General features: G+C 43.9%; 1 protein-coding gene across 1 annotated transcript; it reads right to left on the reverse strand.

The window, feature by feature from the left end:
* Window positions 1–75,781: 75,781 nt before the first annotated feature.
* On the reverse strand, window positions 75,782–224,503 carry LOC137371896 (short transient receptor potential channel 3-like). Its single transcript, XM_068034941.1, has 13 exons — window positions 223,751–224,503; window positions 202,369–202,557; window positions 201,152–201,316; window positions 183,832–184,048; window positions 183,495–183,728; window positions 142,283–142,547; window positions 132,033–132,228; window positions 123,754–123,975; window positions 118,891–118,905; window positions 115,648–115,713; window positions 107,603–107,678; window positions 99,116–99,238; window positions 75,782–75,966 (listed from the first exon to the last, which is right to left on the reverse strand). Exons 1-13 carry the CDS (start codon window positions 224,501–224,503, stop codon window positions 75,782–75,784), a joined length of 2,706 nt encoding a protein of 901 aa, XP_067891042.1.
* Between the last annotated feature and the right edge of the window lie 63,855 nt (window positions 224,504–288,358).

Genomic DNA, 288,358 nt, shown 5'->3' on the forward strand with positions numbered 1-288,358 from the left:
CTGATGCCTTGTTCAAGAGGGCCAGTGAGTATGTGCATTTTCACACCAAGCCGGACAGCCAAACTGAAAGAGCCATTGGGTTTGGGGCCATTGCTGGATTCCCCTCAGGCGCAGGGTGTGATCAACTGCCACGTGTGGCCATTAAGGCTCCCACAGATCAGCCAGCAGCCTTCATCAATAGGAAGGGCTTCCACTCGCTCATTGTACAACTGGTCTGCAACCACCGCAGACCGATCCTTCAGGTGTGTGCACAGTTCCCGGGAAGCAGCCACGACACATATATACTTCAGCATTCCCAGGTGCCACAGCTTTTCAAGCACCTCACAGACCGTTAGGGGTGGACACTGGGAGACATGAGCTACTTACTGAGGACATAGCTACTAATGGCTGTGAGGAACCCACGCACGAACGCAGAGGAGAGGGACAACACCTGGCACAGGGCAACCCAAACCATCGAGCAGGCCATAGGGATTGTGAAGATGTGATTCAGGTGTCTTGATCAATCCAGTGGAGCGCTTCAATGTGCTTCAGCGAGGGTCTCGTGTGTCATGGTGGTCTGTTGTGCACTGCACAATCTGGTACTGCAGAGGGGTGTTGAACAATGAGAATCCTGTGAATCGCGATGCCTCCTCCAATGATGAGGATGTGGAGGAAGGTGCTGACCAGGCGATGCAACATGAAGGACCCCAGGGAATAAGGGCAAGGCGCAATGAGATCTACACAAGGTAGGTTCGGGAAACATGTAACACACAAATGTTTCATGTCACCCTTACTACCTCTTGGATACCAATAAAGCCTTACCATTCTGCAGCCCTGCTGTCACCCATGTACTATTCCATCACTCTGCTCATTGTACAACGACAAGGCTGAGGTATTGAACTCACATGGCATTTCCCCTCACAACCAGCCCCTTGAGGGAGACAGGGTATAACTGAAGTCCCAAAGGGCTGAAAAAAATGAAAGATGTATCAGCAATATATTAATCCTTGATTTAATGCAACAAGAAACATGAGGCTTCACAGTTTGTTCCTCTATTCACCCGTGTACCCCAGGTGCAGCTAGGTGCTCTTCTTAAATTTCTTACGCATGCCCCAAGTGGTGCTCCCCCTGCACATTGCAGTTGAGTTGGAGGCAGGCTGTTGACCTTGCTGCCCTGTGACATGGGCTGACCTTGCTGGTCATTTTCTGACTGCCTGAGGCCTGGAGGGCCCTGTCATGCTGAGGGGATCCTGCACAGGTGCAGGACCCTCCTCTGTTGTTGCGGCTACTTGATGTGCTGGTGTCACTGGCAGATGGGCTATGGAATTGACTGGGTGGTCATTCCCTCGCCACCAAACGCACCCTCTCATGTTTCCACATGCAAGTTCCAAAGGGAAAAGAAGTAAGGAGTACTCACCTTCAGAATGAATAAGGTCATAGACGTACCTGCAGTACTGGATCCAGGTTCTGGCGGTGACCCCACAACTGTTGACCTCCTCTGTGATCTCCGTCCAGACTTGGTTGGTGAGTCGTGCCGGCCTCCTCCTCCTCCCTTCTGCGGAAGAGGACCTCTCCCCTTGCCCTTGCATCTTGGAGAAGAGCTTGCCAGCGCAGCATTGCTGACTCATGGGGCTACCCTTTGTCTTCCTTCTGCCATTCTCGCTGCTGGTTTCCTGCCTTTCTTAAGATTTCCAGGCAGTCCCCATTTTTTTCAGCGCTGGCAGCCCTTTAAATATGACGCCAGCACCTGCTGCGGCATGTCCTCATTTCGGTTCCACCGCCTCTCTGCCCGCCTCTGCTCCCTCAGTGGTTGGCCCCCATGCCTCCTGACTGTTAATTGGCTGGCCACCGGAAGATCTCTTGCAGCCGGTCGATCCCCGCCCGAGCAGAAGAGGCTGCAGCTTCTGATCCTGATGGTGGGACCTGCAGTCTAGCTGCAAAAATCAGCCCAGTGCTTCCACTTGTGAAGAAGAGAAAAACTAGAGGCCATCAAGAAATCAAGCACGTAACTCTGAAGAAACGTCGTTACCAGAGTGGTGAGAATGTGGAATGCGCTACCACAGGGTGTAGTTGAGGCGAATAGTACAGGTTCATTTAAGGGGAAGGTAGATAAGCATATGAGAGAAAAGAAGGAGGCATAAGCAGAAACATCAACATGGACTGGTCGGGCTGAATGTTTTTTTTCTGTATATTCTATATAATTCTATGCATTTTCTATTCATGACTGTAGGACCCACGGGCTCAAATTTGCATATTTTTCCTATTTTGTTTCCCCTATTGAGGACACTAACTCTTGCTCATAGTCGTACAGCACAGAAATAGGCCCTTCAGCCCACTGCGTCCATGCCGACCGTTATGCCTATCTATACTAATCCCACCTGTCTGCATTAATTCCATATCCCTCTATGTCTTGCTCATTCAAGTACCTGTCCAGATGCCTCTTAAATGTTGCTACTGTTCCTGCCTCCACCACCTCCTCTGGCAGCTCATTCCAGATACCCACTATTCTTTGTGTGAAAAATATACCCCTTTGATCCCCTTTAAACCTCCTCCCTCTCACCTTAAATCTGTGCCCTCTAGTTTTAGTCACTCCTACCAGGGGAAACAGACTCTGGCTATCTACCCTATCTATGCCTCTCATAATTTTATATACCTCTATCATGTCCCCTCTCAGCCTCCTTTGCTCCAGGGAAAACAGACCCAGCCTATCCAATCTCTCTTTATAACTCAAGCCCTCCAAACCAGGCAACATCCTTGTGAATCTTTTCTGCAGCCACTCTAGCTTAATCACATCTTTCCTGTAGTGCGGCGACCAGAACTGCACACAGTACTTCAAATGTGGTCTAACCAACGTTATGTACAACTGTAACATGACGTCCCAACTCTTGTCCTCAATGCCTCGGCCGATGAAGGCAAGCATGCATGCACCTTCTTCACCACCCTGTTTACCTGTGTTGCCACTTTCAGGGAACTATGTACTTGCACCCCAGGGTCTCTCTGTTCAACAACACTCCCCAGGGCCCTGCCATTCACTGTATATGTCCTGCCCTGGTTTAACTTCCTAAAATGCATCACTTCACACTTGTCTGCATTAAATTCCATTTGCCAATCCACTGTCCACTTTCCCAGTAGATCTGTATCCTGTTGTAACCTGAGACAACCTTCTTCACTGTCCACTATACCACCAATTTTAGTGTCATCTGCAAACTTACTAATCATGCCCCTTACATTCACATCCAAGTCATTTATATGACAAACAACAGAGGGCCCAGCACCAATCCCTGCAGCACACCACTGGTCACCGGCCTCCAATCTGAAAAACAAGCCTCCACAACCACCCTCTGCCTCCTGTCACCAAGCCAATTTTGTATCCAATTTGCTAGCTCACCTTGATCCCATGTGTTCGAACCTTCTGGACCAGCCTACCATGTGGGACCCTGTCAAACGCCTTGCTAAAGTCCATGTAGACGTCCACTGCCCTGCCCTCATCAATCCTCTGGGTCACCTCCTTGAAAAACTCAATCAAATTCATGAGAGATGATTTCCCATGCACAAAACCATGCTGACTATCCCTAATCAGACCTTGCCTTTCCAAATGCATATAAATCCTGTCTGTCAGAATCCCTTCCATTAACTTTCCCACCACTGATGTAAGGCTCACCGGCCTGTAGTTCCCTGGCTTATCCCTGCTGCCCTTCTTAAATAAAGGCACAACATTAGCTATCCTCCAGTCTTCCGCTACCTCACCCATGGCTAACGATGATACAGGAATCTCTGCCAGGGCCCCAGCAATCTCCTCCCTTGCTTCCCATAGCATTCTAGGATACACCTGGTCAGGCCCTGGGGATTTATCCACCTTAATGCGCTTCAAAATCTCCAACACCTCCTCCTTTTGTAATGTTGATATGCTCCAGAATATTGCTGTTCCCTCCCTTGAACTCACTAGCTTCCATGACCTTCTCCACGGTAAATACAGATGAGAAGTATTCATTTAAGACCTCGCCCATTTCCCGTGGCTCCACACATAGATTACCACACTGATCCTTAAGGTGACCTACTCTCTCCCTAGCTACCCTTTTACTCTTAATATACTTATAGAATCTTTTAGGATTCTCCTTTATCTTATCTACCAGGGAAATCTCATGGCCCCTTTTCGCCCTCCTAATTTCCTTCTTAAGTGTACTCCTACACCCTATACTCCTCGATGGACTCGCTTGATCCCAGCTGCCTATACCTGACATGTGCCTCCTTCTTTGTCCTGACCAGACCCTCAATATCCATCGTCAACCAAGGTTCTCTAAACTTGCCAGCCTTGCCCTTCCATCTAACAGGAACATGCCGGCCCTATCTCACTTTTAAAAGCCTCCCACTTGCCAGACGTCCCTTTACCTGTAAACAGCCTCTCCCATTCAACTTTTGAGAGTTCCTGTCTGATGCCATCGAAATTAGCCTTCCCCCGATTTAGGACTTCAATTGAGTACCAGTCCTATCCTTTTCCATAACTATCTTGAAGCTAATAGAGTTATGGTCACTGGTCCCAAAGTGCTCCCCCACTAACACAACAACCGCCTGCCCAGCCTCATTTCCTAAGAGGAGGTCGAGTGTAGCCCCTTCTCTAGTAGGGCCATCCACATACTGCTTCAGAAAACTATCCTGGACACACTTAACAAATTCTTCCCCATCTGATCCCTTAGCACTAGGGCAGTCCCAGTCAATATTAGGGAAGTTAAAATCACCTACTATTACAACCCTATAATTCCTACACCTATCTGTGATTTCCCTACATATATGCTCCTCCATTTCCCTCTGACTATTGGGGGGCCTGTAGTATAATCCCACCAAAGTAATCACCCCTTTCTTATTTCTAAATTCTACCCATATGGCCTCGCTGGATGTTCCCCCTGGGATATCCTGTCTAAGTACTGCCGTGATGTCCTCCCTAATCAATAGTGCAACTCCCCCTCCTCTCTTACCTCCACCTCTGTCACGCTGGAAGCATCGGTACCCCGGAACATTGAACTGCCAGTCCTACCCATCCCACAACCACATTTCCGTAATATCAATAATATCACAATCCCATGTACCAATCCATGCTCTGAGTTCATCTGCCTTACCTGTCAGGCTTCTTGCATTAAAGTAAATGCAGTTTAGCCTACCAGACCTTCCACGCTCCCTGTCCTGCCCCTGCCCGGCCTGCCCACTGGACTTGCTTGCTTTAACCGCTACATTTGCCTCAACTAACTCATCGGAGAGACTACTACTTTGGGTCCCACCCCCCTGCAAGACTAGTTTAAACCCTCCCGAGTAGTACTAGCAAACCTCCCCACAAGGATATTGGTCCCCTTCCAGGTCAGATGGAACCCGTCCTTCTTGTACAGGTCACCTCTGCACCAGAAGAGATCCCAGTGATCCAAGTAGCTGAAGCCCTCCCGCCTACACCAGCTCTTCAGCCACGCATTCATTTGCCTTATCCTCCTATTCCTACCCTCACTAGCATGTGGTACAGGGAGTAATCCTGAGATTACAACCCTACAGGTCCTGCTTTTTAACCTTCTGCCTAACTCCCTATATTCACTTTGCAAGACCTCATCTCTCTTCCTGCCTATGTGGTTAGTACCACTATGGACCACGACCTCTGGCTGCTCACCCTCCCCTTTCAGAATGCCCTGCAGCCGCTCTGAGACATCTTTGACCCTAGCACCAGGGAGGCAACATACCATCCTGGAGCCTCGTTTGCAGAAACGCCTGTCTGCACCCCTTACGATAGAATCCCCTATCACTATAGCTCTTCCACCCCTTTTCCTCCCCTGCTGTGCAGCAGAGCCCCCTGTGGTGCCACGAACTTGGCTGTTGCTGCTTTCCCCTGGGAGGTCATCCCCCCCCAACAGTATCCAAAGCGGTATATCTGTTTGAGAGGGGGATGGCCACAGGGGACTCCTGCACTACCTGCCTGCGCCTACTACTCCATCTGGTGGTCACCCATCCCTTTTCTGCCTGTGCTGCCATTACCTGTTGTGTGTTATCCACGACGTCCTCAGCATCACGGATGCTCCACAGTGAATACACTCGCAGCTCCAGCTCCATAATGCGGGCAACCAGTAGCTGCAGATGGATACACTTCCTGCACACATGGTCATCAGGGACACTGAAAGCATCCCTGATTTCCCACATAACACAGGAGGAGCATATCATGGGGCTGAGCTCTCCTGCCATGATTTACCCTTAGATGAATTAGTTACTCCCTTAATTAATACTTAAAATAATTAAAATATACTAATTACACTCGGGGCCTTGTTCTACCCACTACAATCTAAAGTCCTTAACAAGCTACACTGAATTTTAAAAAAACACTTTAGTAGTACTCACCTTATCACCAGAGGGTTTTTTTTCAACAAAAGAAACTTTCCCCTTATTTTTTTTAAGATATTTAAATGCACTAACAGCAGTGACTCACCGAACCAATCACCTTGCAGCTCTCCTCTGACACCTTGTCTGATACTGTTAATATCTATGGGTTATCCAGTCTGATCTTGTTAATATCTGTTAGTTATAAAGTCTGACACTGTTAATATCTGTGGGTTATCCAGTCTGACAATGTTAAAATTCTGTGGGTTATCTAGTCTGCCACGGTTATTATCTGTGGGATATACAGTCTAATCCTGTTAACATCTGTGGGTCATCCAGTCTGACACTATTAATATCTGTGGGTCATCCAGTCTGGCACTGGAAATAGTTGTGGTTTATCCAGTCTGCCACAATTAATTTCCGTGTGTTTGTCAGTCTGACACTTTTGCTATCTGTGATTTATCCAGTCTGACACTATATTATTATCTGTGGGTTATCCGGTCTGACACTGTTAATATCTGTGGATTGTCCAGTCTGGCACTGTTGATATCTGTGTTTTATTCAGTTTGACACTATTAATATTTGTGGGTCATCCAGTCTGGCACTGGAAATATTTGTGGTTTATCCAGTCTGCCACAATTATTAACTGTGGGTTATCCAATCTGACACTATTCATGTATGGGGTTATCCAGTCTGACACTGTTAATATCTGTGGATTATCCAGTCTGACACTCGGAATATCTGTTTGTTTTCCAGTCTGACAATGTTATTATCTGTGGATTATCCAGTCTGACACTCGGAATATCTGTTTGTTTTCCAGTCTGACAATGTTATTATCTGTGGGTTATCCAGTCTGACACTGTTACTATCTTAGTTTAGTTTAGTTTAGAGATACAAGCACTGAAACAGGCCCTTCGGCCCACCGAGTCTGTGCCGAGCATCAACCACCCATTTATACTAATCCTACACTAATCTAATATTCCTACCACATCCCCACCTGTTTCTATATTTCCCTACCACCTACCGATACTAGGGGCAATTTATAATGGCCAATTAACCTGTCAACCTGCAAGTCTTTGGCATGTGGGAGGAAACCGGAGCACCCGGAGGAAACCCACGCAGACACAGGGAGAACTTGCAAACTCCACACAGGCAGTACCCAGAATTGAACCCGGGTCGCTGGAGCTGTGAGGCTGCGGTGCTAACCACTGCGCCACTGTGCCTATCTGTTGGTTATCCAGTCTGACACGGTTAATAGCTGTGAATTATCCAGTCTGACACGATTAATATCTGTGGGTCATCCAGTCTGACACTATTAATATCTTCAGGTTATCCAGTCTGATAATATTAGTGGGATTTCCAGTCGGACACTGTTAATATCTGTCGTTTAACAAGTCTGACACTGTTAATGTCTTTGGATTATCCAGTCTGACACTGTTAATATCTGTGGGTTTTTGCCAGTCTGACTCTGTTAATAACTGTGGTTTGTCCAGTCTGACATTGTTAATATCTGTGGGATGTACAGTCTGACACTGTTAATATCTGTGGGATGTACAATCTGACACTATTAATATCTTTGGGTTATCCAGTCTGACTCTGTTAATATCTGTGGGATGTACAGTCAGACACTGTTAATATCTGTGAGATGTACAGTCTGACACTGTTAATATCTGTGGGATGTACAATCTGACACTATTAATATCTTTGGGTTATCCAGTCTGACTCTGTTAATAACTGTGGGTTGTCCAGTCTGACATTGTTAATATCTGTGGGATGTACAGTCTGACACTGTTAATATCTGTGGGTTTTTGCCAGTCTGACTCTGTTAATAACTGTGGGTTGTCCAGTCTGACACTATTAATATCTTTGGGTTATCCAGTCTGACACTGTTAATATCTGTGGGTTTTTGCCAGTCTGACTCTGTTAATATCTGTGGGATGTACAATCTGACACTGTTAATATCTTTGGGTTATCCAGTCTGACTCTGTTAATAACTGTGGGTTGTCCAGTCTGACATTGTTAATATCTGTGGGATGTACAGTCTGACACTGTTAATATCTGTGGGATGTACAATCTGACACTATTAATATCTTTGGGTTATCCAGTCTGACTCTGTTAATAACTGTGGGTTGTCCAGTCTGACATTGTTAATATCTGTGGGATGTACAGTCTGACACTGTTAATATCTGTGGGTTTTTGCCAGTCTGACTCTGTTAATAACTGTGGGTTGTCCAGTCTGACACTATTAATATCTTTGGGTTATCCAGTCTGACACTGTTAATATCTGTGGGTTTTTGCCAGTCTGACTCTGTTAATATCTGTGGGATGTACAATCTGACACTGTTAATATCTTTGGGTTATCCAGTCTGACTCTGTTAATAACTGTGGGTTGTCCAGTCTGACATTGTTAATATCTGTGGGATGTACAATCTGACACTGTTAATATCTTTGGGTTATCCAGTCTGACTCTGTTAATAACTGTGGGTTGTCCAGTCTGACATTGTTAATATCTGTGGGATGTACAGTCTGACACTGTTAATATCTGTGGGTTTTTGCCAGTCTGACTCTGTTAATATCTGTGGGATGTACAATCTGACACTGTTAATATCTTTGGGTTATCCAGTCTGACTCTGTTAATAACTGTGGGTTGTCCAGTCTGACACTGTTAATATCTGTGGGTTGTCCAGTCTGACACTGTTAATATCTGTGAGATGTACAGTCTGACACTGTTAATATCTGTGGGATGTACAGTCTGACACTGTTAATATCTGTGGGATGTACAGTCAGACGCTGTTAATATCTTTGGGTTATCCAGTCTGACACTATTAATATCTTTAGGCTATCCAGTCTGATGATGTTAATAGTGGGATTTCCAGTCTGACACTGTTAATATCTTTGGGTTCTCCAGTCTGACTCTGTTAATAACTGTGGGTTGTCCAGTCTGACACCATTATTATCTGTGGATTATCCAGTCTGACATTCAGAATATTTGTGGTTTAACCAGTCTGACACTGTTAGTATCTGTGGGATATCTAGTCTGACATTGTTAATATCTGTGGGATGTACATTCTGACACTGTTAACATCTGTGGGTCATCCCGTCTAACACTATTAATATCTTTGGGTTATGCAGTATGATACAGTTAATATTTGTGTGAATTCCAGTCGGACACTGTTAATATCTTTGGGTTATCCCTTCCGACAATGTTAATATCTGTGGGTTATCCAGTCTGACACTGTTAATATCTTTGGGTTATCCAGTCTGACACTGTTAATATCTGTGCTATGTAGGATTCTGTGGGTGCAAAGACAGTCAAATATTGGGGCCCAACTATTATAAAGTAAGTACAATAACATTTACAAATTCATCAATTGGCATTGTGATCAAAGATTCAGAAATATGTCCAACCACAGTTGGCAGCCATGGACACACCAGACACATCATAGCAAGCTCAATCCTTATAAAGAACAAAGAACAAAGAACAAAGATAATTACAGCACAGGAACAGGCCCTTCGGCCCTCCAAGCCTGCGCCGATCCAGATCCTCTCTCTAAACATGTCGCCTATTTTCTAAGGTTCTGTATCTCTTTTCTTCCTGCCCATTCATGTATCTGTCTAGATACATCATAAAAGACTCCATCGTGCCCGCATCTACCACCTCCGCTGGCAATGCGTTCCAGGTGCCCACCACCCTCTGCGTAAAGAACTTTCCACGCATATCCCCCCTAAACTTTTCCCCTTTCACTTTGAACTCGTGTCCTCTAGTAATTGAAACCCCCACTCTGGGAAAAAGCCTCTTGCTATCCACCCTGTCTATACCTCTCATGATTTTGTACACCTCAATCAGGTCCCCCCTCAACCTCCGTCTTTCTAATGAAAATAATCCTAATCTGCTCAACCTCTCTTCATAGCTAGCGCCCTCCATACCAGGCAACATCCTGGTGAACCTCCTCTGCACCCTCTCCAAAGCATCCACATCCTTTTGATAATGTGGCGACCAGAACTGTACGCAGTATTCCAAATGTGGCCGAACCAAAGTCCTATACAACTGTAACATGACCTGCCAACTCTTGTACTCAATGCCCCGTCCGATGAAGGAAAGCATGCCGTATGCCTTCTTGACCACTCTATTTACCTGCGTTGCCACCTTCAGGGAACAGTGGACCTGAACACCCAAATCTTTCTGGACATCAATTTTCCCCAGGACTTTTCCATTTACTGTATAGTTCACTCTTGAATTGGATCTTCCAAAATGCATCACCTCGCATTTGCCCTGATTGAACTCCATCTGCCATTTCTCTGCCCAACTCTCCAATCTATCTATATTCTGCTGTATTCTCTGACAGTCCCCTTCACTATCTGCTACTCCACCAATCTTAGTGTCGTCTGCAAACTTGCTAATCAGTCCACCTATACTTTCCTCCAAATCATTAATGTATATCACAAACAACAGTGGTCCCAGCACGGATCCCTGTGGAACACCACTGGTCACACGTCTCCATTTTGAGAAACTCCCTTCTACTGCTACTCTCTGTCTCCTGTTGCCCAGCCAGTTCTTTATCCATCTAGCTAGTACACCTTGGACCCCAAGCGCCTTCACTTTCTCCATCAGCCTGCCATGGGGAACCTTATCAAACGCCTTACTGAAGTCCATGTATATGACATCGACAGCCCTTCCGTCATCAATCAACTTTGTCACTTCCTCAAAGAATTCTATTAAGTTGGTAAGACATGACCTTCCCTGCACAAAACCATGTTGCCTATCACTGATGAGCCCATTTTCTTCCAAATGGGAATAGATCCTATCCCTCAGTATCTTCTCCAGCAGCTTCCCTACCACTGACGTCAGGCTCACCGGTCTATAATTACCTGGATTATCCCTGCTACCCTTCTTAAACAAGGGGACAACATTAGCAATTCTCCAGTCCTCCGGGACCTCACCCGTGTTTAAGGATGCTGCAAAGATATCTGTTAAGGCCCCAGCTATTTCCTCTCTCGCTTCCCTCAGTAACCTGGGATAGATCTCATCCGGACCTGGGGACTTGTCCACCTTAATGCCCTTTAGAATACCCAACACTTCCTCCCTCCTTATGCCGACTTGACCTAGAGTAATCAAACATCTGTTCCTAACCTCAACATCCGTCATGTCCCTCTACTCGTTTAGAATCTCACCCATTTTCTCTGAGTCCAAGCATAACATTCCTCCTTTGTCCTTTAGTGGGCCAATCCTTTCTCTAGTTACCCTCTTTCTCCTTATATATGAATAAAAGGCTTTGGGATTTTCCTTAACCCTGTTTGCTAAAGATATTTCATGACCCCTTTTAGCCCTCTTAATTCCTCGTTTCAGATTGGTCCTACATTCCCGATATTCTTTCAAAGCTTCGTCTTTCATCAGCCGCCTAGACCTTATGTATGCTTCCTTTTTCCTCTTAGCTAGTCTCACAATTTCACCTGTCATCCATGGTTCCCTAATCTTGCCATTTCTATCCCTCATTTTCACAGGAACATGTCTCTCCTGCGCGCTAATCAACCTCTCTTTAAAAGCCTCCCACATATCACATGTGGATTTACCTTCAAACAGCTGCTCCCAATCTACATTTCCCAGCTCCTGCCGAATTTTGGTATAGTTGGCCTTCCCCCAATTTAGCACTCTTCCTTTTGGACCACTCTCGTCTTTGTCCATGAGTATTTTAAAGCTTACGGAATTGTGATCACTATTCCCAAAGTAGTCCCCTACTGAAACTTCAACAACCTGGCCGGGCTCATTCCCCAACACCAGGTCCAGTATGGCCCCTTCCCGAGTTGGACTATTTACATACTGCTCTAGAAAACCCTCCTGGATGCTCCTTACAAATTCTGCTCCATCTGGACCTCTAACACTAAGCGAATCCCAGTCAATGTTGGGAAAATTAAAATCTCCTATCACCACCACCCTGTTGCTCCTACATCTTTCCATAATCTGTTTACATATTTGTACCTCTATCTCACGCTCGCTGTTGGGAGGCCTGTAGTACAGCCCCAACATTGTTACCACACCCTTCCTATTTCTGAGTTCTGTCCATATTGCCTCACTGCTCGAGTCCTCCATAGTGCCCTCCTTCAGCACAGCTGTGATATCCTCTTTGACCAGTAATGCAACTCCTCCACCCCTTTTACCTCCCTCTCTATCCCGCCTGAAGCATCGATATCCTGGGATATTTAGTTGCCAATCATGCCCTTCCCTCAACCAAGTCTCAGTAATAGCAATAACATCATACTCCCAGGTACTAATCCAAGCCCTAAGTTCATCTGCCTTACCTACTACACTTCTTGCATTAAAACAAATGCACCTCAGACCACCAGTCCCTTTATATTCATCATCTGCTCCCTGCCTGCTCTTCCCCTTAGTCACACTGACTTCATTATCTAGTTCCTTACAGGCTTTTGTTACTACCTCCTTACTGTCCACTGACCTCCTCATTTGGTTCCCATCCCCTGCCACATTAGTTTAAACCCTCCCCAACAGCGTTAGCAAAAGCACCTCCAAGGACATTGGTTCCAGTCCGGCCCAGGTGTAGACCGTCCAATTTGTAATAGTCCTACCTCCCACAGAACCGGTCCCAATGTCCCAAAAATCTGAACCCCTCCTTCCTGCACCATCTCTCAAGCCACGCATTCATCCTGACTATTCTTTCATTTTTACTCTGACTATCACGTGGCACTGGTAGTAATCCTGAGATTTTTAACTTGGCTCCTAACTCCCTAAACTCTGCTTGTAGGACCTCATCCCGTTTTTTACCTATATCATTAGTGCCTATGTGCACAATGACAACTGGCTGTTCACCCTCCCCCTTTAGAATGTTCTGCAGCCGATCTGAGACGTTCCTGACCCGTGCACCTGGGAGGCAACATACCATTCGGGAGCCTCGTTTTCGACCACAGAACCGCCTATCTACTCCCCTTACAATCGAATCCCCTACGACTATAGCCCTTCCACTCTTTTTCCCGCCCTTCTGAACAGCAGAGCCAGCCACGGTGCCATGGACCTGGCTACTGCTGCCTTCCCCTGGTGAGCCATCTCCCTCAACAGTATCCAAAACGGTATACTTGTTTTGGAGGGAGATGACCGCAGGGGACTCCTGCGCTGCCTTCCTGCTCTTTCTCTGCCTTTTGGTCACCCATTCCCTTTCTCCCTCAGCAATCCTAATCTGCGGTGTGACCAATTCACTAAACGTCCTCAGCATCGCGCATGCTCCAAAGTGAGTCCATCCGCAGCTCGAGAGCCGTCATGCGGTCTAACAAGAGCTGCAGCTGGACACACTTCCTGCACGTGAAGGAGTCAGGGTCATCAGCCATGTCCCTGAGCTCCCACATTGAGCAAGAGGAGCATGATACGGGTCTGAGATCTCCTGCCATTTTTAATCTTAAGTTTAAACTTAGTTAAATGAAAAAGGAACGTAAAGTTTTTACCAATCACAATAAAACCAGAGAAATCGAAAAAGCCTTACCTTATAAACACCCCACCGAGTCCTTTTTTTTTGGTTAGAGGAGGAGGGCGGGTGGGAGACACTACAAGTGTGGTGTCTCGGGTTCAGAAACCGCCCAAATATATAGTGTTTTACTTACCCAGCAGCCCCCTGGCCTCCGCCGAAAAACAAAAGGAAATTAAATTTACTTTCAAACTGACTTTCCCAGCTGCTCACTCGCTCACACTCTGCTCCCGAAAAAGCTGCTGCACTGAAAGGAAAGTTATTTTAAACCGCCCAAATATATAGTGTTTTACTTACCCAGCAGCCCCCTGGCCTCCGCCGAAAAACAAAAGGAAATTAAATTTACTTTCAAACTGACTTTCCCAGCTGCTCACTCGCTCACACTCTGCTCCCGAAAAAGCTGCTGTCGACTGGAGCTTGCAATGAGTTATAGTCAATCTTTTGATTGTAAATTCAGAACATTTTGCAGAGTCAGTATTAGCTGCTAATAGTGTCCACATGCTAAATGCACCTAACTTAGCTCCTAACACTTGGTTATTTCCAGACATTAGTTAATGAGATTGGAATAAGCAAGCTCCATTGTATTCATTATAATGTCTCTTCTGTGTTTGCTAAGAATGTGATAGACCAGGCTATGAATGCTCTATGGATGCTGGCTGGTTCCCATCAAATTGTTATCTGGTCTCACACTCTTCTGCCAAATCCATCACTACTTCAAGATCATTCTGGAGAACAAAGATAACCCCCAGCTTCTTTTCTCCCCTACCAATTCTCCCCTGCTCTTTCCACATCTACCTCTGATAACAGTTCGAGGAGTTCATAGACTTCCTTTCATTAAGCTTGAAGGTATATCACTAAGCTTGAGTCTGTACATTATCCTGTCTCTGCTCCTTCCCCCATTCCTCTTGCCCATCAGGCCTAAGATAGCCCAGAACCTGCATCTCAGTAATTTCTATTCCATCATCCCTCATATCCGCTTCAAGCTCACCTGATTCATGAGTCCCACATCCAGCTCCCTTGTCTTCATCCTCATTAAACTGCTCATTAAATCCAACTTACCTTCCTGATTTGAATGCTCGCTGACATTGTAAATGGTTCTCTTTCCTCATCTACTGATCCCTCCCTTTCAAAACCACTGTTATCACTCCCTCCTCAAAAAAACCACTGTTGATCCATCTGTCCTTGCAAACTACCACCCCATCTTTGACCTACCTTCCCTCTCCAACATCCTTGAACGTGTTGCCTCGCAATTCCTTGCCCATTTTTCCTGAAATTCCATGTTTGAATCTCTGCAATCATGTATCGACCCTGCCACAGTACCAAAACAACTCTAATGAAAGTCACAAACAAGGTCCTCTATGACTGTGTGCTATTCCTCTTCATCCTCCTCGATCTTTCTGTGGTGTTTGACACAATCGACCACACCAGCCTCCTGCCATGTCTCTGCTTTGTTGTTCGGTTCAGTGAGGCTGCCATTGCCACCAAAGACAGATCAAATGATCATGCATCTCATCAGTATTTGTGGAAATGTGTTGCGTGAAAAATGGTGCATTTCAATTTAATTTGCTGTATTTGAAATGCTTTGCAATGTTCAGCTTCAGCCTTAAAAATTAGAGTGCTCTTTTGTGCTTTGTAAGGTAGCTAAGAAATGTCTCAATGAATGAGTAGGATTCTGGAAAGGTGAATAGAAGTAAGTTGTAAAATTGTGTCAACAGTCCTTAAACAGATATATTTTTGACTGGATAACTGCAAAAGCTAATATAAAAACAGGAAGTGTGAATGCACATTGACATTATATTGTCAAGTGTGCATTCTTTGTGGATCTTAAAGCAGCTGTTAAAGGGTAGCTATAGTTCAGGAATGTGCACCATTATTCATGCAGGAATGTAGCCTTGTTCTATGAAACTGTGGCGAAATGTCACCTAACTCCTGGGAGACACAATAATCATACTTATGCACATCATATGCATTGGATAAAGAGTGACGGGACCTGCGACAATTTTATTGGAAAATCATTCACAGCATGCACTGGAATTTCCAGTCGGCAATCCCAGTGGGTGAGACTCCCTTCTGGATGTACAAATTCAGAAAACTGTTCATCCAAAATATGGATGAAATTAGTGAATACTTAGAAAGGCATGGGCTAATGAACAGTCAGCATGGATTCATATAGGGAAGGTCTTGCTTGACTAATTTTGTAAGGAAATCAGAGTAAACAACTGGATCATGGATATATAAATTTTCAGAAGTGATAGGGTGCTGCATAAGGCACTTGTTATGAAATATGGGATTAAAGAGAACATAGTTGTGCGGGTCTAGGCATTCAAAACAAAGATTAGGAATTTTTATTAATTTGGTGAGATGTGTGGGGATGTTCTTCTTTTCCACTTTTCATAAGTAATTTAGACATGGGCATGAGAGGAATGATACTGAAACCTATTGACAGTCCAAAAGGATGCAAATTAAGTAAGAATGCAAGAAATTTCAGAATATGAACAGATTAGTGAGTGGGGAAGAGAGATGGTAAATGCAGCTCAAAGGCAAGATGCATAGAATATAGAGTCAATAATGCAATCTGGATGCAGAGGACAGTGCACTTTGACATCTAGTACATCTGTACTGCAATGAGCTGACCTCATCGTATAATGTAGAGTCAGCCCACTGGTATAATATTGCAGTGCTGTCTGCCTGGTGCACTGGCAGTGCATAACGGGGACGATAAAGGGAAGAGCTGCTGCTTCACACAAGTAACTAGCACTGAGTCCAGCTCGACCGAGTACTGCTTTGATAGAGCATTGAACTTGTGAAATTTGGTGAGTTGGGGAATTTGGTGAAGTGCTATTCTAGTCTTTTACAAACCAAAGAGCAGTCCAAGTGAGGGACTGGGAGACTGCCAGACTTGAGAGCTGAAATCTAGAGGCAGTAATTTGGTGAGCAGGGAGAAGTTTATTTACAGAGAGACTCAATGAGGGCAGCAGCGGCAGTGAACCTAGGTGGAGACTGAGTGCAGCAACTGAGGAGTTAAAGTGGGGGAGAGAACCTCCAGCAAAATCTCCAACAACAAAAGCAACGTCTTCAAAATAGCTATAGTGACATCCCAACCAGGGAAGGAGCTGATTAGTGAAGAGTAGGTTAAGTGTTTCTAATAATAGTCTAGAAAATAAAAACATGGCAACGAATCCCAGCCCTGTGGAATGTATATCCTGTGCCATGTGGGAAGTCCTGAACCCTTCTCATGGCCTGGATGACCATATTGTACAGGAAATGTCACCAGCTAGAGCAGCTCAAGCTCCAGGTTTTGGAGCTTGAGTGAAGCTGGAGTCACTATGGTGCATCCGCGAGGCTGAGAGCACATTTCTGGAGGTGGGCACCCTGCTGTTTAAAAATGTACAATCAGAGAGGGATTGAGTGACTGCCAAAAGCATAAGGAGGACCAAGCAGGCAGGGCAGGGATCCCATGAGTGCATCTTGCTCTCCAGTTCTGAAAACTGGTCAGACTGATGGTTCATAATAAAAACAAGAAAAGCTGGAAATACTTAGCAGGTCTGGCAGAATCTGTGAAGAGCGAAGCAGAGTTAACATTACAGGTCAGTGACCCCTCATCAGAGAATGATGGTTCCTCTGGGGCGTGAAGGCAGATCCAAGTCCATGGCACCATGGGTATCTCAGCTGCATCGGGGGAGGAAGAAGAGTAGAAGAGCAATATTGGTAGGGGTTTTGATAGTGAGGGAAACAGACAGGTACATCTGTGACCATAGATGAAACTCCAGGATGGTATGTTGCCTCCCTGGTGGCAGGATCAAGCAGTATCATAGAGGAAGAATGCCCTGCAATCAGACAAATGGGCAGTTATTTTCTAAATGCACTGGCATGCCCAAGTTTTAAAAGGACAGTGTGTATGGCTGCTCTGACTCAGTGTTTACCATGTGTCCCATGAAATGGAGCAAGCAACAAACACCAAGTATGCTGTCAACCCAAGGTATCTGCATGCTGTTTGTTCACAGACTCACTTAACACGGCTGCTGCCCTGAGAATTTTGATTATGCACATCTTCCTTCAGGTGCTTTATTCCAACAGCCATCACTTTTTAATCTGCTTGCAGAACAGGGCTGCAAATAACCAGTTCCAGTGCTTGCAAACAGGGGAATCAGCTAACATGTGACCCTGATTCTTTATAAGGAGAAGGTTCAGGCATGGAGATAATAACGGGAGTGGGGAGTGGTAAGTTCTGAGACCTCCCTCAAGTTCATTGCTAGTATCATCCTTTGCTCTTCATTCTTTTACCTCTTGACTTCATTCCCTCCGTCATACAAATACGCACTGCGGATAATTTTTTGGGGGATTCTCAAATGTGACTGACAATGTCACCAGGTGCATAGACTCTGAGCACCACAGGTGCTCCTGCCTTGCATTATGATATATACTATGTATTAGATGCTTAGAAAGCCTGGTTCCCTGTAATGTATGGCTGTGTTAAAAGTGCTGGACAGGGCATTAGCAGCCCATTTATAAAAGAAACACAGACTTGCATTTTTATAGCATCTTATTTCATTTGTCAGTGTTTAACAGACCATTAACTACTTTTTAAATTGTTCTTAAGCAGGTAACATAGCAGCTTCTTTGCTCATATCGCGATCCCACAAACAGCACAGGACAATAGCCGGAATTTTATGTTGGGTGGGAGGCCCCACCCTCCGGCCGAAAATTCCATGGCGAGCCCGCCACCGCCTGGCCCGGGGAGCCACGCCGGGATTTTCTGCTCCCAAGGACCTTAATTGGCCTTTTGCGGGACTTCCATCTTCTTGAGGCAGGAGGTCCTGGTTAATGAAGCTGCCGGCCAATCAGCAGGCTGGCAGCTCTTAGGCCCAGCAGCACCACCAGGAGCAGTGGCTGGCACTGCTGGGACTACATCCAGCCAATGGAAGCGAGAGGAAGGACAGCCCTGGAACTAAGGTAAGTTTTTGGGGCCTTTCCGGAGATAACTGGCTGGGCCCTTAAGAGCAGTGTGGGGGTGGTGGGGAGGGGGGGGGGGAAGTTCTGTCCAGTGGGGTCATAGGGGGCTCTCCAAGAGGCACAGGGTGCCCGATTATGAGGGCTCCCCCAGCCTGCACGAAGGCTGCCATCAGCAGTGGGAGGTAGCCCTTAAGTGGCATATAATTGACCAATTAAGAACCTTGATTGGCCCAGGGCAGGTGGGCCATTTCTTGATGCCGCCGTGCCTCGTAAAATTGCATCGGGGGTGGGAAGGCGTCGGGAAGGCCCCCCCCCCCCGCCCCTACCCCCTCACACTCCACCTCCACCACCAGCCCGCTCGTTGGGTGGCTGTAAAATTCCAGCCAATCTATCAGTTAATTCAGTTTTTGGTGTCTTGGTGAAAGGAGGAATGTTGGACAGAATCTCCTGCATTTCTTGAAATAACGTCATGAGATCTTTAATCTCTTAAACCAAAGAAAAGGATCCATTTTGGATTCACATAAATGCACAAAATTGACCATCGGGAAAAGGCCAGCTGGTCCATCAAACCTGCCCCACACCGCATGATGGCTGGAGCGTCGTGAGAAAACTTGCCCCATCCCACCTTCAAATCACCTTCTCCCTCCACTATGTAATGTCCTGAGAAAGGTGAAAAAGCCAGGACTAAAAAGGGAAAATTCCTCTCTGATCCCCTCAGGTGATCAGAGCCAGCCCAGGAGATCACAGGGACCAACTGCTATCTTGAAAGAGACTTATCTCTCCATGATGCCATCTCTGACTCAGTCCACGACCAGACCAGCTCCCTCTTGAAGGCGTACAGAGAGTCAGCACTCAACACACCAGCCAGCAATGTATTCCAGAGGCTCACTACTCTTGGGGGAAAGAAGAACTGCCAATCATCCAGTCTATTCCTACATTTACATAGTTTAAAATCATGTCACCCAGTGCTCCCCAATCTGTTAAAGTGGGTTAATCTATCAATTGATCTGCTATCCAGTTGTTTAATTAATTTATAGAGCTCAATCAGGTCACTGCTAAGTTTATGCAACCCCAGATGGATGGAGTACTGCATTGAAATATCTGCCTAGGTTATGTACTTCACCCCTGGAACCACAATCTTCTGCCTCTGAGGCAAGTAGCATGATAGCTTGAAGTTACCTTTTGATATCCGAGCATAATTGGTGAACTGGGAGAACAAGATATTGTTAAGAGAGCAAGTATGTGGTTTATAAGGGATAGTCATGTCTGATGAATTAGCTGGATGTCTTTGAGGAGGTTCTAGGCCTGGTGGACGAGAGTGAGGCAGTGGATTCTGTCTACCTAAAGATGAGGGAGGAATTTGAATCTGTTCCACATAACAGACTGATTCAATCAGTCTGTGTCCATGGGACAGATGGCAATGCATTGGCTGAATTGATACACAACTAAGAAGCAGCAAAAGGTGTGGAATCTGGTTGCCAATATAATTCAACAGTGTTGGTATTGGGGGGAAATCAGCGTTTATATTTTTTATAAATCACTTAGAAAGGGAATTTATCTTAATTTGCAAATGACACCAAACTGGATTGGCCAATAGTGCTAACCAATCTACCATCATCATCAGGATCATATCCAGGTTTGATCAGTAGGTAGCAAGATGGCAGTGAAACCTGTACTATATTGTGAGTGTGCTTTTGGAATTAAATGAGGATCGTAGACTTTGGGTCAAAGTAACAGGAATTTATTTGTAGGGGTCTTATCGCTAAGGTATCTACATGAACACTGAGCAACACGAGATTCAGACTTGTGACTTCACATCCTGTGATGATGCTTAATGTCTAGATACATAATCTACCCAGCAACAGGTAATGTACATTATGCTACAGAATTTGCTGAAAAATAATGGCATGTGAATGGCGCAAGCTGTTATTAATGTGAAAATCAGCCAGCAAATTATGGTGAGGAAGGGATACCCCATGAATTGTGAATTGCCACAAGTTGCTGGCTGATTTGGCTTCACGAAAACAACAGCTCGCTCTTAACCCACCTGACGTTTTTCAAGAAGTTGATACATTTGCACATTAATTGCAGATTAAACTCAGTAGAGAAAATTACCTTGAGTAATTAATAATTGCTAATTAAGTACCTTTTTAATGATTGCTAATGACTGCCAATCAAACACTTCAGAAAGTGTACAATTAAAACTCTAGCATCTCATTCCCTCAGGTTGTGAATTGTTCCTAGAAATCTAAAAAAAGTCATTTTTTTACTTAATTTTCTTTCGATCTCTTTTTTTTCTCTCTCGTAATCCAAATTTTCTTTCCCTCGCTTTATTCCTCTTTCTGTACCTGATTTGACATTGAATTCACCCACTCTATTTCTGTATTTAACCCACTTCCTCAGTCCCTCCTCCTTTTATTTCTCAATCCTTTAATCTCATTGGTTAAGGAAATACAGTTAGTCCCGGTGTTCACCAAACACCCACATGTCCTGTTACCCTCACTGCATATTATCAGCTCGCACTTCCAACAAGGTCATGGTCAAAAGTATTTTGAGCTGAAGGGGGCAGGAACAAGTCTAGCTATCAGGGCAGAAGGTGAGATGCCCCTTGCAGTGAATACTGGGCCACATATTATTAAACAGGAGTCATAGAGTTATACAGCACAGAAACAGGCCCTTCAGCCCATCGTGTCTGTGCCAGCCATCAAGTACCTATCTATTCCAATCCCATTTTCCAGCACTTGGCCCGTAGCCTTGTATGCTATGGCGTTTCAAGTGCTCATCTAAATACTTCATAAATGTTTTGAGGGTTCCTGCCTCTACCACCCCTTTAGGTAGTGTGTTCCAGATTCCAACCACAATCTGGGCGAAAAAGATTTTCCTCAAATACCCTCTAAACCTCCTGCCCCTTACCTTAAATCTATGCCCCCTGGTTATTGATCCCTCCGCTAAGGGAAAATGTTTCTTCCTATCTATCCTATCAACGCCCCTCATAATTTTGTCCCCCTCAGCCTTCTCTGCTTCAAGGAAAACAACCCTAGACTATCCAGTCTCTCTTCATAGCTGAAATACTCCAGCCCAGGCAACATCCTGATGAATCTCCCCTGCACCCTCTCCAGTGCAATCACATCCTTCCTATAGTGTGATGACCAGAACTGTACACAGTACTCCAGCTGTGGCCTAACTAGCATTTTATACAACTCCATCATAACCTCCCTGCTCTTATATTCTATGCCTGGCTAATAAAGGCAAATACCCCATATGCCTTCCTAACCACCTTATCTAAATGTGCTGCTGCCTTCAGTGATCTATGGAGAAGTACACCAAGGTCCCTCTGACCCTCTGTATTTCCTAGGGTCCAACCATCCATTGTTTTAGAGATACAGCACTGAAACAGGCCCTTCGGCCCACCGAGTCTGTGCCGACCATTAACCACCCATTTATACTAATCCTACACTAATCCCATATTCCTACCACATCCTCACCTGTCCCTATATTTCCCTACCACCTACCTATACTAGGGGCAATTGCTACTGGCCAATTTACCTATCAACCTGCAAGTCTTTGGCATGTGGGAGGAAACCGGAGCACCCGGAGGAAACCCACGCAGACACAGGGAGAACTTGCAAACTCCACACAGGCAGTACCCAGAATTGAACCCGGGTCACTGGAGCTGTGAGGCTGCGGTGCTAACCACTGCGCCACTGTGCCGCCCCTTGTATATTCCCTTGCCTTGTTAGTCCTCCCAAAATGCATCACCTCACACTTCTCAGGATTAAATACCATTTGCCACTGCTCCGCCCATCTTACCAGCCCATCTATATCGTCCTGTAATCTAAGGCTTGCCTCCTCACCTATTTACGACACCACCAATTTTTGTGTCATCTGCGAACTTACTGACCATACCTCCTATATTCACGTCTAAATCATTAATGTGCACTACAAACAGCAAGGATCCCAGCACAAATCCCTGCGGTACAACACTGGTCACAGGCTTCCACTCGCAAAAACAATCCTCGTCCATCACCCTCTGCCTCCTGTCACTAAGCCAATTTTGGATCCAATTTACCAAATTGCCCTGGATCCCAGGGGCTCTTACCTTCTTGACCAATCTCCCATGCGGGACCTTATCAAAAGCCTTACTGAAGTCCATGTAGACGGCATCAACTGCTTTACCCTCATCTACACATCTAATCACCGCCTCAGAAAATTCAATCAAGTTTGTTAGACACGATCTCCCCCTGACAAAGCCATGCTGACTATCCCTGATTAATCCCTGCCTCTCTAAGTGGAGGTTAATCATGTCCCTCAGAATTTTTTCCAATCGTTTCCCTACCACTGATGTCAGACTCACTGGCCTGTAATTACCTGGTTTATCCCTGCTACCCTTCTTGAATAATGGTACCACATTTGCTGTCCTCCAATCTTCTGGCACCTCTCCTGTGGCCAGAGAGGATTTGAAAATTTGTTTTGAAGCCCCTGCTATCTCCTCCCTTGCCTCACATAACAGCAAGGGCTGCATCTCATCTGGGCCTGGGGATTAATCCACTTTTAAGGCCGCTAAAACAGCTAATACTTCCTCCTTTTCAATACTAATTTGTTCAAGTACATCACAATTCCCCTCCTTGATCTCTACGCCTACATTGTCCTCCACAGTGAACACAGATGAAAAGTAGTAATTTCAAACCTCACCTACGTCCTCCGTCTCCACACACAGATTGCCACTGGTCCCTAATTGGCCCTACTCTTTCCCTGGTTATCCTCTTGCCCTTAATATACGTATAAAATGTCTTGGGATTTTCCTTTATCTTGCCCACCAGTGTTTTTTCATGTCCCCTCTTTGCTCTCCTAATTACTTTTTAAAGTACCCCCCTCCTACACTATACTCCTCTAGGGCCACCGCTGTTTTCAGCACTTTGAATATGGTGTAAGCCTCCTTTTTTTTCCTTATCCAATCCTCTATATCCCTTGACATCCAGGGTTCCCTGGACTTGTTTGTCCTACCGTTCACCTTTACGGGAACATGTTGGCCCTGAGCTCTCACTATTTCCTTTTTGAATGACTCCCACTGGTCTGATGTAGACTTTTCACCAAGTAGCTGCGCCCGATCCTGTTTTATCATATTGAAATCAGCCTTCCCCCAATTCAGTACTTTTATTTCTGGATCACTTTGTCCTTTTCCATAACTATCTTAAATTTTACAGAGTAATGGTCACTATCCCCAAAATGCTCCCCAACTGACACTTCTACCACTTGTCCGGCTTTATTCCCTAGGATTGGATCCCGTACCGCCCCTTCTCTTGTAGGACTTTTTACATGCTGGCTCAAAAAGTTCTGCTGTATGCACTTTAAGAATTCCACCCCCTTTAAGCCTTTTGCGCTAAGACTATCCCAGTTGATATTGGGGAAGTTGAAATTTCCTACTATTATTACCCTATTATTTTTACACCTCTCTGAGATTTGCCTACATATCTGCTCCTCTATCTCTCCCTGACTGCTCGGAGGCCTGTAGTACACTCCCAGTCAAGTGATTGCCCCCTTTTTGTTTTTAAGTTTTACCCATATGGCCTCATTTGAGGAACCTTCTAAGATATCATCCCTCCTTATCGCAGCAATTGGCTCGTTGATCAACAGTGCAATGCCATCTCATGTTTTCCACCCTCCCCTATCAGGCCTGAAGATTCTATACCCTGGAATATTGAGCTGCCTGTCCTGCCCTTCCCTCAACCATTTCTCTGTGATAGCAGTAATGTCATATTCCCATGTGTTTATCAATGCCCTCAATTCATCTGCCTTACTAGTAAGATTCCTTGCGTTAAAATAGATACAATCCAACCTTATATTAGTCGCTTGTGCCTTAATAGGTCTATATTTGCTCTGCCTTCCAGACTGACTCAGTTTCTCTTCTATATTCGACTGTGCATCACCTCCTACTGTACCTCCAATCTGTATCTCATCCCCCTGTCAAATTAGTTTAAGCCCCCCGCCCCCCTCCAACAGCACTCATAAACCTCCCAGCAAGGATATTGGTCCCGTTCCGGTTCAGGTGCAACCTGTCCAACTTGTACAAGTCCCACCTTCACCAGAAACCGATCCAGTGATCCAGGAAACTAAAGGCCTCCCTCCTGCACCATTCCTTCAGCCACGCATTCATCTGCTCTATCCTCCTATTCCTATACTCACTAGCACGTGGCACAGGGAGTAATCAAGAGATTATAACCTTTGAGGTCCTACTTGTTAATCTGCTACCTAGCTCCCTAAATTCTTGTTGCAGGACCTCATCCCTCTTTCTACCTATGTCGTTGTTACCAATGTGTACCACGACCTCTGACTGTTCACCCTCCCCCTTCAGAATGTCCTGCAGTCGTTCCATGACATCCTTGACCCGAACACCAGGGAAGCAACATACCATCCCGGAGTCACGTTTGCAGCCACAGTAACGCCTATCTGTACCCCTTACAATAGAATCCCCTATCACTGTAGCTCTCCCATTCTTTTTCCTTCCCTCCTGTGCAACGGAGCCACCCTTGGTGCCAAAGACTTGGTTCTTGCTGCATTTCCCTGAGAAGCTATCTTCCCCCATCAGTACCCAAAGCGGAAAATCTGTTAAAGAGAGAGATGGACCCAGGGGACTACTGCACTACCTGCCTTGTTCTTCAACTCTGCCTGGTCAACTCTACCCATTCCCTTGCAGCCTGAGCAGTATGTGACCACCTCCCTGTACTTGCTATCCATGATGATATCAGCCTCGCCGATGCTCCACAGTGTCTCCAGCCACTGCTCCAGATCCGAAATGTGGATTTTGAGTAGCTACAGCTGGAGACGCTTTCTGCACTCGTGTTCGCCCTGGACACTGGAAGTGTCCCTGACTTCCCACATTGCACAGGAGGACCACTCCATGCTGCCGAGCTGCCCTGCCATGACTTACCCTTAATTTACTGCCTTAAATTACCCAAAAATTTGATTATTTACACTAGGGACCTTGACTCCCTACAAAAAAACTACCTACTATATAAAAAAAAACTGTAGACATTTCCTTTACTTTAGTTACCCAGCTATTTAGAGTTATTCCCTAACCGCTGTTACTCAACAAACAATCACCTTGCAGCTTTCCTGTGATGTCACTGTTGATTTTTTTATCTTTGTTCAAAACCCCGGAGCACCGGGACCGCTATCTGCTCCTGAAGGTAAGTGAGATGAGGAAAGTGGTATGAGGCTGATTCCTGGACTGAGTTGTGAGGAAATGTTATCTGTCCTGGGACCTTACTCTTTGGAAACAAGAAAGATGAATCTTGACAAAAAAATCTTCTAAATTTTCACAAGCATGGAGCATTTGAATTCAGAAAAGTATCCAAGGGAAAGAAGAAATTTAGACAACTCTTGCTCAGTAAAAGGGTGACAGAATTGTGGAACAGATTACCAGTGTTGCAGGTGGAGCAAAAAAACCCAGCAAGTTTATAAATGGGATGCCAGGCTATTAGTTCTAGAACCACAGTAAGAACACAAGAGCAAAAGAAATAGGAGCAGGTGTGGACCATACGGCCCCTCGAGCCTGCTCTGCCATTTAATGCTATCATCCCTGATCCTCAGCCTTAACTCCGCTTTCCCGCTCACTCCCAATATCCTTGATTCCCTGTGAGACCAAAATCTGTCTATCTCAGCCTTAAATATATTCAATGATGAAGCATGCACAACCCTCTGGGATAGAGAACTCCAACAATTCACAACCCTTTGAGTGAAGAAGTTTCTCCTCATCTCAGTCCTAAATGATTGGCCCCTTATTCTGAGACTGTTATTACGACCAAGGCAGGAGAGTGCACTCTTAATTCAGTGCCACTTCTTCACAGGTCACAAAATATTCTTTAAATTTTCCCACTTACTGACACAATGGCCTGAATGTTTCTGGCGTGCCGCAAATCGGGGGGTGGCCACTCTGTCCCCTCCATTTAAACGAGACCCTGCACAAAATATCGCAGGGGTTGAGCGACGGCCGCTCCGCATGATCTCGGCGGCTCGCTCACGCGGAGCGGCGATGACGTTGAGGGGGTGGTCGCTCCCTCCCCAGCAATGGCATTCGGTGGCACCGCACAGGCGCCGGCAGCATTTTTAAAGGGCTTCAAGCCCTTACAGATTATTTGCATTTTTAAAGCCAACATCACCTTCTATTTGAATAAAATGCGTTTATTACATATCAAAGCCCCTCTTCCACCCCCGCAATAATGAAACAATATATTTATTTCCCTCTCACCCCCAAAAAAACATTTTTTCCAAGTCCTGACCTTTCAACTCCAGACTTTGCACTCTTTGCCTTTCAACCCCCCTTCCCACCATCCCCTCAGCCAGTTGAATCAGTTTTCACTGCTCACCCCTGCTCCTGCCCTAGAATTTCACTGCTCCTCCCTTCCCCATAGTGTCACATCTCGGATGTCCATGCAGTCATCTGAAGGCACGGGAGTTCCGGCCAGCTGGAATATCGGCGTGGGACGGCCGTCGGGACCAGGTAAGTTTATTTGCATGTTTTTTAATTAATTTTAATATTAAAATGAAGACCCCACCGCCAAGCCGCGGGAGGCCACACTGAGTCCTCTGCTGCCGGTAAAATGAAGCCAGGCCTCAACGTCAAGGGTCATGGCGAGCCTCTCCTGGAAGAATTTTCAGGTCCCCCCACCATGATCTCTTATGCCGGAGGGCTCGTAAGATTCAGCCCATTCAATCAGATACACTATTTTCCCCAGAGCAGAACACACTAACCAGGTTTCTTTACTGAACAATAAAATTAACAGTTTACTATAAAACAAGTCTTAACTTATAATGAAGTAAAACAATATTACAATGATCAAGTTTTTAAAAATCCAACATTAAATTTTTTAAAATGTTCCCTTTTCTACCTTAACCCTTCACGCTCACACACCGATATATTTATATATATATACATACACCAACTGTGCAACAGCCCCAACAAACAAATTTCTCTGCAGCACCTGTGGAAGAGCCTGTCACTCCAGAATTGGCCTTTATAGCCACTCCAGGCGCTGCTTCACAAACCACTGACCACCTCCAGGCGCGTATCCATTGTCTCTCGAGATAAGGAGGCCCAAAAGAAAAAGACACCGGTTCACCAAAGAAGTGAAAAAAAGGATTTTTACATCAGAACTCTATTACAGACAAAAAAAACACCCAGGAAGATCACTTTCCCACCCCTGAAAAAATAAATAGCAGATGAGACACACTGCACCAAACTGGCTACAATCAAACCTCCGAGCACATGTAGGCAGGATCCTTAGAATCTTCCAGAATTAGCTTCCTTCAGGTGGCGTTGAAAGGTAATTTTAGCAGGCTTTCTGACACACTGAACTTTGCAGATCTTTTAGGGAATTGCGAGAAAGTGAGCTGGGTTGTGGTCTTCTGTTCTTCCTTGGAATTCCCTTCTTCTGCAGCAAACCTAACTTCCAGAAGGTACCACACACATGCACTGACTGTCAACCAGAAAGCTTGACAGTTTTCTGCCCACACAGATGTTCTCTGTTCTACTGGGCTTGTCTAATCAAAGGAGTACTTGTGACTTTTCTGCCCCTGTTGCCAGGGCTTCTGCTCTAAGCCTAGCCTGAGCCATGTGACAAACAGCAACACTGTTGCCAATCCGGCACCCTCAGTCTTCTTGATTAAAAAAAATGATCCATCATTTATTCTGCTTAATTTTTTTTTTTAAAGTTATATTTTATTTATTTTTATTTGTATTTAATATTTTAACAAAGCTTTCATAACTCTGTCTCCATGTTCTAGATTCCCCAGCTAGGGGAAACAACCTCTTAGTGTTTACCCTGTCAAGCCCCTTCAGAATCTTTTAAGTTTCAATGAGATCACCTTTCATTCTCCTAAACTCCAGAGAGTATAGACCCAATTTAATCAGCTTCTCATCATAGGACAAAGCTCTCATCCCAGGAACCAATCTAGTGAACCTTTGTTCTACCACCTTCAATGCAAATATATCCTGCCTTAAATATGGAGACCAAAACTGTGCACAGTACTCCAGGTGTGGTCTCACCAAAGCCCTATATAATTGTAGTAAGACTTCCTTATTCTTGTGCTCTCGGCCTGTCGCAGTAAAGACCAATGTGCCATTTGCCTTCCTAATTTCTTGCTGTACTTGCATGCTAACTTTCTGTCTCCCTAGTATGAGTACACCCAAGTCCCTCTGAACATCCACATTTACAAGTTCACGCCTTTGAAAAAGTATTCTGCTTTTCTATTCTTACGACCAAAGTGAATAACCTCACACTTTCCCACATTTTGGTCCATCTGCCACCTTGTTGCCCACTCATTTAACCTGTCTACATCTCTTTGCAGCCTTTTTATTTCCTGCTCACATTCCCACCCAGATTTGTATTGTCAGCAAATTTAAGATATATTACTCTCAATCTCTTCACCTTAGTCATTAATATAGCTTGTAAACAGCTGAGGCCGCACCCCTACCCCCCCCCCCCCCCCCACCCCCACATGTAACATTCTTGTAGCATTCCACTAGTCACAGCCCAACAACTTGAAAATGCCCTATTTATCCCTACTCTCTGTTTCCTGTCTATTAACCAATCCTCTATCCATGCTAATATATTATCCCCAACTCCATGAGCCCTCACCTTGTAGTATTTACCTTCTGTGTAGCACTTTATCAAATGCCTTTTGGAAATCCAAGTGTACTACATCTATTGGGACCCTTTATCTTCTCTACTAGTTACATCCTCAAAAAACTCTAATAAATTTGCCAAACACCATTTACCCTTTGTAAAACCAAGTTGACTGTGTCTGTTCATACAATGATTTTTCTAAGTGCATTGTTAAGACTTCCTTAATAATGAGTTCCAGCATTTTCCCAATAACTGTTGTCAGGCTAACTGTAGTTCACCATTTTCTCTCTCCCTCCTTTCTTGCATGGTGGAGTTACATTTGCTAATTTCCAATCTGCTGGGACCATTATAGAATCTCGAAAATTTTGGAAAATCATAACCAGCGCATCCATTATCACTTCAGCTACCTCTTTTAGAACCCTATTATGTGGACCATCAGATCCTGGGGATTTGTTGGATTTTAGTCCCTTAAGTTTCTCCAATGCCTCTTCTCTGCTGATATTAATTACCTTAAATTCCTAACTATTATTAGCCCCTTGGTTATCCTCTATTTCTACTATGTAATTTGTGTCTTCTGCTGTGAAGACAGACACAAAATATTTGTTCAACATCTCTGCCCTTTCCTCATTCCCATTTCTACTCCCTCTACCTCCAAGGAAGTAACATTTGCTTTAGCTACTCTCCTTTTTATATACTTGGAACAGCTCTTATAATTTGTTTTTATGTTCCTAGCTAGTTTATTGTAATCTATTTTTCCATTTTTAACAACTTTTTGATGGTTTCTAAAACACCCCCCCCCCCCCCATCTTCAGGCTTAGTACTATTCTTTGCTACATTATAAGCCTCTTCTTTTAATCTTTTTTATCTTAACTTTCCTAGTAACCCATAGATGGATCTTGCTTGCTGATTTTTTTTTTAATGGCATATATTTTTGTCGAACATTTTGAATTGTTTCTTTAAATGTTTCCCACTGTTTATATACTGCTATATCTTTTAATCTATTTCCCCAATCAACAATCAAGCCAGCTCTCCTCTCATACCTCTGTAATTGGCTTTGTTTGAGTTTAAGATTCTTGTTTGGGACTGGAGTATGTTGTTTTCAAACTTCATATGGAATGTAATTGTATTATGATCACTTTTTCCCCCGTCGGTCTTTTAGAACCATAGAACCATAGAAAAGTTACGGCACAGAAGGTGGCCATTCAGCTATTCAAAACTGCACCGGCTGAAAATACTAGCTGCCAATGCTAATCCTATCTTCCTGCACCTGTTCTGTAGCCTTGCCGGTTACAGTACTTCAGGTGCATGTCTAGGTACCTTTTAAATGAGTTTAGGGTTTCTGCCTCCACCACCGATCCGGGCAGTGAATTCCAGACACCCACTGCCCTCTAGGTGAAAAAGTTTTTCCTCATGCCCCCTCTAATTCTTCTACCAATCACCTTAAATCTGTGCCCCCTGGTAATTGACCTCTCCGCTAGGGGCAACAGGTCCTTCTTGTCTACTCTATCTAGGCCCCTCATAATTTTGTACACCTCAATTAAGTCACCCCTCAGTCTCCTCTGTTCTAAGGAAAAGAACCCGAGCCTATCCATTCTTTCCTCATAGCTGCAACTTTCAAGCCCTGGCAACATTCTTGTAAATCTAATTAATTAATTAATCCTTCGTCATTGCACAATATTATATCTAAAAAAGCTTTATCCTGAGTTGTATCCAGAAAGTATTGTTCTGTCACAGAAGCATTTTACAAACTCAGCTTCCAGAACACCTTTGCTAATTTGGTTGGTGCAGTCTATATGAAGTTTAAAATCCCTACAGTTATGACATTGCCTTAGTTACAGACTCCAATTATTTAGAGTCATAGAGTTATACAGCACAGAAATAGGCCCTTCGGCCCATCGTGTTTGTGCTGCCCATAAAGCACCTATTTCTTGCTTAATGCTTTATCCAATGGTATAACTACTAATGGGGGCCTATAAACTACTCCCCCCAGTGTTTTCTGACCCTTGTTATTCCTAATCTCCACTCATACTGATTCTACTTCCTGATCTTTCAAGCCAAGATCCTTTCTCACTACTTTCATTATGTCATCCTTTACCCATCAAGGCTACTCCTCCTCCTTTTCCATTCTCTCTATTTTATTGAAATGTCGTGTACCCTGGAATATTCATTTCCCAACCTTGGTCACCTTGTAACCATGTCCCTGTAATGGTGATTGTGTACAATAATATAGGGTTGTTAATGGGCAGAATATATAAATCGACTGTGAGCATTGTGACAGGAGGTAATGTAATGTAATATGTACAAAACCTCATGGAGAATTGTAGTGGAAACTTTGTGTGTAAATAAACTCCTGTTACTTTAACTGTTAGATTGTATATTCTGTACTGAGCCTTAACAGTTATCAGAATATTATCTGGTGGCAACGGTAAATTAGAAAAGATGGAGAAATTTTTGCCCTTACTGGAGAACTTCAAAAAGGTAGCTGCACTGAACCAAGCCAAGGCATGGCCAAAATGTGTTCGAAGGTTTGCATGGTATCATACTGCATCGTGGCTCACGCAGAAGCCAGACAAGGAGCAGGTCAGAGCATGCAATGGGGGAATGTGCAGACGACATTCTTATTACTCAAGGCATAGATGAAGGGAAGGCTACATAGGAAGAGGTTAAGGCACTCAAGACTTACTTTAAGAAAAAATGTCGTCATGGAGCGTGCCCAATTTAATAAGTGCAACCGACAGAAAGAGGAGAGCATTAATTCATTTATCAATGATTTATATAAACTCGCTGAGGATTGCGAATACGACAGCTTTATGGGAAGAGCTGATTAAAGACAGGAGTGTGATCAGTGTTGTAGACAATGCCTTTTCAGATCATCTGTAGTCGAGGGATGATCTCACATTAATGAAAGCTATTCAGTTGAGCAAGCAAGCAGAGCTTAAAATGTTTAATCGATTCGTTGTTCGAGGGGACAGGGAGAGTCTGATCTCGAGAGTAGCAGACTCCATTGAATTTGTTAAGAAATCGAAAGGGAAAAATGGCAGTAAAAGATAAGAAAGGCGGGAAGAGCATCTAGAGGCAGCAGCAACTAATTGCAGCAGTTCTGGCTGAGTAAGGCACAAGCGGGAAAACTGCCCAGCCAAAGAAGCGGAGTGTTTATCATGCAAAAAGAAGGGACACTTTCAGTTAGTGTGTTGCAGTAAAAAACTAGCGCTGCCTGTAATTAAAGGGAAATCCTGAGACAACAAAAAAGTTACTGAAGTACATAATGTACAAAGCGTGGAAAAACCTTTATCCAGGGAAATCCAAGCAACAAGTGAGAGTTGCTGAATGGCAGAAATTCTTGTGGAAGGCAACAGGACTAATTTTAAACTGGACACAGGAACAGCAATTTCTGTATTATCAGACACACAATCATGCTGAAAAAGAAAACTCTCAAATCAACAGGTAAAACATTATATGGGCCTGGAGGCATCAAGTTGAAGGAAATAGAGTTAAAAGCATTGAGTTACTGGGGAAAGGAAATTCCTGAGACCTATATGTAATTAAAAATCAAAGTTGTTCACTCCGTAGCAGAAAGTTTTGCAGAGACCTAAAACTAATATGTAGAGTAGAAGAGCTCAAATGTAAAGAAGAGCAACCTCAAAATTTTAGAGCTGAATTTCCAAAATTATTCAGAGAATTGGGGAAGTTAAAAACAGTTTACTGCATCATCCTGAGAAAGGAAGCAGAGACAGTGGCCAGAAAATTACCAGCTAGCTGGCGATCTTGGTGGCGAACTTCAAAAACGGCGGGGCGCACGCACGAGATTTGCCCCATGGAGCCGCCACGATATTTAGCGTGGTGGCTCATTTACATGTCTGGGCCAGACCGCCCACCCCCGTTGATGTAGAGGGGGCGGTCGCTCCATCCGCGGCAACGGCGTCCGGCACCACTGCACAGGCGCCAGTGCCATTTTGAAGGGCTTCTAGCCCTTCATTTAAATTTAAATATTTAAAATTACCTGACCTGAAAAATCAAAAGGAAAAATGTATTAAACGTTTCAATCCCCTCTCCCACCCCGCCAATTCCTACACACTTTATTAATTGCCCTCATCCCCCCCCCAAAAAAGTAAACTCATGATCCTGACCTTCCCCACTGAACTTTCTTCACTTTAACCTTCAACCCCTTCCCACCACCCCTCCATCAATCGCAATTGTTTTCACCCCTCCCCACCACCCTGAAAACTTAGCTGCTCCTCTCTTCCAACCAGTGTTCCGCCTTGGAACTCCGAATGGAGATTTCAAGGCACAGGATTTCCGGCAATCGGCTGGAAATTGCAGTGGGCCGGCCGTCGTGACGAGCTAAGTATTAATTCAGTAAGTTAAATAGATTTGAGTATTTTAATGAAGGTCCCGTCACCAAGAGGCAGGGGGTCGCCAAGAGGCTTCGCCACTGCCAGTAAAATGGGGCAGGGCCTTCTAGGTGTCAAGGCCCATGTCGGGCCTCTCCCAGAGGTATTTTCTGGGCACCTCCGCCACAACCATTGGGGGGGCTGGTAAAATCCAGCCCAGTGCGTTTGTTCACACCCAGGAAAGTTCCACATCCATTCCTAGAGAAAGTTCAAAGGAAATTGAAGTCATTTGGCAGAATGCCTCATCACCAGAACTTTCAAACAAGCACCAAGATCTAGCTTGGCTGGTGGTGTGAAGAGCCCTCCCCATCAGATTCTTCCTGCACGCTCGGAGTCTCACACCCTCTGCACAATGCCCGTGAGGTGGCTGTGGTGAGGAAGAGACGGTTGCCCACCTCTTTCTGGAATGTGTCGTTGCAAAGCAGGTGTGGAAAGAGATGCAGTGGTTTTTGTCGAGGTTCATCCCAAGCAGCTCTGTAACACAGGAGTCTTTGCTCTACAGGCTGTTCCCAGGGACGCACACTGAGATAAACATCAACTGCTGCTGGAGGACTATCAATTTGGTGAAAGACGCCCTTTGGTCTGCCCGAAACATGCTGGTCTTCCAGCGCAAACAGTTGTCCACGACCGAATGTTGCAGACTGGCGCATTCCAAGGTCCAGGACTACGTGCTGACAGACGCACTAAAGCTGGGGGCAGCCACGGCAAAGGCTCAATGGGGAAAGACCACTGTGTAAGGTCCCCCCCACCAAGGTGAACTGAGGGGCTGGATCCATGGAAAACCCCTCAAACTGTAGCCAGAAAATATTTGTCTGCTGTAAAATGTACATGGCATGTAAAATGAAATGGAAGGGTTGTGATGCAACTCGCTCCTGTATTGAAGGAAACTGATCTCCTTTGCACTCTTTGTATTGTTTGACTTGGTGCTTTTTGGGACTGTTTTGTAATGTATTTTTTACAGATTTTTATGAATAAAGTATATTTTGGAAATTTAAAAAAAAATTGAATTAATGACAAAACAAGGAGTCATTTCACCTGTAACAAAACATACAGGATGGTGCTCAGGTATGGTCCCAGTGAAAAAACCTAATGGGTCCATTCAAATTTGTGTTGACATCAAACAACTGAATAAGGCAGTGGAAAGAGAAATACATCTAATGTCATCTGTAAATGAGAGTTTGGCAAAGCTAGGAAAGAGCTCAATTTTTACCAAATCCGCTAACAGCGGATTTTGACAATTACCATTGGGTGAGGAATCTAAGCTCTTAACAACATTCATAACACCATTTGGAAGATTCTGTATTAACAGGTTGCCACTTGGAATTACATCAGCACTGGAGATGTTTCAAAGGACGATGTTGAGAATCCTGGAAGGATTAGATGGGATCATCTGCCATATAGATGACGTATTAATCTGTGGAGCCAATAAGAAGGAATGTGATACAAGAGTGAGAGCAGTACTACAGCCGTTGGAAGAAGCGGGTCTCACATTGAACGGGAAATGTGTTTTTTCGCAGCCAATGCTAAGATATAATAGATGTGTCCGATATTAGAGCAGATCCACAATATACAAAAGTGATAAGGGACTTCCCAGAGCCTAAAAACATTACAGAGCTTCAAAGGTTTATGGGAATGGTTAATCAAGTAGGGACATTTCTAACAAATTGAGCCATTATTAATGAGCCATTACGACAGTTGTTGAAAAATGACGTTTGTTATTGGGAAGAATCCCAACAAGAATTCTTAAAGAAAATCAAGAAAATGCTAGTATCATCAGAGGTGTTAGCACAGGATGACCCAGAGCGATCCACCATCATAGATGCAGATGTGTCATCAACAGGATTGGGAGCTCTCCTATTTCAACTGCAGTGAGATGGGAGATGCAGACCACTATATTTTGCTTCTCGGTTAACAGAAACTGAGCAGAGATATGCAGTATGGGTGCAGCTCCAACAACACTCAAGAAGCTCATCACCAACCAGGACAAAGCAGCCCACCTGATTGGCACCCCATCCACCTACAACATTCACTCCCTTCACCACAGATGCACAGTGGCATCAGTGTGTACCATCTACAAGAGGCACTGCAGCTCGACACCATCCAGAACAAAGCAGCCCGCTTGATTGGCACCCCATTCACAAACATTCACTCCCTCCACCAGGAACACACAGTGGCAGCAGTGTGTACCATCTACAAGATGCACTGCAGCAACGCACCAAGGCTCCTTAGACAGCACCTTCCAAACCCCCGACCTCTACCATCTAGAAGGGCAAGGGCAGCAAATGCATGGGAACACCACCACCTGCAAGTTCCCCTCCAAGTCACACACCATCCTGACTTGGAACTATATCTCCGTTTCTTCACTGTCGCTGGGTCAAAATCCCGAAACTCCCTTCCCAACATCACTGTGGGTGTACCTACCCTACATGGACTGCAGCAGTCAAGAAGGCAGCCCAGCACCACCTTCTCGAGGGCAATTAGGGATGGGCAATAAATGCTGGCCAAGCCAGCTATGCCCACATTCCATGAATGAATTTTAAAAAAGGAAGTGTTGGCAGCAACTTGGGTGTGTGAAAAAGTTTCAGATTACATTCAAAATCAAAACAGATCATAACCTGTTGGTTACTCAATCAAACTCGAAGGAGTTTATGAAATTACCTCCAAGAGCACAGAGGTTTAGATTAACATTCATGAGATTTGACACGAAAACTGAATACGTTCCAGGAAACAGCAGATGCTTTATCATGTATTTCAGCAGCAGGCCCATAAAAAGGAGTTATTTTGCTTCTTGGAGAAGAAGTTTTTGCTTTGATGATACCTGCTACAGTTCAGAAACTGAGTGAGATTAGGAATGTGCAGAAAACAGATGAACATCTGGATTGAAGCTCAAAAAATGTGCGTGCCACATGCCAAAGAGCTGCAAGTCAAGCGGGCTGCTTTGTCTTGGATGGTATTGAGCTTCTTGAGTGTTGTTGGAGCTGCACACATCCAGGCAAGCGGTGAGTATTCCATCACACTCCTGACTTGTACCTCGTAGATGGTGGACAGGCTTTGGGGAGTCAGGAGGTGAGTTACTCGCCGCAGGATTCCTAGCCTCTGATCTGCTTTTCTAGCCACAGTATTTATGTAGCTACTCCAGTTCAGTCTCTGGTCAATGGTAACCCCCAGGATGTTGATAGTGGGGGATTCAGTGATCATAATGCCGTTGAATCTCAAGGGGAGATGGTTAAATTCTCTCTTGTTGGAGATGGTCATTGCCTGGCACTTGTGTGGCGCAAATGTTACTTGTCACAAATCAGCCCAGGCCTAGATCTTGGATTGCTTCAGTATCTGAGAAGTCGTGAATTATGCTGAACATTGTGCGATCATCAGCGAACATCCCCACTTCTGACCTTATGATTGAAGAAAGGTCATTGATGAAACAGCTAAAGATGATTGGACCTAGGACACTACCCTGAGGAACTCCTGCAGTGATGTCCTGGAGCTGAGATGATTGACCTCCAACAATCACAACCATCTTCCTTTGCATTCGGTGCGATTCCAACCAGCGTAGAGTTTTGTCCCTGATTCCCATTGACTCCAATTTTGCTAAGGCTCCTTGATGCCATACTCGGTCAAATGCTGCCTTGATGTCAAGGGCAGTCACTCTCACCTCACCTCTTGAGTTCAGCTTTTTTGTCCATGTTTGAACCAAGGCTGTAATGAGGTCACGAGCTGAGTGGCCCAATATTCAGCGCGGCGGCTCATTTAAATGGCTGGGGAGGACCACCCACCCTAATGACGTGGAATGGGCAGGTGGTCTGTTCCCAGCAATGGCGCATATGCCGACTCAACTTTTAAAGGGCTTCCAACCCTACATCTCAATTTACATATTTAAAGGGATAATGATGTAAAATAGATCTGAAAAATGTAATAAATGTTTCTCGCCCTTGTCCCACCCCTCCCCCAATAACCATATAATTTATTCCTTGCCCTCTCCTCCCTGAAATACTTACCTTGTGCACCTGACCGTCCCCCCTCAAAGTTCATAAACTATGCACTTTACCCCTTTCCACCATCCCCTGCACCAATCAGATGAGTTTGACCCTGCTCCGCACCCCCCTCCCAACACCGCACTGAAATACTTACCTGCTCCCCTCTCCCCACCAGTGTCCCGCCTCCAATCCCCAGACAGGTACCGAAGGCGCAGGAGTGCTAGCCACCTGCAGCAATATCGGTCCGGGACAGACGGCGGGAGTGGGTAAGTAATTAATTCATTTATTTAAATACATTTAAATATATTAGATGTTACTCCCACCACCAGCAGTATCGGGCCGGGTCTTCCCTGTGTCGAGGCCCATGGCGGACCTCTTCCAGAGGCATTTTCCGGCTCACCCCCGCCACGAAGGTCAATGTCAGGAGGGCTGCAAAATTCAGCCTACAGAGTGGTGTTCACCTATGGTTCCAGTTCCAAAACCAAATTATACTCTTTGTATCTCTATGGACTTAACGCAGCTTAACAAAGCCATGGCGAGTGAAATCCATCCTATGTTTTTAGTAGATGACAGCCTGGCAAAGCTATGCAAAAGTAAAATGTTCATTAAACGTGACGTAAATCGTGGCTTTTGGCAGATTTTGTTGGACAGGTTTATTCACAACATTAATCATACCATTTGGAATATTTTGCTTCAATCAGTTACCATTTGGTATAACATCTGCACCTGAAATCTTCCAAAATGGAGTTGGCGTATCCAATATTCTGCAAGGACTCAAAGTGGTGATGACACATGGACGACATCCTGGTCCATGGGGAATCCGTCAAGGAACATGACCGGAGAGTAAAAGCAGTTCTACATCGTCTTCAAGAAGATGGGCTGACGCTTAATGACAAGTATGAATTCTCGAAAACATCATTCATTTCTTGGAATATATTTTAATTATTTTGAGAGGTAGTATTTTGGGCGGCGCAGTGGTTAGCATCGCAGTCTCACAGCTCCAGCGACCCGGGTTCGGTTCTGGGTACTGCCTGTGCAGAGTTTGCAAGTTCTCCCTGTGACTGTGTGGGTTTCTGTCGGGTGCAGCGGCTTCCTCCCAGAGCCAAAGACTTGCAGGTTGATAGGTAAATTGGCCATTGTAAATTGCTCCTAGTGTAGATAGGTGGTAGGAGAATGGTGGGGATGTGATAGGAAATATGGGATTAATGTAGGATTTGTATAAATGGGTGGTTGTTGGTCGGCACAGACTCGGCACAGACTCGGTGGGCCAAAGGGCCTGTTTCAGTGATGTATCTCTCTATTACTATAAGTAGTAACGGTAGAATGGCAAACCTGCGAAACATGAGAGCCGTTAATGAGTTTCCAACTCCACCTTCAGTCCAACATATCCAAAGATTCTTTGGAATGGTGAATTAATTGGCAAAAATTTTACCCAATTTGTCCCAGGTATCAGAACTAGTACAGGAACCAACAAGCTCGCAATTACAATGAGACTTTGTACCAGAAACTTACCAATCTTAAAGGAAGGAGTGAAGGTATGGATACAAGATCTAAGACATGAAGGTAGTCATCCAGAGAGACGAAGTTCATCTGAGATCTTATCTAGTACTCACTCCTGAGGGTACTCTACGCCAAGAACTATACTAAGGAGAAATCTTATCCCTATACCTCAAACACAATAACAAACCAGTCATAGATCTGGAAGAACCAGATGATGATCAAGAAACCCAGAGACAACAGGATCCTACAAACATTGGTCAAGGCCATCCAAATCGTTGAACAAGACTTTCAAGAATGACAACAGATCTTCTGAGTCTGACAAGAACACAATCAGGGAGAGTCATGAAGCCTCCTGATAGACTGAATCTGTGATGTCAGAGACTTGGGGGGGAGATGGGGTCGTATATAAAGTCAAAATGAATGCATCTATATGTATCAAAAATATATATGGACAAAGACTTGGAGGGAGATGTAGTATAAGGGTCTGAAAGGGTTAATGTTTGAGACAGGGGGAGTAACCCCTCCTGCTGTAGTGATGATGACATAGTAGTCATATGGGTATTAGACTTAGAAGAAACCAGAAGCATCGTGAGACGTGTTAGCTGGACAGGCTTAATGAGAGGGTAAATGGTTATATGTATAAAATAAACGAGTTACTATTTAGCCATACCAAGTCTCAGAGATATCTAAACAATGCTGGAACTACGTTAACAACAATACACAACTGGAGAAAATATTGCTTAAAAGTGGGTAGATCTAGAAGTATGGTTATTGCCGGCATTGATTATTTATACAGGGAAGGGCTGAAAACTCGAAAAGCAATTCTTACTGAAATCTGTTCCCACACTCCTTCCAGTGATTTGAGTCTGGATCTGGTGGATGTCTGGGAGTAGGTCACTTTCTCATCCCCTTTGAATGGAATAGCCTGCATATGGTATAGAGGGGACATAAAAAGGAGAGAGAGAAAATAATAAAGCCATCACATAACAAAGGAAAATATGACAATTACAGAAACCAATAAACTACACCAAGGATAAATGACACAGGATTTCACATATTCTCAAATGTTAAATCAACTGATTATGTTCCTGTTTTGCTGTGAGCAGAATTGAACTGCATTACAGTCGACTGGAATGTACTCAAAGTGAAAGGCCTTTTGTAATATTTCTGTACATGATGTGTATTTAATAATACTGAATAAAATGCTGAGGGAATGAGTTTTGCAGATTGTAATCATCGTTTTGTCTACAGATTCATTTTGAGCTATTGTAAAGATTTTAATTTATTTTAATATTGATACATTCAAAAGGTAGTTGTAAGCATAATTAATACAGTGCAAATTCCACAAAAATAGAACTGCTGGCATATATGGTTATTTAGTAATGTGTAAGTAAATCATCATCTGATACACCAGGCAATGTTGATGGAACTGTAGTTTACAGTAAGTGCTCTTTAGTGATGTGTAAGTACAGAATAGCATTGACTCAGTTCTGCTGGCCTAATTCATACTGGCTGCAGACAGTGGGCATTCTGACTTCCTTGAAAATTCCACCTGCTACTGTATACAAGCAGGCACTTTGTTAAATAGAACTTTACACATTATTCCACCACTGACCACCCTTTAAGCATCTCTCATTCAACTTGAAATGATTTTGTAATATACTAGCTGAATGTGTGAATTTCATGATATATTTAATTCAGTACATTGTGGTATAAAAAACTTGATATAACAGTCACAAAACCAAAATTATTTCAGGGAAATGAACGCCACAAACCATTTTCTTTTGTGAGTATTTGAGGACCTCTAGTGGTGAAGTCCAACCCAGCAGTTTGTCATTGTGGGAAGACTTGACAATTCTTTATTATCAGGGTCATTGGTTTACACTGACTGAGTGGCCCAGATTTTGCTGCCAAATTAACCACAAGGTAAATGGCGCTAGATGTTATTAATGTGTAAAATTTCCATCAACTAGTGGTGAGGAAGAGATAGCCTGTGAATTGCCACAAGTTGCTGGATGATCTGCGCTGCTGCGCCATTAGCCTTGTGAAAGCAGCAGCTCACCCTCAACTTCCCTGTGAGTTTCAAGAAATTTGTGCATTTGCACATTAATTACCCATTAAATTGGACACAAAGTTAAGGCTGCTATTTAAGGGCATAAGGATCCTTTTTAATGATGAGATTTATATTACAGCTATATAATTCAACCACGCCAGTCCAGAAAGGAAACAATTGAAACTGTGGAGTCTCATTGCTGAAGGTAGTAAATTGTCGAGTGATTTTTAATGTTTAAATTTTAACCTTTTTTTTCCCCTTTCTTTTCTGCCCCTTTTTTTCCCTTTCCCAATTCAATTTTTCTTTCCCTTTCTCTAGTCTTTCTATATCGGATTTGACTCGTTCATTCTATTTCATTCTCTCTCATTCCCCTGTTTCTTTCTCAATTCTTAAATCTCATTGGTTAAGGATTGGTTAAGACTGTTGTTACTGCCACTTACCAAAGTCCCAGATGCCCCGTTATTAGTTCGCACTTTCAGCAACTTGCAAAACAAACGTTTTTGAGCTGAAGGGTGAGGGAAAAAGAGCAACAAATGAGATATGCCATGTGATGCTCCACTCCAGCAAATACTGGGGTAATAAGTCAAAACCTGTTTTATTACATGGGATTTCTTTTGTTCTTGGGATGTGGCTGTCACTGGCTGGGCCAGTATTTACTGCCCATCCCTAACTGCTCTTGAGAATATGGTGATGAGCTGCCTTCTTGAACTGCTGCAGTCTGTGTGCTGTAGGTACACCCAAATTGCTGTTAGGGAGCGAGTTCCAGGATTTTTACCCAGTGACGATGAAGGAACGGTGATATATTTCCAAGTATGTGACTTGGATGGGAACTTGCAAGTGATGGCATTCACATGCACCTGCTGTCCTTACAAGATCAAGGACAAGCCGTGGAGATTGCAAGTTTGTCAACTTCTGTCAAGGAACCCTTGGTGAATTGTTACAGTGCATCTTGTAGATGGTGCACACTGCTGACCCAGTGCACCAGGAGTGAATATTTAAAGTGATGGATGGGGTGCCAATCAAGTCAGCTGCTTTGCTGTGGATGGTGTCGAGCTTCTTGAGTGTTGTTGGAGCTGAACCCATCCAGGCAAGCGGAGAGTATTCCATCACACTCCTAACTTGTGCCTTGTAGACAGGCACTGGGGAATCAGGAGGTGAGCTACTTGCCACAGAATTCCCAGCCTCTGACCTGCTCTTGTGGCCACAGTATTTATGTGAATGGTCAATGGTAACCCCTAGGATGTTGATAGTGGGGGATTCAGCAATGGCAATGCCATTGAACATCAAGGGGAGATGGTTAGATTCTCTCTTGTTTGAGATGGTCAATGCCTGGCACTTATATTACTTGCCACTTATCAGCCCAAGCCTGAATGTTGACCAGATCTTGCTACATCTGGACACGGGCAGCTTCAGTATCTGAGGAGTCATGAATAGTGCTGAACATTGTGCAATCATCAGCAAACATCCCCACTTCTGACCTTGTGATGGAGGAAAAGTCATTGATGAAGCAGCTGAAGATGGTTGGGCCTAGGACACTACCCTGAGGAACTCCTGCAATGATGTCTTGGAACTGAGATGATTGACCTCCAACAACAACAACCAGCTTCTGTTGTGCTAGGTAGAATCATAGAAGGTTTAAGGCACAGGAAGAGGCCACTTGGCCCATCATGTCTGTGACGGCCGAGAAACGATCCACCTATTCTAATCCCACCTTCCAGCATTTGGTTCGTAGCTCTGCAGCTTACAGCATTGAAGTGCATATCCAGACTCTTTTTGAATGAGCTGAGGGTCTCTGCCTCAACTACCCTTTCAGGCAGTGAGTTCCAGACCATCACCACCCTCTGGGTGAAAAAGTTGTTCCTCATCTCCCCTCTAATTCTTTTACCAATCACTTTAAATCTATGTCCCCTCATCAATGACCTCTCTGCTAAGGTGAATAGACCCTTCACCTCCACTCTCTCCAAGCCCCTCAAAGTTTTGTAAATTTCAATCAGATCTCCCCTCAGCCTTCTCTTCCAAGGAGTGCATCCCCAGCCTGTCCAGTCTTTCTTCATAGCTGCATTTTTCCAGTCCTAGCTACATCCTCATAAATCTCCTCTGTACTGTCTCTAGTGCAATTACATCCTCTCTGTAATGAGGTGGCCAGAACTCCACACAGTACTCAAGTTGTGGCCTAACCAATGAGTTATACAGTTCCAGCATAACCTCCCTACTCTTGTATTCTACACTTCGGCTAATAAAGGAAAGGATTCCATATGCCTTCTTCACCACCATAGGACCTGTCCTGCTACCTTCAGGGACCTGTGGACATTCACTCCAAGGTCCCTCACTTCCTCCACACTTCTCAGTATTTTCCCGTTAATCGTGTATTCCTTTGCCTTGTTTGACCTCCCCAAATGCATCACTTCACAATTCTCCAAGTTGAATTCCATTTGCCACTTTTCTGCCCATCTGACCAGACCATCAATATCTTCCTGCAGCCTACAGCAATCCTTCCCTCTATCTACCACATGGCCAATCTTAGTGTCGCCTGCAAACTTCTTGATCATGCCCCCTACATATACGTCCAAATTGTTAATATATATCACAAAAAGCAGACGACCCAGTACTGAGCCCTGCGGAAACAGCCCTCCAGTCACTAAAACAGCCGTCAGCCTTTGTTTCCTGCCACTGAGCCAATTTTGTATCCACCTTGCTGCATTTCCCTGGATCCCATGGCATTTTATTTTTTTAACCAGTCTGCCATGTGGGGCCTTGTCAAAAGCCTTGCTAAAATCCATGTAGAACACATCAACTGCACTACCCTCATCTATTTTCCTTTTTAATTCTTCAAAAAATTCCATCAAGTTGGTCAAACAAGATCTTCCCTGAACAAATCCATGGTGACTATCATAGAGTCATAGAGTTATACAGCACAGAAACAAGCCCTTCGGCCTATGGTGTCCATGCTGGCCATCAAGCACCTATCTATTCTAATCCCATTTTCCAGCACTTGGCCCGTAGCCTTGTGTGCTATGGCGTCTCAAGTGCTCATCTAAATACTTCTTAAAGGTTGGGAGGGTTCCTATCTCTACCACCACCTCAGGCAGTGTGTTCCAGATTCGAACCACCCTCTGGGTGAAAAAGAAAACAACCCTAGCCTATCCAGTCCCTCTTCATAGCTGAAATGCTCCAGCCCAGGCAACATCCTGGTGAATCTCCTCTGCACCCTCTCCAGTGCAATCACATCCTTCCTATAGTGTGGCAACCAGAACTGTACACAGTACTCTAGCTGTGGCCTAACTAGCATTTTATACAGCTTCATCATAACCTCCCTGCTCTTATATTCTATGCCTCGGCTAATAAAGGCAAGTATCCCATATGCCTTCCTAACCACCTTATCCAGCTGTGCTGCTGCCTTCAGTGATCTATGGACAAGTACACCAAGGTCCCTCTGACCCTCTGTACTTCCCAGGGTCCTACCATCCATTGTATATTCCCTTGCCTTGTTAGTCCTCCCAAAATGCATCACCTCACTTCTCAGGATTAAATTCCATCTGCCACTGCTCCGCCCATCTTACCAGCCCATCTATATCATCCTGTAATCTATGGCTTTCCTCCTCACTATTTACGACACCACCAATTTTCGCGCCATCTGTGAACTTACTGATCATACCTCCTATATTCACATCTATATCATTAATGCACACTGCAAACAGCAAGGGTTGCAGCACTGATCCCTGCAGTACACCACTGGTCGCAGCCTTCCAATCGCAAAAATAACCCTCGTCCATCACCCTCTGCTTCCTGCCACTAAGCCAATTTTGGATCCAATTTGCCAAATTGCCCTGGATCCCATGGGTTCTTACCATCTTGACCAATCTCCCATCCGTAACTTATCAAAAGCCTTATTGAAGTCCATGTGGACTACACCAACTGCTTTACCCTCATCTATGCACCTAGTCACCTCCTCGAAAAATTCAATCAAGTTTGTTAGACATGATCTCCCCCTGACAAAGCCAAGTTGACTATTCCTGATTAATTCCTGCTTCTCCAAATGGCGATTAATCCTGTCCCTCAGAATTGTTTCCAATGGTTTCCCTACCACTGATGTTAGACTCACTGGCCTGTAATTGCCTGGTTTATCCTTGGTTGACCTGTGCCTTTCTAAGTGGCAGTTTATCCTGTCTCTCAGAATAGATTCCAATAATTTGCCCACTACTGAGGTTAGACTGACTAGCCTGTAATTATTCAGTCTATCCGTCGCTCTCTTTTTAAACAGAGGTACAACGTTAACAATTCTACAATCTTCCGGCACCACACCTGTATCCAGTCAGGACTGGAAAATGATGGTCAGACCATCTGCTATTTCCTCTCTTGCTTCTTTTAACAGCATAGGATGCATTTTATCTGGCCCTGGTGATTTATCAACTTTCAAGGATGCTAATCCCATTAATACTTCCTCTCTCCCTATGCTTATCACATCCAATAATTCACACTCTTCCTTCTTAACTACAATATATGCATCATCCCCCTCTTTATTGAAGACAGACGCAAAGTACTCATTAAGATCCATACCAATATCTTCCTCCCCTACACATAGGTTACCTTTTTGGTCTTTTATGGGCCCTGCTCTCTCCTTAGTTATCCTCTTACTCTTAATATATTGATAAAACATCTTTGGGTTCACCCTGATTTTGCTTGCCAATATTCTTTCATGCCCTCTGTTTGTTTTCCTAATTTCCTTTTTGATTTCACCACTCCACTTTCTATACTACTCTCGGCTTTCTGTAGTCTTGAGTTCTCTGTGTCGGACATAAGCTTTCCTTTTCTGCCTTATCTTATCCTGTAGGTTCCTTGACATCCATGGGGCTCCAGATTTGGCCGTCTCACCCTTTGAATACCTCCCACTGCTCTGACACTGATTTACCTTCAAGTAGCTGTTTGCAGTTCACTTTCGCTAAATCACTCCTCAAATTAGTAAAATTGGCCTTGTCCCAATTAAGAACTCTAACTCCTGTTCTATCTCTGTCCTTTTCCATAATTATGTTAAAACTGACTGAATTATGTTCACTACCACCAAAATGCTCTCCCACTGCCACCCCTTCCACCTGCCCATCTTCATTTCCTAAAACTAAGTCCACCCTCTTGTTGGACTTCCTACATACTGGGCAAAAAGGTTCTCCTGAATGCACCTCAAGATTTCTGCTCCCTCAATTCCTTTCACAGTAAAACTATTCCAGTTAATTTTGGAGTAGTTAAAATCCCCTATTACTGCCCTATTGTTCTTGCACCTCTCAGAGATTTGCCTACATAACTGCCCTTCTATCACCCTTTGACTGTTTGGGGGGGTCTATAGTACACTCCCAGCAGTGTGATTGTCCCTTTTCTGTTCTTTAGCTCAATCCATATAGCCTCATTTGATGAAACTTCAAACATATTGTCCCTCCTCACAGCTGTAATAGTTTCCTTGACCAAAATTGCCACTCCCCCTCCCTATCACATCTGAAATTCCTGTAACCAGGAATGTTGAGCTGCCATTCCTGTCCCTCCTTAAGCCATGTTTCTGTAATAGCTATGATATCATACTGCCAGGTGTCTATCTGTGACCTCAGCTCGTCTGCTTTATTTACTATACTCCTTGCATTACCAAACTCTCTTTTTTATTTTCTAACCCTTGTATGACTCCAACCAGCAGAGTTTTACCAAGATTCCAAATTGACTCCAGTTTTGTTAGGGTTCCTTGATGCCACACTCGGTCAAATGCTGCTTTGATGTCAAGGGCAGTCACCCTCACCTCACCTCTGGAGTTCAGCTCTTTTGTCCATGTTTGGACCAAGGCTGTGATGAAGTCAGGAGCTGAGTGGCCCTGGCGGAACCCAAACTGAGTGTTATTCAGCAGGTTATTGCTGAGCAGGTGCCACTTGATAGCACTGTGATTGACACCTTCCATCACTTTGCTGATGATTGAGAATAGACTGATAGGGCGGTAATTGGCTGGATTGGATTTGTCCTGCTCTTTGTGGAATTTTCCACATTGCAGTGTTGCAGCTGCACTGGAACAGCTTGGCTAGGGGCGGGGCTAGTTCTGGAACACAAGTCTTCAGTACTATTGCCAGAATGTTTTCAGGGCCCATAGCCTTTGCAGTATTCAGAACCTTTAGCCATTTCTACATATCATGTGGAGTGAATCAAATCGGCTGAAGACTGGCATCTATGATGCTGGGGACCTCAGAGGACTTCTGGCTGAAGATGGATTCAAATGCTTCAGCCTTGTCTTTTGCACTGATGTGCTGGGCTCGCCCATCATTGAGGATGGGGACATTTGTGGAGCCTCCTGTTAGTTAATTGTCCACCACCATTCACGACTGGATGTGGCAGCATTGCAGAGCTTAGATCTGATTTGTTGGTTGTGGGATTGCTTAGCCCTGTCTATTGCATGCTGCTTCCACAGTTTGGCATGTCCTGTGTTGTCACTTCACCAGGCTGACACCTCATTTTTAGGTATGCTTGGTTTAATGTCCCATCTGAAGGATGGCACCTCTAACAGAACAGCACTCCATCAATACTGCACTGAAGTGTCAACCTTGATTTTTGTGCTCAAATCCTGGAATGGGACTTGAACCCAGAACCTCATGACTCAGAAGTGAGAGTGCTACCAACTGAACCAAGGCTGATAAATGGCAATGTTGAGAAGATGCTTCACTGAATAAACGTTCAAAAGCGTGGGGTGGTGTAGTGTTTTGCTCATTTGTTGTTCATTTGAGGCCACCATACATGCTTGGTGTAGCACAGGGTTGTCCAACCTATTCAGGCGGAGGGCCGCATTACAATTTTTGCTCGGCCCAGGGGAGCTGTTGAGCAAATTTTGAAAGGTGATGGCATTAAAAATTTATCTTACTGATACAAACAACAACAAATGTGCAATTTTGTGAAGAAGCTTTAAATGAGAAGACTAACTTACTTTCTAATCACTATATTGAAAGCTGCTTTAGTGACATACCTGGTCAATGTCTGCCCGCACACTTGTTGTAGTGGTGTGTAGTATTTCAAATAGCTATCCATCTGCCAGGAATTATCTTGATCTCCCTCTCTGATTCTGTCTCTCTCCCTGTGTTTCCCCCTCTCTGTTGTTACCCCCCTCCTTTTTGTTGTCCTAGCTCTCTGTGTCCCCCATCCCCCTCTTTCTGTCTCTGACCCCCCCCCCCTCTCTCTTTTCCCCTCTCTTTCTCTGTGCCTCCTCTGCCTGTCCCATTCTCTCTCTCTCCCTCTCTCTCTGTTTTCCTCTCTCACTCTCTTTCTCTGTCCCCCCGTCTCCCCTTCTCTCTGTTTTCCCCTCTCTGTTCCCCCCCCCTCTCTTTGCTCCCCCCTCTCTGTCCCCCTTTCTCTGTTTTCCCCTCTCTCTCTCTATCTCTCTGTCCCCCCCTCTCTCTTTCTGTCCCTCCCCCCCCCCACCCCCACACACCCCCGTTCCCCCTCTCTCTGTTTTCCTCTCTCTCTTCAACCCCCCACTCTCTCTCTCTCTGACACTTGCAGGGAGCAGCAGCGCTCTGCTCAGCAGTTTTGTGTTTGGTCAGTTTTTTTAAAAAAACATCGCACTGTCAGTTTCACAACTGACAGCTGCTGAAGCAGAAACGCGCTTCCCAACTTGGGACAGATTCTGGGTTGTCTGACTTTTTTTAAAAGCCAACCAGAAAACTCGACTCTGTCCGAAGTTGGGAGATGCATTCCTGCTTCAGAAGCAGGAAGAATGTGCAGGGTTATGGGGAGAAGGCAGGGGAATGGAACTGAGGGAGTTGCTCTTTCAGAGAGTTGGTGCGGACACGATGGGCTGAGAATGGCCTTCTTCTGTGCTGTAACGATTCTATGATTCTGTGATTTGGCAGCTGTCAGCTGTGAAACTGACAGCTCGATGTTTTTAAACAGACCAGTCTGCAAGAAGAAGACAATGGGAAATTTTCCATCTCCGGTCATAGAGGTGAGGATGAGGAACGGCCCCGAGTACAGTTCACACCCGTGGGCTGGATGGAAGCCTTTGGCGGGCTGGATCCTGGGACAACTCTGGTGTAGCATGTGCAATGTGCCATTAGATGGAGTTGATGATAAAGTTTCAGTTTACGCCAGCAATCCAGAAGGTAGTGCCATGTGTTTCTTCCAGAGATTTACAATGGCAGATCTACAATGCGGGATCTTACAATGGCAGCAAGGATGGGATCTGCATTTATTTTATAGCCAGGTAGAATTCGCTGTGCTTTCAGTTGTGAACTCCAGGTAATGCAGATTGTCAAATACCGACAGTGTAGGGGTTTGTGCGCAGCAGGCCTTGTATCTTTGTGCAGCTAATACAGGACAGCAATTGTGTCTTCTATGCCAACACAAGGATAGTTTGGTCAGCTTAAATCTCAGGGAAGAATTTATTGCAGGACTGTAGTACCCCACGAAATGTGCATTTATTTCTTCCGTCTGTTATTATTTTGACAACGTCTATGTGAATGTGCCTGCATAATGTTACCAGGGATCCTTGATCATGCACTATCACTGCACTGACAATGAAGTTGACCAACGACTATGCCCAACCTGTCACATTTTGATGTGCTCTCTGAGCCCTCATCTGTGTTCCCTCATTGGCAGAAGTGGCTGTGATCATTCGAGGCCGCAATGGTGGGCTTTGGAATCACCAATGATAAGAGAAAAAAGGCCTTATTTCTCCACTATGGAGGTGAAGAATTGGAAAATACGTTTGCGACAATTATGTCTGCGCTAGATGACTATGTGTCAGCAAAAAATGCACTGACTACTTATTTTACACCCAAGAAGAAGGCAATATACAAAACAAATATTTTCCAATGAACCAAGCAAGAGGCAAATGAGGCACAGTGGTGCAGTGGTTAGCACCGCAGCCTCACAGCTCCAGTGACCCGGGTTCAATTCTGGGTACTGCCTGTGTGGAGTTTGCAAGTTCTCCCTGTGTTTGTGTGGGTTTTCTCCGGGTGCTCCGGTTTCCTCCCACATGCCAAAGACTTGCAGGTTGATAGGTAAATTGGCCGTTATAAATTGCCCCTAGGACAGGTAGGGAAATATAGGGACAAGTGGGGATGTGGTAGGAATATGGATTTAGTGTAGGATTAGTATAAATGGGTGGTTGATGGTCAGCACAGACTCAGTGGGCCGAAGGGTCTGTTTCAGTGCTGTATCTCTAAACTAAACTAAAAAAAATGATTGAGACAACTGACAAACATATTTGACTTTGGAGACATTGAACATGTTGAACGTGAAATGAAAACACAAATAATTGAAGGTTGCCTCTCTGGTCAAATACACAGAACAGTACTCGAGAAAGATAGAAAGTTGTCAGAGTTGCTGGAGTTAGCAAGATCACTATCCCATTCAGAGTCCAGAGCTGCTGAATTTGAGGCTGCCAACTGTTCTGTATTCACCTGTTTACTGGCTATTTTATATATTTGATTCATCTCAGAACAATACAGATATGACACTAGTTCTAAATCAACAATTAGTTTACTTACAGTACTTTAAAATATCTCAGCATTTACAAGATTTCAGTACAATGTCTTTCAGAATAGTTTTGTATTTACTAGAACATTCCAGCCTGTCTTTTTAGTTTGTTTCAACAATTCTAGACTTAAGCAATCAAGCACAATGAGCACTGATCAATGAACAGACAAATACAATCAAACCCAGACCAATCAAACCATTGCACACGACATTTTTCCCCTTTTGACTAAACACATTATTTTTGAATTAAAGTATTCTGAACATCAGACATATATACATCAAGTTATTTCTTAGTGGTCAACTTGTCTGTTTACTCCAAGTATGAAATTGAGGCTTGGATCTGTTTGATTAACCTGATGAGGCAGCTGAGCTGATTAATGTCTCTCATAGGAAAAGGAAATGTATCCTCATAACCACTATCCTCAAAAAATCCTGGCCTGCTCCCTATCAAATGTTTTGCATTCCACTTGGTGTTGTCATCCAACAGATAAGCATTGGTATATAATAAAAGCAAAATACTGCGGATGCTGGAAATCTGAAATAAAAACAGAAAGTGCTGGAAATACTCAGCAGGTCTGGCAGCATCTGTGGAGAGAGAAGCAGAGTTAATGTTTCAGGTCAGTGACCCTTCCTATAAGCATTGGTACCCAGCAACTGCTTGATCTGCTTTGGATCTGATACTGATGAAGCAAGTTTGTGGTTGCAATTTGGCTGTTTGATTCAAATTTAATCTCCAACTTTAAACTGTGCTTCCCTTGCACCTGTACGTTTATCAAAATATGCTTTTCTATCACTAACACTATCTGCAATAGTATTACAACTAAGCATATGAGCTGCCCAGTTGGTGAACCTGCAAGATACTCGAACCTGAAGTTACACTGATGTAGACGATCAGACCATTTGTAAATGTGTAGAGGTCAATGACCTCATCCTAACATAGCTAACAATGTATTCAACGCTTGGTGATTGGTACAGCTGTAATTGCAGCTCCTGATGCATCTGTTGTGACATACGTTTCCGCATGTGAGCTGAAATGCACGAGGACTGGTGAGATGCTATCTTCGCCTTTAACATTTCAAATGCTTTTTGCTGTGCAATTGTCCATTCCCATTGAGCATCTTTACGTAGTAGCTTCCGAAGAGGCTCCACGATCTCCGCGTACTTAGGAACAAATTTATAATAAAAGTTGGTAGTACCAAGGAACGATGCCAACTCTTTCACATTTGACGGTGTTGGATGCGCATGAAGGGCTTTGGTGTTGTCCTGTGTAGGCTTTACCCCAGCTGCTGTCCCTCTGTAACCTAGAAAGTCAATCTTGGGTGCTGCGAATGTGTATTTGTCCTTGTTCAACGTCAAATTGTGTGTTGCGAGTCGAGTGAGCACTGCTGATAATCGTTGATCATGTTCAGCTTTATCCCTTCCATGGTAATGACATTATCAAGTAGGTTGACCATCGCTTCAACGTCTGACAAGACTGAAGAAACAATGTCTGGAATGCGATAGGTGCTGAACTTGGTGCATAGAGCATTCTGCGGTACTGATACACACCTTCATGAATAAAAGAAGTTGTAAGATATCGGTTTTGTTCCTCTAGACGTATCTGAATATAATTCCATTGCATATCAAGGTTTGTGAAGACTGTGGAGTCATGAAATGATGCTCACAGTTCTTGGATTGTAGGAGTGGCTACTTGTCTGGAATGATAACTTTATCGACTGCCTTAAGGTCAATGCATAGTCTAAATTCTTCATTTCTCCATCGTGCAATGACTAGATTTGATATCCACGGTGATGAGTCAATTCGTTCAATGATACTATCTGCTTCTAGTTGTTTCAGCTCCCGTGACAGTTATGCATGGATTGCTAGTGGCAATTGTCGCAGATTTTGTGAAACTGGGTTAAATTGATGTGTCAACGTGAGGAGCATGACTGTAGGGGAGACTGGCGTATGGGCATCATGGGATACTTGGCGTAAAGCCAAAGCTGCTAAAATTTGAGAAAAGTTTGGCTGTGAGACACAGAGAACCACATGAATAATCTAGTCAAGAGGTAGACAAGGTCAGGGGGGAAGGCACAGGGAATCACATGAATAACCTAATCAAGAGGTTGATGAGATGAATAATATGATCAAGGAAGAATGATCAAGATGAGATCAGGGAAGAGAATAAGATGGGAAGATTTTGTAATTAAAGAAACAGCTTGTCAAGTAAACCTCCTGTAACTGTATAAATTGACTGCTCAAACATTGTACTAGTAGAATCCCTATGATCATTCATGAGAGTAGGACTTCTCCTTGCATGCTTGTAATAATGATCTCTCGTTTGGACAAGACATCCAACTCTCGAGGAGTTTTTGGGTACCAGGGCAAGCCTTACAATGACAGTACCCTTTGATCTCCCCAAATCTAGTAAATAAGGAAAGATACTGGCGTGTATAATCTGCCTCATCAATTCCGTTAATGTGTGCTCCGGAGGGGTCTTCAAGTTTGAATCCAAGCCTTTCGAAAAGGTTTACCCCCAACAGCTTCAGCCTTTTGCTACATGGAAAGTGAACCTGTCTAGTGTGAATTTTTAATAGCGTACTGGAACTGTGATCATCCCCAAAACTGGAATGATAGAGTCGTCATAAGCTTGAAGAGTGTCTGTCGCAGGAGTGAGAGAGAATTGCGAAAAATACTGATGGTAGAGTTTGTCACTCAAAATGGATACTTTCAGGCCAACTTTGATAAGTGACACTGAGATGCTTGCGATCTTGACTGAGCACTCCTTAAAATTACCTGGTGCTTTACTTTTTGTGATGGTATATACATGTTTTACCTCACTCTCAGGAAGAGACTCCCCCCACATGTCAAACCGATGAAGGCTTTTTCTTCGATGACCATCTTTGCAAAATGGATCCACTTTAAGTATAAGTTGCATTTTTTCCCTCAAGCTGGACAAGGCGTGGTGACTCAATGAGCATTTCCACAATTTGAGCACAGTTTTAAAGGTGTCTGATTATAATGAGGCTCATTTTGATGAGGTTGCTGAGGTTTCCTTGTCCGTAACCCTTGCACTGAGGCTGGTCGGGCAAGCTGTGTCTGCAATCTTAAGTCTAAGGGTGCATAACATGGCAGATTCGATTTGGACTGCCAAGGTCATGGCCTTTTCCAAGATTAAATCATCATCCTCCATGAGGAGACATTCCCTAATTCGTGCAATTGAAGTTTTTCCAATTAATTGGTCACAAATTAATTAGTTGGTTAGGGTGCCAAATTTACCTGTAGCCACCAATTGCTGCAATGCTGCCACAAATTGTTTAATGGGCTCACCATGCCCCTGGAATCTCTGGCGGAATGTGTATCACTCTATTGTCACATGTTTCTTTGGCCCAAAGTATTTTTTGAGAGCACTTACTGCCTTATCAAACATAAACATAACATCTGTGAGCTGCTCAAATATTCGGTGGCCTTCTGCTCCAAGACAATGTACAGGTATCGCTTTCTTGTGGATTGCTGCTACATCCGGACTGTCCAAAACCATAGCAAGCAAATAGGTGTTGACCCCAAAATCCATTGCTCCCAGGACAAGGGAGGATTTCCCGGCTTTGAAAGAAATGGTACTGGAGCTGATAAAGTGAAACATTGCAGAACCATCCTTGTAGCCGCTTTTTGTTGTGTATTTGCTGGTTTACTAGATTTTTAGAAATCTGATTCATTTGTCGAACAATGCAGATATGACACTAGTTCTAAATCAACAACTAGTTTATTTGTAGTACTTTAAAATATCTCAGCACTTACAAGATTTCAGTACAATGTCTTTCAGAACACTCTTGTACTTACTGGAAAATTCCAGCCTGTCTTTTTAGTTTCAGTTTCAACAATTCTAGGCTTAAGCAATCAAGCACAGTGAACCGATTAATACAATCAAGCCCAGATCAATCAAACCATTGAACACTGCACCAACAGCAGGGGGTACTACAAGGATCAGTGCTGGGTCCACAGCTGTTCACAATCTATATAAATGATTTGGATTTGGGGACCAAATGTAATATTTCCAAATTTGCTGATGACACAAAACTAGGTGGGAATGTAAGTTGTGAGGAGGATGCCAGGCAGCTTCAAGGGGACTTGGATGGGCTAAGTGAATGAACAAGAACATGGAAGATGGAATATAATGTGAATAAGTGTGAAGTTATCCACTTTGGTAGAAAAAACCCCCAGAAAGACAGAGTATTTCTTAAATGGTGAGGGGTTGGGAAGTGTTGATGTCCAAAGAGACCTGGGTATCCTTGTACATGAGTCACAAAGAGCTAGCATGCAGGTACAGTCAGCAATTAGGAAGACAAATGGTATGTTGGACTTCATCGCAAGGGGATTTGAGTACAGGAGTAAAAATGTCTTGCTGAAATTATATAGAGCCTTGGTGAGACTACACCTGGAGTATTGTGCAAAGTTTTGGTATCCTTATCTAAGGAAGGATATATGTGCAACACCAGACTAATGATGGCAGGATTGTCTTATGAGGAGAGATTGAGAAAACTGGGCCTGTATTCTCCAGTTTCAAATAATGAGAGGTGATCTCATTGAAACAAGTCTGTTGTGTGGCACTCGGTCAAATGCCTTTTGAAACTCTATGCACACCACATCAAAGAAAGAGAAGAACAAAGAACAGCACAGCACAGGAACAGGCCATTCAGCCCTCCAAGCCTGCGCCGATCTTAATGCCTGTCTAAACTAAAACCTTCTGCACTTCCGGGGTCCATATCCCTCTATTCCCATCCTATTCATGTATTTGTCAAGATGCCTCTTAAATGTCGCTATCGTACCTGCTTCCACCACCTCCCCCGGCAGCAAGTACCAGGCACTCACCACCCTCTGTGCAAAAAACTTGCCTCGCACATCCCCTCTAAACTTTGCCCCTCGCACCTTAAACCTATGTCCCCTAGTAACTGACTCTTCCACCCTGGGAAAAAGCTTCTGACTATCCACTCTGTCCATGCCACTCATAACTTTGTAAACCTCTATCATGTCGCCCCTCCACCTCCGTCGTTCCAGTGAAAACAATCCGAGTTTATCCAACCTCTCCTCATAGCTAATATCCTCCAGACCAGGCAACATCCTGGTAAACCTCTTCTGTACCCTCTTCAAAGCCTCCATGTCCTTCTGGTAGTGTGGTGACCATAATTGTACACAATATTCCAAGTGTGGCTAACTAAGGTTCTGTACAGCTGCAGCATGATTTGCCAGTTTTAATACTCTATGCCCCGACCGATGAAGGCAAGCATGCCGTATGCCTTCTTGAACAACTTATCCACATGCGTTGCCACTTTCAGTCAACGGTGGACCTGTACTCCCAGATCTCTCTGCCTGTCAATACTCCTAAGGGTTCTGCCATTTACTGTATACTTCCTACCTGTATTAGAACTTCCAAAATGCATTACCTTACGTTTGTCCGGATTAAACTCCATCTGCCATTTCTCCGCCCAAGTCTCCAACCGATCTATATCCTGCTGTATCCTCTGACAATCCTCATCACTATCCGCAACTCCACCAACCTTTGTGTCATCCGCAAAGTTACTAATCAGACCAGCTACATTTTCCTCCAAATCATTTATATATACTACAAACAGCAAAGGTCCCAGCACTGATCCCTGCGGAACACCACTAGTCACATCCCTCCATTCAGAAAAGCACCCTTCCACTGCTACCCTCTGTCCTCTATGACCGAGCCAGTTCTGTATCCATCTTGCCAGCTCACCTCTGTTTCCATGTGACTTCGCCTTTTGTACCAGTCTGCCATGAGGGACCTTGTCAAAGGCTTTACTGAAATCCATGTAGACAACATCCACTGCCCTTCCTTCATCAATCAACTTCGTCACTTCCTCAAAAAACTCGATTAAGTTAGTGAGACACGACCTCCCCTTCAAAAAACCATGCTGTCTCTCACTAATAAGTCCATTTGTTTCCAAATGGGAGTAAATCCTGTCCCAAAGAATCATCTCCAATAATTTCCCTACACTGACGTAAGGCTCACCGGCCTGTAATTTCCTGGATTATCCTTGCTACCCTTCTTAAACAAAGGAACAACATTGGCTATTCTCCAGTCCTCTGGGACCTCACCTGGTGCCAATGAGGATACAAAGATTTCTGTCAAGGCCCCTGCAATTTCCTCCCTTGCCTCCCTCAGTATTCTGGGGTAGATCCCATCAGGTCCTGGGGACTTATCTACCTTAATGTTTTTCAAGACGCCCCACACCACCTCCTTTTTGATAACAACATGACCCAGACTATCTACACTCCCTTCCCTCAACTCATCATCCACCAAGTCCTTCTCCTTGGTGAATACTGATGCAAAGTACTCATTTAGTACCTCGCCCATTTCCTCTGGCTCCACACAAAGATTCCCTCCTCTGTCCTTGAGTGGGCCAACCCTTTCCCTGGCTACCCTCTTGCTCTTTATATACGTATAAAAAGCCTTGGGATTCTCCTTAATCCTGTTTGCCAATGACTCTTCATGACCCCTTTTAGTTCTCCTGACTCCTTGCTTAAGTTCCTTCCTACTTTCTTTATATTCCTCAAGGGCTTCGTCTGTTCCCAGCCTTCTAGCCCTTACGAATGCCTCCTTTTTCTTTTTGACTAGGCTCACAATATCCTTCGTTATCCAAGGTTCCTGAAACTTGCCAAACTTATCCTTCATCAACAGCATTGTCCTCATCAACTCTCTCTGTTACCTCCTCAAAAACTCCAGCAAGTTAGTTAAACATGATTTTCCCTTAAGAAATCCAAGCTGGCTTTCCTTACTTAACTCGCATTTGTCCATGTGACTATTGATTTTTTCACAAATTATTTTTTCCAGAGGTTTTCCCACCACCGAAGTTAGACTGACTGGCCTGTAGTTGCTGGGCCTATCTTTACACTTTTTCTGAACAAGGATGTAACGTTTGCAATTCTCCCATCCTTGGGCACCACCCCTGAGTCTAAGGAAGACTGAAAAATTATGGCCAGTGCCTCTGCGATTTCCACTGTCACTTCCCTCAGTATCCTTGGATGCATCTCATCTGCCCCTGGTGTCTTATCCACTTTATGTTCTGACAGCCTATCTAATACTTCCTCCTTATCAATTTTAAACCCCTCTAGTGTCTGACTTACTTCCTGTTTCTACATTGCCTGGATTGCATCTTCCTTGGCAATTTCAATTTACAGCAGCAATCCGGAAGGTAGTGCCCTGTGTTTCTTTCAGAGATTTTCAACTGCAGATCCACAATGTGAGATCTTAAAGGTGGGACAATCCCAACTTCTCTCTGTTCCTTGCTCAAAGCTCATCCCATTAGCTTTGTCCAGGATCCCCACCTCCCAACGTTTTAGTTCTGAGCCTTTTGAACATATTTCATCATCGGGTTTTCACCACTCACTTACCACAACCCCTTCTCCACTCACCACAATCCCTCCCCCACTCACCACAACCCCTCCCCCACTCACTATAACCCCTCCCTCACTCACCACCATCCAATCCCACTCACTACACCCCCTCCACGCACCACCACCCATTCCCACTCACCACAGCCCTTCCCCCACTCACCACAGACTTCCCCCACTCACCACAGTCCCTTCCCCACTCACCACAATCCCTCCCCCACTCACCATAACCGCCCCTCACTCACTACAACCCCTCCCTCACTCACCACCACCCATTCCTACTCACTACAACTCCTCCCCACTCACCACAACCCATTCCTCACTTGTCACAACCCCTCCCCCACTCACCACAACGCATTCCTTACTCTTCAGTGCCTTCCGCACTAACCATCAATCTCCTCCCCACTCACCACCAGATCCTCTGGTATCCAATTCAAACTCATGGGTCTCCTAACAGGATGGTGAGGATAAAATCACCTGCTTTTCCTGTATAAAATCACCTGCCATATAGGAGGTGAATTCCTCTGAATTTGAGCTCCAACCAACTTTCCCACATTCTGCATTACACCAGCTACTGTCACAAACTCAAGACGATATCAGGATCGTATGGTAATTATTGAAATAAGTTGACAATGTTGACTGTGAGCAATCAGTTTAATGCCCCTTTAGCCAGCTTTGTGTTAACAGTTCACCATTCCCTCCTCCAATTCATTAGTTTCACAAAATGGACCACTCCAGAATCCAGGATATGCAGAAATGAATCAACATTTACATAGAATTATATCAAACCTATTGCACAGAAACAGGCCATTTGGATCATCAGGTCTGTGCTGGTGTCTATTCTCCAGATGCTGACTTCAATTGCGAGTGAGGTTGGGCAGGGTGCTAAACCAGTGTTACACCAGACCCCGTCAGTTTCCCGACAGGCAGCTTAGATTAAAATTGACGCCAACCATCTCAGGTCTATGGTTAACCCTACCCAGCCTCAAACAGCTTGTCCTTATATGGGCTCTCAACCCAGGGCCCACATCATCCGTCCACCTTATAACTGAGGAGGTTATGTCACATGACATCACAATGAAAACTACAGCAACCCAGAGGGAAGTGACTTTCGCCAGTAGCTGAAGTGCAGATGCTGAAAAGCCCTCAACAAGTAAGTGGAAAGTTTATTCAAAGCTTACCAAAGTCTTCAGCATCTGTGGAGATCAAAACTATTTAATAATGCAACTCAGTTTTTAAATTTATCAGGATCTGAGGAGATCTAAACCGTTTGTTTCCAGAATTCAGTTTGTAAATTGATCTGAATCTGTGCAGATCAAAAACTATATGTTCACAGAATTCAGTTCTTAAATTCATCAGACTACAACCGGACAGAAATTTTTTCTGCACAATATCAGGGCAAAGCCATCAAGGAGACAAAGGATGACTTCAGGCTGTGAGTAAACAAAAGGAAGAATTCTTGTTTGAGAATTACCCCAAGAATTGAAATGGTTTAACAGTGAGATTTATCTTCAGATTGAACAGGAATAGTCACAGCAAATAAAACAAGGACAGGGAAACAGGGTTCCAGAGCCAGAAATGCCTCCCTGCTGTCCCGTTCCCTTGGGAACACTTGCACGCTGAGGTCTAGGCCTAGGAGAAGCCTCAGGTAATCCTGGAGTCACGTAAGTGGGTCATTGGCTCAGTGTTAAATGTCTCCACCTTACTTCCTGTCATTAGCAGCGGGGACAATCAGCCCTTTCATCTCCATATATCAGAAGGCATCGATTAGACATTGTTGGAAGAAATGAGGGAGAAGGTTTACAGGGCATTGCTGGATCTGGTGCTGGGAATGAGGTGGGTTAAGTGTCTGTGGAAGAGCACTTGGGTAAGAGCGATCATCATAACATAGGTTTATATTAATAATGGAGAAGAGCAAGGAACAATCTAAAGTAGAACATTTAAATTGGAAAATTTCAATGGGATAACAAGGGATCTAGCCAGCGTAAAATGGAATTAAATTTGAACAGAAAAAACTAACAGAACAATAGGTGACCTTGAAGGAAGAGATGTTTCAAGTATAAACTAGGTACATTCTAACAAGAGGGAAAGGCAGCAGAACCAAAGCCAAGGCTCCTTGGATGACGAGGGAGATAGAGAATATGATGAAACAAAGAAGAGGTGTATGATGCATAACAAGCGAGAACAGGCCAAATATAATTAGTTGAGAGGGAAAGTGAAGAGGAAAATAAGACTGGCAAAGAGTGAATATGGGAATAGAATGGCAGTTAACATAAAAGGCAACACAAATATCATTCGCCAGCATGTATATAGGAAGAGGGCAGTCAATAAAGAATGAAACCGGATGGGCCACCTGGCATCGACCAAGGCACCGGAAACGACAATGGCAAACCCAGCCCTGTCGACCCTGCAGAGTCCTCCTTACTAAAATCTGGGGGCTTGTGCCAAAGTTGGGAGAGCTGTCCCACAGACTAGTCAAGCAACCGCCTGAACTAGTCATACTCATGGAATTATACCTTACAGACAATGTCCCAGACATTGCCATCACCATCCACGGGTATGTCCTGTCTCACCAGCAGGACAAACCCAGCAGAGGTGGCAGCACAGTGGTATACAGTCGGGAGGGAGTTGCCCTGGAATTACTCAACATTGACTCCAGACCCCGTGAAGTCTCATAGCATCAGGTCAAACATGGGCGAGGAAACCTGCTGCCCATTACCACCTTTAGCCCTCCCTCAGCTGATAAATCAGTACTCTTCCATGTTGAACAGCACTTGGAGGAAGCACTGAAGGTGGTAAAGGCACCGAATGTACTCTGGTGGGGGACTTCAATGTCCATCACCAAAAGTGGCTTGGTCGCACCACTACTGGCCGAGCTGGCCAAGTCCTAAAGGACATAGCTGCTAGACTGGGTCTGCGGCAGGTGGTGAGGGAACCAACAAGAGGGAAAAATATACTTGAGCACGTCCTCACCAATCTGCCTGTCGCAGATGCATCTGTCCATGACAGTATTGGTAGGAGTGACCACCACACAGTCGTTGTGGAGACGAAGTTCCATTGAGGATACCCTGTGAAGGAATATAGGTATAATAGGCTTGATTAAGTAGAATTTGGAAATAGTTAGTGTATTATGCCTTTAGAGTTAAAGATTGAATAAATGGTTAGTTTTCAGAGCTCACTGAAGTTCCCCTTTAAGATGGAAGAATTAAACATTTCAAAGTCTCTGTTAGAATACAATCTCTGTTACCAGGATTCTCTGTTAGAATAGAATTGCTGTTACCAGGGGCTTGGGTGATAAACACAAACACTGAAATATCCTATGCGACCTCAGTAAGAGGTAGCAATAAAACTTATTGGTTTATGGGGTTGTTGTTCAGACAGGTCGGCTCCGGAGGTTGGTGGATATCATGGAAAGGGTAATTAATAATAAATGGAATGTAGTCACAGGAACAAGAGAGGTCAAGTAAACACAATTCTGAACATTTCAACCAGATAAAAGCTCACAAACTGCAAATTCCAGTAAAACATTAAATTACAGTTGTAGATTTTAAAAGGGAACATAGAAAGGTCACATCTAATGTAAAAGTCATATGACCCCTTCGAAATAGCGTAAAAATACAAGCAAATGCTTAGAAGTGTTGAATCCTCAACAATGTTTCTCAACTACAGGGATTTAAGGTACAAGTTTACTTCAAATTTTGATGGATATTCTGGATATTCTAACATAATTTTGCTGTAATGTTAGCAAGGTTAAACTTTTGGATTCTATGTTAGAAATAAGAATATGTGTTACATCGTTCAGTAACGTTTGATATTGTGATATACTTATCCACTTAAGGTTATTGCATGTTAAATTCTTTAATAAATATATTAAAGTTAATAAATGGTCTCATGTACTATTCTGTATACAACTACAAGAACCCCCTCTCTGTGTCTCTTTAAGTGGAGAGATACGTATTAAAGAGAGTTTCCCAGACTCTTATAATATCTGGGATATTTATGACTTAGCCATAAAAACATTAAAAGTTGGCAATCCGATAGATGGTAAAATTCTCTGTTGGTTTTCTTTCTTTGAGGGAAAGCTAGTGCAATTCTTTGGACCCAAGTAAGTGTCTGAGAATTTGGCTGGTTTGATTAAAGGAAATTCGTGGGGATGTGCTCCTGATTTGGTTTAGTCCCTACAAGGGGTTAAAGTCATAAATCACTTCAACCTCCGTGTTGTGTGGCACTACCTGTGCTAAATGAGATAGATTTTGAACAGTTCTAGCAATGCAAAACTGGGAATCCATGAGGCACTGTGGGCCATCAGCAGCAGCAGAATTGTACTCAACCACAATCTGTAACCTCATGGCCCAGTATATCTCCCACTCTACCATTACCATCAAGCTGATAAACCAATACTGGTTCAATGAAGAGTGCAGGAGGGCATGCCAGGAGTAGCACCAGGCATACCTCAAAATGAGGTGTCAACTTGGTGAAGCTACAACCCAGAACTACTTGCGTGCCAAACATCATAAGCAGCATGCAATAGACAGAGCTAAGCGATCCCATAACCAACACAATACCTTGAGTCTTCCTCAGTCCGGGAGCATCCAGCTTTCTGCCAATTCAAACACTGTCTCTACAATTTAACTCTCTGTTCAAACTCTGCAACAGCCAATTAGTCATGTGACTAACTGGTCTGACCACATTTGTTTGTGGATTGTATTGGAGCAGGGGATAGTTCCTTTGTTCCAAGCAGTCTGTTAATATGCTAAAATGTCTTTCCAGCCAGGGGCCTGGCAACCTCTTGTCACAGTCTTTCTCTTCTTCCCAGCAACAATTTGAAAATTAATGTCCATTTAACAGAATTAATGTGCCTCATTTTTGGCAGGTGGGGGCTTGCATGACACAAGGCACAAGTCAGGAGTGTGATGGAATACTCTCCACTTGCCTGGATGGGTGCAGCTCTAACAACACTGAAGAAGCTCAACACCATCCAGGACAAAGCAGCCTGCTTGATTGGCACTCCATCGCCAAACATTCACTCCCTCCACCACCGATGCACAGTGGCAGCAGTGTGTACCAAGATGCACTGCAGCAACGCACAAAGGCTCCTTAGACAGCACCTTCCAAACCCATGACCTCTAACACCTAGAAGGACAAGGGCAGCAAATGCTTGGAACACCACCATCTGCAAGTTCCCCTCCAAGTCACACACCATCCTGACTTGGAACTATATTGTTGTTCCTTCACTGTCACTGGGTCAAAATCCTGGAACTCCCTTCCTAACAGCACTGTGGGTGTACCTACCCCACATGGACGGCAGCGGTTCAAGCAGGCAGCTCACCACCACCTTCTCAAGGGAAATTAGGGATGGGCAATAAATGCTGGCCTAGCCAGCGACGCCCACATCCCCATGAATGAATAAAAAAATGTGGCGGATCGGGTCCTATTAGGGACAAAAGGTGATATATGCTTTCAAGCATAGGGCAAAGCTGGGATATTAATGAGCACTTGTATCGGTGTTTACTAGAGGATACTTACAAAATATCAGTGGAAGCAAAGATGATAGAGGTAATGGTTTGGGTGAAAATTGCTAGGCAGGATGTACCGGGGAGGCTGGCTATGTTTAGAGTGGATAAGTTGCCTGGTCCAGATGGCTTGCATGCCATATTGCTAAGGGAAGTGGGAGTGGAGTTAATGGAAGGATTTGCCATAATCTTCCAATCTTCCCCAGATACAGGGGATGTGCCAAAGGATTGGAAACTAGAAAAAGTGACACCCTTGTTCAAGAAATAGTGTTAGGACATTCTTAGTAATTAGAGCTAGTAAGTTTAACATCAGTAGTGGGTGAGGTTTTAGGAACAATAATCAGCACTTGGAGAGGTTTGAGTTAATTGAGGACAGCCAGCACGGATTTGTAAAAGACAGATTTTGTTTGAATATTCTAATTGAATTTTTTGATGAGTTACCAGAGAAGGTTTGATAATGGGAATGCAGTGGAGATTTTTTCTATGGATTTGAAGAAAGTATTTGTCAAAGTACCATATAAATGGCGGCTTAACAAAAATGATGCTCATGGACTAGGAGGATCAGTGTCAGTCTGGATAAAAAAAATTGCTTAAGTACAGGAAACAGTGAGTTAAGGTAAATGATTGATTTTCAGAACAGAGGCTGGTACACAGTGGTGTTCCCCAAGGGTCAGTGATTGGATCACAGAGGAGGATCAGGCTCTCACGGAAGGTCACTGCTGACATCTGCAGCCTCCTGGAACAGGACCTCCTTCCCGATGCACCAGGTGGATGTATTGCCAATGGCCAACAAGGTGACAGTCACTGGAGGACCATCGCCAACCCCCAAGCCCCCATGGTCTTTGCAATCATTGGACAGAATTTAATGTGGGAGTGGGCTGTGAGGCAGGGGGCCTGTAGAATTGAGAATGGACGTGCTGGTGCAGAACCCTGATGGCGTGAATTTGGGTCCATATTCTACCAGCGGCGGGAAACCTCCAAGGTGGTGTTGGCACGACGACACACCGGGAGGGTAATTGTGCTATTTGTGCAGGTAATTAAATCTCTTTTAGTTGCAGCTGAATGTGATTTAGTACCGGGTTTCAAATTAAACAGGCGGCACACTGGGATCACAGGCCGTCAGATCCCCGATTCCTGAAAGTTGGCGGCACGAAGGAGATGCCTCAGGGTCGCCTGTGCAGGTCAGCCATGTGCTTCACATTGGTGGAAGAGAGGAGAGAGGAGACCATCCCCAGAGTGTGGCAGTAAGTCTCTAAGAGGGGAGTAGCAGCCTGGTGTTGGGCTCAGAGGAGCTGAGGGAGCAGATTGTAGTTGTGGCCTCTCAAAAGTGCGCACAGTGGGTCATTGTTGCTTGGTCAAAGGTGAGTGAGAAGGTCAGGGTCCTAGGGGCGGTTGCCTCCAAGAGCAACACACAATAAAAAGACAGACCAACAGCCATGGGACTCTCACTCAGATCATGCAGAGGAGGAGCAGCACAGAGGGAGGGAGGGACAGGTGCTGGAGGCACCACTGCGACAGCAGCAAGAGGCCAGTCTCTGGCTGGACAAGCCACAGAAGAGTGTATAGTGGACCAGCAGTAGGCAGCCCTGCCAAGACGGGCAGAACCGCCGCCAAGAGTGTTCCAGACTCACCTCAACCAGCTGCAGCTGTTGGAGTGACAGTGTTAACCAAGACTGTGGCTGTCAAGGGACACCGTCACCGACCTGTATGCCATGTTGCAGGATGAGCTGCAATGGGACTGAGTGATCACCCAATGGCCGTGGCCCTGAAGATAACCATTATATTGAGTTTTTACACATCCAGCACTTTCTAGAGACTAGAGAACAGGCTATTTTAGATCTAATATTATGTCATGAGAAGGGGCTAATTAATAATATTGTTGTAAAAGAACCTTCAGGGATGAATGACCATAATATGATGGAATTTTACATTATGTTTGAAAGTGAGGTAGTCCAACCTGAAGCCAGGGTGTTAAATTTGAACAAAGGAAATTATGAAGGTATGAGGGGCAAATTGGCTGAGGTGGATTGGGAAAATACATTAAAAGGTATGAGAGTACACAGGTAATGGATAGTCTTTAAAGAAGTAGTACATAGTTTACAGCAACTATACCTTCCTTCAAGGCATAAAAACCCAAAAAGTAAAGGCAATCAACTGTGGATAACAAAGGAAGTTAAAGATTGTATAAGATTAAAAGAAAAGGCCTATAAAGTTGCCAGAAATAGTAGTAAACCTGAGGATTGGGAGGATTTTAGAATACGGCAAAGGAGAAACAAGAAACTGATAAAGAAAGGAAGAATAGAATATGAATATAAGCTAGCAAAAAATATAAAAATGGACTGTAAAAGCTTCTACAGGTATGTCAAAAGGAAACGTTTGGCTAAGACAAATGTGTGTCCATTACAGGCAGTCAGGAGAATTTATAATGGAAAATAGAGAAATGGCAGAGAAGCTAAATGATTACTTTGTGTCTGTCTTCACTGAGGAAGATACAAGAAATCTCCCAGAATTAGAGATCCAAGAGAATGAGGAATTGAAGGAAATTAGTATTACTAAGAAGGTTGTATTAGAGAAATTAATGGGGCTGAAGGTTGATAAGTCCCCAGGACCTGATATTCTACATCTCAGAGTGTTGAAAGAGGTAGCTAAGTAGATAGTGGATGCATTGGTGGTCATCTTCCAAAGTTCTATAGATTCAGGAGCAGTTCCTGCAGATTGGAAGGTTGCAAATGCCACCCCACTATTTAAGAAGGGAGGGAGAGAGAAAACAGAGAATTACAGATCTGTTAGACTGACATCAGTCATTGGGAAAATGCTAGAATCTATTCTAACGGATGTGATAAATGGACACTTGGATAATAATGATCTGATTGGGCATAGTCAATATGGATTTGTGAATAGGAAATCATGTTTGACGAACCTGTTGGAGTTTTTTTGAGGATGTTACAAACAGAATTGATAAAGATGAGTCGGTGGATGTGGAATACTTGGATTTTCAGAAGGATTTTGATGAATTCCTCCACAGGAGGTTGGCTAGCAAAATTAAAGCACATGGGATAGGAGTTAATACATTGGCATGGATTAAAGATTGGTTAACAGGCAGAAAGCAGAGAGTAGGAATAAACGGGTCATTCTCGCTTTGGCAGGCTGTGACTAGTCGGGTAGCACAGGGATCAGTGCTTGGGCTCCAGCTATTCACAATATATATAAATAATTTGGATGTGGGGACCAAATGTAGTATTTCCAAGTTTGCGGATGACACAAAACTAGATGGAAACGTGCGTTGTGAGGAAGAAGCAAAGCGGCTTCAAGGGGATATGGGCAGACTTAGTGAGTGGGCAAGAACATGGCAGATGGAATATAATGTGGAAAAATATGAGGTTATCCACTTTGGTAGGAGGAACAGATGTGCAAAGTATTTCTTAAATAGTAAGTGATTAGAAAGTGTAGTTGTACAAAGGGACCTGGGTGTCCTTGTCAGCAAGTCACTGAAAGCTAATATGCAGGTGCAGCAAACAATTAGTACGGCTAATGGTATGTTAGCCTCTATCGCAAGAGGATTTGAGTACAGGAGTAGCGAAGTCTTGCTTCAATCGTATAGAACCTTGGTTAGACGGTACTTGGAGTACTGTGTGCAGTTTTGGTCCCTTGACCTTAGGAAGGATATTATTGCCATAGAGGGAGTGCAACGAAAGTTCACCAGACTTGTTCCTGGGATGGCAGGACTGTCCTATGAAGAGAGATTGGGGAAACTGGGCCTGTTTTCTCTAGAGTTTCGAAGAATGAGAGGTGATCTCATTGAAACCTGCAAAATACTTAAAGGGATAGACAGGGTAGATGCAGCTAAGATGTTTCCCCTGGTTGGGCAGTCTAGAACCAGGAGACACAATTTCAAAATAAGGGGGAAGCCACTTAGGACAGAGATGAGGAGAAATTTCTTTACTCAGAGGGTTGTGAATCTTTGGAATTCTCTACCCCAGAGGGATGTGGAAGCTCAGTCATTGGGTATGTTTAAAGCAGAGATTAACAGATTTCTAAATACAAATGACATAAGGGGATATGGGAAGAGTGTGGGAAAAAGGCATTGAAGTGGATGGTCAGCCATGATCATATTGAATGGTGGGGTAGGCTTGATAGGCTGAATGGCCTACTCCTGCTCCTATGTTGCTATGTTCCTATGTATGACAGTATGTGTGATGTGTGCCAGTATGTGTGCTGTGCAGCAGTGTGTTTGACAGGCGATGACAGGTGTGTGCAATGGTTAACAGTGTGTGTGATAGGTGACAGTTTGGGTAAGAGGTACCAGTGTGTGTAATGTGTCACAGTGTGTGTGATGTGTCAGTGTGTGCAATGTGTGACAGCATGTGTGACATGTGGTGTGTGCGTGTGATGTTCAACATTGTGTGTGATTGGCGACAGTGTGTGAGATAAGTGACAGTGTGTGTAATGAGTGACATTGTGTGTGATGTGCGACATTGTGTGTGTGATGCATGCCAGTACATGTGATGTGCAAGTGTGTTTGATAGGGACAGTGTTTTTGATGGGTGATAGTGTGCGTGAAGTGGGACAGGGTGTGTGATGTGTGACAGTGTGTGTGATGTGCCAAAGTGTGTGTAATGTGTGAAAGTGTGAGTGATGGGTGACAGTGAGGGTAATAGGCAACACTGTACGTGATGTGCGATAGTGCATGTGATGTGCGCCAATGTGCATGATATGCAAGTGTGTGCGATGTATGACAATGTTTGTAAAGAGTCACAGTGTGTGTGATGTGTGCATGTGTGTGATGTGTGACAGTGTGTGAAACTGGAGACTGTGTGTGTGATAAGTGACAGTGTGTGTGATGTGTGACAGTGTGTGCGACAGGCAACAATGTGTAATGTGTGACAGTGTGTGTGATGTGTGAGTGTGTGTGACGTGCAACAATATGTTTGATGGGTGACAGTGATTGTGAAGTTTGACTATATGTGCGATAGTGTATATGATGTGTGGCAGTGTGTGTGGTGTGCGACAATGTGTGTTATGTACGACAGAGGGTCTGATGTGTGACAGTGTGTGTGAGATGGGTGACATTGTGATTGATGTGTGAGTGTGTGCATGAGTGTGACTGAATGTGTGATGTGTACCAGCTTGTGTGATGGGTGACAGTGCAAGTGACAAATGTTACTGTGTGAGATATGCGACAGGGTGTGTGATGTGAGAGTCTGTGTGATGTGTGACAGTGTGTATGATGTGAGTCTGAGTGATATGTGACAGTGTGGGATGGGCGAGAGCGTGTGTTATACGTGACAGTGAGAGCAATGTGTGACAGACTGTGTGATGTGTGACAGTATGTGTGATATGTGCCAGTGTGTGTGCGACAGTGTGTGTGATGTGTGATAGTGAGCGTGATGGGTGACAGTGCGTGTGATCTGCAACAGTGTGTGTGATGGGCGACGTTGTGATTCTTGTGTGAGTGTGTATGATGTGCAACATTGTGTGTGACAGTGTGTGTGATGTGAGAGTCTGAGTGATTTGTGAGTGAGTGTGTTGGGTGACAGTGTGTTTGATGTGTGCCAGTGTGTGTGTTGTGTGACAGTGCAAATAAAATCCCTAGGGAACTATGCCAGGATACAAGAACAAGGATGAATCAGGAAGGTGCTTAATAACCTGAAGTATAGTGTCATGTCCAGTAAAGGCATTTCCTATTCATAACTTTAAACACGGACTGTATTCAGCATAAAATCTTCTAGACTGAATTTTCCTTTTTTTTAAATGAACCACAATGGACATTAAAAGGGCTGCATAAGATGGCTGCTGAGACCAGGTAACTTTTGCAATTGATTGACCATGGGTGGAGTGCTGTTCGTGAATGGACATACCAAGACAAAACCATTTGCGGAAATCATGCCTCCTTATTGTTTGTGGTCTTACCCAAAACTCAATATCTATGAACTCCTAAATTCACTGGGGGAATTTTAAGCAGTCCGCTGTGGCAGATTTGGTAGCATGCGGGGTAATATAAATAGGCGGAAGGTATCATCGATTCCCTGATGGCAGAATATTTTAGAGGAATTAAGTCGTCGGCGTGTTTGTGGGTGGTAGATTGCAACCTTGCATGCATTTAAATAACATGAATACTCATTACCCTACGCATAGTTACAATTTAGTCCTACCGGCCAGATTAACTGAACAGTGAGCAACATTCCTGTGCCACCTGGTTCATAAATGTTTCAACGTGGCAAGCAGCAGTCGGATTTGTGCAGTTGAGTCTTGGGTCTGTGCTCTTCTCTCTTTAACACAGCCACTAAACTAACGCCAGCATTGCAATGGATGTTTGTCTCCAGGCTCAGCGCCAACAAGAGTGAATCATCTCAGGGAATAGTGGTGACGGCATGGGCGGGCGCTACATGGAGGAGCAGGGCAGGGTAGTCGGGGATGGAAGTGTGGGGCTGATCGGATGCATCGAGGAATAGGGGAGGGTAGAATGGAGCATCCAGGTTGTAGAATGGTTGATGTTCATGGTGAAGATGCATTTGTCAGCTGCGGAGGTGGTGAGTGGATTAGATCAGTACTGTGTGAAGATATTTGGCAAAGGTCTAAAGGGAGGGATGAGTGCTGTTGACATCAGGGAGCTGTGGTGCAGATTGAGGGTACTGGCTAGCAGAGGGAATGGTCCCAGTCAATTGGGGAAAATGGGTTCTGTAGGGGGGGAAGGTCAAGATTAATGGGTGGGTATTCGACAGCCTCATATGGAGGGGATCGGGATTCAGCAACAATATCAGTTCGATGTGAGGTGGGTCAAGGATAAGAGTCGGCATGTTCATAGGGAGTGGGAATGGGGAGAGGAATGGCATGAATACATAGTTGATTGCACCGTGCATGGTAATGGGGGGAGGCTCAATGGTACTGGAGGGAAGGGTAAAGGTAACATTGAGTAAGTCAAGGGTGATGGGTTCAAGCTGGAAGGTTGCAGGAGGAGTTTGGAAGGTAGGGAGATTGCCCTGAATTCCACATGCACCATCTTCTCTAAAGATATTGAAAACCACGTGGACACTCGAGGATTGCAAGGAGAGTGGGAGGAGGCAAAATGACAGTACCTGGCTGCAATTAGAAGACAGATATAAGGGAGCTGTTCATTGCCTCAATGTTTTACCTCACTGCCAACAGAGGGCTGAATCGCCACACTCTGCTTATTTATTGTACAGAAAAGCCACAGGGACATGGGTCTCACACACCCAATTTGTCTAGTACCACAGGGAGAAGAACTAAGAGAGAGACTAAGGAGGACTCTTTTCCCTCAACTCATAATGCCTGAATGCCGACAACAGGTAGAACAGGAAGGTGAGGATGCTCCGAATATAACATCGAGGAACGGTCTTATTGAAGACGGGCACTGGCATGTCATCGCATCCTCAGGACAAGGACAAATTACCTACAAATGTCAGAGAGGCAATGCCAGAGACGTCTAAGGATATCATGTGAAACGGTACCAGAAATTTGTAGGATCCTGCAGCATGACCTGCAGCCGCGCGGCTTTGGTGGGAATCCCATGCCAGTTGCCCTCAAGGTGACTGCTGCACTCAATTTTTCCTCCAATGGCTCCTTCCAGGGATCCATTGGTGACATCTGTGGCATCTCACAGTCTGTGACCCACAGGTCCATCAAAGAGGTGATCAATGCCCTTTTTCAACGTGCCAATGATTTCATCTACTTACCCGTAGACAAGGACAGCCAGGCAACAAGGTCTGTGGCATTTGGCGCCATCGCTGGGTTCCCTAGAGTGCAAGGGGTGATCGACTGTGCTCATGTGGCCATTAGAGCTCCCTGGGACCAGGCTGCTGTCTTTGTTAATTGCAAATGTTTCCACTCTTTAAACATGCAGCTGGTTTGTGACAACAGGAGAATAATCATGCATGTTTGCGCATGTTTCCCAGGGAGCTGTCATGACTCCTACAGTTTGAGGAACTCCCAGTTGCCAGCAGCTTCTGAGGAACCAGCCGAACTGGACGGATAGATCCTGGCTGACAAGGGTACATGGTTGTACCCTTTTCCATGGTTGATGACACCAGTGTGTCATCCTCAAAGCGCTGCTGAAGAGAAGTACAATGCTGCTCACACATCCACCAGAGCCATCATTGAACACACCATTGGCATGCTGAAAATGCGATTCCGCTACCTTGACCGGTCTGAAAGGGCTCTTCTGTACGCACCACAAAGGACGTCACGAATAATCATTGTCTACTGTGCCTTGCACAACCTTGCAATTAGACGTGGCAACATTCTGCGGGCAGAGGAATAGGAGGAACACCAGTCCTCCTCATGAGGATGATTATGAAGAGGGTGAGGAGGAGGAGGACAACAATAACAATGATACCATCATCGATATGAGGGCAATGGAGAGACATGCAAGTGACTTCAAGGAGAACCTCATTTATGCATGTTTCAGCCAACAAGAAGCCACATCATCAAGGAATGTTGGGAGGAGAAACATAACAATTCCTCACAGAAATTCCTTTTTTCATCTCTGCAATATTAAAAAAGCATTGCTGCACTTGCATGTGATTGGCATTTGAAATCATCCATGGGCTACAATAATTGCGACTACACACCACTGCAATGAGCATTACGTTATGACCGTAGAAAACAGAAGTAAGGCATGACAGGATTAGAAAAAGTTATTAATCATCAATAGGAAAACAGCCATCATTGAAGAGTGAAGGCTCAAATTCCAATGAAATATGGACACTGGACATTTCCTGAGTTGCTTTGCAAACATCATTGTGTTCCTGCCATAGGCCTCCAAAAGATTTCTCTGTATTGTCATGAAGACCCCCCTCCACCTGCCAATAATGAGGCATATTAATTTTGTCATGTGAACATTAATTTTAAACAGTTGCTGGAGTGAAGAAATGACATGACAAGCGATCACCAGACACTTGGCTGAAGGACACTTGCATACTAAGAGACAGCGCATGGAGAGACAAAAGAATTGCTCACTGATTCAATTAACAGAGATTGGGCTGGGCAATGGTAATCCACATCTTGTCGTGGTGGGAGAAAGCACAACAGCTCCCCACCGGGAGCTTTGGAATCCACAAAAGATGCAAGAGAGTTTGTTGAAAAAATGTAGTCACATGACTAACCTGCTGGCCAACTTGGAGGTCTGAATTGTGCTCACAGGACAGTTTGGTCAGACTGCAGATTGTAACTGAACCTGGAACAAGACAGCCTCTCTCCTGGCTGGCTCTCTCTCGCTTTCTCACAAGCCTCTTGACCCACTGAAGACATGTAAATCTCAAGAGAAAAAAGACTCCTGTATCGAAACAAGTTAAAGCATGCACTGGGCCCCAACGAACAGCAAGACTTACCAGCAACCAAAGACGCAACATTGAACTCAAAAGACCGTAAATAACTACCAGATATTGCCTCAAACTTTTCCCTTTATTCCTTCTACTTTTTCTGTCTCTATCTGCATGTGTGTTTATCACATATGCATGCTAGCATGATCACATCGTGTATTCATAGTCATTAACCGGATTAGAGTTTAAGATTAATAGACTACCACCTTTCTTGTTTAAATTTAAGAAAACCTGTCTGATTTGATTTCTTTGCCTTGCAATTGGAAAGCAGTGAACAAGGATTCACTGAGGGGGAGCTAAAAACACGGTGCTTTTGAAATTAAACCTTTTTATTTATTTATTTATTTATTTTTTATTTAGAGATACAGCACTGAAACAGGCCCTTCAGCCCACCGAGTCTGTGCCGACCATCAATCACCCATTTATACTAATCCTACACTAATTCCATGTTCCTACCACATCCCCACCTGTCCCTATATTTCCCTACCACCTACCTACACTAGGGGCAATTTATAATGGCCAATTTACCTATCAACCTGCAAGTCTTTGGCATGTGGGAGGAAACCGGAGCACCCGGAGGAAACCCACGCAGACACAGGGAGAACTTGCAAACTCCACACAGGCAGTACCCAGAATTGAACTCAGGTTGCTGGAGCTGTGAGACTGCGGTGCTAACCACTAACCTTGTTACGGTTAGACCAGGCAAAGGCTGAGCGGGAACACCTAGACCTCTGTCTCACCTGGTGGTAACAGTATCCATCTGTAACCAAGCAAAACATTAATGTCTGGATCAAATTTTGCAAGAAATAAAAAGCTTTTAATACATCTTTGCATTCATGAACATTTCAACATCACCCATGCCACCTTTGTGCTCAGAACTGTTTCAATTTTCTTTTCCTGCCACTACATCCTTGTACCAATCTGGCATTAGCAGCTGAGGTGGAGGCAGTCTGCTCAGTGTGCTGCCCCATTGCTGTAGATGACCGTGGTGGGTGTCCTTTGGAAGAGCAGGGCCTTGATGGCTCTATCCTACTGGGGCTCAGCAGCAATAGTGCTTGAGTCTCCCCCATATGCTCACCTGCTGGAGGTAAGGGGGTCAATGTTAGGGGGGGAAAGGAGATGCTGCTTAGCCTAGGGGTGTCCTGAGACGAAGGCCCCAGGGCAGTTGGCACATGCTCCTCCTCCATCTGGGTTCATGATGGCACCTGCCTGTCTCCCTGAGGGGAAGGAGCAGCTGGAGGGAGGTTGTGGTTCCTCGTCCCCCTTTCACTTAGACTCTGCTGCATGAAGCCAACAGCAACAGCGATGGAATGCATCGTATATGGCTCGAGTGGTCAACCAGATTCGCCACGGAGCTCACCAGACTCTCGACTGAGGAAGGCATACGCCCAAATGCCTAGGACATGGCAGATGTCATGGCTTGCATGGACTCCTCCATGGCACGCAGAAAGCCATGCATGACCTCAGGCATCTCCAATGTATTTTTCACATGGCTTTTCTGCACATCTAGCAGACTTCTCATTGCAACAAATAGAGGATCCTCATAACCATGGGGCTGAGCAGGGGCCTGGTCCCCAGCAGTCCTCTGATTGTCAGGATCACCTGCTCCCTCACTTTAAGCATTTGATGCACATGAGTTCGAATAATTTCCTTCAGTTTCCACATACGGCTGCAAGACCAGAGATGACAGTTCACCCTTATGTCTTGTGGCTCCTGCCTCGCCATCTCCACTCGCCATGTCTCTCTGCTCTCTCGAGAGCTCAGAAGCTTCCTCCTCAGATGTGGTCAGCAGCCTGAGGTCAGGAACCTCTCCTCCCATCTGAGCATGCGCACGCTGGTTGTGGCTTTGTTTCTCCTGCAACAGAATAATCAATGACAATAGGAAAATCTTTCCTTTATATTCAAAGAGATACATTCCTAGGTGCTCCCATTGCCTGGACGGAAATGAAGATGACATCAGTGGCTCTCTGGAGTCCTGTCTGGTAGTAGCACATGTAATACATCTGGAAATCATGTCGTCAATCTCCTTGGAAACCCCCGGCTACCATACTGAGTTCCCAGTTCTTGCTCGACACTTGGTGATTCCTAAGTGCCCTTGGTGTAGTTTCTGTTAGAGATCTAAGTTTAAAGCCCTAGAAATAACAAGACTTTCATCGTAGACTAGTAAGTCATTGACAATAGTAAGAAGGCTTTGTAGCTCATGACACTTTCTCAGGATTGGATTATTTGACATATATTCTGGCCAACCTTCTTGGCAGAGCTTTCTTACTTGTTACAGACTTCATCCTCTTTCTGTAGGTTTCTAATTTGACGTAACCTTTGAGCAGTTGCTGGCAAATCTTCAGTTATGGCTAAAACAAAGACATCCACTTCCTCCAGGAATGAGACATCTCCCAGTTCAGGTAGATCACTTGATGCTCTCGATAATGTGTCAGCTGTCACCTGATGCTTCCCTGGGACATATTCAGTTGTGTTGTATCTCATAAGTCGTAGTCAAAATCTCTGTAGCCTTGTGGGTAATTTTGCTAATTCCCTGGAATTAAGTAACGTTACCAAGTGACTTGTGGTCAGTTTCGATCTTGACCTTGAGGCCCAATACATAGTTCAAAAAGTTTTTGCATGCCCATGTTGCTGCTAATGCTTCCTTTTCAATCACTGCGTACCCTCGTTATGTCTCTGACAGCAAATGAGAGGCAAAGTACACAAGCCTGCATCATCCATCTATTTAAACCAGGAACAGGGCTGCACCTAATCCTATTGACGATGCGTCTGCTGCAATAGTTCCAGATCATAATGCGCCAAAACCTCTGGTGAAGTCAACATTTCTTTGATCTCCTCAGAAGAATTTTTCTGGCAGTCTCCCCAGCACCAGGCATTGTTGTTCTCTAGCAGCTGTTGTAGAGGCTCATTAATACTAGATTTGGTGGAAATTTCCCGACCTGGTTAACCATAAAAAAATCACTGTAAAGCTGTTATATTCCTTGGCTCTGGGAAATATGTTATTGCCTTTGTCTTCTGTGGACCTATCTTAATTCCAGATCTATCAATTATGTGGCCAAGGAACCTCACTGTCAACTGTGAGAATACGCACTTGTCATTTAATGTGAACCCTGTCTCTTGTTAATCTATGTAATACCGCTCTTATCCTTGCATCGTGCTCTTCTTGGTTTGTTCCATGAATCAGAACATCATCCATGTGGCAGATGATTCCTTCCAGTATTGTGGACATTGTCCGCTGGAATATCTCTGGTGCCTAACGCAATACCTAATGGTAATCTATTGAAGCTGCTGAAGGGTGTGATAAAAGTGGTTAACAACTTAGACTCCTCATCTAAAGGTAACTGCCAGAACCCACTCTTTGCACCCAACTTTGTGATATGGAGCTTTTCCCAATTTGGCAAGGCTGTCGTCGACTGACGCCATTGGGTGAATTCCTCTTTCTACAGCTTTATTACGTTAGCTAAGGTCCACAGAAATCTTAATAGGCCTGTTTGGTTTCCTTACTGGAATCATCCTAGAGCACCACCTAGTGGGTTTAGTCACTGTACAGATAACTCCTTGGTTTAGCATGGCATCAATTTCCTTCTTTGCCTTCTTTAGGAGTGGGTGTGAGACCTTTCACTGTGTGAATAAACATACCTGTCCCTTGATCTCTTCCACCCTGCATAACAGCTTTAAGGCTGGGCATGCTTTTTTACTGAGGACCAAACAGGCTTGCTTCCTAATGATATATAAGATTTCTTGGATCATGTTTCTGTATATTAAAGTTGTCTGTATTTCTCCCAGAACCTTCAATGAATTCCTCCTGGCCGGTATAATTTTTTGTTGGTTTTTCTAGGCCTTTCTTTCCTCAGCCAAGTGTTTGGTCAGACAGGGTAGAAACCGCTGCTCCCGTATCTAATTTAAAAGTAGTTTCATTTTCTCCCACTAGAATATCTGTTTCCCAGCAATCTTCATTTTTTCTTTGTCCTTCTAGGAAGGGAGTATTAATTGTTTGAACCTCTTTTATTTCCTCCATCTTTTTTCCAGTCTGCAGCATTTGTTTTCTGCTGTGACAGACCTGCTGAAGGGGCCCCCTTTCTCTTGCACCAGAAACATTCAGCTTCCCGGACTGGGCAATTTTCCCACCGATGCCACTCCCGCGCACACCTAATGCAATTCGGTGTTGCTGCCTGTAGGTTTCTTTCCTGCTTTCGGGTGCCATTTCTCTCTGTTTTCTCAATGAACCCGACTGATTCCAGAATATTCGTGACTGGACTCATCCGATCCCCCCAAACTAGTAATCAAGTACTCTTCCGTAACTCTGCCTGCCTGCTCAATGAAATGGCTGTTTTCAAATTCAAATCTTCTTTTGACTGAAGCTGGTCTGACAGTGCCTTGTCTATAAACCCAACAACCATTCTATCCTGAATCAGTTCCTCTCGCAAACTCCAGTAGTTACAATTGTCCGCTACTTTATACAGGTCATTAATAAACAAATTTCACCTGTAGTATAAGGACTTGAAAGGGTTAATGTTGGAGACAGTGAGAGCAACACCTCCCATTGTATTGATAATGATGCAACAATCACATGGTAATGGACTTTGGAAGAAGAGAGTAGCAAGGCAAGTATGCTCACTAGAGAGGCTTGAGGAGAGTGTAAACAGAGATGTGTAAATATTAAGAGTTATTAGACTCCAAGACTTTATCAACAATCCCCTAGCTATGTTACTACTACAACAACAACAACACAACATGGTGGCACTGGTTAAAATGACCAGAAAGTACAGAAAACACCTTATCTCATGAAGTAGCACCAAGAGAACAGTGGATCTCGTCAGCAAAGAGCTCCGTAGCCAAAGCGGACATTAAGGGAGTCAGCCATGCAGGCATTCAGACTGCACCACAGAAGCATGGTGGTCTGCAACAGAACATCCAGGTCCAGCAATCAGGTTCCGAGTCACAGTGTCAGGCGACGGTCCAGGATCAGGTGAGAGAATATTAAAAAGCGGATATTGTTGGATAATGGCGCACTGGGTTGGAAAAAGCAAGACAGAGGTCGATCTCGAGCAAAAAGGTGAATCAGGGTTGGCTGGAGTCGGTAGCCATTACTCAACCAGACCACGGAGAGAAAATGCAGGAAGGAAAGTACGGGAAACCCGCAGAAAGAGTGCGAACACCTCCATTAAAGTCAATACGATTTAAAAAGAAAGGGGATCACCTGAAAAAGTCTATCAAAGTCCAAGAAAACAAAATGGATTTAAAATTTAGAATGCCTGAAAGCATCCAGGATCAGGAAAGACCCAATCAGGTACAAAATTGGTCCTTATGGAGAAAAAGATGCCTACGATTTAGTATTACTTCCCAGCTGCATACTAAATCAGAAGCAGAACAAGTAAATACCCTCTTATACTCTGTGGGTGCAATTGCAGACAACATGATTGTGAGGTAAGGGATACACAAGGCTTCTGATAAATTTGAGTATGTGCTACAAGCCTTCAACAAATATTTCAATTTAAGCAGTAACAAAAGAGAAATATTCAACAAGCGAGTCTAGAAAATATACAACTCTGTAGATTCTTTTATAAGTGATCTGTACAGATTGGCTGTGGGATGTGACAATGGAGAATTGAAGGCGGAACTGATAAGGAATTGAGTAGTTGTTGCAATAGCTGATGAGTCTTTAGCAGATCTCTTACAGTCGAAAGATGACCATACACTCGAGAAGGCAATTCAGGTTGTACGACAGGCGGAAGTCCAAAGAAAAGTAGAGCCGTTCTGCAGGCTAAAGAGAAGCCTTGAATTAAGAGGAATCCAATGACTGTACAGTTCTTGAAAACCAAGAAGGAGAGGCAAGCTATAGAGAAAAAGACACACACTGGTGACAAGGTGCATGACACCAGGAAACCATGCCAGTGGTGTGGATCCAGGAAGAACCATAGATGGGAACAGTGTCCTACTAGTAAAGCGGAATGTTTCAACTGTAAAAAGAGATACCATTGCGGAAAAATGTGCCAGAGCAAGATCTCTTCACTCAAAATCGCAAAGCAAAAGACCTTCACACAAAGTGAAGGAATGGTGATATAGTTCCAAGTCAGGATGGAGTGTGGCTTGGAAGGGAACTTGCAGGTGGTGATGTTCCCATGCATCTGCTGCCCTTGTCCTTCCAGGTGGTAGAAGTCATGGGTTTGGAAGGTGCTGTCTAAGAAGCCTTGGTGCATTGCTGCAATGCATCTTGTAGATGGGACACACTGCTGCCACTGTGCATCGGTGATGGAGGGATGAGGTGCCAATCAAGCGGGCTGCTTTGTCCTGGAAGGTGTCGAGCTTCTTGAGTGTTGTTGGAGCTTCACCCATCCAGGCAAGTGGAGAGTATTCCATCACACTCCTGACTTGTGCCTTGTAGATGGTGGACAGGATTTGAGGAGTCAGGAGGTGAGTTAGTCGCCGCAGGATTCCTAGCCTCTGACCTACTCTTGTAGCCAGTTCAGTTTCTGGTCAATAGTAACTCCCAGGATGTTGATAGTGGGGGATTCAGGGATTGTAAAGCCATTGAATACCAAGAGGAATGATTAGATTCTCCCTTGTTTGGGATGGTCATTGTCTGGCACTTGTGCAGCGCAAATGTTACTTGCCACTTATCAGTCCAAGCCTAGATATTGTCCAGGTCTTGCTGCATTTATACATGGACTGCTTCAGTACTGAAGGAGTCACGAATGGTGCTGAACATTGTGCAATCATCAGCTAATATCCCCATTTCTGACCTTATGATTGAAGGAATGTCATTGATGAAGCAGCTGAAGATGGTTGGGCCTAGGACACTACCCTGAGGAACTCCTGCAGTGATGTCCTGGAGCTGAGATGATTGACCTCCAACAACCACAACCTTCTTCCTTTGTTCTAGGTATGACTCCAACCAGTGGAGAGTTTTCCCCCTGATTCCCATTGACTCCCATTTTGCTAAGGCTCCTTGATGCCATACTCGGTCAAATGCTGCCTTGATGTTAAGGGCAGTCACTCTCACCTCACCTCTTGAGTTCAGCCCTTTTGTTCATATTTGAACCAAGGCTGTAATGAGGTCAGGAGCTGAGTGGCCCTGGCAGAACCCAAACTGAGCATCAGTGAGCAAGTTATTGCTAAGTAAGTGCCACTTGATAGTACAGTCAACGACACCGTCCATCACTTTACTGATGATTGAGAGTAGACTGATGGGGCGGTATTTGGCTGCCTTGGACGTCCTGCTTTTTGTGTACAGGACATACCTGTGCAATTATCCACATTGCCAGGTAGATGCCAGTGTTGTAGCTGTACTGGAACAGCTTGGCTAGGGGGCGTGGCAAGTTCTGGAGCACAGGTCTTCAGCACTATTGCTGGAATGTTGTCAGGGCCCATTGCCTTTGCAGTATCCAGTGCCTTCAGTCGTTTCATGATATCACATAGAGTGAATCGAATTGACTGAAGACTAGCATCTGTGATGTTGGGGACTTCAGGAGGAAGCCGAGATGAATCATACACTTGGCACTTCTGGCTGAAGATTGTTGTAAATGCTACAGTCTTATCTTTTGCACTGATGTGCTGGGCTCCCCCATCATTGAGGATGGAGATATTTATGGAGTCACCTCCTCCCGTTAGTTGTTTAATTGTCTACCACCATTCACAACTGGATGTGGCAGGACTGCAGAGCTTCAATCTGATTGGTTATGGGATCGCTTAGCTCTGTCTATCGCATGCTGCTTACGCTGTTTGGTACACAGGTAGTCCTGGGTTGTTGCTTCACCAGGTTGATACCTCATTTTGAGGTATGCCTGGTGCTGCTCGTGGAATGCCTTCTTGCACTCTTCATTGAACCAGGGTAGGTCCCCTGGCTTGATGGTAATAGTAGAGTGGGGGATATGCCGGACCATCAGGTTACAGATTGTGGTTGAGTACAATTCTTCTGTTGATGATGGCCCAATTTTGCATTGCTAGATTTGTTCGAAATCTTTCCCATTTAGCATGGTGATAGTGTCTCACAACACAATGGAGGGTATCTTCAATGTGAAGACAGGACTTTGTGTCCACATGACTGTGCGGTGGTCACTCCTACCAATACTGTCATGGACAGATGCATCTGCAGCAGGCAGATTGGTGAGGATGAGGTCAAGTATATTTTTCTCGCTTGTTGGTTCCCTCATCACCTGCCGCAGACTCAGTCTAGCAGCTATGTCTTTTAGGACTCAACCAGCCCAGTCAGTTTTGGTGCTACCGAGCCACTCGGTGACGGACATTGAAGTTCCCCACCCATGTGCCCTTGCTACCATCAGTGCTTCCTCCAAGTGGTGTTCAACATGGAACAATACTGATTCATCAACTGAGGGGCGGGGGTGCAGTAGGTAGTAATCAGCAGGAGGTTTACTTGCCCATGTTTGACCCGATGGCATGAGACTTCATGGGGTTTTGTGTTGATGTTGAGGACTCCCAGGGCAACTCCATCCTGACTGTATACCACTGTGCCGCCACCTCTGCTGGATTTGTTCTACCGCTGGACAGGACATACTCGGGGATGGTGATGGCGGTGTCTGGGACATTGTCTGTAAGGTATGATTCCATGAGTATGACTATGTCAAGCTGTTGCTTAACTAGTCTGTGGGACAGCTCTCCCAACTTTGGCATAAGTCCCTAGATGTAAGGACTTTGCAAGGTCGACAGGGCTGGGTTTGCCGTTGTTGTTTCCGGTGCCTAGGTCGATGCCGGGTGGTCCGTCCGGTTTCATTCCTTTTTATTGACTTCGTAGCAGTTAGGTACAACTGAATGGCTTGCTAGGCCATTTCAGAGGGCATTTAAGAATCAACCACATTGCTGTGGGTCTGGACTCACATGTAGGTCGGACCAGGTATGGACATTAGTGAACCAGATGGGTTTTTACAACAATTGACAATGGTTGCATGGCTATCATTAGACTAGCTTTTAATTCCAGATTTATTAATTGTATTCAAATTCCACCTTCTGCCATGGTGGGATTCGAACCCATGTCCCCATTAGATAGAGTTGTATTCACAATATACTGCACAAAAACAGGTCGGCAAGTTCACAGAAACTTCAAGAAATTCGTCACATCCAAAAAAGTGATGAAGAATGTATTCGTATAAGGCAGTATTGCACACAAGAACAAGATTTGGGAGAGTCATGAAACCTCCTAACAGACAAAATCTGTGAAGTCAGAGACCTGGGGGCAGAAAGGGTGGTAGGTTCAGTCAAGAATGTTTAAGAAAATGTATGGATAAACACTTGGGAGGAGATGTAGTAAAAGAGCTGAAAGGGTTAATGTTGCAGATAGTGAGAGCAAATCCTTCCACTGTAGTAATGATGATGTAACAGTCACATGGTAATGGACTTTGGAAGAAGAGAGTAGCAACACGGAGAATGCTAGCTAGAGAGGCTTGTGGAGAGTGTAAATAGAGAGTGTAAATAAGAGTTATTAGTTGACCTTTTCCAGACTCCGAGACTTTATCAATAATGCCCTGGCTATGCTACAACTACAACAACACACTTCACCGACTTTCTGAGTGTGCTGTTGAACATAGCTCGCTGTACGATTACATTTTTCCTGATCTGAAAGTAACCTTCTAAAGCTTTAATCTCCTCGCCGTAGGGGGTTTCTTTTTGGTTGATCTCCAGGGTAGTCAGAATGCACAGTATCCCATGGTGTAAAGCAAAACACTGACCAGTTCTTTGTCCAATCATGCTGTTAAACCTGAAGTGGAATGGTACCTGTCAAATTTTTGAATCCATCTCGGCCAGGCTTTGTCCCTGTTGGGGCCCATCGCTCACTCAACGTTTTCTGGTAATGGAATCCATTTTTCCATGTTTCTTCGAAGTCTTTGATCTCTTCTGCTTTCTTATGCTGGGAAAGTCAGTTTTACCACTGCCACCATATCTTGTCAATGTGCTATTAATATGGAATGAGGAAAGTAGACTCTGGGTCAAAGTAACAGGAGTTTATTTACAGGGGTCTTCTTACTAAGGTGAACACTGAGTAGCACAAGGTACAGACTCGTGACATCACATCCTGTGATGATGCTTAAGGTCTATATACATAATCTAACCATCAACAGCTTATGTACATTATACTACAACACCCACGTCTGATTTCCATGTACAATGAAGAATCACTTGTGCTTTGTTATCAGCTGCAGTACAATCCAAATGTTTCCACCTTACACTCTGCTCAGTGAGGAGGGAGCTCGGCATATGTCTGTTTGCCGAGTGCTCTACTTCTAGACCAGTTCATATATGGTGTTTTGTAAGAGGGTGGTTTCGCACAGGAAGCAATAATCAGGAGCAAAGCAATGTTTTAAAAAGTGCTCAGTCATTGGGCTTCCTGAACACTTTACAAACTTTCTTCGGAATTGATTTACTGTTGGTTCAATCTTCATCTTTGTTTACTGAAATTTACTGTAACATGCATTGATATTATCCCCTTTAAGTTCTTCTATATAAATCCCTTAAATCTAAGATGATGTATTTTCCAAACCATCGCTAAATTGTATCTTTATATTTGTTTGTTTTTTACTTTTAGTTTCTGTTATTTTTGCTCACTTTTGTAAGGCTACCAAAAGTATCCTGTATTTTTCCACCTTTGCAGTCAATAATGTTATAAATTATGCTGGAGAATAACTTTATTTAGCTCAGACTCCCCACTTTCTAGTCCAGCATACTTGGCAAGGTTATTTTCATCCTATTTTATGGTCATTACAATAATGATTCTCACTGGACACTTTTTTTTCTACCATCTGTTCAGCATTAACTCTAATTTACTACTCAATTAAGTAGGTTAAATAATAGGTGAGGAAAGAAGAAAAATTAAGGCTGCTGCTGGCTATCAACATTTTTTGAAGCTTTTCCTGTCACTAATGCTATATTCATATGATAAACTTCAGTAGTAGAACTCACTGCAAATGCAGGACATGCTGCAAATGGGAATTATGGCTGAAATAAATACAAAACATTTATCTGACAAATGCTTTGAAAATTGAGAAACTTTTTTCCTGCTTTGTTGTCAATCCACTAAATATTTGGTTACTATTTTCCTCACATTGCCTTTTAAGTGACATTTTCAAGAGCATTGCACTGATTATAAACAGCAAGGCTGCAAAATTGGTGAAAGCAGCACTGACACCCAGAAATGACAATTTTAATAAGCTTTAAGATTTATGAATGAATGGAAATGAATGGACATCTGATCTTTGCCAGTACTCTTCACACTACTGGCAAAATTCGGATGCCCACCAAAGTTTCTAAGTATCATCACCTCATTCCATGACACAATTCAGCATAGCGGCGCCTCATCAGACCCCTTTCCTATCCTGAGTGGCATGAAATAGGGCTGCGTTCTTGCACCTACACTGTTTGGGATCTTCTTCTCCCTGCTGCTCTCACATACGTTCAAGTCTTCAGAAGAAGGAATTTTCCTCCACACAAGATCAGATGGCAGACCTTGCCCATCTTAGAGCGAAGACCAAAGTACGGAAGGTCCTCATCAGGGAACTCCTCTTTGCTGACGATGCTGCATAAACATCCCACACAGAAGAGTGTCTGCAGAGACTCATCGACAGGATTGCGGCTGCCTGCAATGAATTTGGCCTAACCATCAGCCTCAAGAAAATGAACATCATGGGACAGGACGTCAGAAATGCTCCATCCATCAATATCAGCGACCACGCTCTGGAAGTGGTTCAAGAGTTCACCTACCGAGGCTCAACTATCACTAGTAACCTATCTCTCGCAGAAATCAATAAGCGCATGGGAAAGGCGTCCGCTGCTATGTCCAGACTGGCTAAGAGAGTGGGAGAAAATGGCGCACTGACATGGAACACAAAAGTCCGAGGGTATCAAGCCTGTGTCCTCAGTACCTTGCTCTACGGCAGCGAGGACTGGACAACGTATGTCAGCCAAGAGCGACGTCTCAATTCATTCCATCTTCGCTGCCTCCGGAGAATCTTTGGCATCAGGTGGCAGGATCGTATCTCCAACGCAGAAGTCCACGAGGCAGCCAACATCCCCAGCATATACACCCTACTGAGCCAGCGGCGCTTGAGATGGCTTGGCCGTGTGAGCTGCATGGAAGATGGCAGGATCTCCAAGGACGCATTGTACAGCGAGCTTGTCACTGGTATCAGACCCACTGGCCGTCCATGTCTCCGCTTTAAAGACGTCTGCAAACGTGACCTGAAGTCCTGTGACATTGACCACAAGCCGTGGGAGCCAGCTGCCAGTGATCGCCAGAGCTGGTGGACAGCCATAAAGGCGGGGCTAAAGAGTGACGAGTCGAAGAGACATAGGACCACCTCTAGGCACTTACCCATTGTCTCTCGAGACGAGGAGGCCAAAGAAGAAGGAAATGAATGAGAGACATGCATGGTTTTTCTTTCTGTATCTTATAATTTTCTCTCAACCTTTTAATGAAATGGGCTTCTCAAATCGCATTTCATTCCCCTGGGTGTGGAGGTGTCATGTCGGCTCCCAGCTGCCAAGAATGAGGCATATTAATTTTGCCGCATGGACATTAAATTTCAAATTGTTGCTGGGAAGTAGAGAACGCCTATTGCAAGGGCTGCCAGATTGGCTGGAAAGAAATTTTTGCATATTGACCCACAATGGACCTTTGATCACCAGGTATTGTGTGTAGAGGAGACATTCCAAGGTCTGCTAGGACAAGACAATCCACAAGGACCAGGACTGATTAGGCCAGCTGGTCACATGACTAATTGGTTGTTGCAGGATATTTTGAACTCACCGCAGAGAATTTGAACTCAGAAAGCTGTTTGCTCCTGTACTGAAAAGACCTCGTGGCTGGATCGCTACAGCCTCTCCTGTCTGCTCCCATCTCTTTCTCACAGAACTCCAAAACCCATTGAAGGCACATGAACCCCAAGAGAGAAAAGTCTCCTACAGTGAACAAGGTTTAAGAAGAATACTGGACCCCAAGAAGCAAGATCCACCTACAAACAAGAACTCTACAGTGAGCTCGAAGGCCCGTAACAAAAAAACTCTTCAGATATTGCCTCAAACCTTTCCACTTTATTTTTCTTCTGCTCTTTTCTGTCTCTATTTGCCTGTGCATATCATGTATGCATTCTAGTGTGGGGCGCAGTGTGTATCCATAGGTGTCAGCCGAATTAGAGGTAAGTTTAAGTTTTAATAAATTTCAATCTTTCTTCTTTAAACCTAAGAAAACCTGTGGGTGTGCTGGTTTTTTTGCCTTATAATTGGAAAGTGGTGAACAAGGATTCACCAAGGGGGAACTAAAAACACAGTGTGTTTAAAAATAAAACTCTGTCACAGTAAGACCAGGTGAAGGCTGAAAGGCTGAGAGGGACCCCTAACTCTCCCCACAGCACCAGGAAACTGCCTGCAAGGAATTTGATCCTGGCTCTGTTGAGGTGCAACCCATATGACCTGTATAGTTTCCATCTCCCCCAGAACAAGTTCCAATGTCCCAGGAACCTAAAGCTCTCCCTCCTGCATCATCTCTTCAGCCATGCATTCATCTGCTTTATCCTTGTTTTTCTATGAGTAATCCAGAGTTTACTACCTTTGAAGTCCTGCTTGCAGGTCTCCTTCCTAACTGCCTAAAATCTGCCTGCAGGCCTTCATCCCTCTTTCTGCTTATGTCATTGGTACTGATTTGAACCATGACTTCTGGCTGCTCACCCTCCCCTCAGTTGATATGTCAAATTTTATTCAAAGAATTTTTCTGGAAATACTTACAGGTAATGCCGCTCTAATTTTTTTGCAGAGTGCACAGAAAATTTGTTTAAGTGCACAGCCCCTTTAAATTTTTTTGCACAGCCTCACATGTGCAATAATTTAAAGGGACAACTTCACGCTGCCCGCACAGGCACCTTTGGGTTGATGTGCGGCCATGCAGCTTAGATGGAGCATTTTTTAAAAATGTATTAGTTCAGGGGATGTGGGCATCGCTAGATAGGCCGACATTTATTCCCCATCCCAAATTGCCCTTGAGAAGGTGGTGGTGAACTGCCTTCTTGAACCGCTACAGTCCTTGGGGTATGGGTACACCAACAGTGCTGTTAGGGAGTTCCAGGATCTTAACCCAGCAACAGTGAAGGAACGGCGATAGAGTTCCAAGTCAGGCTGGTGTGTGATACACTGTCCCTTGTAATGGTAACTCTATTGTTTCTTAAATCTAACCAAATAGATTCTTTCCTTGACCCAAGGACATTCTCCCTCTCCAGCACTGTAATATTCTTTTTAATCAATAATTCCTCCCCTTCTCCTTTCTTTCCTTCCCTATCTTTCCTGAGCATCTCGTATCCAGGAGTATTTTGTACTCAGTCATGCTGTTTTTTGATCTAGTTCTCCATTATTGCCATGACATCATATTTCCACTTGGCTATTTGTGCTTGTAGCTCACTAACTTTCTTTACCGCGCTTCATGTGTTTACATACATGGAGGGGAACTTGCAGGTGGTGGTGTTCCCATGCATCTGCTGCCCTTATCCTTTTAGGTGGTCGAGGGCACAGGTTTGGAAGGTGCTGTTGAAGGAGCCTTAGTGAGTTGCTGCAATGCATCTTGTCCAGAGTGCACAGTGCTGCCACTGTGAGTCATTGGTGGAGGGAATGAATGATGAAGGTGGTGGATGGGGTGCCAATCAAGTGGGCTGCTTTGTTCTGGTTAGTGTCAAGCTTCTTGAGCTTGTTGGAGCTGCACCCATCCAGGCAAGTGGATTTTCCTGATTTGTGCCTTGTAGATGGTGGGCAGGCAATGGGGAGTCAGCAAGTGAGTTACTTACTGCAGAATTCCCAGCCTCTGACCTGCTCTTGTAGCCACAGCATTTATGTGGCTGGTCCTGTTCAGTTTCTGGTCAGGACCCCCATAGCCCCCTTCTTCAGTTTTCCCCTAGCCCTCCCAATCACAGGCCTCTCTTACCCCAAGCCCTCCCCTCAATTGGCGACCAGCAACTGTTGCCAGTAACCATCCCTAAGGGAACCAGGATGTGGCCTCCTGGCACTAGTGTTCCTTTCCTCCCATGAGCCAGGCTGTCCACTTGGATAGCTGACTGATGGGAAAGGCAGCTACAAGAGGTTAGTGACGTTCTAGCGTTAAGATCAGGAGGACCTTCACGTCTCCAACCTTAGCACCTTCCCTGTAAATATTTGAGTCATAATAAGTTGCACCTGAGATACTAATGTAAAAATGCTTAATGCATTTGTTAGAATTTTATGTCTCTGCGCATTCAGTGGCAATGTTAACCCGATTATTTTACTGGTTTGTATCCCGGTATAATTTTAGAGCCATCATGTGTAGGGAGAATAGCCGTGTGATTAATACAGAAGGCAGTGCTGAGACTCATATGAGTGAACAGTCATTGAGTCCAATATATTGGAACAAAGAAGGCAAAGTAAATATTACTGGACAGCAATGATTGCTCAAATGATGTTCATGACATAGATACAAATGGGTGATACTACTAAAATATATTATTGTATGCCATTGTTTGTGTATGTACTACACACATTAGAGGAAAATGATTTGAAACATTTGTGACATTATTACATGTTCAGTAGTCTTTGTCATGGCAATTTACAATCTTGAAGCTTATGAATTGGGCTGTCATTAAATTGACAGTTTTTGTTGTTTAATAGTATCAATCTGGGTCATGGTAGGACTTTTGTCTCTGAGTCAGTAGGTTGTGAGTGCTAAGCCCAACTCCAGAGACTTGAATACAATTCTAGGCTGACACGTCAATGCAGTACTGAGGGAGTGCAATAGTACTTTTGGAAGTGGCCTTTTTTTAGGATGAAACATTAAATCAAGGCTCCTGTTGCCCACTTAGTGGAAGTATAAGAATCTATAGGATTAGTTGAAGAAGAACAGAGGCGATGTCCTGGTCAACATTTATTTCTCAGCCAACACCATCAAAATAAATCTGATTATCTGGTCATTTATCTGTTTGCTGTTGTGTTTCCCAACATTACAATAGATCTACCCTTCAAAAATACTTAATTGGCTGTGAAGTACATTGGGACGTCTTGGAGTCATGAAAGGCAATATAGAATGCAAGTTCTTTCTTTTTCTATAAGCATGAAACTAGTGTTAAGTACTAAACTGCTGCTGTTGGCTTTCTAACCTTCCTTGCCAACTGACATGTGGCTCTTCTGCTTGTTTAGAGTTGAGAATGCCACCCACCATGTTGAGAATTTCCCTGAAAGGAATATGAATTGTCCAGGAATTGTACATTTGTCCAAAAAGTAAAACTGGCAATTTGTGTAGGTTAGTATACTATGTGTTATTAAGAATCAACTAGTGGCTATCAATTGGGCCATTAACATCAAGGATCTGAAGTCCTATAGATTGTCATGCATTTCCTGTTTTTAAATGAAAACACAGATACACAACAAGGTGTGCCAGCTTGTACAATGGTTTTGCTACTGAAACAATCATTGTGTTGGTGACACTTGCAAATGTGTCTTGGATTCTGAATTTGAAAATCAACTACAGCAAGAACACAGTTCAGTGACAAAGGAGAAGTCAACATCTGGCACAATCTATTTAATGAAGTGGGACAAGAACTCCAAAAATAGGTAGTAGGATCAAAATTATTTTATTGATTGCTTTCATCCATGATAGACAGCTATTGATTGTGAGTTTCATCATTTCAGAACACCGACTCTGCCATCCCCCCATTTCATTATTTGTTTCTTAATGAGTCCTGGCTTCAACCACCTGTCCTGACAACCTGTTCTAGCTGTTGACCAATCTCTGTAAAGAACTACTAACTGATTTCTCTAATAAACTTTCTCCTCACACCCTCTTGTCCTGCTTCCTGTATCTGAAAGTACTGTTCTGAGATGAATTTCTTATCTTAAGTATTCCACTAAGATATCTTTTTAATAAGGTGGAAGAGCTATAGTTTAGTATTATATCTCTCATATTATCTCTCATAGATCTCCTCTGCACCATCTTTGGATGCCTTGTTATGTGACAAGAACTTTGATGTAGCTGGGATTTCGAAAAATGAACAGAACTGTTTTCAAACCTATTTTTATAATGGGACAGTATTATTAATGTAAAAATATGTTTTAAAAGTTTGTCTTATTTAATTGTTAAACATAGACAAATGCTATTTATAAAACGGCACAATTCAAAGTCTGTCAGCAGTTGACAAAGGAAGAAGTAAATTACCATTATGACTTATTTGTTCATTTTAGATATCCATAGCACTCACTGAATAAACCAACCAAATTGAGAAATTTCAAGGTTGGCTGTAACAGTATAAGGTGACTAGGTGGAATAGTGGTCACATTGTGTCTGTTCACCTTTGGAATTTGAGCTGTCATCTCATCAGTCTGGTTGAATTTTAGCTCATCTTTGCTATATGTAATGGTGCTTAGTGAAATGAATTTGGACAGGTGCAGTACAGTTCCAAAACATTGAAAGGACAGTTGATGTTATAAATATTATTTACACTGGTACTTCATTGGCTGTGAAGCACTTTGGGATAGCCTATGCTCATGAAAGGCACTATATAAATGCAAATTCTTTCTTTAAATCAATCAGAATCACCATAAGGGTGACTAGTGTGAGAAATGAAAATATTTTCTGGTGGCATAGAGAGTCCTTTAGTGAGATTAGGGTTAAAGGCATATTGTGGGCAGAGTAAAAGGATATTTACTATCCATTGTCTACCTAGCTATACCTGACGTGGGAGTATTTGCTGTAGAGAGAAGTAGAAAATTCTTCCATTCTCACCATTAATATCCCTCATTTGGATAAGTATAAAAATTCACCAAGAAGCTAATCAACTCTATTTCACCAGTTTGATACTTAATGGTAAATGTCAAAATTACAAAGACCCCAGTTCCTGTGCATCATACACAAAGATCCTGGCCTGAAGTCTGGACTCAGTGGCCACCAAATTAGTTCACCAAGACTCAAACGGGTTCATGCGAGAATACCTCCCAGCAGCCAGAACCAGAGAATTGTTTTATGTTGTACATCATTGCAACAACACAAACATACCAGCCCTGGACACAGAGAATGCTTTTAACCAGATAGATTAGAGATTCCTACTCCCCATGTTTTGGCACCTATGCAAGAAGACTGCCAAGGATATGCCTAATCCTTAGCTTCAACTAACCAGAAAAAGATGTGCTGGATTTCTGAAATTTTAAGTGCTAAGGGAAACGGTGGGTATATAGAGTTAGACCGCAGATCAGCCATGATCCCATTGAATGGTAATGACCTGGAACTCGCTGCCCGCAAAGGTAGTGGAAGCAGAGACAATGAATGATTTCAAAAGGAAATTGAATGGGCACTCGAGGGAAATAAACTTAAAGGGCTATAGAGATAGAATAGAGGAATGGAACTGATTGGATTGCTCTACAGAGAACCGGTATGGACGTGATGGGCTGAATGGCCTCCTTCTGCATCGTAAATGACTCTATTGGCTGGATTTTGTGTAGGAGGCGGGGCTCCCAGCGCCAGGCCGAAAAGGCAGGGGGAGCCTCACCTCTGCATTTTCACAGCCCCCTGGAGCGATCCTCTTGTGTTTTTCAGTGAAAGATTCACGAGCTGGGAGCCCCATCCCTTTAAAGATGGGTATCCCGCCTCCATGAGCTGCCAGCCAATCAGAGGGCCAGCAGCTCAGAAGTATCGGCAGTGCCACCGGGAACGGTAGCCATTACTGGTACTGCAGCAGCCTTGGAGACAGGCCCAGTGTTGGAACCCCGGAAAGGAGGTGGGTGAGGGCCAGTCTGGAAGTACCCTGTGATGTGGGGTGGGGGTGGGATGGTCATGAAGTCCTGGGGGATGGGGGTCCCAGGGGGTAAAGTTATTCCCAGTGGGGGGCCATGGGCCACAAATTGCCTACGGAGGAGGGCACTCCCCCCTTCCCCCCAAACCTGCAGGGAGGGCGCCTCGTGTTGCAAAGCTTCCTCCCCGCACAACAGAGGCCACCCCTGCCGCTGGTAAGATCCCAGTGGCAGTAGGACGAGGCCCTTAATTGGCCCTTAATAGGCCACTTAAGGGCCTCAATTGGCCTCTGTGGGGGAAGGCAGTCGGGGCCTATCCCTCCCCCGGGAAGATCACTTGTCGATGGGGAGGCGACGGGCCCTCCACTCTGCTGCCTGCCTTGCCATCTGTTGCAACACTCCATTCCCCCCGCCTCCTTCCCTGCCTTAGGGGGTCCATAAAATCCCAGCCTATATCTCTAATGGTGGAATGGCCTATTCCTGTTGCTATATCCCGACTGGGCAGAACAATTCCAAGACATCATTACCTGGAATAAAACCACCCCCCATAGCTATCTGATCACTTCATTTAGGACACGATCATGCTCTATAAAATCCATTGCAACCCTTTTAGAGCTCTTCTTCTGCAACACAGAGCTACTCCAAAGGGACACCACAGTCCTCCACCCAGTACTGCCCAGCTCTGTAGTCGGTGGTTCTTGAGACTGGTCCTCATGACCGCCACCTGTAACAATTCAGAATCCTCCATTGCACATACCGCATCCTATACAACCTAGGACGTTCTATCTGACCCAGGGTACATTCCTGCATGCATTCTGATGCTGTTCCACACAAACACTTCTGGGCAGAGGCGTTGGAGTTCACCGAAGCTATGGCCAATGTACTCAGTCTTCCAGATACAAGCACTGCTTTTTTTTTCGTGCAATCCAACAACCCACTACAACAAACAATCTGGCCAAGAATTTTTCTGCTGTGATTTACACTGCTCTTTTTTTTTAAATGACAGATCTGCCACTTGCCTCCAGAGGGAGATGCACAGAAGCTTTCTGGGGAAGCTTATTTATATTGGTATAAGTTTTAGTCTAAAACTGGCATAAAGTTCTTGCAAGCAGCTGTACCTCCGGGAAATTTGGTGCAGCCATTGAAATGCACTGTTCAGCATGCACTCTGTGTAGATCAGTGGGAGAGGAAGAGGATAGATAGGGACACTGCTTGGTTCTTTATTTTCTTTCCAATTACTTCACTGTATGTCTTACCAATATTTTTATTGCACTAGGAAAGAATTATAATTATTCCATTGCTATCTGTGGCCTAAGGACAGTGGCATGGCATCAAGCCAAAGATGATAATGGCCAGCTTCGCTCCTTCAGATGTCCAAGCCTTTCTGGAGAACATTGAAAGCAGGACAATTAGACTCCTGGCTGTGGGAGGCACCAACTCACTCAGAGTTATTACTCATTCCACCTGGAGGGAGGTGTCATTCCCACTGACTGCCAACTCCCTCACCCCAAAGACCGTAGAATACAAAAAGTTCCACGTTTTCAGCTGGCCATGCAAGGCAAGGCACTGTACACCTCTCACAAATCCTTTGACTTAGGTATAGAATTCCTGTCTCCAAGTCAGAAAGTGTAAGGCTCCAAGTAGTCCTACCAAATGAATTCTGAATTGACTTCCAACAGGATACTTGTGTTTGGTGGGATTGGGTAGCCCCCACCCTCATCATATATCCTGTTGTACAGGACTAACCACCCTTTTGGCTGGTATAAAGATGGTTATGGCCACGAAAGGAACTTTCATATCATTGTTTGGCACAGTGTCAATCAGCCTGCAAATCCTTCCACCACTTCACACCATCCTCCAGGGGAATAGTGTGAAAATATGAAAATAATAACAACCTCTCCCTATTCTTCCTTGTCCACCTTGGTCACCAGCACATGATTCACCCACTTAAAGCAACATTCACACTACTAACCCTTCACTTTGCACCCTGGTAATCATGCTATTGTCTCCCTATCCTGCACTGTGGTTACATAGCTTCCTGAACACAGCAACTTCCATGCATTACCCCAAAACACCTTCCTCCACTTTAACATCTTCAGACACCAGCCGCCACACCACCACCCCCCGCTTCCATTACTTCATCTCTTCAATTGCCACTCATCACACAGCCCTTAACTGCCAGCCTTACCCCCATTTACTTATCTCTTTGTAGGAGAAGTAGTCACAGGATGCCCAACAAAGGCAAACCACCAGAGGTGACACCCCCATCTTCAAGGTGCTAACACCTACAAGGACAATGTCATGTAGCTTGGGGCTTCCCACAGCTCTTGCCATAGGAGAGGTGGTGGTGTAGCAGTATTATCACTGGACTAGTAACCCAGAGATAAAAACAAGAAATGCTGGAACCACTCAGCAGGTCTGGCAGCATCTGTGGAAAGAGAAGCAGAGTTAACGTTTCGGGTCAGTGACCCTTCTTCACTGACCCGAAACGTTAACTCTGCTTCTCTTTCCACAGATGCTGCCAGACCTGCTGAGTGGTTCCAGCATTTCTTGTTTTTATTTCAGATTTCCAGCATCTGTAGTATTTTGCTTTTATTTTAGTAACCCAGAGACCCAGGGTATTGCTCTGGGGACATGAGTTCAAATCCCACCACAGCAGAAGGTGGAATTTGAATTCAATTAATAAATCTGGAATTAAAAAGCTAGTCTAATGATGGCCATGAAACCATTGTCGTTTGTTGTAAAAACCCATCTGGTTCACTAATATCCTTTAGGGAAGGAAATCTGCTGTCTTTACCTGATCTGGCCTGCATGTGACTCCAGACCCACAGCAATGTGGTTGACTCTTACATGCCCTCTGAAGTGGCCTAGCAAGCCACTCAGTTGTATCTTATCGCTACGAAGTCAATAAAAAGGAATGAAACAGACGGACCACCTGGCATCGACCTAGGCCTTCACTGTCGCTGGGTCAAAATCCTGGAACTCCCTTCCGAACAGCACTGTGGGTGTACCTACCCCACATGGACTGCAGCGGTTCAAGAAGGCAGCTCACCACCACCTTCTCAAGGGCAATTAGGGATGGGCAATAAATGCTGGCCTAGCCAGCGACACCCAAATCCCATGAATGAATTTTTAAAAAAGATAGTGAAGTCAGCAAAATCTACTGATTGAGCACCTGCACTGTCACCCTGACATCCCTTTGAAGCCCCACACATCCTCCACCCTTTTCTCTGTCTCCTTAATCCTAAGGGGCGGGAGGGTGTGATCGCTCATCCATGCTTGTCTTCTATCCTCCCTTTCTGGAAATCCACCACTGTAATGGGTGGCACTAGAGGAAGAAAAGGATGGTGTACAGGATAATTTAAAACAAATCCACCCAGGAGTCACAGCTGCATGCCATCAGGACAGCAGCATATGCCAGTCCTCCAGCTGTTGCCCACAGAGCATTGTGCCAAGGGAGGGCGAGTCCAAACTACCTAGGAGAATGCTCCAGAATCACAGCCAGCAGAGGCTCACTACCACAAGGTAACAGGCATGGGATTAGGACTACCTCATTTGCGTAACCCCTTTATGCAACATAAGAAACCAATCACCTGTGATCCTGACCAGAAGATGGCACCGAGAAGAGACATAATCGTAGATGCCTATAGGGAGTGCTATATCTGGCACTCTGAGAAGCAAGTTTAGGTGTCTGCAGGCAGAATGCAAAAATAAACTTTAAGAAATGTTTTTGCCCTGCAGAAATCTTCAATTATAGATCTCCAGCCTCTTCTACTGCAGAAACTCCTCACACCCACCTTACAGCTGATCCTGACAACTGCTGTGCTTCACATCAGCAGGTGTACTCACAGGTTAAGTCCCGGAAACTCCAGTGCTCGATGCCACTGACTCTCGGGCAACTGCAAGTAAAAGATGCCAGTAGTGACTATCAGAAGAATCTCATAATTACATCGTGAATGGCATCCAGGGGAGCCACTTAATGGTGCACAAGCACCAGAAGGGGTTTTCCAGTGAGTTTCCTTGCTAGAAAAATTTTCAGCCACCAGTCAGAATGAGAAATGCACTTAGGGCTGTGGAAATATCATGAGAGGGGGCCACTTTATTGCTGGCTATCCCCCATCCACCCTAAGCCTCCAACAACAAAATCAGCCCCAAGGATACCTGCTGAGGTGAGAGTACCAGCAACCTGCACAATATCAACAAGGGCTTGCTACTACCATAGCGTAATAGCTCCGGGATTATGAGGAGGCTCTTGGGGACTCTTTTAAAAGTACAAGAGAACCACCCTCTTAAGGTGCACAATGAGTACTGCACCCTTCCCCTCTTTTTCTCCCCTTCACAAGCCTTAGCACTTGCTGACCAGTGATGACCCAGCTTTGCCATCAAGCATCCTTTACCCTATGCACTGAACTGTATGTATAACATTGATTGCACTGACCTGTAACTGGTGTGAAATGTGTACTGTAATCACAAATGCTGTATAAAAACATGCCATTGAAGCTTAAAACCATTTTGTTTTCAATTATTTCTAAAATAATGTAGATGGTTTTGTATGATTGCCTTTAAGAGTGATGTCTCTAAGAGCTTAGTATGCTAATAAGCTAAGTACCAGGATTTAGTCATGTGATTCAAAGCCAGCGTCACTCTGCAACTGTAACACCCAGAGTAAGGTTCTGTAAATAGTCAGCCCTGTACTGAATTCAATAGTCTAGCTGTGAATAAACATGTTTGAGATTTTCAACCAACTGAACTCCATGCATCTCATTTATGTTGCATCAGACAACATAAAAGAACTCATTATAGATGTTTCAACAGTTCATGGGAGTCTTATCTATTTAAGCTTTGCACACTAGTTTGCTAGGAGACTGATCCATTTTCATATAACACATTTCCAGCAACTAACAAAGCTTTCACTGTTTATGAGGTCTGTGGGTGAAGGCTTGTTAGTAGCCAATGAACAAAATTGGTTGACACTTTTTTAAAATTCATTCATGGGATGTGAACGTCACTGGCTAGGCCAGCATTTATTGCCCATCCCTAATTGCCCTTGAGAAGGTGGTGGTGAGCTGCCTTCTTGAACCGCTGCAGTCCATGTGAGGTAGGTATACCCACAGTGCTGTTAGGAGGAAGGGAGTTCCAGGATTTTGACCCAGCGACAGTGAAGGAACGGCGATATAGTTCCAAGTCAGGATGGTGTGTGACTTGGAGGGGAACTTGCAAGCGATGGTATTCCCATGCATTTGCTGCCCTTGTCCTTCAAGTTGGTAGAGGTCGTGGGTTTGGAAGGGTGCTGTCTAAATATGCTCACAAATCACTGGCTAGGTCTCAGCTGGAGTAGTGTCCATTGCTGGGCACCATTTTTAGGATGTATGTTAAGGCCTTGGAGAGGGTGCAGAAGAGATTTACTAGACTGGTATAGTACATGAGGGACATCAGTTATGTGAAGACACGCGAGAAGTTAGGATTGTTCCTCTTAGAGCACAGAAGGTTCGGGGAGATTTAATAGAGGTGTTAGAAATGATGAAAGGTTTAAATAGAGTAAATAAGGAGACATTGTTTCCACTCACAGGAGGGCCAGTAACCAGACGACCCTGATTGAAGGTAATTGTCAAAATAACCAGAGGAGAGGTGAGGAGATTTTCTTTTCACACAGTGAATTGTTATGATCAGGAATGCACTGTCTGAAAGGTTGGTGAAAGCAGATTTAATACTAACTTTCAAAATGGAATTGGATATACACTTAAAAAGGAAAAAAATTGCTGGGCTATGGGGAAAGAGCAGGGAGTGGAAGTGCTTGGGTAGCTCTTTCAGAGAGTCGATACAGGCACTATGGGCCACCTAATGTGCTGTATGATTCTACCCCTCAGGTTCCACGTGACTTGTGTATTTGATGTAATCATCCTGAATTACTATTGGAACATTGGAGCAGGAGTAGGCCATTCAGCCCTTCGAGCCTGCTCTGCCATTCAATTAGATCATGGCTGATCATCTACCTCAACGCCAATTTCCCGCACAACCCCCATATCCCTTAATGTCATTAGCATCCAGAAATCTATAACTTTCTGTCTTGACCATGCTCAATGATTTCATAGCCCTCTGGCGTAGAGAATTCCAAAGATTCACCACGCTCTGGTGAAGAAATTCCCCCTCATCTCAGTCTTCAATGGCCTACCCTTTATTCTGAGACCATGTCCCCTGGTTCTAGACTCACCAGCCAGGGGCAACATCCTATCTACATCCACCTTGTACGAATTTTTTTAAGTTTCAATGAGATCACCTCTCATTCTTTGAAATTCTGGAGACTACAGGGCCAGTTTTCTCAAGTGGTGCAGTGGTTAGCACCGTAGCTTCACAACTCCAGCGACGCGGGTTCGATTCTGGGTACTGTCTGTGCGGAGTTTGCAAATTCTCCCTGTGACCGTGTAGGTTTCCTCCCACAGCCAAAGGCTTGCAGGTTAATAAGTAAATTGGCCATTGTAAATTGCCCCTAGTGTAGGTACGTGGTAGGAGAATGGTGGGGATGTGGTCGGGAATATGGGATTAATGTAAGATTAGTATAAATGGGTGGTTGTTGGTCAGCACAGACTCAGTAGGCCGAAGGGCCTGGTTCAGTGTTGTATCTCTCTATGACTCTAATCTCTCCTCTTAAGACAATCCTGCCATCATTAGTCTGGCAAACCTCTGTTACACATATATCCTTCCTTAGATAAGGAAGTCAAAACTTTGCACAATACTCCCAGGGCTTAGTTTGGTGATAGTGATTGACAAAAACTGTCAGTGAATGGTGTATAAATTTAGCCCACCTGTAATATACAGCAATAAATTGCAGACCCTGACAAGTTCTGGTGTTAAATACTTATCTATTGGTATCAAAGTTCAGTGACTGCCATATGTTTGGTATAGAACATCATGGAGAGAGTGAGCTATGCAATCTGTAGCCTTGCACATGGCTAAATCACGTATACAATTTTGGTCTGAATAAGGTGGCTAATGACCTCTGATGTGATCACAAAATACTCACCATGACCTTCAAAGAGCTACAAATGGGAACATGGTTTTATATTTTAGTTCTTTAGTAATGATAGCAACTTCATATAAAATGCTATAAAGTGAATTCTAGGCAATCCAAAATTCTGTAAATTGTAAAGATAGGTTATTTCTCACTGCACTACATGAACTACAAGTTTATTATTAGTTCAGTAATTATATACTAGAGAGATGCTAAATGTTGACTCTCACATTTTTCATTTATAAACATTATTGCATTAAATTGTGCTGTTTTGTGTTTCCAAATATTGATAATTGGAAAGTCAATTTTCAGGTTTAGTCACTGGTGTTTTTGTTTTGTCAGACAGGTATTAAGTTTTTCACCAAGTTTTTGAATGAGGAAAGCCAACTCCTCAGTTGCTTGAGACTTGTCTTCTAGAAGTTCATATCGAAGACTTGAGATATCCTGTTTAATTTCTTTCAGTTCACCTGAGAAATAACATTGCAATATTAGTGAGGATATTAAGACTAGGGAAGAAACTGTATAATAAACATTGATTTAAGGTAAAGTAAGTATATGTAAAATATCATTAGAAAAGAACATGTAGTTAGTACTTCCTGCCTCATTACAAGTAGAATCTTTCAAAAGTTGTATTGCTAGAAGCAAATTGTAACATTATTCATGCTGTTGCTGTTGGCAGTGATGGATTTTTCATCTTCCAGCTATTCCTATTAATTCCTTATTATTCCCCCCCACCACATCTACACTTTAGTAAAACTAGGAATAAAAGAACAACTTTGTCAATGCATCTGAATGCATCTTTAATTCATGAACCTGTGAACTCATCTTGCAAGGCCACTTACCAAATAATATAGACCAATGGGTAACTAAAAAGGTGTAAATGTGCATTTGAGGTGGTCACATGGCTGCAACGTTACGAAACACAAGAGATAAAAAAAACAGACCGAGAAAGGGGAGCTAATATCTGGAATTAGGATGTTTGATAATGACATTTGGCCTTTTGACTTCCATGTCACAAACATTTTTTTTCTCTTAAGCCAAGGAATTGACCTTAGTTCAGTGATACCACTCTTATCTCTCAGTCAGAAGGTTGTCAGTTCAAGCCCCACTCTAGAGATTTCAGTACATAAACTAGGCTGACATGTCAGGTGGTGCTATTTGAAGAGCAGGAGAGTTTGCTTGGTGTGCTGGGCAACATTTGCCCCTCAACCAACACCACCAAGAACAATTGCAATGATCATTTGTCTCATTGCTGTATGTGGAACCTTGCTGTGTACAAATTAGCTGCTGCATTTCCCTACAATACATTTCAAAAATAATTCATTTGACTGAAGTGCTTTGGGACATCCTGAGGTTGTGAAAGGTGCTACATCAATGCCATTTATTTCTTTGGTAACCACTGAAAATAAGGAGTGGTTTTCTAATCTACATACATACAACAGATGTTTCAGTTAGAGAAAAAACAAAAATGTACGAGTATGGTTTTTAAATTGGCACTTATTTACCTCATGAGCCAAGTCCCCCGAGTTTGATTCACTTATCCCAGTGGCAGAAACAAAGTTGTTGTAGGTTTGGGTTAGTCTGGCTCACAGGGATTTCTGAGACATCAGAATTGGGTAGGATGTGAAGTTCTCTTTTGAACTTCCTTCCCATCAACAGTTCTGATGGTGCTAATCCACATAGCAAGGGAGTAGATCTGTAGTTCAGGAGTGTTGTTGAAAATCTTTCTTCAACAGTGCTATGAAAGCTCTGACTCCTCTTTCAGCTTCACCATTAGATTGAGGCTATTTAGAGGATCTTGCAAGATATAAAAATCCCCAGTTTCCACAAAATGTGTGAAGTAGTCGTTTGTAAATTGAGGACCATTATCTGATACAATAGAATCAGGAATGCCATGTTTTCCAAAGATCTCCTATAAAACTCAAATGACTGTCAGTTTTCATTGTGTACAAACTTTTGACTTCTATCAACATTGAAAAATAATTGACATTCAAGTAGGATTTCCCATTAAATATGAATAGATCCATCCCCAGCCATTCCCTTGGTCTGGTTGGAAATTGGGTTGATAAGGGGTTCCCTCTGGTCTGGTCATTGCACATATTCAAGAACACAAGAAATAGCAGAAGTAGACCATATGGCCCATCGAACCTGCTCCACCATTCAATACGATCATGGCTGATCCTGGGCTTTAATTTCACTTTCCTGCCCGCTCACCATATCCCTGATTTCCTGCAAGACCAAAAATCTATCTAGCGCAGCCTTAAATGTATTTAATGATGGAGCATCCACAACCCTCTGGGGTAGAGAATTCCAAAGATTCACAACCCTTTGAGTGTAGTAATTTCTCCTCATCAGTCCTGAATGAGCAGCCCCTTATCCTGAGATTGTGTTTCCATGTTCTAAATTCCCTGACCTCAAGAACAATCTCAGCTTCTACCCTATCAAGCTCTTTCAGAATCTTGTATGTCTCAATTAGATTGACTCTCATTCTTTTAAACCCCAGAGAATATAGGCGCAATTGACTCAGCCTCTCATTATAGGACAACCCACTCATCCCAGGGAGCAATTTAGTAAATCTTTGCACTGCCTCAAGTGCAAGTATATCCTTTCTTAAATGTGGAGACCAAAACTGCACACAGTATTCCAGGTGCCATCTCACCAAAGCCCTGTACAATTTTAGTAAGACTTCTTTATTCTTGTACTCCAATCTCCTGGCAATAAAGGCCAACATGTCATTTTCCTTCCTAATAGCCTGCTGCACCTGCATAGTAACTTTTGCAATTAGAAATAATTTCTTCTATATCTCCCATTATTCCCAGCCACCACACAGAGAACTGAGCTAGCGCTTTGCATTTCGTGATACTCATGTGGCTCTGGTGTATTTTTTCTGGTTAAAACAGAGCATGTGATTAGAAAGTATAACATGTTCGGCACCAGTGAGGCAACATTACTGACATTTCAAGCAGGGTTAATGTGGATAAATGACATTAATAAAAGGTGCCTTAAAACCTTTCTTGGACCATTTCAGCTGTATTTATATGGTGAAATAGTTTTAATTCCATATAAAGCACTGACAGAAGTTAAAAGGCAACTAAGTTCCATGTTACTGTAGCTAGGATTTGTGTTTTATTACACTTTTATATAGTTTAGTTCAGATTTTGGAAGACTGGTGTTTGTGTAGTGGTGCAATTGAGGCTGTGCGCCAATAAGGAGGCAGAAGTTGGAATGGCAAATTGCAAAAGAGGGTGCTCAGAGGCCTGATATGGAGGAGAGCAACAAAGTGCTTGCATGTTTGTTGAATGAGGACAGAGTCAAGATCAGCTGTGATAAGAACCTAAAAAAAGCTAGGACAAGGGCCATTCAGCTCATTGAAGTCTATCCCTGAATCTATGCTTGTTCCTGAAGGCTCACTCTTTCAGTTTATCACATCAGAACCCCTTAAGTGTATTACTTCCATCTATTATAGAACATAGAACAGTACAGGCCCTTCGGTCCACGATGTTGTGCCAAACGTTTAACCTACTCTAAGATCCAAGTAATTACCTACCCTTCGTTCTACTATCATCCATGTACCTATCCAAGAGTCACTTAAATGCCCCTAATATATCTGCTTCTACTACCACCACTGGCAGCGCATTCCACGCACCCACCACTCTGTGTAAAGAACCTACCTGACATCTCCCCTAAACCTTCCTCCAATCACCCTAAAATTATGCCCCCTGGTGATAGCCCTTTCCACCCTGGGAAAAAGTCTGACTATCCACTCTATCTATGCCCCTCATCATCTTGTACCCCTCTATCAAGTCACCTCTCATCCTTCTTCACTCCAATGAGAAAAGCCCTAGCACCCTCAATCTTTCTTCGTAGGACATACCAGGATGCTGCCTGGACTGGAGGGCAAATCTCCTCTGCACCCTCTAAAGCTTCCACATCCTTCCTATAATGAGGCGACCAGAACTGAACACAATATTCCAAGTGTGGTCGAACCAGGGCTTTATAGAGCTGCAGCATAACCTCGCGGCTCTTAAACTCAATCCCCCTGTTAATGAAAGCCAACACACCATACGCGTTCTTAACAACCCTATCAACTTGGGTGGCAACTTTGAGCGATCTATGGACATGGACCCCAAGATCCCTCTGTTCCTCCACACTACCAAGAATCCTGTCTTTAAGCCTGTATTCCACATTCAAATTCGACCTTCCAAAATGAATCACCTCACACTTTTCCAGGTTGAACTCCATCTGCCACTTCTCAGCCCAGCTCTGCATCCTGTCAATGTCCTGTTGCAACCTACAACAGCCTTCCACACTATCCACAACTCCAGCAACCTTCGTGTCATCGGCAAACTTGCTAACCCAGCCTTCCACTTCCTCATCTAAGTCATTTAGAAAAATCACAAAGAGCAGAGGTCCCAGAACAGACCCTTGTGGAACACCACTGGTCACAGAGCTCCATGCTGAATACTTTCCATCTACTACCACCCTCTGTCTTCTATGGGCCAGCCAATTTTGTATCCAGACAGCCAACTTTCCCTGTATCCCATGCCTCCTCACTTTCTGAATGAGCCTACCATGGGGAACCTTATCAAACACCTTGCTAAAATCCATATTCACCACATCCACTGCTCTTCCTTCAATGTGTTTTGTCACATCCTCAAAGAATTCAGTAAGGCTTGTGAGGCATGACCTGCCCCTCACAAAGCCATGCTGACTGTCTCTAATCAAACTATGCTTTTCCAAATAATCATAAATCCTGTCTCAGAATCCTCTCCAGTAATTTGCCCACTACCAACGCAAGACTGACTGGTCTATAATTCCCAGGGTTATCCCTATTCCCTTTCTTAAACAAGGGAACAACATTTGCCACCCTCCAATCATCTGGTACTACTCCAGTGGACAGTGAAGACGCAAAGATCATCGCCAAAGGCACGGCAATCTCTTCCCTCGCTTCCCGTAATATCCAGTCTGGCCCCGGGGACTTATCTGTCCTCATATCATTCAAAATTTCCAGCACATCCTCCCTCTTAACCTCAACCTGTTCGAGCATATCAGCCTGTTCCACGCTGTCCTCACAAACGACCAGGTTCCTCTCACTAGTGAATACTGAAGCAAAGTATTCATTAAGGACCTCCCCCGACTCCAGGCACAAGTTCCCTCCACTATCCCTGATCGGCTCTACCCTCACTCTGGCCATCCTCTTGTTCCTCACATAAGTGTAGAACGCCTTGGGATTTTCCTTAATCCTACCCGCCAAGACTTTTTCATGTCCCCTTCTAGCTCCAAGTCCATTCTTCAGTTCCTTCCTGGCTACCTTGTAACCCTCTAGAGCCCTGTCTGATCCTTGCTTCCTCAACCATAAGTAAGCTTCCTTCTTCCACTTGACTAGCTGTTCCACATCTCTTGTCATCCAAGGTTCCTTCACCCTACCATCCCTTCCCTGCCTCATCGGGACAAACCTATCCAGCAGTTGCAGCAAGTGCTCCCTAAACAACCTCCACAATTCTGTCGTGCATTTCCCGGAGAACATCTGTTCCCAATTTATGCTCCCCAGTTCCTGCCTAATAGCATTGTAATTCCCCCTCCCCCAGTTAAATATTTTCCCATCCCGTCTACTCCTTTCCCTCTCCATGACTATAATAAAGGTCAGGGAGTTGTGATCACTATCACCGAAATGCTCTCCCACCGAGAGATCTGCCACCTGGCCTGGTTCGTTGCCAAGCACCAAGTCCAACATAGTCTCCCCTCTAGTCGGCCTATCTAAATAGAGTCAGAAAACCTTCCTGGACACACCTGACAGAAACTGCTCCATCCAAACTATTTGCACTAAGGAGGTTCCAATCAATAGTAGGGAAGTTGAAGTCACCCATGACATCAACCCTGTTACTTCTGCACCTTTCCAAAATCTGCCTCCCAATCTGTTCCTTCATGTCTCTGCTGCTATTGGGGGGGGGGGGGGGGGGGGCGGGTCTATAGAAAACTCCCAAAGTGACTGCTCCTTTCCTGTTTCTGACTTCCACCCATAATGACTCAGTAGACAAACCCTCCTCGACGACCTCCCTTTCTGCAGCTGTGATACTATCCCTGATTAACAATGCCACTCCCCCACCTCTTTTACCTCCCTCCCTATTCCTTTTGAAACATCTAAACCCTGGAACATCCAGCATCTATTCCTGCCCTTGTGATATCCACGTCTCCATAATGGCCACAACATCATAGCTCCAAGTACTGATCCATGCTCTAAGTTAATCACCCTTATTCCTGACACTTCTTGCGTTAAAATAGACACACTTCAACCCATCATACTGGCTGCAACTTTGCCCTGTCAACTGTCTAACCTTCCTCACAGACTCTCTGCACTCTATCTGCCTGCTCAACAGCTACCCCATCCACTGATCCGTGGCTCCGGTTCCCATCCCCCTGCCAAACTAGTTTAAACCCTCCCGAAGAGCTCTAGCAAACCTCCCGCCCAGGATATTGGTGCCCCTCCAGTTCAGATGCAACCCGTCCTTTTTGTACAGTTCCCACCTTCCCCAGAAGGTATCCCAGTGATCCACATATCTGAATTCCTCCCTCCTGCACCAGTTCTGTAGCCACGTGTTCATCTGCATTCGCTCCCTGTTTCTAGCCTCACTAGCATGTGGCACCGGTAACAATCCCAAGATTACTACTCTGCTCGTCCTGCCTTTCAGCTTCCAACCTAACTCCCTATATTCGCTTTTCAGGTCCTCATCCCTTTTCCTATGTCATTGGTACTGATATGTACCACGACCTCTGGCTGCTCCCCTTCCCCCTTAAGAATCCTATAGACTCGATCAGAGACATCCCTGACCCTGGCACCCGGGAGGCAACATACCATCCGGGAGTCTCGTTCGCGACCACAGAATTATAACCTCTTTATAAAATTTTCTTGCTTAACTAATTCCTCTTCTGAAGGTACTGACATATGCAAAGATATAGCTCTTCATTTTCCTCACCCATGTTGTTGTAGTATTGCTTTAAATGTCAGTGTTCCTTTAAGGGGTGTACCATAGCTGGCTGTCCATCACCCAGACAGGATATGATGCACAGATTCTTGTGACCTCTGAGCATTCATTGTCAGCTGCCAAAGCAGTAACAGCCAAGTATAGGACCTTCCCAGTATTGTTGTGGATGTTTGTATCTTCAGTAAAAGAACCTACCTTATAAATTCACTGATTGTGCCCGTGTGAATCATAACACATTTAACCATTTATGATGAGAGCTTGGACAGTGGTGTTGAGGTTATTCAACCTTGATCACCACAGCCAAACCCAAACCTGTCCTCACCTGATGCCACATGTGTATTTTGCAGTAGGAGTTTAGAGATTCGGAGTGGGAGCCCTGGTCATTGATTTTTACTTCTCACTGGTCTAGTTTATTGTGCAAAAGTATTGTTATTTTGTCTCAGAGCAGATAACTCAGCACAGTGGTGCAGTGGTTAGCACCGCAGCCTCACAGCTCCAGTGACCCAGGTTCGATGCTGGGTAGTGCCTGTGTGGAGTTTGCAAGTTCTCCCGGTGACTGTGGGTTTTTACTGGGTGGTCTGGTTTCCTCAGACAGCCAAAGACTTGCAGGTTGATAGGCAAATTGGCCTTTATAAATTGCCCCTAGTATAGGTAGGGGAATTGAGGGAAGGTGGGGATGTGGTAGGAATATGGGATTAATGTAGATTAGATTAGATTAGAGATACAGCACTGAAACAGGCCCTTCGGCCCACCGAGTCTGTGCCGACCATCAACCACCCATTTATACTAATCCTACACTAATCCCATATACCTACCAAACATCCCCACCTGTCCCTGTATTTCCCTACCACCTACCTATACTAGTGACAATTTATAATGGCCAATTTACCTACCAACCTGCAAGTCTTTTGGCTTGTGGGAGGAAACCGGAGCACCCGGAGGAAACCCACGCAGACACAGGGAGAACTTGCAAACTCCGCACAGGCAGTACCCGGAATCGAACCCGGGTCCCTGGAGCTGTGAGGCTGCGGTGCTAACCACTGCGCCACTGTGCCGCCCATTGATTAGTAGGATTAGTATAAATGGGTGGTTGATGGTCAGCACAGACTCAGTGGGCCAAAGGGCCTGTTTCAGTGCTGTATCTCTAATTAATAACAGAAATCTAACTTGGGACTATTCAGATTTGTAGGTTTAACAAAGAAAGAGTGTCTCTTTGACTTATGCTGATAGTTAGGCCTTTTCCTGCCCCCTTCTGCTCAAACATAATTTGTATCATAACTTGCCGGATGTGTGAGCCTGCATCCGGGGCCTTAGTGAACAGCAGAATTAACAGTTTATCGACTTTAATGAGATTTTGGATTGGTAAAGAAACAAAAGGAACCCTGGAGATGGAGGTAGGGAGCATTAGAGTCAAATCAGGTACACAGTGAAAAATAAAGCAAGGGAAAGAAAGATTGGATTAAGAGAGAAAATCCAGCTAGTTCTATAACCAGTAGGTTACAGAGATTTGCGACTCATAGCACATTCCTTTTGCCCATGAACTTACTGCCTGATTTGTTATTTTTCCAGGGAGAATTGACCCAATATATTTACTAGTGTAAAAAAGCTTGTAAAAGATATATAATGAAACATCAGTCCCACTTTTATGCTCTGAGGATTTCTAAGCGTGCTCATTTCTTGTATAGTCTCTGAGCTCTGGACAGAAAGAGGGGAATTTTACAGTCATACTTGTATTCCAAACATTTTTCAGAACATATCCCTTTTCTGGGAAGTGGTAGTCCTTTTTACAGGGAAATAGTTTGAGATATATATTGTTCAACAATCTACCTGAATGCTGTTAATCCTTACCTTCATTAACTTCATCATTTTCTTTATCAACTTGTGCTTTCAAAACATACCGTTTAATCAGTCGTTTCATTATTTGCTATGAAAGACAAGAAAATGAAAACAAGAGGATCAAAGAACATTCCAAAAAAAATAGATGACCATGCTTATAACAAGAATTACGTATGAATTCTGATTTACAACGAATATATTTAAATGTCCTGAATCACTTGTTAATAGAACTCTAAATACTGTGCACTCAATGAATGCATTATCTGTTTACACCAAACTAATTAGCATTGAACATTTTGAAACACATGAATTGGTTTGCTCATCGTCAGAAATCATGTTGTTAATTTGAATATTTTAGTCTGTGCAGCTACATTGATCTCACTCTCTACATAGAGCGTTTACGTTTGGCCAACACAGTATTGATGAGGTGTTAACGGGGCCACAATCGCAAACGGTTTCATAATGTCATTATGAAAATCCTGCTGTACTCTGTGCATAACAACTTAGCAAATTTCAACTGTTACATTCTGCTGTATTGAATGCAAAAGGCAATGCAGGGGCAATATTCTATTTGCAATATGATCGGAGAGTTAAATCAATTAAGATTAATGGGGAAGTAACGTACTGGGATAATACATTGTAGCTAAGAGAGGTAACATTTGGTTATTCTATTTATGAACCTTTTCAAAAACCCAAATTTCAGCTGCCTCAGCCACAGAAATAGAGCCAATAGCTGGAGAAGGATGTCTTGCTCTGGTACAGACGGAGCATAGTAAGGTCAGAATATTTTGAGCATTATGAAAATTAAGTGTGCTACTTCATGTACCCATGGCATTGCTCAAAATAATCTAGGATCAGCTTGCTGTTGTAATGTTTGTCTGACGGTGAGGAAATAACTCCCGATTTGAATCTCATTATTTTTGCTGTTGGAGGTTTCTCTTGATTAACAGCTGTTTGGCTCCTCTCATCATCTCAATCCCTCACCAGAATATCTCAAGGTCAGAAAAAAAAAGCAGAAAATAATTGTCTTTTTCTTTTTATGTACTGTTTCAGATTGTGATGTGTTGATGTTTTATATAAAATGTGGCATTTAACGTGTGACAGACATTCACAAAACTCAAGTGCAGCTTGGCTGATTTGGTAGTACTCTTGCCTCTGATTTAGAAGATTGCAGCCTGAAGTCCTACACCAGGGCTTGAGCACAGAATCTAGACAGACACTTCAGTTCAGCACTGAGTAAGAGCTACATTGTCAGAGGTGCTGTCTTTTGAATAAGACATTAAACCTGGACTGTGTCTGTCTGTTCAGGAGGACATAAAAAACATCAGCATTATTCAAAGAGGAGCAAGGCATCCTGACCAAAATGATCAAAAAAATTAAGTAGTTGTTGGAGAAGCTTCCAAGCCTGTTTGTGAAGACCCTGAGACTAGGATGCTTTAGTGGAAAGTGTTTATTGCTTGCCAGAGCTTACTTCTACTCTCCAAACACCCATCAGCCAGTGCTGGCTGGCTTTTCTTTATATATACATAATTGAATACAATTGACTAATACCCAACACCTTTTCACCCTATTATCGTGGACTAACATTCATTAACAGACCCCCCCCCCTTTTTTTCTTTAAATACATTATGTATATTAAAAAGACATTTTTCTTTACATTATCTATTAACTTTCAACACCAGCCATTAAAGTGCTATATATGCCCCCTTAAACTTTTAAAAAAGTGATCTGGTCATAAAAAAGTCCACATTTTCCTAACTTGTAACATGGATTTCCTCTAAGAGGGCAATCCTAACAATTTTTTTGAACAAACACCTCTTAGTAAAACAATCTGATAACTGATGACTCGCATCAACCCATTTTATTTTCAAACTTTCTTTTCTATCTGGGAGATCAATCCTCGACCTCTTCTGCAACACTTTGTCGAATGGCCATTGTCCCAGAGAGAATGATCAATATAGCATTCTATAGGAAAACTTCAGATTGCCCCTAATACAAAAGAGTTCCTTTAAAATATTTGATAAATACATACCCATATCTATTGCTTCTATCAGTGCAAGTGTCTCAGCAGCTAAGGTGCTTTTAACTATCCTTTTTATTTTTTTCGATTCCCAGGCTAATGGATGACATTCATCATTTCTTCCCACCAAAAATATGAAACCTGCTGCACTCCAATAACCATCAGGAAGATTAGCATGTGAAGTGTCACTAAAAATGACCAATTTCATTTCATCTGGGTCACTCAATGCTGGAAACTTGTGTACATTTGTCAAAACCCAATCTCTTCAATGTCTGCTTTCAGCACTTCCCCAACAGTAGCATGGTGCACAATTCTAATACATCATAGCAAGCATCCAGCCTAGTTTGTGTGCACAACCAGTTCAACTGCTCGATTAAGCTCCTTAACTGGTCTACTTCTTCCTTGGTTGCAGAGTCTTCCTTTTGAGAGGCTCTAGCCCGATTTATTGGTATCCTATTAACAGTAAGATCCTATTAGATAAGACTGTTGATTTAGGGTTACCCCCAACTTAGTCTAATATTCAACCCAATATATTTAAAAGTTCTGGAAGCCTGAATTCCAATTTTAAATTCCTGCAGAACTTCATCTACCACAAATTTCTCAAATGCCTCAGATCCTCCCCACAGAAAATCATCCACATCTATCAAGAACATGCCTGCTAGTTTTTCTTCATAGTACCAATAAAATATTGTCAGATCTACCTTTAGTTGAATACAACCAGCTTTTAGTAGGACTGATCGAACTGAAAAGACCACACCCTGGATGCATCATTTAGCCCATAAAAACACTTGTTTAGCTTCCATAAATTCCCCTCTATCTCCAGCGTCGTTTGGTGGCTTTAACAATACTTCCCTTTGAAATTTCTCCCCTTGCAAAAATGCTGCTTTGATGTCAATGGACTTACATTCCCATGAGTGTGTCACTAAAAGGGCTAGGAAAATCCTCAAACTTGCTTTTCCTGTCGTTAGGGAATCCACCAACTTCCTGGTCACCTAGTCATTCCTCAAATCCCCAAGCTACAAGACTGGCCTTCACTTTATCCGTACCATCGGGAAGTACTTTCTCAGTACAGATTCAGCTATGGGACAATGCTGATTGTCCTCTATCTGGCACCTCAGTAGATACACCAAACTCTCTCCAACTGTCAAGTTCTTTTCACTTGGTATCCTTTATCAATTTACCATCTAACTGGTTAGCAGCCACTAGAGCTTCTCTACCGTAATGTCTCCTACTTCTTGTGGCGCACCTCACCTGCTCTCTAGTCCTTGCTCTAGTGAAACCACATCCCCTAAGAGAGTTCCTATCCCTTTCTGGACTACCACTACTTTACCATCTTACAACCAGACTTCCTTTCACAAGTTAGTGACCTTTTCCTTGGACTATGATAATCTTCAGGCCCACTGTCTGAACTTCTATGTTTCCTGACCTTCCGTACTTTTACTTCCTTCTGCCAATCTATAGGTCTGATCCAGTCCCTTGTCTTGCACAGCCAATGTTTGTTTCCCTGTGGCCTTACCTGCCCTTCCTATAATGGTGGCTTCCCTTCATTCACTATTCCCTTCTGGCATATATGTCACTCTAGTCCCAACTTTCGGTGGTTGATTTTTGGGATAAATGGCCTTATCTGGATCTTCATGATCACTTGGTCCACTCTCAGTCAGCCCCCTATCTGCCACAAACTGTTGCTCACAAAGGTCCGACATATGTGCATGCGAAGTACATGGTGCATCATCAGTGTCCATCATTTGTTCAGATTCTGTCAATAAGCCACGAGGAATGTACTCTAACTGTTTGGTTGTCATGTTGCAAAATTACCATTTTGCAATCAGTGCCTAAACTTTTCTGGGGTCTCTCCATTCCTTCAGCCCTTCTCTTGTAATACACCATGTCCCTGGTATCAAAATTCTTTTCTGATGGCTTGACCCATACCTCAAAGCTGATTTTTCCTGAAACCTCCGCCTTAATAAATGCTCTTCTCCCTGCATGCATGGCATTCAAAATGTTCCACAAAAATTGAACTCTAAAGCCAGGGGCTGATTCCACATTACCGAAGGTATTTTCGGATTCCTGCCATAAATTAATTGATATGGGCTGTAGCCCTCAAACATTTGAAGCATGTTTTTCACATGTACTGCCCACACTAGAGCAGTAGTCAATTTACAATTTGGCTGGTCTGCTAAAATGTTTGGGAGCATTTAGTCAATCACGGTATGATTTCTCACAAATCCCATTACTAAAAGAACTTTCTGCTGCTGTGTGCATTGCTACTGTTACGACCAGGTGAGAAAGAGGTCTAGGGTTCCCTCTCCGCCTTAACCAGGTCTTAGCATATCAGGATTTAATTTTAAACACTGTTTTTAGCTCCCCCTTGGTGAATCCTTGTTCACTGCTTTCCAATATAAGGGAAAGAAACCAGCACAACAGGTTCTCAGGTTTAAAGAAAGTGATTTTATTAAACTTAAAATGCTAATTTGGTTGATGCACGATGCAGCCACGCTAGCATACATACGTGATACACATGCAGATAGAGACAGAACAGAGCAGAAAAAATAAAGTGGAAAAGTTTGAGGCAATATCTGAAGAGTTGTTACAGTTTTTGAGCTCACTGTAGAGTCCTTGATTGTAGGTAGATCTTGTTTTTCGTTGAAAAACAGTATTCTTAAAACTTGTTCGATATAGGAGACTATTCGCTCTTGGGGTTCATGTGTCTTCAGTGCATTCGGAGGCTTGTAAGAAAGAGATGGGAGCAGACAGGAAAGAGATCTTCAGTCCAGGAGCAAACAGCTTTCTGCCCAAACTGTTTGTACAAATTCAAAAAACTCAGGTTACCCAACAGGTTAGTCATGTGACTAACTGGTTTGACCATGTCAGTTTGTGTATTTGGCCATCTTAGCAGTCAACCTGGAATGCAATCTCCCCCACCTTCAACATCTGGTGATCAAAAGTCCATCGTGGGTTGAATGTCAGGGAATGGCTGCTTTGTCCTTCCAACCACAGTTTGCCAATATGCAAACGCCCTTTCAGCCATGGCCGATCTGTTCAACAAATCCTCCCCTCACTCCAGTAAGTTTAAAATCAATGTTCATGACAAAATTAATGTGCCTCATTTTTGGCAGGTGGGGGCCTAGCATGATACTACAATATTCATATTTTCACACATACTCCTGAACTCATCATTGGCAAATTCTCCTTCATTGTCAGCTAGAAACCTAGCCAATGCTCCCAGTCCTGTTCCTATCCACCTTTCCATTATCTTGTCCATTACTACTTTTGACTTTACTGTAAATCGACAAACTGAATCGAGTCACCACATCTATAAAGTGCAGAATAAAAATGTTTTTTTCTTTATTCCATACCTTCAAGTCCATCGCTAATGTTATAGTCATCATCTATTACCCCTGCATCTTTTAACAGAATCTTCAACCTAGGACAAGATTGATGTGCAAACGGTCGATGTAGTTTTGAAATAATTTGCCTTTTCTCCTTTAAATCCCTACCCCCGGTTGCCATTAATACTTTATTATCCTGCTTAGAGATGTTAGGTCTCGCTAAAGGAATACAATAATGTCCCAACTGTGTAAACCATAAAGCTTCCCAAAGATTTCCCAAAGACAATCGCCTTATCATGTTCCAGAACTAATTTCATTCAAGCCTTTTTCATAGACAGTTTATTTAACAGCAAAGGTATATCACTGGATACTACATCTGCACTAATAAAATGGTTGACCTCTATTTTATAGCAATTACCACTCTTACTAGTGATGTCAACGGGTTGTCATCCCCAAACATGAAACAGGTAGAACTATCATTCTTTGACCTTATTTTGGTCTTCCTTACTTAAAGACGACATGTAACACCTTAACCAGTCCACTCCACTTACTGTGGACGTACACCCACTGTTTAGTACTGCACAATTGAACAAATCTGCGACTAGGACACTCATTACCAGACTGAAGCTTCTCGTGACCAGTATAATTCCTTCTAATTGATCAGTAGTGTCACCCTCATCTTCCACATCATATGTCATTTCAAAAACCCCATTATTCCTTTTTGGACAATAAAACACATAATGATACTTTGAATCACATTGGAAACACCTGTTGACCACCCCTTGGTTATTCCTGGGGTTCAGCCTTCTGCCATAATTGCCCAATTCCTGCCATCTGATAACTGCCAAAAGGGTCTCTAGACTCATTAATTTTGTGTGTGCTTCTCCTTTCACACTGATGCTTGAGCCCCATACTTGAACGACCTCAAAATTCCATTAGCATTGTATCCTCCGCCTTCGGCACCACAGCTAAAGAACCCATCTGCGCCATGTAACCGGGAAGGAATGTTGTCCCAAATATTTACTGAGGGCATCAGACATCTGATCTAACTGCATATCTTTTTCATTGAATCTAACGCCGGTTAATAGTAGGAGCCTATCCATGTTCGATATCCTAGCACAATCCAACAATTTGAAGGCAAGTACTGATCTAGGAATTTCCAAGCAGAATCGTTGCAACCTTGTACATAATCAATTAAACTCCATAATATATTCTTCTATAGAAAAACCATCCATTTTTCTAAATTTATCAAAGTCTGACCATGCCTCATAGGCACTCAATAAGTCATCTTTCATACAAGTTTTATCCAGAAATTGTAAGAGATTGTCCAAACCTTCCTCATTGTCCAAATGATAAACCTTGAGCTCAGAACACTTTGCCTCTGATCTTATTTCTGGCGGGAAGTGAAAGTGCAAGGGACATTCCTTGCTTCCTTTTAGGTAAAGCCGTAACCCGTGTCCATATAGCAACTTCATTCTTCCATTGATCATAAGGCTCGGCTTCACAAAACAGCAGTGGAAAATCATATACTGACACTTTAAACTTAGTTTCAGTCATCTTTCTTCAACAAAAAAAAAAAAACACTCCAAATACAACTTTCTCAAAAAAAACTCTAATCCTAATTTCTTGTCTGAAAGCAAAGCTTAGTCTCCAATCTTCACTTTCAGGCAACCATCCTCTGCTACCAATGTTAGAGAAACTTCCAAGTCCGTTTGTGAAGAAGACACTGAGACTAAGATGCTTTGGTTGAGATTGTTTATTACTTATCACAGAGCTTACTTCCACTCACCAAACAACACCCACCATGCTGCCTGGCTCTTCTTTATATATATAGATAATTGAATACAATTGAATAATTAACACCCAACACCTGTTCACCCTATTATCTTGAACTAACATTCATTAACAGACCCTAACAGTCGTTCAACTTAATTAACTACATTTGACAACATAACAATGACCAAGCATCAAAATTAATTGGCAGTGGAGCACTTTGGAACATTTTGAGGAAATGATAAGGTTCTGTATAAATGCAAGCTTTTTTTCTTCATTTAAATGGATGGATTATTTGTGTGCCATTTAAATGATTAAAACAAATAAACATTTAAAAATTAAAATCCCAGATTCTGGCGAGATATCTGTCCATGATAGAGCAGGAAATGAGTGAATGGTAATGCGAGTTACTTCATCTAACATGAGCAGAGAAAATGGGGATAATTTTAACTCTCCAAGGTGGGTGAAACAATATACTGTAAAGGAGTGTTAAATTGTTAAGAAAAAGGTGCATCTGACCCCAACCCACTGCGAACGTGCCTGCTTCCAGGTTAACTGGGGTGGGTTTGGGGTCAGACAAGTAACTTGCTTCTGAGAGGCGGAACACTAACTATAATATTAAACTGAGGCTTTGCGCCTCAGAATTTATTATCAATTTGGATTTCACGCTACGGCCCAGGGTTTTTATGGGCTTAGGAAACCTGGAAGCTGAAGGGAGGTAGGAGCTGCAGGCTGCAACAAGCAAATGCTTTGTGGTGGGAAGCAGGAGAGGTTCCCCCATCGCCCCTCAAGCAATCCTACTGCAATTTGCCTCAGTCCTCATGATCTTCAGAACCCTCCCACCATGATCAGCTGTCCTCTCCCACAATTCCTCCCTTTCTCTCCGCCTCACTTTGAGCTCCCCCTTATACCACGACCCATGACATAGCACATACCTGATATCTCGTTGGTTGATTTATAATGCTGTTGAAACTTTGGGTTTCTGAAATTCTTAGATTTGACTGTGCAAAAAGATTCAGCTGGGAAAAACAGAATAAAAACATTTAAAATGATAGAGTCTTATAGGACAGAAGGAGGCCATTGGGCCTATCATACCTGTGCCAGCTCTTTCAAAGAGCTATCCGATGAGATCCACTCCACATGCTATGCCCATAGCCCCAGCATTTTCTTTTCCTTTGCAAGAATATATCCAATTCCCTTTTGAAAGTTACTATTTAATTTGCTTTCACCAAACTTTTATAGGAACGTAGGAGCAGGAGTAGGCCATTCAGCCCATCGAGCCTGCTCCACCAATCAATTAGATCATGGCTGGCCATCTACCTCAACGCCACTTTCCCGCACGATCCCCATATCCCTTTATGTCATTCGTATCCAGATATCAGGCAGTGCATTCTAGATCGTTACAATTCGCTACATAAAAAAACTGTACTCATCTCCCCAATCATCTTTTAAATCTGTGTCCTCCAGTTACCAGTGGAGACTGTTTCTCCATATTTACTCTATTAAAATCTTTCAAAATTTGAACACCTCTATTAAATCTCCCCTTAATCTGCTCTAAGAAGGCAATCTCAGCATCTCTAATTTCTCCAAATAACTGAAGCTCCTCGTCCCTGGTACCTATATAGTAAATCTCTTTTTCACCCTCTCCATGGGATCCTTCCTAAAGTTTCATGCAGTATTGGGCACAATACTTTACTTGAGGCCTAACCAGTGATTGTGGAAACTATATTAATAATGTAAACAGTCTTTTCACTGGACAATGTGGTGAGTTATTTCACCTCCAGAAATTCTTATAACTATTCAACTGCAGTTCTGGTCAATCAGATGAATGCCTATTCTATCTGCTGGGTAAAATAGTCATGATTGAAATGAATTTGAACCAGCATTACACACAAATTTTGGCACAAGGATGGTTGGCACAACACATAAGTTCAGGACCTACTGAACTAAAATTCCTCCATTCTTCAAGTTTATTGAAAAAGATGTGTATTAAAAAGTTGCAGAACCTAGAGAGAAATACTAACAAACTATTCAAGGACTAATAAACCTTAGCAAAAAGGTAGGAGACAATTTCGTGTTTGCTAAGATTTTATTTCGAATTGGTGGAGAAAAGGTGAGTAGTTAATGTTAGTTATACCTCGCACAATGCTACTTAATGAAATGAAAGATTTGGAAGTACTGTATTACCATAGCAATCACAGAAATTTTTTGCCCAAATCATTGGGTGCAGCAAATTTTATCTGGTTTCTTTTAGTGGTGGAGGAGAGTGCAGATGGGAAGCTCAGGGAGTATAGGAGCCACGCAATTTGCACTATCAACTATTGCAAGTAGCAGATATACCACAACAAAGTCCATTCCTTCTGAATTACAGGGGATCTGTGCTTGAGAAGACTCAAATTTAGAAGGGAGGTTGTGATTGAGTTATTCTCCCTGCTCCAAGAGAATCTACCGATGGCAGCAAAGGTCACCAATGCCGTCAGCATTTATGCTACAAGGACCTTTCAGACACCCACAGAAGACACCACAGGAATCATCCAGTTTGCTGTGTCTGCTCCTTAATGTTAATTGTATATTAATTGTGTGCAGGTAATGGCCATTAACTGGGGCTTCACTTCCACCCTGCAGATAGATACTGTGGGTGTTGGGTTAGGAGGTGCATGCTTGTAATGTGTAACTCTGTAAATTAATTGTTTAGAAAAGTTTTTAAAGATTGGCTACAGTTCTATTCTTCATCAACTGACTTTCAGGAATATAATACGGTAGCAGAGGACAGTTGCCGAAAGGTGAAGGTTGGAAACTGAGAAAAGAATTTCAGACAAAAAAAAATACAATCCAAGTGGCCATTGTGGAAAATGGCAGAAAGCAAGTGTAAATTGTCAGGGTACGATTACCCTCTGATGTTCTTGCAGTCAGAACCATATGACCTGTGGAAGCATGAAACTGATAAGTGGGCATGCGTTATGCCCTACCAAAGAGGAAATAAGGTATGGCTTTGGTGTTGTCACTTTCTACAAGAAGTAAAATCAGAAGTAAAGTATTTTGTGAGATTGGTGCCCATTACTTGAGTAGTGAGGAAAGTTTAGACTTTCTATTAGAGTTCTTGGATGAAATCTACAAGAAAGATGATATGTTAAATGCCAATGAGGGATGGTTAGACTTTGATATATTTCAGAAAACAGATGGCCACTCTATGGAAGAAAATATCATGGACTATAACAGATAGTATAAAAGATTGATGAAATTCAATTTGAAGATCTCTGGATTAGTACTACTGTTGAAATTGCTGGATTCTGCTAACGTCTTTCATATGGATACTTCTTCTTTGGCCTCCCTGTCGTGAGAGACAATGGGCAAGCGCCTGGAGGTGGTCAGTGGTTTGTGAAGCAGCGCCTGGAGTAGCTATAAAGGCCAATTCGAGAGTGACGGTCTCTTCCACAAATGCTGCAGATAAAATTGGTTGTCGGGGCTATTACACAGTTGGCTCTCCCCTTGCGCTTCTGTCTTTTTTCCTGCCAACTGCTAAGTCTCTTCGACTCGCCACACTTTAGCCGCACCATTATGGCTGTCCGCCAGCTCTGGCGATCACTGGCAACTGACTCCCACGACTTGTGATCAATGTAACAGGACTACATGTCGCATTTGCAGACGTCTTTAAAGCAGAGACATGGACGGCCGGTGGGTCTAATACCAGTGACGAGCTCGCTGTACAATGTGACCTTGGGGATCCTGCCATCTTTCATGCAGCTCACATGGCCAAACCATCTCAAGCGCCGCTGGCTCAGTATGGTTCGATTCTGGGTACTGCCTGTGTGGAGTTTGCAAGTTCTCCCTGTGTCTGCGTGGGTTTTCGCTGGGTGCTCCGGTTTCCTCCCACAGCCAAAGACTTGCAGGTTGATAGGTAAATTGGCCATTATAAATTGCCCCTAGTATAGGTAGGTGGTAGGAGAATATAGGGACAGGTGAGGATGTGGTAGGAATATGGGATTAGTGTAGGATTAGTATAAATGGGTGGTTGATGGTCAGCACAGACTCGGTGGGCCGAAGGGCCTGTTTCAGTGCTGTATCTCTAAAAAAAAAATTCATTTCTTTCAGCCTTCAAGGAACAAATGGGATATTCCACGGTGACACAAATAGAAGACTCAATGATTGCCAGATTTTGAAATGGTCCATTTGTGGACCTGGTGATCAGATTTCTACAAAAATACTTAATAAGGACAAAGGATTGTTAGAGACAAGATCATGGAGAAAAGGACTTGAGTCATCATTTAAGTTTCTGACTGATAATGGAGGTGAATTTTCCAATGACCAGTTCAGAGAATGTGTAAAAATTTGAATCATGAATATTTGGTCATGAATATCATAACTGAAAGTCCTTTCAGCAATGGACTCGGTGAAAGGAATCAAGCAGTGATTGATAAATGCTGCATAAAATTTTAGCTGATCAACCAGACGGCAAGTTAACAACCATCTTGGCACGGATGGATTATGCAAAGAATTCACTCCAGATGGTCCCTATCAATTAGTCTGTAGACAAAATCTGGAATTGCCTTTAGTGCTGTGCGATGGTCCTCCTAGCTCTAGAGGGTATCACAATTAGTTCCATATTTTCTGCACATTTGGATGCTTTGCATGCATGGAGACAGGGTTTTATCAAGGCTGAGGTCGCGGAGAAAATTCAGAGAACACTGAGGGATCATATAAGACCATTTGAAACAGAATTTAATTCAGGAGATTTGGTGCATTATAAAAGAGAGAGTTATAAGGAATCGAAAGACCCTGGTGAGGTAATCAGTCATGATAGTAAGACAGTACTTGTCAAACATGGCACCCAAACAGTTAAAGTTCATTCCTCATGATTAATTAGAATTACTTACAAAATCTTAGACTCTGAGCAGCTGGTAGAAGTAAACGAGGCACCTTCTGCCTCAAATGCTCATGTATTTTGTGATGAAGGTGTTGAGGAACAGAATGCAGTTGATCAAGGGCTGGATAGTGGTAAAATGAGTAATCATGACACACATGAGTTATCACATCCACAGGCCAATTGCCCAGAATGACATATATTCCAAAGGGGTCTAGTGAATAGATGGATGCAACAATTGTAGGATATGCAGGAAAAAACTACTGGCAACTTTAAATATTGGTTGAATGTTCAGAATGATGGCCAAGAAGTGAAGACCATGGACTGGCAGAATGAGATGAAAGAGTAGGGAGTAAGAAAGCACAGTGCAAGTACTGATAGTGGATCTGGGAGTGACTATTGCATCAGAAAGCCATCACATAATGGAGAAAGACCCTCCGATAGTGTAAGAGGGAGATCTCACAGTTGTAGCCTTGACAGACATAAAATTGCAAGTAGGGGCTGTAGCTTTAATTGATTAGACAATGAAATAAAGGCCACAGAGCAGTTTTGGAACCGAACTAGAAGGGAGAAGTTCTTATGATTGTGAGGTTTTGGTGGCTGCCAACAAGCTGGAGGATAAACTAATAAGACAGGCAAAACAAATGGAATTAGATAATTGGGGAGAGTTTGGAGTTTATTCTGAGGTACCAGCTAAGGGGCAACCAGCTTTGTCACATGGGTGGATTTGTACTGAAAAAGTCCTTGCAGATGTCACTTATAAGGCTAAAGCAAGGCTTGCTGCTAGGGGTTTTGAAGTGAAACTGGTGATACATTTGTTAGAGTGGACTCCCCCACAGCTGCAAAAGTAATCTTGAAAATATTAGCTCTTTTGGCCACATAAAAGCCACATTTTTTCAGGGTGATACTTTTCAGAGATAAGTGTTTCTGAAACTGCCCAAAGAGGCAGCAGATGCAGAAAGAAAACTATGCAAACTAAACAAATGTGTCTATGGCCTGAATGATGCTTGCAGGGTGTGGTATTTTTTGGTGAGATCTCTCGATGAAAATAGGCTGTGTAAAACTAAAAGTGGATATTTTATTGGTATCATAAAAGAAAACTTTCAGGAATCTTCAGGATACATGTTGATGATTTCTTATGGGGTGGTACTGTGGAATTTGAGAAATGTGTTATTAATAAGATTAGAGTAGAATTTAAAATTGGGAATCAGGCTTGTGGGGCTTTTAAATATATTGGTTTAGATATTAATCAAAGTACCTCTGGAATAACTTTAAATCAACATTCTTATTTAGAGAGTATTACTCCCATCCTGGTTAATCTCACTAGGTCCTCACAGAAAGATGATGTTATATCAAAAGAAAAGACAGAGAAATTGCAACGTTTGATTGGTCAGTTGAACTGGTTGGACACTCAGACAAGACCAGATGCTAGTTTTGATGTGATGGAGTTAAGTACTATAATGAAACACACTGAAGTCAAGAATATATTAAGGGCACGGATTTGTAAAAGGCAGATCATCCTTGACTAATCTAATTCAAATTTTTGATGAAGTAACAGAAGGTTGATGAAGGGAATGCAGTGGATGTTTTCTTGATTTTAAAGAAGCAGTTGAAAAGGTACCACATAAGAGCCTGGTTAACAAAATTTATGCTCTGGAATAGGAGGGCCAGTGTCCAATTGGATTTTAAAAATGGCTTAAAGACAGAAAACAGCAAGTCGTAGTAAATGGTTGTTTTTCAGACTGGAGGATGGTAACAATGGTGTTCCCCCAAGGGTCAGTGTTGGAACCACTGCTTTTTTTGCTAGATATAAAATGACTTGGATCTTAGAATACAGAGCGGAATCTCAAAATTTGCTGATGATGCCAAACCTGGAGGCGCGACAAACACTGAGGATGATGTGAATTGCCTGCAGCAGGACATAGATAGGCTACCATAATGCGCATAGAGGTGACAGATGGAATTTAATACTGACAAATGTGAGGTGATGCATGTTGGCAAAAGGAATTAGGAAGAGGCAATATATACTTAACGGCACAGTTCTAAAGAGTGTGCATGAACAGAGGGACCTGGGGGTGCATGTGCATCGATCTTTGAAATTGGCAGGACATATTGAGAGAGTGGTTAGTAAAGTATATGGGATCTTTGGCTTCATAAATAGAGGCATTGAATGCAACAGCAGGAAAGTTACGCTGAACCTTTATAAAGCTCTGGTTAGGCCCCAACTAGAGTACTGTGTTACCACACTTTAGGAATGATGTGAGGGTTCTTGAGAGGGTGCAGGGGAGATTTACCAGAATGGTTCCAGGGATGGGGAATTTTAGCTACAAGGTTAGGTTGGAAAACCTAGGGTTGTTCTCATTAGAACAAAGGAGATTGAGGGGAGATTTAATCAAAATGTACAAGGTTATACATGCTTTAATAACCTGGAACATGCTGCCCACAAGTGTGGTAGAAGCGGAGACAATCATTGACTTCAAGAGGAGATTGGATAGCCACTTGAAGAAAATAGACTTTCAGTACCATGTGGATCGAGTGGGGGAGTAGGACTGACTGAATAGCTCTGTGGAGAGACAACATGAACTTGATGGGCCGAATGGTCTAATTCTGTGCCATAAATGACTCTATTGCTCTATGGCAAACAAGACATTAAAAAAATTAAGACAAAAGCAAATTACTATGGATGTTGGAAATCTGAAATAGAAGCAGGAAATACTGGAAATACTCAGCAGTTCTGGCAGAATCTGTGGAGAGAGAAACAGAGTTAACATTTTAGGTTTGTGGTCTTTTATCAGAACTTAAGTTCTGAACTGAGTTCTGATGAAAGGTTCACACATCTGAAACTTTAAATAGGCACTGTGCTTGTTGGGTTAGGAGGTGCATGCTTGTAATGTGTAACTCTTTAAATAAATGTTAATAGAATTGTGCAAAGATTGACTCCAGTTCTATCCTTCACCAACAGGTTTTCTGTATTATAACACTGAAGCCCTGTCTCACCAATTAGCCACCTACATAACTCCAGTAGCAACTATAAACTGAAGCAACAAAGCAACTAAGGTTTTCCAGACATCATTAACTGTACGCATATAAATATTTGTGTGAATTAATATTACCAAGTGTACTCCTGCATGTGGTATGTGTCTCTAGTGTGTTTTTCTCTTGTTTGAACCCTTGTGACTTGTCAGCATCTGCAGAGTTTCTCCATTTGGTTCCTATGTTGAAGAAGTAGCAGTGTTGAATGGGTGTTTGCCCGACTGACAAGCTGCATTGGCCAAGAATTATTGCTTTCAAAGACACCTTCTGCCATTTGTGCAAGGTTTGGTGATGCTACATAAGAGTACCAATTGACTACTGCTATGCTTTTTCCACTCATTCACTATTTGAGAGAATCTTCCCATGAGATCCATTGATCTGTCTGTGAGTAGATCATTGTTTCTATCTGTTTTTTCCAAGAGGGTCAAAGCTAGCCATGATTGCTTTCTGGGTTTTAGATCCCTAAGAGTCCATACAAGCAATGGGAACATCCATGAGAATTACTCCTACTTGAAAGTATCTTTCATCAATGCTTTGGTGATAATTGTGATCCACACCACAGATCTACTACTTTTTACATTGATAGGAACAGATTAATATTGGCTATATAAATTGCCAATGTTGAGAATGTGCTTCTATCAATTATAAATACAATCAAAAATATTTCTACTTACAGGTAAAATAATGGTAGGGGAATTTGCCAGGCCAGCCATAGTGGTAGCACTCTTCCATCTGTGTCAGAAGTTAGTGCGCTCAACCACCAGTCCAGGCTAATGTTGTATCCAAGCAGTACTGAGGGTGCACTGCACTGTTAGAAGTGCCATATTTCGGATGAAACATTTAACTGAGGTCCTGTCTGCCCTCTTGGGTGGACGATAAAGAGCATTATTTAGATAAAGTACAGTAATGTTCCCCTCGGTGACCCGGCCAATATTTATCCCTCAACCAGTAACTAAAAAACAGTTGCCATTATCTCATTGCTGTTTGTTGGAGCTTGCTGAGTGCAAATTCGCTACTGCATTTCCTACATTACAACTGTGATGACACATCAAAAGTACTTCATTGGCTGTAAAGCAGTTTGGGACACCCTGAGGTGGTGAAAGACACGATATAAATGCATGTCTTTTTAAACCCTTTAAATACATACCCTGGACTTTGAATTCAGCATTCCAATTTCTACATCTCTCTTCAATCTTTTCCTTCTGCATTTGAACAGACCAAGGAGACAGTTTTTGATTCTTAGTATTAAACTGATGCATGATTTTGGAGTCGGTACAAGACTGAATGGAGGGGGTAAGGTTTTCCCGTGGTCAAAGTAGAATAGCCACAGCTTTGAACGAGCAAACTTCCATTCCACATCTGCATCATCCTAAGGGAAAATAAAAATAAAAGGCATAATCTGATTGTTAGTAACAAAAAAAATGCAAATAACAAGCTCAGTAAAAAATAATTTCAACAATTCAGATTGCATGTTGCAAGGGAATAAAAGTTTATTTGTGAAATCATTTGAAAATAAAATTGTTGACATTGTTTTAAATCATGTTTCCCTGCCCCAACTATCACCATATCTCTGTCCCTGCCCAATTGCTATCATTCCCCCCACCACCACCCCCCTCCCCCCACCCCGATCGCCACTGCTCTCTGCCCAGATGCCTCCTGCTCCCCCAATCAGCACCTCTACCTTCCCGATTGGCATTTGCTCACCACCCAATTGCCATCTTTCTTCCCAATCGCCACCACTGCACCCCTCCCCCGATCCTCAATCACCACTGGTCCATCGCCCACCCCCAATCTTGACTGCTCCATTGCCCCTATCTTTACCGCTCAATGTCCCCCTGCCCATTGGCATATCTCTGTCCCCCCATCCGCGATCGCCACCACTGCACACTGAGATGGCCATGACTCCCAGCAATTTCCACTGCTCTACTGCCGCCCAACACCCCCCCCCTCACCCAATTGCCAACACTCAGTCTTCCAAATTGCCATGGTTCCATCCCCACGTAATCGCCACCACTCCCCCTGATCGCCACGCGTCTATCCCACAATCATCAATGCTTTTCCTGATTGGCACCACTCTGTCTCCTCCCAATTGTCACTGCAGTGCCCACAATTGTCCCCACCCCAATTGTCACTGCTTAATTCCCTACCAATTGCTACCACTTTATCCTCCAATCATTTTTTGAGGATGTTACTTGCAGCATAGATAAAGGAGAACCAGTGCATGTGGTGTATTTGGATTACAGAAGGTCCCACATAGGAGGTTAGCAAACAAAATTAGAGCACATGGGATTGGGGATAATATACTGCAATGGATTGAGAATTGGTTAACAGACAGAAAGCAGAGAGCAGGAGTAAATGGGTCGTTCTCAGGTTGGCAAGCTGTTATTAGTGGGGTACCACAAAGATCAGTGCTTGGGCCACAGATGTTCACAATCTATATAAATGACTTGGATATGGGGACCAATTGTAATATTTCCAAATTTGCAGATGACACAAAACTAGATGGGAATGTAAGTTGTGAGGAGGATGCAAGGAGGCTTCAAGGGGATGTGGACAGGCTATGTTAATGGGCAAAAACACAGCAGATGGAATATAATGTGAATAAGTGTGAAGTGATCCATTTTGGTAGAAAAAACAAAAAGGCAGAGTATTTCTTAAATGGTGCGAGGTTGGGAAATGTTGATGTCCAAACAGACCTGGGTGTCCTTGTTCATGAGTCACTAAAAGCTAGTCTGCAAGTGCAGCAAGCAATTAAGAAGGCAAATGGTATGTTGGCCTTCATTGCAAGGGGATTTGAGTACCGGAGTAAAGATGTATTGCTGCAATTGTATAAAGCCTTGGTGAGACCACACCTGGAGTCTTGTGTATAGTTTTGCCATAGACGGAGTGCAACGGAGGTACACCAGACTAATCCCTGAGATGGAGGGATTGTCTCGTGTGGAGAAATTGCAGAAACTGGACCTGTAATTCTGTAGACTTTCAAAGAATGAGAGGTGATCTCATTGAAACTTACAAAATTCTTACTGGGCGTGACAGGGTGAATGTGGGCAGATGTTTCCTCTGGCTGGTGAGTCTAGAACAAGGGGACACAGTCTCAGAATAAAGGGCAGGCCATTTAAGACTGAGATAAGGAGGAATTTCTTTACTCAGAGGGTGGTGAATCAATGGAATTCTCTACCCCAGAGGGCTGTGGAAGCTCAATCATTGAGCACGATCAAGATAGAAATCGATAGACTTCTGAATACTAACGAGATCAAGGTATATGGGGATAGTGGGAAAAATGGTGTAGAGGTAGATGATCAGCCATGATCTATTTGAATGGTGGAGCAGGCTTGATGGGCCAAATGGCCGACTCCTGCTCCTTTTTCCTATGATCACCACCACTCTGTCCCCCAATTTCCACAACTCCACTCCCTCTAATCACAATTGCTTCCTTCCCCCGATCACCACTGCTCCAATTCCGATTGCCCCCGATCACCAGCTCTTCCTTTCCCCCAATTTCCACTGCTCCCTTCCATTCAATTACCACTGCTCCCTTCCCCCGATCGCCATCACTCCATTCCCCCAAATGCTATCAAATCCTTCTCCCCCGACTACCATTGCTCTCTTCCCCCGATCATGATCGCTCTCATGATCGTCACCGCTCCCTCCTCCTGAACGGGACTACTCCAATCCCCCAATCACCACCACTCCATCCCCCTGATCCCCACTACTCTGTTCTCCCAATCAATGCGGCTTGCTCCATTCCAATGAACCTATTTTCCTTTGGTCAGACCACCTGATATTGTGGCTGCCCGGAAGCAGTGGGTTGCCCTGGTTGCTTGATTTATGGCTGTTGCCCACTATCCTAATGAGAGACGGTCTCAAATTGAACTGGCACTCCTGACAGGATGATCAGGCATTGAGTTTGTAAACTCTCCTTTGATTTTTTCAAATCCAGCCCACGTATTGCTGCTCTCCAAGATGGCTGTAACTGAAATGCATTTGGGCAGGATCAGACCACTTGGTTCAGTTTGTTATGCAGCAAAAAAAAAACATACTATTTAGTTCAATTTGATATTAAAATGGCAATTTCACAAAGTTTTTTTATTTGTTCAGGGGATGTGGGTGTCATTGGCTGCCCATCACTAATTGCCCTTGAGAAGGTGGTGGTGAGCTGCCTTCTTGAACTGCTGCAGTCCATGTGGGGTAGGTACATCCACAGTGCTGTTGGGAAGGGAGTTCCAGGATTTTGACTCAGTGACAGTGAAGGAACGGCGAAATAGTTCCATGTCAGGATGGTGTGTAGCTTGGAGAAGAACTTGCAGGTGGTGGTGTTCCCATGCATCTGCTGCCCTTGTCCTTCTAGGTGGTAGAGGTCCTGGGTTTGCAAGGTGCCTTAAGAGTGATGTCCCTTTGAGATCTCACTATACTAATGAGCTAAGTACCAGGATGCAGTCATGTGACTCAAAGCCAGAGTCACTCTGCAACTGTAACACCCAGATGAAGGTTCTGTAAATAGTTTGCTCTGTACTGTATATACTTGTTTAGCTGATAATAAACCTGTTAGAGATCTTCACCATCATTGGACTCCACGTATCTCATTTATGTTGCACCAGGCAACATAAAGAACTCATTCCATGGTGGTAGCTGTGGTGAAAAGACAAAGTCTAATTTGAAGACCACGGGGAAAACAGCTGTGAAAATGACCCTTCCTACAGCCACAAGAGTGCAAGTTCAAAAAAAATACTGACCCAAACAGTGGAAGGAAAGAAGAACTTATCTCCAGCTGTCGAAGATAGAGCACAGAACGACAGGCTGCAAGTAAATTCCTGCAATCGGGTGAGTCATTGTGCCAATGGTCAAGGGATACTGGTTAAAAAAAACTTTGAAGTGCTGAAAGGATTGATTTTTTTTTTGAAGGCTCCCTGTAAAAAGGAACAGGAGGGCTTGGTTCCTCTCTCAGGCTGACCATTACAGAAGGTGCCCCATAGCAAAAGGTTCAGGAAACTTCCGAACACTGCAGAGTCTCCATTCATGCAGCCAAAGTTTTAAAAAATCATTAAATCACTCGAGCATGGCGAACATAAACAAACTCTAGAAAAATAAACAATTGAACTGTCTATTGAACAGCTGTGTAAACAGACAAGCTTTAGTGCTGCAAGCAAGATAAACAGAGAACACTGTGCCTGCTCCTCTTCATCAAAGTAGCCAGTCTAAACAACAGAAAATTTCTTAAAGGGAAACAGAACAGTCATAGAACAAGTCTTAAAGCAAGTTTTAAGCAAAAGAACAGCAGAAAGGTGAATGCCAAATTGCCCAGCATGAACTGGAAGGCCATTGATATCCTATCCAAGTTCAAACTTTTCAAACAGAGAATGCAGTTATGCTTCACAGACCAAATGATTGTAGAACCAGAGAAACAAGCTCTAAAAATACTGATTGTAGTTGGAAATGAGGGGTTGCACAGAATCAATGCCTCTAGCTTATCTGAAGAGGACCAGAAAGATATAGAAAGTGCTAGAAGATCAGCTCCGATTAAGAGTGAATTTTAGAATTCACCGTCTGGAACTGATGTCCTACAGGCAACAGACACAGGAATCAATAGATCAATTCGTCAGTACATGCCATAGTAAGGGCAATGAATGTGATTTTTCAGAAACTGAGCTGTCAGAGAGACTAATGGAGCTGATGATTGTCTCAACACCCATTGAGGCATTTCAGAAAGACCTCTTGGGGAAAAGGAAAGGTCACGGCACTGATGCGCTGTTGGAAGATGGCAGGAAATACAAAGCCATTGTAGCTGGACAACAGCATCTGCAAGCACTAGGTGAAGCCAACATTATTGGCACGATAACCAGGTCAAGAAAAGCAAACAAGCTGTGTGGTACATGTGGCTTGTATGATTTGTCCCACTCACTGCGAAGTCGTCCTGCATTTCAAGACCTTTGCAAGGCGTGTGGTGCAAAAAGACACTGGGCCCGTCTATGCAAGAAACCTGGCTCCAAAGATGCAGCCAGAAGTCACAGTAGGACACAAAACAAAGATGACAGATGCAGCAACAGGGCAACAGCAGCAAGGAAAACGCCAGACACATGCGTAAATGCAAGCCGATACACAAAATCCACTGCGAAACAGACCTGAGACAAGACTCGGAAAGGAGCAACTCTCCATCAGAAGACAAACAGGCATTTCACATTGTGAACCTGACACATTGTGTTGATGAGGTCAAACAACTGGAAGCTTTCACCACTATTAACATCATGTGTCCAAAGAAAGCTGGCAAACATACACTTAGGGTTAAGACTGACAACGGAGCCAGTGCAAATATCCTACCAGTCCAAATCCTGAAGGATATGTATTGGAGTCGTTCGAAATCAATAATACAACTGACAACTGCAAAGTTATCTGCATACTATGGGTCACCCATCCCTTGCAGTGGCACACTAATAATACAATGCAGCTATGGCAAATTGGCATGGAAACCACAAATATTTTACCTGGTAGACACGAGCGGTGGCAGGACTACCAGCGTGTAAGGACCTCAACATCATAACCAGCCACGAGCTCACCAAGGTACAAATTTCAGCAGAAGAGTCCAAGGGTATCCACATTGAGTCATGGTCCTTCCAGGATCTCAGTGGTTCTTGTTTGGAAAGTATCAGCCCTTCTCAGAGATGCCACACCAAGAGAATGAAGATCCAAACTCAGATGGTGAAAGTTCTTTGTCAACAGACAGTGTTTCCTCGCATTCCAGCAACTCAGAAGAAGAGATTGATATTGTCACTACTGAGAAGGAAAGGCTGGCAGTGGGGAGCATTAGCAAGGGGAAATCTCCAAGGACCAGAACCCACTCACAGATTCTGGCCAGCAGCAAACAGTGCAGTCTGGAAATCCAGCAACAGCGCAACTATGCTACGCCCTCACTTCTGCTCTCGGGAGAACCACCAGCAATTAGCCAAAATAGACAGGTACCTCCATGAGGCCAAGTGCTCCTCCTCCAACAAGTCCTCGACCTTGAGCCCCAGGTCTTCAGACACGGAGGATGAGGAGAGGTGAAGGACACATAACGTCCTGAAGAGACAGAGGAGGAATGAGTTGAAGCATCGTCTGTTGGCTCTTCAAGATGAGATGCCGGAACTTTCCAAGAATGACAAGGCCTCAAAAATGCTCATCTTGAGAAAAGCAACAGAGTATATTAGCAGGCTGAAGGCAGAGTAACAGAAACTAAATGCAGAGAGGGAGAAACTTCAGAAAAAACAGCAACAGAAGAGACCCAAATTCCCTGAACAAGAGTTGTCAAACTACTGAAATGATATACAGACTTTTAAGCCTCTGCACTTGTAGATTTCACAATCCCTATCCTTGTACCTGTAAATTTTATAATCTATATCCCATACAATTAACTTTATCTAAGTTTATGTGTTTTTACTTGTCGCATACGAGACTTATCTTTGGAAAGAAAGGAGATTTTGTATGATTGCCTTAAGAGTGATGTCCCTTTGAGATCTCACTATACTAATGAGCTAAGTACCAGAATGTAGTCATGTGACTCAAAGCCAGAGTCACTCTGCAACTGTAACACCCAGATGAAGGTTCTGTAAATAGTTTGCTCTGTACTGTATATACTTGTTTAGCTGATAATAAACCTATTAGAGATCTTCAGCATAATTGAACTCCATGCATCTCATTTATGTTACATCAGACAACATAAAGAACTTATTACAGGTGCCTTGGTTATTTGCTGTAGTGCATCTTGTGGATGGTATGCACTGCTGCCACTGTTTGTCGGTGGTAGAGGGAGTGAATGTTAAATGTTTGTGGATGGGGTGACAATCAAGCGGGCTGCTTTGTCCTTGAGTGTTGTTGGAGCGGCACACATCCAGGCAATTGGAGAGTATTCCATCACACTCCTGTCTTGTGCCTTGTAGATGGTGGACAGGCACTGGGAGACAGGAGGTGAGTTACTTGCCACAGAATTCCCAGCTTCTGACCTGCTCTTGTAGCCATAGCATTTATGTGGCTGGTCCAGTTCAGTTTTTGGTTAATGGTGACCCTGGTGACCCCCAGGATGTTGATAGTGGGGAATTCAGCGATGGTAATTGCATTGAATGGCAAGGGGAGATGGTTAGATTCTCTCTTGTTTAAGATGGTCATTGCCTGGCACTTGTGTGGCATGAATGTTACTTGCCATTGTTCAGCCCAAGCCTGGAGGTTGTCCAGGTCTTGCTGCATATGGACAAGGGCTGTTTCAGTATCTGAGGAGTTACGAATGGTGCTGAACATTGTGCAATCATCAGCAAACATCCCCACTTCTGATCTTATGATAGAGGGAAGGTCACTGATGAAGCAGCTGAAGATGGTTGGGCCTAGGACACAACCCTGAGAAACTCCTGCAGTGATGTCTTGGAGCTGAAATGATTGAAAGATAGCCCATGAGGAATAATAGAAATGGCACAAAATGACATTCATGAATTTGGAGGTGCTCTTCAGAAGCAGATGGTGAATGCACATTTTTGGGTCAGAACAGATAGCATGTTGCAATGCTGTCAGGCCTGGGAGTATTTGATACTGACCCTCTGTGCAAATTGGAGACAAAACCTGTTCCCATTGATTGAGCTATAAACAATGTTGGCTTCAAGGGTAATGGACATAAATGCCCTGATATTAATTGGGCGCCAGGGAGGATGCAGGGAAGACCTAAATGGCTGAAGAACCCGGCACAGCCAGGGACGTGGAGGCCCTTCTGAGCTTACCTCGAGGACCTCGTTAATATATTATAGGGCCGCCTCCCTCCTGGCAGCCAGCCAAATGGACAGCCTGGCCGGCGGGCAAGAAGGACCGCTGGCGGCAGGAGGCAGCAACCAGGAACCTTTGGGTCAGTCCCCAGCATTGAGAAGGAAGCATCAGCAATTAGGCGGGCTGTGGGGAGGTCGGTAATCATGAAGTATGGGAGGAGATTGGCATCGGAAAGGATAGGGCAAGGTCAGCGACCGGGAGAGATGTTAGGGGAGGCCAAAGGTTTTCTTGTGGGGCATGCAGCGGGGAGGGTGGGTGGGTGCACTCCTGGTCCTCCTGACCCACAAGTGGTGTGAAAAGAACCATTTACCTTGGAGAGCCACCAGCTCCTGCCTTGATCAACTGCTGGAAAACACCTAGCTCGGGCCTCCCCCACAGTTACCATTAAATTTAAGTCACAGCACCAATGATGTCATTAGGCCACATTTTATTATGTTAATTACACTTCTGCCTGCCTTTTGAGGGAGACTCAATCATGGTCTGATTTCTGTAATTGAAAATTTAAAGGGTGTGGGCAGAATGTCAAGTTGATCAAACCTGATATTTCAACCCCACCGCACCAAACCTTCTCCCTCCTTTCCTGGTGATTAAATTTGAGGACAGTATTTTCATAGTAACCAAAGCATTAAAGCACTCAGTACATCCTACCTCAATTTCCTGATATGAGCTATTGATCATGGCAATCAGCATGTTGAGCAAGACCACCACCATAGTAACATTGTATATTCCGTATAAAACATATCCAATGTTCTCAATGAATTTGTGGTCATATTTGAGGACAACAGAAGATACTTCAGACAAACCAAAGATTGACCAAAATAGCGTCTTGAAACTTTCTTCAACACTGAGGAAGGAAATAGATTTAAATTTATTAGATGTCATTGTGACAGTATACTTTGTTAAACTGTTAATAATTTAAAATATGTTTGAAAAGATAAGACCTGATTGTTATACTACATAATAGGCACATAAAATTTATTTGCAGGTAAAATACTTTAAAATTTAGCTTTTTAATAAAGTTGTTTAAAATTAAGTTTTTTATTTGGCTTCCTTCTGTTTTCTACCCTAATGTTAACTAACAATGGTAGAACATTATGGTCACTAAATTATAAATGTTCCCTCAGTTGTACTTTGCTTATTGCACCTCCTCATTCATTAAAACTAAAATCCAAAATTGCATTACCCTTTGTGGATTCTTTAACATACTCTTTTTGAGATAAGTCACCTTAGCATCACTACTGAAGACTTGGCTCTCATTTGTCATCGTCTCCCATAAAACGGCATCAACCTCCCTTTGATATGTATTTGCATATTCTTATTATTAAGGTTTTCCCTTTACTGTCCTTAATTTTATTCAAATAGGTTCAGTACCACTTCCAGCATCCAGCTCCATTGTAAAAAGTCGCTCTTTCAAACATAATGTCACCCCATATCCTGCCTTACCCATACAAAACCCTGCATGTTAACTCTGCAATCTTCACAGAATTGTTATATCACTAAAGGAGGCCATTCAGCCCATTGTGTCTGCACCGGCTCTCTGAAAGAGCAATTCACCTACTGCCACTCCCCTGCCTTCTCCCCATAACCCTGCACATGCTTCCTTTTCAGATAACAGTGTAATTCCCTTTTGAAGGCCTCTATTGAATCTGCCTGCACCGCACTCTTAGGCAATGCTTACCATAGCTTAACCACTCACTGTGTGAAAAGTTTTTCTCATGTCACCATTGCTTCTGTTGGCAATTACTTTAAATCTGTGCCCTCTTGTTCTTGACCCTTTCACAAGTGGGAACAATTTCTTCCTATCTACTCTGTCCAGACCCCTCATGATTTTGAATACCTCTATCAAATCACCTCTCACTCTCTTCTCCAAAGAAAACAGTCCTAACTTCTCCAGTCTATCTCTGTAACAGAAGTTCCTCATCCCTGGAAACATTCTTGTCATAGCTCATAGTGCTACAGCACTGAAACAGGCCCTTCAGCCCACCAAGTCTGTGCCAACCAACAACCACCTATTAATACTAATCCTACATTAATCCCATATTCCCTACTACATCCCCACCATTCTCCTATCACCTACCTACACTAGGGCCAATTTACAATGGCCAATTTACTTATCAACCTGCAAGTCTTTGGCTGTGGGAGGAAACCAGAGCACCTGGCAGAAACCCACATGGTCACAGGGAGAACTTGCAAACTCCACACAGGCAGTACCCAGAACTGAACCCAGGTCACTGGAGCTGTGAGGCTGCGGTGCTAACCACTGCACCACTGTGTCACCCTAAATCTTTTCTGCACTCTGTCCAATGCCTTTACATCTTTTCTAAAGTGCGGCGCCCAGAACTGGACACAATACTCCAGCTGAGGCCAAATTAGTATCTTCTATAAGTTCAGCATAATCTCCTTGCTCTAGTATTCTTTGCCCCTAATACTAAAGCTTAGGATACTGTATGCTTTATTAGCCACTCTCCCAACCTGTCCTGCCACCTTCAATGACTTACACACATTTACACCCAGATCCCTCTGCTCCTGCACCTCCTTTAGAATTGTACCCTTTATTTTATATTGTCTCTCCATGTTCTTCCTACCAAAATTAATCACTTCACATTTCTCTGCATTGAACTTCGTCTGCCACTTGTCCACCCATGCTACCAACTTGTCTATGTCCTTTTTTAAGTTCTGCACTATCCTCCTCACAGTTCACAATGCTTCCAAGTTTCATATCATCTGCAAATTTTGAAACTGTGCCCTGTACACCAAGGTCTAGGTCATTAATTTATATCAGGAAGAGCGAGGGTCCCAACACTGACCCCTTTGGAACTCCACTACAAGCATTCCTTCAGCCCGCAAAACATCCATTAACTACTACTCTCTGTTTCCTGTCACTCAGCCAATGTTGTATCCATGTTGCTACTGTCCCTTTTATTCCATGAGCTATAACTTTGCTCACAAGTCTGTTGTGCGGCACTGTATCAAATACCTTTTGGAAGTCCATGTACACCACATCAACAGAATTGCCCTCATCAACCTTCTCTGTTACCTCTTCAAAAAACTCCAGCAAGTTAGTCAACCAGGATTTTCCCTTAACAAATCCATGCTGGCTTTCCTTAATTAGCCCGCATTTGTCCATGTGACTATTAACTTCATCCCAAGTTATTGTTTCTAGAAGTTTTCCCACCACTATAACTTCCCTCAGTATCCTTGGATGCATCTCATCTGGGTCTGGTGCTTTCTCAACTTTAAGTATAGATAGCCTATCTAAAACCTCCCCCTTATCAATTTTAAATCCTTCTGGTGCATTAATTGCCACCTTTTTCACCGTGGCCTGGGTAACATCTACTTCCTTGGTAAAAACAGATACAAAGTTTGCATTTAATACTTCAGCTATTCCCAATGCCTCCATGTGTAAATCCCCTTATTGGTCCCTAATCAGCCCAATTCCTCCTTTTACCACCTTTTTACAATTTATATGTTAATAGAAGACTTTGGGATTCCCTTTTATGTTAGCTGCCAGTCTCTTTTCATTCTCTCTCTTTTCTTCTTTTACTTGCTTTTTCACTGCCCCTCTGAACCGTCTATATTCAGCCTGGTTCTTCATTTGATTTCAAACAGATTTCATTCACTCCTATAAATATTAATTTCCTCCCTATGGGCTGAATTTTCAAGCACCACCGACTTTGGGAACGGAGGCATACAGAGCCCAAAAATTACAAGGCAGCCAGGGTGCCAGCTTCTGACCCCGTTCCTGACATCGGCCATTTTGGTGATGCATGTCCAGGGCCTGGGAAGGCCGCCCACCCCCCTGAGGTGGGCAGGCAATTAGGCTCATTAAGATTTTCCAGTTTACCTCCAGTTTCCCAATGCGACAGAGGGCAGATGCACTGCCTGGAGTTGGGCACCCAGTGGCAGGCTGAGGTGCCAGCGCTCCTGGCAGGCCTACAGGTCCTCTTTGCCTGCCTGGGTGGGGTTACAGTCAAAGGCTACCCTGCAGAGGGGCTCCCTCCACCAAAACACAGTGGTGGCTGTAGTATAAGGATGTAAAGGGTTAATGCTGAAGACAGTGTGAGTAACCCCTCCCAATGTAAGAGTGATGATGTCATTGTCACATGAGGTTAGGCTGGAGAGAAGAGAGAGCAGCACGAAGGATGCTAACTTAGGAGGCTTGATGAGAGTGTATATATTATTATGTAAATAATAAACTATTCTTAGTTGACCTTATCCTGAGTCTGAGACTTTCTCCAGAACGTCCCTGTTATGCTACTAAATACAATAACTCACAACACGTTGGCACTTGATCAAATGGCCAAGAAAATTAGAAGATCTCCCTACCTCATGGAGAAGCGCCAGGGGAACAGCAGATCTAGTCGAGGGACTGCAACAAACTCAGGAGTTGCTCCATAGCCACAGATGATGCGGACAGCCTCTCAGACCGCACCACAAAAGCGTGGGTATCTGCATTGGTACATCCAGGTCAGTGATCGGGTCTGAGTTTCAGCACCAGGCGACAGTCCAGGATTGGGTAAGAGATTTGTACAGAGGCTACTAACAGTAACGGTGGACTGGACCAAAGTTTCAGATAGGGAAGTCGCTCTCAGGGGAAGAGATGACTTGGGAGTCAGCTGGAGTCGGCAGCCATTGCTCAGCCAGACCGTGAAAAGAAAACGTGGGAAAGGTTGGAAAACGCGGGAAATCCCCAAAAGACTGCAAAAAAACTCCATTCAAGCCTGCGAGATTTTAAAACAAAGGGGAACACTCTAAAAAGCCTTACCAGAGTAAAGAAAGTAATATGGATACAAAATTCGGAATGCCAGAAAGTTTTCAAGATCTAGAAGGACCCAATCAGGTTCAAAATTGTCTTATTTGGAGGAAAAGATTCCTAAGGTTTAGGATTGTTTCCCAACTCCATACCAAGTCAGAAGTTGAACAGGTCAACATCCTTTTATATTCAGTAGATGCGACTGCAGACAACATAATTGTGAGGCAAGGGGTAAATAAGGCTTCTGATAAATTTGAAGATGTCCTTCAAGCTTTTGATAAATATCTTCACAGCAATAAAATCCTGGAAAGGGCCAAATTTAATAAATGGGGCGCAGAAGATTGGCAAATCTGTTGCGAATATGGTGAATTAAAGGCAGAACTCTTCAGAGACAGAATAGTTGTCAGCATAATTGAAGAATCTTTGTCAGAGCTTTTGCAGTCAATAGAGGATCTTACACTTGAAAAGGCCATTCACCTTGTAAGACAGGCTGAAGTTCACAAACAAAATAGGGTCATTCTGTGGGCTGAAGACAAGCCATGGATGAGAAGTCCAGCAATGGTACAGGTTGTGAAGCCAAGGTCTGAGAAACACTTTGTGGTAAAGAAGACACACACAGGTGAGAAGATGCATGATACCGGGAAACCGTGCCAATGCTGTGAAGCCAGGAAGACCCACAGTGGTAAAAAGACTGGACATTATGGGAAAATTTGCAATTGCAAAACTTCTTCACTCAAGAGTGCAAAGCAGAAGACTTTCACACAGAGAGCAAGTGCATCAGTGTCCAGAAGATAAAACACCAGGAGATTTCCTAGGAGAAATAAATGACCCAAATCAAGGATTCTGGACGGCCAACATCTACGTAAATGGGAACCTCACGAATTTTAAACTGGATTCAGGTGCTAGTGTCACAGTTCTGTCAGACCAAGAGCCATGGTTGGTGAAACATTGCCGACAACCAGCGGATACACAGTTGCATGGTCCAGGCAGGACACAACTGAGAGTAAAAGGCAAACTCTCCAACACAGAGGGAGACAAATCATGGAGAGCTCATATGTCTTGTATAATCAAGAATTTTCTTTACTAAGTAGAAAAGCATGCTTTGACCTGTATTTGATCAAGAAGATAGAAAAAGTCAAGAAAACGGCTAAAGAATCACTTCCAAACAGAATACCCGAAGCTGTTCACAGGGCTCAGAATACTCAAGATGGAGTACAGAATCACACTCAAGGAAGGGGCCAGGCCAGTGTGTATCTTTACACCCAGAAAGATACAAAAGAGGCGACTTGATTGAAACATATAAGATCCTGAGGGGTCTTGACAGGGCAGATGTGGAAAGGATGTTTCCTCTTGTGGGAGAATCTAGAACCAGGGGTCACTGTTTACAAATAAGGGGTCTCCCATTTAAGACAGTGATGAGGAGAGATTTTTTCTCTCAGAGGGTCGTGAGTCTTTGGAACTCTCTTCCTCAAAAGGCAGTGGAAGCAGAGTCTTTGAATATATTTAAGGCAGAGGTAGATAGATTCTTGATTAGCAAGGGGGGGGTGAAAAGTTATCAGGGGTAGGTGGTAATGTGGAGAAATCAGTTCAGCCATGAACATACTGAATGGTGGAGCAGGCTCAAGGGGCCAAGTGACCTACACCTGCTCCTAATTCATATGTTCGTATACCTCATCCATTATTTAGCCGAGATCAAGACCAATTGGAAGAGATAACAATAATGGGCATTACCTCCCCTGTAACACAACCAACAGAAGAGAGTTCAGCCATGGTTCGTGTCCCAAAACAGAATGGAACTCTGTGCATTTGCGTGGATTTAACACAGCTCAACAAAGCAGTAGCGCATGACATTCAACCAATGTCCACAGTTGATGACAGCTTAGCGAAACTCTCTCAGAAGACCATGTTTACAAAACTCAATGCCAGTAGTGGGTTTTGACAGGTACCCCTGGATGAGACCTCAAGATTATTGACTACATTTATACCCCTTTTGGAAGATTTTGTTTTAATAGGTTTCCCTTTGGAATAACTTCTGCACCAGAGATCTTTCAAAGGTCTATGTCTAACATCTTAGAAGGGCTCAAAGGAGTTATTTGTCACATGGTTGACAATGGACAGTCAGTAGAGGAACATGACCAAAGAGTCTGAACAGTTCGACAGCAACTTCAAGACGCAAGACTTACTCTGTACGAGAAGTGCGAATTTTCCAAGACTTGAATTTGTTTCTTGGGACATAGTGAGCAGAGAAGGTATAATGGCAGATCCACAGAAGACAAGAACCATTACAGAATTTCCTACTCCTACTACTGCTCAGAGATTCCTGGGCATGTTAAACCAACTAGCAAAGTTTCTACCTTACTTAGCACAGATAACTGATCTGCTAAGACAACACCTCAGAAAACAGCAAGCATTGTGTTGGAATTCCCACCAGGAACAAGCATTCAGGAGAATAAAAGAGATGCTTATATCAGTGGACATTTTGGCACACTACAACCCTACGCTACCTATGACGATAGCGGTAGACGCCACCTCAACTGGGTTAGGGGACCGCTGTTTTTCAGGAACAACCTGATGTTTCCCGTAGGCTGATATTCTATACATCAATTGCTTTGTCAGACACAGAGAGCCAGCATGCAGTCATAGAAAAAGAAGCGCTAGCCATTACTTGGGCATGTGAAAAAGTTTCCAACTACATCGTTGGATTGAGTGGCATCATCAAGACAGACCATGAACCTTTGGTATCTTTGTTAGACAAGAAGGAGATTTAAAAATGCCTCCACGAATATAAAGATTCCATCTACGGTTGATGGGATACATATGGGACAGTATACGTCCAAGGGAAGTTGCAATCGTCAGCCAATGCGCTTTCCAGATCAACAGTAGTTCATCCAAGACAGGAGGATGGGAATTCTGTATGCGAGATAGAATCATATTCCTAACATACAGCACAAAATTGGCCAGTGAGCACACAGAAATTGTGGGAAATACGGCATGCCCAAAAAGTGACAAGGACTGTAGTCGCATAAGGCAGTATTGCCACAAGAACGTCCAGGTGGGAGAACAATGACAACATTTTATGAGTATTGGAAATACTTTACCATTATAGACAACTTGTTAACATACAACGACGGACTAGTCATTCCTAGTCCACCGAGATCAGAAATCTTGAATCATTTGCACCAAGGCCATTTGGGTATAACCAAGTGCAGAGCGAGGGCACAATCTTCGGTATGGTGGCCTGGAATATCTAAGGATATCGAGAACGTGATCCAAAACTGTCAGACATGTGCAGTACAGAGACCAGAACAGCTTCCAACCACACCATGGAAACGGCTGAGTATGGATTTAATTATGTTCAACGGGAAATCATACATGATCATCATCGATTACTTCTCAAGGTGGATAGAAGTCAGAAGATTGCATTCTAAAGAGCCCGCCTGCTCTTACTGATCTTGAAAAGGGTACAGCGCAGATTTGCCAGATTGAGACCAGAGCTTAAAGAGTTAAATTATGCGACAGGTTGCATCAACTTGGTTGTTTTCTTTTGAATTTAGACGATCAAGGGATGATCTAAACAAGGTATTATAATGATGAAGGTATTCAATAGGGTAGTTACAGAGAAGCTATTTCCTCTGGTGGGGGAATCCGGAACAAAATGGCATAATTAAAGCTGGGCCATTTAGGAGCGAAATCAGGAACATTTTTGTTAAGTCAGGGTATCAAGGGATATTGAACAAATATGGGTAAATGGAATTGAGATCAGGCATAATCATAGAATAGAATCATAGAAAAGTTACGGCACAGAAGGGGGCTATCCAGCCCATCGTGTCTGCACCTGCTGAAAAAACTAGCTGCCCAATTTAATCCCACCTTCCAGCATTTGGTCCATAGCCTTGTGGGTTACAGCACTTCAGGTGCATGTTCAGGTACCTTTTAAAAGAGTTGAGGGTTTCTGCCTCCACCATCGATCCAGGCTGTGAATTCCAGACACCCACCACCTTCTGGATGAATAAGTATTTCCTAATGTTCCCTCTAATCCTTCTACCAATCATCTTTAATCTGTGCACACTGGTAATTGACCTCTCCACTAGGGGAAACAGGTCCTTCCTGTCTACTCTATCTAGGCCCCTCATAAATTTGTATACTCAATTAAGTCAACCCTCAGCCTCTTCTGTTCTAAGGAAAACAACCCTAGCTGATCCAATCTTTCCTCATAGCTGCAAATTTCAAGCCCTGGCAACATTCTTGTAAATCTCCTCTGTACTCTCTAATCTAGAAGGGCTAAAAGGCCTACTCCTGTTGCCATGTACCTAAGAAACTGAGGCATATTGTTCTCATTGCCAACCTGCCTTGAAAGCAGCTGGCTCAGATTTGAGTCCTTCCTGATCTGTGATTAGGCTAATTGAGTTATATAAATTGGGCAGGATCGGGGACTTGAGCATAAATTACATTAGCATAGAACTAGGTTAGATGTCAGGAAATGTTTGTTTTCTCAGAGGGTCATTGACCTTTGGAACAAGTTATCAGCTCTTGCAGTGAGTGCGGACTTGCTACAAGAGTTCAAAAGTACCCTGGACGAGTTCCTAACTGTGGCTGACATTACAGTGTACAACGAGTAGGTGGAGTATTGGGAGGCGTAACTCTCAGAATCTGGTAATCGCCTTTTGGGACTGCAGAGAAATTTTCTAGATTTTTCTCTTGAAATAGCCAAGGGATTTTTCTTTTCCTTTTGCCTCCCCCAGGAGATTACGTTGTTGCTGGTGGATTGGCAGGAGGCAGGGGCAAGGAGGAGGAGGTCACCATGTTGAGTTGCACCATACCAGAATGGTGCAGTCTTAATGGACCAGCTGGCCTTTTCTTGCTCATCATTTTCAGATGTTCATATGACATTTTTCATCAATCAACTTTAAATTTGCAATCTCTGTAGGTTAATGTGAAATCAGAAATATGCAGTACAAGTGCTTTTTGGAATTACAGAGTTAAGACATTTTAGGGGCACTTTTAACTATCATGCAGATGGATGCTGGAGCACCTAGGTCATTCTCCCGATCTCCCCCACCAGGAGTCCTGGTTTATTTTGAGAGCTGTGTCTCATGCAGTTGGCAAACTGCTCATTCTGAGTGGAGTTCTTGCTTCAGTTTGCCAGCTACAGAATGGCACAATATTTGAAGGCCCAAAAGCTGGCAGGACTATATTCTGAAGGGAAGGGGCAATCGTGGACACCCTAGGGCAGCAAACACCCACATTGTTCTTGCGAAGGTCAGAGGAGAACTCCAGCTCCTTTTCTTTCATAAAAAGTAATTTTAGATTGACCTTTTTGGGACCTCTTTCTGCCTTTGACCGCCAGGTTTTACTGAACGGAGCAACCACGATCCATGCACTGACTAGTTGGGACTCAAAAGTTCATCATCATTGCTCAATGAGGCTCCTACCTAAGTTAAATGGTGGTGAAGTGGGATCAGACAATGGGAAATTGATCACCACAATTTTAACCCTGTTTTCACCAGACAGCGGGAGTTAAAATTGCCCCTATTGATAAGGCAAACGTGAAGGTGCTTCACTCTACATCTACCCATATCTGTACATGCCTTGGCATGCTTACACAGGGTGCCTAAGTTATTTGATTAACACTGATATCTATCATTCTGCCAAGCAAAAGAAATATAATTATGTTATAAAAAAGGGCCCTGTTGATAAGATTTTCTCTTTAAGTAATCAGATTTATCAGAAGATCAAGGATTTGGCAGTGTTGAAAGGTGCACATTGGCGTAACAGTTTGGAGTGCCCGTATACTGCAGCATGAAGCAGTACTAGGTTAGATGTACTAGGTTAGATGTACATTCAATTCCCCACCCTGGTACGTTTCCATTTACATCTCCATCCATGTGGGTATGTACCAAATAGACGTTTAGTGCGGCCTCACTGAAAAATCATAAGGAAATTCACCCGATCCCCCTATTACTCTTATGCACCTTGCAGAAGTTGATTTATAGTGGCATTAGCAGAGGGCTGAAAATAGGTGCCGTGTATGTCTTCTCAGACAAAGTTGGTGTGTGATCTGGAGAAACCAGGGAAGAGGAGAAAGCTAGAGGGAATGTTGTTACATTATAATCATATTAAATAAATTAACAAAATTTATACTCACGTTGTGAAGGCTGGATTTACTTTTGCACCAAGATAGTAGGAATACAGGATGAACATCCCAATCATGAAAGCAAGAAACACCATTATAAAAATGACCATGAATTTGAATATGTCTTTCACCGTCCTTCCAAGGGAAATTTGTAATGGACCAAAGCTTTCATTTGCAGGCAGGATATAAGCGATTCGTGAAAAACTAAGGACAACAGCTATTGCATAGAGACCTTCCGATATGATCTGAGGATCAGAGGGAACCCATCTATCTCTGGCTAAAAAGATAAGAGAAAAATTGTTAGCATAAGAATTACTAAATGTTATGCTTCTGTTTGAAATCACTACAGACTCCATCCCTTTCAAGAAATCAGAATCATTTCTGCATCACATTCTAAAATAATATAAAATTATAATATTTTATGTTATGAATCCTGACTGTGAGCATATGCAAAGTAATGAAGTAATGAAATAGTAAAAGCCTTTAGGTATTCACATGGAGAAAAATGGACAGAATTTGCTGGAGAGACACAACAAGTCAGGTAGCATCTGTGGAGAGAGAAACAGGTTTAGCGTTTCAGGTCAATGACCTTTTGTCAGTTCTGGCCAGGTCATTGATGTGAAATGTTAACCCTATGATTCTCTCTCCACAGATGCTGCCTGACTCACTGAATGTTTCCAGCATTTTCTGTTTTTATTTCAGATTTGCTTTTGAGAGAATAATGGATATCCAAGAGGAGGTCACATAGAGTGAAACAGGTTAACATTTCTGTAATTTGAAAGCCATACAGAAAAACAGAGAAATATATACAGAATAATAAGGAGACTAATATGCTATTATTAGACTTTAGTGGATCAGTTTTTCTCCTTGGTGCAGGGTCACTGGCCACTCCTGTTAATGGACCTCATGTTCCCTACAAACTAAAGTATCTTTACCAGCTCAAAATCTAGGTAAATCTAGTGAACCCTTGTCAATAGGTTCTGGTTTATTAGAATATAGCATGTGCTGCCCTTGGTCTTCTCATCTTTGGAAGACAGAAGAATATACAATGTCAGACAGTAGCTCAGGTTTTAAACCAACTGATTAATTTATTTAACATTTGATAGATAAATGAATGGCACTCAGTACTGACAGTATACTTATAGTAATTATGCTTGAAATGTCAAAATATGAATGATGTTCCTCCTGCCCTAACCTCAGCATAAAATAGATCCTTGAAATATGATTGCTCACTCTTTACATTGTGAATTGTTACCGTAGAGCTTCGTATTAGTCTAGTAACTCTGCATGGCTTCAGAATGACTACTGATTGGAAGAAAGCCAACCACATATACACTCTTCAAAATCCTTTGAAGATAAGTTGAAACAAAGGACATTAAAAACTGTATCTCTCATAACTATATTAGCTGATCAGCATTGTCAAGTTGCCAGTTACATAGAATGTCTATTACAGCCACTATAAATGATGTGTGATTGCTAAAAATTAACATTGTCTCACTAGCTACCAGTGATACTGATGAGTAGAATGGCACCAATGTTTGCATTCAATAGACATTGGCATATTAAGCCCCACCCCACCCCCAACCCCACCCTTCACCACAACTGAAATATATCTCAACACATAGGGCTGGATTTCTCTTAATCCATCCCTACGAGAGCAGGACCTGCTTCAGTTAAGGATCATTAACTATTTGAGGCAGACTCACAATGGGATTTCTGCCAGCAAGCAGCAGACCATCTGTGGGCCACAGGAAGATTTAAACAGCATTGCAGTAGCACAACCTGAGAGAGCAGACATTTAAGGTCTCATTTGAAAGATAGCACCTCCAACAGTGCAAAACTCCCTCAATACTGCACTGGAGTATCAGCCTATATTGTGTGCTCAGATATCTGGAGTGGAACTTGAATCCACATAAAACACTAGTTTCGGCCCCAGCTGCAGTGTTATCTTGAATCCTAGGTACCACATCTCAGGAAGGACGTGAAGTCTGTTCGAATGAAAGGTCACAGACCTGAAACGTTAACTCCGCTTCTCTCTCCACAGATGCTGCCTGACCTGTTGAGTATTTCCAGCATTTCTGTTTTTATTTCGGATTTCCAGCATCTGCTGTATTTTGCTTTTATTTTAGTGGCTACTGCAAACAGGGTTTAGTTGGCGGGTGGAAAATCAATGTCAGGGCATTGGTAGGCTTCACTGCCTGAATTTTCTGACAGTTTCCACTGCTAATTTAGGCAGAATAATGCAGGAAAATACAAGACATGATGGCCTGGATTTTATGATAGGAATAATGGTGAAGTGATCAGCTCTCATTTTTATTATGGAGTAAATTTGACAGCAAATTCCGACGTCTGCACATGCACAGTTTAGTTTAGTTTAGTTTAGAGATACAGCACTGAAACAGGCCCTTCGGCCCACCGAGTCTGTGCCGACCATCAACCACCCATTTATACTAATCCTACACTAATCCCATATTCCTACCACATCCCCACCTGTCCCTATATTTCCCTGCCACCTACCTATACTAGTGGCAATTTATAATGGCCAATTTACCTAAACGTAGAAATCAGGAAGCTTCTATTTGATTTGCCCTGCTCCTCCACAAGTTTCACTAAAGCAGTAGTCCGCCAAGAGATGTGGCAAACACATGAATGACATCAAGTTGCAGCACTTATCCACTAAACAGGCCAGCAATTTTAGAGTTTGTCTATACAAATGTAAATGAATTTTTAACAGTGTGATAAACCTTAATTACTAACAAACATCCTCTCTGGCATAGAAAATGTACTTTTGGAAGTGTGAAGTCTCATTCCTTCAGGTTTCAATTATTAAAAAGTTAAAAAAAAATTCTTTCTGTCCATTTTTCGTTGGGGGGGGGAAGGGGGATGCCGAAAGGTCAGTGGTGAGCCTGCCTCCACCGGGCCTGGGGAGCCAGACCGGATTTTATGCTCCCCCGGCCCTCAATTGGTCTTGGGTGGGACTTCTACCTCCTTGAGGCAGGAATTCCTGCCTAATGGAGTTGCCGGCCAATCAGCGAGCTGGCAGCTCTTAGTCCCAGCAGCGCCACTGGGAGTGGTGGCCACTGCTGGGACTGCACCCAGCCATCGGAAGACAATGAAGGATGGCCCAGGAAAAAAGTTAAGTTTTTAGGGCCTCGCCAGGGACAATCGGCTGTGCCCCAGTGAGGCAATGGGGGTTGGTTGGGGAGGGGCGGGGGGATCGTTGTGCATTGAGGCAGTTGGGGCTTTGGGGGTGGCCCTCGTTGGGCACAGGGTGTCCGATCAGGAGGGCCCACACTCCCAGCCCTCAAAAAGTCTGCCTGCTTTCATCAAGTGAGGTATTTGAGGACTCAGCCGCACACTAGCCAAAGGTAATATACCCGTTGCAGCAGGTGGAGGCCCTTAAGTGCCAGTTACTTGGCCACTTTAGGGCCTTGATTGGCCTGGGGCAGGCGGGCCATTTCTGCCACTGCTGCCCAATGTAAATTGGCAACAGGGGTAGGAGGGGGTCGGGAACGGCTCCCTCCCCCTACCTCCCACTCAATTTTACGCCCACCCCGCCACCAGCCCGTTCATTTGGGGGGGGGTGTAAAATTCCAGCCTAAATCTCATCTTTCTCTCCTTCACTTTATTTTTCTTTCTGTACCATCATTTTACATTGAGTTAAATATTCTAAGCTACAGGGCGTGAAATCCATTCGCATAGCGTTGCTAGGCGCTAGAGTTGTAGCACAGGAGGCAGCAATGGCTGCTTCCCATGCATCACGTACGACGTGAGTCAACTGGTGTGGCACACGCAGCTGCAATCCCTGCGTTTACCCGAAATCGCTGAATAATGCTCGATCGTGACATCACTGACATCAATGGGCTGATGCAACCCCATCACTGATGGTCAAAGAATGTGCAGGCAATGCCTTCATTATTTACACCTGAAACAAGAAATGTTAGAAAGCAAGATGTCCTTGTTCAGGTGCTATTTAAAAGGCCACTCAAGGTGCAGCTGAGGTACATTTGACATATTTGCGCTCAACAAAGTTGGTGGCAGCACTGTGTTGTGTTGATGGAGGAGATTGGAGGCTTTTGCTGACCATAGAAAGGCAGAAAATAACATTTGCTGCAGAGGTATAGAGGCAGTAGATGCAGTGTCACTTGCAGGACATGCAGAGGAGGAGACAGAGAGGGAATCCTCTATGAGGATGCAGGAGAAAGACCTGCCCAGAGAGTGTTTTCCAGGACCACCTGTCCTACATTGCAATGAGTCAGAAGCAGTGCCTCAGGACCCTTCACTTCTTTAAGGAGGTAGTGATGGAGTTGTGTCACCTTCTTCACAATGACTTGGAGCCTCAAACCAGGGCAAGGACGACCTTCCTAGTGGCTGTGATCACTCTCATCTTTTCTTTCTATACAACGGGATCCCTCCAGGCAGGAGCTGGCAATATCAGCAATGCTTCACAATTCACCATCCACAGAAGCACCTGGAGGTGATAAAGGCATGCTACAGGAGGAGAGGGGATATCATCCTCTTCTCCCTGAGGCAGGAAGACCAGGATGAAACTGCATGCGGGTTTGCCAGGATAGCAGGCTTCCCAATGGTGTACTTTGCCATCAACTGCATGCACGTGGCTCTGTGGGTGCCCCATGTCAATGGGGAGTGATACCACAATCACAAAGACTATCATTAAGTCAATGTGTATTTGGTGTGTGACCACACCAAGAAATTCATCTCGGTGAATGTTCACTATCCTGGCAGCATCCGTGTGGCTTTTATTCTGTGATACTCAATAATTCCCACTGTCTTCAGGCCTCCAAGACAGACAACAGAATGGCTGCTAAGTGAAAAGGGCTAGCTCCTCCACACATGGCTCATCACCCCCTTCTGCCATCCCACAATGCAAGGTCAGAAGGCGTTCAATGAAAGCCATGGAGGCACCCATAACACCCTGGAGCAAGCCACCGGGCTCCTAAAGCAGAGATCACTTGGGGGGATCTCTGAAGTACATGCCAAAGAGGGTCTCTATATTTGTGGTGATGTGCTGCTTCATCCACAACCTCACAATTATGAGGGCCCAGCCACTACCTCTGGGATCCGGAGGCCAGCTCAGGTGGAGGAGGAGGAAGAAGAGGAGGAGAGAGGAGGAAGGAGACTACATGCACCATGGGGGTGGCACAGTGGCGCAGTGGTTAGCACCGCAGCCTCACAGCTCCAGCGACCCGGGTTCAATTCTGGGTACTGCCTGTGTGGAGTTTGCAAGTTCTCCCTGTGTCTGCGTGGGTTTCCTCCGGGTGCTCCGGTTTCCTCCCACATGCCAAAGACTTGCAGGTTGATAGGTAAATTGGCTATTATAAATTGCCCTTAGTATAGGTAGGTGGTAGGGAAATATAGGGACAGGTGGGGATGTGGTAGGAATATGGAATTAGTGTAGGATTAGTATAAATGGGTGGTTGATGGTCGGCACAGACTCGGTGGGCCGAGGGGCCTGTTTCAGTGCTGTATCTCTAAACTAAACTAAACTAAACATGTGCAACTGGATGGAGTGAGAGGGACCACATAGTGAGGCTTCATTTCAATTTAAAGGAACTTCCCCACACCCAACATGGACGCACCATTCCCTTACAGTATATTCAGTACAGATTCCCCAAGACAAAGTTCCCTTGGCCTACAACACTCAATGAAGGCCAGCAGCAATAACCTTCATCTGACAACTGTATCCAGTAAAACTATAATAAAAAAACCAGAAGTATTCATTCTTCTGCATTTCCTTAGTGCCTGTCATGTGGGTGCCCTTGTCTGGCCTTGTGCTCCGATGCAGTGCTTCTCCAGTGGTTGCAGCATGGCTGGTGGAAAGCCACCAACTTTCACTTGTAGTGTCTACAGATGGCCTTGGAGGATGCCCTCAAGCAGGTCTTGGTCGCAAAGGCACAACTTCGACCTGCACCACTTCAGCATGAGGGGGGCAGCAGTCTGCACTGACTGATTGAGAGGTGTTACGACCAAGGTGGGAGAAATGCACTGTTAATTCAGTCCCACCTCTCCACAGGTCACAGCACATCAATAAATTCTCCCACCTACCAAAGAATAGCCAATTAGACTCTATTTGTCTCCCAGAATAAAGCACACCAATCAGGTTTCTTTAAACAACAACAACATTAACTATTTATTAGAAAAAAAAGAAGTCTTAACCACTAATGAGATAAATCTATATATATGAAAAGCTCCTTATTTTCCTAGCCTTCATGCACACACACATACATTCAAAAAAATGGTTAACCAGGGGAAAAGAATTTTTGGGTTTACAGCTGTTCCACAGGAATAGAAGGAATAATAAAATAATTCAGTTTGTCACATTCTGGTAGGAAGGTCTTCCGTTGGGTGAGGTGTCCCAGAGTCTAATAGGTGGATGCCACTCAAAATATCTCAAGGCGAGTTTGATGAACAATCTGTGATGGGTAGGCATTCAAGGCAATTAGGCTACAGCAGGCATCACATAGGTCTTTCAGCAGGGGTGTAGCAACAGGTCTGCTTAGGACTCACAGCAGCAGTATAGCACTAGAAGCTTTCTTCACCATCCAGGATTTCCCAAAACACAGGAGGAAACAGGAATAACACTAGATGCAGGAATTCTTCAGAGACAGGAGACAATAGGAATTTGCCACCTTTCAAATACAGGGTTTCTTTTCAAGAGATACAAGTTTCCTTTACAGAGAGAGGTCTTTTTCTCTAGTCTCCAGGCAGGTCAGGTCTAAGTTTCAAAATTTCAAAGTGCCTGCTCTTTGTCCAAGTCACTAGTTTTTAAAAGGGTCCAAAATGAAAATAAACTTTCCTGAGCCGATCACACGACCAGGCACAGTGTCTCCTCTGTCATTCAAAGTGTTGCTCTGAGGAGGTCAAAAAGCCATGGCTGGCTTCCTTGAAACTGATTTCTGTCCTAGGGCTGAATTTTACGAGCCCCTCAATGCCATGGGTCATGGCGGGGGAAGCCCGTAAAATTTTGTGGGGAGAGGCCCACCTCATCCCGACGCGAGAAGGGCCCGCCGCATATTACCAGCAGCAAGAGAACCTCAATGTGGCCCCCCCACCCCCGCCATCCAATGGCAGGGCCTTCACCTACATATTAAAATTAGCCTAAATTAGATGCAAATTCACTCACCTGCTGGCGGCGGCCGCCCCATGCCGATTTTACGGCCGCCGCTCGTGCTTCGCGTGTCTTCTGAACTCCATATGGAGTTCTGAGGTGAGAACCTGCTGGGGAGGGGAGTAACAAAATTTCCAGGGTGAGAGGAGTGGAGGAGCGGGGAAAACATTTTTTATTGGCTGTAGGGATGGTGGGAAGGGGTTGAAGGGCAAAGAGTGCAAAGTTTGGGGTTTAAAGGTCGGGACCGTCAATAATGGTTTTTCGGGGGTGGGGGGGAGAGAAATAAATATATTTTGTGATTTGAATTTAATGGTTTTATTAACATTTCAAGTGCTGGTCTCTTTAAAATTGTAAATCAGCTGTCAGGGTTTGAAGCCCTTTAAAAATAACGCTAGCGCCTGCATTGTGGCACCGGACGCCTTTGCCAGGGACGCAGCGGCTGCCCCCTCTATTTAAATCAGCTCCCGTGCGCACTATCGTGGGGGCTGGGTGGTGGCCTTTCCATGTCAGAAGGTTGCCGCTCTCACAGTACCCCGCCGTGGAGCGCAGCGCACTATTAAAATCCAGCCCTTAGTCTTGTATACAAAGACAACATCCAAAAATTTCAGCTATTTGCAGGTGTCTATGTCCACTGAAAATCCTTTCTTCAGTTTTTTAAAAGACACAGAATTCTAAGATTTTTAATACAAAAAATAAAACCTCTTGTAACAGTAGCAACAGCAGGGATACTGGCAGAGCGGCAGTGGTGACAGAATGAATGCTGTCATCCTTCCTGCTCCATGCAGCCACTGACACTCACATGGGGCGGCACCTCAGTATCCTGGTAATCTGCTAGAGCACAGATTGCTGGACTGCTCTGAGAGCCTGCATGCCCATCAAGTACTGAGAGCCACATCTACAATGGAAGCAATCTGAGCCTGCATGCCAGCAGCCAGGGATCTCATGACCTCTGTCTCAGCTTCCACTACAGCACTGATACATTGGGAGATGTCCACTTGTGCTGCAGCGGAAGCTAAGACAGCAATGGCAGACACTCGATTATGGGTTGGTCTGACTGTGCTGCCATGGAGGTGCCCACCACTTCCATTGTAGAAAGGATGGACTCCAAGTAAGTTCTGCATGATGCTCTCTGCCACAGTGGTGCCAGTGACTGTAGGCTGTCTGGCAGGCCTGCCAATGCACCAAACATCTTTGTGTACATGTTCATCAGCGCTTTCCTGTAATCCAGTCCAACAAGATCCCCTTCAGCAGAACTTGTCTACCACCTCGCCCCCTCTGGGTAGTTCACACTCGAGCTGACCTATTGCCTTGGCCTGGCTGCAGTACACTCCTGCCCGGTGACTCACCAAGTTCAGGTCCTTACTTGAACTAGCCTCTAATGTTCGCGTGTTACAGAAAAGGACAGCAGAAGGTCCGTGGTCACTCGATTGGCAGCTTCCAATTCATGGCACCTCTTAAGATAAGGGTGAAGAGTGAGTGGAGATGGTGCATAAGGCAGCAGCCTACCATCATCCAGGACTGGCTCCATGGCACTGGTGCCTATGATCCTGTGGACCATCTGCTCGGAGGCCTGATTTGTGGTGGTCCTCCGCCAATCATCTGCCTCTCTCTCTGGTTGTGGGCAACCTTCTCCTGCAAGAGAGAGGGTAGCATGTTAGTAACTGTGTGTTGGGTGATGTGTCTGCCATAGCTGAATATGTGAAGGCAGTGAGAGTAGGGTGTGAGACTGGCAGTGTTGGTATGCATGTGAGGTTGAGATGAAGTATCTGGATATTAGTGGTGAATCCTGATTGTCGTGGTGTGCTGCTGGGTGAGTGATGGCAATGCAGTGCATTGAGCAGAGTGAGAGGTGTGTGCTCTGCTAGGTAGGAGATGTGATGTTCAAATGTACTCACATTGACCACCTGAGAGAGATCATTAAATTTTGTGCAGCACTTCAAGATTCTTCAGTCTGATTAGTTGAGGAGACATGATGTTCCTTGCCCTATTTACACAGGTCCCAGATCTCCTTTGGAGGGCATCATGCTGGATCAGGATCCTAATGTCTGCAAGTTGCCACTCAAAAAGCCCACGAATAATCTCTGGGCAGTTTCTTTCTTTTGGGCCTCCTTATCTCGAGAGACAATGGATACGCGCCTGGAGGTGGTCAGTGGTTTGTGAAGCAGCGCCTGGAGTGGCTATAAAGGCCAATTCTAGAGTGACAGGCTCTTCCACAGGTGCTGCAGAGAAATTTGTTTGTCGGGGCTGTTGCACAGTTGGCTCTCCCATTGCGCCTCTGTCTTTTTTCCTGCCAACTACTAAGTCTCTTCGACTCGCCACATTTTAGCCCTGTCTTTATGGCTGCCCGCCAGCTCTGGCGAACGCTGGCAACTGACTCCCACGACTTGTGATCAATGTCACAGGATTTCATGTCGCGTTTGCAGACGCCTTTAAAGCGGAGACATGGACGGCCGGTGGGTCTGATACCAGTGGCGAGCTCGCTGTACAATGTGTCTTTGGGGATCCTGCCATCTTCCATGCGGCTCACATGGCCAAGCCATCTCAAGCGCCGCTGACTCAGTAGTGTGTATAAGCTGGGGATGTTGGCCGCTTCGAGGACTTCTGTGTTGGCGATAAGGTCCTGCCACCTGATGCCAAGTATTCTCCGGAGGCAGCGAAGATGGAATGAATTGAGACGTCGTTCTTGGCTGACATACGTTGTCCAGGCCTCGCTGCCATAAAGCAAGGTACTGAGGACACAGGCCTGATACACTCGGACTTTTGTGTTCCGTGTCAGTGTGCCATTTTCCCACACTCTCTTGGCCAGTCTGGACATAGCAGTGGAATCCTTTCCCATGCGCTTGTTGATTTCTGCATCTAGAGACAGGTTACTGGTGATAGTTGAGCCTAGGTAGGTGAACTCTTGAACCACTTCCAAAGCATGGTCGCCAAGATTGATGGATGGAGCATTTCTGACGTCCTGCCCCATGATGTTCGTTTTCTTGAGGCTGATGGTTAGGCCAAATTCATTGCAGGCAGCCGCAAACCTGTCGATGAGACTCTGCAGGCACACTTCAGTGTGAGATGTTAAAGCAGCATCGTCAGCAAAGAGGAGTTCCCTGATGAGGACTTTCCGTACTTTGGACTTCGCTCTTAGACGGGCAAGGTTGAACAACCTGCCCCCTGATCTTGTGTGGAGGAAAATTCCTTCTTCAGAGGACTTGAACGCATGTGAAAGCAGCAGGGAGAAGAAAATCCCAAAAAGTGTGGATGCGAGAACACAGCCCTGTTTCACGCCACTCAGGATAGGAAAGGGGTCTGATGAGGAGCCACCATGTTGAATTGTGCCTTTCATATTGTCATGGAATGACGTGATGATACTTGGTAGCTTTGGTGGGCATCCAATCTTTTCTAGTAGTCTGAAGAGACCACGTCTGCTGACGAGGTCAAAGGCTTTGGTGAGATCAATGAAAACAGTGTAGAGGGGCATCTGTTGTTCACGGCATTTCTCCTGTATCTGATGAAGGGAGAACAGCATGTCAACGGTCGATCTCTCTGCACGAAAGCCACACTGTGCCTCAGGGTAGACGCGCTCGGCCAGCTTCTGGAGCCTGTTCAGAGCGACTCGAACAAAGACTTTCCCCAATATGCTGAGCAGGGAGATTCCACGGTAGTTGTTGCAGTCACCGCGGTCACCTTTGTTTTTATAGAGGGTGATGATATTGGCATCGCGCATGTCCTGGGGTACTGCTCTCTCATCCCAGCACAGGCACAGCAGTTCATGTAGTGCTGAGAGTATAGCAGGCTTGGCACTCTTGATTATTTCAGGGGTGATGCTGTCCTTCCCAGGGGCTTTTCCGCTGGCTAGAGAATCAATGGCATCACTGAGTTCCGATTTGGTTGGCTGTATGTCCAGCTCATCCATGACTGGTAGAGGCTGGGCTGCATTGAGGGCAGTCTCAGTGACAGCATTCTCCCTGGAGTACAGTTCTGGGTAGTGCTCAACCCAGCGTTCCATTTGCTTGAATTGGTCAGTGATTATGTCCCCTGATTTAGATTTGAGGGGGGCGATCTTCTTGATGGTTGGCCCAAGAGCTCTCTTCATGCCATCATACATTCCTCTGATTTTCCGGTGTCTGAGGCCAGCTGAATATGACTGCATAGGTGTTGCCAGTAGTCGTTTGCGCAGCGCCTGGCTGTTCTTTGTGCAGTGCTTCTGGCTGCTTTAAGTACTGCGGATGTTAAATCGCTGGGGGGCTTTCTTGTAGTTCAACAGTGCAATGCGCTTAGCGGCTATGACAGGTTCCAGCTCTTCATTATGAGATTGAAACCAGTCTGCATTTCTCTTAAGCGTAATGAAAGGTGAGCATGTTCATTCGCCGCCAATCACAACTGCTGTGATATCTGCAGCATATTGGTCCACAGTATAGATTATAAGTAGTTTGCAGAATCAGCGATCAATCACTGGTTTTAACCCACTGGCTGTGACCAATGAGAAAAAATCCAATAAATAATCCACCATAGACAATAAAGCTTTATTTTTGTCAATTATCTGTCAAAGAAATTATATAAATTGGTTTAAGATGATGCCATAAATGGCAAGAGTGGTTCATAAATTTCAAGATGTATTATTGCCTTTAAATTCAACCATAGTTGTTGATGGAGAGGGGTACGCCATGTTGGTAAATTGATGATAGAGATAGATTACTGGTGAACACAGGCAGATTGGTGGGCAACAATAAACAACATCTTTCTCATTGTGGGGTAAGATATAATTGGAAAGATGGGACAGGGACAAGTACAAACACAGATAAACAGGGGCAGGCAGCATTAATCAGAGGAGCCTTTTCTGTACAGATTGCTGCAGTCTAATCTTTAACAATAGAATTTCCTATGTCTATCCTGCATGTCGAGTCTGTTGTTTATGATATGGCTGGCGAGCTGTTGATCAGTTTTGTTTTTCTACATCGGGTAAGTGTTTATGTTTCCATTTAACTTTTCAATTGGTTATATTTGCTTTAATTATACTTCTAATTGCCCACCAATCATATTGCGTAAACATTTTCTCCCCAATCACATTCCACTAATAAAACTCCCTGGCATGTAGCTTCTCCTCAGCCCATACTAATTTATACTCATAAAAATAAAAGTGGTAACATGAAAAACAAAATTCAAGAAAAAAATGCACAAATTTACTCATAATCATCCACCCCAGCTTCCAATTGCTCCAGCAACGTACCACTCATTCTTTCCCCAACCCCGCCTCCCTATGCAAGGCTTGACCCACAATACTTTATATTCCAAGCCACCAAGCTAAATCCTGGTATTCTACTCCAAACAACCTTTGCAGGCTACCTTCACAATGTACTCACAAAGAACACAATTGTACTGTGAGGATGATGTGCCAACAACAACTTGCAACAACAATATTGCAACGTTAATGTATTAAAACATCCCAAGGTGCTTCACAGGAGTGTTACCAACCAAAGTTGCAAGTTCTCCCTGTGTCTGTGTGGGTTTCCTCCGGGTGCTCCGGTTTCCTCCCACATGCCAAAGACTTGCAGGTTGATAGGTAAATTGGCCATTATAAATTGCCCCTAGTATAGGGAGGTGGTCGGGAAATTTAGGGACAGGTGGGGATGTGGTAGGAATATGGAATTAGTGTAGGATTAGTATAAATGGGTGGTTGATGGTCGGCACAGACTCGGTGGGCCGAAGGGCCTGTTTCAGTGCTGTATCTCTAAACTAAAAAACAAAACTAAAATGTTGCACTGAGCCATATAAGGAGATATTAGGATAGGTGACCAAAAACTTGGTCAAAGAGGTAGGTGTTAAGAAGTGTCTTAAATGAGGAAAGAGGGCTACATGCGGAGAGGTTTAGGGAGGGGACTCCAGATCTTAGGGCCAAGGCAGTTGAAGGCATGGCTGTCACTAGTGGATCAAAGGTAATTGGGGACGCACAAGACCAAAGTGGCCAGTGTTGGGAGGAGCACAGAGATCTGTAGGGTCACAGAGCTGAGAAGGACAAAGCATGAAGAAATTTGAAAACAAGAATGAGAATTTTAAATTCAAGGTGTTGCTGGATCAGAAGGTCAGCAAATACAGGGGTGCTGGGGGAATGGGAATTGGTGCAAGTTAAAATATGGGCAGCAGTTTTGGATGAGCTGAAGTTTACTTAGGGTACAGGTGGGAGGCCAGCCAGGAGAGCAATGGAATAGTCTGCAACCAAACAACTCCGAGAAGTAATCAAGCAGCTCAAGTCCCAGACTTTCTTGCTTCCTCCATTCTATCTTGCACTAAGTCCAAACTTTGTAAATTCCCTTCAGACTCAGGGGCCTGAATGGCCTACTCATTTTCCTATGTTTCATTCTTCGGATTTCCTGCACCCTGTCCTCTCATTGTAGCCACCTCATCCACAACTGCTTTTCTCATACAGCCCACCCTAAATCTGAGCTACTCTCTCTTTGGTTTTGATACAACTTTCTACTGCCAACTCAAACCCCTTTCCAGCAAAAGTAAGGAGTGCTTCATTCATAATGCAGCCAATGTCTCTGTTTAAAGTCTTTTCATTTCAAGCTGATTGTTTTACTGGAAATATTGAGTTACAATAGTTGATCTGTTGCAACATGCAGTTATAGTCTGCCAGCATCTCCACTAGTGTGAAGAGCTGCAAATTAAACTGGAGGTAACATACATCGGAAATTGAATAAACTCTGTCCAGGTTAAATGCCTTGCACCACATTGATTTAACACAATTAACTGAATGGCTTTCTAGGCTATTTCTAAGGGCAGTTAAGAAAGAAAAATAAAGACTTGCATTTATCTAGCGCCTTTCACGACCACCAGATGCCTCGAAGCACTTTACAGCCAATTAAGTACTTTTTGAAGTGTAGTCACTGTTGTAATTCAGGAAAAGCCGCAGCCAGTAAGCACACAGAATACTCCCACTAACAGCAATGTGATAATGACCAGATAATCTTTTTTTGGTGATTGAGAGATAAATATTGGTCAGAACACCGGGGATAACTCCCTGCTTTTCTTCGGAATAGTGCCACTTGATCTTTTACATCCACCTGAGCAGGCAGGCCTCGGTTTAACGTCTCATCCAAAAGACGGCACCCTCTGACAGCTTCCTCTGTACTGCACTGCAGTGTCAGCCTTGATTTTTGAATCAACTATATTAGTTTGGGACTGGAGTCACATGTAGACCAAACCGGGTAAAATGGCAGGTTTTTTCCCTAAAAGATTTTAGTGAACCAGTTGAAAAATGCTTGAGAGACATGTCAGGAATTGTTGTCTCTATGCCAGGAATGAGAGCTCCAGACACAGACTTTCACTTATAGATTTATTAGAGGAAATGATAATCACAGACAACACACACAATGATACAAATGATGTAGAAGACCTCACATTAATGATTCTGAGCTGAGTAGCAGGGTAGCCAACCCTTCATCTTTCCCCTTGATCTCCCTAACCAAGCAATCTTTTCTTTCTTTGGCCTCCTTATCTCGAGGGACAATGGGTAAGCGCCTGGAGTGGTCAGTGGTGTGTGGAGCAGTGCCTGGAGTGGCTATAAAGGCCAATTCTAGAGTGACAGGCTCTTCCACAGGTGCTGCAGAAAAATTTGTTTGTCGTGGCTGTTACACAGTTGGCTCTCCCCTTGCGCCTCTGTCTTTTTTCCTGCCAACTGCTAAGTCTCTTCAACTCGCCACACTTTAGCCCCGCCTATATGGCTGCCCGCCAGCTCTGGCGAACGCTGGCAACTGACTCCCACGACTTGTGATCAATGTCACAGGACTTCATGTCGCGGTTGCAGATGTCTTTAAAGCGGAGACATGGACGGCCGGTGGGCCTGATACCAGTGGCGAGCTCGCTGTACAATGTGTCTTTGGGGATTCTGCTATCTTCCATGCGGCTCACATGGCCAAGCCATCTCAAGCGCCGCTGACTCAGTAGTGTGTATAAGCTGGGGATGTTGACTGCCTCGAGGACTTCTGTGTTGGAGATACGGTCCTGCCACCTGATGCCAAGTATTCTCCGGAGGCAGCGAAGATGGAATGAATTGAGACGTCGCTCTTGGCTGACATACGTTGTCCAGGCCTCGCTGCCATAGAGCAAGGTACTGAGGACACAGGCTTGATACACTCGGACTTTTGTGTTCCGTGTCAGTGTGCCATTTTCCCACACTCTCTTGGCCAGTCTGGACATAGCAGTGGAAGCCTTTCCCATGCGCTTGTTGATTTCTGCATCTAGAGACAGGTTACTGGTGATAGTTGAGCCTAGGTAGGTGAACTCTTGAACCACTTCCAGTGCGTGGTCGCCAATATTGATGGATGGAGCATTTCTGACGTCCTGTCCCATGATGTTTGTTTTCTTGAGGCTGATGGTTAGGCCAAAGTTGTTGCAGGCAGACGCAAACCTGTTGATGAGACTCTGCAGACACTCTTCAGTGTGAGATGTTAAAGCAGCATCGTCAGCAAAGAGGAGTTCCCTGATGAGGACTTTCCGTACTTTGGACTTCGCTCTTAGACGGGCAAGGTTGAACAACCTGCCCCCTGATCTTGTGTGGAGGAAAATTCCTTCTTCAGAGGACTTGAACGCATGTGAAAGCAGCAGGGAGAAGAAAATCCCAAAAAGTGTGGGTGCGAGAACACAGCCCTGTTTCACGCCACTCAGGATAGGAAAGGGATCTGATGAGGTGCCGCTATGCTGAATTGTGCCTTTCATATTGTCATGGAATGAGGTAATGATACTTAGTAGCTTTGGTGGACATCCAATCTTTTCTAGTAGTCTGAAGAGACCACGTCTGTTGACGAGGTCAAAGGCTTTGGTGAGATCAATGAAAGCAATGTAGAGGGGCATCTGTTGTTCGCGGCATTTCTCCTGTATCTGACGAAGGGAGAACAGCATGTCAATGGTCGATCTCTCTGCACGAAAGCCACACTGTGCCTCAGGGTAGACGCGCTCGGCCAGCTTCTGGAGCCTGTTTAAAGCGACTTGAGCAAAGACTTTCCCCAATATGCTGAGCAGGGAGATTCCACGGTAGTTGTTGCAGACACCGCGGTCACTTTTGTTTTTATAGAGGGTGATGATATCGGCATCGCGCATGTCCTGTGGGTACTGCTACCTCGTCCCAGCACAAGCAAAGCAGTTCATGTAGTGCTGAGAGTATAGCAGGATTGGCACTCTTGATTATTTCAGGGGTAATGCTGTCCTTCCCAGGGGCTTTTCCGCTGGCTAGAGAATCAATTTGTTGGCTGTACGTCCAGCTCATCCATGACTGGTAGAGGCTGGGCTACATTGAGGGCGGTCTCAGTGACAACATTCTCCCTGGAGTACAGTTCTAGGTAGTGCTCAACCCAGCGGTCCATTTGCTTGCGTTGGTCAGTGATTGTGTCCCCGATTTAGATTTGAGGGGGGCGATCTTCTTGATGGTTGGCCCAAAAGCTCTCTTAATGCCATCATACATTCCTCTGATGTTTCCAGTGTCTGAGGCCAGCTGAATATGACTGCATAGGTGTTGCCAGTAGTCATTTGTGCAGCGCCTGGCTGTTCTTTGTGCAGTGCTTCTGGCTGCTTTAAGTGCTACGGATGTTAACTCGCTGGGGGCTTTCTTGTAGTTCAACAGTGCAATGCGCTTAGCAGCTATGACAGGTTCCAGCTCTTCAATATGAGATTGAAACCAGTCTGCATTCCTCTTCGCACGTTTGCCGTAGGTGGTCAAAGCCGACTCATAGATGGCGTCTCTGATGTGGACCCTGCAATAATGGTATGGTAATTATAACTTCAGCTATAGGCCAATACATCACCTATTTTCCATGCTTGCTTACATTAACCTACATCAGCTCAGCATTCCAGAGAGTTGCTGTCTCGGTGGCATCAGTGAATGAAAGCTTCATGAGTCCATTCATCCACATCAATGATGGGCTTAAGACACAGCATAAAATTCCTGTCTAACTAAATCTAGGAAAAAGGATTAAAGCGCACCATATATTGTCGTTTTATTACTGGAGTAGGAATTATGAGGCCTCGATTAATAATCCAGAGAATGCCAGTTCAAATCCCATCGTGGACATTTGAGAATTTGAATTCAATTTTAAAAATCTGTAAATAAAAATCTGGTATCAGTAAAAGTGACCATAAAGCTGTCGAATTGCCATAAATCCCACTGGTTGACTAATGTCGAGGGAAGGAAACTTGCTGTTCTTACCCATTCTGGCGTATATGTGCCTCCAGTTCTACACCAACGTGGTTGACTCTTAACTGCCCTCTGAAGTGACCTAGCAAATCATTCAGTCATATGAAACCACTCTAGTTGCTCTGAGAAAGTCGTGATGGACCTTCTTTTTGAATCAGAGATGGGCAATAAATACTGGACTTGCCATCAATGCCCACATCCCAAGAATGAATTGAGAAAAGATAGATATATCCACCAGAAGGTCAGAACCACACAAAAAAAACATTTTATGAGTAGAGCTTGCACCAGCCATGGAAAGCTTCGATGAACTGATTTGATTTTAGACATATTCCAGATACCGTTTGTTTCAGCAGTTTCTTCAGCAACTGTTTTTTAACCACAAGGTGGAGTACTGAACACAAGATGGAACCTAAATGCAATTTCACAGAGCATAGCTGCTTTAACACAAAAATAGACCCAGATGCATCAAACAACACTGTTGTTGTGAAATAAAAACAGAAAGTGCCGGAAATACACAGCATGTCTGGCAGCATCTGTGGCAAGAGAAACAGAGTTAAAGGCTGGGATTTTATGCTGGCGATGGGGGTCTTGGTGTCTGGAAAAAGCGACGCTGAGAACACCGCGTCACCTCTTCTCCGGAAGATCTGCCGAATCTAGTGCCAATCAGCCTGCTATGCCAATGTGCTTTGTTGAATGATAATTTTCTTTAATCCACTGACTGAGATCTGAATTTATATTTTTGGTGAATGATAATTTTCTTTAATCCACTGACTGAGATCTGAATTTATATTTTTTTTAAAGATTTTTAAAAGACCAGCTAAAAGGATGACTTTGCTGGCAGCTTAAGATGGCTACCTAATTTGCAACACTGTATCTTATACTGTAATACTTGTGAGGAGGGAGATGGAATGCTCATGCCCCAGCAAGAACCAAGACCCAGGAAGTTTAAAGGAACTACCTGTTCTTTTTAGCAAGAGAGAAATACTGCTAACTGCTATGTTTGAATCACTGAGTGACTGTCATGTGACAATCCCCTCCCCATCTGTGGTTTTAAGCTTGTATCTTTCTGCAGCAGAGAGAAGAGAAGCAACTCGACTCCTACACGGGCAGACCTAAGTGGGTCTCTCACACTCTCTGCATTCCAACTTCAAAGCTTTCAAATCCTGCCTGTTGACTGATCACCTCTGGCGACAATCAGAAACCCCTTGGAAGAAATCATCAGCATCACTGTTTACAAGAGTCCCACCGAACCAGTCGTCTACCTGTTCAAACTAAAGACCTCAGGACCACCAAACCCAACTAGAAGCCAAATGCCACAGATTGTATACCCCTTTTTTCCTATGGACTCTAACTCAACCAATCCAGTTTCCCCACTCTGTAACCTATTTGTGTATGTGTAAACCTCCAGAGTGTGTGTGTGAGTGACTGTTGGCACATTGTTTATCATTTTTATTAGTTTGGTTTAGGTACAATGAAGTTAACCTCTTTCTTTGTTAAACTCACAAAAACCTTTCCGATTGGTCCTTGTTATAATCATAGCAAGTAAGTAATCAAAAGCCTATTGAATTGGCCAGTACATCCACTTTAAAAAAGAATTAAACCTGTTGTGGTCAAACAAGCAGAGGGAAAAGAGGGAAGCCCTTCAACCCCTCCTCACGTGACCGTAACAGAAATTTGGGGGCTCACACCTGGGATCAAACCCAAAGACAAACAGGAAATTGGAAGCGGGAAACCAAATTGATCCATAGCAATAATTTGCAAATTTCAATACAGGTTTTCTTGTGGTTTTCAGTGCTAGAGTACTAAAATGTCCACATTCGAGGCCAATACCTTCCTATAACAGAGTGAAGTGACTTGGGCTAGTGACTTGGGCTAGATTCAAAATCCTGTCTGTTAAGAGTCAAGGGATGTAGCTGGGCAGTTAGAGATTACTATCTGTCCAAAAGCTAGGAAGTCTGACATCCTCAAATTTGTGGCCAACCATTTTAAAATTGACACTGAAGAAACGGAGACATGCATAGAATCTGAAACAGGCAAAGTAACATTAGCTAAGATACAGCTCGAACAGAGGAGTCTAGAATTATAATTTCAGGAAAAATTCTAGATAAAGAAAGAGAATTCCAGGAAAGGGGAAAAGAAAAGCTTTCCAGATGGAGAAGGAGGAAAGGGGGTTAAGGCAGCTCGAACTAACTAGGGGAAGACCCAATGCAACCAGCGAAGGCACCGCTAGTGAGGGAGTTACCCCTAGCTCAGCACCAGGTGCTGAACTCTTAAAGCTCTCCCAATTGATACCAAAGTTCAATGAGGGGGATGTGAAAAGCTTGCAAAACAGTTGAAGTGGCCAGTAGAGAGCTAGACACTGTTATTGCAAAGCAATCTAACAGGAAAAGCCCATGAGGTTTATTCACTGTTGCCTGATGAGAGTTCATCAGACTATGAGATGACTAAAAATGCTTTCCTGGGTGCATATGAGCTACCGGAGACATACCACCAAAATTTCCAAACCCTCCGAAAGCAGCCTGAACAAACTTACCTCGAGTTTCAAAGAAATAAGCAGCTTGCTTTTGACCAGTGGATATGGGCACTTAAGATAGAGTCCACCTATGAAAACCTCAGAGAGGTGATCCTCCTCGAGGAGTTCACAAACTCGCTTTCCCTTTCCATAAGAAACCACATGGAGGAACAAAAGGTTCCAAGAGCCAGGCAGGCAGCAATCCTGGCTGATGATTATACACTTATTCACAAGTCCTTTCCCCAAATCCTTCCTGAGTTACCTCCAAAAACCTGAAAAGGATACAAGGTGGGAGGGTGATAGGAGGATGTACAGCCATGAATGAGAAGGGAGAGCTGGAAACACAGGGGGCCCTCCACAGGCCAAAAAGGACGGTGCTGAGAACAGAAATGATGCCCGAAAGCCTATGTTTCCATTGTAACAAGACAGGTCACCTTCAAGTTGACTGCTGGACGTTACGAGGAAAAACCATCAGTTTCATCAGGGTACACCAGGCCAGTGCAGGAATAGGGGCCTTAATGGGAAGCACAACAGACCAGGTTGTGGCTTTAACTGCAGCAGTAAAACCCAGTAAACCTACCACTGAGAGTGCGGGAAAACTTAACAAAATCCCTGAGAGTTACCAAGACTCTGTGTCCAGAGGAAAAGTGACCCCAAGTGAGGCCAGTAAGCCCATAGTCATACTGAGGGATACAGGGACCACCTAATCCCTTCTGCTGGGAAAAGGCATAACCTTTCCCCCAGCGAGTGCATTGAATGCTAGAGTGCTAGTAAATGGTATCACAGGAAAGTATATGCCCATACCTTTATATCCAGTGCACCAGGAGCGCGACCTTGTTTCAGGACTGGTAACAGCGGGGATTGTCCCGAGTTTCCGTGTGGAGGGGGTCGACTTGCTTCTGGGTAATGATCTGGCAGGGACAAAGGTGGTAGCTTCCCCGCTGGTTTTAGAGAGACGGGACGAATCAGGGAGACAAAGTGGTTACAGGAAAAGCTTCCTGGCACATTTCCTGACTGTGTGGCGACTTGGTCCATGGCCAAACAAGCTCCGTCAGAGTAGGTTGAACTGGCACTGCAGACAGATGACCCTACTGTCTGGTTATCTGAAACCTTCTTTGGGAAGTTAGAGAACACACAGGTGGCGCAGTGGTTAGCACTGCAGCCTCATAGCTCCAGGGACCTGGGTTCGATTCTGGGTACTGCCTGTGTGGAGTTTGCAAGTTCTCCCTGTGGCCGCGTGGGTTTTCGCCGGGTGCTCCGGTTTCCTCCCACAGCCAAAGACTTGCAGGTGATAGGTAAATTGGCCATTGTAAATTGCCCCTAATGTAGGTAGGTGGTCGGGAATATGGGATTACTGTAGGATTAGTATAAATGGGTGGTTTTTGGTTGGCACAGACTCGGTGGGCCGAAGGGCCTGTTTCAGTGCTGTATTAATAAATAAATAAAATAAAAATGCAGAGGATGGGTTAAACAGGTCTTCCTTGGTTGAAGCTCAGCAAGCTGACCCAGGGTTAAAAAAGTTAGCACAGACTGCCCAAACTGAAGCTGAAGGAGATGGACTTCCAGAGTGCTACTATTTAAAGGATGAGGTGCTGACGAGGAAGTAGAGACCTCCTCACAGACTTGCAGACAAAGAGTGACAGTGGTTCACCAGGTAGGGGTGCCACTGAGGTACCGTAGGGAAATGTTGAGAATAGCCCATAAGCTGGACATGTCGGTATCAGAAAAAGCCAAGCCCGCATCAGACAGCATTTTCACTGGCCACCACTCCACAAGGATGTGGTAGAGTTGTGTAAAACTTGCCACATGTGCCAGGTTGTGGGGAAGCCCCAAACTGCAATAAAATTTGCATCTCTAATTCCCATACTGGCATTTGGGGAACCATTCAGCAGAGTGCTGGTGGATTGTGTGGGACCCCTGACCAAAACAAAAGGGAGCTACCAGTATCTTCTCACCATTATGGATGTGGCTACTCGATTTCCAGAGGCTATCCCTCTAAGAACGATCTCTGCCAAGGTAGTGGTGGAGGGGCTAACCCAATTCTTTACCCGATATGCACTGCCTGCTGAGATCCAGTCGGATCAGCGCACAAATTTTATGTCCAGTATTTTTTAAAAGGTCATGTGTAATCTGGGCATAACCCAGATAAAGTCGTCAGCCTACTACCCACAGTCACATGGGGGTTTGGAATGGTACCACCAGACCCTAAAGATAATGATCAGGTCATACTGCTATGAATACCTCTATGACTAGGACAAAGGGCAGGGATTTCTTCCGTTTGCTACCAGAGACTCACCCAATGAGTCCACTGGCTTTAGTTTATGAACACGAGGTGAGAGGTCCGCTTAAACTGATCAGGGGGAGGTTTGTGGGACACAGGGATAAGCCTTCCCTGTTAGACTACACCTCCATGTTCCAAGAACGGCTCACGAGAGCCTGTGCAGTGGCTCAGGAATACCTAAAAACCTCCCAGAAAGCTATGAAAAGGCAGGCGGATAAACATGCCAAGGCCAGAACATTTCAGCCTGGAGATCATGTGTTAGTGCTATCACCAATACAAGGAGAACCATTGAAAGCCCAGTTCAGTGGCCCATACAGAGCAGTAAAGAGAATTAGCAAGGTGAATTGTATAATTGACACCACAGATGGTAGTTAAAAGCAAAAGCTGTGTCACATCAATATGTTAAAATGGTATCACAGCCGGGAAGGGGACAAACAAGCACAGCTTTGTCAGGCAGTCAGGAAAAAGGAGGGTGAAAGGTACAGTGAGGACGAGTTAGCGGGGGGTCGGAAGGATTCCCAAATCGAACCCTCTACCATCCAGTTAGCTAATGCTGCAATGTTAGGAAAATTAGACACCGTACTCTCCGATTTAAACGGAGAAGAACAGGCTCGAAGGGACATATTGCCCACTCCTGCTCATATAACTTATGTTCTTATAACAGTTTTTTTCAAATACTGTTCAAAACATAATTACTTCTCTGAGCTTTGATGATAAATCTGACAAGGTAATATATATTCTGAACTCGGGTGAGCATTCTTTCTCTTAGCTTTGGTTACCTGAACAATATCATACAGTTATAATGTATATTGCATTTAATCACAGTCGCAAGAGCTATGAAATTTGGGGTAAATTTTACAAGTTAGCTCTCCTGGGCACTGAACTTTGATTGGCAGTTGGTTAAGGATCCTCATGAATTGGCTGTAGAAAAGTCTGACGTCAATTGTCAAATTTGCATTCCTCTGGAGCAAGGCTGCATGTTGGGAGCAGTCACCTTTGAATGAAGTGATTTCAAAGATGGAAGACTGATCTTTCAATAAAAAGTCCCTTTAAACTGATTCTTATTGCTTGTATTTTCAGCAATTATTTTCATTTGCCATTTACATTTATAAAGATGTTTGCACTCCAATTTTCTTCATAATCATAAGGAACATCTGAAATCATTACACAATTTAAAGTGGATCATCCCCTTTTTCCATTACCAGCAATTGTGACTATTTTCCTGTGGCTGCAAATTATACTTTTACTTCTCAATGCCAGGATCAATTATTGAAAGTGGTTATAAAAGGTTATTTACTCCATCTTATTAAAGCAGCTATTTCCAAAACCTGTTTAGAACATGAAGTGAATTGTGAACAGAATATTGCACCATTAGTATTCTGTTGCAGTAATATTTCCTCTTTGCAATAGGCCGCCACAATTCTTTTGCAACTCTTGTTATTTCCACATTCACAAATTAAATCTCTGAATATATATCAGATGCCAAAGGCATATGAAACTTTTTTCGAACAACTTACTGTTGTTGCCTAATCATCAATCAGAAGACTACATGGAGATTGGTTGACTGATTTCTAAATTGATTTGACCTGAAACTGACACGCAGGTAATTGGAAAATGGATGCAGGAGCTTTGGGAGGCCCCACAATATAAAGTTCATGATTGTGCAAAGATGGTTTGGGTAACTGTGGAGAAAAACTGAGTTCATGAAGTTAATTTTAATGCTGTCCATCCGGGAGGTAGGCAAAGAAAATGAAAAATTTGCAATTCTATAGAATTTTTCATAACCACCAAACATCTCAAAGTGTTTTACAGCCAGTGAGGCTACTTTTGAAGTGTAGTCACTGTTGTAATGTAGGAAATGCAGCAGTCAATTTGCACACAGCAAGCTCCCACTAACAGCAATGTGATAACGATCAGATAATTTTTTTTGTGATGTTGATTGAGGGGAAACAGCCAAGACATCAGGAATAATTACTCTGCTCTTTGAATAGTGTTATAGTGTCTTTAACATCCACCTGAGAGAGCAGACAGGGCTGCGGTTTAATATCTCATCTGAAAGACAACACCTCTGACAGTGCAGTACTTCCTCAGTGCTGCATCAGAGTGCTAGCTTTGATTTTTATTCCCAAGTCCTGGAGTGGGACCTGAACCTAGAACCTTCTGACTCTGAGTGCTACCAGCTGAGCCACAGTTGATGCAATTCAAATTCAAAATAAATAGGTTATTTGCCCACTCAGATCTAGGCTCTTTGCTGCTATTTCCAACTTTAACCTAAATCAGGTGGGAATCTCATGATTTTTATGAAAGTTGGAGTTTTCGTATGTCAGTGGGACCCTGATTAATTTTAACTAGTAAATGAGAAGGAAAGCCACTGCACCTTTCCCACAAGGCTGCAGCAAGTCTGCAGCTGGTAAGAGGACAAAGAAGTCATCTAAGAGAAGTGAGGCCAGAACTCCCCACTTAGCATCTCTTATGACCTTGGGAGGCCAGCCAGGATTGTGTTGGAATCGTGAAGCCTATTCCAAAACAATCTCCATAAGTTTATTTGGACATCTAGTGGAAAGAAATATTGCAAGAGAAGACCTTGGCCTGTACAAAATCATTATGAAATGCATATGTCACCCATTTATTCTTCCTATGTACACTGAATCACATTGGTTGGCATTAAACTTCATTGTTCAGCTCACTCAAAGTTGTTTAACTCCTTCTGTAATTTTTTTTATTCATTCATGGGCTGTGGGCATCGCTGGCTAGGCCAGCATTTATTGCCCATCCCTAATTGCCCTTGAGAAGGTGGTGGTGAGCCTCCTTCTTGAACTACTGCAGTCCTTGTGGTATACGTACAGCCACAGTGCTGTTCTGGAGGGAGTTCCAGGAGTTTGACCCAGCAACAATGAAGGAACAGTGATCTAGTTCTGAGTCAGATGGTGTGTGGCTTGGAGGGGAACCTTCAGATGGTGGTGTTCCCATGCATCTGCTGCCCTCATTCTTCCAGATGATGCAGGTTTGGTAGGTGCTATCAAAGGAGCCTTGTGAATTGCAGTGCATCTTGTAGATGGTACACACTGCTGCCACTGCGCGCCAGTGATGGTAGAAGTGAATGTTTAAGGTGGTGGATGGTGTGCCAATCAAGCCGGCCGATTTGTCCTGGATGAGCGTTGTTGAAGTTGCACTTATCTAGGCAAATGGGGAATATTCCTTCTCTATAGCATGCTGCTTCGTCTATTTAGCATGCTTGTAGTGCTGTGTTATAGCTTTAACAGGTTGTCACCTCCTTTGTAGGTATGCCTGGTGCTGCTCCTGGCATGCTCTCTTACACTCCTCATTGAACCAGAGTTGGTCTCCTGGCCTGATGGTAATGGTGGAGGGAGGGATATGCTGGGCCATGAGGTTACAGAATGTGGTGACATACAATTCTGCTGCTGATGGCCACAGTGCCTCATGGATGCCCAGTTTTGAGCTGCTAGATCTGATCCTTTCCCACTTAGCATAGTGGTAATGCCACACAACACAATGGAGGGAGTCCTCAATGTGAAGAGTATGTGTATGTCCTGAGCTGCTCCCTTCGATTCCAGTATCTTTCCTAGCTGGGTTTTATCTGCAAACCTGATCAATTTGGATTAAGTTTCAGAATCCAAGTCATTGATTTAAATTATTACTGTAGTAATACGAACACTGAGTCCTAGGGCACCACAATCTTCTCACCAATGCACTTCAACCAATTTTCTTGCTCATTCCTAAATTCCCACAAGTAGTAGCCTTTATGTGGAAATCTATCCAATAATTTTTCAAAATCTAAGTACACAACTTGGTAGGGTTTGCCACAGTCTACTTGACTTATATGTTCCTCAAAGAAATTAAGAATGTTAGTCAGGCAGATACATCCCTTGTAAAGCTATGTTGATTGCTGTTTACTAGGTTGTTGTTGTACATATAATCCTTAGATCTAATCCCAATAATTGACTCTATTAATCTGCATGGAATTGAAGTAAAACTGATTAGGCCTATACTTGTCTGTATTAATTTTGTCACACTTTTTGAATCTAGACATTACATCAGTATATTTTCAATTTATTGATTCCTCGCCTTGTCCATTGACTCCCACATAATGATTGTCAGTGCCTCACAAATCTACTTCCTAGTCTCTCAATTATCTCCCAGGGATACAAAAGCAAAATACTGCGGATGCTGGAAATTTGAAATAAAAACAGAAAATCCTGGAAATATCAGCAGGTCTGGGAGTGGCTGTGAAGTGTTATGGACAGAATTGAGAGAGAACTGAAATCCCTTCCCTTTATTGTCCATAATCAATGTGTTCTTGAAAAGGAAGATGTGCACATTTCTTAACCTCTGGGTGTGTGACCAATTTAAATAACCAGCAGCATGATTTTTGTGGGTTTAAATAAAGAGGATTATTTTTATTCACATTGTTACAATCAGGTGATGAGGGGTCAAAGGGCTCTCCTCTCTTCTCTCTCCTTGTTTGACCTCAATAGGGTTTATTTCTTTTTTAAAGTGGATGTACTTGCCAATTCAGTCAGTGTTTGACTGCTTGCATGCTATGATCATAAAAGACAGATTTTATTGAGTTTAACAAAGAGGTTAGCAATCTAAGTAAAATAATAAACTACCTTCCAACTTTCACACACACACACACACAAATAGCTTAGAGTGGTGAAGGATAGATTGCTCGGATTAGAGTCTGGAGCAATAAAAAGGAGTATACGGTCTGTGGAGTTTGGTGATTCCTTGTCTTCCGGCTGAACTTGGTGGTCCTGAAGCTTCCAACTTGTAAATGTGGCCAGCAGGTCTGGTGGTCCTCCTTGAAAACAGTGATGCAGATGGTTTCCTTTATGGGGTCTCTGTCTGCAGCAATGATAGACTTAGGTGGTTACTGCCAGCAGGCAAGGTTCGAAGCTTGAAAGGTAGAGAGAGAGCGACCCCATGATCCCACTTTGATGTCTTCTGATCAGTATCCAGTTGCTTGTCTGCTGCAGAGAGAAAAAAGCCATCTTAAAGCACACAGATGGTGGACCTGTCACATGATGGCTCAGTGTATATTTCCTCTTGTAACTTAAATTAGTTCATGTCAAGGAATTCCCTTCTCTCAATCAGGGTTCCATTGTTCAAGTGATTGCCTTTGAATAGTTCATGTCCACCAGTTTAATGTCCCAAGTGATTGCCTTTAAATGTCTTGTTAATGAGGACTGGCCAGGTGATTCATTCCAAACTTTGCAAGTCATTGTTCTGGAGGGAACTGGCCAGACAATTCAACTCCCTCTTAATGCATTGGAATGGAGGGGATTTTGATACAAGGTTCTGTGGTCATTTTAACTGCTAGCAGTTACCTTTTGTCTGTTCCTTTTACCTTTTCTAAAATTTAATTCAGGTTTCCAACCGATGGATTAAAAAAATCATCATTCGGCATAGCACATGTTTGTGACGTGGAATGAAATGATACGACAGGAGCATTTCATTATAAGGTCATTTAAAAAAAAAACTATACACACATTCATCCTCAAACACTCACTTCTCAATCTCATTTTACTATAGCTATGCCCTAGCTTAGCTTTCATCTGGGATGATTCTGTGTTGTTAGATTCTAGATAAAGCATCACATTGTTTTTTCCTGCAATGTGGGTAATTTTTAAGTGGTAGGTTGCAAAAGCAGGCTCCATCAAAATAGCCTTGCATTCTGGATTTTGAATTTCCCCACAAATGATGTTACAGGATTATGGTCAGGATAGACTATGGTCTCCCTATATCCATTTTGGACATGGACCTCAAAGTGCTTGAGAGCCAGCAACAGTCACAGAGCTTCCTCTTCCAAAGCGGAGTATCTCTTTTGGTGTCAGTTTAATTTTTTGGTGAAGTACCGAACTGGTCTCTCAATGGCTGTAGTAAGTCTGTCAGTGGGGTGGTTATTGTGCTGAAATTTGGGATGAACTTGCAGTAAAACCCACATATCCCCAAATATCCCATTATTTCCCATTTGGTCGTGGAGATGGAAAAAACCATCGGTGCCTGTACCTTCGCTGCTCTAGGTAGTACTCGCCTTGACCCACAGCATTCCCTAGGTAGGTTGCTTAAGCTTCAGCAAACTCATTCTTTGCAAGATTTACCATGAGGTCAGCCAACTGTAACCTTTGGAAGAGGGCTTGTAGCTGGTCCCCCCAGGTGTCACTGTATACTAACAGATCATCCAGGTACACTACACAGTTGGGCAGGCCAACCAGTACCTGGTTCATCAAACTTTGGAAGGTGGTTGGGGCATTTCTTAATCCAAAGTGCATCACTCGGCACTGGAATAAGCCGTCTAGTGTAACAAAAGCCGAGATCTTCTTAGCTTGGGCGGTTAAGGGAACCTGCCAGTATCTTCTAACATTTCTATCTTCATTATGTCGGTGGCATTTCCTACTCTCTCTATACAGTCTTCCAGGCAGAAACTGGGTATGCATCAGCTCTGATCACTGCATTAACCTTCCTGTAATCAATGTAGAGCCTTGTTGAGTCATCAGGCTTGGGCTCAAGCACGACTGGGAAACTCCAGCTGTGCTGGCTGGGCTCAATCAGCTTGTTTTCCAGCACATACTGAATGTACTTCTGAACCTGGGTCAGTTTCCTGGGACTTAGGCAACAGGGGCTCTGTTTTATTGTGTAGGGTTAGGGTTGTGCACCCTGGTTTATCCCTGCAGATCTCTTTAAATGCGGTGAGCACCGTTGTTAGGTCTCCTATCTGTTCTGCATTTAAATTGGAAACTACGATGTCTAACTTCCCTAACATTTCAGTGTTAGCTAACCGGACGGTAGGGGGTTCAATTTAGGAATCCTCCAGGCCTCCCTCTAACTCCTCCACACTGTCCCTTTCATCCTCCTCCCTTCTGACTGCCTGACAGATCTGTGCTTGTTTGTCCCCTTCCCGGCTGTGATACCACTTTAACATATTGAGGTAGCACAGTCTTTGTTTTCTCCTATGGTCTGCGGTGTCAGTTAAATAATTCACTCGGCCAATCCTCTTAACTGCTCAGGCTTTCAGGGGTTCACCCTGTAGTGGGAGTAGTACTAATACGTAGTCTCCAGACCAAAATGTTCTGGCCTTGGCATGTTTATCCGCCTGCCTTTTCATAGCTGTCTCGGAGGTTTTAGGTGTTCCTGAGCCACCGCACAGGCTCGCATGAGCCGCTCCCGGAACATGGAGATATAGTCTAACATGGAAGGCTCATCCCTGTGTCCACAAACCTCTCCTTGATTAGTTTAAGAGGACCTCTCATCTCTTGTCCATAAACTAATTCAAAGGGACTAAACCTGTGGACTCATTGGGTGAGTCCCTGGTGGCAAATAAAAGAAATCCCAGCCCTTTGTCCCAGTCATGGGGGTATTCATAGCAGTTGCCCTGATCATTGTCTTTAGGATCTAGTGGTACTGCTCCAAAGCTCCATGTGACTGTGGGTGGTAGGCTGATGACTTTAGCTGGGTTATGCCCAGATTATGCCCAGTGATAGGTTAATTGGCCATTATAAATTGTCCCTAGTATAGGTAGGGAAATATAGGGACAGGTGGGGATGTGGTAGGAATATGGAATTAGTGTAGGATTAGTATAAATGGGTGGTTGATGGTCGGCACCGACTCGGTGGGCCGAAGGGCCTGTTTCAGTGCTGTATCTCTAAACTATTACCCATGACCTTTTGAAAAATACTGGAAATAAAATCTGTGCCCTGATCCAACTGGATCTCAGCAGGCAGCTCATATCAGGTGAAGAATTGGGTTAGCCCCTCCACCACTACCTCAGTAGAAATGGTCCTTAAGGGGATGGCCTTTGGGAATTGGGTAGCCACATCCATAATGGTGAGAAGGTACTAGTTTTAGTGGTGCCTTCACTGGGTACATTGGGTCTTCCCCTAGTTAATTCAAGCCGCCTTAACTCTGTTTCCTCCTTCTCCCTCTGGAAAGCTCCTTCTTTTTCCATTGCCTGAAACTGTCTCTCCTCCTGCTCCCTCTGGAATTCTAATTCTAGTCTGCACTGTTCTAGCTGTATCTTAGCTGATGTTACTCTGTCTGTTTCAGTTTCTAAGCCCATCTCTGGTTCTGCAGTTTCAAATTCAAAATGGTTGGCCACAAGTTTTAGGATTTCCGGTTTGCTCGCTTTTGGACGGAGAGTAATCTCTCAATGCCTAGCTACATTCTTTATCTCTTCAACAGATAGGGCTCTTAAGTTTTCCCAAGTTACTTCATTCTGTTCTAGGAAGGTACTGGCCTCAAATGTGGACATTTTAGTACTCTAGCACTGAAAACCATAAGAAAACCTGTACTGAAGTTGTTAAATTTTATCTAGGGACCAATTTGGTTGCCTGCTTGCAACTTCTCGTTTGCTTTTGGGTTGATCCCAGACAATAGCCCCCAGATTTCTGTTACAATCAGGTGAGAAGGGGTCAAAGGGCTCCCCTCTTTTCCCTCTCCTTGTTTGACCACAGGTTTAATTCTTTTTTCAAGCGGATGTACTTGCTAATTCTGTGAATGTTTGACTACTTACTTGCTATGCTCATAAAAGAACCAATCGGACAGGTTTTCTTGAGTTTAACAAAGAAAGAGGTTAGCTTTATTGTACTTAAATCAATCTAAGTAAAATAATAAACTCTGATTCAACTTTCACATGCCCACACACAAATAGCTTACAGAGTGGTGAAGGATAGATTAGTTGGATTAGAGTCCAGAGCAATAAAAAAGGGTATACAGTCTGTGGAGTTTGGTGACTCTGTTGCCTTCCAGATGAACTCGGTGTTCCTGAGACTTCCAGCTTGTATATGGGGCTTGTCTATCTGGAAAACAGTGATGCAGATGATTTCCTTTACGGGATCTGTACAGCAATGATAGACATGGGTGGTTACGGCCAGCAGGCAGGGTTTGAAGCCTGTAAGGTGGACAGGGGAGATAGGGGGAGACCTCGCTTGGGACTCTTCTGATCAGTGTCCAGTTGCTTGTCTGCTGCAGAGAGAAAAAGCCAGCTTAAAACACAGATGGTGGTCCCGTCACATGATGGCTGTGTATATTTCTTCTTGCAACTAATTAGTTCATGTCTAGGAATTCCCTTCTCTCAATCAAGGTCCCATTGTTCAAGTGATTGCCTTTGAATGGTTCTTCTCCACCAGTTCAATGTCCCAAGTGATTTCCTTTAAATGTCCAGTTAATGAGGACTGGCCAGATGTGCGAGGCAAGTTCTTTACACAGAGGGTGGAGAGTGCCTGGATCTTGCTGCCGGGGGAGGTGGTGGAAGCAGGTACGATCGAGACGTTTAAGAGGCATCTTGACAAATACATGAATAGGATGGGAATAGAGGGATATGGTCCCCGGAAGTGTTAGAAAGGCATCAAGATCGGCGCAGGCATGGAGGGCCGAATGGCCTGTTCCTGTGCTGTACTGTTCTTTGTTCTGTTCTTTATTCACTTCTCAAGTAATTTTTCTGGAGGGGACAAGCCAGACAATTCAACTGTCTCTTGATGCATTGGAATGCAGGGGATTTTGATGCAAGTTGTAGCTGCTAGCAGTCACCTTTTTGTCTGTTCCTTTTTTCCTTTTCTAAAATTTAATTCAGGTTTCCGGCCAATGGATTAAAAAATCATCATTTGGCATAGCACATCTGCATGACAACGTGTTCACCCCAAAGGTCTAATGCTGGGTCTCTTTCTCTCTGACACACACACAAACACCCTTTCTCTCGAAAGAGAACCATTAAAAATAGTGCACTTTTACCAATTACAAGCAAAGGAACTGTTCATAAGTCATGTGATTTTAACTCATCCTGGGGAGAAGACATGCGTTGTGGGCCTGGTGAAGAAGGCATTTTCACTCCTGAAGTGTAGTTAGGTGGATTTGATGGCCAGAGTCGTATATCAAAGTCATTGTAGGATTCCCTCGAAGAGGTGGATTTTCAGCAGGTCATGAAGTGAGTTGTTTGTTGTCTCGATACCAGGAGGTTGGTTTTCTTGACTGGTGGACTTGAAAAGGAACAGGCTTGGAGACCTTAGGATGTTGCAGTCTCCACTTTTAAGATATAGGTGTTTTGCCTTTGTTGCTGTCTCTCCGGCTGTTGTTTGAAGACTCATTAGTTTCTCCCTAGTGCTTAGAATAGTAAGATTCATTATTTGTGATTAGTTTCAGTCAGGTGGACACTGATCAATTCTTCTATTGATCAGAATAATTTGAAGGTCGAAGCCATTGCTACACAATGGGAATGGATGGTGGCCATTCAGACCTACTTATGATTTAACTGATTTCTTGTATCTCTGTATTACGTTTCAAGCTCAGAGACAGTGTGGACAAATTTATGCAGTCCACAGCATGAGATTTGGTGGCATGCGGGGTGATATAATTAGGCAGGAGGTGCTTTTTCAGTTTCCCAATGGTGGGATATTTTAGAGGAATTAAGTCGGTGGCAGGTTTGCAGCGTTCCGGGATTCCCCCAGCACGATGGCAGATTGCAGCTTTGTACCGATTTAAATATTGAATATTCATTACCCTACGCAGAGTTAGTAGTTAGTCCTACCTGCCAGATTAAGTGAATAGTGAGCAATATTCCCATGCCACCTGGTTCATGAATGTTTCAACGTGACGTGCGGCAGTTAAATTTGTGCAGTTGAGTCTCAGGGCTGTGCTTTTCTTTCTTTAACTCAGCCACTTATCTAATGCCACCATTGGAATGGATGTTTGCCTCCAGGCTCAGCACCAGCAAGGGTGAATCATCTCAGGGAATGGCGGTGACGGCATGGGTGGGGGCTACATGGAGGAGTAGGGCAGGGTAGTTGGGGAGGGAAGGGTGGGGCTGATCAAGTGCATCACGAAGTAGGGCAGGATGGCGTGGAGCATCTAGATTCTTGAACGGTTGATGTTGATGCTGAAGATGCATTTTGTGGGCAGCGGGGCAGGTGGGTGGATTAGATCAGTACTGTGTGAAGATATTTGGCAAGGGTCTAAAGGGAGGGATGAGTGCTGTCAACGTCAGGAATCTGGGGCAAATTAAGGGTACTGGCTAGCAGAGGGAATGCTCACAGTCAATGGGGGAAAATGGATTCCGTAGTGGGGGGGGGAAGGTCAAGACTAATGAGTGGGTATTTGACAGCTTCATATGAAAGGGAACAGGACTCGGCAATAATAGTCAATCCGATGTGAGGTGGTTCAAGGATAAGAGTTGGCATGTCCATAGAAACGGGAGTAGGAATGGGGGCAGGGATAGTATGAATACGTTGATGATTACACTGTGCACGGTAATAGGGGGAGGCTCAATGGTTACAGAGGGGAGGGTAACGGTAACATTGGGTGGTTTCAAGCTGGAAAGTTGTTGGAGGAGTTTGGAAGGTAGGGAGACTTGCCCTGAATTCCACATGCACCATCTTCTCCAATGATATTGGAAACCACGTGGACATTCAAGGATTGCAAGGAGAATGGGAGGAGGCAAACAACAGTGGGTGTGTCTTCTACCTGGCTGAAATTTGGAGGCAGGTATAAGGGAGCTGTTCATTGCCTCGATGTTTCAGCACACTGGCAACAGAAGGCTGAATCACCACGCTCTGTTTATTTATTGTTCTGAAAAGCCACAGTGACATGGGTCTCATGCACCCATTTTGTTCAGTACCACAGGAAGAAGAACAAAGAGAGAGACTAAAGAGGGCTCTATTCCTTCAACTCACGATGCCTTAGTGCCAGCGACAGGCAGAACAGGAAGGTGAGGATGCTCCGTAGGATAACATCCAGGAATGGCCTTATCGAAGACGAGCACTGGCACATCATCGCATCCTTAGGACACATTACCTTCAAATGTCAGAGAGGCAATGCCAGTGATGCCTAAGGATGTCACGTGAAATGGTCATAGAAATTTGTAGGAACCTGCAACAAGACTTGCAGCCTCTCTTTGTTCTTTAGAAAATAGGCGGCATGTTTAGATAGAGGATCTGGATCGGCGCAGGCTTGGAGGGCCGAAGGGCCTGTTCCTGTGCTGTAATTTTCTTTGTTCTTTGTTCTTTCGGCTTTGATGGGAATCCCATGCCAAGGTGACTGCTGCACTCAGTTTTTTCTCCAACGGCTCCTTCCAGGGATCCATGGGTGACATATGTGGCATCTCTCAGTCTGTGATCCACAGGTACAAAGAAGTAAACAATGCCCTTTTCCATGTGCCAATAATTTCATCTATTTACCTATGTACAAGGACAGCCTGGCAGCAAGGACTGCGGCCTTCAGGATCATCACTGGTTTCCCTAGAGTGCAAGGGGTGATCAACTGTACTCATGTGGCCATCAGAGCTCCCTGGGACCAGCCTGCTGTCTTGATTTATCACAAAGGCTTCCACTCTTTTTTTTTAATGTACAGCTGATTTATAACCCCAAGAGAAGAATCATGCATGTTCGCGCCAATTCGCAGGCAACTGTCATAACTCCTACATTTTGAGGAACTCCCAGCTGCCAGCAGTTTTCAAGGAACCAGCTGAAATGGACAGATAGATCCTGGGTGACAAGTGTTACCCACTTTGTACATGGTTGATGACACCAGTACATCATCCCCAAAGTGCTGCTGAAGAGAGGTACAATGCTGCACATGCATCAACCAGAGCTATCATTGAACATACCACTGGCATGTTGAAAATACAATTCCATTACCTTGACTGGTCTGGAGCGGCTCTTCAGTACGCGCCACAGAGGGTGTCACGAATAAGTGTTGTCTGCTGTGCCGTGCACAACCTTGAAATTAGACTTGGCAATACTCCGCAGGTGGAGGGACAAGAGGAACACCAGTCCTCCTCAGATGAGGATGACTATGAAGAGGGTGAGGAGGAGGACAACAATGACAACGATGCTGTCATCGATATGAGGGCAATGGAGAGACATGCAAGGGACATCAGACAGGACCTCATTTATGCACGTTTCAGCCATCAAGAAGCCACATTATCAAGGAATGTTGGGAGGAGAAACGTAACAATTCCTGAGAAATTTCCTTTTGCATGAAGTCTGATTCATCTCTGCAATCTTAACTAAGCGTGGCTGCACGTTCATGTGATTGGCATTTGAAATCATCCATAAGATACGATGAATGCGACTGCACACCACTGCAAGCAGTGTTAGGTTATGACCGTAGAAAGCAAAAGTAAGGCATGACAGTATTGGAATAAGTTATTAATCATCGATAGTTAAACAGGCATCATTGAAGTTGAAGGCTCAAGATCCAATAAGATATAGATACTGAACGTTTTCTGAGATGCTTTGCAAGCATCATTGTGTTCCTATCATAGGCCTCCAAAAAACATCTTTGTATCCATCTGGAATCAAGCAAAACATTACCAAGCATGGATCAAATGCTTTAATACATCTTTGCAATCGTGACAATTTGTACATCACCCACGCCACCTTCGTGCACAAAACCATTTCAATGTTCTTTTCCTGCTACTATGTCGATTTCTAACCCTGACATTAGCAGCTGAGGTGGAGGCAGTCTTCTCAGTCTGTAGATGACTCTGGCGGGCGTCCTCTGGAGGAACGGGGCCTTAATGGCTCCATCCTACTGGGGCTCTGCAGCAATGGTGATTGAGTATCCCCTGTATGCTCGCCTGCTGGAGGTAAGGGGGTCAATGTCGGGGGAGAGGACAAGATGCCATTTACCCTGGGGGTGTCCTGAAACGAAAGGCAGTTGGCACACGCTCTTCCTCCATCTTTGCGCATGATGGGACTTGCCTGTCTCCCTGAGGGGAAGGAGTACCTGGAGGTTCCTTGTACCTCCTCTCGCTTAGATTCTGCTGAGTGGAGCCCACGGCAACAGCGATGGAGCTTTTGGCTCAAGTGGTCAACCAGACTCACCATGGAGCTCGCCAGACTCTCTACTGAGGAAGCCATATGCTCATATGCCTGGGACATGGCAAACTCCTCCATGGCATGCGCAAAGCCACACAAGACCTCAGGCATCTCTGACATATTTTCCACATGGCTTTGCTGCACATCCAGCAGACTTCTCATAGCTACCAACAGAGGATCATCATGAACATGGGGCTGAGCAGTGGCCTGGTCCTCAGCAGCCCTCCGATTGTCAGGGGACCTGACTGGCACATGCTCCTCAGCTGCTGGGACATGTCTGTATCATGCACACCAGCCTGTGACCCAGATTCTAATCTTAAACCCCCCAGGGACAGTGTGGATGTATCTGTGCTGGTGGAGGTGGAAGAAGAGGCAGGTGACGGTGCACCCTCTGAGGCACTGGCTTTTTCTTTCTCCCCAGAGGAGGAGTCTTGGGCCATGTGGTGTTCTGCAACTCGAGTGCAGGCACCTGCAGTGGAGACACAAACAAAAGCACTTTAAGCATGTGCTTCACATGAGTTCGAACAATTTCCTTCAGTTTCCACATATGGCTGCAAGAGCAGGGATGGCACTTCATCCTTCCACCTTGTGGCTCTTGTCTTGCTGTCTCCGCTTGCCCTGCCTCCCTCCTCTCTCACGATCTCTGAAGCTTCCTCCTCAGCCATGGTCAACGGCCTGATGTCAGGGACCCTATTTCCCGCCTTAGCATGCTCATGTTGGTTGTGGCTTTGCTTATCTTTCAACAGACAGTGCAGATTTAATGACATGGCAAATGATTTGTCACATCCATTGCATTCATGCATCAACATCACTTGTTCTGCAGTGGCTTTCACACGACACATCCAATCACATAAACAATGCCAACCTTCATCATTTAGTAAATGGCACAAAAGCTGCTGATACAGTCGACTGCAGTCCATGCCTACCCTTTGCCTCAAAGACAGAGCCATGGAAGAAATCAATGGAGCAGCCTCACCGGGACCACTTGCCCTCACTGATCTGTGTAAGTCTTTGATTTGCTTACAGCACTGCACCCATGTTCTAAGAGACCTCCTCCGCTACCTCCACCCAGGCTGCCTTGGTAAGGCGGGAAGGTCTTTGCACTCCACCTGCAGGGAAGAGAACCTCCTGCCATTCCCTGACGGCCTGGAGGAAAACCTGCAGGGAGTCATCACTGAACCGTGAAGAGGGATACTGCCTGCTGGCTGCCATGTCATTCACTTTGGCTGTGGAGAAAATAAATGATATGAAGTTGGTGGTGAATTTCACAAAATAAGGGAGGCAAAAACATTTTGATTTTAGAAGAAGCTTCAATTTAAGTTAGTCTGAAGATACATGAAAGGAAGGCTTCCGATCCTTGAGACTGCAAGCACAGAATATTTCATTTCGTGGTGCTTGGAGCAGTGACCGCGGGTTCCACCAATGAAAGGCTGCCCTTGCCGCAAGATCCCATGTGTTCCCTGTGCCCGTCGCTGCGTGGCTAATTTAAATACAAAATTCTTAGGGAACGGGATTTACGACAGGAGAGGAAGTTACAACAACTTCCAGTCCCGCCATCGGGAATGCTGCAACACTCAGTCCACCCAGTGAGTCTATTGAGTTTTGGGTAAGACTACAAACATAGGAGGCATGAATTCCACAAATGGTTTTAACACAAACACAGAACAGTACACCACAGGAACAGGCCATTCGGCCCTCCAAGCCTGCGCCGATCTTGATGCCTGCCTAAACTAAAACCTTCTGCACTTCCGGGGTCTGTATCCCTCTATTCCCATCCTATTCATGTATTTGTCAAGATGCCTCTTAAACGTCTCTATCGTACCTGCTTCCACCACCTCCCCCGGCAACAGGTTCCAGGCACTCACCACCCTCTGTGTAAAGAACTTGCCTCGCACATCCCCTCTAAACTTTGCCCCTCTCACCTTAAACCTATGTCCCCCAGTAACTGACTCTTCCACCCTGGGAAAAAGCTTCTGACTATCCACTCTGTCCATGCCACTCATAACTTTGTAAACCTCGATCATGTCGCCCCTCAACCTCCGTCGTTCCAGTGAAAACAATCCGAGTCTATCCAACCTCTCCTCATAGCTAATGCCCTCCAGACCAGGCAACATCCTGGTAAACCTCTTCTGTACCCTCACCAAAGCCTCCACGTCCTTCTGGTAGTGTGGCGACCAGAATTGCACACAATATTTTAAGTGTGGCCTAACTAAAGTTCTGTATAGCAGCAGCATGACTTGCCAATTTTTATACTCTATGCCCCGACCGATGAAGGCAAGCATGCCGTATGCCTTCTTGACTACCTTATCCACCTGCGTTGCCACTTTCAGTGACCTGTGGACCTGTACGCCCAGATCTCTCTGCCTGTCAATACTCCTAAGGGTTCTGCCATTTACTGTATACTTCCCACCTGCATTAGACCTTCCAAAATGCATTACCTCACATTTGTCCGGATTAAACTCCATCTGCCATTTCTCCGCCCAAGTCTTCAACCGATCTATATCCTGCTGTATCCTCTGACAATCTTGGTTATGTCCATTCAAAGGAGGCACTCCACCCATGCTCAATCAATTAGGAACTTTCTGAAGGCTTGAGTTACTTCTGAATCTGGGCTGAAATTGCAAAAGTCACCTGACCCTCGTGAGCCATCTTACGCAGCATTTTAATGTCCATTGTGGTTCATTTAAAAAGAAAATTCAGTTCCAGAAGATTCTGAGCTGAATGAGGTCCATGTTTAAAGTTATGACTAGGACATGCCTTTACTGGGCAATACAAAAGAGAAACAGAGTTAACCTATCATCTCCAGGGATGCATTTGCTTTAAGGGGGTTCAGCTTTTCTAGGGCTTTTATCTCATTTATAATGACGTTCAGAATTTTGCCTTACTAATTTTTGGGCTTTTTTTTTCATCTTCCCGCAATCAAAATATTCACTATTTCACCTTCATCCTCTTTTTCAAGCCTGTTTCCATTTTCGTTTGCTCTCATCTCTTCTCTGACAGCCAACTTGCTACAGTTAGGTTGTTTTTTCACCTTTTTGAATTTAAGGGGCCTTAATTTGTTCTGAATGTTAGACTTGTAAATATGCAATTGCAGCAATTCTGATCATTAACTTTAATAGACTGAATGCTAACTTGTGCCCAAACACCCAGAATTGGTCCTAGGAGGAAACCAGTATACCACACGCTGCACTGAACTAGTGGGATTTTTTGATTGGTGAGCACAAGGAATATACTCAGCATTTACTTGATTTACACATTGCCTTCATTTTGCATGATTGAAAAAGATGTTAAACTATTTTTTATTATGCAAAATTATCATAATATGAAGTGTGAGCAGAGCAAGCAAAAGCTTGTGGAAATAAAGCAGATTCTTTTAGTGAACTCTGCAGTATCACACATCACAATGCTGATATTTTGTCTCTTGTGTACACTATTGTTATACCCACTGTTCTTCCTGGGTGTCAATGATTTCCATGAAATGTGAATGATGTCAAAATATCTCAATGACGTTGCTGACTATAGGAGTAACTCAAAGGGCATATACGATGGATCTGTCTTATTCGAAACAGTCATGGGAGTAAATGTCCTTGGAGCTTCTTCTGTTCTGTAGATGTAACTTGAGTGATAATTCAGCAGAAACCCTGTGTCAGAATTTCTTGTCAAAGTAGCAGTGAGGCTAAAGCACTCGCCATTATTTATGTGCAAATGATACAGCAATCTCAGGGGAGTTATAGCATTGGAGTTGGCCATTCAGACCATCAAATCTATGTCAGAGGGGCAGATGCATGATTAAACTTAAATCAAAAAGTTGCGCTGCTCTGCTGTCGGCTTCATGAAAACAGAATCCTGCTGTCTGCCTAACTATTGAAATATATTGAATGGCATGATGTTGCCGTTTGAGCACTCTTACCTCTGAGTTAGAAGGTTGTGGGTTCAAGTCCCACTGTAGGATTTGAGCACAAAAATCAAACTGAGGGAGTGCTACACTGTTAAAGGCATTGTCTTTCTGAAGAGACGTTAACCAAGGTTCCATCTTCTCTGTCAGGAGAATATGAATGTTCCATGACACTTCTACATAGAAGTGCAGGATAGTTATCCCCAAAGGTAATAAAAACAAGAAATGCTAGAAACACTCAGCAGGTCTGACAGCATTTGTGGAGACAGAAGCAGAGTTAACATTTCAGGTCAGTGACCCTTCATCAGAACTGAAGGGTCACTGACCTGAAGCATTAACTCTGCTTCTCTCTCCACAAATGCTGCCAGACCTGCTGAGTATTTCCAGCTTTTCTTGTTTTTATTTCTGATTTCCAGCATATGCAGTATTTTGCTTTTATTTTAGTTATCGCCAAAGTCCTGGCCAGTATTTATCCCTCAATCAACATCACAAAAAAACAGATTATCTGGTCATTAGCACATTGCTGTTTGTGGGAGCTTGCTGCTGCAAATTGGCTGCCACATTTTTAGATTACAACAGTGACTACACTTCAAGAGTACTTCATTGGCTGTAAAGTGCTTTGAGACATCCAGTGCTCATGAAAGGCACTATATAAATGCAAGTCCTTTTTTAGATACAAATTAAACTCGCCAAATAAAGTTAAGTCTTGTCCATTCCAGTCTAAGTACCTTAGTAATGACATGATGAGCATTAATTGGTGCCAATTAATGTTTCAGGTACAGAAAATTAACTAATACAAGTGTGGAATCTCATTCCTCCAGGTTTTAATTGTTGGAATTTGTTAAAAAATAGAATATAATATGAAACATTTTTACTTTTTTTTGTTTCTTTCCCCTCTCTTTATTTCTTTTTCTGCACCTGATTTGTTATTGAATTCGCCCACTCTAATTCACATTCCCTCTTTGCCCTGATGTTGTTAATTTCACAATCCTTCAATCTGATTGGATAAGGAGATAGAGTTGCTTGTCCTGTTCATTCAGGTCCCAGATGCCCAGTTTTCCTTGCTGCGCAATTATCAGCTCACACTTTAGCAATTTGCCACACAAAAAAGTTTAAAAATTATTTGGCAAGGGCAAGTCTAATAGCAGACGTCCTTAAATTCACTCCAAAGTAAAATTTGGTGACATGTTTAAGCATGTGAAAGGGATTTCCTTCTAACTACTGGCAAAATTACAGCAGTTGAGCAGGAAAGATCAAGTTAGCAGTGTACCCAATTAACAACTTTATAAAACTAACATTGTCAATCCAATAGTTTTGCATTACTAGTATCCTTTAATGTAACTACATAAGTCAAGCAAAAGGGTTCAGTCTAGGAAGCTCACTTGTATAATGTTATCTTACCATATGTGTAGTATTCAACTTCTGGCGGAAGTGTTACAAGTGAAAGTTCACTCTCCTCAACATGTTCATTTACATACTGCTGTGCTTTAGAAGCTTCCAGAAATGCCAGAAATCTTGCTGTAAATGCAGCTATAAAAATTGACAGCATTCCAAAATCTAAAAGATTCCACATTTGGAAAATGTATTCCCGTGGCCCTTCTGCCCAGATTTCCTTACACTCAGTCCACATCATACCTACAAAAAGAGATTTCTTTTTAACAATTAATTTGTACATAGTTCTTTTTTAAAAATCATGAAAATATTACTACATACATATTCCAGAAAGAAAGCTACTTACCCAGTATCCACACCATGATTAGCATTTCCGTCCAAGTAAACATGGTGGTTTTCATTCTGAAGACTTGTTTAGGGTAATCCGTAACAGTGACATTGGGTAAGGTTTTGATGCCTTCAAATCTGTCAGAGGCATTAAATACTAATAAACATAGAAAGATGATGAAGGATGCTGCATGCATCACAAACTTCATGAAGGGACTTCTTAGCATCTTCCCCAGCTAGAAGGAAAAATTAAAATATGTATCTATCCTGTATATGTAAACTGAGCATCAGTCATTTCACTTCATGAGTACTTGCTTCTCTTTAACCATCTGGTGTACCCTCTGTGTTTTGCTGTTGAATTTCACACTAGTGAGGCTATGCACATGCCATAACTGGAAGTTCAATAGTTTTTAAAGTCCAATTTCTCCCTTTGCTCTCCCGATGGCGTTTACCCATCTGTGGTATGGTTCCATACGTGCCAGACACCCTATATCAAGCATGAGCTGAGAGACAGAGTTTTGGAAGCCTACTAGCCCTTTAGGCATTACAGCCAATCTCAATCCCCTTCTCCTTTGATATCCACACACACCTTTTTCTAGCAGGAGTCATTTGGTTAGTGATCAGGACCAGGAATCCTAGCTAATTTGTTTTCCTATCACTAGCTCAATGACACTGTGGCCAATGTTAACACCCTTAATGTTGCCCTGAGATAGACAAACTCAGCACTGACTGGAATTTGAAGCTGAGACTTTCCTGATCTGTGTAACATAGTTCTACACTAGATAGCAAATTTATCATTGTATAATTGAGGATGCATTAATGTATTGTCTTCGGACCTAAAACCATTTCAAAAGTTAGGAGACTGGTTAAAAGTCCTTACAACATGCATATTTTGGTATCTGCCTGCTTTTCTACAAGCTGTTAGAAGTCTGACTTATGAGGAACCAGTTGTCCCTTGTTAAAACGACAGTCTAACAGATGCTATGACCTTTAGAACTCCAGCAACAGCTATTAGTAATATCACAAAAATATTGATTTAGAATTCAATATTTTTGCGGTCTGTAACTTTGTACTCTTGCTTTAAAAAATCAATTTAATTAAAGCATTGAATCTGTAAAATAACATCTAGAATATAATTATAGTTTATAAATTGTTCTGAATGTATTCATTTATTATGCAGAACACATGTCTTGTTATAAGATAAACTATTTTTATGGTTAGACTAAAAGTTACATCAGGGACCTACATTGAACAAAACAGTATAGTTCTTGTAAAAATTGATATGGCCATGATTGTACCTAATATAACAGATTGATGGTTTGGGGAGAAACAAAGTGGCAACAGTTAACACACTTGTGAATACAGAGTGTCATTGCAGGCCCCCACCTGCCAAGAATGGGGCACAGATATTTTGCCACATGGACATTAAACTTTAAAATTGTTGCTGGGAAGAAAAGAAAACCTATTACAAAGGGTTGCCAAGCCCATGACTGGAAAAACATTTGCATAGTAACAGACTGTGCTTGGAAAGGACAAAGGAGCCACTACCTGCTTCAATTTAATCCACAATGGACTTTTGATTACCAGACATTGAAGGTGGAGAGGCTAGCGTTCCAGGTTAACTGCTAAGATGGCCAAATACACAAACAGACGTGGTAAGACCAGTTTAGTCACATGACTAACTGACTGTTGGAGTTTTTTGAATTTGAACTTGCCACAGAAAATTTGAACTCAGAAAGCTCTTTGCTCCTGGACTGAGAACATCGCTGTCCTGTCTGCTCCCATCTCTTTCTCATGGAACTGAAGACCCACTGAAGACACATGAACCCCAAGAGAGAAAAGTCTCCGACAGTGACCAAGGTTTAAGAAGAATACTGGGCACCAACGAAAAGCAAGAATTACATACAAAAGGACTACAGTGAACTTGAAGCACAGTAACAAGAAACTCTTCTAATATTGCCTCTAACCTCTCCATTTTATTTTTCTTCTCTTTTCTATCTCTATTTGCATGTGCGTATCACATTCGCATGCTAGCGTGGGGCATGGCGTGTATCCGTAGGCGTTAACTGAATTAGAGTTTAAGTTTAAATTTTAATAAATTTCACTTTTCTTCTTTAAACCTAAGAAGGCCTGTTTGTGCACATTTCTTTGCCTTATAATTGGAAAGCAGTGAACAAGGATTCACCAAGGGGGAGCTCAAAACACTGTGGGTTTAAAAATTAAATCCTGTTACAATAAGACCAGGTGAAGGCTGAAAGAGACCCCTCGCCACCTATCTCACCTGGTCGTAACAAGAGTGACTAAGCAATGACTGAGTTTGAAGTCAGAATATCAAGCCAACTGCTGAATCATTTCTGTTAAACTACATATTATGGAAATAGCAAGGCAAATTGACATATAAGTGAATCTTCCATCTCCTGTTCAGGACACTTGAAATCAGCTGCGACTTCAACATACAACTCAGTTTCTAATACATAGGTTAGGGCCAGATGTTGAAAGAGGTCAAGGCTGAGGTTGTGGGTAATGAGGAGGGGGCCAATACTAAGAGTATTGAATTGACCTGGGCTTCAATTTCAGGGAGTGACGGCCTAAAGGGCAAATCTAATTTTATTCCTGTAAGTACTTTCTACAGTATAGAATAGTCACCTGTGTTAAACTAATCATTTTGTGGAATATTCCTTGATGTACTTTTCAAACAGCATATCACCCACTATGTAACAACTCCTGGAACATGTCAATTATTTTTCAAAACTGTGATAATGAAATCATATACAGAGGGATACCTCAATGGGAGGTATGTGTTAAGAATATACATTTTTTCACCATCATTTTTTTCCCTCAAACTAATGAAGCTCCTCAGACTCATGCAGCCCCTTAAACTAATGCAGGCCCTCAAACTAATGAAGCCCCTCAAACTAATGAAGCCCCTCAAACTAAGGCAGACCCTCAAACTAATGCAGCCCCTCAAACTAATGCAGCCTCTCAAACTAATGCAGACCCTCAAACTAATGCAGACCCTCAACTAATGCAGACCCTCAACTAATGCAGACCCTCAAACTAATGCATACCCTGAACTAATGCAGACCCTCAACTAATGCAGCCCCTCAAACTAATGCAGCCCCTCAAACTAATGCAGCCCCTCAAACTAAGGCAGCCCCTCAAACTAAGGCAGCCCATCAAACTAATGCGGCCCCTCAAACTAAGGCGGCCCCTCAAACTAAGGCGGCCCCTCAAACTAATGCGGCCCCTCAAACTAATGCAGCCCCTCAAACTAAGGCAGCCCCTCAAACTAAGGCAGGCCCTCAAACTAAGGCAGGCCCTCAATCTAACACAGCCCTTCAAACTAAGGCAGACCCTCAATCTAATGCACCTCCACAAACTAATACAACCCCTCAAACTAAGGCATCCCCTCAAACTAATGCAGCCCCTCAAACTAATGCACCTCCACAAACTAATGCAGCCCCTCAAATAATGAAGCTCCTCAAACTTATGCAGCCCCTTAAACTAATGAAGCCCCTCAACCTAGTGCAGCCCTTCATACTAAGACAGCCCCTCAAACTGATGCAGCCCCTCAAACTGATGCAGACCCTCAAACTGATGCAGACCCTCAAACTAATGCAGCCACTCAAACTAAGGCAACTGCTCAAACTAATGCAGCCCCCTAAACTAAGGCAGACCATCAAACTAATGCAGCCCCTCAAACTAATGCAGACCCTCAAACTAATGCAGACCCTCAATCTAAGGCAGATCCTCAATCTAAGGCAGCCCCTCAAAATAATGCAGCTGCTCAAAATAATGCAGCCCCTCAAACTAAGGCTGACCCTCAAATTATGGCTGACCCTCAAATTATGGCTGACCCTCAAACGTAGGCAGACCCTCAAACGTAGGCAGACCCTCAAACTAAGGCAGTCCCTCAAAATTATGCAGCCCCTCAAATCAAGGCAGAACCTCAAACTAAGGCGAACTAACTAACTAATTCACTAACTAACTAACCAACTCAAACTAACACGATAGCGTCTTTTAAGATGTATCTAGACAGATACATGAATGGGCAGGAAGCAAAGAGATACAGACCCTTACAAAATAGGCGACATGTTTAGATAGAGGATCTGGATCGGCGCAGGCTTGGAAGGCCGAAGGGCCTGTTCCTGTGCTGTAATTTTCTTTGTTCTTTGTTCATGCTCATGAGATACAATTCCAGTAATGCTTGTCTGTTATATTGGGATTTTTAAAAACTCAGCTACATAATTAAGATACTTTGGATTTATAATTATGTTGTACTATAAGTGACAAAGCATACAAAGCATTCCTGAATTAGCATTATCAGTGGACAACTCCCGTGATCGGGTCAAAGTCATTTTGGCACATCATAACCTGTAAATAGATCTAATCCTTAAATATCTTTTTAGCATCTGCATTTCTTATTGTATGGAAAAGTAAAATTTACTTGTGCCATGCTAATAGCAATTCAATGTCAGCATGTGCAGTAAATTCTGGCTATCCTGTTGGTAACTTGTTGATTTTGGCCCTGAGTTTCCTCTGCCAGTGGAATGACTGGGTTATAATTGCAACTTCCCACTGTTTCTGCTTCTAACCCCTGCTTATGGGTCAGGGGAATTTAAATATTAAGGGGCAGGTGCTCAGGCTGTGGGGCACCTGCTTCAGATGGTAACAGGAGAGGGAATTCACTGTGATGTGTTGCTTGCTAAAATGTTATATACAACTGAGAAGAGTGAATACCGTGCACTCTCCAACCAGTGTGGGGCCAGCAGGCACAAGCTGCGGCCTGTTCACCATCAGTATAGGAGAGCGACCACCATGTTCTGCCAGTTGGCTATCTAAAGTTAAAATCTCTGCCATTGAGTCACATTAGATATGATCGGGGTAAAATTCAACTTCACTGGGGTCGTGACATGGATGATAGCGAATCAGCTGCCTGTTATACTCTCTGCTCGATTTATTATTCCATTATCCTCAACTATAAAGAAAAATGGATAGAATGAGTAATGGGTGGCACTCCGATACTGTCTGTGATGTGCCCTGAGGTTGAAATTTACCCTTCAATACGAATCAAACCAGTTCACCATACAAGAACACAGGAAATAGTATGGCCCATCAAGCCTGCTCTGCCATTCAATACGATCATGGCTGATCTTAGGATTCAACTCCACTTTCCTGCCTGCTTTAACATATCCCTTGATTCCCTGAGAGGCCAAAAATCTGTCTATCCCAGCCTTAAATGTATTCAACGATGGAGCATCCACAACCCTCTGGGTAGAGAATTCCAAAGATTTACAACTCTTTGAGTGATGTAATTTCTCCTCATCTCAGTCCTAAATGATCAGTCCCTTATCCTGAGACTGTGCCCCCATGTTTTAGATTCCCCGACCAGTGGAAATAATCTTTCAGTGAATACCCTATCCAGCCCCTTCAGAATCTTAATTAAAAGCAAAATACTGCAGATGCTTTAAATCTGAAATAAAAACAAAAGATACTGGAAATACTCAGAAGGTCTGGCAGCATCTGTGGAGAGAGAAACAGAACTAACGTTTCAGGTCAGTGACCTTTCATCAGAACTGGCAACGGTTAGAAATGTAATAGTTTTTTTAGCAAATAAGGCAGGGGTGGGGCAAAAGATAACAAAAGGGAAGGTGTTGATAGGACAGACGGTCACAGAGAGTAACTGACCAGAAGGTGATGGAGCAAAGGCAAAGGGTGTGTTAATGGTGTTGTGAAAGACAGATCCTTATTCGGTCATTTAACACCCTCTCTGCACTAGCGCTTTGTCTTTCACCACACCATTAACACACCCTTTGCCTTTACTCCATCACCTTCTGGTCAGTTACTCTCTGTGACCCTCTGTTCTATCAACACCTTCCCTTTTGTTATCTTTTGCCCCACCCCCACTTTATTTGCTTAAAACCTATTATATTTCTAACCTTTCATCAGAACTGGCAAAAGTCACTGACCTGAAACATTAACTCTGTGTCTCTTCAGAATTTTTTTTTTTTTAAATTTATTTTTAGCGATACAGCACTGAAACAGGCCCTTCGGCCCACCGAGTCTGTGCCGACCAACAACCACCCATTTATACTAACCCTACAGTAATCCCATATTCTCTACCACCTACCGACACTAGCGGCAATTTACAATGGCCAATTTACCTATCAACCCGCAAGTCTTTGGCTGTGGGAGGAAACCGGAGCACCCGGCAAAAACCCACGCGGTCACAGGGAGACCTTGCAAACTCCGCACAGGCAGTACCCAGAATTGAACCCGGGTCCCTGGAGTTGTGAGGCTGTGGTGCTAACCACTGCACCACTGTGCCGCTGAATCTTGTATGTTTCAATGAGATCACCTCTCATCCTTCTAAACTCCAGAGAGTGCAGGCCCAATTTACTCAGCTTCTCATCATAGGACAACCCCATCATCCCCGAGACCAATTTAGTGAACCTTTGCTGTACCACCTCCAATGCAAGTGTACCCTTCCTTAAATATGGAGGCCAAAACTGCACACAGTACTCCAGATGTGGTCTCACCAAAACCCTGTACAATTGTAGCAAGACCTTTTTTATTCCTGTACACCAATCCCCTTGTAATAAAGGTCAACATGCCATTTGCCTTCCTAATTGCTTGCTGTACCTGCATACTAACAATACTGCACTAGTAATCACCTCACAAAGGTTTTACAATGTAAAATGTATTCATTGGATAAACAGTGAATCTAATAGAATGTTTTTCCTCATTGGTTCATAATTTGTTTTTATTTGAAGTACAGCCTTACCAGCAGGATCCATTTTAAGTATAAATAGATAAGTAGGATCATGATTAATATTAACATTCTTTTAGTTTATTTAGCCAGTGAATGCAGAGGCTCTGGGCAGGGGCTAATGGATTGAATGAGTGGCTGAACCTGATTCTGAATAAGCTGAATTGTCATCAGTAGAGACATATAAACTCAAGAATGATTCAGCATCAGCTATTTACATTCATTCAATAACTCTTACAGGTCCATAAGCCAAAAGATGTTACCAGCTCTAAATGTTCAAACAAAACTATTTTTAAAATGAATTAAAATGGATGGTATAATTAAATATATTAATGTTTATCAGAATTATATAAACTGCTGATTTTTTAGGTGTCTCTCTTTTCAAGATCACTATGTTTTCTTTTTGAGAAAAGAAAATTAGAGATTGTTGGAATAACTTGTGGATACAGTAGTGTTGTGGTTATGTTACTGGATTAATAATCCAGAATCCTGGATTTTTAATTGAGAGAATATGAGTTCAAATCCTATCACCTCTGTTTGAGAATTTAAATTCAGTTTTAAAAAGTAAATAAAAATAGATGGTATTTTGTTAAGAATGACCATGAAGCATTTCTGTTTTAATCTTAGATTTCCAGCATTTGGAGTTTTTCTTTTTATCCAAAGCGGCTTTGATTTCACCACTCATTGCCATATACCATACATCATAGTGGGCGGCACAGTGGCGCAGTGGTTAGCACCGCAGCCTCACAGCTCCAGGGACCCGGGTTCGATTCCGGGTACTGCCTGCGTGGAGTTTGCAAGTTCTCCCTGTGTCTGCGTGGGTTTTCTCCGGGTGCTCCGGTTTCCTCCCACAAGCCAAAAGACTTGCAGGTTGATAGGTAAATTGGCCATTATAAATTGTCACTAGTATAGGTAGGTGGTAGGGAAATATAGGGACAGGTGGGGATGTTTGGTAGGAATAGGGGATTAGTGTAGGATTAGTATAAATGGGTGGTTGATGTTCGGCACAGACTCGGTGGGCCGAAGGGCCTGTTTCAGTGCTGTATCTCTAATCTAATCTAATCTAATCTAATCTAATCTAATCATTCCTGAGTTGAGAGATTGGGGATAATTAACCTGTTCCAGGCTTCTGTCTGTGCCTATCAATAACTAGCTTTAAGGAACTACTAAAGAGTACAGTTGGGCGACACAATCCATGTTGTTCCTATCTGCTCTTGGCAAATTCCAAAGCAAAAATATTTCTTGCAAAAGAGGTCTGCAAGATGGAAAAAAGTACCTTAGCACAGAAAAGAAAATCACTCCCATCCATAATAATCAATGTTCTATTTTTCTTCTGGCACAATGGCATGAAAGCTGTTCATGGCACTACAATTATATCATGAATGATAACTACAGCCAAAACATGCAGGGCTACGGTTGAAAATGCTTTAAAAGCCACTTCTGCATGTGAAGTCAGACTGTTTTATAATGCGTATGTGAACTATTTACCCTTGCAAGAAACTTTCTTAAATTATAATTGATCAGTCCTAATAAAGGAGTAAAATATATCCTTGCTATATTTTTCTGCAATGTTTAATGTGATTGGCCATGCCATCCTCTTCAATCACCTATCCTCTGGTGTCCAGCTCTGTGGGGCTGTCCTTGGGAGGTTCCAGTCCTTCCTTTCCGAATGCAACCAATGCATCTCCAGCAGTGGATTCTCTTTACACTCTGTAAAACCTCTCAAGTCCCCCAAGAGTCTATCAAAACTCCAACTTCTCCAAAACACAAGTCCCATCATCACATCCTCGCTGACCTACATTTTCTCCCTGTCTTAACAAATTAAATTTAGGATCTCATCCTCATCTCAACTCGACCTATGGTCTCATTGCATCACTGAAACATGCTCCAGCCTCTTCAGTTTTGTGGCTCTGATCTTTTGTGCATTTCTCTCTCACTTCACCCTCAGAGTGTTCAACCTTAGCCCTACTCTCTCAAACTCCCTATGTAAACCCCTCTGCATCTTTAAAAACTTTTTCAAAACTCTTGTTTTCAACATAGCTTTCAGTAAATACATCTCTTCTCTCCTGCCATGGCTTGGAGTCCATTCCACTAATGTTTCCATTGTAAAGCATCATAGAATGTTTTGTATATTAAAGGCGCTATATAAATGCACGTCATTGTTGTGGAGCTAGTCAATGGAGTACTAATGTTGCAATGTATCAACTGCAACAATAAAGATTCAATAAGGCTTACTAGAGTCTAACAGAACAGGAAGGCCCTAAATTCAATCCCGCAGGCTGTGATGAGCTAGCTGACCTAAGCAAGGAGCTTAATTGAGGTACTATGATCGATCTTAGTGTCCCTGGACTAGGGATAAACAAAATCAGCCAGGGCTCCTTTCCCTAATTGGTACCCAATTGGAAAGTAGAAGTGTCTGGATATCAGATGAAGATTGGATTGGGATTGGCTGTGATGTCCTCCACATGAAATAGCCTCTGATACTTACTGCCCAGGTTCACACGTGAACAATGATTGCTAGGATGATGTACTGAAAGACTTCCAAAAACTGAAAATGTAAACCGGAAAAAGATGGCACCATCAAGAATGGAATGGGATGTGGCATGGGACAGCAGGGAACAGAAAAACTAGGAAATAATAATCATGTCCTGGTGTTTAGAAGAAGTTTGGAATGAAAATTAATTCTAAGAAAATAACCAGGAGGAATATGAGCTTAACTTGTCACTGCATTTGCTTTGTGCAAGTCTGTTTGCTGAAACAGTCAGGATGGAAGGTGAAGCAGAACAAAATCTCTGCCTCTGATTTGAATATATTAAACATAATAGCTAACACTGGGGAGTAGTGCAGTTTTTCAATCCTTAATATATTTCAGCTATAGATCATGCTCATGTTTGTACCATTTAAGAAGGATACTTTCCCATTATCTTTGCCTTTTAAAAAAAAGCTTTAAAATACTTTTCTGTGAATCTATGCAACATGTTTTCTGATAGACAATTTTCAAAACTAAAGCATGAAAAATCATTCCTGTGATGAACAACATTCTGAAAACTAAGCTGCAAGGTCTGTGAATTTCAGTTTTATTATGGATATGTACGAAATATAATAATACTTTGAAAAATTACTGTTACAACTTATGCGAGTTACTTCAAGAAATTCAAATTGATTCTAGTATAATTGCTTTAATTTGTTTCCAAGATGAAAAATAGATCCATTAGTTCTTTGAGCTCAGGTCATTGATTCTGCACAAGATGAGCCCAACATTTGCAAGAACCAGCACAACTATACATTTCAGAGAATGTAACTCAGGAGGTAATCCGGGGTGAGTCACAGCACAGCAGTGATGCTAGAGGAGCAGCAGGATTGACTACCTAACTGGCCACATGAATTCCATCACTGACTCCTATACTTTGAGAAGTTCTGCCATGTGGTGAAATTAGCAGCTATTCAGTGAAAGTGAAGATTTGCCTGCACTGATGAATGCATTAATCATCTGTCTGACAACAAATTGGCTGATAGTGCAATTGATCCTTATGCTAGCCTGAAAAGAGTCAGAGGTAGGAAAGTTAAGGCTGATGGTGGCTTTGACCAACATTATCAGTACAATCCTGTCCTTCACGGAATCAAAGAATCGTTACAGTGCAGAAGGAGGCCATTCGGCCCATTGTGTCTGCACCGGCTCTCTGAAAGAGCAACTCCCTCAGTTCCATTCCCCTGCCTTCTCCCCAAAACCCTGAACATTCTTCCTTTTCATATAACTGTCTAATTCCCTTTTGAATGCTTCACTTGAACCTACCTCCGCCACATTCTCAGGCAGCGCATTCCAGACCTTAACCACTCGCTGCGTAAAAAAGTTTTTCTTCATGTCACTTATACTTCTCTTATCAAATACTTTAAAATTGACTGAGTGTAGCATCAAGGAGTCCTAGTAAAATTGAATTCAATGAGAAACAGGGGGAAAACTCTCCACTGGCTGGAAACATCCCTAGCACAAAGGAAAATTGTTGTGGTTGCTGGAGGCCAATCATCTCAGCCCCAGGACAACAGTGCAGAATCCTAGGCCCAACCATCTTTAGCTGCTTCATCAATGACTTTCCTTTCATCATAAGGTCAACTTCTCAGATAATGAAGCAATCTGTACCACATGCAGCAAGACCTAGACAATGTTCAGGTTGGGCTGATAACTAGCAAGTAACACTTGTGCCATACAAGTGCCAGGTGTTATATTCCAGAAAGCCAGTGGTTGAAAGATAGTACTGGAGCCAACCTACACTCAGTCTTGCATTTATTTACAGAGTGAAACATTATAAGCATATCCCTCCTAACTCGACCATATCACAGTTTCATTAAGTGTTTCTATCCTTGTAACAAATGGTGCAGATCTGCAATTGCCTCTGTGTTGACCTATACTAAGGTGTGCTAAGCCTGTAAATACAGTCTATGGCATAATGATGGGTGGGGGTATGCAGGGCTGGTGTCAGCTGATCTTCCTGGCATGCTTTCATTCATCTTGCACCACTTCACCAAATAAATACTACTTTGGGGTGAGTCAAAAGTAATTCCCATCATTAATTTTGAACTGATTTACTAAATGACAATAAGGCTTACCAGAGTCTAACAGAACAGGAAGGTTCTGTAGCTTGAAGTTAGATACCCTCTTGCTGATGGAGCTGGTGAGAAAGTTAATATTCTAAGAGCCCCTATTCAAGTTCTTTCTTCTTTGAACTCTTGTAAGTGCTTTGTTTACAGTGAGCTTTCCAGTAGTTTTGCAGACAATATTCAACTGCTTTTGTGCTAACATTAATATTTTCAGCATGCTATGATCAAACAAGAACTAAAAATAAAACAGACCTAAAACCAGACAAGAGGCTGAGAAAAAAACTATTGCCTCATTAAAAGCAAGTGAATTTAAAGGGCAGGAAATTGAGTGAAGGATACCTAAATGTAATTTAAAATAGAATTGATTATTTTAATGAAGCGCTTGCATATTACACTGGCTTAACAGGCCACCAGAAAACAGTATGATATAGTATCCGTCAAAATCAATTTCCATGCAATTTCTCAGCAGCCCCAGTAGCTTGTCCAATTGACTAGAAAATCTGCCCTATGTCTTCTACAGTTCCTTTTTTCCAGGAAAACCTTTCCTACATATTAGGAGAAACTCAGGAATTTTATTGTACTCCAGATGGGCTCCATATTTCATGTTGGTGGAACGCTGAGGAACATTCAGTTAAAATCAGCATCTGATCTGATCTGGCATTTCACAGCCCTTTGAATGGTACAGACTGCAAGCTTCATCACCTCCAAAAATATTCACACTCTGACTCATCTGTATGATTTATAAGGGGGAATTGTGATATTGTCAGAATTTCAACAAAGTCTTAGATGGTTTTTAAAAGAGCAAGATAGTTATTTTATGTATGGGGTCATGCATATACGTTTATTTCACAAACTGAGTTACTGTCCAGCTTAACAATTCTTTCCTATATGTTTGTTCAGTAAAAATAAATAAAAGTATGGAGTGGCGATGGTGGGGGCATGGGGGATGCAGGAAAATTGTCTTAGTATGGTTTTATTTTTTCAGCAGTCTGAAAAAATAGATACAAAGTTACATATGTACATATAATTACAGATATAAGTTGAGCATTATGGTAATTATGGTATTGTCAGAAAATCAGACATATTGTTGTAAAAATCTCATTTTAGGATTCCAGATCTGGAAAAAAGATCAAAAGATTTACTGGTGGTGATCTAGATAATATCTGTGTCAAAGATTAACTGCTAACATTAGGAAGTCTAAATGAGAAATAGGTGATTTTGCTAAATAGAGATCTGGTATAGCCATTCCTTAATTTAAAAAGTTCAAATAAACTCAAAGAAAGCATTTTAGTTTAGTTTAGTTTAGTTTAGAGATATTTGAGACCTACCCCTTGGTAATGTACTCACTATGCAAATTCAGTGATATGTAATGCTGTTGAATTGTATAAATTTCATGATATGAACCATATGTATTTTAACATATTGGGAGTATTTAGTCATCATATTACTAGAATCTAAATAAAAGTCAATTCAATTTAATTCACTTCCTTGTCAGAAAAAGCAATGCATCACCTAATCATTGTAAAGTGGGAATATTATACTGCAAGAATTATAGAGACTATTACTGAGCTGTAATAATGTAAATTTTTTGTATGTTCATATAATAGAATCATAGAACGGTTACAGCACAGAAGGAGACTGTTCAGACATAATTTCTTCTGTTAAAATTTAAAATGCCAAACATAATGAAACTGTGACTTAAGGAACAAGCTGATGAGTTGTCCAAACCCACTTACAAGCAATGTTTCATTTTAATGTAGAAATTAATGCAGTACTCCTTAACGCTATTTGTCTGTCTCCATATCTTCAGCTACTATTAGATGTTATAAGATTCATCTCCGTCACATGGAAAATGTTTCTACTTGACCCAATAGCATGAATTCATGATCCTGTAAGCCCATGACACACTCCAACATGGGGGATGAGGGGATGGGGGTGGTTCTTGATTGCACTCTCTCAACTGTGGTTGGCAGGGCATAATGTAAGTTATATTTATGTACTTCAGACAGTATAGTACTATTTTTCCAGAGATAAATTTTCTGCTCAGATTTTTATGTTGAATTACTTTTGGAGACAGCCATAATTTTCCTAAAAATGCATGTCATAATAATGTATTTATAAATTTACATTACTGTATAGCGAATAACCTATCAACCTGTTAGGATACTGGAGAGGTTAGTCCTGTGGTAAAGGTACCATTGCCTTGAAATGATGATTTTGAGATATAAATGTACAGTTACTTAAATCTCCATATGAAAGTGTTACTGTTATACGAGTGGGTGTTAAAACAAGAACATTATATTCTTTATTAAGGAATTTCATGTGGACACATCAGCAGGCTAAAATTTAAAGAGCCTAATTTCAAAGTACATGTTTCAGCAGTCATTTTTGAGGAATACAGATTAGTCTTGAAGTCACTAGTGCTGTTTCCAGTAACGATGCATCCAAACAACCACCCAGCAAGTATGCAGATCAAGATGCTAACCAGCAAGTAAAAAAAATCAACTTATGTCTTCCCTAAGCTGTGCCAGCAAGTTCACTTTTCAAGAGGAAGAAGAAGGCTTATGTTAGGATGAGACGTGAAGGCTCAGTTAGGGCGCTTGAGAGTTACAAGCTAGCCAGGAAGGATCCAAAGGGAGAGCTAAGAAGAGCAAGGAGAGGACACGAGAAGTCATTGGTGGATAGGATCAAGGAAAACCCTAAGGCTTTCTATAGGTATATCAGGAATAAAAGAATGACTAGAGTTAGATTAGGGCCAATCAAGGATAGTAGTGGGAAGTTGTGTGCGGAATCAGAGGAGATAGGGGAAGCGTTAAATGAATATTTTTCGTCAGTATTTACAGTAGAGAAAGAAAATGTTGTCGAGGAGAATACTGAGATTCAGACTACTAGGCTAGATGGGATTGAGGTTCACAAGGAGGAGGTGTTAGCAATTTTGGAAAGTGTGAAAATAGATAAGTCCCCTGGGCCAGATGGGATTTATCCTAGGATTCTCTGGGAAGCCAGGGAGGAGATTGCAGAGCCTTTGTCCTTGATCTTTATGTCGTCATTGTCGACAGGAATAGTGCCAGAAGACTGGAGGATAGCAAATGTTGGCCCCTTGTTCAAGAAGGGGAGTAGAGACAGCCCTGGTAATTATAGACCTGTGAGCCTTACTTCGGTTGTGGGTAAAATGTTGGAAAAGGATATAAGAGACAGGATTTATAATCATCTTGAAAAGAATAAGTTCATTAGCGATATCAGCACGGTTTTGTGAAGGGTAGGTCGTGCCTCACAAACCTTATTGAGTTTTTCGAGAAGGTGACCAAACAGGTGGATGAGGGTAAAGCAGTGGATGTGGTGTATATGGATTTCAGTAAGGCGTTTGATAAGGTTCCCCACGGTAGGCTATTGCAGAAAATACGGAAGTATGGGGTTGAAGGTGATTTAGAGCTTTGGATCAGAAATTGGCTAGCTGAAAGAAGACAGAGGGTGGTGGTTGATGGAAAATGTTCATCCTGGAGTTTGGTTACTAGTGGTGTACCGCAAGGTTCTGTTTTGGGGCCACTGCTGTTTGTCATTTTTATAAATGACCTGGAAGAGGGTGTAGAAGGGTGGGTTAGTAAATTTGCGGATGACACGAAGGTCGGTGGAGTTGTGGATAGTGCCGAAGGATGTTGTAGGGTACAGAGGGACATAGATAGGCTGCAGAGCTGGGCTGAGAGATGGCAAATGGAGTTAAATGCGGAAAAGTGTGAGGTGATTCACTTTGGAAGGAGTAACAGGAATGCAGAGTACTGGGCTAAGGGGAAGATTCTTGGTAGTGTAGATGAACAGAGAGATCTTGGTGTCCAGGTACATAAATCCCTGAAAGTTGCTACCCAGGTTAATAGGGCTGTTAAGAAGGCATATGGTGTGTTAGCTTTTATTAGTAGGGGGATCGATTTTCGGAGCCACGAGGTCATGCTGCAGCTGTACAAAACTCTGGTGAGGCCGCACCTGGAGTATTGCGTGCAGTTCTGGTCACCGTATTATAGGAAGGATGTGGAAGCTTTGGAAAGGGTGCAGAGGAGATTTACTAGGATGTTGCCTGGTATGGAGGGAAGGTCTTACGAGGAAAGGCTGAGGGACTTGAGGTTGTTTTCGTTAGAGAGAAGGAGGAGGAGAGGTGACTTAATAGAGACATATAAGGTAATCAGAGAGTTAGATAGGGTGGATAGTGAGAGTCTTTTTCCTCGGATGGTAATGGCAAACACGAGGGGACATAGCTTTAAGTTGAGGGGTGATAGATATAGGACAGATGTTAGAGGTAGTTTCTTTACTCAGAGAGTAGTAGGGGCGTGGAACGCCCTGCCTGCAACAGTAGTAGACTCGCCAACTTTAAGGGCATTTAAGTGGTCATTGGATAGACATATGGATGAAAATGGAATAGTGTAGGTCAGATGGTTTCACAGGTCGGCGCAACATCGAGGGCCGAAGGGCCTGTACTGCGCTGTAATGTTCTAATTCTAATTCAATCTATTATTTTGAAATGATGCAAGCAATAAACAGAAATCATTATTTTCTTAAAGAACTAGGCCTTAAAATTATGCTGTGAGACACCATTCACGTTATGTAGAGCGCCAAGAGCCGAGGTTCCCAGCACTGGGCTGAAAATTACATTTTTACATTAGAGAGACAGCACTGAAACAGGCCCTTTGGCCCACCGAGTCTGTGCTGACCATCAACCACCCATTTATACTAATCCTACACTTATTCCTACCACATCCCCACCTGTCTATATTTCCCTACCACCTACCTATACTAGGGGCAATTGCTAATGGCCAATTTACCTATTAAAATGCGGGGGTGAGCTCTGCCTCGGCCTTTTTTTGCAACAACCACCACCACCCACCAACCCCACCCCCCTACCCCCTACCCCCCACTCCTCCCGGAGTAATTCTCCAGTCCTTTAACTTCTAAGTTTCACAAGCCAGGATCCCTTTAAACATGGGGATACCAAACAGCCACCCAGCGTAGCAGAGGCACTCCCCACCGCTAGCAGGATCCCAGCGACGGCAGGAAGAGGCCCTTAATTGACCATTAATAAGCTACTTAAGGACCTCAATTGGCTTCTGGGCAGGAAGGTCACCGTCGACCTATGCTGCCCCCAGGCAGATCGCTTGACGAAAAGGAGCCACACAAAATCCCAGCCTGTGTATTTATCTGGAATTCATTTCTCTTCTATTTAAAATTAATTGATTCATACCTTGGGTAAAATGTTGGAAAGAGAAGCGTGAGACAATGGGTTAATGGTTTAAACATGTAATAAATTTGAAGTCCCTTTGGACTGTCAGTTCAACAGTTCGAAGCTGACTCCATAGTAGTAACATTTATGATTTTTACTGAAAGCATAATGGAGACATAATACATTACAATATTCGAGGCGCAGTTTACAAGTGGAATTGAGAATCACATTACCCGTTATTGTCCTTTGGGTCGATCATTCCTCACACCTTCTACTCACATAAGCATCTACACCTCACTGGTATCCTTCCTGAATCTTCTACCATGAGAATGACCCAAACTCACTAGAATATACCCCAAAAAACAGAACTGTGGAGAAATCCATCCAACCATAAGCACAGCAAGTTCTGTGTTCAAAGGCAGGCCTCCCATATATGCTTTTTAGCCTTAATACAATCTTTTTCTGTCCTTGTTTTCTGTTTCCATGGTTGATGATGCAACCCAGGACCTTGAGGGCAACAAGAGTTCTAACTGTAAATAAAACTTCGATTTTAACATACTTTTCCCTAACTCTAACATGTGGAATAAACCTCAAGTAATAAACCTACAGCCTAGCAACCTTAATATTAAACTGAAATCTAGTAAAGCTTAATGCTGAAAAATAGTAAAAGGGAATTATATTTGATTACATTTCAACAACTTCGTGCTGTATTCCACGGTGTGATATCAAGACCTTATTTATTTCCTTTTCATAGACAACATTGCATACCTTGCTGCACGGTGCAATCCAATAGCCAATTGCAAGAAATGGGAGCCCAAGCGCAATAATGAGCACCACAAGGCATTTCATAGCTATGGGCTGCTCCCGTAATCCTGAGAGGTTTTCATACCATATTGTGAGTAGTTGCTGTTGGCAATTTGGGTGGGCAACAAACTGTAAGGAACAAAGAATAATTCGTTAAAACAAGTCCTGTAACATGTAGGTGGATGGTTTGAGTAACTTTTGCTCATTCCTACATTCCTCTCCTCTTATTCATTTTATTTATGTGGACATTTTTGTAGAATAGAAGTCCAGTAATGCGCAATAGTCAATGTGACCAAACCTTTGATTTCTTGGTAGCATTCCCTCCTCTGAGTCAGAAGGTTCAAACCTAACTGGCAGGCAGTGGGTGCTTTCTATTGAAACTATAAAGCTGCTATAGATGCTGCAGCCCTGAAATTACACCATGGGGTATCAACCTATAGTTCCTTTATGGGTTATCTGAAATTCCTTTCTGCTATTTTATTGCAGCTTCAACAATACTGCTACAATAATGGATAGAAGATGTGCACTACAATCCCATAACAGACAGTGCAGTCGATTGTAACCCATCCACCAGAACCAGGCAGCTGAGCAGTTAAATCAAGTAGATTTCTTACCCGGTCAGATCCTGCCTCTTTGCACTGTTAACCTGCAGGCTTTTGCAGGCGAATGAGATAGCCTGCTAATGTAGATGGGAGCCTCATATTATGCAGATTGGGGTCCTCACATCAAAAGGACTCCAATGCAGTTTTAACCAGAGTCTGAGTGGGTTAGCTACTATGGTTTTCCTTCTGTAGCTGATTGCAAGACATATAAGAGACCCTTCTGGGAAGTCTAAAACTGCTCTTTGTAGGACCAGGAGATTTCTCACAAGGAAAGTCACGGATTCTCTTGGCCCAGACTCCCTCCTTCCTTCCTGTCAGACCCTTCTAAGACCCACATCCCTGGCACTTACCTGGAAGCAGACAAGGACCCCCATATCTTACCCCATTAGCATCCTCTTTATGTGCATTATAGGTGGAGAAATTAGTGACTCACAATTTCAAAGCCATGCAGTCAGTGCAAACAAAACCCACTGCTGTGAGAACTAGAGCAAACCCAATATGTTGGATGTGATTTCATAGGGCACATTGTTTGTTACAATTATGATTGTTAAAATGCCAAGACTTTAAAGGAAATTGTACCTTTTTGACTTCATACTTAATGGCGAGTTTGACACGAGTTAAACCTGCTCTTTGACAGTGGTGTGCTTCATCTTGTTCAGCTTCCACATCGCCATTCAAAATAGCTTCAACTTCTTCACTGTCTCGGCACAGGTCGAGAACACCAACAACAAAGTCTTTGCATTGCATAGATAACTTGCGGTAGTCATTCTAAACAAAAACAATAAAAAGACACTACTTAAGAAATTGGTTTAGCAAACCGCTTGGCTCTTCTGTTAATGGAGTATGAAAAGGCAAATCTGCTTTAAAAAGTTATATTTTTCGTCTCAGTTTGAGAAATAGTTTTTCACTCTTTTGATTCCTCCATGCCACAAATAATCTCCCAACCAAGAAGTGGTGAAAAGGGGAATACAGTCTTGTAATGGGAAGCTCTAAACTTTCCTTCGTCAATTCATGCAAAGATGTTTCCTTTACCTTTCAGAGAAGTGTCTCATGTCTATTCAAAACACCTTTGTAATAGACTGACTGAGGTGGGCAATTTATTATGAGCAAAATAGAGACATAAAATCACACATCCATGAACTGGGGGCATAGCCCATTAATATACCAAATATTTCAGTACTGTAGTCTAGGTTTGTGACAGTGACCCGCTTGCAAGGGAAGAAGCAAGAATATTTTCATGTATAGTTCATATTCACTATTTTTGGAGTAGATGAGAATTTTATTCATGAAATTGCAGTAATAGCTTTTCTTGTGTGTGTAAAATATTCATTTCTCATGTTATCAAGCAGTACTGAGCTGAAACGTCAAATGCAAGTTGGATTCTGCAGAAAAAACGAATTAGGAGAAGATATTTAGAACTGTCCGGGTCTTGGTTTACTTTATTCCAGAAACGTCATCTGTGAACTCAGCATACATTCAAATTCAAATTCCTCTTTAAAATCCAATCACCCATTTTTTTCCTCTTCTGATCGTCCAGATTTGTTCTGACCACTTTTGTTAATCCAAGATTGTTTAACTATTGCAGTATAAATAGCAACAATACTACAGAGCAACTCAATTCAAAGTTTAGAGTAAATGGAGATTCCATAATTGACAAAATCTTCAGCAATTTCACAACCCTATTGTGGTGTGTCATTATGCGATTTGTGTAAGGGTTATCCTCATGCTTTGGTACTGGGTTTTATGTATCAATGTATTTGAAAATGTACTTTGGATACATTTTCTATGTGTCACTTTTGAGTGAAAATGCCCACCAATGAAAGCATATGAGAGTGTATTTGTGCCTTGTAACAAGTTAACAGGTCAGTTCAACGTATGTGCACAAGGGACTGATACAATTTCATTTTTTCCAGGAAGCCACCATGCTTCTGCTCTGTATTTTCCCATTCAGTGCAGCTGCCATGGGGCAATGAACCTACCTCCCCTTATTCCATTAAATTACTTGTTGGTTCTCTTACATTCAGTGTTGCTGCACCAACTAGAAGACCATTTCATTGCAAAGGATCATAAAATATTTTGGGGTGGGAGAAGACCCATAAGAATGGTAGGTAAGAATGGAATATATCACAGTTAGATAATGCACAAGTAACACATTAAATTACATTATCACATCAAGGCTGGCAGTCAAAGGAGAAACATTGTTAGGCTTTTCTATAGGTGATTCTACCCTAGGAAAGGGCACAAGATAAATGTTCCAATTGCAAAGATAAACATGAGAAGAAAAAGTAACTATTTGCTTTAAAGGGACATAAGGAAGAATTTGATCATAAGCCATAAATAATATCTCAATGTGTTGCTGGGGTGATACTGCAATAATAAATAACACCCGTTGAGCCATTGAGGAGGTGTGTAGACACAGGTTTGATTTCTCTCAGTCCCTTTGAGTTCCCAATTGTAGTCAAGTGGCAAGTTATTGAATGGAAGCCTGTTACTTCTTCACTGGGTCAAAGGAAAGGTCAGAAAGAGTTTTGTCATTAGTCCCTTTCATCCATTACCTGGTTCAAGAGCAGCATAAGTGTAAGCCTAGGAGTAGCTCATCCAAACTTCCTATTAGCCATGAGAACAGTGTTCCCAGAAAGAAAGAAATGAACAAAAAAAAATCTAGGGTAACATATAACCATGATGTAGCAACAGAACCATGATTTAACAACCTAGGCCCACACCTCTCACACCTCCCCACCCTTTGGCTGTCTTTTCAATGTGGTACCATCTTAAAGTCCTCACTTCCCTCCTTACATCGAGCTGAGGTGCATTGTCATCCCTGAACATAAGAAGTTTCCAGAAGTGACTTTGTCTTTAGCATCTTCCTGCATCTGGTGAACAGTACACACAAGACAGCAGTAGAATTGTACTGTGGAACAATTTTACTACTGTTACTTCCATTTTAAAAATTACTTAAAAGTAAATTATTTGAAACACATCATAATAAAAAGTGACTCCCTGCAAGATGAGCTCCTGATCTCAGCCATGTTGTTTTGGGAGCTGCTGAGTCCAGTTAATACCCTGCTTTATAGGGAAGTAGGAGAGATTGAAGGGAGTGCCACTCCCAGCCATTCTTGCTCATCTCCTGCCAGTCAGTTAGTCAGTGGTCTGGGGTGAGAACATCAGTTTACCCTTGAATTATGGATTATGGCATGGAGTGACCTAAAAGAGTGGGTGGAGAAAAAACATAACATAACTTCAAAAAAAGGTTAACGCTCACCGATGATGTCACGTTGTGTGGACCCTTTACCAACTCAATTTTCTTGTTTTTAAGCTAGAAAAAAGATAATGAAGAGGCTTTAACATCCTAATGAGAGCCCAATGGCACTGAATAGGTGTAGTTACAATGTTAATAGCTTGTTATAATTTAAATATCATCATTTTTGTCATCCCTATGTTTTATGTAATTCAATTGTCTCCATGATCCCAAGAATGTGTGAGAACATAGCTCAACTGTCAGACAAAACTGATAAAACTGCAATAAAAAATTTTTATAAATTTTCATCATCACATCTGGTATTGCTGAGAAAAACTTTACACAGGCTTGAAGATAGAACAATGCTCTGTAAAGCCTGACTTCAAACTCCTGAATATCAATAAACCGAGATAAATAAAAGCCATTTGTCTGGCATATACCCCTATTTTGTAGGAAATGTAAACCAGATTTGAAAGAATCAAAACTGCAAAATGTCTGTCGCACTGAGTTTTCAAAGATGATCTGTTAAGTTAACCATGCCAAATTACAGATGGACAGGAAAATCTACCAATCACTAGCCATGAGTCAGGTCAGAAAAAAGTATCAATTGAAAACTACCAATCAACACACACTAACCAATCAAATAACTGATTTCTTTAAGCAATCAGGAAACAGAAAGTACAGGAAAATAATTCATTTAAAATCTGTTGATCTTTATTTTTTCATGCGCCTGTGCTGTTCCTGTATCCCTTTGTTCCTCTTTCCTTTAACTGTCTATCTGTTCTTAAATGCTGACATAGCATTTACAGGGAGACGAGAAGGGAATGGGGGTGAGGGCAAAAAGGAGGTGGGTCAGAACTGCCAGTAAACCCGGAAATGCGAGTAATGTGGAGGTTCTGCCGAATTTAACCACAGGATCTTTCTTTCCTTCATTTCCCGGGGGCAGCTATTAGGCAGGAAAGCCTGCCCTTGTAGGCCCCAGCTGAGAGTGGACAGGAAGGAGGGGGAGATTATGGATGGAAGATCAGATGGGAAAGAGGTTGGATCAAGGGGATAGTGCACCCAATCATGGGGAGGGAAGCAGGTTTGCTTGTGAGGCCAAGAGGAAGCACTCTTGTTCTTCCTCGCCCACAGGCAGTGCTGGAAAGGCACTTACCTCCTGGATCCAGCACTTCTCACTTTCAAACTCACAACTATTTAGCTTTTGGCCTACAATACATCAGGACATTTCTGCAACTACCAATTTTCTAAGTCACATCTGCCATTGATGCCCTTGACCCCATTAAAACCATTACTCTCTCTCATCCTAGTGGTTTCCCCGAGTACAGATCTCATCTCCACTCCTTTAAGTCCAAGGGTTGCAGATTTGAACTTCTTTAGCAGACAACTGGTAACCATCCATCACCCAGATCTGGCTGGACTACATAAAACATTATAGGGCCCTGCTCGCCATCATTAAAACTGTACACTATTTAAAGATCTTCCAGGAACACAAAGATAACTCTGGCTTCTCTTCTCAACTACAAATTGTCTTTTTAACCCCTTCCCCCACCTCCCTGTTCCCCAGTCTCCTCCACCCTCATCTACAACAATGTGCAAGGATCTCATGGATACTTTTTGTCATGAAGATTGACACCATCCATTCAACTGCTTCTGCTGCTTCCCTGCCTTTCCCTAGCCCATCAGGCCGTACTTCCCCTAATATTTCCCACTGCCGTAGTCGTGAACTCGGGTCTTTCACTAGATTCTATCCCATCTTCAACTTTGCCCTCTCTGAGCTCATCTTGTTCATGAAACCTACCTCCTGCTCCCTTGATCCTATTCCCACAAAACTGTTGATCATTCAACCTCCCTTCCTGGGCCCCATATTAACTGATATTGTGAAAGTTCCTTCTCCTCAGGTACTGTCCCCTTCCCCCTTCAAATCTGCTGATATCACCCCTCTTCTCAAAACATCCATCTTTAACCCCACCATCCTTGCAAACTAGGGCGGCACAGTGGCGCAGTGGTTAGCACCGCAGCCTCACAGCTCCAGGGACCCGGGTTCGATTCTGGGTACTGCCTGTGCGGAGTTTGCAAGTTCTCCCTGTGTCTGCGTGGGTTTCCTCCGGGTGCTCCGGTTTCCTCCCACATGCCAAAAGACTTGCAGGTTGATAGGTTAATTGACCATTATAAATTGTCACTAGTATAGGTAGATGGTAGGGAAATATATAGAGACAGTTGGGGATGTGACAGGAATATGGGATTAGTGTAGGATTTGTATAAAATGGGTGGTTAATGGTCGGCACAGACTCGGTGGGCCGAAGGGCCTGTTTCAGTGCTGTATCTCTAAAACAAAAAACTAAAACTACTGCCCTATCTCCAACCTCCCTTTCCTCTCCTTGAACATGTTGTTGCCTCCCAAAGAATAGACCATAAGGCCCATCGAGCCTGCTCTGCCATTCAAACCGATCATGGCTGATCATAGGATTCAACTCCATTTTCCTGCCCCTTGCCATATCCCTTGATTCCCTGAGAGACGGAAAATCTGTCTATCCCAGCCTTAAATGTACTCAATGATCCACGATCCTCTGGAGTAGAGAATTCCAAAGATTCACATCTCTTTGAGTGAAGTAATTTCTCCTAATATCAGTCCTGAATGATCAATCCCTTATCCCATGTTTTAGATTCCCCGAGCAGCAGAAATAATTTCTGTGTCTACCCTATCCAGCCCTTTTAGAATCTTATAATGTTTCAATGAGATCACCTCTCTTCTAAACTTCAGAGAATACAGGCCCAATTTACTTAGCCTTTCATTATAGGACAACACCCCTCACCCCAGAGACCAATCTAGTGAACCTTCACTGTACCACCTCCAATGCAAGTATATCCTTTCTTAAATGTGGAGACCAAAACTGCACACAATACTCCAGATGTGGTCTCACCAAAACCCTGTACAACTCAAGCAGTACTTCCCTTATTTCTGTACTCCAATCCCCTTGCAATAAAGGCCAACAAGCCATTTGTCTTCCTAATTGCTTGCTGTACCTGTATGTTAACTTTCTGTGTTCCTTGTATAAGCACACTCAAGTCTCTTTGAACATTGACATTTACAAGTTTCACACCTTTTAAAAAAATTCTGCTTTTCTATTCTTATGACTAAAGTGCATAACTTCATACTTCCCTATGCTATACTCCATCTGCCATCTTGTTGCCCACTCACTTAACCTGTTTATATCTCTTTGCAACCTCTTTGTGTCCTCCCCACAGCTTACCTTTCCACCTACCTTTGTATCATCAGCAAACTTAGATACATTACTCTCTGTCTCTTCATCTAAGTCATTAATGTAGATGGTAAATAGCTGAGGCCCTTGCACTGATCCTTGTGATACTCCACTATTTACTGCCTGCCAACTTGAAATTGCCCCGTTTATGCCCACTCATTGCATCCTGTCTGTTAATCAATCATGTATCCATGCTAATATATTACTCCCAACTCCATTATGGTTTTGAGTGGCACCTTATCGAATGCCTTTTGGAAATCCAGGTATACATCATCTACTGGTTCCCCTTTATTTACCCTACGAGTTGCATCCTCATCTGTGCTCAACTTTCCCACAATTCCATGTTTGAATCCCTCCAATCAGGTTTATGGTCCTGCCTTAGTTCTGAAACAGCCTTTACCAAAGTCACAAATGATATTCCTTGTGATTGTGACCATGATAACCTATCTCTCCTCATCCTTCTCAACCTATCTTCAGCCTTTGACACAGTTGACCACACCATTCTCCTCCAATGCCTGTCCTCCTTTATCCAGCTGGGTGAAACTGCCCTTGCATGTTCCATTCTTATCTATTAACTCATTGCCAGAGAATCATCTGTGATGGCTTCTCTTCCAACTCCCGCACCTTTACCTCTGGAGTCCACCAAGAATTTATCCTTGGCCCTCTTCTGTTACTTATCTACATGCTACCCCTCAACAATATCATCTGAAAACACACTATGTTCCACACGTACAGTTACTACACACAGCTCTATCTCCTCTCTGGACCCCTCCACTGTCTCTGATTTGCCACACTGCTTGTCTGGTACCCAATATGAGATGAGCAGAAATTTCCTCCATCTTAATATTGTGAAGACTGAAGCCATTGTCCTTGGTTCCTGCCACAAACTCTGTTCTCAGGCCATCATTTTTTCCTGCTAACTATCTGGAGCTGAGCTTGACCGTTCACAACCTTGGAGTTCTGTTCGAGCCTAAGATGAACTTCCAATCCCATATCCGCTCCATCATCAAGACTGCCTCCTTCCACCTCCATAACATCGTTTGATTCCAACCTTCCCTCACCTCATTGTCTGCTGAAATCCTCACCCATGCCTTTGTTACCTTTAGAGTTGGCTAATCCAACGCTCTCCTGGCTGGCCTTCCATTTTCCACCCTGCACAAACTTCTGCTCATCCAAAACACTGCTGTCTGTAGCTCTACTCGCACCAAGTATCATTCGCCCATTACCCCTGTGCTCCTGGATCAACAACACCTCAATTTTAAAATCCTCATTCTTGTTTTCAAATCCCTTCACGGCCTCATCCCTCTTTATCTCTGTTCCCTCCTCCAGCCCTACAAGCCTTTGAGATCTCTGCGTTCGTCCAATTCTGTCCCCTTGCACATCCCAGATTTTAATTGCCCCACCATTGATAACCATGCTTCTGCTGCCTTGGCACTAAGCACTGGAATTCCCTCGCTAAATCTGTCCAACTAGCCAGCTCTCTCTCTCCTCCTTTAAGGTACTCCTCATTGGCCAAGCTTTTGACCACCTGTCTTGATATCGCCTTCTGTGGCTTGGCGTCAAAAATAATTTTATTGATATCGCACTCGTTAAGTGCCTTGGGATGTTTTGCTATGTTAAATGTGCTATATTAATAGAAGTTGCTCTTGTTGTTTCTTGCCTTCTTTCAGGTGCCAGGTTTACTGAGACAGTATAATCACCCTGCAATCTCTTCTGTTCTAACAAAAATAGCCCCAATTTTTCAAATCTTTCTTCATATTTGTATTTTCTTGTAGCAAGCAGCATCAATTGTGCCTTTCCCTCTCTATTGGCTCGACATTCTTCCTATAATGTGGAGCCCAAAACCACACATGGTATGGTTTTGTTAAGGCTTTATTTAGATTCACCATTACATCTTGACTTTTGAATTCTACAGCAGTGAAATTCAGCTTGGCGGGCGCATGAAATGGGTGATAGTGAATCACCAGTCTGTTTTACACTCCACCAATTCACTGTTCCACAGAACTTTTAAGAATAATTTTTGACTTTGGACTTTAGCTCTAATTTTTATAACAATCCACTGTGCAACCATTGCTCTTTTCCCTGCTTCCTTTCCGTAATTTTGTTTTTACAGTTCCAATGTACGCATTATCAGGCTCTCAATAAAAATACACATGGGGGTGTTTTGTTGAAGAACTCACACCCAAAACATTTTTATTTTTAGATGGTGACAGTACCTGCTTTGTATTTCAAGCATTTTTTAAAATTCGTATTTCAGATTTCTTTTTGTCCCTTTTCAATATTCATTGGCGGTTCCTTCCACTCTGATTTATAGAGTGTCTGAAGAAATAGTTGAAACTCCTTACTAATTTCTTAATGGAATGTTCAGGGTTCTTCTTGAAATGACTTGCCAATAAGTTATTGGCATTTTGCACATGGTGATAAAATCTCTGATGAATGCTGAACAGAATCCATGTAACTAATCAGTTAAAAAAATAGTGAGATGGAATTTCATTTATACTAATAATCGTTGGGACATGAGTGAACTCATTAATGAGTTGCCTTTTCCAATTAAACTTTCACCGAAAGGATCAATTATATCTTCTCTCTTTAGTTTGTTTTTAGCTGAGGTATTCCCAGTGATATACTGTATCCCATACTGACACCTTTTCCTGAGAATGTGCTCTAGTTCAGCTTTTATTTTTTGCACAAAGGTAGTACTGAAAAGTATTATTCTGTTGAATTGTCGACAAGTGGTTTGTTATGAGTTGTTGCAGGCTAATGGCAAAGTTGATAGGTCACGATCTGTGATGATAATTTGATCAATTGTGAAGTCAGTTGAGGCACATAGCACATCATAAATCTAGACAGTCGTAGCGGGGAATTTTAAACCCACCTCCACCCTCACGGTGCGTGGGGGAGTGTTAAAGTTTTGTTTTAACTGCAGTGTGCTTGGGGGCGTCCGAGTAACATGCTCTGGAAAGGCGGGTCCGTCATTAGAAGAGATAAATGTGCGTCCGTTCTGATTATTTACTGTTGGCCAGCTGGAATTCTCAGGACTCAGGAAATCTGGCAACTGGAGGGAGGAAGGAACAACCGGACCAAGCAGTTAAGTACTATCTATAGCACCCATGTGGGCTAGGAGAAGCAGAAGTGCTTACCCGCCTCCCCCCCAAGCAAACCTTCATCCGCAATCAGCTGACAACCCCCCCACCCCCAATGTATCTTTGTCCTCCCTTTCTCTTGACTCGCGGTCCAACCCCCACCCTTCACTAAGTCTGTGCTGTTTCCCTGTCCCTCCCCCTCCCTCACGATTAACAGTCCTACACCCCACAATGTTTCCTAGTCCCGTATCCCCAACCCAATTGCTGGTCCTACCACTTCCCTCCCACCAACCCGTGGTGTTTTCCAGTTGCTGGAGGCCTTCTACCACTGGTTTTCCCACCCAGCTGACCAGCTTCTCAATCTGGCCATCTACCAGCCAGAAATGGACAAAGAAATTACACTGAGGTCCTGCTGTTAAATTCAGCAGGACCTCCATGTTCCTGATATTTCTGCGTTTCCCCCACACCACCACGATCCCCTGCTCCCTCTCCATCTTCCCATAAATATCGAGGCCATGATGGAGATAGGCAACCCAGAGACTAGTAAATGTGAAACACATATTAACATGAATCTCAGAAGCTAGTGATGAGTAAATATGAAATAGCGATGTTATATATACCATGCCATAAAGAGTGCAATGTGTAATCTCTGACAGTAATTGTGTGGCCATGATTTTTTTTTTAATTCATTCATGGGATATGAGCATTGCTGGTAAGGCCAGCATTTGTTGCCCATCCTTAATTGCCATTGATGATGGTGAGCCCTCTTCTGAAACTGCTGCAGTCCATATGGTGGACTTAGGAAGTGAGTTCCAGGATTTTGACCCAGCGACAGTGAAGGTCCAGCAATATAGTTCATTGTCAGTACAGTGTTTGGCTTGCAGGGGATCTTGCAGCGGATGGTGTTTCCATGCGCCTGCTGCCCTTGTCCTTTTAGGTGGTGGAGGTCGCAGGTTTGGAAGGTGCCTTCGAAGGAGGCTTGGCAGGTTGCTGCAGTACATCTTGTAACTGGTACACACTACTGCCACTGTGCGCTGGTGATGGATGGAGCAAGTGTTTAAGGTTGTGGATGGGGTGCCAATCAAGCAGGTTGCTTTGTCTGGATGGTGTCAAGCTTCTTGAATGTTGTTCGAGCTGCACTCATCCAGGCAAGTGGAAGGTATTCAACCACACTCCTGTCCTTTAAGACTTTGTAACCACCGTATTTATATGGTTGATCCAGTTAAGTTTCTGGTCAATGGTAACCCCCGGGATGTTGATGGTGGGGGAATTCAACAATGGTAATGCTGTTGAACATCATGAGGAGATGGTTAGAGTCTCTTCTGTTGGAGATGATCATTGCCTGACACTTGTGTGCGGAAAATGTTACTTGCCTAAATGTTGTCCAGGTCTTGCTGCATGTGGCCATGGACTGCTTCAGTATCTGAGGAGTCGCGAATGGTACTGAACACTGTGCAATCATCAGTGAACATCCCCACTTCTGACCTTATGATGGAGGGAAGGTCATGATGAAGATGATTGTGCCTAGGATACTACCCTGAGGAACTCCGATGTCTGATTGGACTCCAACAACTACAACCGTCTTCCTTTGTGCTAGGTATGATTCCAAACAGTGGAGTGTTTTCCCCGATTCCAACTGACTTCAATTTTGCCAGGGCTCCTTGGTCAAATGTTGCCTGATGTTAAGGACAGTTACTCTCACCTCACCTCTTGAATTCAGCTCTTTGGTCCATGGTTGGACCAAGGATGTAATGAGGTTTGAAGCCAAGTGGCCCTGCTAAAACCCAAACTGAGCATTCATGACCAGGTTAGTGCTCAGTGAGTGCCACTGGACAGCACTATCAACGACACCTTCCATCATTTTATTGTTGATTGGGAGTAGTCTGATGGAGTGGTAATTGTCCAGACTAAATTTGTCCTGCTTTTTGTGAACACGGCAATTTTCCATTGTCGGGGAGATGCCAAAAACAAAACCAGCCTGGGCTGTCACTGCCCCATCCCCACGTGGCGATCGGACGCTCCCTTTTTTATTTATCAGATACTGGCTTAGCTGCTTGATATTGCTGTGGTTTTTTTGGTAGCACCCTCGCCTGTGAGTTAGAAAGTTCTGACTTCAAGTCCCATTCCATGACTTGAGCACAAAAATCAAGGCTGACATTCCAGTGCACTACTGAGGGAGTGCTGCATTACTGGAGGTGCTGTCCTTTCGGTTAAGATGTGAAACTAAAGCCACTGCCCTCTCGGGTGGATGTAAAAGTTCCCATTGCACTATTTCAAAGAAGTGTGGGGAAGCTATCCCCAATGTCCTTGTTGATATTTATCCCCCAATCAATATCACAAAAGCAGCCAATCTAGTCTTTATCACATTGCTCTTTGTGGGAGATTGCTGTGCACAAATTGGCTGCTACGTTTCCTACATTACAACTGGGATTACACTTCAAAAAAAAAAGTTCTTCATTGGCAGTTAAGTGCTTTGAGACATTTGATAGTTGTGAAAGGCAAGTCTTTCTTTTGTTTTCATTTTGATATTGCAGCAGCCGGCAGCCAGTGGGAAGTCTCAACCACTTGATCTCGGCCAAAGGCTGCCTACAAAATGGGCCAAGCCTCACGCTGCGAATACTGGCTGCCTGAAGTCTGCTCAGAGGGATAATCCATCCCGTTCTTGTGATAATCCTTGTTACCTATTCCTGCAAAGAATCAAAAAATGATGGAAAGATCTGTCACTCCCTCCCCAATTGTGCAGTAGCCTTTTAGATTCCACAGCATCAAGTTGGTCCTGCTTCATAACAGTAGCTGTTATTGTTTAGTTTCTATCAATAGTGGACTTTAGATATAACAACAACAATTTGTATTTTATATAGCACCGATAACATAATAAAACATCCAAAGCGGTTTCACAGGGTCATTATAGAACAAAATATGACCGAGATACATTTGATGATATTAGGGCAGATGGCCAAAATCTTGGTTAAGGAAGTAGGTTTTAAGGAGCATCTTAAAAGAAGGTAGAGAGATGGAGAGAGGCAATATCCAGACCTTACAACCTAGGCAGCTGAAGGCACAGCCACCAGTGGTGGAGTGATTAAAATTAGGGGTGCTAAAGAGGCCAGATTTAGAGGAGCGTAAATATCTTGGAAGGTTGTGGGGCTGGAGGAGATTACAGAGATATGGAGGGGTGAGGCCATGAAGGGACCTGAAAACAAGGATGAGAATTTTAAATTTGAGGTGTTGCATGACTGAAAGCCAGTGTAGGTCACAAAGGGTGAACAAGATTTGTTGCAAGCTAGGACACGGGCAGCAGATATTTGGGTGACCTCAAGGATAGAGCATGAGAGGCAGGCCATGAATGCATTGGAGTGGTCAAGTCTAGAGGTAACAAAGGAATGGATGAGGGTTTTGGGGCAGAAGAACTAAAGCAGGAGTGGAGTTGGGGGATATTACTGAGCTGCAATAGGCAGGCTGAGTGATGGTGTGGATATATGGTTGGAAGCTCATTTCGGGGTCTAATGTGACACCAAGGTTGCAAGCAGTCTGGTTCCACTGCAAACAGATGCCACGGATAGCTCAGTGGCTAGAGAAACATAGTAACATAGAAAAATTCACAGCACAGAAGGATGCCATTTGGCCCATGATGTCCATGCCACCTGAAGAGAGTTATCCATTCTAATCCTACCTTCCAGCCCTGGTCTGTAGCCCTTTAGTAGCTCTTTTGGTAGCACCCTCACCTTTGAGTTAGACAGTTCTGACTTTAAGTCCCACTCTATGACTTGAGCACAAAAATCAAGGCTGACATTCCAGTGCACTAGAGGGAGTGCTGCACTACTGGAGGTGCTGTCCCTTTGGATAAGACGTGAAACCAAAGCCCCTGCCCTCTCAGATGGATGTAAAAGTTCCCATTGCACTATTTCAAAGAAATGCGGGGAAGTTAACCCGTGTCCTTGTTGATGTAAATATATCAATAACACAAAAACAGCAATCACCCCTGATCAAGTGCTATCCATGTGTTTTTTAAACACAAGGACGATTTCTGCTTCTACCACCCTTTAAGGCAGTGAGTTCCAGACCACCACCACCCCCCACCCCCATCCTCTGGGTGAATAAATTACTCCTTAACTACCTTATCATCCTTTTTCCAATTATCATAAATCTATGCCCACTGGTTATTGACCTCTCCACTAATGGAAATAGGTCCTTCCTGTCCATTCTGTCTAGGTCCCTCATAATTTTATACGCCTCAATTAAATCTCCCCTCAGCATCTTCCATTCCAAAGAAAACAACCCTATCTATCTAATCTTTCCTTTCAGCTCAAATTCTCCATCTCTGACAACATCCTCATTAATTACCCTCTCAAAGGTATTCACATCTTTCCAGTAATGCCTTGACGAGATCTCTATGTAGCACTCTAGCTGCAGTCTAATTAGTGGTTTATACAATTCTAACATAACCTCTCTGTTCTTGTATTCTATGCCTCGGCCAATAAGGAAAGTATCACGTATGCCTTCTTAACCACCTTTATCCACCTGTCCCGCTACCTCCAGGAATTTGTGGACATGCACTCCAAGGTCCCCCAGTTTCTCTACACTTCTCACTATTCTTCCACTTATTGTGTATTCCCTTGCCTTGTTTACCCTCCCCAAATGCATTACCCTCACTTCTCAGGATTGAATTCCATTTAACTGGACTAGTCATATGCTACAAGAGCAGGTCAGATGCTGGGAATTCTGACTTCCTAAAGCCTGTCCACCATCTACACGGCACAAGTGATAGAATACTCTCCACTTTCCTGGATGAGTGCAGGTCCAACAACACTCAACAAGCTCAACACCACCCAGGACAAAGCAGCCCACTTGATCAGTGCCCCATCCACCACCTTAAACATTCACTCCCTCCACCACTGACACACAGTGGCTGCAGTGTGTACCATCTACAAGATGCATTGCAGCAACTCGCTAAGCCTCCTTCGACAGAACCTTACAAATCCACGACCTCTACCATCTAGAAGGACAAGGGCAGCAGATGTATGGTAACACCAACGCCTGCAAGTTACCCTCCAAGCCACACATCATCCTGACTTGGAACTACATCACCATTCTTTCACTGTCACTGGGTCAAAAACCTGGAACTCCCTTCCTAACAGCACAGTGGGTGTACCTATACCACATGGGCCGCAGCGGTTCAAAAAGGCCATCACCACCTTCTCAAGGGCAATTAAGGATGGGCAACAAATGCTGGCATTGCCAGCGATGTTCACAACCCATGAAAGAATAAAAAATAATTTGCACTTTTCTGCCCATCTGACCAGTCAATTGATATTTTCTGCAGTCTAGTGCTTTCTTCCTCCCCATCAACCATACAACCAATTTTTGTATCATCTGTGAACTTCTTAATCATACCCCCTATATTTAAGTCTAAATCATTGATATATATACCACAAACAGTAAGGCACCCAGAACTGAGCCCTGCGGAACCCAACTGGAAACAGCATTCTAGTCATAAAAACACGTGTTAACCTTTGCTTCCTGCCACTGAGCCAATTTTGGATCCAATGTGCCATTTTCCCTTGGATCTCAAGAGCTTAAATTTACTGACCAGTCTGCCATGTGGAACCTGTCAAAAGCCTTGCTAAAATCCATGTAGACGAAATCAAATGTGCTACCCTCATCGATCCTCCTTGTTACCTCCTCAAAATATTCAATCAAGTTATGTAGACACGACCTTCCCTTAACAAATCTCTGTTGATAGGCTCAGATTAATCTGAGCCTTTATATAATCTGAGCCTTTATAAATGACGATTAATATATCCTGTAAGAATTTTTTCCAATAATTTGCCCACCACTGAGATTAGACTGACTGGCTTGTAATTATTCTGGTCCTTCCTTCCTCCCTTTGAAAACAACTGAAACAACATTAGCAGTCTTCCGGCACCATGCCTGTAGCCAGAGAGGATTGGAAAATGATGGACAGTGCCTTTGCTTTTTCTTCCCAGCGGCCTGGGATACATTTCATTCGGGTCTAGTGATTTATCCACCTACAAGGTTGCTAAACACCTTAAAAGTTTTAAATATTGGATGGGATAAACATAGTGAGGGAGGAAATACTAAGGTGTTTCTTAACTACAATATCTGCTTTGTCCCCCTCTTTTGTGAAGACAGACGCAAAGTATTTATGAAGAACTATGTTCACGTCTTGTGCATCCACCAACAAGTTACCTTTTTTGGCCACTAATTGGCCTACTCTTTCTTTAGTTATCCCTGTTGCTCTTTATGTATTTATTAAGCATCTTTGGGTTTTCCTTGATTTTACTTGCCATTATATTTTCATGCCCTCTTTGCTTTCCTAATTTCCTTTTTTCATTTCACCCCTGCACTTGCTAGACTTGGCTTTCAGCAGTTTGAGTTTTTGGCATCAGACCTAAGTTTCCTTATTTGCCTTATCCTATACTGTATGCTCTTTGAAATTCAGTGGGTCTAGATTTCAGAATCCCAGCCTTTTTCTTTGTAGGAATGTATTTGTTCTGAACCCTGTGTATCTCCACCTTTAATGCCTCCAACTGCTCTGACATTGATTTTCCTTCAAGTAGCTGTGTCCAGTCTGCTTTTGCCAAATCACATCTCAGCTTAGTAAAATTGACCTTTCCCCAATTTAAAACACTTACTCTTGGACTACCTTTATCCTTTTCTATAACTACTCTAAATCTAACAGAATTATGATCATTACCACTAAAATTCTCTCCCACTCATAACCCCTTTTACCTGCTCAGATTTAATCCCTAAAACTAAGCCCCTTCTCTTATTGGGCTTGCTACATGCTGGCTAAAAAAGTTCTCCTGAATGCATTTTAAGAAGTTTGTGCCCTCAAGACCTCTCACACTGATTTTATTCCAGTTAATATTAAGTTAGTTGAAATCCCCTATTACTGCCTTATTGTTTCCTTTTATTCATTCCTGGATGTGTGCATCATTGGCTATGCCAGCATTTATTGCCCATCCCTAATTGCCCTTGAGAAGGTGGTGGTGAGCTGCCTTCTTGAACCGCTGCAGTCCATGTGAGGTAGGTACACCTACAATGCTGTTGGGAAGGGAGTTCCAGGATTTTGACCCAGTGACAGTGAAGGAATGGCAATATAGTTCCAAATCAGGATGGTGTGTGACTTGGAGGGAAACTTGCAGCTGGTGGTGTTCCTTTGCGACTGTTGCCCTTGTCCTTCTCGGTGGTCGAGGTCGCAGGTTTGGAAGGTGCTGTCTAAGGAGCCTTGGTGCGTTGCTGCAATTCATCTTGTAGATGGTACACATTGCTGCCACTGTGCGTCGGTGGTGGAAGGAGTGAATGTATGTGAATGGAGTGCTAATCAAGCAGGGCTGCTTTATCCTGGATGGTGTCGAGCTTCTTGACATTTTGTTGGAACTGCACCCATCCAGGCAACTGGATCACACTCCTGACTTGTGCCTTATAGATGGTGGACAGGCTTTGGGGGGTTAGGAGGTGAATTACTCACCACATGATTCCTAGCCTCTGACCAGCTCTTGTAACCATGGTATTTATATGGCTACTCCAGTTCAGCTTCTGGTCAATGGTAACCTGCAGGATGTTAATAGTGGGGGATTCAGCAATCGTAATGCCATTGATTGTCAATGGAAGATGGTTAGATTCTCTCTTGTTGACGATGGTCATTGCCTGGCACTTGTGTGGCATGAATGTTACTTGCCACTTATCAGCCCAAGCCTGGATAGTGTCCAGGTCATGCTGCATTTCTACACGGACTGCTTCAGTACCTGAGTCGTCGCAAGTGTGCTGAACGTTGTACAATCATCAGCGAACATCCCCACCTCTGACCTTATGATTGAAGGAATGTCATTGATGAAGTAGCTGAAGATGGTTGGGCCTAGGACACTACCCTGAGGAACTCTGCAGTGATGACCTGGAGCTGAGATGATTGACCTCCAACAACCACAACCATCTTCCTTTGCGCTAGGTATGACACCAACCAGTGGAGAGTTTTCCCCAATTCCTATTGATTCCAGTTTTGCTAGGGCTCCTTGATGCCATACTTGGTCAGATGCTGGTCAAATGTCAAGGGCAGTCACTCTCACCTCACCTCTTGAGTTCAGCTTTTTGTCCATGTTTGAACCAAGGCTGTAATGAAGTCTGGAGCTGATTGGCCCTGGCAGAACCCAAACTGAGCGTCACTGAGCAGGACCTATAAATCATCTGATGGAATAAAGGTTATAATCCTTGTTCAACTGATTACTATTTGCTTTATAGTTATTTACTGCAAAGCACCAGTGACACACCAAATAACATACTTCAATTATTTCCAACCACCACAATAATTAGTTTTATATGGTCTGTAGTTCAAAGTCTCCTGGGAGACTCATCCTTTTGGAGACTAGACCTGCCTGCTCGTACTATTCAATCCTGACTGGCAATCCTATTATTACTGTTAGCATATTTCCAACTGTCTCTCTCTTCATACCTTAGAGCAGACCCTCGACAGAACTTATAGTGTTGGTGGATGTGCAAAACTGGCAATATCAGATCGGTGGCTCGTTATATACCTTTCCCGATTTTTCTTTACATTTTTACACTTCGCACCCCCCACCACCCCCCCCCCCCCATTGAAGTTGAAAGTTCTGCCCCTTTTAATTGTGTTCTTTCTTGTATCTGATATGCTACGTCCTTTCTACCACAATTGGCATTCATTCCATTTTTGAAGTCTGTCTTCCTGAAGAGTAGATTCTGCTCATGCCATTGAGTTAGGGTATGAAGAGAGTCTTCAGGTGAAATTCAACTTTGGTGGGATGAGAAACAGGTGCTAAGGGACTGGCTGTCTGTTATACATCCTACACAGTTTCCATTCCATTGTGATTCATTTAATCTTTAATCGCTGGACAAAAGAAAGGTGATAAAGAATTGGGTGCCTGGATTTCTTTTCCATTGAAGTCAATGGAAATAGTCCACCTTTTGCCCAGAGATAAAAATTCGTCACCTCAGAAAAGCTGTATTAGTCTTGGATGGGGCACAGTGCAGATTCACCAGAATTATACCAGAACTTAAAGGGTTAAAATATGAGGGAGGGCAGGTTTCAAAAACTTGGTTTGTATTCCCTGAAGGTGTTTAAACTGATAAAATGGATCGATAGGGTAGATACAAAAAGATTTCCTCTGCTGGGGAAACAAGGAGGCATAACCTTAAAATTAGAGCCAAGCCACTCGAATGAAATCAGGAAGCACGACTTCACACAAAAAGGATAGTAGAAAGCTGGATCTCTCTCCCACAAAAGGCTGTGGATTCTAGGTCAACTGAAACTTCAAGACTGAGATCAATAGGTTTTTTTGGGTATGACAGAACATGGAGCAAAGGCAGATAAATGGAATTGACGTACAAATCAGCCATGACAAGGGTATGAATGATCTACTCCTGTTTCTGGTTCCCATGAACTCCCATTGAATTCAATCAGCAACATTGGTTAAACATTTCAAATGAAAAGGAATCCAGGCAGGGTGTATATCAGCAACTGATCTGCTAGTGCCCATTTTCTGCACCCCCTAAGTTAAATATCATTCTGTTGGACTCCACTCAGCTTAGTAGGACTTGTATGCACATGTCCAAAATACTTTATCTGTTTTGCAAATCTATTTAGTATTCCTCCTTTAGACCACTCAGAGGATCAAGATGCCATAATTAAATCTGAGCAATTTAAAATGAGTCTCAGTAACTCCCTATTATTCTATTTACAATATCGTATTCTATAAGTCCTCTCTATCTCAATATTTTCAGCAAGGTATGTTATCCCAACTAATGTCGATAGACTATGGTCTGCTGTAGATCCTATCTAATTTAGATGTCATATTCCGTTAAACTCTTCTATTCCTCAGTCTCATGATGCAAAGGTTATTTTGACATGATTTTCAAGATTCCCCTGTCTCCATGTCAACACCAAAATTCTTTCTAGTTCCACCATTTCTTTAGTATTGTCACTCAATAAATTGTCTGATGAACTTAGTCATATCTCCAGTTTCTCCAACTGTTTATTTCATCCTGAAGTCTGTTTAGCTTGTCTGTCGTTTCCAGTGCTTTCAGACGAGCAGGAGTTTTTACACGTAGAAGGCACAGCTTAACAACAAAATTACTTTTCCCCATCTCCCATTCAGGTTAATATCTTTCCTTTTCTTTTAACCCACCTTGTCTTTTTTGATTTATAGCATTTTTTTTTCTTTGTTCTAATTATTTGAAGCTTCTGAAAGGGTAGATTTCAGACTTTTTTAGGGTTTAACAGCATGCTGCTATTTCCAATAGTGAACTCCGAAGCTATCCCAGAATCTCAATGCCCTTCATGACCCATTGCTAATTTCAGCACCAATATCAAATACTACCAGCTTGTGCTTCACTTTTTCAGTCTATTTGTTGGTTACTATTTTAGTATGCTGCATGGAGTTTACTTGACTGGGTCCTGGGGGGGCCACAAAAGAGATTATTTGTCTGTCAGCTGACTTCCTATTTTGACATGTTTTTACTTCTCTGGAGTTCTCAATGACTCAACCAGTGTTCAGATTTTGGGCTTTGGATTAGCCAGAAAATGGTTTTTGGGTTCAGTTCTCAAATAACTAAAGCTCATCTTTTGTTGGAATTTCCATCTCCAAACTGAATCAGAATAACCACAAGAAGAAAGAGTACAAATAAGAACATGGCTTAAAGCAGTTCATAAAAGCATCAAAAAATTGAGAACAGGTTCAAAATAAATAACATTAAAAATTAATATAAAAATGAGAGTAAGGAGTGATGAAGGATGAAAAAGAGGGAAAGCAGGCTAGAAGTTTGAAGTTAAAGTCTTTACTTTGCAGCATTAGTACCACAATAATAAAGCTATTCCCTGATACTTAAATAGCTTTACTGCTGCAATAGTATGCTGCAATGATGCTGACACTACCACTCGCTGGGGTAGATGTTGACATCAATAGAAATAAAAATCAGGAGCGATATAAAACAAGCTGCCAATTCACTATCAATTGTTTTACACTATCGCACAAAGTCCAAAATCTACCCCACTGTGAGCAGTATTACACAACCAAAAGACCACATCTAGATTGTGTGCTGTGCATCTGTCTGGGACGCAATAAGATCAAATACAAAGGAGTACTGTGCATGAGTGCTTGGACTATGTTTAGAGATCTGTTCCCCATGCTACTCATTTTCAATGTTGTGAAAGTGCAGGGTGGGAGCAGTCTGCTCATAACAGTAATAATGTTCCATACAAAGTTTACTGCAAATTACTACACATTATATTCATAGTATACAGAGCTTTGGCATAGTAGATTGTCATAATGAATGAGCTTTACTGAGTGGCTGGGCTATGAAGGATCACAGAGATAGAATCTAGGTTCTGACAGTGATGCTGATGTGTACTGTTGGTACCTGTTGGGGTTTGGTTGCATCTTTGGTAGTTACACTGTCTGGGCAGGTGTGACTTAACTACTGCTGCTGCTGAGTTGCTAATCTGGAATCTGATAGTATGTATGTATTTATTTATTTAGAGATACAGCACTGAAACAGGCCCTTTGGCCCACCGAGTCTGTGATGCCCATCAACCACCCATTTATATTATTCCTACATTCATCCCAATACCCTCTCACACCCCCACCTTCCCTCAATTCCCTTACCACCTACCTATACTAGGGTAAATTGGCCATTATAAATTGTCCCATCAACCTGCAAGTCTTTGGCTGTGGGAGAAAACCGGAGCACCTGACGAAATCCCACACGGTCACAGGGAGAACTTGCAAACTCCGCACAGGCAGTACCCAGAATTGAACCCGGGTCGCTGGAGCTGTGAGGCTGCGGTGCTAACCATTGCGCCACTGAAGAGGGCAGATTTCAAAGAATTTCTCCTGGTTTAGACTCCAGTTGTACATGATTTTCTTAGCTTGGGCCGTTTAAATTTTTTTTTAAGTTCCCGGGGGGTAGGGGGGGTGTGAGCAATGATCACATGGCCACTTTTCAAATGCAGCTTGGCATTGGGCTTGAGTTATACTGCAGTGAGTTGGCCTCCTTGTGGGGCATTCTGGCACTGAATGGTTTCCATATGCAGCTATGTTTAGATCAGGACATGACGTCCCAGTTATGCAGTCATTTTCATGTTGATTTATACACAAAATGACTTTACATTAACAATGTCAGTATATGACAGACTGTTTGTTTCAGCATCACAATGCATGGGATGAAAGATCAGAAAAACTGCTCAAGGGAGACTATAATCTTCCAAGACCTAATGGCAGTCTAAGAGTTAATTATCTCAATATTTGTGTTCTATGATTTAATCTATGCAGCTTTTATAAAATTAAAGAAAATATATCTGTTAAATCTGATCTCATAAAACATACCTTAAATTCTTTTTCAATATTTGCCAACTTGGCTAGTTCGTTACTAAGTTCCAGTGCAGTATGTACTGGATCCTCACTAGACAAAGACAAATAGGCAGGGCTTGCTAATCCTTTGTATGCATTGATCCTGGATCTGGAGTGACTAAACGAATCATGCTTTTGTTTCTCTACACATTCATTGCATTTACAGAAATAGTCGTGAGGTTTCTCAATCCGTGCTCCTTTCATCAACAGCATGTGCACCACTTCATACTTCTGACAGTGGGCAGCCAGAATGATTGGGGTGATATCTGGAGAAAATCTGGTGCCATCTTCATCATAGGCATAAAAATCATCATCCTGCATTTCCTGCTCACATGGGCTAAGGGTCAGACGATTACTGGGCTCAAATCCAGAGTGATTCAAAATTGCTTCCACAATTCGTATATACCCCTTACTGATAGCAAGTAATAGGGCATCTCCAATTCGAGCCAGGTTATCCCTCTTCAAAAGGAGCTCAGTTACTTCCAAATGTTCATTTCCAACTGCAAGCTGAAGGGCATTCTGGCCCATATAATCAACACAATTAACATTCAGTGATTTGCTCTCCTCCAGCATTCTACGAACAACAGGTATGTTCCCATATTCAGCTGCATCCAAAAAACGTTCCTCTTCTGGACTTAGGCTTGTGCCCCTGTCATTGAACATGAATGCTGGACCACGGATGGCCTGTCTCCTTCCCTTCTCCCGTAGCACTGTCATTCTCCGCTGCATTACAGATGGGTTACTTACACTTTGCCTAAGAGAGAAAGAGCACAGTAAACTAAGGTAATATGTGAAACATTTCTGCAGTCATCGTTGCTAAATTCAGAGCTGCTGAATATTTGCCTTTCTATTGAAAACAATTTATATTAGTTTTCAACTTTTCCCAAGACCACCAACATAAGCCTACTTTTGTTGGTATGCTGGTAGTGATTATGGTTTTCTTATGCTGTTAACTTTAATGAAATCAAAAGAAATTATCTTTGTTATAAGAGTAGAGAGGGAGAAGTTTAATCCACTGACAGGTGGGTCAGTAACTAGTGAACTCAGATTGAGGATAATTGACAAAACAAAGAGAAGAAGAATTGTTTTCACAGTGAGGTTTTATGATCTGGAATGCACCATCTGAAAGGCTGGTAGAAGCAGATTCAATAATAACTTCCAAAAGGGAATTGGATGTACACTTAAAAGTAAAAACAAATGCAGTGTTATTGGGAAACAACAGGGGAGGGGGATTAATTAAATAGCTCTTTTATACAGCCAACACAGGATGTATGTTCTGTATGATTCAACAGTTCTGGAGTTGGTGATTTCTTCCAGTCAACTAAAAACAACTTGCATTTATATAGCTTAGCAAAACATACCAAGGCACTTCATAGGAGAAGAGGAGCTCGTCTAGCACTCTAATGCTCCAGATTGGGAAAATATATATGAGCTGTTTAATTTACCAATTAAATAAGGGCCTTTCATTTGGCAATAGTCTAAAGGTAATTAAAATTAGTGTAGGGCAGCTTCAGTTATAATTAAATCAGACTGTTTTATTGTTCTGGTAGCTAGATATGTTGCATCTAAATAAATAATGGCCTAACATGTTAAGTTTGCTATGTTGTCTATGCTGAAATGACTTACTACTTTGCATCACGTGGCAATACAAAATACAGCAGCCTTTCAGAAAACTGCTAATAATGGATTAAGTCTAAGCAATGCTGACAAGGTAAGCAAACCATCTCTAATTTTGCAGTCACTCATTAAGACACAGGGGCTTAGAAATTTGGGCACAGTGATCCCTCCACTGTGCTTGAATAGTGAGGCCCAATTGTCATGGTCCTGGAGTTTTTTTGGGGGAATATGCGGTTTGCCTTTAAAGCTTGCAAAGGATCAGTATTGCTTTAAGAACCAGCAAGCCTCAGGAGTTATAGGACGGTGCATTTTCGTTACCTTGGAAACAGCCACTGGGAGTGAGTATCAAACGATACATTTGTTATAATTCAATTTTGAACTGGCTTTTTAGTTGAAGACTGATTATTCTAACAGAACACCGACACAGAGGACTGTGGTGTTTAGCACCTGAAAAAAGAGCTCTCAGCCATTTAAACTGAAGGAATAGGATTTTTGTCTGTTTAATTATTATATCTCAAAATTCTAAAAAAGTCAAGCCTAAACAGAGATCTCTAGTAACTTAAACTGAAGGAAGGGAAGTTAGACTGACAATCTTTTATCCCTCAAAAACTCAAGTCAGATTGATTCTATTGTCAGTGTTCGCAAGTTGTTAATTGTTGAAATCCATCGCGGAAGAAGGAAAGCATCACCTACTGCTGGAGTTGGACTACAGACTGTGCGACTGTGGAAGAACCTTTTTTTCCACATTGGACGGCTGTAAGGACTTTAAGAAACATCTGTGAGGACTTCAAGCAACATTGGACTGTAAATTTGCAAGGACTCTAATTTTTTCTATTTTAAATGTTGTTTATATCTTCTTGGTGTTTAAGAATTTAGTTCTTCGAATTAAAGAGTTAATTTATTGATTTAAAGACACCTGGTTTGATTAGCCTCATTCGGGAGTTAATAGATGGTACAATTTGTCTGGGTCCGTCTTTAATTTGGAAAGTTTTAAATGATATGTTAGGCGATCTGTGGAGCAACGGGATTGAATTATCAGTGTGTTTCTCCTACCACAATCAGAAGCATATATTTTGATTTGAGGGCTTTGACTGGAGCGGTCAGTCATAACACAATTCACACCCAAAATTGGGAATCGGACCTTATCACCAGCCAGCTGACGCACTGCAGACACAAACAGACAGCTTGGTAAAGTGGAATGGAAAATCGGACTGCTGCAGTGCCAACACTGGCCTTCAGGTAAGTAGGAATGCTTGTAATCTGGAAGGGGGTTGATTGGATCAAGAGGTAACAGTTGCTTGGGAGTGGTGGTAGCCAGGGAATGGGAAGGGGTAGCCAGCAGTGGCCTATGCTCTTTTAATGCGGGATCAGGAGGAGCACTCTTGCTCCGAGCTCCCGACTCCACACTCAGTTCAGTATATTTTAAAATCCTATCTTGCTGGTTGCAGCCTAGAAGACAGTTCCTTCAAGGACCATCTATTAGGCTGCATGTAGATGTGGTGTTCCTGAGTAGAATGGGTGCCACCTGCCTCAGGGCAGTCCAATCTGCAGAGGGGGCTGTAATCAAGTGTTGGGCCCTTCATGTAACGGGCCTAAACCCTCTTTAAGGTGTGGGAAATGCTCGCCAATTATTTGAGCTTTACCAATATGGTGGACTGCAAAGTTCCAGTTCATAATGAGTGTGCAATTTGTGTCCTTTTATATCTGAAGCTTGGGGCGCCATTTGGCACCTGAATGGATGCTGTGCAGCTAAATTTCTAGGCCAAGATCTTTGCAGTATCTATTCTGGTCTTGAGACCCCTTTATTTCTAATACTATTTTGTGACATTTTTCAGCAATAACACTATTTTTCTACAATTTTTGAGCCTGGTAGGTATTCTTTTTCATTCTAAATAATTAGATATGTTCTGGTTCAGATAATGGCCCTTAATTCACTGCAACATTGGCACCAAATGGCCTAAGTTAGACTGTTGTGCTTCTTGATCCTGCAGTGGCAAACAAAAACCACAATTTGCTGGAAAAATAATTACAATACACAAGGCAACACTGCAGCAGATCAGGAGTGGATAATTAAGAATTCATTTTGCTTGCTGATTTCCTCAGGAATATCAACCTAATTTATTTATATCCAGCAGCAGATTACTGAAATGTATAAACAGGAATAAATTTAGAATTATCTAAGCTGGCAAAATTAACACTGACAAAATATGAGCTGTATCTTCATAGGGAAGTATTACAAGTATAATTTTGGTTTGGATTTATACATGTAATTAGCAACTGAGTATAATGTTGAAGCTTAGGCAGCAGAATTCGTTTTTTTATGCGCTTTTTTTTCTTTTTCTTTTCATCTCTCTCTCTCTCACTGATATTGAAGTTGATCTGCTGCCACTTAGTCTTGGTTTGATGTTTCAGTTCATGCATTTTGTGAATCTTGAACAGGAAAATATGTTTCCATTTCTATAGTGTGTAGTCCTACTATAGAAATGCAGTGGAATTAAAAAGATGAAATAGGAACAGATACTTCTATCAGAAAGTCTTCCAGCACTATTCATTAACAGTCTGACTGGCGGTGGTGATCACCATGCCACTACTATTGCAAACTAGTGATCACCACTGATTTTTAAAGGGGATAGTGTCATAAAAATTAACTGCTCAACTTGTTTGGAGAGGGAAATAGCAGAGTGGTGCAAAGGTTCCAGGAAATTACAGTGTCATGAATAGATGAGAACCAACTGTAAATTGTGCTTTGTGCAATTGGGTATTAATGTCAGCCACCATTTTATACAGCATGTTTAAGTTTTTACTTCTGTGTTCCAATTGTTAAAATGGAGGAGGGAGACCAGGTGGCACAGCTACTTGGAGGTCCAGTTACAGGACCCAGAAGCCAGCCTTCTCGGCCTGCCTGGATTTGAAACTATAGCAGTTGAGGTACAGCTTGTTCAACACAGCTGCCTGGTTCAGAAGCCACAGCTGCCTGAAGCTGCATGATTATGTCTACGACCTTCCAGCAAGAAAAGTCAAAAGAAGCCACGTTCTGCAAAAGCAGCAAGGAAATCCAAACAAGACAAGCTGCAAAAACAGCAGGAAAGTCTGATTTCTACCAGTTTCCTCTCCGTCTAAAAAAACTTCCAACAACTAAACTGCCTCCATTTATATCCGAAAGTGCACTAAGAAGAAATCGTAAGAGAAGAGGTATTCCCAACACACCTCCCCCACTCAGCATTTCCAGTCGGTGATCTCCAGTTTTTTTTGACTTTATGATAATTAAAAAGGACTCTAGTTTTAACTGAAATCTATGTTAACTTGTAGTTAAGATAATTTTCTATTTAGTATAAGTCCTTGCTTTTCTAATGCCTTTAACCTTTCCTTTATATCTTTGTAAGTGTGCGTTGCAAAGTTAATCCCCTACCCGAGTTCAATAATGTGTGTTAACTTTAACAACTGTGTTGTTGCCGTCATTTACTAGTCAGGGTTTAAGGGAGGAAAAAAAATTCAAACAATCTGCTTACGGACAGGTGATGGTTGGAAAAAAAAAAGAGAAATTAGTTTTTTTTTTTAAATATTAACTACCTGTTTGTAACAACTGCCTGGTATAAATACCGGTGAAAGTCACTTACACTATAATTTCCTGGGATAACACAGGCCCTACAATGTAGATGTGCCATTACAATGACGTAAGTCTCAAGTAAATTCTAGGCCAATGCAAGCCTTTATCCTTTAACTCTGATTTAAGAAAATTACATAAGCTGAAACAAATAGCTCTCCCATGCTTATGGAGGAGATTCTTGCTAAAATTTATTTGAAAAATTAAATAAAGATGGTCATTACCTTTAACATTGAAAAAATATTGACTATTGATATCAGCGGGGAAATTGGTTTGGAGGTGTTCCTAAGCACTGTACCATAGCTGAATTAATATGATCAAACTGATTTCATACATTCCTTCAATTAGCATATAAATACAGTGTCCTACCACTATCGGATGCAATGACATAATAATGCCACGCTCAAACAAAATTATTTAAAACGTAAACCAAGAAAAATAAAGTTAATTGTTTTTATCTATAAGTTTTTAAGAGGGACTAATATGAGATTTCTTTTCAGACTTGTAGGTTTCACAGGTATACAATTGCTTCTCTAAGTGTCCAGTGCTTGACTCAATTGGTAGCACTTTCTCCTCTTAAGTCAGAACGCTGTGTTCCAACTCCATATTAGAGGTTTGAGCTCATGAACCAATAAATGTAGTACCGAGGCAGTACTACGTTGTTCAAAGTGCTGTGCTAAGGATTGAAAAGAGCGGGGAGAGGCTTCATTGAACAGAGTGCGGAGAGCTGGGAGAGGCTTCATAGAAAAGTGCGTGGAGTGCGGGGAGAGGCTTCATTGAAAAGAGCGTGGAGAGCTGGGAGAGGCTATCCTATCCTATCCTCTATCCTATTGGATTCTGTGTTCAGTGGAACAAGCTCATTCAAGAAAATCAAGTGTGACATCACAGGCAAGCAGGTAGGTGATTGGTTGGAGAAGAAGCTACCTGTTTGGTGAGTATTCGGTAAGTGATTAAGGTCCATTCTAATCCTAACGTTTAAAATAGTAAAGGAACTAGTGGTGAGCTTAATAAAAAAGAATAAAATAAATAATTGAATAAAATTAAGTAGTTAATTAAAACACATTAAGGATGGCAGGACAGATGACGTATCACAGCTGCAGCATGTGGGAGCGCCTGGATGCCAGTCTGATCCAGGGCAAACATGTCTGCAGTAAGTGGTGGCGGCTCAAAGAGCTTCAGCTCAAAGTCATTGAACTGGAATCCAAGCTGCAGACACTGTGACACATCAGGGAGGGGGAAAGTTACCTGGACATCTTGTACCAGGAGGCAGTCACACCCCTTAGGATAGGATCTTCTGATTTGGTCAGTGGTCAGGGACAGGAGTGTGTGGCTGCAGCTGAGGCAGGTAAGGGGACCCAGAGGGCAGGAGTGCAGGAGCCTCAGCCTTTGCAATTGTCCAACAGATTTGAGGTTCTTTCAGCTTGTTTGGATGAGAGTGGGGGCTGCAGGGTGGATGAGCAACCTGACCATGGCACCATGGTACAGGAAATCATTCAAGTGCAGGGAGGAAAAAGGAATGTGGTGGTAGTAGGGGACGGTATAGTTAGGGGGATTGACACTTTTCTCTGCAGCAAAGAGCGAGAGTCCAGATGTCTGTTACCTGCCCGGTGCCAGGGTTCGGGACATCTGCTCAGGGCTAGAGAGGAAATTACAGTGGGAGGAGGAAGATCTACTCGTCGTGGTCCATGTAGGTACCAACGACATAGGCAGGATAAGGAAAGAGGTTCTGCATAGTCAGTATGAGGATCCAGGCACGAAATTAAGAAGCAGAACTCTTAAAGGTAATAATCTCTGGATTATTACCTGAGCCACGTGCAAACTGGCATAGGGCAAATAAGATCAGAGAAATTAATGAGTGGCTCAAAGACTGGTGTGGTGGAAGTGGGTTTTGGTTCGTGGGGGCACTGGGGCAAGTGGTGGCTGTACCGTTGGGACGGTCTACACCTGAACCATGCTGGGGAGGGTTGTTCTAGTGAGCCATATAACTAGGGAAGTAGAGAGGGTTTTAAACTGAAGTGGGGGCAAGGGATCAAATTTGGGAAGATATGGTAAATTAAGGAGTAGAGACAAGGCAAGAGAGAAAGGTATTAATATGGGAAACGATGGACTCTGACAGGAAGGGGCAGAGCGTACAAATCAACAGATAAGGATAGAGGTTACAAAAATAATAAAAGGACAAAACTAAAGGCTCTGTATCTAAACCAACGTAGCATTTGAAACAAAAGAATTGGGAGTGCAAATAGAAATAAATAAGTACGATTTGATAGCCATTACAGAGACACGGCTGCAGGATGGCATAGATTGGGAACTGACTATTGAAGGGTACATGGCATTTAGGAAGGACAGGAAGCTAGGAGAAGGTGGAGGGGTAGCTCTGTTAATTAATGATGGTATTAGCACAATATAGAGGGATGACCCAAGTTCAGGAAACAAGGATGTAGAAGCAGTTTGGGTAGAGATGAGAAATCATAAAGGCAAGAAGTCACTTGTGGGAGTGGTGTACAGGCCACCTAACATTAACCATACTGTAAGACGGGGTATAAAGGAAGAAATAGTGGCAGTTCGTCAGAAAGGTACAGCAATAATTATGGGGGATTTTAACCTACATATAGACTGGAAAATTCAGATGGGCAGAGATAGCCTAGATAAGGAGTACATCGAATGTTTTCAGGATAATTTCTTGGAACAGTACATTCTGGAGCCAATCAGAGAGCAGGCTAGAATAGACCTGGTATTGTGCAACCAGATAGGATTAATTAATGACCTCATAGTTAAGGCGCCCCTAGGTAGTAGCGATCATAAGAAGATTGAATTTTACATTCAGTTTGAGGGAGAGAAGAGTGGATCAAAGACTAGTATTTTAAACTTAAATAAGGGCAATTATGAGGGCATGAAAGCAGAGCCAGCTAAAGTGAACTGGCAAATTAGGTTAAGGGATAGCTCAATAGAGATACAGTGGCAGATATTTAAAGGGATATTTCAAAATACACAGAATAGATACATTTCAATATGGAATAATCAGTTCAGCCATGGGCTTGAGGGGCCGAGTGGCCTACTCCTGCTCCTAATTCATATGTTCGTATGTTCATATGAGGCATTAAACCAAGGCCTGACCTGCTTGATCTTATCATATTGATTCTATGTTTTTATTCCAGTTATTTTCTTGGGTTCAGCACCTCAGACAATTGAGCCTCACTCCCTGGAGAGTGCCTTTACCTTTCCATTATCCAAATAATTCATAGGGAGCCCAGTTCAAACAAAAACTCCATATCACTGTATTTTAGCTTACTGTTTGTATAACGTGCCCACACCACTTTCCTCAGTTTTGGAGGGCATTAACACTGCCCGAGACTGTGACAGGCTAAACTGACAAACAGAATTATTAAACATTGTGACAGAAACCACACCTGCCAAATGGAAACAAATAATGTTCCATATGATGAAATTAATATGAGTGTTTACTGTTCATCGAAATAACTTGTTATAAAAGACCACAGGACTGAGTGGCTGAAAACATGGCTGCACAGTTGCATTCTGGAAGACAGTTGCATGGAAAGATAATGGCAGTACTCCCTGATCCAAATAGCCAGATGGGTTTTGTCAATAGTGATGTTCAAAAGACACTGAGAGGTATTGAATCTGGTAAGAGCCAGTATTCCACACCACCCACTGAGTGTGTCTGGTAATCTTGGAGGAATCAATGAGGGAGACATGGAAGAATTTTTTTGTATCTTTTGAGAAACTTGCCAGGCAGTTAAAATGACTGTCTGAGACTTGGACTCTTCTGTTGCAAAATAAGCTAACAGGAAAAGCCCATGTGGATTATTCCCTGTTGCCAGATGAGAATTCATCAAATTATGAACTGACAAAAAACGCTATCCTCAGGGAATATCAGCTAGTACCGGAAGCGTACTGCCAGAAGTTTCGAACTCTCAGGAAGCAAGCTGATCAAACATACTTGGAATTTGACAGAAGTAAGCAGCTTGCTTTTGACCAGTGGTTGAGGGCTCTTAAAGTGCAGCCCAGCTATGAAAACCTCAGAGGTGATTTTGCGAGAGGAATTTAAAAACTCTCTTCACCCTCTCCATAAAGACCCATGTGGAGGAACAAAAAGTACAAAGAGTGAGGCAAGCCGCAGTTCTGGATGATGAGTTTGCTCCAACATACAAGTCAGTTCCCCAGGGGAAAACTTTTCCGAGTCACCCCCACAATCCGAAAAGAACAAAGGGTGGGAAGGTGATAGGAGCCCAAAGCAGTCCTGGAAGAGAAAGAAAAGCTAACAGGACTCACAGGGGCCCTCTTCCAGCCAAAAAGGATAATGCTGCAAGTTGGAGTGAGACCCAGAAACCTGTGCGCTTCCATTGTAATAAGGCAGGTCATCTGCGAGCTGGAAGCAGTCCGTGTAGAAATGCAGCAAGACCTGGACAATATCCAGGCTTGGGCTGAGAAGTGGCAAGTAACATTCATGCCACACAAGTGCCAGGCAATGACCATCTCCAACAAGAGAGAATCTAACCATTTCCCCTTGACATTCAACGGCATTGCCATCGCTAAATCCCCCACTATCAACATCCTAGGGGCTACCATTGACCAGAAACTGAACTGGAGTAGCCATATAAATACCGTGGCTACAAGAGCAGGTCAGAGGCGAGGACTCCTATGGAGAGTAACTCACCTCATGACTCCCCAAAGCCTGTCCACCATCTAAAAGGCACAAGTCAGGAGTGTGATGGAATACTCTCCACTTGGCTGGATGGGTGCAGCTCCAACAACACTCAAGAAGCTCGACAGCATCCAGGACAAAGCAGCCCGCTTGATTGGCACCCCATCTACAAACATTCACTCCCTCCACCACCGACGCACAGTGGCAGCAATGTGTACCATCTGCAAGATGCACTGCAGCAACGCACCAAGGCTCCTTAGACAGCACCTTCCAAACCCGCGACCTCTACCAACTAGAAGGACAAGGGCAGCAAATACATGGGAACACCACCACCTGCAAGTTCCCCTCCAAGTCACACACCATCCTGATTTGGAACTATATCGCCGTTCCTTCACTGTCGCTGGATCAAAATCCTGGAACTCCCTTCCTAACAGCACTGTGGGCATACCTACCCCAAATGGACTGCAGCAGTTCAAGAAGGCAGCTCACCACCACCTTCTCAAGGGCAATTAGGGATGGGCAATAAATGCTGGCCCGGCCAGCGACGCCCACATCCCATGAATGAATAATAAAAAAAAGGGGAAAGTCTGTAGGGTTAATCAGGGGACACCCGATCAGTGAAGGAGAAAGGAGATTGATGGAAAGCACAGTTGAACAAGCTGTGGCTTTAAATGCAGCAATAGTAAGGAAGTAGGAAGCAATAGTAAGAAAATTTAAGAGGACTCCTGAAGGTTATCAGGATTTTGTGTCTAAAGGGAGCGTAACCCCATACCCCTTCAGTTGGGCAGGTCAGCCCATAGTAATGCTTAGGGACACTGGGGCCACTAGATCCCTTTTACTGGGAAAAGGCCTGACCTTTCCCCCGAGAGTGCAGTGAACACCAGAATGGTGGTAAATGTTATTGGAGGGCAGTGTACACCTGTATCTTTACATCGGGTGCACTTGGAGTCCGACCTAGTTTTGGGACCGGTGACCCTAGTTTGCCTGTGGATCAGGTTGACCTGCTCCTAAGCAATGATCTGGCGGGGTCGAAGGTGGCAGCTACCCCAGTAGTGAAAGAGAGACCACAAGAGGTCAGAGAGACAGGGCAGTTGCAGGAGATGGTTCCCTGCAGTTCCTCTGAATGTGTAGTGAATTGGGCCATGACCAAACCAGCTCCCTCAGAGAAGACTGAATTGGCATTGCAGGCAGATAACCATGAGGACTGTCTGTCCGAAACTTTCTCTGGAAAGTTAGAGGAACCAGGGAATGGATTAAATAGATCTTAAGACTAAGAGGAAGAGCAGGCAGGGAGATGTTGCTGAGCACAGCGGGACTGGTGGTCTGAAGTGCATTTGTTTCAATACGAGAAGTATAACAAGAAAGGCAGATGAACTGAGAGTTTGGATTAGTACTTGGAACTATGATGATGTTGCTATTACAGAGACTTGGTTGAGGGAAGGACAGGATTGGCAGCTAAATGTTCCAGGATTTAGAAGCTTCAGGCGGGATAGAGGGGGATGTAAAAGGGGTGGGGGAGTTGCATTACTGGTTAAGGAGAATATCACAGCTGTACTGCGGGAGGAAACCTCGGAGGGGCCATGCAGCGAGGCAATATGGGTGGAGCTCAGGCATAGGAAAGGTGCAGTCACGATGTTGGGGGTTTACTACAGGCCTCCGAACAGCCAGCGGGAGGTAGAGGAGCAGATATGTAGACAGATTTTGGAAAGATGTAACGGTAACAGGGTTGTAGTGGTGGGTGATTTTAACTTCCCCTATATTGACTGGGACTCACTTAGTGCTAGGGGCTTGGATGGGGCAGAATTTATAAGGAGCATCCAGGAGGGCTTCTTGAAACAATATGTAGATACTCCAACTAGGGATGGGGCGGTACTGGACCTGGTATTGGGGAATGAGCCCGGCCAGGTGGTCGAAGTTTCAGTAGGGGCGCATTTCAGGAACAGTGACCATAATTCCGTAAGTTTTTACTGTACTCGTGGATAAGGATAAGAGTAGTCCTTGGGTAAAGGTGCTAAACTGGGGGAAGGCTAATTATAACAATAGTAGGCAAGAACTGAAGAATTTAGATTGGGGGGCGGCTGTTTGAGGGTGAAACAACATCTGACATGTGGGAGTCTTTCAAATGTCAGTTGATTAGAATCCAGGACCAGCATGTTCCTGTGAGGAAGAAGGATAAGTTTGGCAAGTTTCAGGAACCTTGGATAACGAGGGATATTATCAGCCTAGTCAAAAAGAAAAAGGAAGCATTCATAAGGGCTGGAAGGCTGGGACCAGACGAAGCCCTTGAGGAATATAAAGACAGTAGGAAGGAACTTAAGCAAAGAGTCAGGAGGGCTAAAAGGGGTCATGAAAAGACATTGGCAAACAGGATTAAGGAGAATCCCAAGGCCTTTTATACGTATATAAAGGCAAGAGGGTAACCAGGGAAAGGGTTGGCCCACTCAAGGACAGAGGAGGGAATCTTTGTGTGGAGCCAGAGGAAATGGGCGAGGTACTAAATGAGTACTTTGCATCAGTATTCACCAAAGAGAAGGACTTGGTGGATGATGAGTCTAAGGAAGGGAGTGTAGATAGTCTGGGTCATGTCGTTATCAAAAAGGAGGTGGTGTTGGGCGTCTTGCAAAGCATTAAGGTAGATAAGTCCCCAGGGCCTGATGGGATCTACCCCAGAATACTGAGGGAGGCAAGGGAAGAAATTGCTGGGGCCTTGACAGAAATCTTTGTATCCTCATTGGCTACAGGTGAGGTCCCAGAGGACTGGAGAATAGCCAATGTTGTTCCTTTGTTTAAGAAGGATAGCGAGGATAATCCAGGAAATTATAGGCCGGTGAGCCTTATGTCAGTGGTAGGGAAATTATTAGAGAGGATTCTTCGGGACAGGATTTACTCCCATTTGGAAACAAATGAACTTATTAGCGAGAGGCAGCATGGTTTTGTGAAGGGGAGGTCGTGTCTCACCAACTTGATTGAGTTTTTGAGGAAGTGACGAAGATGATTGAAGGAAGGGCAGTGGATGTTGTCTATATGGACTTCAGTAAAGGCTTTGACAAGGTCCTTCATGGCAGACTGGTACAAAAGGTGAAGTCACACGGGATCAGAGGTGAGCTGGCAAGATGGATACAGAACTGGCTCAGTCATAGAAGACAGAGGATAGCAGTGGAAGGGTGCTTTTCTGAATGGAGGGCTGTGGCTAGTGGTGTTCCGCAGGGATCAGTGCTGGGACCTTTGCTTTTTGTAGTATATATAAATGATTTGGAGGAAAATGTAGCTGGTCTGATTAGTAACTTTGTGGACGACACAAAGGTTGGTGGAGTTGCGGATAGTGATGAGGATGGTCAGAGGATACAGCAGGATATAGATTGGTTGGAGACTTGGGCGGAGAAATGGCAGATGGCGTTTAATCTGGACAAATGTGAGGTAATGCATTTTGGAAGATCTAATGCAGGTGGGAAGTATACAGTAAATGGCAGAACCCTTAGGAGTATTGACAGGCAGAGAGATCTGGGCGTACAGGTCCACAGGTCACTGAAAGTGGCAACACAGGTGGATAAGGTAGTCAAGAAGGCATACGGCATGCTTGCCTTCATCGTGTCGGGACATAGAGTATAAAAATTGGCAAGTCATGCTGCAGCTGTACAGAACTTTAGTTAGGCCACACTTAGAATATTGTGTGCAATTCTGGTCGCCACCCTACCAGAAGCACGTGGAGGCTTTGGAGAGAGTACAGAAGAGATTTACCAGGATGTTGCCTGGTCTGGAGGGCATTAGCTATGAGGAGAGGTTGGATAAACTCGGATTGTTTTCACTGGAACGAGAGAGGTGGAGGGGCGACATGATAGAGGTTTACCAAGTTATAAGTGGCATGGACAGAGTGGATAGTCAGAAGCTTTTTCCCAGGGTGGAAGAGTCAGTTACTAGGGGACATAGGTTTAAGGTGCGAGGGGCAAAGTTTAGAGGGGATGTGCGAGGCAAGTTCTTTACACAGAGGGTGGTGAGTGCCTGGAACTTGCTGCCGGGGGAGGTGGTGGAAGCAGGTACGATAGCGACGTTTAAGAGGCATCTTGACAAATACATGAATAGGATGGGAATAGAGAGATACGGAACCCGGAAGTGCAGAAGGTTTTAGTTTAGACAGGCATCAAGATCGGCGCAGGCTTGGAGGGCCGAATGGCCGGTTCCTGTGCTGTACTGTTCTTTGTTGTTCCCTAGCTGAGGCTCAGCGAGCCGACCCAGTACTGAGAGAGTTAGCACAGGCTGCCCAAACTGAAATGAAAGCAGATGGAGTCCCGGTTGGCTATTATTTAAAGAATGAGGTACTGATGAGGAAGTGGAGTTCTCCTCATAGACCTGAGGACAAAAAGTGGACAGTGGTTCACCAGTTGGTGGTACTGTAGAGGTACCAGAGAGAAATACTAAGAATGGCCCATAAGGTTACAGTGGCTGTACATGTCGGTATATGATAAACCAAAGCCAACATAAGACAGCAGTTTGACTGGCCAAAACTCCACAAAGATGTGGTGGAGTACTGTAGGAATTGCCACATTTGCCAGGTTGAGGGGGAACCCCAACCTACAGTGAAATCTGCACCCCTATGTCCTGTACTGGCATTTGGAGCAGAGGACTGGTGAATTGTAAGGGACCCCAGCTGAGAACAAGAGGACAGACAGGCAACGGGCTGGCAAAAAGTTAGAGAGGAAAGGGTAAAAAGGGACAAAGAGGACAAGTTAAAGGAAATCCAAGAGGATTCCCAAATGACAATCCCTACTGTCTGGTCAGCCAACCCCGAAATGTTGGAAACATTAGACCCCGCATCCTCCTATGTAAATGCAGAAGCATCCCACCAGAGTTGCCAACAGCATTTACAGAAACCTGTAAGGACAAAGATAGTCCTCAAGAGGGCAGAGAAACAGTGAGGCAGTGCCAAACCTAGTAGAAGTGCAACAGGGGAGTGCCGTAGATTCTGGACAAATACCTGCAAGCAGGAGTGTCCCAGAGGACAAAGGGAAGATTAACAAAGAATCCTCTCCTGCACTCAGGGAAAAAAAGGGAACCAACCATCTCTTAAAATGAAAAGCACTTGCCTGACTCATCAGAGCACTGAAAGAGAGCTCAGAGTGAATGAGAATGAATGAGAGAAATGCATGTGTATTTTCTGATACTTTCTCTTCTTTCTATTTTATAATGAAATACTCCCCATAATGTTGCATTTCATTCGGCCAGATGTGGATGTGTGACAGAAACCACACCTGCCAAATGGAACCATATTAATTTTGTCCTCGAACTTTATTTGAACGTTTACTGGTCATTGAAATAACTTGTTTAAAAAGACCACAGGACTGAGTGCCTGAAAACATGGCTACATATTTGCATTTTGAAAGACAGATGCATGGAGAGACAATGGGAGCACTCCCTCATCCAATTAGCCAGATGGGTTTTGTCAATAGTGATGATCAAAAGAGAGTCATTGAATGTGTAAGAGCCAGCATTCCACCCCCTCCCCCTCCCCCGCATTGAATGTGGTCTGGTAATCTTGGAGGAATCCACAAACCTCGCAGGCAAGGCTGTTTCAAACAAGGAGCTACTCACATGACTAATCTGCTGGCCAAGCTGGGGCTTTTTGAATTGTGCCTGACATAAAAAGGAACAGACTCCAATTGAACTTCAAGGAGGAAGATCTCCCTCTCTGTCTTTCCCTCACGCAAAGTTCCAGGGACCCACGGAAGTAACTTAAGCCCCAAGACAGAAGACCAGTGAAACAGTGAAACAGTGAAAGTGTGCACTAGACCCCAATGAGAACTGCAAGACTTAACTTCAAAGATTTTACATCCAACCCAAAACCAGTAACTGAACTCCATCTATTACTTCAAATCTTTCCCCTTTAATTCTTTCTCCTCCTCTGTCTCTATTTGCATGTGTGTTTATCGCGTATGCAAGCTAACATGGTCACATCACATATTTTTAATAGTTTTATCTGAGTTAGAGTCTTAGGTGTAATTTTATTAACCTTTTCTTGTTTAAATCTGAGAAACCTGTCTGGTTGATTTCTTTGCAATTACAATTAGAGAGCAGTGAGCAAGGACTCAGAGGCAGAGCTAAACACATTGTGTTTTAAAAGTTAAACCCTGTTATGGCCAAATCAGGAAAAGGCTGAGAGGGGAGCCCTAGACCCCTTCCTCACCTGGTTGTAACAACATAATGAAATGGATAAACAAACAGCAGTGATGCCATACCGTACACTTACAGTTGTTATAAACTTAATTATTTTTCCTCAAGATGGAATGGACCTTCGACCACGACTACCGGGAGGCCAGCCACTGGCAGTCCACTCGTTTGGAAAATTGACCCAATTAAGTGTTGAAACAACTAAAACTTCTAGATTTCTCAACATCGCCTTAGCTATTTCAACACAATTCAGAGTATTTATATCTACCAGTCTTTCTTCCCATGTATACTAACTCACATTTGTCCGTGTTAAATTAAATAACCATTGTTAGGCCCACTTACATATTTTTCCAAATCATTGTTTAAAGCCCAAACTGCCTTCACAGAATCAATAGTTTCTTCTAGTTTGTATCAACTACAAATTTAACCAATTTGGATTGAATTTCTGAATCCAAGCCGTTAGTGTAAATCGGAAAATAGGTCTCCCAACATTGATCCTAGACAGAAAGCAGAGAGTAGAGGTGAACTGTGTTTTTGAAACTGGAGGGAGTGATACATTGGTGTTTCCAGGGGTCAGTAAGAGGACCACTGTTCTTTTTGAAATATGTTAATGACATGGATTTGGGTATCGGGGCTTAATTTCAAAGTTTGCAGAGGACACAAAACCTAGAAATATAATAAACAGTGAGCAGGATAGTGCAAATTCCGATTGTTATAGACAGACTAATGAAATGGACAGACACATGGAAGATTAAATTTAATGCAGAGAAGTATGAAATATCGTATTTTGGAAGGAAAAATTAGGAGAGGCAATATAAATGAAATGGTGCAATTTTAAAGTGCTTGCAGGAACAGGGAGACCTGGGGGTTCACATACAGAAATCTTTGAAGGTGGCAGGACATGTTGATAAGGCTGTTGTAAAAGCACACAGGGTCCTTGACTTTATAAACAGAGGCATAGGCCCCCATTAATTAGGAGCCACGGAGGGTGCAGGGAATTTGCAATCAACCAAGGATTCTGGTAAGTCCAGGATGTGGAGGCCCTGCCAAACTTAACAGCAGACCTCATTACAATATTGTTGGGTCAGCTTCTGCTCGGCAACCGGCCAACTGGATAGCCTGGCTGATGGGCAGGAGGCCAAAGCCCATGGGAACACTCTCTAGCACTCAGAAAGGAGCAACAGCCCTAGGTTCGTGATCAGGAGGGTGCAGGGAGGCTCGTGATCGGGAGGGGGAAGACTTATGATCAAGGACATGGGGGATGGGGAGGGAATTCAAGGGAGGCCCATGGTTTCCTTCTGAGGCCTGGAGGAGCACTCCTCTCTAACCTGGTCCACAAGTAAACATAAAAAATAAACATTACACCCACCTGCTGGACCACCTCTGGCCTAGAATACAGTTCCCTGAACATTGTGCCTGATGCGGCAGATGACACTGCCCACCCACCCCTAGACCTGATCAGCATATTTAAAACAGGACCCTGCCTCCTGCTTGCCAGCCGAAAAAAGCAAGTTAATATTCAACCACGTCAGAAAAACGAAGCAGGATCGGTGGGAGTAAGTGACCCCTGTTATTTTAATTTCCCTCTCCCCTGTAGTGTTTTGAGATTGTTTTGAGAATTACATTGTACATATTGTTCACTTGACTACCATGCACACGAGCCAGCAGAGAGTGCTGAAAGAGAAAGTGAAAGTAAAACTGAATAAAGACGACTCCATTATGTTCAACAGCAGGCTGCCTCTGTCTCAGTCTTTGCCTCATATTCCTTACTGAACTTGGCTAAACCTTGTTTCAGTCCTGAGAACATCACATTCCCCCACCCAGTTTCCTGTTGAAGGAAGGACTAAGGTCTCCTCCTGAGGCCCAGAAAAGCACTCCTGTCCCTACAGGCCCACAAGAAAACTTGAAAACTAAATTCAAAACATTCCTGCCAGGCCTCTTCTGGCCCAGGATCAACTCCCTGAATACCAGATGGAAGCAGTTAAAATTGTGGTCTAACTACCAAAGCAAGGAAGTTATGCCAAATCCTTCCGCGACACTCTCGTCCACTCCTCCATTACCCCCACCACCTCGTCCCTTTCCCACGGCACCTTCCCCTGCAATCGCAGGAGGTGTAATAGTTGCCCATTTACCTCCTCTCTCCACACTATCCAAGACTCCTTTCAGGTGAAGCAGCGATTTACTTGTACTTCTTTCAATTTAGTATACTGTATTCGCTGCTCACAATATGGTCTCCTCTACATTGGGGAGACCAAACGCAGACTGGGTGATCGCTTTGCGGAACATCTCAGCTCAGTCCGTAGCATGACCCCGAGCTTCTGGATGCTGGCCATTTCAACACCAGACCACCCCCCTGCTCTCATGCTCACATCTCTGTCTTGGGATTGCTGCAGTGTTCCAGCTAGCATCAATGCAAGCTCGAGGAACAGCATCTCATTTACCGATTAGGCAAACTACAGCCTGCTGGACTGAACATTGAATTCGATAATTTCAGAGCATAACGGCTCCTCCACACCCCACCCCCCATTTTATGTTTAGTTATTTTTTCTTTTTTATTTGGTTACTTTATTTTAGGTTTTTTAGTGTGTTTAGTTTGTTTCTACTGTGCCTACCCACTGTTTCTGTTTAAAAAAAAATTTAATGTTAGTGCTTGGAGTGCTTGGAGTGCTTTGTGCCTTACAGTCAATTCAAACCCTGTCTGTACTAACTCTTTGTCTTTCAGCACACCATCAACATACCGTTTGCCTTTGTTCCATGATCTTCTGGTCAGTTATTCCCTGTGACCTTGTCCTATCAACACCTCTTTTGTTATCTCTTGCCCCACCCCCGCTTTACTTGCTTAAAATCTTTTACATTTCTAATACTTGTCAGTTCTGAAGAAGGGTCACTGATGTGAAACGTTAACTCTGCTTCTCTCTCCACAGATGCTGCCAGACCTGCTGAGTATTTCCAGCATTTCTTGTTTTTATTTATAAATTACTGGTTAGGCCTCAGGTGGAGTATTGTGTCCTATTCTGAGCACCATACTTTAGGAAGGGTGCAGTAATGCTAAACTGGTCTCAAAAATCAAGAGACAAATTATTTTTTAAAAATCAAGAGATTTGATCTAAAAATCATAAATTGCTTTTTTTTCAAGCATAAACCAATGTAGATTGACAGCTAGTTGACAGGAGCACAGGAACAAAAGTAGACAATTTAGCCCCTCGAGCCTGTTCTGCCATTCAATGAGATCTTGGCTGAAGTGTGGCCTAACTCCATAAAGCTGCCTCTGCCCCATATCCCTTAATTCCTTTGGTGAACAAAATCTATCAATCTCAGTTTTAAAATTAACAATTGATCTAGCTTCAATTGCCATTGACAGAAGAGAGTTCCAAACTTCTACCACTCTTTGCATGCAGAAGTGTTTCCTATTTTCACAACTGAAAAGTCGGGCTCTAATAGACTCCCCAACCAGCGGAAATAGTTTCTATCTACCCTGTTTCCCTTCATATCTTGTAAACTTAGATCATATCATCCCTTAACCTTTTACTTCCAAGGAATGCAACCCTAGTTTGTGTAATCTCCTCATAATTTAACCCTTGGAGTCCAGGTATCAGTGTGGTAAACCTACACCAGGAGTTGGCAACCTGCCGCGCTGGAGCCTCATGTGACTCTCCAACATCTTGTTTGCAGCTCCCAATGTTTTTTGAGTTGGATCACATTAACATGAAAAAGCCTAAAAAAATTGAGACTTTTTTCATTGTGGGGATAAAAAGCTAATCATTATGCTGCACTTTACGGTTTTTAATTATTATTTGAACAAAATACATCATTGTTCTCTAAATAAACCAGTTGAGTGGTATATCTACACCATGGTTATAGATAATGCCTTTGGTTCGAGGAATGGGTTTTGTGGTTGTGACCGTTATTGTTTCTAATATAGATGAGATGATAAATTATTCCGAATGTGCTATTGGAAGCTTTTTTTTCAATCACAAGAAGCAATAGCTGGAAAAATTGTCTTAATTCTACGCATCTTAAATTGTAGTTTGTTTTAAAGATGACTACTGACAAAATTATAGTTAAAAGTCAAAAAAAATGCAATAATTCAGGTCGATTTTTATTTTGATTTTTTTTCCTATTAATACAAAATTCAATCCATGTATTTTATTTATTATATGTGCAAATTATGCATTCTACCAGTGGCACTTGGCAATTTGCCAAGTATTTGATTTAGAAATGTTGACTTGCGGCTCCAAATAGTTATTTTCGGCAATCTTTTTTAAAAAGGCTCTTCGAGCTAACCCCTGACCTACACTGCACTCCTTTCAAGGCCAATATATTCTTCCAATATGCGATGCTAAGAACTGCTCACAGTACTCACGGTGTTGTCTAATCAGGACTTTATATAGCTGAAGCATACCCCCTAGTATTCCAGTCCTCTAGATACAAAGGCCAACATTCCATTAATTTTTTAAAAATCATTTTCTGTACCTGTTCATGATATTTTGACCTATGTATCCAAGTCTCTTTGGACCTCCACTGTTTCTAGCTTTTTACCATTTAGAAAATTCTCTATTCTATCTAATTGGAATATGTGGTTTTCAATTCCATCGTCTAAGTCATTAGTAAATACGCTGAATAGTTGAGGCACCAACACTGATCCTTGTGGGACACCTCTAGTCACATCCTGCCAATTAGAGTATCTGCCTCATAACTCTACTCTCTGGGTGGAATCTTGTGAGACCCGTGGGAGGCGGGTTTGGAGGCGGTACGCAGAGGGAAATAGGAAAAGTCCACATCGAGTCAGTGGCTTGACACATTCCGAACTCTGGGCGATCTGGCGGGATGTAGGGTCATATTGGCAATGGCTACCAGCCTGATAGAGGCATGTAGCCAATAATTAGCAATTTGGAGGCAAATTAGGGGGCCTGGGAGGACTCTGCTGGGATCTTCCCGGCATCGGAATAGGCTCACACTGACACTGATCCTAGCAGCTTAGTGGAGGCAGCCTCCTAATGTCTGGCCAGATAACCATCAGAGCCAGAGGCTCTATGCCCCAATGATGGGGCCATGGGCAGGAAAGGTTGCACCATCGGCCCAAACTATTCCACTGGAGGGGTTTCCCTCCACTCCAAAAGGCCTACCGACTTCACCCTTCACCATTTTAAAATTTGATGCACGCCTCCGAGGGCTCCTCCATGTTGAGGTGCCCTCATGGTCTCCTTGCTGCCTGACCACCTCTTCCAGTGGAGCTGACAGCCTTCCAAAGCTGCAGGCCCAATCGGAGGAATCAGGAACCCACCCACTGCCCTTAATTAGATGGGGATCCCAGAGGCAGATTCTTAATTGGCCACCTTTGGGAAGGTTGTGTAGGCAGGTGGGACTCACAGACCATCAGGGATAGGATCTGCATTTGTCTTCATGGAAGAACATTTTCAAAGGTGGTAAGATTTCACCTTCCGATCCTGCCGTTGAGGTAATTTACTAACCAGGTCGACAATTTGCCTTCAATTCCATGAACTTTAGCTTCAGCTAACAGGAAATTGATCAAATCCCTTTTGGAAGTCCACATAAATAATAACCATAGACATTCACCTGTCCACTACTTTAGTCACCTCTTCACAAACTTCAATCAGGTTTCCCAGACATGGCTTACTCTTTACAAATCCATGCTGGTTCTCTCTGATCAGCTGAAAATGTTCAAGGTATTCAGTCACCCTATCCTTAATTATGGACTCTAGTAATTTCTCAACAACAGATGTTAGGCTAACTTGTCTATAATTCCCCGGTTTCCTCTCGAAACCTTTCTTAAATAGCAGAGTGACATGCACAATTTTCCAATCTAAAGGAGCGGTTCCCAAGTCAATATACCTGTCACAGATGCATCTGTCCATGACAGTATTGCTAGGAGCGATCCTGTACAGTCCTTGTGGAGACAAAGTCCCGTCTTCACATTGAGAATACCCACCCTCGTCTTGTGTGACACTACCACTGTGCTAAATGGGATAGATTTCAAAAAGATCTAGCAACTCAAAACTGAGCATCCATGACGCGCTGTGGGCCATCAGCAGCAGCAGAATTGTATTCAACCACAATCTGTAACCTCATGGCCTGGCATATCCCGCACTCTACCATTACCATCAAGCCAGGAGACAAACACTGGTTCAATGAAGAGTGCAGGAGGACATGCCAGGAGCACCACCAGGCATACCTAAAATGACGGTCAGTCTGGTGAAACAGGACTACATGCAGACCAAACAGCGGAAGCAGCATGCGATAGACAGGACTAAGTGATCCCACAACCAACAGATCAGTCCTGCCACATCTAGTCATGAATGGTGGACAATTAAACAATGAACAGGAAGAGATAATTTTCTCCACAAATATCCCCATTCTCAACGATGGGGAAGCCCAGCACCTCAGTGCAAAAGACAAGGCTGAAGCATTTGCATCTATCTTCAGCCAAAAGTGCAGAGTGGATGATCCATTTCAGCCTCATCCTGTGGTCCCTAATATCACAGATGCCAGTGTTCAGCCAATCCGATTCACTCCACATGATATCAAGAAATGGCTGAAGGCACTGGATACTGCAAAGGCTGTGGGCCCTGACAACATTCTGGCAATAGTACTGAAGACTTGTACTCCAGAACTAGCTGCTCCCCTAGTCAAGCTGTTGCAGAACAGTGACAATACTGACAAGTTTAAAGTTTATTTTAAATATAGTAAGTAGTGTTTTCTTTTTTAGGGAGTTCTGTAGTAACGAGGACCAGGGAAGAAGGGCCCAAGAGTAACTGATATTTTTGGACATTAAGATCTTCCAGAAGGTTTAATTTAATTTAAAGGGTTAAGTCATGGCAGGAGAGCTCAAAGCCGTGGTGTGCTCCTCGTGCTCCGTCGGAAGCCGGGAAAATTTCCAGTGTCCGGAACCAGCATGTGTGCAGGAAGTGTCTCCAGCTGCAGCTCCTGGAAGCCCAGGTTTCCGAGCTGCAGCTGGGGACAGTGGAGCAACTACAAGGCGGAGAGTATCGTGGATAGCATGTATAGAGAGGTGGTCACACTGCAGGCTCAGACCCCACAGACAGGAGGGGAATGGGTGACCACCAGGCAGAGCAAGAGGACTAGGCAGGCAGTTCAGGAATCTCCTGTGGCTATTCCCCTCCAAAACAGATATACTGCTTTGGATACTGTTGGGGGGAATGGCCTCTCAAGGGAAAGCAGCAACAGCCCAATTCATTGCACCACAGTTGGCTTTGCTGCACAGGGGAAGAGTAAAAAGTGTGGGAATGCAATAGTTATAGGGGATTCAATTGTAAGGGGAATAGATAGGCATTTCTGTGACTGCAAAAGAGACTCCGGGATGGTATGTTGCCTCCCTGGTGCTAGGGTCAAGGATGTCTCAGACCAGTTACAGGACATTCTGAAGGAGGAGGGTGAACTGCCAGTAGTCGTGGTCCACATTGGTACAAACGACATAGGTAAAAAAAGGATGAGGTCCTAAAAGCAGAATATAGGGAGCTTGGAAGTAAGTTGAAAAAAGGACCTCAAAAGGTAGTGATCTCAGGATTACTACCAGTGCCATGTGCTAGTCAGAGTAGAAATAGCAGGATGTATTGGATGAAAACACGGCTGAAGAGATGGTGTGAAGGGGAGGGTTTTAGATTCATGGGGCATTGGGACCGGTTCTGGGGGAGGTGGAACCAGTACAAACTGGACGGGTTACACCTGGGCAGGACCAGGACTGATGTCCTAGGGGGAGTATTTGCCAGAGTGGTTGGGGAGGATTTAAACTAAAATGGCGGGGGGATGGGAACCTTTGCAAGGAGTCAGAGGACGGGGATCAAAGACCAGAACAAAAGACAGTAAGGGGAATAAGAAAAGTCATAGGCAGAGAAATCAAGGGCCAGAATCAAACAGGGCCACAGTGAAAAATAGTGGGAAGAGGATAAGTAATGTTGAAAAGACAAGCCTGAAGGCTTTGTGCCTTAACGCGCGGAGCATTTGCGATAAAGTGGATGAATTAATCGCGCAAATAGATGTAAATGGGTATGATATAGTCGGGATTACGGAGACACGGCTGCAAGGTGACCAGGGATGGGAAATGAACATCCCGGGGTATTCAGTATTTAGGAAGGACAGACAAAAAGCAAAAGGCGGTTGAGTTGCATTGCTGGTTAAAGAGGAAATTAACGCAATATTGAAGAAAGATATTAGCTCTGATGATGTGGAATCTGTATGGGTAGAGCTGAGAAACACTAAAGGGGCAAAAAACATTAGTGGGGATTGTATATAGACCCCCAAACTGTAGTGGTGATGTTGGGAATGGCATTAAACAGGAAGTTAGAGCTGCATGCGATAAAGGAACATCTGAAATTATGGGTGACTTGAATCTGCATATAGATTAGGCAAATCAAATTAGTCACAATACCACAGAGGAGGAATTCTTGGAGTGTATACGGGATGGTTTTCTGGACCAATATGTTGAGGAACCAACTAGAGATCAGGCCATCCTAGACTGGGTATTGTGTAATGACAGAGGAATAATTGACAATCTAGTGATACGAGACCCCTTGGGGATAAGCAACCATAATATGCTAGAATTCTTCATCAAGATGGAGACTGAAGTAGTTGATTTTGAGACAAGGGTCCTGAATCTTAGTAAAGGAAACTACGAAAGTATGAGGCGCAAGTTGGCTATGATGGATTGGGAAACGTTACTTAACGGGATGACGGTGGATAGGTAATGGCAAACATTTAAAGAGCGCATGGATGAACTGCAACAATTGTTTATCCCTGTGTGGCGCAAAAGTTAAACAAGAAAGGTAGCCAAACCATGGCTTACAAGGTAAATTAGAGATAGCATTCGATCCAAGGAAGAGGCATATAAATTTGCCAGAAAAAACAACAGACCTGAGGATTGGGAGCAGTTTAGAATTCAGTAAAGGAGGACCAAGGGATTGATTAAGAAGGGGAAAATAGAGTACAAGAGCAAGCTTGCGGGGAACATAAAAACTGACTAAAAGTTTCGAAAGGTATGTGAAGAGAAAAAGATTGGTGAAGACAAATGTAGGTTCCTTACAGTCAGAAACAGGGGAATTTATTATGGGGAATAAAGAAATGGCTGACCAACTAAATGCATACTTTGGTTCAGTCTTCACAAAGGAGGACGCAAATATCACACCAGAACTCTTGAGGAACACAGGGCTTAGTGAGAGAGAGTAACTGAAGGAAATCAGTATTGGTAGAGAAATGGTGTTGGGGAAATTGATGGGATTGAAGGCTGATAAATCCCCAGACCCACAACACAGCCAGGGGCAACCCAGATCCACATAAAAGTGGCAATGTTTCATCTAGTAACAACAAAGTTATTTTAAATGGGCGTGGGGGAAATAAAACAAGAAAAAGTGGAGAAATTCAAAATATATATGAAGTAAAAAAAAAATGGGCCTTTCAGAGCAATCCACCCTCCACCACTTGTTCACACGGTCTGGAGGAGGTCAGTTATGTGGTGAGACTAGATAAGCTGGGATTGTTCTCCTTGGAGAAGGTTAAGAGGAGATTTCATCATCACTGGGTCAAAATCCTGAAACTGTTTACCCTGCAGCACTGTGGTTGTACCAAAACCACACGGACTGCAGCAGTTCAAGAAGACAGGTCACCACCACCTCTTCAATGGCAATTAGGCATGGTTAATAAATGTTAGCCTTGCCAGTGACACCCACAATCTATGAACTAATGAAAAAAATGGAGGAGTTTGAAATTATGAGTGGTTTTGATCGAAACTGGCAGGATGGTCAGTTACAAGAGGACACAGATTAAAGACAATTGGCAATTGTGGGGAAGGAATATGGATAATTGTAGCCCATTATTTGCTGTCTAACCATTATTTATGCACAAATACGACAGAAACTTCAGAAACACTCAGTTAAACACAGAAATTTAGAAGTTGCTGTCCGAGATATGCTGCAGTGACATTAGCTTCATTAAAATGGCCTCTCACTACCTGCCTCAACACAGAAAATTGAATCAAGTCATTTCAAGTCTAAATACTCTTTTAACGATGTAAAAAGTGCTAATCACAGCCAGGCAAACTCTCTGGCAAAGATTATTCCAAGTGAGGAGTCTCACTCCCTCAGGTTTTAATTGTTGTCAGAGATTTCAAAATGTCAAATTAAAACTTTTTTTTTAAAAAACTTTTCCTTTCTGTATCTCTCTTAATCTAATCTTTCTTTCTCTCGCTCAATTTCTTGTTCTGTGCATTATTTGGCATTGAATTAATGCACTTTAATTTACACTTCCTTTTCAGTCCTGGCGCTGTTAATTACACAATCCTTCAATCTGATTAGTTAAGGAGATACAGTTGTTTTCCCTGTTTACTCAGGTCCCAGATGCCCTGTTATCCTCACTGTGCCGTTATCAGCTCGCACTTTCAACAACTTGTCACATAAAAATTTTTAAAACCTGAACAGGCAAGGAAAAGTCCAACTAACAACCGAGCACAAATAATGGCCCATTGCCCGAAAGGCTGGTGAAAGCAAATTCAATTCTAATCTCCTAAAGGAAATTGAGTATACACTTGAAAAGGAAGAAAACATGCAGGGCTATGGAGCAAGAGCAGAGGAGTGGAATCAATAACTCTTAAAAAAGTGCTGACACAGACATGATAGGTCGAATGAGCACAAAAGCAGGCCAATCATTCCAGAATTGGGTGTTTTCTTCTAGTGCACTGAAAATAACCTACACTTATATCGCATAGCAAAACTTCTCAAGGGACTTCACAGAAGAGGGGGAAATCCTCTGGCATTCTAATGCTCCACATTAGGAAGATATTTCTGAGCTCTTTAATTTACTAATTGCTGAATGGGATTTTCAGCTGAAGATGAGCTGAGGCAGGGGGCGAAGACAGGTGTCATAATGGAGACGTTTAATGATAGAGAATATACCATCAAAGGGGGTGAATTTACAGTTGGGTTCTCCTGCACTTCTGCCTTACCTTTGGTGGAAGAGGTGCTGAAACCCTGGTGAAATGGCATAAATGCAGCTTACAGATTTTTTCCGGGGTTTGGTTCAACCATCATTTTAACATGTTCACAAAGTCAGCCCAATAAACACTTTCATTTTTCTCCTTGCAGAATTTGTAGAATTATTTCTTCCTTCCTCCTCCCTCCTCATTTCACTAATAATTAATTTGTCAACCCTTTTATGCCCATGTGTGTTTACAGGATCACAAAATTGTTGCAGCACAGAAGGAGACCATTCGGTCCATCGTGTCTGCACTGGCTCTCTGAAATGAGCAACTCACCAAATGCCATTCCCCTGCCTTCTCCCTGTAACCTTGCACATTCTTCCTTTTCAGATAACAGTCTAATTCCCTTTTGAATGCCTCAATTGAACCTGCCTCAACCATACTCTCAGGCAGTGTATTCCAGATGCTAACCACTCGCTGCTCGAAGTTTTTCCTCATGTCGCTTTTGCTTCTTTTGCCAATCACTTTAAATCTGGGCCCTCTTGTTCTCGATCCTTTCATGAGTGGGAACAGTTTTTCCCTATCCACTCTGTCCAGACCCCTCATGATTTTGAATACCTCTATCAAATCTCCTCTCAGCCTTCTCTTCTGCAAGGAAAACCATCCCAACTTCTCCAATCTATCTTCATAACTGACGTTCCTCATCCCTGGAACCATTCTTGTAAATCTTTTCTGTATTCACTCCAATGCCTTCAGATCTTTCCTAAAGTGCAGCACCCAGAACTGGACACAATACTTCTGCTGAGGCCGAACTAGTGTCTTATGCAAGTTCAACATAACCTCATTGCTTTTGTACGCTATGCCCGTATTCATAAAGCCTAGGATACTGGATGCTTTATTAACCACTCTTTCAACCTGCCCTGTCACCTTCAATGACTTATGCACGTATACCCCCAGGTCTCTGCTCCTGCACCCACTTTAGAGTTGTAACCTTTTATATTATATTGTTTCTCCGTCCTCTTTCTACCAAAATGAATCACCACATTTCTCCGCATTGAACATCACCTGCCACTTGTACACCCAATCCACCAACTGGTTTATGTCTTTTTGAAGTTCTATGCTATCCTCCTCACAGTTCACAATGCTTCCAAGTTTCACATCATCTGCAAATTTTGATATTGTGCCCTGTACACCAAGGTCTAGGTCATTAATTTATATCAGGAAGAGCCAGGGTCCCAACACTGACCCCTGAGGAACTCCACTACAAACCTTCCTCCAGCCCAAAGAACATTCATTAATTACTACTCTCTATTTCCTGTCACTCAGCCAATTTCATATCCATGTTGCTACTGTCCCTTTTATTCCATGAGCTATAATTTTGCTCATAAATCTGTTGTGTGGCACTGTATCAAATGCCTTTCGGAAGTCAATGTACACCACATCAACTGCATTGCCCTCATCAACCCTCTCTGTTACCTCTTCAAAAAACTCCAGAAAGTTAGGTTAACATGATTTCCCCTTAACAAATCCATGCTGGTTTTCTTTAATTAACCCGCAATTGTCCATGTGTCTATTGATTTGGGACCAAATTATTGTTTCTAGAAGTTTCCCCATCACCAAAGTTAAACTGACTGGTCTGTAGTTGCTGGGCTTATCTTTACATCTTTTTGTGAACAAGGCTGTAATATTTTCAATTCTGCAGTCCTCTGGCACCACCCCGAGTCTAAGGAAGACTGGAAAATTATGGCCAGTGTCTCTGCAATTTTTACCCTCACTTCCCTCAGTATAGACAGCTTATCAAATACATCCTCCTTATCAATTTTAAATTCTTCTAGTGTATTCATTACCTCCTCTTTCACTGTGGCCTGGGTTGCATCTTTTTCCTTGGTAAAGATAGATGCAAAGTATTAATTTAATACCTCAGCTATTCCCCCTGCCTCCATGCGTAAATCCCCCTTTCAGTCTGCTCTTACTGAACCCTGGTATATAACTACCTGCAAGTTTAGCATTATGTCTTAAAAGGAGATCCACACAATATTTGCCCCCTGCTCAGCCCCCACTGCAATCAATTTGCTTAAGCTGTACTTCTCTATCTTTTGGAATTATATAATTGCCATCTTGTCCTTGGTGTTTTTTTTTATTTCTGATCATGTTGAAGTTGATCATTCTGTGGTTGCTATTCTCTAAGATTGCCATGACTTCCATTTCCTGTACGTTATCTGGGTTACTTACCATTACCAAGTCAAGATTTGTACTGCCTCTTGTAGCTTTCCTAAAGCACTGGATCATCAAGCTTGATGGTACAAGAGTGATTATAAGGTTGGGAGGGTGAGGACCAGTTGCCTGCCACATCTGGAGATCTCCTCAGGGTGCTCCTGGTGTGGACAGAACTCCAAAGCCCCTCTGCCAATGATGCCACGCCTCCATCATCCCCGCCAACTGAAGTTGTCCCTGCACCTTTCAAGGAGGCCTTCAGTGTTCTGGGACTCATTAGGCCTCAGGCAGCCAAGGTCATCCCAAGCCAGGGGGCAGCAAGATCAGCAGCCTGCCTCTGCATCAGCTGACAGTGCAGGGGAGAACCATGTAGCAGCATTCGCAAAAGTGTTAACAACAGCACTTTTTTTTTATTCGTTTGGGGATGTGGGCGTCGCTGGCTAAGCCAGCATTTATTGCCCATCCCTAATTGCCCTTGAGAAAGTGGTGGTGAGCTGCCTTCTTGAACCGCTGCAATTCTTGGGGTGTAGGTACACCCACAGTGCTTTTAGGAAGGGAATTCCAGGATTTTGACCCAGCAACTGTGAAGGAACAGCAATATAGTTCCAAGTCAGGATGGTGTATGGATTGGAGGGAACTTGCAGGTGGTGCTGTTCCCATGCATCTGCTGCCCTTGTCCTATTAGATGGTAGAGGTCTCGGGTTTGGAGGGTGCTATCGAAGGAGCCTTGGTGAGTTGCTGCAGTGCATCTTGTAGATGGTACACATTTCTGCAACTGTGTGTCTGTGGTCGAGGGAGTGAATGTTGAAGGTGGTAGATGGGGCACCCATCTGCCCAGAATGAGGTACATTGGTTTAGTCATATGAAGATTGATTTTGAACTGTTGCTGGAGCAAGGAAATGATTTATTGAACAGATCAGCCATGGCTAGAAAAAACATTTGTATACTAACGGACGGTGTTTGTGTAGACAAAGGACCATTCCCTAACATATTCAACCCACAATGGATGTTGATCACCAGACAGTGAGGGGTTGGGGAAGTGCATTCCAGGGCCTGCTGGGGTGATGCAATCCACAGGGGCCAGGATTGGCCAGCTGGTCAGATGACTAACCGGCTGTTCCAGGGTTTTTTGAACTAGCCATAGAGAGTTTGAACGGAGAAAGACTGTTTGCTCCTGGACTGAGAAGATCTCTCTTGTCTGCTCCCATTTCTTTCTCACAAGCCTCTGAATCCACTGAAGACACATGAACCCCAAGAGAGAAAAGTCCCCTACAGCAAACAAGGTTTAAGAAGAATACTAGCCCCAATGAAAAGCAAGATCTACCTACAATCAAGGACTCTACAGTGAGCTCGAAGAACCGTAACAAAAACTCTTCGGATACTGCCTCAAACTTTTCCACTTTATTTTTTCTTCTGCTCTTTTCTGTTTCTATTTGCATGTGTTCATTGCGTATGCATGCAAGCACGGATGCATTGTGTATCCATAGACGTCAACCGAATTAGAGTTTAAGTTTTAAAAATTTCAACTTTTCTCCTTTAAACCTAAGAAAACCTGTTTGTGCTGGTTTCTTGGATTCAACAAGGGGGAGCAAAAAACACAACGTGTTTAATATTAAACCCTGTTACGGTAAGACCAGGTGAAGGCTGAGCGGGACCCCTAGACACCTTTCTCACCTGGTCGTAACAGGTACCAATCAAGCAGGCTGCTTTGTCCTGGATGGTGTTGAGTTTCTTGAGTGTTGTTGGAGTTGCAACCATCCAGGCGAGTGGAGAGTAATACAAAACACTCCTGGCTTGTGCCTTGTAGATGGTGGACAGGAATTGGGGAGTCAGGTGAGTTACTCGCTGCAGAATTCCCAGTCTCTGACCTGCTTGTGTAGCCACAGCATTTATTTGGCTGGTCCAGTTCAGTTTCTGGTCAATGGTGACTTCCCAGGAAATTGATAGTGGGGGATTCAGCAATAGTAATGCCATTGAACGCCAAGGGGAGATGGTTAGATGCTCTCTTGTTTGAGATGGTTATTGCCTGGCACTTGTGTGGCGCGAATGTTACTTGCCACTTATCAGCCCAAGCCTGGATGTTGTGAAGGCCTTGTTCCATATAGACATGGACAGTATTTGAGGAGTCACGAATGGTGCTGAACATTGTGCAATCATCAGTGAACATCCCCACTTCTGACCTTATGATGGAGGGAAGCTAATTGATGAAGCAGCTGAAGATGGTTGGGCCTAGGATATTACCCTGAGGAACTCCTGGAGTGATGTCCTGGGGCTGAGATGATTGGCCTCCAATAACCACAACCATCTTCCTTTATGCTAGGTATGACTCCAACTAGTGGAGAGTTTTCTCCCTGATTCCTATTGACTCCAGTTTTGTTAGGGCTCCTTGATGCCATACTCAGTTGAATGCTGCCTTGATGTCAAGGGCAGTCACTCTCACCTCACCTCTGGAGTTCAGCTCTTTTGTCCATGTTTGGGCCAAGGCTGTAATGAGGTCAGGAGCTGAGTGGCCCTGGCGGAACCCAAACTGGGCGTTAGTGAGCAGGTTATTGCCAAGCAAGTGCTGCTTGATAGCACTGTCGACAACCCTTTTCATAGATGCACATATCAGATTACGGGTGATATTGTTGTAGAAAAGAGACATTGCAATGGTTATCATGCATAATTAAGCTATGTTGTTTACTCACCATGTCTCCTTTCTGTTTTGGTTTCCTTTTGAGAGTTCCTTGCAAATCTTCCTCCTAAGGAGCTGGTAGCAAGCGAGCTAGACCCAAGTGCTTGAATCTTCAACTTTGCCACTTTGTGACCTGCATCTGGGTGCTGCAGTACAGAAGGAAAGAGGCAGCAACAGGGCTGCTGAAATGTAAGGCTTTATTGTTGCGGTTCCAGAAGGTGGTAAAGCTCAAAGGAAACGTGAATGTAAAAGGGCGTCTCATGCCTCCCTTGCGCGTATCTCATGGTGCCTTCCCGCTGTGCCTGGGGCCCTTCAACTGGCACTGCTTGGGCAGCATTCTCCTCCACATCTTCATCATTGGAGGAGGCATCTCACTCCACAATATCCTCACTGGTCAAAGCCTTGCCCCTCTGTAGTACCAGGGTGTGTAGTGCACAGCAGACTATCACAATACACAAGACCATTGCCGGGCATACTGAAGGCTTACACCGAATTGATCTACCCACCTACAACTCATCTTGAACAGACCAATGGCCTGCTTGATAGTCACTCGAGTCGACCTGTGGCAAGTGTTGTACCTCTCCTCTGCATATGTACATGGGTTCCTCATAGGCATCAGTTGCTATGTCCTCAGTGGGTATCTCTTGTCTCCCTGAATTCCATGCCTCCACACACAAAGGTCGGGCACCTTGGACTGCCTTTGTACGTATGCATTGTGGCTGCTTCCCAGGAATCGTGCACATGCCTGTAAGATCTGCTTGTGGTGATCACAGACTATTAGTACATTGAAGGAGGGAAGCCTTCCGCTTGATGAAGATAGTAGACTGGTCAATGGGAACCTTGATGGCCACAGGCATGCAGTCAATGACTCCCTGCACCTTGGGGAATCCAGCAATGGCCCCGAACCCTATAGCCCTCTCAGCTTGACTGTTTGGATCGGGGCAGAAGCACACATAGTCATTGGCCCATCTGAACATGGCATAAGTGATCTCCTTGATACAGCAATGCACCGCAGACTAGGAGATTCCACACGTATCTCCAGTGGACCCCTGGAATGATCCAGTGGTAGAGGTTTAGTGCCATGGTGACTTTCAGCACATGCCCACCAAGTCCCATGGGCCTCATCTCATCCTGCATTATGGGACATAGAGTCATAGAGAGATACAGCACTGAACCAGGCCCTTCGGCCCACCGAGTCTGTGCTGACCAACAACCACCCATTTATAATAATCCTACATTAATCCCATATTCCCTACCACATCCCCACCATTCTCCTACCACCTACCTACACTAGGGGCAATTAACAATGGCCAATTTACATATCAACCTACAAGTCTTTGGCTGTAGGAGGAAACCGGAGCACCCAGAGGAAACCCACACGGTCACAGAGAGAACTTGCAAACTCCACACAGGCAGCACCCAGAACCTAACCCGGGTCGCTGGAGCGGTGAGGCTGTGGTGCTAACCACTGCGCTGCCCCAAAGACATAGATCATTGATGGCCTCCCTGAAGAGGTGCAGTTTTTGGAGACACTGCCACCTAGACATCTGCAGGTAGTTGAGATATGGCTAGTTATCCCTCTCTGGAGGGTAGCTTCTTCTCCATGCCAGAGGTTATTGCTGTGCCCCTCTACAACCTCCTCCAGCCTCCTGTGCCTGGAGCTGACTCTCCTGTGGGCCCTCAATTTGCTGGTGTTCCCATGCCCATCCCTGACACTTCCTGTTCCTCCTCCTCCTCAGGGGCCTCGAAGCCAAGACGAATGAGGCCTATGACAGGTTGCATGCTAGAGCACAAGGGCTCCAGACCAAACAGACATCCCATCACCTCCCCCTTCACTACTTGTGCCTTTCAATGAGGTGGCACTGCCCCTATGCCACCAAGGGTGGATGCCCCACAATGCTGGCACCTTGGCCGCCACTTGACAGCTTTTCACAATGCCTCCTCCCCTCCTGCCAAGCGACGCTGCCTCACCCAATGGCTTCCCAGTGAAGCCAACACTGAGCTCCCGCTTCTGTGTCGCCACCTTTCACCAGGTGAGGCCCTGAAGCACTGTGGTTCCCATGCGCTATCAGGAAAATTTGAAACAGAGAATAAAATTGCAGTCAATTGGGTTCTTAAATACCTTAATTGGCTTTTCGCCTTGTGAATGTGTGAAGCTTGCACACCATGTTGGCCATGGACTGTAAAATCCCATGAGGGACTTCACGATGTCGGACTTCCTCTCTGATGCCCCCCGCTTCAGTTGCAATCCCAAACAACCCCTAAACTTCAGCCCTTGATGCGACACCACCTCCTTTATATTTTCTGAACGTTCTACACCCTTATATCTTGCACTCATTACCATCCTCTACATTCATCCAATCCTAATACATGGTAGTTTTCTACTGCCACAATAACCTCGAATTCAGATATCTATTCAAAAAAAAAACAAGGCGTGTTACCCATGTCCTGGCCAACAAATATTGTTTTAAAAAAAAACAACTGTCATTTGTCTCATCATTTGAGAGATCTCACTTTGCACAAAATGGCTGTCACATTTCTTCCGATAACAACAGTCAGTACATTTCAGCGTAATTCATTTTCTGTGATGCATTTTGAATTGTTTCTGAGATGTGGTCAGATGCTTTATAAATGCAATGCTTTCATTTGTAATATTTTTCAGCTGTGATCTTTGATAAACATTTTAATCAACCACCTTCACTTCAAAAATTGTACTCTCAACCCATGTGAATATAAACACACAAACAAAAAAAACAGAATTTAACTGTCCAAATGTCAAATCAAAATATATGGCCATATATACTAGCTGTGCAGTCTTTCATCAAATCCTGTAAATTCAATTTAAGGAACATGTCTAAATCTATGCAAGAAGGATATTAATCTACATCGTGTCGGAAGCCATTGGTGGTAGTCCTGCAAGAAGGCATTGTAGAAGCAGACAATGAACAAAGATTTACAAGCATCTGGGATCACCTTGGGATACATAAGGTATGGCAAAAGATTGTATAATTTTTAAGAGTTTTATAAAACCATTGATGAAAAACCATGTTTAACGAGTAAAAGTACAGCTTTCTCTGCAGTATTTTAATGATGAATAAAAAGACACATTATGCAAAGTAAACCCCAAAAATATTAAAGAATAATCATTTCAGTCTAGCAGCTAACACATGGGGGAAAAAAAGCATTTTCATGATGGTTACATTTACTGTTCCGATGTATTTATACTGAAAAAGGGGTCAAAGAACTAATTAAAGCACAAGTTGTAAGCATCCTTAAACCATTCACTGCCTCTCATTCATAAGATCACAATATATTTCTGGATAGGGAGGTCAATCAGCCCATATTAACTTACCCACAACAATCATACTATCCCTTGTGGTGCATAAAATGGCTACTGCCAAAAGCCTTTATTTATATATCATGACATCAGAGGAGCAACAGCCTGACATAGTCATATTCACGGAATCATACCTTACAGACAATATCCCACACACCACCCTCACCATCCCCAGGTATGTCCTGTCCCACCGGCAGGACAGACCCTGAAGAGGTGGCGGTATACAGTTGGGAGGGAGTTTCCCTGGGAGTCCTCAACATCGACTTTGGACCCCATGAAGTCTCATGGCATCAGGTCAAACATGGGCAAGGAAACCTCCTGCTGATTACCACCTTCCGGCCCCCCCTCAGCTGATGAATCAGTACTCCTCCATGTTGAACACCACTTGGAGGAAGCACTGAGGGTGCAAGGGTGTAGAAAGTACTCTGGGTGGGGCCTTCAATGTCCATCACCAAGAGTGGTTCAGTAGAACATTATGGTAGAACCAAGCTAGCCGAGTCCTAAAGGACAAAGCTGCTAGACTGAGTCTGCGATAGGTGGTGAGGGAACCAACAAGAGGGACAAACATACTTGACCTCGTCCTCACCAATCTGCCCGTTGCAGCGGATGTATCTATCCATGGAGTGACCACCTCACAGTCCTCGTGGAGACAAAATCCCATCTTCACATTGAGGATACCCTCCATCCAGTTGTGTGGCAGGACGATCGTGCTAAATGGGATAGATTTCAAACAGATCCAGCAATGCAAAACTGGGCATCCATGAGGCACTGTGGGCCATCAGCAGCAGCAGAACTGTATTCAACCACAATCTGTAACCTGATGGCCCAGCATATCCCCCACTCTACCATTACCATCAAGCTGGGGGATCAACACATGTTCAATGAAGAGTGCAGGAGGGCATTCCAGGAGCAGCACCAGGCATACCTCAAAATGAGGTGTCAACCTGGTGAGGCTACATCCCATGACTACTTGCGTGCCAAACATGGTAAGCAGCATGCTAAGTGAGCTCACAACCAACGGATCAGATCTAAGCTCTGCAGTCCTGCCATATCCAGTCATGAATGGTGGTGGACAATTAAACAACTAACTGGAGGAGGTAGCTCCACAAATATCCCCATCCTCAATGAAGGAAGAGCCCAGCACATCAGTGCAAAAAATAAGGCTGAAGCTTTTGCAACAATCTTCACCCAGAAGTGCTGAGTGGATGATCCATCTCGGCCTCCTCCTGAGGTCCCCAGCATCACAGATGGCAGTTTTCAGCCAATTCGATTCAGTCCACATGAAATCAAGAAATGGCTGAAGGCACTGGATACTGCAAAGGCTATGGGCCCTGACAACATTCCAGCAATAGTACTGAAGACTTGTCCTCCAGAACTAATCGCACCCCCAGCTAAGCAGTTCCAGCACAGCTACAACACTGGCATCTACTCAGCAATCTGAAAAATTGCTCAGGTATATCCTGTACACAAAAAGTCCAACCTGGACAAATACCGCCCCATCTGTCTACTCTCGATAATCAGTAAAGTGATGGAAGGTGTCATCAACAGTGCGACTAGGCTGCACTTGCTTAGTCATAACCTGCTCAGTAATGCTCAGTTTGAGTTCCGCCAGGGCCACACAGCTCCTGACCTCATTACAGCCTTGGTTCAAACATGGACAAAAGATCTGATCTCCAGAGGTGCAGTGAGAGTGACTGCCCTTGACATCAAGGCAGCATTTGGCCAAGTATGACATCAAGGAGCCCAAGCAAAACTGGAGTCAATGGGAATCGGGGGAAAACTCTCCACTGGTTGGAGTGATACCTAGCGCAAAGGAAGATGGTTGTCGTTGTTGGAGGTCAATCATCTCAGCTCCAGAACAAGAGTAAAAGGGTAGCTAGGGAGAGAGTAGATCCTCTTAAGAATCAGTGTGGTAATCTAAGCATGCAGCCATGGGAAATGGGCAAGGTCTTAAATGAATACCTCTCGTCTGTATTTACCGTGGAGAAGGTCATGGAAGCTAGTGAGTTCAAGGGAGGGAACAGCGATATCCTGGAACATATCAACGTTACAAAGGAGGAGGTGTTGGAGGTTTTGAAGCGCATTAAGATGGATAGATCCCCAGGGCCTGACCAGGTGTATCCTAGGATGCTATGGGAAGCAAGGGAGGAGATTGCTGGGACCCTGGCAGAGATTTTTGTGAGATACCGGAAGACTGGAAGATAGCTAATGTTGTGCCTTTATTTCAGAAGGGCAGCAGGGACACTACAGGCCAGTGAGCCTTACATCAGTGGTGGAAAAGTTATTGGAAGGGATTCTGAGAGACAGGATTTATATGCATTTGGAAAGGCATGATCTGATTAGGGATAGTCAGCATGGCTTTGTGCATGGGAAATCATGTCTCACGAATTGGATTGAGTTTTTCAAGGAGGTGACCAAGAGGATTGACGAGGGCAGGGCGATGGACGTTGTCTACATGGACTTTAGCAAGGCCTTTGACAAGGTCCCACATGGTAGGCTGGGCCGGAAGGTTCGAACACATGGGATCCAGAGTGAGCTAGCAAATTGGATACAAAATTGGCTTGGTGATAGGAGGCAGAGGGTGGTAGTGGAGGGATGTTTTTCAGATTGGAGGCCGGTGACCAGTGGTGTGCCATAGGGATCGGTGCTGGGCCCTCTGTTGTTTGTCACATATATTAATGATTTGGATGTGAATGTAGGGGGCATGATTAGTAAATTTGCAGATGACACCAAAATTGGTGGCATAGTGGACAGTGAAGAAAGTTGTCGAAGGTTACAACAGGATATAGATAAAGTGGGAAAGTGGGCAAGGGATTGGCACATGGAATTTAATGCAGACAAGTGCGAAGTGATGCATTTTGGGAAGTTAAACCAGGACAGGACATATACAGTGAATGGCAGGGCCCTGGGGAGTGTTGTTAAGCAGAGACACCTTGGGGTGCAAGTACATAGTTCCCTGAAAGATTAAGCTAGAGAGGGTGTAGAAAAGATTCACAAGGATGTTGCCTGGTTTGGAGGGCTTGAGTTATAAAGAGAGATTGGATAGGCTGGGTCTGTTTTCCCTGGAGTGAAGGAGGCTGAGAGGGGACATGATATATAAAATTATGAGAGGCATAGATAGGGTAGATAGCCAGAGTCTGTTTCCCATGGTAGGGGTGACTAAAACTAGAAGGCATAGATCTAAGGTGAGAGGGAGGTGGTTTAAAGGGGTAAATTTTTCACACAAAGAATAGTGGGTATCTGGAATGAGCTGCCTGAGGAGTTGGTGCAGTAGCAACATTTAAGAGGCATTTGGGCAGGTCGTTGAATGAGCAAGACATAGAGGGATTTGGAATTAATGCAGGCAGGTGGGATTAGTATAGATAGGCATTATGGTCGGCATGGACGCGATGGGCCGAAGGGCCTGTTTCTATGCTGTACGACTCTATGACTCTATCACTCCAGGAGTTCCTCAGGGTAGTGTCCTAGGCCTAGTCATCTTCAGCTGCTTCATCAATGACCTGCCTTCGATCATAAGGTCAGAAGTGGGGATGTTCGCTGATGATTGCACAATGTTCAGCACCATTGGTGACTCCTCAGATACTGAACCATTCCTTTAGAAATGCAGCAGGACCTGGACAATATCCAGGCTTGGGCTGATAAGTGGCAAGTAACATTCATGCCATGCACGAGCCAGGCAATGACTATCTCAAAGAAGAGAGAAACCACTCATCTCTCCTTGACATTCAATGGCATTGCAATCACTGAATCCCCCACTGTTAACATCCTGGGGTTCACCATTGACCAGAAACTGAATTGCAGTTGACATATAAATACTGTGGCGACAAGAGCAGATCACAGGCTAGGAATGCTGCAATGAGTAACTCACCACCTGAGTCCCCAAAGCCTGTCCACCATCTACAAGGCACAAGTCAGGAGTGTGATGAAATACTCTCAGGATTGCTAGCCTCTGACCTGCTCTTGTAGCCACAGTATTTATAAGGCTACTCCAGTTCAGTTTCTGGTCAATGGTAGCCCCTAGGATGTTGATAGTGGGGGATTCATCAATGGTAATGCCGTTGAATGTCAAGGGGAGATGGTTAGATTCTCTCTTGTTTGAGATAGTCATTGCCCGGCACTTGTGTGGCGCGAATGTTACTTGCCACTTATCAGCCCAAGCCTGGATATTGTCCAGGTATTGTTGCATTTCTACACAGACTGCTTCAGTATCTGAGGAGTCACGAATGGTGCTGAACATTGTGCAATCATCAGCGAACATCCCCACTTCTGACCTTATGATTGAAGGAAGGTCATTGATGAAGCAGCTGAAAATGGTTGGGCCTAGGACACTACCCTGAGGAACTCCTGCAGTGATGTCCTGGAGCTCAGATGATTGACCTCCAATGACCACAACCATCTTCCTTTGCGCTAGGTATGACTCCAGCCAGCGGAAGTTTTCCCCCCTGATTCCCATTGACCTCAGTTTTGCTAGGGCTCCTTGATGCCATACTCGGTCAAATGCTACCTTGATGTCAAGGGCAGTCACTCTCACCTCACCTCTTGAGTTCAGCTCTTTTGTCCATGTTTGAACCAAGGCTGTAATGAGGTCAGGAGCAATGAGGTCAGGAGCTGTGTGGCCCAGGCGGAACCCAAACTGTGCGTCACTGAGCAGGTTATTGCTAAGCAAGTGCCACTTGATGGCACTGTTGAGGACACCTTCCATCACTTTACTGATGATTGAGAGTGGGCTGATGGGGCGGTAATTGGCCGGATTGGACTTTTCCTGCTTTTTGTGGACAGGACATACCTGGGCAATTTTCCACATTGCAGAGTAGATGCCAGTGTTGTAGCTGTACTGGAACAGCTTGGCTAGGGGCGAGGCAAGTTCTGGAGCCCAGGTCTTCAGTACTATTGCCGGAATATTGTCAGAGCCCATAGCTTTTGCAGTATCCAGTGCCTTCAGTCATTTCTTGATATCACACGGAGTGAATCGAATTGGCTGAAGTCTGGCATCTGTGATGCTGGGGACTTCAGGAGGAGGCCGAGATGGATCATCAACTCGGCACTTCTGGCTGAAGATTGTTACAAATGCTTCAGCCTCATCTTTCGCACTGATGTGCTGGGCTCCCCCATCATTGAGGATGGGGATATTTGTGGAGCCACCTCCTCCAGTTAGTTGTTTAATTGTCCACCACCATTCACGGTTGGATGTGGCAGGACTGCAGAGCTTAGATCTGATCCATTGGTTATGGGATCGTTTAGCTCTGTGTATCGCATGCTGCTTACGCAGCTTGGCACGCAGATCGTCCTGTGTTGTAGCTTCACCAAATTGACACCTTATTTTGAGGTATGCCTGGTGCTGCTCCTGGCATGCCCTCCTGCGCTGTTCATTGAACCAGTGTTGGTCTCCTGGCTTGATGGTAATGGCAGAGTGGGGGACATGCCAGGCCATCAGGTTACAGATTGTGGTTGAGTACAATTCTGCTGCTGCTGATGGCCCACAGTGCCTCATGGATGCCCAGTTTTGCATTGCTATATCTGTTCGAAATCTATCCCATTTAGCACAGTGATAGTGCCACACAACACGATGGACGGTATCCTCAATGTGAAGGCAGGACTTCGTCTCCACAAGGACTATGCGTTGGTCACTCCTACCAATACTGTCATGGACAGAATCATCTGCGGCAGGCAGATTGGTGAGGACGAGGTCAAGTATGTTTTTCCCTCGTGTTGGTTCCCCCACCACCTGCCGCAGACCCAGTCTTGCAGCTATGTCCTTTAGGACTCGGCCAGCTCGGTCAGTAGTGGTGCTACCGAGCCACTCTTGGTGATGGACATTGAAGTCCCCCACCCAGAGTACATTTTGTGCCCTTGCCACCCTCAGTGCTTCCTCCAAGTGGTGTTCAACATGGATACTGAGTCATCAGCTGAGAGAGGGCGGTAGGTTGTAATCAGTAGGAGGTTACTTTGCCCATGTTTGACCTGATGCCATGAGACTTCATGGAGTCCGGAGTCGATGTTGAGGACTCCCAGGGCAACTCCCTCCCTACCGTATATCACTGTTCCACCACCTCTGGTGGGTCTGTCCTGCCGGTGGGACAGGACATACCCGGGGATGGTGATGGTAGTGTCTGGGACATTGTCTGTAAGGTATGATTCCATGAGTATGTCAGGCTGTTGCTTGACTAGTCTTTGGGACAGCTCTCACAACTTTGGCACAAGTCCCCAGATGTTAATAAGGAGGACTTTGCAGGGTCGACAGGGCTGGGTTTGCAATTGTCGTTTCCATTGCCTAGGTCGATGCCGGGTTGTCCGTCCGGTTTCATTCCTTTTTATTGACTTCGTAGCGGTTAGGTACAACTGAGTGGCTTGCTAGGCCATTTCAGAGGGCATGCAAGAGTTAACACATTGCTGTGAGTCTGGAGTCACATGTAGGCCAGACCAGGTAAGGACAGCAGATTTCCTTCCCTAAAGGACATTAGTGAACCAGATGGGTTTTTACAACAGTCGACAATGGTTTCATGGCCATCATTAGACTAGCTTTTAATTCCAGATTTATTAAATAAATTCAAATTCCACCTTCTGCTGTGGTGGGATTCAAAGCCATGTCCCCAGAGAAATACCCGAGGTCGGGTTACTAGTCCAGTGATAATACGACTATGCCACCGCCTACCCTCAAGCTGGTCTAACTCCCAGTAGTCTGAATAGTAGGCAACTGTGACTAGATAACCAATTCCAGAGAGAGTGAAGAGGTCTACTCCAAGCTTCATCCATGGTCTGTCTGGAAGGTCATGACTCATGAGAGGCTCTTTGGCTTGCTCAGCTTGATGTTCATTGCAAGCACGAGACTGACTGATATGGTCCTTAGCTCTTGTTTAGCCAGGAGAGCACTTCTCTTGCCTTCCTCTGACTAGACTCGATTCCTTGATGGCTTGCATCGACATGATTTTCTCATCTCTTTCGATGTAATGACCCAGTCCCTTTGCCCAAGATGGCATCTTGTACCGTCACTTCATGTCTGTATGCCCAATACTCTCAAACAGCAACAGATGGATTCAGGCCATCTTTTCATCACAACTTCCTGTAGCATCTGAAGAGTCGCATCTCATTTGTCTAGTTTGCTTAATCTGAAGAAGACACTTGTCTGTTAAATTCAATGTCTCTGCTGGGTTGCCGACTTCCAGAGCATGTCATGCTGTTGCTTCTGGTTAAATTTGAAAGATTTGATACTCTGTACTAGCATCATCAACTTCCTTCAAAAAAAGAGTGCAGCTCTCTACAGCATGTCAATGATGTACATCAGCTTCCCTTGCTTGTACTTCACTTTCAAGTGATAGCTCTGCAAACGAAGGAGCATCCTTTGCAAACACTTTGGAGCAGATAGAAACAGTTTGAGAAAGATGCTTTGAAGTGGCTTGTGGTCAGACTCTACCATCCCTTTCACCCTCCCAAACAGGTACTGGTTGAATACTCACAAGCAAAGACAATAGCCAGGCACTCTTTCTTGATTTGTGCATAGCATCGTTCAGTTTGCATTAACGTTCTGGATGCACATGCAACTGATTGTCCTTGCTGCATGAGGGTTGCTCCAAGTCCTGTTTCACTGGCATCACACTGCAGGGTGACTTCTCCGTTGACATCATACTACCTCAGCACTGGTGTTGTTGTCACTAGTGTTTCATGCTGAAAGCTGCTTCTTGTTCTGTGCCCCAATACCACTGAACATCCTTTGCAGTGAGCTTGCGTAGAGGTTCACACTCACAACAGATTGGCCAAGAATTTGGTTGGGTCGTTCACAAAACCAATAAATTGTTGAATTGCCTTCACATCTGTTGGTTGCAGAATATCTTCTATAGCTAGCACCTTACCAGGATCAGGGCAAAGTTCTTTAGAAGTCAGTACATGCCCTATAGACTTGACTTCAATCATTTTCAGCTGCAACTTTTTCTTGTTCAGCTTCAGGTTCATCTGGCGAGCTCTCTCTAGCAGTCTCACTGGATTCCTATCATGGTTTGCGATGGTGTCTTCCATTGTACCTCCACATCCATAGACTAGAAGATCATCCATGATTGCTTCCACTCCTGATAGACCATTGACTATCTCATGTTCGTACTCTGCCAGAGCAGTAGGAATGCCAAATAACATGCACAACCATCTGTACTTCCCAAATGGCATCCAGAAAGTAGTCAGAAAGTTGTCACTTTCATCCAACTTCATTTGCCAGCATCCATCCTTAGCACCTAGAGTAGTAAAGACATTTGGCTTGGCACAATCTTTTCAATGGTTGGTATAGGGTAGTGAGATCGTCAAAGGACCTCAATAAAGCTTTGAAGATCCAAACAAACTCTCATTTCCAAGGTTTTTTCACTGCTGCAATTCTGCTAATCCAATCTGTAGGGGTTGTCACTTTCTTGATTATCCCATTTTTTCAAGCTCCTCTATCTTGTCTTTCAGGCTGGGCTTGAAGCCAGCTGGAACTCTCCTCAGAAGTGGATGAGTTGGCCTTACATTCTCATCTACTTCGAGATGATATTCACCAGGAAAGCATCCAATGTCTGTGAAAACATTTTTGTAATCTGTCAGGATCTGTTCAGCAGTCAATGGCTTGGTGCCAAGCGAAACACTACATATCTCTTCTGGTACGTAGAGGGTTATCGGTTCAAGCTTTTGACTTGTTTCAGCTGAGATGAAGGGAGTTTGTTTAGTGGACATTATCTTGAACTGAAGTTCTTCTTTCTTCCCATTGCATTGGACTCTCAGCTTAGCTTGTCATCTTGGGGTGAGCATTGTTCCATCAAAGAGCCTCAACTTTACCTTCAACAGCTTTAGATTCAGGTCACTATCTTGAGCAATCTCACATAAGTCCGCGAAGCTCCTGATGTTGCACATAGAACCAATGTCTATCTGACACCTCATATCAGCTTGATGCTCTCCTTTTGCCGTCATCATTCCAACAGTCACAAACCACTTTCCACCTCGAGACTTGACACCACCAACATTTTCTGGGATGTAGAGTGATTCATCATCTGACATCTCTCCATCAACCATCTTTACAGGTTTGCTTTTCTATTTTCTAGCAAACACTTGTGTGCAAAGTGGTTCAGCTACTTACAGTTAGAATGCTGCTTTCCCTACACTGGGCATATTTCCTTTACCTTCTTGTGGTGTCCTCCACAGTATTTACAGCCAGTAATCTGGTCTTGCTGTTTCTGCTGGCCCTTCTGAGAGTTGTCCTTCCTTTTCATCATTGACTTGTGCTTGGAAGATTTAGACTGTCTGAAGGTGTAGTGCACAGCCTCGTCAGTTCTCCCATCAGTACTCTTCAGCTTTTGATTAGTTACCTTAGAGCTTCTCTTGTCATGCCAACGGCTTTCTTGAAAGTAAGCTTTCTCTCCTTTCAGCAGACGTGCTCTCACAGCAAGACGTCCTGATCCTAAGACAATCTTATCTCTGATGAGATCAGCCTTCAGTTGCCCAAACTTACAACACTCGGCTAGATGTCTCAGTACAATCATGTACTGATCAATATTCTCTCATTCTTTCTGAGCTCTTGTGTTAAACACATAGGGTTTGATTTTATGGGCCCACCCGAGACAAGGTCAGAGGCAGGGGAGCCCATAGAATCGTGATGGGTGGCGGAGGGCTGAGGGCCTGACACCACCCCATGGCCAAGCAATCTTGCCGAAGCAGAGGCCAATTAAGGTCTTGGACGGGAGCAATCCCTCCTCTATGGGAAATCTGTGGCCCTCGGAGGGCCCTGGCCTGGAAACAATGCACCTCCCACGACGCCCCTCTCCCTTGGCTTTACGACCACCTGCCCAACCCCCTTTGCCAGGGCCTTCTGGACTGGCCCCGGTGACCCAGTTTCACTTACTTGAAATGGGGGGTCTCCACTGCTGGGCCTGGGTCTAAGGCCTCTGCAATACTGGCAGTGGCCACCGCTCCTGATGGTGCTGCCGATACTGCTGTGCTGCTGGCCCTTCTAAACACTGGAAGATCACTCCGGGAGGCAGAAAAAGGCCGAGGCGAGGTTCCCCTGCTGTTTTGGCCCAGCGCCGTAAGCCCTGCCTCCTGTACAAAATCCAGCCCATAGAGTTCATAAATGACCTTAGTATAGGGTTCAAAGTGGGTCTTCAAGGCCCTTAAAATCTCACAAGTCCTGTTTTTCTTCTCTTCCCCGTCAATGAAGACAAGTTGCTCCTCTTATCTGTTTGGGTCTTTTATCCAACTCTGTGGCAATCTCATAATTCTGCCATTGAGACTGGAAGGTTTGCCAACTCCCTTTCACATCTCCCTTTATGTCCATAGCAGCAGGTACTGGAAAAATGCGAAGCCACATTGATATACCCAGCTGACGATGTTCTGTGCAAAGTTTCAGACAGAAGTTTTACGACCCGGCTCCCATAAAAAAATTGCACTATAAATTCCCTGCTGAAACTCCACGGGGCCTAATTAAATATTCTTTGATGTTTTGCACATCTGCTGGCTGTCTTACAGCTATCAAAATCCTCTCAAATCCCAACTACTCACTTCTAACAACATATTCCATGTGGTGTACAAAATGGCTACTGTCAAAAGCCTTTATTTACATAACATATCAGAGGTCACATGTGTACAGCACCTTCGGCCTCCTTGCAATGCAGCATTTAATTGTTTATTAAACAATTCCACGGCTTTTACCTCCACCATTCTGCTTCTAATCGAAGGGGAATTTTGGGACTGAAGTGCCCAACTCGTTACCTTAACTGTAAATTTTAGAAACTTTTATGTACTAATTACAACATTAATGCCACTCCGCTCGATGGCTCAGGAGAAGATGGAGCTGCAGCCCCCCCCCTCTCATCCCCTTCCCTCCACCCACTTCCCTCCACCCCCTCCTCCTCGCACCCCCAGCCCCCAAACCCCCCCGCACCCCCTTGCCCCCCACCTCCTCCTACCGGCATCCACCTATCCCTGAGCAGGGGCCCTAACAACCCCACTGCTTTGTGGGCGTCTCGGGAGAGACCAAGGCTAAGGGAGTAAACCCTAACAGAAAATCCGGAGCGGAACCCCGAAGACGGTCATGTGTCACCTTTGGCATGTTTCCGGCAGTTCCTGCAGCCATACCGGTGCCAAATGTCGTGCTCTGCACTCCTTTGGATCCCACCAGGAAGGCTGAGAGGGGGGTTTTGATGCTTGGGCAACTCACAACGTCCATACATCCGCCCAGGCATGCGCCATGGAGAGGTCACTCCATAGTCGCCTCACAGCAACCAAAACAACACGGAAGGCAGCAGTTACGGGTTATAAGTCCAGATAAATTGGCAAAGAGATTGGGCACCACGGGTTGCCTTTGTCGGTGGGAGAGATCATCGCATCTTACTCGACAGCTACCGCCCGTCTCAAACCGGGCAGCCCCCGGTCAGTCAGGTTCTGCCCCGCCACAGTCCACCTGCTTCAATGGGTGCTTGGAGCACAGGGTCACTGCCCAACAAGTGGACTGTGTGGAGTTTGCAAGTTCTCCCTGTGTCTGCGTGGGTTTTCTCCGGGTGCTCCGGTTTCCTCCCACAAGCCAAAAGACTTGCAGGTTGATAGGTAAATTGGCCATTATAAATTGTCACTAGTGTAGGTGGTAGGGAAATATAGGGACAGGTGGGGATGTTTGTTGGGAATATGGGATTAGTGTAGGATTAGTATAAAATGGGTGGTTGATGGTCGGCACAGACTCGGTGGGCCGAAGGGCCTGTTTCAGTGCTGTATCTCTAATCTAATCTAACACCGCACCAAACAGCATGACAAAAAAAGGAAAGAAGGTACCAGCACTTCGTTTTGCAAGCTGGAACGTCAGAACTATGTGTCCTGGCCTGTCGGAAGACCTTACACAAATAAACGATTCTCGGAAGACCGCCATCATTAACAACGAGCTCAGTAGACTCAATGTGGACATTGCAGCACTTCAGGAGACATGCCTCCCTGCGAGCGGTTCTCTAAGAGAGCAAGACTACACCTTCTTCTGGCACGGTAGGGATCCTGAAGAACCAAGACAGCAGGAATGGGCTTCACCATCAGAAACTCTTTGCTCAGTATAATAGAGCCACCTTCAAATGGCTCGGAACGCATACTGTCCATCCGACTGCTCACCGCCTCTGGTCCAGTATACCTACATCTATGCTCCTACACTCTGCTCCCCACCTGAAGCTAAAGACCAGTTCTGCAAGGAACTCCGTAATATCATTAGTAGCATCCCCAACACCGAACATCTGTTCCTGCTGGGGGGCTTTAATGCCAGGGTTGGGGCCGACCATGACTCATGGCCTTCCTGCCTTGGGTGCTATGGCATTGGAAGGATAAATGAGAATGGACAGAGACTGCTTGAGTTATGTACCTATCACAACCTCTGCATCACCAACTCGTTCTTTCATAATAAACCCTGTCACCAGGTTTCTTGGAGGCACCCAAGAGCATGTCGTTGGCACCAGCTGGACCTCATCGTCACAAGGCGAGCCTCTTTAAACAGCGTTCAAATCACGTGCAGCTTCCACAGTGCGGACTGCAGCACTGACCACTCCCTGGCGTGCAGCAAGGTTAGACTCAAACCAAAGAAGCTGCATCACTCCAAGCAGAAGGGCCACTCATGCATCAAAACTAGCAGAATTTCTTATCCACAGCTGTTACATAAGTTTCTAAATTCACTTGAAAAAGCCCTTCAAAACACTCCTACAGGGGATACAGAGACTAAGTGGGCCCACATCAGAGGCGCCATCTATGACTCAGCAATGACAACCTATGGCAAACGTGTGAAGCAGAATGCAGACTGGTTTCAATCTCAGTTTGAAGAGCTGGAACCTGTCATCGCTGTTAAACTACAAGAAAGCCCCCAGCGAGTTAACATCTGAAGCACTTAAAGCAGCCAGAAGCGCTGCACAAAGAACAGCCAGGCGCTGCGCAAATGACTACTGGCAACACCTTTGCAGTCGTATTCAGCTGGCCTCCGACACCGAAAACAACAGAGGAATGTATGATGGCATTAAGAGAGTTTTGGGGCCAACCATCAGGAAGATTGCACCCCTCAAGTCTAAATCAGGGGACACAATCACTGATCAACACAAGCAAATGGACCGCTGGGTGGAGCACTACCTACAACTGTCCTCCAGGGAGAATGTTGTCACCGAGACCGCCCTCAATGCAGCTCAGTCTCTGCCTGTCATGGATGAGCTGGACGAACAGCCAACAAAATCGGAACTCAGTGATGCCATTGATTCTCTAGCCAGTGGAAAAGCCCCTGGGAATGACGGCATTACCCCTGAAATAATCAAGAGTGCCAAGCCTGCTATACTTTCAGCACTCTACGAACTGCTTTGCCTGTGCTGGGATGAGGGAGCAGTACCACAGGACATGCGCGATGCCAATATCATAAGAACAAGGGTGACCACGGTGACTGCAACAACTACCGTGGAATCTCCCTGCTCAGCATAGTGGGGAAAGTCTTCGCTCGAGTCGCTTTAAACAGGCTGCAGAAGCTGGCTGAGCATGTCTACCCTGAGGCACAGTGTGGCTTTCGAGCAGAGAGAGATCGACCATTGACATGCTGTTCTCCGGTCGCCAGCTACAGGAGAAATTCCGAGAACAACAGATGCCCCGCTACGTTGCTTTCATTGATCTCACCAAAGCCTTTGACCTAGTCAGCAGACGTGGTCTCTTCAGACTACTAGCAAAGATCAGATATTCACCAAAGCTACTAAGTATCATCACCTCATTCCATGACAATATGAAAGGCACAATTCAAGATGGCGGCGCCTCATCAGACCCCTTTCCGAACCTGAGTGGCGTGAAACAGGGCTGTGTTCTCGCACCTACACTGTTTGAGATCTTCTTCTCACTGCTGCTCTCACATGCGTTCAAGTCTTCAGAAGAAGGAATTTTCCTCCACACAAGATCAAATGGCAGGTTGTTTAAACTTGCCCGTCTAACAGCGAAGACCAAAGTATGGAAAGTCCTCATCAGGGAACTCCTCTTTGCTGACGATGCTGCATTAACATGCCACACAGAAGAGTGTCTGCAGAGACTCATCGACAGGATTGCGGCTGCCTGCAACGAATTTAGCCTAACCATCAACCTCAAGAAAACAAACATCATGGGACAGGACATCAGAAATGCTCTATCCATCAATATCGGCTACCACGCTCTGGAAGTGGTTCAAGAGTTCACCTACCTAGGCTCAACTATCACCAGTAACCTGTCTCTCAATGCAGAAATCAGCAATTGCATGGGAAAGGCATCCACTGCTAGGTCCAGACTGGCCAAGAGGGTGTGGGAAAATGGCACACTGAAACGGAACACAAAAGTCCGAGTGCATCAAGCCGGTGTCCTCAGTACCTTGCTCTACGGCAGCGAGGCCTGGTTAACGTATGTCAGCCAAGAGCGACGTCTCAATTCATTCCATCTTCACTGCCTCCAGAGAATCCTTGGCATCAGGTGGCAGGACCGTATCTCCAACACAGAAGTCCTCGAGGTGGCCAACATCCCCAGCATATACACCCTATTGAGCCAGCGGCGCTCGAGTTGGCTTGGCCATGTGAGCCGCATGGCAGATGGCAGGATCCCCAAAGACACATTGTACAGCGAGCTCGTCATTGGTATCAGACCCACCGGCCATCCATGTCTCCGCTTTAAAGACGTCTGCAAACGCGACATGAAGTCCTGTGACATTGATCACAAGTCATGGGAGTTAGTTGTCAGTGATCGCCAGAGCTGGTGGACAGCCATAAAGACGGGGCTAAAATGTGGCGAGTCGAAGAGACTTAGCAGTTGGCAGGAAAAAAGACAGCAGCGCAAGGCGAGAGCCAACTGTGTAACAGCCCCGGCAACCAATTTTATCTGCAGCGCCTGTGGAAGAGCCTGTCACTCTAGAATTGGCCTTTATAGCCACTCCAGGCACTGCTTCACAAATCACTGACCACCTCCAGGCGCTTATCCATTGTCTCTCGAGACAAGGAGGCCAAAGAAGAAGACTCTACCCAGAGGTCCATTCAAAGTGTTGAGCACTCTTTGTGTAAGGAAGATCCTCCTGATATCAGTCCTAAAGTTACCTTTTACTCGTATAAACCTGCGCCATTTGTCCTACTCCCAATGTTTATTTGAAGTAGTATTCTATTTAATCTTTTTACTCTCCTAGATACCGTGATAAGATCACCTCTCTGAATTATCTTTTCCAGGCTGCAAAACTCAAGCCCCTCTGACAGTAGGGACAGATCTTGTGGCTCTTCTCTACTGCCTCCACACCTCACATGTCTCCATTGCGTTTTGTCAGGCAAACCCCCCACCTGCCATGACTGAGGCACACATGATTTTGCCACATGAAAATTAAAACTTAAAATTGCAAGACCCTAACTGGAAGGTCATTTGCATAGTAACAGACAGTGTTGGAACAAAAGGGACCCAGTCATTGTTTTTTTAATACACAGAAGAAGTGGTCAAACCCTTTTTAGTCACATGACTAGCTGGCTGTGGAGATATGAATTTCCAACAAAGGATTTTTTTTTATTCATTCATGGGATGTGGGCGTCGCTGGTGAGGCCAGCATTTATTGCCCATCCCTAATTGCCCTCGAGAAGGTGGTGGTGAGCTGCCTTCTTGAACTGCTGAAGTCCATGTTGGGTAGGTACACCCACAGTGCTGTTAGGAAGGGAGTTCCAGGATTTTGACCCAGCGACAGTGAAGGAACGATGATACAGTTCCAAGTCAGGATGGTGTGTGACTTGGAGGGGAACTTGCAGGTGGTGGTGTTCCCATGCATTTGCTGCCCTTGTCCTTCTAGTTGGGAGAGGTCGCGGGTTTGGAAGGTGCTGTCGAAGGAGCCTTGGTGCTTTGCTGCAGTGCATCTTGTAGATGGTACACACTGCTGCCACTGTGCGCTGGTGGAGGGAGTGAATGTTTGTAGATGGGGTGCCAATCAAGTGGACTGCTTTGGCCTGGATGGTGTCCAGCTTCTTGAATGATGTTGGAGCTGCACCCATCAAGGCAAGTAGAGAGTATTCCATCACATTCCTGACTTGTGCCTTGTAGATGTAGATGGTGGATAGGCTTTGGGGAGTCAGGAGATGTGTTACTCGCCATAGGATTCCTAGCCTCTGACCTGCTCTTGTAGCCACAGTATTTATACGGCTACTCCAGTTCAGTTTCTGGTAAATGGTAGCCCCTAGGATGTTGATAGTGGAGGAATTCAGTGACGGTAATGCCATTGAATGTCAAGGGGAGATGGTTAGATTCTCTCTTGTTGGAGATGGTCATTGCCTGGCACTTGTGTGGCGCAAATGTTACTTGCCACTTATCAGCCCAGGCCTGGATATTGTCCAGGTCTTGTTGCATTTCTACACGGACTGCTTCAGTATCTGAGGAGTTGCGAATGATGCTGAACATTGTGCAATGATCAGCGAACATCCCCACTTCTGACCTTATGATTGAAGGAAGGTCATTGATGAAGCAGCTGAAGATGGTTGGGCCTAGGACACTACCCTGAGGAACTCCTGCAGTGATGTCCTGCAGCTCAGATGATGGACCTCTAACAACCACAACCATCTTCCATTACGTTAGGTATGACTCCAACGAGCAGAGAGTTTTCCCCTTAATTCCCAATGACATCAGTTTTGCTAGGGTTCCTTGATGCCATACTCGGTCACATGCTGCCTCGATATCAAGGGCAGTCACTCTCACCTCACCTCGAGTTCAGCTCTTTTGTCCATGTTTGAACCAAGGCTGTAATGAGGTCAGGAGCTGCGTGGTCCTGACGGAACCCAAACTGAGCATCACTGAGCATGTTATTGCTAAGCAAGTGCTGCTTGATGGCACTGTTGATGACACCTTCAATCACTTTACTGATGATTGAGAGTAGACTGATGGGGCAGCAATTGGCCGGGTTGGACTTGTCCTGCATTTTGTATACAGGACATACCTAGGCAATTTTCCACATTGCCGGGTAGATGCCAGTGTTGTAGCTGTACTGGAACAGCTTGGTTAGTGGCATGGCAAGTTCCGGAGCACAGGTCTTCTGTACTATTGCCGGAATATTGTCAGGGCTCATAGCCTTTGCAGTTTCCAATGCCTTCAGTCGTTTTTTGATATCACGTGGAGTGAATCGAAGTGGTTGAAGTCTGGCATCTGTGATGCTGGGGACTTCAGGAGGAGGCAGAGATGAATCATCAACTCGGCATTTCTGGCTGAAGATTGTTGCAAATGCTTCAGCCTTATATTTCGCACTGATGTGCTGGGCTCCCCCACCATTGAGGATGGGGATATTTGTGGAGCCACCTCCTCCAGTTAGTTGTTTAATTGTCTACCACCATTTACGGCTGGATGTGGCAGGACTGCAGAGCTTAGATCTGATCCGTTGGTTATTGGATCGCTTAGCTCTGTCTATTGCATGCTGCTGACGCAGTTTGGCATGCAAGTAGTCCGACGTTGTAGCTTCACCAGGTTGACACCTCATTTTGAGGTTTGCCCGGTGCTGCTCCTGGCATGTCCTCCTGCACTCTTCATTGAACTAGGGTTGGTCTCCTGGCTTGATGGTAATGGTAGTGGGGGATATGCCAGGCCATGAAGTCACAGATTGTAGTTGAGTACAATTCTGCTGCTGCTGATGGCCCACAACGCCTCATGGATGCCCAGTTTTGCATTGCTAGATCTGTTCAAAATCGATCCCATTTAGCACAGTGATAATGCCACACAACACGATGGAGGGAATCCTCAATGTGAAGGCAGGACTTCGTCTCCACAAGGACTGTGCAGTGGTCACTCCTACCAATACTGTCATGGATAGATGCATCTCCGACAGGCAGGTTGGTGAGGACGAGGTCAAGTATGTTTTTCCCTCCTGTTGCTTCCCTCACCACCTGTCGCAGACCCAGTCTAGCAGTTATGTCCTTTAGGCCTCGGCCAGCTCGGTCAATAGTGGTGCTACTGAGCCACTCTTGGTGATGGACATTGAAGTCCCCCACCCAGAGTACATTTTGTGCCCTTGCCACCCTCAGTGCTTCCTCCAAGTATTGTTCAACATGGAGGAGTACTGACTCATCAGCTGAGGGGGGGCCTGCAGGTGGTAATCAGCAGGTGGTTTCCTTGCCCATGTTTGACCTGATGCCATGAGACTTCATGGGGTCCGGAGTCGATGTTGAGGACTCCCAGGGCAACTCTCTCCCAACTGTATACCACTGTGCAGCCACCTCTGCTGGGTCTGTCCTGCCAGTGGGACAGGACATACCCAGTGATAGTGATGGCAGTATCTGGGACATCAGACAAAGCCATGTGCTCATGGAGTGACGAACTCTCCTGGAACTGAAGCAAGAATTACCTCCTCTCCTGTCTGCCTGTCGCCATCTCTTCCCCACGGAACTGAGTCTTGTGAAGACACGTAAACTGAGAGAGAGAAAAATCTCTTATGTGAACAAGGTTTACAAAGAGTACTGGGCCCAAATGAAACACAAGACCATATCTTCAATCACTGACTACAGCGAACTCAAGAAACTGTAACAAGATATTGCCTCAAACTGTTTTACTTATCTTTTCTTCTGCTCTTTTCTGTCCCTATTTGTATGTGTATCACGTGCACATGCTAGCGTGGGCGCGTCATATATCCATAGGCGTTAACCGGATTCAAGTTTAAGTTTAAGCTTTAATAAATTTCATCTTTCTTCTTGAAACCAAAGAAAGCCTGTCTGTGCTAATTTCTTTGCCTTATAATTGGAAAGTTATGAACAAGGATTCACAAAGGGGGAGCTCAAAACACAGTGTGTTTAAAATTAAACCCTGTTACAATGCGACCAGGTGAAGATAGTAACCGACCCCCAGACACGTTTCGCACCTGGTCGTAACAGTTTCATTGATGGGAATTGGATGCAGCATTCAAGGTGAGATCTGACCAGAGCACCATACCATTTGATCATGACTTCCTTTGATTTGTCCTCTACTGTTTTTACTGTGTTGTTCAACATTCTATTGGCTTTGTTAATTGCTGCTCTGTATTGGTTGGACGTCTTGAGCATTAGGTCTGATAAAACTCCTGGGACTCTTCAACTTCATCGTTAGCTATTGGAGCACCATTAGTAAAGTAAGTGCGTTCCTACGTGCAGTACTTTACACTTCTCTGCATTAAATTTCATCTGCCATTGTTTGGCACTGACTGATCCCAGTTTAATGAGGGCAAGGAGCGAGGAACAGTACCTGCTAGCCCCGAAGCTGCAATTTTAACAGTCAGTCTTCATTTCCATAAGTTTCCTCAGGTTTCCACCCAAATTTGGTCAGATCCATTACCTGACCAACAGGAAGATGGTGGTATTCAGGCTGCAGGATGCCGCAGATGAGGGAACGGCAGTCAGGTAAGTGGAGTGGGGCCAAGGGCATGGAACATTCACGATCGGGGAGACTCAGCTGCTCAAAAAAGCAGGTTAATATCAGGACCCCATGGGATAGGTTGCTGTCATTATTTTAATGACAGCTAAAGACCGACTCGGGTCTGCAAATGAAACCCGACCAAAGCCCGACGGAACCACACCCGACCCAAGCCAGAGTCCTTTCATTTTTTTCCCGCGCCCGATGCGACCCAACCGTCAGTTAACCTAGCTTCCGTTTTTCACTTTGTTGCTAATCTGCACAAGCTTACAAAAACTGTAACTGGACTTGAAAGTTTGTTTAAAAAGTACATTAACATTGGAGCCACGTACCAGAGGTGGTGATAGAGTGTGTCCGATCTGGCCTGACCCGAGCCCGAATGCCGGACCAGGAAGAGCGACCCGACCCAACCCAAACCCGACACGTCGTCAGGTCCCGTCAGGTTCGGGTCGGCTAGCCATGCTCTAAAGACAACCCCCCCAGTTTCCACCAGGTAGGGGGAGTTAAAATCAGGACCACATATTTGGTTGTACTAATTCTGTAATTTCTGGGCTCCCTCCTTCAATAGATGGATCCCTCCAAGTTTGGTATCATCTGCAAATGTGATCAATTTGCATTGAGTGTCTGAATCAAAGTCATTGGTATGAGGGGCCTGAGAAGGGATTGGAAGCCTCTGGGTGGATGGGGACGGTAGGATGCCTCAGAGTGTGTGATCAGAGTTTAGAGGCCAGATGAGGTGGAATCGGAGGCTGGCTGGAGGGGATATGAGAGGCCTTGGATGGGGAGGGATGGGGGGTTGCAGTCAATACTCAGGAGAGGGAGAGGATCAGAGTTTGGAGGTCTCATGGTGGAATCGGAGGTTTCCAAGCAGGAAGTTAGCGGGTTGGGTGGGGTGGGGGGGGTGGTGAGGGGTGCCCGATTGTGGCAGCTCCTCGGGCAGGCACCAGGATCCAGGAGGCAGATGTGGAGGCAGTTACCTCCTAAATCCACCCAGTTCTCAGTTTGATGAAGCTATTGGATTTCCCGACACTCGAGAAACCGAGACAACAGCAGTTAAAGGTTCACAGTATCATTATCATATTTAAAGCTGCAACCTGCCTCTTGGAGAGTTGGCTGCCTGCCCAACTTCCAGCCTCAGTCAAAGCTGCAAATGGGCGGGTTAAATGGGTTTGGGTAGGAAAACAGATTTCCCAGACATTAACCCTCCCATCCAATCCAAACTTTAAAAAAAGCCTAATTTTTAAGTTAAAATTCAGCCCAAATTGTCACTGAATTTCAGAAAGATACATTTTAAATGCAAAGAACATTTATTCCAGCACTTAATAAATCATTTAATTTCCACATATGTTTGTTCACTATAAAATTGTCACAACATTCTCTTTTAACTCAAAAGCTGGGGTTTTCAAGATGCAGCAGTAAACAATTTTGTTAAAATGGCAATATGGGGAACTTTACCAAAGCACTACGAAACAATTTATTACAAATAGCACAGAAAGATCTCGAACCCTCAATTGGTAAAAGGGCATAAATAAATTATTGTGGAATTTACATGACACATGGGCCGGTATTTTACGTTGGCGGGAGGCCCTGCCCACCAACCAAAAAGTCGGGGTGAGCCCTCCTCCACCGGGCCTGGGGAGGCCAAGCCGGGATTTTTTGCTCCCCAGGTCATCAAATGATCTTGGGCGGAACTTCCACCTCCTTGGAAGTTGCTGGCTAATCAGCAGGCCAGCAGCTCCCTGTCCCAGCAGTGCCACCAGGAGCGGTGGCCACTGCTGGGACTGCACCCAGCCTACAGAAGCAAGAGGGATAACGGCTCTGGAACCAGGGTAAGCTTTTGGAGCCTCGCCCGAGACTATCGTTCGGGCCCCAGTGAGGCAAGGAGGGGGTCGGTTTGGGGGGTTGGGGGGGGCTGGGGAGGGCGGCGGGGGGAGGTTGTCGTGCAGTGGGGGCGGTTGGGCCATGGGGGCGGCCTAACAGGCGCCGTTCTGGAGCCTGAGCTGCTCCCCGGCCACTGGTAAAATGCCAGTGGCGGCAGGAGGAGGCCCTTAAGTGGCAGTTAATTGGCCACTTAAGAGCCTTGATTGGCCTGGAGCGGGTGGGCCATTTCTCCCTGCCGCCACTCCACATAAAATTGCAGCAGGGGTGGGAAGGCATCAGGAATGGCCCTCCCTGCCTCCCACTCAATTTTATGGCCCGCCTTGCCACCAGGTCACTCATGTGGGGGCCGTAAAAGTCTGATCCATGGTTAACACAATATCAGCTACGCTTGCAGAATTTACTGAAAAAAAATGTTTAATGAAGCTATTTTCTTTATGAACTATTTTTCTGTTATTGTTCCCCAAATTCTTCCTTTCTTTGTTGAAGATGCTGTACAGTTCCATAAATGTTGCCAGCCCAAGTAACGATTCTTCATGTGTAAGCCTACATAGTGAGTGTTAGCAGGTTAGTTATTCATGGAGGCATCTCATCAGAACTAAATCCTGTCCTCATCTGCCATTCATATGAACATTTTCAACAGGGATCATTGAACAGCGATCAGAAGGAGGAACATTAGTTGATTTTCCCACCCAGGGGCCCCGAGCCCAATTGCAGCTCTTTCAGAGCTGACTTGGTGCAATTAGCTAGTTCAGTGTAAACTTGAGATTGATCCTGGAACATTTGTCCTCAATGTCGCATCGGACAGCACCTTTACCCATTAGAACGTGGGAGAAAAATTAAAGATATTTTATGATAAACTTACTCCTTTAACTGAGCAAATGAACATTTATTTTGCATGGAAAATATATCTTGATCTAGAGCAAAGAATTTTAAAATATCATAGCATATTAAATATCAAAACATTGCAAGTGTCTATTATTTTATATTAGTAAATAGCTCAAGGAGCTCAGTCTTAGATCCTTGTAAAATGCTGTCTGCTAATAGTAAGCCACTGAAGTTAATTTTCTTCAAACTGAACTCCCTGGTTGTGCTTCACTACAATTATGAGCTTCTAGTTTTCTAAGTGTAACAATGTGATATGTATAACATGAGATGATATCTGCTATAGAACAGCCATGCATTCAACAGGTAGATTATTGAGGAAAAATTCAATAGCCCCTAAAAAGAACACATGGATCACAATGCGTGATTAACCCGTGCCGGTTGCTTCTGATGCAGGCAACATGCAATTTCGTGTTTTCTACTCATTTATGTGATTGTAATTTGCAGCCAGGCACCAAATCTGCTATTTAGTGCCTGCATGCTCAGCAGGGGGCCCAAGGTCATGTGAGGCGAGAACCACTTAAAACTAGCCTGCACTGCTTAAAGCCAGCCTGCATCTCTTAAGAGAGGAGATGCCTTCTGCCTGGAGCAGATGCTGCAAGTATCTGGGGAAGAGAAATTGACCTGCAAGTAGACTGACTAATAACACAACAGATGAGAGAGTGGGCTCCAAGGCTCACAAACGGAGTACTGAAGCTTTTGGTACAGCAGGTGGACAGGAGGAGAGGTGTCCTAGGAGCTTAGGAACCGAAGGCCAGGAGGCCCTCCACAGAGACATTGTGAAGGCAGTGGGACCAGATAGCTGGTGCAGTCAATGCCAGCAATGTAGCCCTGAGGACTGAGATGCAGTGCCTCAAGAAGTTTAATGACCTTACACAAGTGGTCAAGGTCAGCGAATGCATCTTCAATTGCCATATCCCACCAATTGCATCACTAGCCTTAGACACCGTTCAATTCACCAAACCCTCATCATTCAACTATCAACAATATCTATCCATCCGGACTCACCTCACATTCCTATTGTCATGCAGGCCCCCCACCTGCCAAGAATGAGGCACATTAATTTCACCACATGAAAATTGATTTTTAAACTGTTACTGGAGTAAAGAAGAACTTGCTTTTCAAAAATAAACACCAGACGCTTGACTGGAAAGACATTTGCATTGTAACAGATAGTACTTGGAAAGGACAAAGAGGCCACTCCCTGCTTCAATTTAATCCACAATGGATTCTTGATTACCAGACATTGAAGGTGGAGAAGCTAGCATTCCAGGTTGACTGCTCAGATGCTCCCAATACACAGAAGAGACCTGGTCAAACCAGTCAGTCATGTGCCCACCTGCTGGCCAACTAGGGGAGTTTTAAATTGGAGAAAGAGTGTTTGAAGTCAGAAAGCTGTTTGCTCCTCGATTGAAAAGAGCTTGTAATTAGTATTTTTTAATTAAAGGGTGTAACTAAGTAATCGAAAGATTATTCATGGCAGGAGAGCTCGCACCCATGATATGTTCCTCCTGCGCTATGTGGGAAATTAGGGACACTGGAAGTGTCCCTGATGACCATGTGTGCAGAAAGTGTAACCATCTGCAGCTATTGGCTACCCAGATTATGGAGCTGGAGCTGCGGGTGAATTCACTGTGAAGCATCCGCGATGCTGAGATCATCGTGGATAGCACGTTTAGCAAGGTGGTCATACCGCAGTCAAATGTTGCAAAGGCAGAAAGGGAATGGGTGACCAACATGCAGAGTAGAGAAAGGCAGGTAGTGCAGGAGTCCCCTGTGGCCATCCCTCTCTCTAATAGATGTACCACTTTGGATATTGTTGGGGGAGATGGCTCAGGAGAAAGCAGCAAGAGCCAAGTTTATGGCACCATGGGTGGCTCTGCTGCACAGCAGGGAAGGAAGAAGAGTGGCAGGGCTATAGTGATAGGGGATTCAATCATAAGGGGAACAGACAGATGTTTCTGCAGCCGCAAAAGAGACTCCAGGATGGTATGTTGCCTCCCTGGTGCTAGGGTCAAGGATGTCTCTGAGCAGCTGCAGGGCATTCAGTTGTCGTGGTACATATCGGTACCAACATAGGTTAAAAAAAAGGGATGAGGTCCTACAAGCTGAATATAGGGAGTTAGGATGTAAATTAAAACGTAGGACCTCAAAAGTAGTAATCTCAGAATTACTACCAGTGCCACGTACTAACAAGAGCAGAAATAGCAGGATATATCAGATGAATACATGGCTGGAGAAATGGTGCAGTGGGGAGGAATTCAGATTCCTGAAACACTGGGACCGGAACCAATTTCCTCGGGGGGGTGGGTGGTTTGCTACTGCTGTCGGGGAGGGTTAAACTAGAATGGCAGGGGGATGGGAATCTGAGCAGGGAGACGGGAGGGGAAAACAAGGATAGAAATGAAAGACAGAAAGGTAAGAAGGAGAAGTGGAAGGCAGAGAAAACAAGGGCAAGAAACAAATGGGGCCATAGTGCAAAATAAAGCTAAGATGAATAACAATGTTAAAAAGACAAGTCTAAAGGCATTGTGTCTTAATGCGCGGAGCATTCGCAATAAGGTAGATGAATTAACAGCATAAATAGATATAAACGGTTATGATATAGTTGCGATTACGGAGACATGGCTGCAGGGTGACCAAGGATGGGAACTGAACATCCAGGGGTATTCAATATTTAGGAAGGACAGGCAAAAAGGGAAAGGAGGTGGGATAGCATTGTTAGTAAAGGAGGAAATCAATGCAATAGTGAGGAAGGATATTGGCATGGAAAATCATGATGTGGAATCTGTATGGGTGGAGCTAAGAAACACCAAGGGGCAGAAAATGTTGGTGGGGGTTGTCTATAGGCCCCCAAACAGCAGTGGAGATGTAAGGGGTGGCATTAAGCAGGAAATTAGAGACACATGCAATAAAGGGCACAACTGTAATCATGGGTGACTTTAATCGACATATAGATTGGTCAAACCAAATTAGCAATAATACTGTGGAGGAGGATTTCCTGGAGTGTGTATGTGACGGTGTTTTAGACCAATACATTGAGGAACCAACTAGAGAACAGACTATCCTAGACTAGGTATTGTGCAATGAGAAAGGATTAATTAACAATCTTGTTGTGCGGGGTCCCTTGGGGAGGAGCGACCATACATGATAGAGTTCTTCATTAAGATGGAGAGTGAAGTTGTTGAATCTGAAACTAGGGTCCCGAATCTAAATAAAGAAAATTACGAAGGTATGAGGCGCAAGCTGGCTATGATAGATTGGGGAACTTCACTCAAAGGGTTGATAGTGGATAGGCACTGGATAATATTTAAAGAACGTGTGCATGAATTACACAATTACTCATTCCTGTCTGGCGCAAAAATAAAACCGGAAAGGTGGCTCAACCGTGACTTACAAAGGAAATTAGGGATAGTATTAGATCCAAAAATGAGGCATATAAAATTGCCAGTAAAAGCAGCAAGTCTGAGGATTGGGAGCAGTTTATAATTCAGCAAAGGAGGACAAAGAGGTTGATTAAGTGGGGGAAAATAGAGTATGAGAGTAAACTTGCGGGGAACATAAAAACTGACTGAAAAAGCTTCTATAAATATGTGAATAGAAAAAGATTAGTGAAACGGGGGAAATTATAATGGGGAACAAAGAAATGGCAGAACAATTAAACACATACTTTGGTTCGGTCTTCACAAAGGAGGACACAAATAAACTCCCAGAAATGTTAGGGAACCAAAGGTCTAATGAGAGGGAGGAACTGAAGGAAAACAATATCAGTAGGAAAATAGTGCTAGGGAAATTAATGGGGTTAAAGGCTGACAAATTGCTTGGGCCTGATAATCTACATCTCAGAGTACAAAAGGAAGTAGCCCTGGAATTAGTGGATGCATTGGCAGTCATCTTTCAAAATTCTATAGACTCTGGAACAGTTCCTACAGATTGCAGGGTGCCAAATGTCACCCCACTTTTTAAAAAAGGAGGCAGAGAAGAATCAGGGAATTACAGACCAGTTAGCCTTACATCAGTAATGGGGAAAATGCTAGAGTCAATTATAAAGGATGTGATAGCAGAACACCTGGAAACCGTAAACGGGATTGGACAAAGTCAGCATGGGTTTACGAAAGGGAAATCATGCTCAACAAATCTACTGGAGTTTTCTGAGGATGTTACCAGTAGAATAGATAAGGGAGAACCAGTGGATGTGGTGTATTTGGATGTTCAGAAGGCTTTTGATAGGTTAGTGTGCAGAATTAAAGCACATGGGATTGGGGTAATATACTGGCATGGATTGAGAATTGGTTGACAGACAGGAAATAGAGAGTAGGAATAAACGGGTCTTTTTCCGGGTGTCAGGCAATGACTAGTGCGGTACCACAGAGATCAGTGCTTGGGCTCCAGCTGTTCATAATATATATTAATGACTTGGGTGAGGGAACTAAATGTACCATTTCCAAGTTTGCAGATGAAACAAAGCTGGGGGTGTGGGGGGGACTGTGAGCTGTGAGGAGGATTAAAAGAGGCTCCAATGAGATTTGGACAAGTTGGGTGAGTGGGTAAATGCATGGCAGATGCAGTATAACATGGATAAATGTAAGGTTATCCACTTTGGTTGTAAAAACAGAAAGGCAGATTATCTGAACGGTGATAGATTGGGAAAGGGGGAGGTGCAACGAGACCTGGGTGTCCTTGTACACCAGTCGCTGAAAGCAACATTCAGGTGTAGCAAGCAGTTAGGAAGGCAAATGGTATAATGGCCTTCATTGCAAGAGGATTTGAGTACAGGAGCAAGGATGTCTTTCTGCAGTTATACAGGGCCTTGGTGAGACTATATCTGGAGTATTGTGTACAGTTTTGGTCTCCTTATCTGAGGAAAGATGTTCTTGCCATGGAGGGAGTACAAAGAGGATTTACTAGGCTTATTCCTGGGATGGCAGAATTGACATATGAAGAGAGATTGGGTCGAGTAGGCCTATATTAATTAGAATTTGGAAGAAATAGAGGAGATCTCTTAGAAACCTATAAAATTCTAACAGGACTGGACAGACTAGATGCAGGGAGGATGTTCCCGATGGCTGGAGAGTCCAGAACCAGAGGTCACAGTCTCAGGATATGGGGTATGCCATTTAGAACCGGAGAGGAGGAGAAATTTCTTCACTCAGAAGGTGGTGAACCTATGGAATTCTCTAACGCAGAAGGCAGTGGAGGCCAAGTCATTAAATATATTCAAGAAGGAGATATATATATTTCTTAATGCCAAAGGGATCAAGGGATATGAGGAGAAAGCAGGAACAGGGTACTGAAATAGACAATCAGCCATGATGTTTTTTTGAATGGCGGAGCAGGACCGAAGGGCCAAATGGCCTACTCCTATTTTCTTTGTTTCTCTCCTGTCTGCTCTCATCTCTCTCACCAGCATCAGAATCCATTGAAGACACATTAACCCCAAGAGAGAAAAGTCTCCCACAGTGAACAAGGTTTAAGAAGACACTCGGTGCTATGCGCTGCCAAATGTACACACTGGACCTCTCTCTCCAGAAGCACCGCCTCACCTTATCTCAAAGCTGTTCTAATCCGCAGTTTCATTTCATCCTTCATCTTATCCAACGAATTAACAAAAAAACTTTTTTTCTTCCTTTCAGGTGTTAAGGTACACAAGGTCCAGCAGCTGATGGGGACGAATGCCCCTCCAGATCCTTCTTCCCCTTCACTGGCCTCTGACCCCACCCCTTCTGATCTGACCCCTTGCCATGTATTCATTATACCCTCTGATCTTCCCCTCTCTGATGCTGAACGTTTTGTATTCAGCAAAGGACTCGGTTTTATCCCCTTGCACCCCCACCTCAATGAATTCTGCGCTCAGCATGACGTTGAACTTTTTTTCCTGTCGCTTTCGCCTGCAGGCTCACTTCTTTGACCAGGCGTCCTCCCCCCGACCAGCAGACCCATTCACCCGCCTCCAGCATTCTCCCTCTACCTGCACCCCTCCCTCTGGCCTCAACCCGCTCTTGATCTTTCCATTGAAAACTGTCAGCGAGACATCGGCCATCTCAATTTCTCTGCCCCCTCACTCACTCTAACCTATCCCCCCCTGAATTTGCCACACTCCATTCTCTCAGGTCTAACCCTGACATTGTCATCAAACCTGCAGAGAAGGGTAGTGCTGTTGTTGTCTGGCGTACCGACCTCTACCTTGCAGGGGCTCAGCACCAACTCTTAGACACTTCTTCTTACTTCCCCCTGGACCATGAGCCCACAACTGAACATCAAGTGACTGTCCACAGGACTGTCAATGACCTCATCTCCTCTGGAGATCTTCCCTCTACAGCTTCCAACCTCAGTCTCGCAACCCCGGACAGCCCGCTTCCACCTCCATCCCAAAATCCACAAACAGGACTGTCCCGACAGACCCATTGTTTCAGCCTGTTCCTGCCCCACTGAACTTATTTCTTCCTATCTTGACTATCTTTTCTCCCCTGGTCCAGTCTCTTCCCACCTACATCCGTGACCCTTCTGAGGCCCTACGTCATTTTGACAATTTCCAATTTCCTGGCCCCAACTGCCTTCTCTTCATTACAGACATCAAATCTCTCTACACCTCCATCCCCCACCAGGACGGTTTGAAGGCTCTCCGCTTCTTCCTTGAACAAAGGCTCAACCAGCCCCCATCCACCGCCACCCTCCTCCACCTGGCTGAACTTGTTCTCACATTGAACAACTTCTTCAACTCCACTCACTTCCTTGAAGTAAAGGTTCTTGCTATGGGTACCCGCAGGGGCCCTAGTTATGCCTGTCTTTTTGTGGGATATGTCGAACATTCCTTGTTCTAGTCCTACTCAGGCCCCCTCCCCCAACTCTTTATCCGGTACGTTGATGACTGTATCGGTGCCGTTCCCTGCTCCCGCCCGGAACTGGAAAATTTTATCAACTTTGCTTCTAATTTCCACCCTTCTCGCACCTTTACATGGTCCATTTCCGACACTTCCCTTCCCTTCCTTGACTTCTCTGTCTCCAACTCTGGGGATAGGCTGTCTACTAATATTCATTATAAGCCCACTGACTCCTACAGCTACCTCGACTACACTTCTTCACACCCTACCTCCTGTAAGGACTCCATTCCATTCCCCCAGTTTCTTCTTTTCCGTCACATCTGCTCTGATGATTCAACGTTCCATGACAGCACCTCTGATATGTCTTCCTTTTTCCTCAACTGAGGATCCCCCCCAACTGTGGTTGACAGGGCCCACAACCGTGTCCGGCCCATTTCCCACAC

Source organism: Heterodontus francisci, chromosome 1 (genome assembly GCF_036365525.1).
Source record: "Heterodontus francisci isolate sHetFra1 chromosome 1, sHetFra1.hap1, whole genome shotgun sequence".
NCBI classification, from domain to species: Eukaryota; Metazoa; Chordata; class Chondrichthyes; order Heterodontiformes; family Heterodontidae; genus Heterodontus; species Heterodontus francisci.

Coding starts and splice junctions, on each gene's coding strand:
- LOC137371896 (XM_068034941.1), bottom strand. CDS start 224,503: ATGCAGCGGAGAATGACAGTGCTACGGGAGAAGGGAAGGAGACAGGCC. Junction 202,558..223,750: donor ATATTGAAAAAGAATTTAAG/GTATGTTTTATG, acceptor GTTTTTGTTTAG/AATGACTACCGCAAGTTATC. Junction 132,229..142,282: donor GTAAATCCAGCCTTCACAAC/GTGAGTATAAAT, acceptor TTCCTTCCTCAG/TGTTGAAGAAAGTTTCAAGA.